The sequence below is a fragment of the Acipenser ruthenus genome, chromosome 13, assembly GCF_902713425.1.
Source record: "Acipenser ruthenus chromosome 13, fAciRut3.2 maternal haplotype, whole genome shotgun sequence".
In the NCBI taxonomy this organism is placed as follows: Eukaryota; Metazoa; Chordata; class Actinopteri; order Acipenseriformes; family Acipenseridae; genus Acipenser; species Acipenser ruthenus.
Genome location: NC_081201.1, coordinates 23,164,753 through 23,417,612, shown reverse-complemented (window position 1 = coordinate 23,417,612; position 252,860 = coordinate 23,164,753). Strand labels below are relative to the sequence as shown.

General features: G+C 37.4%; 10 protein-coding genes and 2 long non-coding RNA genes across 30 annotated transcripts in view; 6 read left to right on the top strand and 6 right to left on the bottom strand.

Moving 5' to 3' along the window:
• The window catches only part of eif4e1c (eukaryotic translation initiation factor 4E family member 1c), a 10,874-nt gene extending 889 nt beyond the window's left edge, over positions 1-9,985 (top strand). The window contains exons 2-7 of one of the 2 annotated variants that reach the window (XM_034030138.3): positions 425-516; positions 3,491-3,586; positions 6,074-6,137; positions 7,535-7,648; positions 7,825-7,964; positions 9,499-9,985. In XM_034030138.3, coding sequence (XP_033886029.1) covers positions 425-516; positions 3,491-3,586; positions 6,074-6,137; positions 7,535-7,648; positions 7,825-7,964; positions 9,499-9,613 — 621 coding nt within the window. In that variant the 3' untranslated portion in view covers positions 9,614-9,985. Of the gene's footprint in view, positions 1-421; positions 517-3,490; positions 3,587-6,073; positions 6,138-7,534; positions 7,649-7,824; positions 7,965-9,498 lie in introns of both variants that reach the window. The other variant, XM_034030137.3, reaches the window with a different exon arrangement.
• Positions 9,986-21,013: 11,028 nt separating this feature from the next.
• On the bottom strand, positions 21,014-41,315 carry si:dkey-228d14.5 (uncharacterized protein LOC796266 homolog). 3 transcript variants are annotated; one of them, XM_034030420.3, is made up of 7 exons: positions 41,006-41,315; positions 28,260-28,307; positions 27,088-27,159; positions 25,655-25,722; positions 24,783-24,913; positions 23,892-24,069; positions 21,014-23,407 (listed from the first exon to the last, which is right to left on the bottom strand). In XM_034030420.3, exons 1-7 carry the CDS (start codon positions 41,068-41,070, stop codon positions 23,220-23,222), a joined length of 750 nt encoding a protein of 249 aa, XP_033886311.2. In that variant the 5' UTR covers positions 41,071-41,315; the 3' UTR covers positions 21,014-23,219. The 3 variants fall into 3 exon arrangements, with proteins under 3 accessions (XP_033886311.2, XP_033886312.2, XP_058891749.1); XM_034030421.3 differs by lacking the exon at positions 41,006-41,315 and adding an exon at positions 30,680-30,924; XM_059035766.1 differs by lacking the exon at positions 41,006-41,315 and adding an exon at positions 29,633-30,431.
• A 2,090-nt stretch (positions 41,316-43,405) lies between these two features.
• zgc:110319 (uncharacterized protein LOC796111 homolog) lies at positions 43,406-52,975 on the top strand. Its single transcript, XM_034030492.2, has 8 exons — positions 43,406-43,525; positions 43,982-44,082; positions 49,980-50,115; positions 50,298-50,364; positions 50,864-50,975; positions 51,309-51,381; positions 51,542-51,716; positions 52,237-52,975. Exons 1-8 carry the CDS (start codon positions 43,455-43,457, stop codon positions 52,306-52,308), a joined length of 807 nt encoding a protein of 268 aa, XP_033886383.1. The 5' UTR covers positions 43,406-43,454; the 3' UTR covers positions 52,309-52,975.
• A 2,558-nt stretch (positions 52,976-55,533) lies between these two features.
• Positions 55,534-83,092, top strand: LOC117418362 (cell division cycle and apoptosis regulator protein 1). 7 transcript variants are annotated; one of them, XM_034925999.2, is made up of 25 exons: positions 55,534-55,849; positions 56,526-56,681; positions 57,685-57,857; positions 59,502-59,615; positions 60,101-60,133; positions 60,790-60,983; positions 61,320-61,446; positions 61,563-61,752; positions 63,585-63,729; positions 64,465-64,620; positions 64,911-65,136; positions 65,844-65,957; positions 69,379-69,545; positions 70,117-70,327; positions 71,292-71,375; positions 71,900-72,088; positions 72,405-72,596; positions 72,901-73,170; positions 74,311-74,494; positions 75,249-75,334; positions 75,739-75,885; positions 76,273-76,393; positions 77,033-77,218; positions 77,612-77,817; positions 82,617-83,092. In XM_034925999.2, exons 2-25 carry the CDS (start codon positions 56,579-56,581, stop codon positions 82,674-82,676), a joined length of 3,678 nt encoding a protein of 1,225 aa, XP_034781890.2. In that variant the 5' UTR covers positions 55,534-55,849; positions 56,526-56,578; the 3' UTR covers positions 82,677-83,092. The 7 variants fall into 7 exon arrangements, with proteins under 7 accessions (XP_034781890.2, XP_034781888.2, XP_034781889.2 ...); XM_034925997.2 differs by having other exon boundaries at positions 55,535-55,849; positions 56,529-56,681; positions 57,679-57,857; XM_034925998.2 differs by having other exon boundaries at positions 55,535-55,849; positions 57,679-57,857; positions 59,505-59,615.
• Positions 83,093-103,170: 20,078 nt separating this feature from the next.
• On the top strand, positions 103,171-127,804 carry stox1 (storkhead box 1). Its single transcript, XM_034031834.3, has 4 exons — positions 103,171-103,755; positions 122,167-122,319; positions 124,086-126,486; positions 127,388-127,804. The coding sequence occupies exons 1-4, from the start codon at positions 103,425-103,427 to the stop codon at positions 127,539-127,541; spliced, it is 3,039 nt and encodes a 1,012-aa protein (XP_033887725.3). The 5' UTR covers positions 103,171-103,424; the 3' UTR covers positions 127,542-127,804.
• Positions 127,805-131,148: 3,344 nt separating this feature from the next.
• Positions 131,149-150,877, top strand: dna2 (DNA replication helicase/nuclease 2). Its single transcript, XM_034926048.2, has 22 exons — positions 131,149-131,469; positions 131,562-131,609; positions 133,179-134,323; positions 134,889-135,062; positions 135,378-135,561; positions 136,163-136,311; positions 136,777-136,908; positions 137,481-137,706; positions 139,736-139,853; positions 140,184-140,343; positions 141,063-141,254; positions 142,157-142,387; positions 142,671-142,787; positions 143,564-143,673; positions 144,157-144,266; positions 144,505-144,729; positions 145,614-145,807; positions 146,886-146,975; positions 147,731-147,929; positions 149,510-149,599; positions 150,134-150,313; positions 150,704-150,877. Exons 1-22 carry the CDS (start codon positions 131,437-131,439, stop codon positions 150,860-150,862), a joined length of 4,266 nt encoding a protein of 1,421 aa, XP_034781939.2. The 5' UTR covers positions 131,149-131,436; the 3' UTR covers positions 150,863-150,877.
• Positions 150,878-155,791: 4,914 nt separating this feature from the next.
• On the bottom strand, positions 155,792-165,949 carry pbld (phenazine biosynthesis like protein domain containing). 2 transcript variants are annotated; one of them, XM_034030469.3, is made up of 9 exons: positions 165,809-165,949; positions 164,434-164,533; positions 160,783-160,881; positions 160,158-160,267; positions 159,394-159,423; positions 158,792-158,880; positions 158,092-158,261; positions 157,401-157,463; positions 155,792-156,898 (listed from the first exon to the last, which is right to left on the bottom strand). In XM_034030469.3, the coding sequence occupies exons 1-9, from the start codon at positions 165,890-165,892 to the stop codon at positions 156,786-156,788; spliced, it is 858 nt and encodes a 285-aa protein (XP_033886360.2). In that variant the 5' UTR covers positions 165,893-165,949; the 3' UTR covers positions 155,792-156,785. The 2 variants fall into 2 exon arrangements, with proteins under 2 accessions (XP_033886360.2, XP_058891747.1); XM_059035764.1 differs by having other exon boundaries at positions 156,729-156,921.
• A 1,715-nt stretch (positions 165,950-167,664) lies between these two features.
• LOC117417827 (heterogeneous nuclear ribonucleoprotein H3-like) lies at positions 167,665-179,381 on the top strand. Its single transcript, XM_034030187.3, has 11 exons — positions 167,665-167,727; positions 168,513-168,622; positions 168,835-168,990; positions 169,587-169,730; positions 170,406-170,544; positions 174,448-174,644; positions 175,305-175,397; positions 176,325-176,437; positions 177,509-177,644; positions 178,406-178,462; positions 179,266-179,381. Exons 2-11 carry the CDS (start codon positions 168,535-168,537, stop codon positions 179,343-179,345), a joined length of 1,203 nt encoding a protein of 400 aa, XP_033886078.2. The 5' UTR covers positions 167,665-167,727; positions 168,513-168,534; the 3' UTR covers positions 179,346-179,381.
• Positions 179,382-179,736: 355 nt separating this feature from the next.
• On the bottom strand, positions 179,737-202,563 carry LOC117418447 (RUN and FYVE domain-containing protein 2-like). Of its 2 annotated transcripts, XM_034031516.3 has the most exons (18): positions 201,634-202,563; positions 199,713-199,886; positions 199,164-199,281; positions 198,193-198,294; positions 197,095-197,218; positions 196,652-196,716; positions 195,249-195,314; positions 194,267-194,336; positions 194,064-194,165; positions 189,216-189,332; positions 188,453-188,620; positions 187,811-187,908; positions 185,128-185,247; positions 183,989-184,118; positions 183,354-183,448; positions 182,943-182,991; positions 182,022-182,102; positions 179,737-181,560 (listed from the first exon to the last, which is right to left on the bottom strand). In XM_034031516.3, exons 1-18 carry the CDS (start codon positions 201,908-201,910, stop codon positions 181,417-181,419), a joined length of 2,100 nt encoding a protein of 699 aa, XP_033887407.1. In that variant the 5' UTR covers positions 201,911-202,563; the 3' UTR covers positions 179,737-181,416. The 2 variants fall into 2 exon arrangements, with proteins under 2 accessions (XP_033887407.1, XP_033887408.1); XM_034031517.3 differs by lacking the exons at positions 179,737-181,560; positions 182,022-182,102; positions 182,943-182,991; ... (1 more) ...; positions 183,989-184,118; positions 185,128-185,247 and adding an exon at positions 185,511-186,075 and having other exon boundaries at positions 201,634-202,561.
• A 401-nt stretch (positions 202,564-202,964) lies between these two features.
• LOC117418413 (uncharacterized) lies at positions 202,965-221,956 on the bottom strand. 4 transcript variants are annotated; one of them, XR_009330849.1, is made up of 4 exons: positions 215,716-217,165; positions 214,033-214,099; positions 211,282-211,449; positions 202,965-203,787 (listed from the first exon to the last, which is right to left on the bottom strand). It is a non-coding gene; the product is annotated as an uncharacterized LOC117418413 (long non-coding RNA). The 4 variants fall into 4 exon arrangements; XR_009330847.1 differs by lacking the exon at positions 202,965-203,787 and adding an exon at positions 221,790-221,956 and having other exon boundaries at positions 207,615-211,449; positions 215,716-215,952; XR_009330848.1 differs by lacking the exon at positions 202,965-203,787 and adding an exon at positions 207,615-209,885.
• Positions 221,957-229,188: 7,232 nt separating this feature from the next.
• On the bottom strand, positions 229,189-239,872 carry LOC117418424 (uncharacterized). 5 transcript variants are annotated; one of them, XR_004546810.3, is made up of 6 exons: positions 239,680-239,864; positions 233,625-233,837; positions 232,282-233,074; positions 231,289-231,357; positions 230,510-230,582; positions 229,189-229,818 (listed from the first exon to the last, which is right to left on the bottom strand). XR_004546810.3 is itself a non-coding variant. In XM_059035761.1 (5 exons), the coding sequence occupies exon 1, from the start codon at positions 238,733-238,735 to the stop codon at positions 235,121-235,123; it is 3,615 nt and encodes a 1,204-aa protein (XP_058891744.1). In that variant the 5' UTR covers positions 238,736-239,872; the 3' UTR covers positions 229,189-229,818; positions 230,510-230,582; positions 231,289-231,357; positions 232,269-233,074; positions 233,625-235,120. The 5 variants fall into 5 exon arrangements, 4 of the variants coding, with proteins under 4 accessions (XP_058891744.1, XP_058891743.1, XP_058891746.1 ...); XM_059035761.1 differs by having other exon boundaries at positions 232,269-233,074; positions 233,625-239,872; XM_059035760.1 differs by having other exon boundaries at positions 233,625-239,872.
• A 474-nt stretch (positions 239,873-240,346) lies between these two features.
• On the bottom strand, positions 240,347-247,787 carry LOC117417762 (uncharacterized). Its single transcript, XR_009330846.1, has 6 exons — positions 247,580-247,787; positions 247,038-247,085; positions 245,793-245,897; positions 245,380-245,406; positions 244,731-244,760; positions 240,347-241,655 (listed from the first exon to the last, which is right to left on the bottom strand). It is a non-coding gene; the product is annotated as an uncharacterized LOC117417762 (long non-coding RNA).
• Positions 247,788-252,860: the final 5,073 nt, after the last annotated feature.

The window sequence follows — 252,860 nt, the reverse complement described above, 5'->3', positions numbered from 1 at the left end:
GGGACACTTAAAGTGAATAGAGCGCACAGCACACATTAGATTAGATGTAGTGTCATTTTAAAATAATGTAAAGCCTTGTCTGCCACGGGGTGGTTTTCGTCCTAGCTGTATTATTGATAATGAATTATGCTAATACTATATTGAGGGTTACCGTATGTTCTGGGGAGCAAAGCTTCTTTGTATTACAGTAACTTAAAGATGCATCGCTAATCAAATATCTTTCCACGAGAATCTTGTATTGTTATTGCAGTATAATGTGGTTGAAAAACTGCATTTTCATATGACAGCCTGTTTAAAAAAAAAAAAAAAAAAAAACTTTAGATGTTTTCATTGCAGGTCCAGATTACTGTGATGCAGACTTTCAATGTAGAGCAAAAAAAGTTTAATGTAACATACTAAACCATATTTGTTTCTTTTGAAGCAGTGTGCAACTGAATCTGAAGAAAGCACAGCAGAGCCTACTGCACCTGTAGTTGCTAACCCAGAAGAATACATGAAACATCCTCTGCAAAACAAGTTAGTATTCTTTCAGTTGTTGTTGTTTCCGCTGTACAAGAGCTGTACCATCCACATTTGATCAAATTTGTTATTAAATGTGGTGTTAACGCTTTTGATTAAACCTAAAAAGCAGAGTAAAACTCAAGAAATAATGGAAAAGAAACCGACACTATCAGTGCACAGTAATAAAGTAACACTTAATTTGTGTCAAGTGTTCCACCAAGACCCAGAGGTATACCAAGGAGTCTTTGCTGAATAAAAACTTGAGATATTTAAAGAACAAGAATGCCAAGAAGTTTTCAGTAGATTCAGGATTGTACCTGACATGTTAAAACACAGGTGGTTTTCTCAGTAATAATCAGTGTAGCAAAAGCACAAGATGTCATTATCCCATTCTACTAGGTAGCAAAGGCCCTGCAGTTGAGTTTCTAGAATAGTGCCTTAAAGAGACACCAAGGAGTTATATTACAGCTCACAATTTGAGAATTTGAAAGGGGTACAACGGTTAAAACACTCGCACCTATATATCTAAAATGTTTACATAGCAATACTTAATTTTCTCAACTCTCAAATATTTAAAGTATTATATTTTAGAATTGTCATTAGAAATAGTTTCACCCTTATTGCTGTGACTGGTAAACACATAATGTGGCGACAATAAATTTCATCTAATTAAATGCGCTAAAGTGTCTTCAGTAGAATTTCCCAATGAAAAATGAAAGTGTGTAGTGATAACCATTCCATTTGTTAGTTCTGGTTTTATTTAAATTATTCTAGAATTGTTTATGAAAATAAGCTTAAATCTGTATTGACATTTTATTCAAGTGTGGGAATGGAAAGATATACATAATACAAGTAAATCATTAACCAAACTATGTAATAAATGTAACACATCTAGGGCTCTTCATTTTCTATGTTTATTTTTCAGGAGCGCATAAAATACAGTTTAAAAACAAACACTTCCCTTTTAATGTGGCACACTTGTTTTCAGTGGAGTTTTTCATAAAAACCTCAGAGATCGAATGAGTTAGACAAAAGTGATCTTCACTTATCACATTTAAGCCATACAACCTTCCAATAAGTATCTAATGGGCAGCTTCAACAGCAAAAGGAAAAGGGAACAATACTACTTGTCTTTCTGGGGCCCGTTTCACAAAAGCAATTTGTGACAATTCGCAATCGCAAGCACCTCGCAAATGAAAAATTGGGTTTCATAAAACTTTCGCAGGGCTGCGACATCGCAGATTTTCACCAGAAACCTGCGACTGCCAGACAGCAGTTGCAAGTAGCAATTATTCCCAAATCACGGAAACAAAAAACTTTCCTCAATTCGTCTCAGCTACAGTTCACCACAGCAGTAACAAAGCTTTGTTGCAGTAGCCAACTCCATGTTAGTACCTGCCCCACACGTTTAAATAATGAGGCTAAATGCACTGTGTTTATCAGGCATGCTCCTAAAGACTAATAAGTGTCCAGGTTTCGAGTGTGCTTAGTTGGCTATATACGTTTCATCCAAAAGCCCATGTTCAGCTGTGTAAAAAGAAAAGTAAACGCAGGTCAGTACACTTTTTCTTTAAATACGTTTGCTGCACGCGTTTATTTTTTTTTCTACACAGCTGAAGGGCTTTCCTTATGTATAACTTCAAAGTACAGCCTGTCGCTTTTACACAGCTCCAAATCTCTTGTTGACAGTGAGGTATGTTGGTTTTCCTCAATCAACTTTTTCATCTCCCTTTTTCCTTTTAATTTCATTTTGTTCACTAGATCTATCAATTTTTTTCTTATTTCGGCTACTGTTCTTTGCTCCTCCCCAACAGTGTTTACTGCATCAGTGGTCATCTGCAACTTTTTTTTTTGTGATTAAAACTTCCAGAAACTTCCAATATAACTGTGTGGCAGTGTGTCAACAGGTTCTGTTAAACTAACCTTTTAAAGTATCCCTAGATTAGGCTGAAACTCATGTGGTACATGTATGCCTTTTCAATAAATCACCTCAAATTCAGGGACAAACTGTATGTAATCTCATTTTAAAAGGAGTGAGAAATGAACAAATAATAATGCTGACCCCATTCTCGCCTAATTAAGCTTCCCAGTGAGGGATGCTTGCACGAATTAGCAAATCTGCTGCCACTACAACTGCTAATATTGCAAAAACATTTCAGCTTGCAACTATATATCTTCAGTGTTATGGAAATTCTTCTGTTTAAGTTGGGACCTTAGATAGCTACCTTTTTCTATTTTTATTTTTTTTTCTAATGACTTTTATATTGGCTTCATACTTTTTACACAGCTGTGTTGACAGACACTCTGTCAAGTCAGATTGCCGGTATTGCACGAGAAAATGTAATTGTTTTGTGACAGTTGTTTTACACAGCCACAGTGTCAAAGCCTCCTATCTCTATTTGTGCCTGAATTTGACTGAATCTTCAGAAAGTCTGCTGCCGTTCATCACATAATTAAAGCATGAAGAAGATAAAGTAAACTGAGGATCAACTGAAGAATTGTGGCTAATGAATACTACTTCCTGATGGGGATACATTTTTATGAAACTACCCTTCTCTGAATAGAGTAGCGTAAAGGTGACATCTGGAAATGACTTGAGACCCACATTTAATTCTTGTTCAAAATTATAGGCCTGTATGTTCAGCTCAATTGCGATATTTTGAAGAATAGAGCTTTTAAAACAATGGTTTCGTTCTGAAAGAGCTGGCCGCATTTTCATCAGGTTCAGTGTTGCTAAGCACAAATAGTACACAGACTAGACATTCTAGAAATTAGGTGAAAAGGGAAAAAAGGGATGTTTGGTAAATCCTAATGCCTCTAGCTTGACCATGCTTTTTAATTCAGTAAATCTTTTACCCAATATAATTTCAACAAGAAACTGGAAATAAACTGAAAAGTCTGACACAACCAGATAGTATATTTATGACAAAAACAATACTAATGAACAAATCATGTTTTTACTAACAATGTGTTAATCTTCAATTCACAGATGGGCTCTTTGGTATTTCAAAAATGACAAGAGCAAAAGTTGGACGGAAAATCTGAGACTTATTGCCAAATTTGATACAGTTGAAGATTTCTGGGCGTAAGTATATTCTGGGATTTAATCAAAATAGGCAAGATGATTAAAATTTGAAACCATTTGGCCTTGTGGTGTTTCTGGTAGGTATTTTGTTCAGTCACACTTTAGTACAACAACTTCTGTTTCTGAAATATTCATTGTTAGGGCTACTGAGTTTCTGGAATCGTGGAATTAGGCATTTTGGGAATTGAATTTTGCAGTGTTGTGTGTTTTCTCCTCACAACTCCAGTTTTCTATTTTTTTTTTTTTGCACTACAACCAACCCGGTTAATTCATCATGTGACTTCACTCACATGTCTCTGTTGAAACTCAACATGGCGACTGCACCAACGCAGCAGTGTGGAGTAGTGGTTAGGGCTCTGGACTCTTGACTGGAGGGTCGTGGGTTCAATCCCAGGTGGAGGACACTGCTGCTGTACCCTTGAGCAAGGTACTTTACCTAGATTGCTCCAGTAAAAACCCAGCTGTATAAATGGGTAATTGTATGTAAAATAATGTGTAAAAAAAAAATGTAATTGTATGTAAAAATTATGATCTTGTAAAAATTGTAAGTCGCCCTGGATAAGGGCGTCTGCTAAGAAATAAATAATAATAACGAAAAAAAAAAAGAAAGCAATGTTTCATCAAGAGACAGAGTTAAACATTTTCTGATTATCTGTGATGGTGGGATACTATTGCAAATTTTGCTGTCATCCAATTGACCATGTACGAGTCAGTACCATTAAAGATCATATTGCCAGTCATAAGCACGTAGAGAACAAGAAAGCAAAAAAGACCACAACAAAAATTGGCAAAGTACTGCATTCTTCTATGCTAAAAAACTTAGACCCAAGGTACTGCTCTCAAGGTGGGGCTTTCCAGAAGTAAGTAAGCTAAATTAATTGTGTATTTCATTATTTAGTTGTATTTCTTTCCACTCTACCTGCATTTAATAAAGCTATAATTTTCAGTGTTAAACTACGACCGTTTCTTAATTAAATTGTATTATCTGATAATGAAGAAACAAGCTCAAAGCTATACATTCCTTAAAGGACATTAATCGCTTTACTGTGTAAAAAGGATGTAGTCACTATACACTGTTTGTTTCATAAAGACATTCTGTCTGGAGACACACCTCTTCTTAAATTTTGCAAATAACAAGGCAGATTTAGCAAATAAACAGTTGGGAGGACTCATTATGTTAATGAGTTTATGTTAAAAGGAGTATATGTTAAAAGGGGCACTATTTAAATCACAAGTCAGTCAACATGATTTTTTTTTTTTTTTTCCTCAAGTGTTTCATATTTTATCCAGGTTATTGTAATGCCAGTAAAACGCTAAACTTAATTTGTGGAGTACTGGCTTTGAAAATTAAAAAGAAAAAAAAAAAAAAAGGCGGTAATATTTATTAATTTTCTAATTTTAACTATCAACATTATATTTGTTCAAATGCCATGTTTAATTATCAGTAAATTGATAAAAAGTGGGAAAAAATGGAATTGGGCATTTTTTAAAAACTAAATTTGCTATTCTCCAGAATGGAAAATCAGTAGACCTACATTGTGTCTTAAATATGATTTGCACTGGACTAAAAATCAGGTGTCCTTAGAGCTGCTCAAAAGCTGAGGACACCTAGTAACCTCCCAGACGTGGATTAGTTTTCATAAAGGAAAGTCTGGTAAATTCAAAATGAAATGCGATGTTGTGACCAGAGAAGGCGCTTTTGTGCATGATTTGTAAACAGTGAACCGGATGTAAATAACTTGTGATAGATGGAGGAAGAACGAAGCGTATCAACTGAGCACCTTTTCATTTCGTTGTACCTTGTTTTCCAAAAGCTTAGAATAACCATTTTCGTCCCTTGAGTGATATGTATTTCCATACACATCTTCAAATGCATCGTTCAAAGCATCCATTTTAAGAGTCGCCAATTATGTTTTGTGTTTTTGGCCGTCCCCTCTTTGGTTAAAAAAAAAAAATAAAAAATCAGAGGACCCCTAAGAGAATCATCTGGGATAAAAAGAAATGGACAGGACAGGACTACATTTCACCGATGTCGGTAAAACTTCTGAAATCACCTGTTTGTGGTGATCTTTAGTCCCGTGAGAATCGGGTATTATATCCATCTATAGTTTTGTAATTTACTACAGTAAAAGCATGTCACTTCATAAATGAATCATCACAACTTAATTCTACTTCATCGACCCAGCACCATTAAATGTGGGGTTGATCCATCAATGCATGTTTCATTATAATCCATTTATTTGTCACATCTAGTTTAATCTCCAGCACTCTGTGTCAATTACAGTAAATGACAAGCGATTGCTTGCATCATCCAAAAATGTTGCCAACTTCAATATGACCAAAACAGAGAAATTGAGTTAAGCAGTGAAAAATTACCAAACTAATGCTTTACATAACAAAAACTTGAAGATAGAAAGCTTGTAAACATAATATTTGAATTGGTGCAGTTAAATAGAAATGAGTTTTATTTATTTTTTTCCCCTCCAGGTTATATAATCATATACAGCAACCTAGTAAACTTGGATTTGGATGTGACTACTGTTTATTTAAGGTAAGATACAGTACGATTATAATTTAAACATGTTTAGAAATGTTTTACATTTACTTATTATTATTTATTTCTTAGCAGACGCCCTTATCCAGGGCGACTTACAATTGTTACAAGATATCACATTATTTTTTACATACAATGACATAATTTTATTATTTTTTTTTTTTACATACAATTACCCATTTATACAGTTGGGTTTTTACTGGAGCAATCTAGGTAAAGTACCTTGCTCAAGAGTACAGCAGCAGTGTCCCCCACCTGGGATTGAACCCACAACCCTCTGGTCAAGAGTCCAGAGCCCTAACCATTACTCCACACTGCTGCCCTAATTGCATCTCAGTTTGCATCATAATGGCTAGTACAGTAAGCCAACACAGAACTGACCGTTGCTATAATTAGCTTCTCTTTACTTAAATGTCAGTTTTAAACCCATTCTGTCATACTTAACATTAACTTTAATTTTAAGTTCATTTGTAATCCCTTCTCTTAAATTCTGTGTTTTAGTTCTGTTTGTTATATGCTGTAAACCTACCATATTATTGGGACTCTGAATCTGTTTCTACACAGAGCCCCTGAACACTTTGAATCAAAAAATTATTACCAACTGTCATGTTTAGTAGCTTAGCTGCCCACAGAACCACTTGTTGCATGAAAAGTACATTATTTCCAGCATTAATCTTTCTCAAAATAGTTCAAATTACTTCTTGTTGCAACCAATAAACATTTTACATTTAAATATAATAAATAGCTATTTTTGCATTAGGAAGGAGGCTATACTAAAACCAGTAAGAAACCAAATGCAAGAGAAAACAATAACCCACTTTTCATGGAGTAGTGACACTAGCACACCTGACATTAAACAACTGAGAATCTTTTTTTAGCAAAAAAATGTCTGTAATGCTTCCATATTTATTTCTCAGCTGCACGTGTGTTTCAGAATATTCTTGATGAGATCTCAAGAGAGATTACTCAATTAGTGAGTGTTTCCAATCAGCCTTGAGTTAGTGCTGCTGAGTGTGTGTTATGGGGAGATAAAACCATGCTTTGGGTGGTTGAGACACAAAGCGCCAGTACCTCCCTGGTTGGGATGTTATCTCCATAGTAACACACACATACACTGCTTATGTATTTAGTATGTAAGGGTTAACCTGCCACTTTTCATTTAAGTCTGCAGATATTAAGTCTGCAGGTATTTATGCATGTGATCTGCAGGTATTTATGCATGTGATCTTCAGCTACATTTTTTAACCTCTAAATTAGCTGTGTGACAGTTAGTACATTTACTGACTGGGAGCAACAACTGTGAAACTATTTCAAAATATACACTCTGCTATAATCCTTTATCTTGGAAGTAATATATTCCAATGACATTTTTTTTTGTTATTATTTTTTTAAAGGATGGAATCAAACCGATGTGGGAGGATGACAGAAATAAACTTGGGGGAAGATGGTTAATGACACTCAACAAACAGCAGAGACATAATGACTTGGATCGGTACTGGATGGAGACGGTATGCTTTTTTCTTTTTAAAATATAATAGTTTTAAATAACTTACCCATTCAATTTAAACTTTCCTGGTGAGGGAAAAAAATACTTGTTGTAAAGTCACAATAACTCCTTGATGGCTATTTCTCAACAACTTTCTTCTTTTTATTTGAATTTGATTTTTTCTTTTCTTTTTGCTAGCTGTTATGTTTAATCGGAGAGTCCTTTGGTGAAGCCAGTGACGATGTGTGTGGTGCAGTTGTCAACGTTAGACCAAAAGGTGACAAACTAGCCATCTGGACAGGAAACTGCGAAAATAAAGAAGCAATCATGACTATAGGGTAAGTTATATTAAAGTTTAAACAAACTACCTACAATAGTCAAATGAGGTAAGTAGCTTGCAGTGACAGAATATCTGAATCGTAGTACCATTTGGAATTTATTTAACGGTAACTTCTGTGTCCTCATATTGGCAACACCCTGTCACATAATCTAATGAAGAAGAAGAAAATGGTAATGGAAAATAGGCCCAATTGAGTTTACATTCCCAAACTCTTAGAAAGATGAATGTCAAATAGTTTGTGTATACTGGAAGTTTAACCCTTTGCAGTCCATTTATTAAGTGCGCGTCAGGTCCAATTTATTTTCACACGCGCAGTTAATTTTAGACGAGCTGTTTAAAAGTATTTTTTTCCCACAGTCAAACGGGTTTAAAATGCCCTGCATATCAGCAAAGCACTCACGAGGCATCTCCAGCCCCGCCCCACCCTTTCGTTCGCTATAGCTTTCACATATGCTAAGAAATAAATAATAATAATAATAATAATAATAATAGTCGTACATACCGATCAATCATCTCCTGATAACTCGTTTTATCACCAAACTCCTCAATAATGCAATCCAAGTCATTATTTTATTACTATAACATCTCAAAAAAGCTCTGCAAATGTCTGTGATAGTCTCTGTGCGCTGATACAGTAACAGCCAGCTTGTTTCCTTATGACCGCCAGGGGCAAGTATGACTAATCATGAGATACGCCTTTTTTTTTTTTTATCGGCTTGTCTCGGCTCCTGTCGCTCCCACTCGGCCAATGAATGGTTTTCTCGGCTTTTTCCGGAGAAAAAACGACTAGAAACCCGTTTTGCGTTTTTTTGATGATGGACCGGATAGGAATATTATTATTATTATTATTATTATTATTATTATTATTATTATTATTTCTTAGCAGACGCCCTTATCCAGGGTGACTTACAATTGTTACAAGATATCACATTATTTTTACATACAATTACCCATTTATACAGTTGGGTTTTTACTGGAGCAATCTAGGTAAAGTACCTTGCTCAAGGGTACAGCAGCAGTGTCCCCACTGGGGATTGAACCCACGACCCTCCGGTCAAGAGTCCAGAGCCCTAACCGCTTCTCCACACTGCTGCCCGAATAATTGCAATGTCGGACCAGGTCCAACAATGGACCGCAAAGGGTTAAATAATTACTGTATACCCCACCAGATGGCAACATTACTCACAGGCCTGTAATGCAAACTTCATTAACTCAACTGTTGTGAAATCAACACCACACTGTAGATTTATCAGAAAAGGGTTACTTTCTGCCATAGACCTGTAGAACCCATATCCATTTTCAGTAATAATGCAAACCTAAATACTCGTTTAAAATCGGTATTGCTTTCCAGTGCACATTCCAGTGCAAATTAATTGTGGGACCGTCCAATAGGCCTTGTAGAAACACGTTCTTCCTTAATCTAGAAAAATTTAAACCGTGATTCTGTTTGCAGCTTCTTGGGTTTACTTCTTGATTGCAATACACAGATTCTTGTACCACACTCAGTTTGTTTTCATTTTTCTTTCTTTCAGGCAACAATACAAAGAACGTTTGAGTATTCCTTCAAAAGCCCTTATTGGATACCAGTCACATGATGACACATCTAGCAAAAGTGGATCCACAACAAAGAACATATTTACAGTTTGAAGAAAGCCAGTTATATTTGCTGTAGTTTATAAAATTATTCATCTGCACCATAACAGTCATTTATGAATTGTCAACTACAGTAGTGTCCTTTTTTTAACATGTTTGTGTATGTACAATAATCCTTTGCCTTCACAATAAAAATGAACAGCAGTATTTTTCAATACCAAACAGTCAGGTGACAGTCTAGTGGGCAAATGTACTGATCTGTTATAGTAACAAAGATTTCAATTTTCTGTAGAGCTTTTAATGGATATTACAGTGAGAAGTAAATATAATGTGCTGCCACAGATTTTAATAAAGTGTATGAGTAATATCTAGATAAACTACAGAGGTTGCAGTTCACGTTTTGAATAAAACAACCTTTCTCGATAAGCTCTCTCGCTTTCTTGAACGCATAAGACTGCTGCTAAATATTCTGACATGTCCAGCAAATATCCAGCAAAGTAAATGTACTTCCTCTGTACTCTGATAAACAAATAATCCTTCATTATACCATTTGAATGCCACATGTATTATAAATAGTGTTAATATGAAAAGTAATCTGAGCTAAACCTGCCAGAAAATATTTGACATATTCCAGGAAGCAGCCACTGTCTTTCTCTGTTGGATTAAAATTTGGTTCAGTAATTTTTAGCTAAAATACAATTTCATTAGAAATGTAGTTTTGCTTGTAGTACTATATAACGTTTACCTTTTTTTTCTTATAAAATATTTTTGGTTTGGGCTTTGCTGTGAATTTTCTTAGAGAACTATAAAGCTTTCAAGTCCACGTTTTTTGATTTGTGAAAGATTTTGCAAACGTGAACTGAGCATTAAAAAAAAAAAAAAAAAAGTTTTGTAACGTGTAAGATACAGCCATGCTTTCTCCATTGCTTTCTCTTATGCTATCACTGTGCTACACACTACTTGTACACACTACTTGTAGGTTATTGCAAAAGTATATTGTTCTTATTGTATCATGATTTTGATTCTGTTTTTGCAGGATGTATATTACATTCTTAAAGTAAAAGGTAATCTATTTGCAAATACATTCCAATTGGTCTGTTAATTTATGTATTTCTGTATACAGTGAATAACCGATTTTATTGTAAAATATGAACTGGTTCTTGATAAGAATGGATCAGTAGTTAATTTACACAGGTCTAGAATTACAAATAGCTTCACTCCTTAATTGAAATTCTAAATATTTAACAATGGATAAGATGACTAAAGCAAAACTTTTGGGGGGTTTTCAATCATGCTCCAAACTAAATTCAGATTTAAAATGCATTTACTGAAACTGCTGTAGTTTTAATCTTATTTTACTGAATGTTTTGGGAGTAGACTTTTACCACAATTCTGGTGCTTAACAACAAAACATGCTAATGAGGATGTGATCTAGTCTTGTGTGGATTAAGTGCTAAGTGCTATGAATCCACTCATCTGCATCAATTTGGACTTATACAGTGTACAGATGTCAAACCCTACTGCAGCTCAGCTTTTCTAACTATTGCTCACACGAACTGCACAAGATGACACCTCTCCTACAATAAAAAAACAGGTTTCACACAGCATATTTTATGTAGTCAAATTATAGACTAGGAGATTTGCAGTGCAGTATAAAGAAATCTATATGAGACAGCCAGTAAATTGAAATATAATCACTTACTGTAACATTCAGCACTATGTAGTGGAGTTGAAACGTGATCTGTAAAGGAAAGCGAGTATGCAGTTGAAACTTGGTCAGTGAACCTTCCTTGATTCAGAAAACTTAGTAACTGCACTGAGAAATTATAGAACAAGAGTCAGTTGGGTATGTTAGTCTTATAATTATTTTTATTTGGAAATATCTAGGTCTGAAATTAGGTCAAATATCTGGACCATCCCAGGTGATTTGCATCTTTGTGGTTCTAAGTCTCCTATTTTACATTAAGCTTTTCGGCAAGGTTACACATAAACAAAAAATGGAATCTCTTACAATTTTTTTTAATTGTTTACATGCCAGAGCAAGACAGTAAATGTGATTAGTAATTCAACCTGAACCAGGGCCGGTCTTAGGGCAAGGACGAGCAGGGTGGCGGCTTAGGGCCCCACACCTAAGGGGGCCCACATGCGTCGCAAATTGTACGACGTCTTCAGAGTCGAAACAGTCTCGCGAGTATTATGTCGGCCCCTCGCAAGTACGAGTCGGGCCATTGTAAAAAGAAAATAAAAAATATAAAGAAATTCAAGTCAAGCGCACCAAGGAGCTCTGCTGCCGTATCCAGACAAACCGCCAAATTAAAATCTACTTTGGAATGCAAATGAATCAGATTCAGACTCTTCACCATAATCATCTCCAAAATATTGATTTCTGCTTACCAATGTAACGTTACTGACAAAGTGGACGTCCTCATGTGAGTGTACTCGATCATAAGAAATTTAGGTAACGCTTTACATTGCGTGGCATAAATTAATATCAAATATCAAATGCATATTAAATTAATGTTAAATTAATGTTTAAAAGATATGCAGTTGCATATTAAATTTACGTTAAATTATTCCTTGTTACTTTCCATTAACATTTAAATCAGATTAACTGTATTTTCAATAAGGACATGTAAACAATGCGAAAGTATTACGTATTTTCAAGGGTAAAAAAATGTAATATAAATGGACGTGATATGCAATTACATTTTCAATCAACATTTGATTAACATTTAGCAAGTAACCATCAATTTCATATTTATTAAATATTAATTTAACATTAATTTAATATGCAATTGCATGTCTATTTAAGATTAATTTATGCCACGCAATATAAAGCGCTACCGAAATGTATTTTAAAAAAATGCAGCATCTAAGGATTAGCTGTCTGATAGGCTAATCAATAGCCTGTCCCTCTACATTCCACTGAAGAAAAAGTGCAGCATCGTCTTTTAAGGTTTTACTGGAGACTTTCCTTAAAGTGAGTAGGCTACTATTAATCGATAATGAAATCGAGATTGTGTGTATTTAAGTAAGACAGACCACCACACCAACGGTCGGAATAGGTATCTGCAACAAATTAAATGTTTGGAAGTACACTCGTAAATGCAGCGTGGTATAAAATAAAGCTTCTTGGCTAGAATATTCAGAAAAAAATGTCATGATGTTTTGTTGGGCATATTGTTTCACAGCAAAAATGAAAGAGCACACAAAACTGCAGCTCAATGTGCAGTATCCAAATATGAAATGTTACATGTGGATTTGAAAAGTAGATAGGTCAAAAATTATTTTAGATTTATATAAAAAGGATAATGTTTGCAAACAGTTTTTATTGCACTGTCAAAAACATCCTTTCAAGTAGGGGTGTGCAGAAACACGGAATTGACTTTAAAAACTATTTATCGGCAAGTATTCAATAAAGCCATTGATTGTCCTGCCCTCATGTTTACAATTGAGTCCCACTCAATGTCAATTAACTTTCACACTGAGTTTTCTAAAAGCAGATCGGAAGTATATTTTCCTCTCATACAGGGTGCTGACATTTGTACTTCCGTACTGGTGTATCAAGGCCGTGAACTGACTTTTCATTGATGGGAGTTCGGGTCAATATTGGTTATGTATTTCTTTAACTCATTTATAATTTGCTTGTGTTCTTGCTTGCAGTGGCCACTGGGTATTTTCTGCAGTCTTTCCAGAGTATGTCCTCAGCGCGTTTATACTGAAAAAAAGTGACAGGAATCCGTCGTCTTGTCCTTTCAGTCCAGAATACGAACTCGACATTTGAGAGGATAAGCGAACGGATTCCGGAACGTGCTCCCTAGCGTTTACACTAGCAAAAAGTGGCTATCCTCTCGATCCGGAATATTTGTGCCAGTATAAACGTACCTTTTGATTTCTTCAACCTGTACCTGTGGGTAACCCACAGCTGGCTTTCTTTGGAGCCTTTTGCAGCACTGGAGAATCACCCTGGATTGCATCAACTAACTATCCATGGTCATCCCAGAACTCCTCGAAAAATAAGTTGTTAATTTAATATGGATCGTCTGGTAGTGAAAAATGCAGAGTGCTAAATATACTAATTAATTATAAACTAGTACTAGTACAAGTGTTGTAAATAACTTGAACTCAGTTCTAGTTGCCAGAAATAGACATGTGCAAATAGGCTAGATCAGCCAACATATCATGGTCAACCAAAGTATTACGACTGCCTCCTGTATATTGCCAGCAATTGGAGTGAAAATCTGCTGGCTTAGACAAACTTTGATTCAAAGTTGATTTGTTTACAGTCAAATGTACTGCACTGTTTGTGTGTGTGATTCCCTGCTTAACAGAAAGGCTAATTGTTGTAGGAGAATGCGCCCTGTAAGTATCAAGGCCCTGTAGAATGAAAGTGAGTCCATGTCCATTTGTCATTGACAATCTGTTTTAAGAATATTCGGGAGGCTGGAACACTCAATCATGCTGGTAAACTGTACACTGGATAAGACTATAATTGGGGACTAGCTGTCCTGTTTCAGTTGTGACTGAGTTTTTCTAGAACTGTACACTTTAATAGGGGCAGACAGGGAGGCGTGCTCTTTTATTTACCCTGCTTGTTTCGGTTGCTTGAAATAGTGCTTGTTTTTGATGCTTGGTATCCTGATGATTCACATCCTGGAAGGCTTCATTGCGCTTTCCATCTACAATTGCACGTTTTGAAAAAAACTAAATGGTTACAAAAAAGCATCTTGCAAACTTGGTCGCTGGGCTTGAAATCCAACATGTAACAACTGTAAAAGAATAAGTGTTAAAATGTCAGAACATGGCAACTGTGATCAAGTAACGTTACTTTTAGAAAAAGTCTGTTATTTCCTCACAATGTAATGTAATCATGTCTTGAGGTTTAATATGTACATTATTTACGTAAGATCAATATGTGATGTTCAGCTGTGCTTTTGAGGCCCTTTATCGTATAAAACGTGGCCCTAATGTTCAGGCTAAAAAGTCATTTGTTTTCCATTAAAGGATAACTAATAATAGTATGAGCCTTTCCTATCAATACAACCCTTAGCACAAAGTAAACTAAAAACACTCAAAGTAAATAGAGGGTTTAGGCTCACACATGTTTCAAGGTCAAATTCCAATTGTACTGCATTTATAGGAAAGACCTGACACAGTGTCATAACACTGCTCAAAGGCAGTGTAATAAATTACTAAGCGACACCCAAAGCATACTGAGAACATCATCATGTTATTATTTAGCAGACACCTTTATCCAAGGCAACTTACAGAGACTTGGGTGTGTGAACTATGCATCAGCTGCAGAGTCACTTACAATTACATCTCACCCGAAAGACAGAGCATAAGGAGGTTAAGTGACTTGCTCAGGGTCACACAATGAGTCAGTAGCTGAGGTGAGATTTGAACCGGGGACCTTCTGGTTACAAGCCCTTTTCTTTAACCACTGGACCACACAGCCTCAACATACTGGGCAATTTTGACATAACAGAGTTCTATTAATCACTGCAGCTAACAGAACAAGTATGTCAGTTACATGCATTCCTGCAGTAGCTGTAAATTCAAAGTATGGTAGCGTGCATGGGTGTAGGGGTCAGGGCTGGAAGGTGACACGATCTAAACATGAAGACATAAGCCCGATATCTGCTCCTGCAAGAATGCCGGCTCTTTCGTACAGCGGTATCGGCGCTATGCTTCATAGCGGGAGGTCCCCGTGACAAGCCCCTGCTTGAGGGAACTGAGGTTCGCCACAGTATGATGGAACAGTTGATGACCATGCCATATATCAACAGTATGTACAGAATGGTATACAGGGTGATTCAGACTTCGTACAGCATTGTTGGAGGGTACGTGGAAGATGATCTGCAAAGGAGATGTCTGTGACAGAGACACTGACGCACTGTTACCAGGGTTGTTCAAAAATGTAAACATTGAAACAGAATTTAAAACAGTGCAAACGGCAATGTTGCACAGCACTAACCCACTAGCTATTCAGTGTCTTCAAACCTGGAGTCAATTTCGAAGGCACTTTGGTCTGCCATTACTTTTAATGTCTGTGCCAACCAAAGCCAATCACTTATTTCCACCTTCTCTTGAAAATGAGGCCTTAACATGGTATTGAAATGGAGTTCCTTGTCTCAAACACATATACATTGAAGGCACATTTGCTTCATTTTAATAACTGTCTTAAACAAACTCATTTCTTTCGTTACCTTCAAATTCGTGACTTTGCACAAAATAAGACTGCCACTTTCAGTTTTTTTTTTTTTTTTTTAGTTTCTCCTGAGATAAGATTGTTTTTCATTTGTTATCAATTGTTATATATTAAGGCAAATTCTATAAAAAATACAATGCACTAGAACAAAAGTTCAGTAAATTTGTCCATGAATAATTATATTTTAATAATAGTCAATTATTATTTTTTAGTAACACAGTCAATTATATTATTTGATGCATTTATGGTTTTATAAATGTATATACAGATGTATTAATGATTTTTTTATAGTCAGTTTTTTCAAAAAGCTGGAAAATCTGTAAACAGTAAAAAGAAAAAAACAACAACCATGTTGCACAAATTATGTATCACCCTGAAGAATAAGTTTAATGAAAATTGGATAAGCAGTTCTCCAAACATATGCAAAAATGACATACAGATGGACGGATAGTCACCTCCATATGTCCAGCCATATATGCTCAATAATTTCTGCTGAATTATGTTAATACCAATTTCTGTGACAACTGAATAAGCGGTTTTCCAGATATATGAAAAAATGTGTGAAGTGTGACAGACGGATATATGGCTGCCTTCACTATATCCCCTTCACAGGTGATTTCATCCCCAGTGAGGGATAGCAAGTCCCTAAATCTTACTTGTTGTGAACTTCCATTTGTTATATAGGTCTCAAATGTGCAGTCTTAATAGAAACAGGTGTTATAGCAAACATTACAAAACATGATAGCTGGGGTACTATTGCATTTTACCAAGTCAGCTTAGTTCACTTGCCATAATAATACCTCTTTAGGTGGTCAATTGCCAAGCAAACTTTGTTCACACTAATCTCCAAACTATACTAAATTCTGAACTAGCCCCCACCACCACTCCAAACAAACCCAGTGTGAATACACCCTTACTGACAGAGCTACACTTATTAACAGCCACTTTGTCTGGAATTGTTATTCTTGTTTTCCAGAGATCTCTAAGGCAAGACAATCCAATTCGGCTGGGTCGCATTCCTAACCCCTGGGCACACCTGACAGGAACCACAACGGTAGAGTGAATTGGATCTGTGTCTCTGTGCTGATCTAATATTAGTGATAGTTTCTAGAGACCTACGTTTAACATCACATGCAAAACAATGGTTATCTCCAGCATCGACAGCTTATCTGGCTGTGTTCACAGTAACATATATCATTCACGCCGGGAGGTAGTTAATGCAAAATGTAAAGGAATATTTTACAAAAGAAATCAAAATGCAAAGCAATGACAATTACACTGTCCTGACAAGATGAACAAGCATCTAACAGCACTGGATTAGATCATGCCACTAACAGCTCTGATGTGATGACACTCCCTTAAGCTGTTTTATTTACAGCTTCTTAAAGATCCCTTATAAAGTTTTGCAAAGTACACAGCTTGTTATTACTGTTGAAATCTTTCTACATTTCCAAAGATTTTGTTAAACAGTCATTGGCTCCTACTGCGATAATATGCCAGTGTTTTCTATACTGTGAAATAAGTAGTGGTGTGGAGTAGTGGTTAGGCCTCTGGACTCTTGACTGGAGGGTCGTGGGTTCAATCCCAGGTGGGGGACACTGTTGCTGTACCCTTGAGCAAGGTACTTTACCTAGATTGCTCCAGTAAAAACCCAACTGTATAAATGGGTAATTATATGTAAAAAACATAATGTGTAAAAAAATAAATAATGTAGTTGTATGTAAAACTAATGTGATATCTTGTAACAATTGTAAGTCGCCCTGGATAAGGGTGTCTGCTAAGAAATAATAATGAAAGTGCTGGTGGATTCCTTTTTTTATATTCTGACCCTTCATTCCAATGGTCAGTGCTTGGGTTTTTATATGAGCATAATATATAAAGTAAATTAATTAACCTATTACGTACATAATCATTCTAAAATATCTTGCAGCAAATGTTATTAGAGAGTACTCACTAAGCATGCATGCAACACACATTACCTAAGATAAGGACATGCAAATGTAACATATTTGTCGCCTTGGTGTTTTTAAAAAATGCTAGGGGACTTCCCTTATGGAACAAACATATATTTTTAATATATGGTAGAAAAGTATGATCCTTATACTTTTACTGTACATTAGAAACCATTTGTTTGGCATCTGAGAAAACACAGCCAAAGCAGGAGGCCAGAAGTCCAGAATCCCAATAATTCATTGTAACAAGGTGGTTCTTTAGCAGCATTTTATGAGAACAAGTCCCATTTATTTTGGATTGGATGAGCAGGATCAGCACTGAAGAGTTCACATTAGTATTGATGGTGAACCTAGCTCTGTAAAACACCTCAAAATCATATTTATTCTACAATTGAAATTCTTTGCATTAATTAAACAAATCACATGGGACCCAACCATGCACCCAAACTGTTCTTTTACAGTGCTAGCAACTTAAGAACATAAGAACATAAGAAAGTTTACAAACGAGAGGAGGCCCATCTTGCTCGTTTGGTTGTTAGTAGCTTATTGATCCCAGAATCTCATCAAGCAGCTTCTTGAAGGATCCCTCTTGTTGGTTCCAGATCCTCACAATTCTCTGTGTAAAAAAGTGCCTCCTATTTTCTGTTCTCAATGCCCCTTTATTTAATCTCCATTTGTGACCCCTGGTCCTTATTTCTTTTTTCAGGTCAAAGAAGTCCCCTGGGTTGACATTGTCTATACCTTTTAGGATTTTGAATGTTTGAATCAGATCGCCGCGTAGTCTTCTTTGTTCAAGACTGAATAGATTCAATTCTTTTAGCCTGTCTGCATACGACATGCCTTTTAAACCCGGGATAATTCTGGTTGCTCTTCTTTGCACTATTTCTAGAGCAGCAATATCCTTTTTGTAACGGGGTGACCAGAACTGAACACAATATTCTAGGTGAGGTCTTACTAATGCATTGTATAGTTTTAACATTACTTCCCTTGATTTAAATTCAACACTTCTCACAATATATCCGAGCATCTTGTTAGCCTTTTTTATAGCTTCCCCACATTGTCTAGATGAAGACATTTCTGAGTCAACATAAACTCCTAGGTCTTTTTCATAGTTCCCTTCTTCAATTTTACTATCTCCCATATGATATTTATAATGCACATTTTTATTGCCCGCATGCAATACTTTACACTTTTCTCTATTAAATTTCATTTGCCATGTGTCTGCCCAATTCTGAATGCTGTCTAGATCATTTTGAATGACCTTTGTTGCTTCAACAGTGTTTGCCACTCCTCCTATTTTTGTGTCGTCTGCAAATTTAACGAGTTTGCTTTATCCCTTTAAATCCCCCAGCCAGTCAGGCAAAGTCACTTAACTTTAACAGTTATATGCATGTGTAGATAATGACCTTTACTAAGGATTGCCCTTATTTGTTTTCAGGGCTTTTCCTTGTTGACTGGATAGAGACATATCTATCTGTTATTCTCCCTCCATTACATAACAGCACCACTGTAGTTTGTTGCAGTCAGAGTTTTGCAAGTGTTGACATGTCTCCTGATTAAAATCCAGCTTTTACTTGAGGAATATTCAAATAAAATGTCCTGCAAAACCTGTTTGCATAGCAACTTATGTCTTTATCTAGGGAACTGCATGCTAAAAGTTTCCATTTGTAACTTGTAGAAAAGGGCTTTCTTACTGGCTCAGCTTGTCTACCTAGAGGTGATTTTTTATTATTATTTTTTAAGAAATCTTCATTCACAGAAAAGAATATACAAACATCAGCATGCATGGCGAGATCACAAGATTTGATTTTTCTTACAACACAAAAACAAAACAAGTAGTATTCTCGTTGCCTTGCCTAGTCCCTTTGTTCTTTACAGTTCACAGCAGGCTACAGTTCACACACCAAGCAGACTAAAAAGTGAATCTCATATGGACATTCATATTTTAATGGTTTCACAGACCCCTATTAGAACTAATGTTGGACTACCTAATGCTACCAGCCTTAGTTAAACAGTAAGTAACAGGGTTCCAAAAAACGTAGCGTTACACGTCCCCACGTGGTGCTACAACTGTTAAAATATATTTGTTTATTTTCATTGTTAACATCTTGAGTCCCGATATTTACACATTTATTCTGCACAGTAGTTAGTGAAAACCACACGCTGTGCTCTTCGTGCGGCTGACACATCTGCTGATCACTAACTTATAGTGTTTTTTGCATATGATTATTATTAATTTCTTAGCAGATGCCCTTATCCAGGGCGACTTACAATTGTTACGAGATATCACATTATTTTTTACATACAGTTTATACAGTTGGGATTTTACTGGAGCAATCTAGGTAAAGTACCTTGCTCAAGGGTACAGCAGCAGTGTCCTCCACCTGGGATTGAACCCACGACCTTCCAGTCAAGAGTCCAGAGTCCAGAGCCCTAACCACTACTCCACACTGCTGTATGACTCTTCCTATGTGTCTGATGTGTATGACACTGCCCCACCCCTGCCCCCGAGGTTCCAAATGTTGGCAAGTATGCTGATAGTGTATCCATGATGTGGTACGGAACAGAAGAGTCTTTTTTTTAAATCTGAAGTTTTTTTTTTTTTTTTTTTAAATCGCTCTTCCTGCTTTGAAACAGACTTTAAAGTTATAAGTGTAAAAAGTTGTCAGGATGTTAACAGTGAAAACAAAGATGACAGGTATGTTATTTAAACAGTTGTAGCAACACGTGGGAATATATACAGTTATATTTTCAGAACCCCGCTACTTACTCTTTAAGTTTCCCAAGCAATTGAAAGTCACTCTTGCCATTTCACTATCATTAATACTGTGATAGTAATGAGCCAGCTCTGGGACCATATTACAAATAATCCAGATTCAGCTAACAAGCTTTAAAGTTTACAGATAATTTGCAGTTCTCCATTATATTTTAAAAACATTTTTTATTGACATCTGCCATTTATTTTGGAGCTTGGTTGTTACAACTCGATCCTTAGTGTAACTTCAAACACTCAGTTATAATTCTGGGGTAAAGTGTAAGTAGACTAACTAATGTCTTCATCAGTGTTTTGGAAACTATGTGTAAAATATATTTGAAGTATAATTCAGCCAAAATATTTGTCAACTTGATAATTTTACCCAAGAAGAGGGCATCTGCACCTTTCCAGGTTGAATGTCGACCCTCAATTTCTGACAGCCGAAATCTGTCTGTGTACTTAAACCCTGGATTTGGTATTTAAACAAGCTATTAATTACAGTACTGAACTAATACAACAAATAACATTTTCTCAAACAAGGCTATTCAATCATTTTATACACAGTAGTGGATTGACACACAATGAAAATAAATATACGGTACAGGTTTCTGAAAATAGCAAAGACCGCTTACATTTCACTCCCTTTTTTTGATAATGTAATACATGTTTTCAGTATGCTATCGAAGGCAGACATAGTCACACTTTAAAACAATAGCTGTAAACCCATGAGAACTCCAGGAGAACATGTGATATTTCCTAAGGAACAGATAGTTCTTCGTCTAACACTTTCCAGTGGCATGCAATAGCTCACAAATGACTTAACACATACACTGGTAGTCCAGAAATGCAGCACAGCGGTATTGTAAATACTGATGTCTTGCAAATTCTTCAATGTGGTTACATTTTAGCAGTGATTGGTTAATTATAGCATGAGAAATATTTCATAATATTCGTATTAGATAGATTAATATAAACTAGGCTGGTTAAGGCAGAGAGTTAGTTTTAGTGGATTTATGGCCTGTGGGTGTGAGTGGGTATTTGTAGCTTAATTTGGGGAATTTTCTAAGACCACAGGTTGGGATTCTCCCAGTTATGCAATGGAAATGACTCACATCCTGCAAGGCCAGATCCTGTTTTAATTGCTATGTCTACTGTACATGGATATCAGCGGCTGACAGGAAACAGGAAGCACAATAGATAGATTGTTAGTTTATTATGACATTGAGATAAGTGTTTAAAGTGTATAATTAGAGAATGTACATTTGTTTTAATTTTAGATATTTTCCCCTCCCTATTCAGTTTGAAGTAAATCAGGCAGCTATCAGTTTACTGTGTTACCACAGAGAATTAATACATTATTTTATTTGATCTCATTCTCATATATATATTAGAAAACTAGAAAGATCATATTTCATTAAATAACATTTTGGTCACTTACACACATTCATAACTATTTATTAAGAAGATGGTATAGGAAAAGGCAGCATGTTGTCCGAATGCAATCTTGACTGTTCTTCATGATTTCTGCTGATGTCAAGGATATGACTTTCATGCCCTGTACTGCAGGAATGACAACTTTGTGACATCTGCTGTGGTACACAGCCAATACACAAGTGAACAGTATGAATCGAGCCCTAGGCTTTACTCTTTCAGTACACAACTTTGTGATTACCAAGCAACAAGAACTATATATAATCGTAATCAGACATACCAATGAAAAGCAAAGCACTAAAATTGAGTACTATGACTGAACAGATATCTGCCCCAGTCTGGGTTCACAAGACAGGAACAGTCAGGCTCTTGACCATAGTAACAGTTCAACTGCCTAGAACAGTATCATAGAATCTTTATGGAGCAGTGAAGCACACCCTGAAATCCACAGTGCAGTGCTGCCCTGCTGTGTGTGCATTCTTTCTTGTTAACAATTAGCATTTCCACTGGCAGTTAGGCCCAGACCTCCTATCAAGCAAAAATCCTTCAAAAGGGGAAATTAGGTGTGACATTTTAGGTTTAGGGTTTTTAGCAGCCAGCCCCAACTGTGACACCCTGAAAACACAGGCCACTACCAAATAGCTGAAATGCTACAATATTTCTGATCCGCAGAGAGCATATAAAAAGATAAATTCACAATCTAGTCTTCCTAAATTTGGTATTTTTCAATTTCTTCAAGTTAATATTATATGATGCTGAAATTGTTTCCACTGAATCAGGTCGGAGCATTTTCATAAAACATGTTCCATGTGACCACTTACAAGGTAGAAGACCATCTTTATTTTTATTTTGGCAGCATGATTTGTAATTCCTTGGCTTGCATTTGCTGTTGTTATTAATCTTGTCTGTGTGAATGTGGTTTATATTTTCATCCAGTGTATTTATGGAATATAAATGTTGTATTGAAGGAATTAGATGCCTGGGACACTACTAATTTACCTCTGCGTTATGTTTGTTGTTCCATGGCTACCCATAGAGAATCCTGGCAGTACTTATGTACATATTTTGTTTTATATTCTATATTTTTTTAATATTGAACAAATTTAAAAAGCAACATGCAAATGCCCAAAGCGAAGCTAAATAACTTCTGGTATCGGAAAAATATTATAGTAAAATACTAAATAGTGAAAACAAGACAACAGAAACAGCATTTACCAACTAGAAAGTCTATACAATATCCACAATCGAGTTTAGATTTGCTTACACTATATAATAATAATTAATTTATTAACTAGCTAATCTCCTGCCACATCACGACATTATCAATGATGTTTCCTCCTCATCTTTGGTCATTAGCACAGACAACATGGAAACAGAAAAATAATAAAATTCAACAACAAAGCTCAGTTCAAACAGTTGAACATTTGTGGCCAAAATCCATTCAAAAATGGCAGAAATATGCTGGTAGTCGTAGGTTTCCTGTGGGAAAAAAACAATATCTGGGACATTTTGGTTAAGGACAATTTGAGAATAGTTATCTTCATTTGCCTATTATACTTATAGTATCATGCACAATTTTTTTTTTTTTTTTTTTTTATCATACACAATTTTTTTAATGCATATAATATATCTTTGGCACTGACTATGTTTTACCAGGGTAAGCCAGAGCCAATGCAACGCTCCCTCCAGAATCCACAGCAAAGACTTTGCACAGCCAGAATGTGAACCTGCGCTCCCCTGACTGTATGACTCACCCTGCATAACACGTGGCCGTGCTTTTACCTGGTGAACCACTCGGGGACTGATGTTTTATACTTTTTAATGATTCATATACCTATACCTAAACACACTCTGAAATGTGTTATAACTTTAGTAATCATATACTGTATACTAGATAGATAAATAAATAAATAAATAAATACATACATACATACATACATACATAGAGAAGCATTAAAACCAACTTTATCTGTCCAAGGATACAGAAGATGGTGGCTGTGATTTGAATGGTGGTCGATATAGTCCTTATCGGAGCAAGAATATACTCCAGCCCTGTTACAAAGCACCGGTATGTCAGAATACTCAGGATTAGAGTATAAAGACAGGTGCTCACAAAGCACAGTGCAGCTCCCACATAATGGAGTACCATGAGGGTCCCAGGCTGTAAAGCACAAAGATTATAAAAAACAGAATTAGTAAATGTGAGGGTGCAGTGCAGTGCAGTGCTTGCAGTACAACTGTTTGATAAGAACAGAAGAAAAGTTCAAGGCTCATAATTTGTTAGCACACCATTTTCCCTTACGAGGGGGGGGGGGGAGGGGGGGTCTAATTTAATAGGAGTAAGTATTTACATAAGAAAATTTACGAACGAGGGGAGGCCATTCAGCCCATCTAAGCTCATCTGGTTCCTAGCACCTGACTGATCTCAGAACTTTGACAAGTTGGGTCTTAAAGGATCCAAGTGATTCTGCCTCAACAACATGACTAGGTAGCCCATTCCATACCCTCACTACTCTCTGCGTGAAGAAGTGTCTCCTTCCCTTTGTCCTAAGTCTATCTCCACTCAATTTCCAGCTGTATCCTCTGGTCCTGGTTTCTGTACTGTGCTTAAAGTATTGGTTAGGGCTAACTATGTCAACTTTTTTAAGATTTTGTACTGTGCCTTAATTACCAGATAGAGCTAAATACCACCAAATTAATTTTCCTAGTGACTTCCAGAGCTAAAAAGAATAAAAGGCAAGTGCATTAGCCTGCCTACCAGACATCACTGTATTTTAAAGCTACTACAACAACTTAACAAGAATAAAAAAAAGATGTTCTTAAATGCTTGAACTGCCTTTCATTTCAATGTAAACATTTCTACTCCTGTCTTACATTGCAGTTTCCAGTAATAAAGGCTCCAAATGAAGACAGACATCCAACTGCCAGTCCAATTCTGCTGAGCGTGACGTTGTCATTGTTCTTCTTGATTATGTGAGCATGTTGAAAGATGCAGAACACAAGGACTGAAACAGAAAGACAGGCACACATCAAGAACTGCTTTGGAACGGCCATGCGGTTAAACCCAATCCAGACTGTTATCAAAGTCCAGGGCTTAACACACATCGCCATGCATACACTCTTTCATGTTAGCTACTGCAGGTTTTAACCATGCCATTAAACATTGTGTTACCTCTCAGAAGCATAACAGTCCCTTATGGTCATCATCCATAACTATTAAACACTCAAATGTATAGATAATAAAAGAAACTTAATAAACTGAATGACAAACGTTTTGACTAGAAAGTCTTTTTTAATGACTTCTGGTTTTATTGTATTCTGGTTTTTCAGACTTGCTAATGAGACTTATGATAATTACTGTTCTTTTATTATTATTATTATTATTATTATTATTATTATTATATTAAGTCATTTAGCAGATGCTTTTATCCAAAGCGAGTTACAGAGACTAGGGGTGAACTATGCATCACAACTGCTACTGCAGAGTCACTTCCAATTAGGACCTTGGTTTTACGTCTCATATGAAGGACGGAGCAAAAGGAGGTTAAGTGACTTGCTCAGGGTCTCACACAGTGAGTCAGTGGCTGAGCTGGGATTTAACTGGGAACCTCCTGGTAACAAGACCCTTTCTCTAACAACTGGACCACCAAGCCTCTAAGCCACCAAGCACACATTAGTTAAATAGCTTGGATTTACATTAGCCTATAATACTTCAGAACTGTAAAAAAAATATATAATGTACGTACATAAAATTGCCCCAGAGTTTAAAGTTGCACTGAACAAGGCATTTTCAGGAGCATGCATTCCACAGGTGCTGTAAAAAGAGACACTGTTACCTAGTAATATGTTGCAATTTATATCTGATATAGTTGAAATAAATATACTGGTAAAAATAATTTCCCTTGACTTGTTACCCTTTGCAGTGTTGTTCTTAAACAATTGTAATCAAATTATCTCAGTTTGTTCATAATTTTGGAAAAGTTGTCAAATATTTCATCAGAAATGTATCTATAGTTTACACACCAATATTAACCAATATTAAAATATAGATCACATTCATACGCACTTCTTTTTGTTGCATATTAATGGTATCTTCTTGACTGAAACTTTATTCTCCACTGTAGTGTCTCGTGACTGCCTCTAACTTCTGAATAAACTGTCTGTGTGTTTTGAAATTGTTCACCCTCATACCAATACCATACCATTATTTTCCTTCACAAATCCCTTTCAAATCAAAGATCCAAGCTCTGCCATTTGTCTCACTGGTCACTGTGCTGCATTTCAGCAACCTTCCAGGACCACACTCTTAACTCTGCTTCACATATTGACAGTTTTTGTGTGAAGATTTTTTTACTTCAAACTGTTACTCACATTTTATTTTACTAAAAGGGGAAAACAACAACTAAAACAGTGGCATTTCATCACTAGATCAGTGACCCTCAAAGTTGTGCCAGTGGGCATCATTGTGCCCATAAGACCACAACACAGGCTCGCAATCTCTTCTTTTGGGTCATTTGATACATTTGTATTTTGATGTCATTTTATTTTATATTTTGAAAAAAAAGGGAGAAAACATAGCATGCCCTTTTGCCTCAGACAGGCGGTTAGACATACCATCGACAGCCTCCATATGCCCCTCTTTCTGATACACATTAATAACTTGAGAAAGTATTTGGCTAGTTTCATCAGAATTGGGTCAACAATTTTCTCCACTTTACTACAAATTCAGACTACTTCCATCTCCAAAATGAAACGTCTGGCTGGTTTATTTCTGCCTTGGTAACTTCATTGTGAGTGCTTTCTCTTTTTATCAAGAACGCATCAATGACCTTGACGGAAGGGTAATTAGCTGGATAAACTTATTCTGCATTCTCTCAAACTACCATAAGCAGCTTTGAAGTTACAAAAGAAATGTATTTTTAGTTAATCACATAGTGTTAGAGCATTTTACAGCACTAGGAGGTTGATTACATCAACCACCTATCTGTGGTTATCCAGGGATGGAAATAAGACTCCCATTGCATAGCAGTTTGATCCATTCCTGTCATTACCAGTAAAGATGAGTTGTTGATGCAATCCAAGTGGATTGCTTGGGACTGTAAAATGCTCTAAATAAATCCATACATTAACAAGCATAACCAAAGTGTCTTGTCTGAGAAATGGTAAGAGCAGCTCATACCTTATGAATGGAATATGTTGTAACGTGCAGCATCTTTCTGTACTGTTCAGAGAACAGGAATTTGTGTATTGCCTACAATGACAAGAAAGGATTTCTAATTGAAAAAGGTTGCTATTACAGGAAGTTGTCAGGTAACCCCAATAAGCAAGCCCCATTCTTTGGGACCTTTTGCTTATAAAAGTTTACCACAGTAATTGAAAATGAAGAAGAACATTTTGGAAAAAGTGAACCAGGGTGCAGACACCACTGCATTTAGAGGTCAAATTTATAGAACATGACATTGCATATTATTACATACTCACTTTCTATTGGGCCTTGTTGTTCCTCCTGTTACACTAATGTCACAGAGTAATGGGCTTTAATACATTATGCACACAAGCTCTAGAAGTCCTGGCTGCTTTCAGAAATAAGACCTACCTCTTTACATAAGCACATCTATAAATGCAGTGTATGTATCAGTATCATGCGTACCCTGACATGTTTTGCAGCCAACAAGACACTACTGAGGTGAAATGACCTAGGAAGTGAAGTCGTGACAATTTTTCTGGCAGGCAAGGCAAACATACTGAGAATTTTCTTGTATCTAGCTTTTACTGGGTTGCCAAAAATAAAAAATACATTCTTGGCTAATAATAATATATTTTTTAAATCCTAACATCTGTCATTGTTCCTCCTTTTACAACAACTCCCACAAGTCATTGCAATTCCTCACTCTTTATCTCAGTTTGTTATCTATGTCTTACATTCCCACAGTTCAACACAATGCAATCATCTGTGACAGCACCTGCCCTACAGTGACGTGCTTTTTGATAGGTGGGGTTTTGTCTGTGGTTTTGCTTGGTCAGTACTTGTTAGACGTCAAAGTGATTGTTGACTTTTATTTATCCAATTGTGTCATTACTTATGGAACAAAACCCCAAAACTTGAGAAGTTACTAGAGACAAAAGTCTGGTTTGATAAGGAACGGCCAACCTATACTAAGCCGGTCTGTAATCTCCAGTAAATCAAGGTGTAGTGTTAATGCACTAATGAATATCAATGAAAACTCTGAATATGCTTTTTTGGGTAATATTCTTGTACATATCTGAAACACTTTAGGTGTAGTCTTGAATTAGAAAAGGTAGACCACCATGTTTTTGTTGTTGTCAATCTCCATTTTAAGATGTACATACCAGTTGTCAAGTGGACACACATGGCGATTTGCCAGAGCTAGGCCATACCTGTAAAACAAGAGAAAAATAAATATGTTTACTTTGCTTTATACAGTACAACTAATCACAAACCTGCCTGCAACTTATATATAAACAATACGAAACTATATTCTCCTCCATTATGATCTATATGGATACTGTTTAATAACAGATTGTAACAAAAGTCCATGTGAAGTTTAATCAAATTCTATTGGGCTGACACATATTTCAACATACCTGGGATAACAAAAACACATATCATGGGAATGTAATGTAATCATAGAATCATAAATCTAATTTTAGACAACATGTTTAGAAAAGAGCTCTTTGTCAGTGTTAGTTTCTTCTACCAATTTTTGATATTTTGGATGTCTAATTCATTCAAGGATTCTATAATGTGTTGTTTTTTCAACAATGTATTTTGAATGTGCCAGATACAATGATGGGATTCTTACTTTCTCTGTAGTCCAAAGTTTACATACCCCAATGGAAATTTATAATTTCTAGAAATTTATTTCGTAGGAAAAGGTTTTGCTTTGGTGGATGAGGAAAAAAAGTTACAAGAAATAGATGTCTACAATTATTTATTTCAGCATTTTTTTTGCAAAACTCAAATAATGCTAATTCAAAAGTATTCATACCCTTTGATGTTATGATAATATTGTCTACAAGGTGCTAGAAATTTCAATACGATAATGCAGAACCTAATTCAAGAAAAGTCTAGAAAATGCTGGGTTGTAGGTGAACATTCTTAGAGAGTATAAAAGGGTTAGGCATAGGATGATGGCTGTCATTACCAACAAGTCAATATGGGAAAAAGTAAAGAGCTATCTGAAGACCTTAAGCAGAAAATGATTTATTGTCATAAAGCTGGAGAAGGATAGAAGAAGATTCCCAAGCATTTGAGTATCCCAATTTCAACTATTGTTTCTATTATAAAGAAGTACAAGACTCATGGTACAGTCACAACCCTCCCTCGGTATGGAAGAAAGAAGGTTCTTTCACTAAAAACAAGTAGAAGAATTGTGAGGAAGGTAATAGCAATCCAAGATTGACTGCCACAGATATTCAAAGTGAATTGGCTGCAAGTGGGACTGGGGTTTTCATTTCAACCATAGGTCGAGTATTGCATTGTGAAGGTCTCAATGGTCGCAGGCCAAGGAAAAAGCCACTCTTACAAAAACATCACAAGGATAATCACTTAAAGTTTGCAAAACGCCATTTGAATGATGGATATGAGTTCTGGTCAAGGGTTATGTGGAGTGATGAAACAAAAATCAAGCTATTTGGTTACACTGATAGTCATTACGTTTGGAGAAAGTCTGGTGAGGCGCACAAAGAAAAGAACACCATACCTACTGTCAAGCATGGAGGTGGTAATATCCTTCCATGGTGCTGTTTTTCCTCTAATGGCACAGGAAATTTAGTTCCAATACATGGTAAAATGGATTCCATAGCATACCAAAAGGTATTGGCCAATCATCTGAAACCCTCCACTACAAAATTTGGTTTAATTTGCAACTGGACGTTCCAACACAACAATGATCCAAAGAACACATCAAAATCTACTTCAGAATGGTTAAAGAAGAATAAAATCAAGGTTCTGGAATAGCCATGTCAAAGGTCCAATCTTAAAGAAGGCTGGCACAGGAGGTCCTTGGAATTTGAATGAACTGGAACTATTTTGTGTTGAAGAATGGTCAAAAATCACTAAAGAATCATGCCAAAAGTTCATTGACAATATCCTAATAGTTTAAAACTAGCTATTAATTTAATTTTCCTTGTCATGGTAGAAATACTTTTGAATTTGCATTTTTGGAGTTTTGCCAAAAAATGCTGAAATAAATAAATGTAGACATCGATTTCTTGTAACTTTTTCCCTCATCCACAAAAGCAAAAATCTTTTCTAGCAAAAGTTTTCCTTTCGTTAGATTTCCTCTACTTTGTTTTTATAAGACACTGTGTATAGTATTCTAGTCCCAAGAAAGACGGGATCCCGTGCTACAGTGAACGCTACACAATCTCTGTTTATAATTTCGTGAACTTGTTTCACTTCAAGAATAAATGGTACCGCTCGTTTATAATTTGTTGTCCTGTAACAGAGATGTAACGTGGCAAAACGAATGTCTTAACAAACACAGCTGCAATCATTTGCAGTTTCAATTTACACTCCGTGCGCTTTAAATTCAGCTGCAGCATTAAAAAGTTTTTTTTTTTTTTTTTTTACCGGTACAATCATGTATATATGAATGCCAAAATAGCCATTAGATTAATAGTACTAGTTATCGCAATATTCATACCACGTTATTATTATTACTAGTAGTCGTAGTCGTATTATTGTTGTTGTTGTTAGTATTTGTTAATAGTAAAATAAAGGATATATAAGAAAATACATTGCTTACACAACCCAATGCCCCGTGACGGTAACTGCAAATATTAACGCAGGAAACAACCACCAAAAGCCCATTTCCAGTTTTGTGGTTAAATCATTAGCCAAGATTTTTTAATGTAAACTCTATCCATATTTTAAATTAAACATGCATACACATGCATCTTTATTGTATGATTCATATAACTACATGTACTGTATCAAACTAACTGGTACTCAGAACTGATAAGACTTGCTAATGTTTGCAATTGTTGTCAAACCGCACCCAGTAAAGTGTTTTTAATGATTGATTAGTGGAACTCTTTCAATTAGGAAGGGGCCGCTTTTCAACGGCTTGTGTTTGATCATTTTAATCGGACTCCTGGCGTTTGGAGAGGAAACCGTCTTCGCCTCCTGTTCTCCCGGTCTTTGTATCGTTCGGATGCAAAATTAGTTGACTTGAAGTCCCTTTATTCAAGAAATGAACATCAATATAAAGCAATATGTAGACAGGCTAAAATAATGGAATCTATTCCGTCTTGAACAAGAAGACTACGCGGAGATCTGATTCAAGCATTCAGAATTCTAAAAGGTATTGACAATGTCGACCCAAAAGACTTTTTCGACCTGAAAAAAGAAACAAGGACCAGAGGTCACAAATGGGGATTAGATAAAGGGGCATTCAGAACAGAAAATAGGCACTTTTTTACACAGAGAATTGTGAGGGTCTGGAACCAACTCCCCAGTAATGGTGTTGAAGCTGACACCCTGGGATCCTTCAAGAAGCTTCTTGATGACATTCTGGGATCAATAAGCTACTAACAACCAAACGAGCAAGACGGGCCGAATGGCCTCTCGTTTGTAAACTTTCTTATGTTTTAATATATGTTACTGCTATATTGTCGTTTTGTAAATAAGCTAATACATTTCAACATTTGCTTTATTTTTTATTTTTTAATTATTAATATAGTAGTGTTGGTCAAATGCGATGTTGTAAAAATGTCACGTTGCAAAAACAAATATGTGACGTAAAACAAACAAAACATTAATTATACGGTGTGTGATAGTTTTCAAAACAATTTATGAATAGTTTAAAAAATAAAATAAAATGCGTTTTAAAATATAGTGCACAAACAGAATTATGTTACAATACAGTAAATCACAAATAGAGCACCATATACTATCAAATACATGATTTATGAGATATATATATAATATACAGTGCCTTGCGAAAGTATTCGGCCCCCTTGAACTTTGCGACCTTTTGCCACATTTCAGGCTTCAAACATAAAGATATGAAACTGTAATTTTTTGTGAAGAATCAACAACAAGTGGGACACAATCATGAAGTGGAACGAAATTTCTTGGATATTTCAAACTTTTTTAACAAATAAAAAACTGAAAAATTGGGCGTGCAAAATTATTCAGCCCCTTTACTTTCAGTGCAGCAAACTCTCTCCAGAAGTTCAGTGAGGATCTCTGAATGATCCAATGTTGACCTAAATGACTAATGATGATAAATAGAATCCACCTGTGTGTAATCAAGTCTCCGTATAAATGCACCTGCACTGTGATAGTCTCAGAGGTCCGTTTAAAGCGCAGAGAGCATCATGAAGAACAAGGAACACACCAGGCAGGTCCGAGATACTGTTGTGGAGAAGTTTAAAGCCGGATTTGGATACAAAAAGATTTCCCAAGCTTTAAACATCCCAAGGAGCACTGTGCAAGCGATAATATTGAAATGGAAGGAGTATCAGACCACTGCAAATCTACCAAGACCTGGCCGTCCCTCTAAACTTTCAGCTCATACAAGGAGAAGACTGATCAGAGATGCAGCCAAGAGGCCCATGATCACTCTGGATGAACTGCAGAGATCTACAGCTGAGGTGGGAGACTCTGTCCATAGGACAACAATCAGTCGTATACTGCACAAATCTGGCCTTTATGGAAGAGTGGCAAGAAGAAAGCCATTTCTTAAAGATATCCATAAAAAGTGTTGTTTACAGTTTGCCACAAGCCACCTGGGAGACACACCAAACATGTGGAAGAAGGTGCTCTGGTCAGATGAAACCAAAATCGAACTTTTTGGCAACAATGCAAAACGTTATGTTTGGCGTAAAAGCAACACAGCTCATCACCCTGAACACACCATCCCCACTGTCAAACATGGTGGTGGCAGCATCATGGTTTGGGCCTGCTTTTCTTCAGCAGGGACAGGGAAGATGGTTAAAATTGATGGGAAGATGGATGGAGCCAAATACAGGACCATTCTGGAAGAAAACCTGATGGAGTCTGCAAAAGACCTGAGACTGGGACGGAGATTTGTCTTCCAACAAGACAATGATCCAAAACATAAAGCAAAATCTACAATGGAATGGTTCACAAATAAACATATCCAGGTGTTAGAATGGCCAAGTCAAAGTCCAGACCTGAATCCAATCGAGAATCTGTGGAAAGAACTGAAAACTGCTGTTCACAAATGCTCTCCATCCAACCTCACTGAGCTCGAGCTGTTTTGCAAGGAGGAATGGGCAAAAATTTCAGTCTCTCGATGTGCAAAACTGATAGAGACATACCCCAAGCGACTTACAGCTGTAATCGCAGCAAAAGGTGGCGCTACAAAGTATTAACTTAAGGGGGCTGAATAATTTTGCACGCCCAATTTTTCAGTTTTTTATTTGTTAAAAAATTTTGAAATATCCAATAAATTTCGTTCCACTTCATGATTGTGTCCCACTTGTTGTTGATTCTTCACAAAAAATTACAGTTTCATATCTTTATGTTTGAAGCCTGAAATGTGGCAAAAGGTCGCAAAGTTCAAGGGGGCCGAATACTTTCACAAGGCACTGTATATATATAACAAATACTAGACTGTTTTTTTTTTTTACCAAATCAGTTGGCATTCTACCATTACCTCTCATGGGGGAAATTGGACAATTCCAATATCCATTCAATAAATAAGAAAGATCTCTTAATAATTTAAAAAGCTGAAACTTGGATACATACTCAAGATAACAAAAGTCTATTGTGAAATGAGAGTGGAAGATTAGGCCTAGTTGCCACTCTTGTTATCGAAACACATTACTTAATAGCTACACTATGTATATTTATTTACTGTACCGGAAGCCTTTGCATGTGTGACTAGAAGCTCGGTGGGAACTGGTAACCCCACACTCAGTAAGCAAGCACCTTAACCTCTATGCCAAAGAGCTTGTGTGCAGGTTTTAGGGCTTTAACCCTGTAATGCCTATTTCTGTATCACAATTTATACAATGCGTAGCCATCCCTTTATAGTATTTTTTTTTTAATCCAGCTTCACAAGCCATATTTTTTTCATATGCAGTACATTATATGTTGTACAAGAAATGAAATCGACTAATATAAATAAAGTGCACCGTCCATTACACTCTGGTATGCTACCACTCTCCACTTATGACTGGCTTCAGGCCCAGTTAGTTTCTCTCTCTTTTCAACTAACTCTGATTGCCCTCTTGGCTCAATGAAATGCTAATTTGCAAAAACATAACTTCAGTGTTATTGGACACTTTCCCATCTTTGGTTGCCAAGTAACCCACTGAATTTAGACAGCTGCTTCTAAGAAAAAAGATAAGGAAACTACATTCACTCTCCACTTCAATTTTAAAGTTTCCAGTTAAATATCAGATCTCCAACTGGTATGGGAACTAGTTTCACTGGGGGTTCGGTGTAGATAAAAAAAATCCTAGAAACTGAGGGGTCACTGCAAAATATATCATCTCGGGGGGTCAATGCATACCGGACTAGTCCAGAGATATAAAATAAAAATAACCTATTGATTTAAATTAATCACTGCACGCTGCAAGCGACGCGAACTACGTATCTTAATTATGTAGACAGGCTTTTATTTATTTATTTATTTATTTGTTATCGCTTCGCCGTCCTGTGTGCATTGCACTTAGGAAAATAAACAAACAAACAAACAAACAAACAAACAAATAAATAAATAAATAAATAAATAAATAAATAAAACGTCCCCGACAAATACAAAGTCATGACAGGTTGCTAAAATCTAGTTATCCGCATTGAGGAAATAATAAAAATGGACGACAAAAAAAAAAAAAGCAAAGTATATTTCAGCTGCGGATCGTGTCAAGAAATTTCCCCAAAAAACTTCAACAATAATGTAATGTGACTGGATTTTTTTCAGAAAAAAAAATACGATCGATCACAAATTTAGCTTCAGAATCATAGCCGAAAGGCTACTACACAGGCTGCTAAACAGCACGCAAAACAAACATCAGCTTTCTGAAACCAACTAATATCACCAGCGCAGACAAAACGTATTCCTGTCCGTTGTAGCCAAGTTAAATCAAAGTACGATCTAGGACAGCCACCTCGGTTCAAACAACCTGCTGCTTACGTTTTAAACACAGTTACAATTTTAGACCCGACTCAGGGTTTTCTTTCTTTTGACCCTGCATTAAAATACATTCCATGGCACACGTGGTGTTCTGGGTGAGTCAAGGATGTGTTGGTTTGCATCCTGGCTGTGCTGTCAAAGGTTAAGCAAGCAAAGCCGACAAGCACTACTTCTTTAGTTCTTATCGTGCCACAGTGGGTCCCGATCGGAGGCGCTCACAGAGCTGCAGTTCTCCTGAGCTGTTGTGGAGAATTGCTACCGTGAGGGAGTGCAAATGGATGGGAAGCAAATCAGGGGAATAAAATAACTGGGCACTCGAAATTGAAAAAAAAAAAGTCTTATTATGCTTAGGGTCAGGAATGGCATATTGGAATATTGTGTGTGTTTCTATCCAGGTCATGCCCTGTGTTACCCCTTTCTGCTGTTACTTTGTCCGTTTTCTCTCATGTCCTCTGTGGTTGATGAATCAAAAAATCATATACTCCCAAAATCTAATCTTCAAGAACTCAAAATCATGCATAGTGAAACCATGGTGAACAAATTCAGACACAATAAAACAAGAATGATAAAATAGGGGTTCACTTTTTTGTTTGAGAGACTCCTTTTTAAATGGTTTTAAAGTAGGGGCTCCCAGGTTTTGCGATCAATCAGCTAATAGGAACTGTACTAGCACAGAATGGCCTCCTTTCATTTCTAAATGTTCTTATGTTCAAACTGAAACTGGGGAAAAGGTTAATCGCAAAAGCTGTACTTATTAGGTAAGGTAAATGTGTCATGTACATCACAAGGTCTTATTCTTACCACAGCTGCCAGAGACTAGATTTACTACATTAACCAGGCTTGTGTTTGATCATTTTAATCGGACTCCTGGCGTTTGGAGAGGAAACCGTCTTCGCCTCCTGTTCTCCCGGTCTTTGTATCGTTCGGATGCAAAATTAGTTGACTTGAAGTCCCTTTATTCAAGAAATGAACATCAATATAAAGCAATATGTAGACAGGCTAAAATAATGGAATCTATTCCGTCTTGAACAAGAAGACTACGCGGAGATCTGATTCAAGCATTCAGAATTCTAAAAGGTATTGACAATGTCGACCCAAAAGACTTTTTCGACCTGAAAAAAGAAACAAGGACCAGAGGTCACAAATGGGGATTAGATAAAGGGGCATTCAGAACAGAAAATAGGCACTTTTTTACACAGAGAATTGTGAGGGTCTGGAACCAACTCCCCAGTAATGGTGTTGAAGCTGACACCCTGGGATCCTTCAAGAAGCTTCTTGATGACATTCTGGGATCAATAAGCTACTAACAACCAAACGAGCAAGACGGGCCGAATGGCCTCTCGTTTGTAAACTTTCTTATGTTTTAATATATGTTACTGCTATATTGTCGTTTTGTAAATAAGCTAATACATTTCAACATTTGCTTTATTTTTTATTTTTTAATTATTAATATAGTAGTGTTGGTCAAATGCGATGTTGTAAAAATGTCACGTTGCAAAAACAAATATGTGACGTAAAACAAACAAAACATTAATTATACGGTGTGTGATAGTTTTCAAAACAATTTATGAATAGTTTAAAAAATAAAATAAAATGCGTTTTAAAATATAGTGCACAAACAGAATTATGTTACAATACAGTAAATCACAAATAGAGCACCATATACTATCAAATACATGATTTATGAGATATATATATAATATACAGTGCCTTGCGAAAGTATTCGGCCCCCTTGAACTTTGCGACCTTTTGCCACATTTCAGGCTTCAAACATAAAGATATGAAACTGTAATTTTTTGTGAAGAATCAACAACAAGTGGGACACAATCATGAAGTGGAACGAAATTTCTTGGATATTTCAAACTTTTTTAACAAATAAAAAACTGAAAAATTGGGCGTGCAAAATTATTCAGCCCCTTTACTTTCAGTGCAGCAAACTCTCTCCAGAAGTTCAGTGAGGATCTCTGAATGATCCAATGTTGACCTAAATGACTAATGATGATAAATAGAATCCACCTGTGTGTAATCAAGTCTCCGTATAAATGCACCTGCACTGTGATAGTCTCAGAGGTCCGTTTAAAGCGCAGAGAGCATCATGAAGAACAAGGAACACACCAGGCAGGTCCGAGATACTGTTGTGGAGAAGTTTAAAGCCGGATTTGGATACAAAAAGATTTCCCAAGCTTTAAACATCCCAAGGAGCACTGTGCAAGCGATAATATTGAAATGGAAGGAGTATCAGACCACTGCAAATCTACCAAGACCTGGCCGTCCCTCTAAACTTTCAGCTCATACAAGGAGAAGACTGATCAGAGATGCAGCCAAGAGGCCCATGATCACTCTGGATGAACTGCAGAGATCTACAGCTGAGGTGGGAGACTCTGTCCATAGGACAACAATCAGTCGTATACTGCACAAATCTGGCCTTTATGGAAGAGTGGCAAGAAGAAAGCCATTTCTTAAAGATATCCATAAAAAGTGTTGTTTACAGTTTGCCACAAGCCACCTGGGAGACACACCAAACATGTGGAAGAAGGTGCTCTGGTCAGATGAAACCAAAATCGAACTTTTTGGCAACAATGCAAAACGTTATGTTTGGCGTAAAAGCAACACAGCTCATCACCCTGAACACACCATCCCCACTGTCAAACATGGTGGTGGCAGCATCATGGTTTGGGCCTGCTTTTCTTCAGCAGGGACAGGGAAGATGGTTAAAATTGATGGGAAGATGGATGGAGCCAAATACAGGACCATTCTGGAAGAAAACCTGATGGAGTCTGCAAAAGACCTGAGACTGGGACGGAGATTTGTCTTCCAACAAGACAATGATCCAAAACATAAAGCAAAATCTACAATGGAATGGTTCACAAATAAACATATCCAGGTGTTAGAATGGCCAAGTCAAAGTCCAGACCTGAATCCAATCGAGAATCTGTGGAAAGAACTGAAAACTGCTGTTCACAAATGCTCTCCATCCAACCTCACTGAGCTCGAGCTGTTTTGCAAGGAGGAATGGGCAAAAATTTCAGTCTCTCGATGTGCAAAACTGATAGAGACATACCCCAAGCGACTTACAGCTGTAATCGCAGCAAAAGGTGGCGCTACAAAGTATTAACTTAAGGGGGCTGAATAATTTTGCACGCCCAATTTTTCAGTTTTTTATTTGTTAAAAAATTTTGAAATATCCAATAAATTTCGTTCCACTTCATGATTGTGTCCCACTTGTTGTTGATTCTTCACAAAAAATTACAGTTTCATATCTTTATGTTTGAAGCCTGAAATGTGGCAAAAGGTCGCAAAGTTCAAGGGGGCCGAATACTTTCACAAGGCACTGTATATATATAACAAATACTAGACTGTTTTTTTTTTTTACCAAATCAGTTGGCATTCTACCATTACCTCTCATGGGGGAAATTGGACAATTCCAATATCCATTCAATAAATAAGAAAGATCTCTTAATAATTTAAAAAGCTGAAACTTGGATACATACTCAAGATAACAAAAGTCTATTGTGAAATGAGAGTGGAAGATTAGGCCTAGTTGCCACTCTTGTTATCGAAACACATTACTTAATAGCTACACTATGTATATTTATTTACTGTACCGGAAGCCTTTGCATGTGTGACTAGAAGCTCGGTGGGAACTGGTAACCCCACACTCAGTAAGCAAGCACCTTAACCTCTATGCCAAAGAGCTTGTGTGCAGGTTTTAGGGCTTTAACCCTGTAATGCCTATTTCTGTATCACAATTTATACAATGCGTAGCCATCCCTTTATAGTATTTTTTTTTTAATCCAGCTTCACAAGCCATATTTTTTTCATATGCAGTACATTATATGTTGTACAAGAAATGAAATCGACTAATATAAATAAAGTGCACCGTCCATTACACTCTGGTATGCTACCACTCTCCACTTATGACTGGCTTCAGGCCCAGTTAGTTTCTCTCTCTTTTCAACTAACTCTGATTGCCCTCTTGGCTCAATGAAATGCTAATTTGCAAAAACATAACTTCAGTGTTATTGGACACTTTCCCATCTTTGGTTGCCAAGTAACCCACTGAATTTAGACAGCTGCTTCTAAGAAAAAAGATAAGGAAACTACATTCACTCTCCACTTCAATTTTAAAGTTTCCAGTTAAATATCAGATCTCCAACTGGTATGGGAACTAGTTTCACTGGGGGTTCGGTGTAGATAAAAAAAATCCTAGAAACTGAGGGGTCACTGCAAAATATATCATCTCGGGGGGTCAATGCATACCGGACTAGTCCAGAGATATAAAATAAAAATAACCTATTGATTTAAATTAATCACTGCACGCTGCAAGCGACGCGAACTACGTATCTTAATTATGTAGACAGGCTTTTATTTATTTATTTATTTATTTGTTATCGCTTCGCCGTCCTGTGTGCATTGCACTTAGGAAAATAAACAAACAAACAAACAAACAAACAAACAAATAAATAAATAAATAAATAAATAAATAAATAAATAAAACGTCCCCGACAAATACAAAGTCATGACAGGTTGCTAAAATCTAGTTATCCGCATTGAGGAAATAATAAAAATGGACGACAAAAAAAAAAAAAGCAAAGTATATTTCAGCTGCGGATCGTGTCAAGAAATTTCCCCAAAAAACTTCAACAATAATGTAATGTGACTGGATTTTTTTCAGAAAAAAAAATACGATCGATCACAAATTTAGCTTCAGAATCATAGCCGAAAGGCTACTACACAGGCTGCTAAACAGCACGCAAAACAAACATCAGCTTTCTGAAACCAACTAATATCACCAGCGCAGACAAAACGTATTCCTGTCCGTTGTAGCCAAGTTAAATCAAAGTACGATCTAGGACAGCCACCTCGGTTCAAACAACCTGCTGCTTACGTTTTAAACACAGTTACAATTTTAGACCCGACTCAGGGTTTTCTTTCTTTTGACCCTGCATTAAAATACATTCCATGGCACACGTGGTGTTCTGGGTGAGTCAAGGATGTGTTGGTTTGCATCCTGGCTGTGCTGTCAAAGGTTAAGCAAGCAAAGCCGACAAGCACTACTTCTTTAGTTCTTATCGTGCCACAGTGGGTCCCGATCGGAGGCGCTCACAGAGCTGCAGTTCTCCTGAGCTGTTGTGGAGAATTGCTACCGTGAGGGAGTGCAAATGGATGGGAAGCAAATCAGGGGAATAAAATAACTGGGCACTCGAAATTGAAAAAAAAAAAGTCTTATTATGCTTAGGGTCAGGAATGGCATATTGGAATATTGTGTGTGTTTCTATCCAGGTCATGCCCTGTGTTACCCCTTTCTGCTGTTACTTTGTCCGTTTTCTCTCATGTCCTCTGTGGTTGATGAATCAAAAAATCATATACTCCCAAAATCTAATCTTCAAGAACTCAAAATCATGCATAGTGAAACCATGGTGAACAAATTCAGACACAATAAAACAAGAATGATAAAATAGGGGTTCACTTTTTTGTTTGAGAGACTCCTTTTTAAATGGTTTTAAAGTAGGGGCTCCCAGGTTTTGCGATCAATCAGCTAATAGGAACTGTACTAGCACAGAATGGCCTCCTTTCATTTCTAAATGTTCTTATGTTCAAACTGAAACTGGGGAAAAGGTTAATCGCAAAAGCTGTACTTATTAGGTAAGGTAAATGTGTCATGTACATCACAAGGTCTTATTCTTACCACAGCTGCCAGAGACTAGATTTACTACATTAACCAGATACATTGTTTTACAAAAGAGGAGTTTGCAGAATTTGGTACCCGCTGCAGACTCAAGTGTAACAACCACTGTGGTAAAAAGAAAAAAAAACATAGTGTAAAAACTTTAACTGTAGGATTTTTGCTAGGTTTTAATATTGTTTATTAAACTTCATTTTAGTACTCACAAACCTTTAACTCACAGTAATCTTATATTAAAGCAAGCACAAAAGAAATAAATAAAATGACTAACTTACACTGTCCATGTTCCGAAGAATGATATTAAGGAAAGTACTGCTGGAAGCAAAAACCAAAAGTTCATTTCTATTTTGTCCAAGGGACTAAAAAAAAGCAATTTGTCCAGAAAGAAGGTTTAACAGCTAGAATAAAAAGTCTTAAGAAGGTTTCCTCCACGTAGAAGTCAACAAATGGAGGTGATTCACATCACTTTCAAACCACACCTCTACATAGTTTCTGAGCAGTAACTGAAAGTCCTGGTGGCCCTGCATTTCACAGCTACTCTCCTGGTGGAGGATGACATTTCAATATACACTGTACTCCTACCTTGCGCTGCAACATTCATTCCTGTAAATCCACCAAAACAAACTTATTTAGCCACACCCTCCTCGAAGCCACACAGCTTAATAATCACAGGAAAACCTGGACTGGACTTAAATGTGTTTTCAGTAGCCTGAAGCCTAGAAGAAGTAGGGGGACCTGGTTGAAGTTTTAAAAATGTTAAAGTAGGTGACAAAAATAACCCAAAGCAATACTTCAAGCGAAACCAGGACCCGAGGACACAAATTGGCATGTCATTAAATTAAAAGTTAGGTTAACTGTTGATAATGTACCGTTATTGATTTTAGGAGATGGCTAATCTACAGTATTTAATCTTTTGAGATGTTTTAGGATAAGTTAAACTAAACACTGATAAGAGGGAGTAATGAAGGCTTGGGAAATGGATTTTAAAACATTACTTGCTAAACCTTTAACTTAAGGATTAGCTGCTCCAAATGGGTATTGCCAGGACAGTACAAAAGTTATAAAGACACATTGTGAAGGTTGTTTTGTGGCTATTAATGTGTCTTTTTTATTAATAGATATTAATAAATATCTATTAATATCAAAGAGGCTTGAGAGTATAACATTGTGGTTCTGGACAATTATTATACTGAGGTATTTAAAGGGAATGTCAAAGAAGATTATAGAAATAATCAAGTGTGATAACATTCTGGGCGACTTCTGGCATTTCTTTGAAAAATGGATTGTGTATTGTGTTTGGTTCAATAGCTTGTTTGTTTCTGCACACCCACAGATCCATTTACAATGGTACACGCTTCACTGAGATACCAGTTTAACTCTTTTCTTGCTTTTCTATAAGAACTCTCTACTTGCAATTTTGGTTTTGGCCTCCAGTTTCTTATCATTTCTGTTTTTGTTTTATAGTCTCTAGCACTAAATAGTCAACACGTTTTGCACTTTCATTATGACGCCAAGAGTTTGCACCTCACTGTTCCATCAAGATGTTCAGTTCTAAAACGTGATACAACTTGGAGCATTGCATGCATTGACCAGCAACACATAAAGACAGCCGACGTGAGCAGATTGCTTACATGCAGGCCTATGTATATTTTATATTCTTATTTATTTATTTATTTATTTATTTATTTTTTACTGACTAGATTCCATAGTCAGGCAGATTAAACACAACACTGAGTGTTTCCTCATATTTAATAGTTGTTTAAAAGTCAGACTTTCAATAACTTTGACAGGCTAAAATTCTTCCTGGTCAGGATGGCTAAACTTTTTGTCAGGTGTAAAGCTACGTCTTAGTTGGTGCTTATCTTGGCGAGAGGCGAGTTCAAATCAGCATGAAGTTTTAACATCTACTCTCGTGTAATGGAAATCAGTCATTTACTTGGTGGCACGTGTAATACTGACAGTGGCCACAAGATGTCAATGTAACACCTTGGTATCACGTATTTCACGAACATAGATACATTCACTGATATCGCTGATGACCATGACACACACATATATATATATATATATATAGCAACAGTATGTTGACAGTATGTACAAAATAGTATAGAATAAGAATTTACAAACATATTAAAATATTCATCATTTTCAAGATTGTATTTAAATGTGTTACATGGAGGAAAATTGTATTTTGCTAGATCTTATATATTTAACTTTTCGCTGCTCTTTTGTAATTGATATACTGTAAATAAAAATTCTTTGGGGTATCTAACAAGGGATCCACAAGCATATATTATTTGGCAGGCACACCACCAACAGGAATAAATTGAGGTCTTGGTTGTAACAAAATCCTGCTAAAGGGAAGGAATCGCAGATCAAAGGCTGCCTAGCCCAGTAACTATTACAGTACATTGAAACGTCTAAATGATCGAAACCACAAACTCCATTATATCAATACTGAAACACGCAACTCCTTGTCTCACCGCTCCAGCCAAACCAATCATGACTCCGCGGAAAAAACACTATGGAGCACGTACCAAGGCGACTTTCGACGTGCCTTTAAACATTCTCTACAAAACTACCCGGCGACCACAACCACGTACAAAAAAACAAGCAGATACATCTTATCAAAAGGTTAATAAATATTACGAATAATATAAATCGTGTTTTATTTTCAGTCAGGATATAAGTAAACTAACATGGGTCCTTCTAGTCAAAACAGAGATGGCGGCCTCAAGAAGATGGGCGTTGTTGCGGCAGATTGGTTTAAGGTTACGGACAGAATTGCAAACCGGGTTAGTTTAACGTTAAGATACTTTATATATTATTTTTATGATTTACGTGTAAAGTGTTTATTAAAACAAACGAAGCCGCGCTGCAGTCGCTGAGAAGAGGGATAAGGTCCACTTAATAGCACCTAACCCTCATACTTCTGTTTCCCGTGATGCAGCACTTATAAGTTAACATTCAGTGCCATTGCAGAAAACTGCAATATAATTTTTTTTGGCGGACTTTCTACATTTTTAATGCCCCATTTATTTAAGTGAAATATCACGCCTTGTTATGGAGACGTTATTTTAGTTCATTCGGGAATACTACCTTCTATTATTGGGCTAAGGATGTAGTGGTTTAATAGCTAATACTACAGGTTGTAAAGGACATTTTCAAACTCTAATATGTAACGTGTAAAAATATTATAAAATGAAAATATAAATGAACAAACAGAATGACATGTTTTGTTTTAATTTCAGATTACAATCCAAAGAAAAACGGCAGTGCTTTTCATTGTGTGCTAAAAGAAGCATAGCAATTCCAGCATTGTTAAACCTACCAAGAGTAAATCAGCTTTCAGGTATGAGGGCTTTTTAATATATATATATATATATATATATATATATATATATATATATATATATATATATATATATAAATAGCGATCTCGATTAATACAGACACGTGCATCACACAGGCAGAGGGCGGACGCGAACCCGGGACCTCTCGCACGAAAGCATAGTGCCAATACTGCTGTACAAAAGAGCCGGTTCCTTTGCAAGGAGCGTATATCAGGCTTATACCTTAGCGGACTTGCTCAGCAGGTTGCAGTCCGACGAGTGCGTGCCGGGGTACCTGCGTCCACTTCTGACACCAGTGTAGCGAACCTCAGTGAACACAGGCAGGCGCATAAGCCCGATATACGCTCCTTGCAAAAGAGACGGCTCTTTTGTATAGCGGTATCGGCTCAATGCTTTTTTGCCAGAGGTCCCGGGTTCGCCCTCCGCCTGTGTGTGGATTGCCTCGCCCTGTGTGATGCACCTGCCTGCGTTAACCAAGATCGCTACAATATATGTACTGATGCACAAAAGAAATGCAACACTCAGGTCTAATGGATTTAATCAAATATTTTAAACATAGATCAATTTTTTAAACATGGACAAAATCACAGAAAATGTGAACAAAAATACAGGTCAAAGTATCATAAGTTTTCAGTATGAAACGTGACACACTGTAAAAAATGAAAACATTACAAAGTTAGTATTGGGTATGACTTCCCTGAGCATTAACACAGTCCTGGCTGGGTTGACGCATAGACCTGATCAGCCTCAGGGTAGACTGCTGTGGGATGTACCGCCACTCTTCCTGTGCAGCTGCAACCAGCTGGCGTAGGTTGGTTGGTCACGGTTGTCTCCTGTGGATGGCACTGGCAATTTAGTCCCACAGATGTTCTATTGGGCAGATCAGGAGAAAAAGCTGTGCCACGGTAAGACCTTGACATTGTTTTCTTGAAGTTGTGCAATTGTAATCCTAGCACAGTGTGGTCTTGCATTGTCCTGCTGGTAAATCAACACTTCCGGATTGGCTTGCAGGAACGGAAAAACTGTTGCCTCAAGGACTTCGTCAATGTATCACGGAGCAGTAAGGTTGCCATCAATCTGCACCAAAGGCGTTCTTGTGTTAAAATAGATTCCTCCCCACATCATCAAACTTCCACCACCCCACCTGTTGGCTTGAACAACGCAGCAGTCAGCATAACGCTCACCACAACGTGGTGGGCCAGTATGTTGACCCTCTGCCTTCCAGGACGTGGCCTGTCCCTCACAGAGCCGGTTTTCTGGTTTCTTTGGACTAGTCTGCTGATTGTTGAAGCAGAACATCTCATTCTCCGGGCAACTTCTCTCACAGACAGGCCGCCTTCAGTCGTGCCGATAGCAACCAGGCGATCTTCATTACTTAAGCGGGGCATGGTCATGTCTTTCGCTGTTGTTGCGTTAATTAAAATCATGTCTTTTCAAATGGTTATTTATACAGCTTAATCAACTCATTTTTACAACTGTAACTCAATTCAAATACCAAACACTGAGCACCTGGCGTTTTTATGAAATTACAAGACTTGAGCTCAGTATTTTGTTATCCCAAGGATCAATACTACTCAAACAAATAACAAACCTATCTGCTCACTATATAAAATGTAAATAACATTATGTATGTGCCCAATGATCTATTGATGTAAAACTTAGACTGTTGCGTTTTCATTGTGCATCAGTGTGTGTGTGTGTGTGTGTGTGTGTGTGTGTGTGTGTCTATATATATATATATATATATATATATATATATATATATATATATACATATACACACACAATGCCTTGCAAAAGTATTCAGACCCCTGACCAATTCTCTCATATTACTTAATTACAAATGGTACATTGAAATTTCGTTCTGTTTGATATTTTATTTTAAAACACTGAAACTCAAAATCAATTATTGTAAGGTGACATTGGTTTTATGCTGGGAAATATTTTTAAGAAAAATAAAAAACTGAAATATCTTGCTTGCATAAATATTCAACCCCTGTGCTGCGGAAGCTCCCAGTTTACACCGATGAAAGAAATTGCCCTAACGAGGACACAATTACCTTACCATTGGCCTCCACCTGTGAACCATTAAAGTTGCTGTCACATTTTCTGGATAAAAACCCCACTGTTGAAGGATCATTGGTCAGGCTGTGAATCTGAAGGAAAATGAAGACCAAAGAGCATCCTACAGAAGTTAGAGATAAAGTAATACAAATGCATAGATTAGGGAAAGGGTACAAAATAATATCCAAGTGTTTGGATATCCCAGTGAGCACAGTTGGATCAATAATCAGGAAGTGGAAGCTGCATCACACCACCCAGGCACTGCCAAGAAAAGGCTGTCCCTCAAAACTCAGCACTCAAACAAGGAGACTTGTGAGAGAAGCCACAGAGAGGCCAACAAACACTTTGAAGGAGCTACAGAGTTCAGTGGCTGGGAGTGGAGTAATGGTGCACCAGTCAACCATATCAAGAGCTCTGCATAACACTGGCCTGTATGGGAGGCTGGCAAGAAATAAGTCATTACTCAAAAAATACCATCTGAAAGCACGTCTGGATTTTGCCAGAAAGCATGAGAGTGACCCAGCTGCGATGTGGGAAAAGGTTTTGTGGTCAGATGAGACCAAGATAGAGCTTTTTGGCCAAAACTCAAAGCGCTATGTGTGGCGCAAACCTAACACTGCCCATGCCTCAGGACACACCATCCCTACAGTGAAGTATGGTGGTGGCAGCATCATGCTGTGGGGATGCTTCTCATCAGCAGGGACTGGGCATCTTGTTAAAATTGATAAAAGAATGGATGGAGCGAAATACAGGGAAATACTGCAAGAGAACCTGCTTCAGTCCACTAAAAAACGGAAGCTTGGGAGAAATTCACCTTTCAGCAGGACAATAATCCCAAGCACAAGGCCAAAGCAACATTGGAGTGGCTCAAGAACAAAAAGGTGAATGTACTATTTGAAAATTGCGGTCCACAAGTGTCGTCCAACCAACCTGACCAACCTGAAGAATGGGCCAAAATCACTCTGACACTGTGTGCAAAGCTGGTACATACTTACCCCAAAAAGACTTAAAGCTGTTATTGCAGCAAAAAGTGGCTCTACCAAATATTAATGTGTGGGGGTTGAATACTTATGCAAGCAAGATATTTCCGTTTTTTATTTTTCTTAAAAATATTTCCCAACATAAAACTAATGTCACCTTACAATAATTGATTTTGAGTTTCAGTGTTTTAAAATAAAATATCAAACAGAACAAAATTTCAATGTACCATTTGTAATTCAGTAATATGAGAGAATTGGTCAGGGGTCTGAATACTTTTGCAAGGCACTGTATGTGTATATATATATATATATATATATATATATAATATATATATATATATATATATGTATGTACAGTACTGTGCAAAAGTTTTAGGCAGGTGTGAAAAAATGCTGTAAAGTAAGAATGCTTTCAAAAATAGACATGTTAATAGTTTATATTTATCAATTAACAAAATGCAAAGTGAGTGAACAGAAGAAAAATCTACATCAAATCAATATTTGGTGTGACCACCCTTTGCCTTCAAAACAGCATCAATTCTTCTAGGTACGCTTGCACACAGTTTTTGAAGGAACTCGGCAGGTAGGTTGGCCCAAACATCTTGGAGAACTAACCACAGTTCTTCTGTGGATTTAGGCAGCCTCAGTTGCTTCTCTCTCTTCATGTAATCCCAGACAGACACAATGATGTTGAGATCAGGGCTCTGTGGGGGCCATACCATCACTTCCAGGACTCCTTGTTTACGCTGAAGATAGTTCTTAATGACTTTCGCTGTATGTTTGGGGTCGTTGTTATGCTGCAGAATAAATTTGGGGCCAATCAGATGCCTCCCTGATGGTATTGCATGATGGATAAGTATCTGCCTGTACTTCTCAGCATTGAGGAGACCATTAATTCTGACCAAATCCCCAACTCCATTTGCAGAAATGCAGCCCCAAACTTGCAAGGAACCTCCACCATGCTTCACTGTTGCCTGCAGACATTCATTCCTGTACCGCTCTCCAGCCCTTCGGCGAACAAACTGCCTTCTGCTCCAGCCAAATATTTCAAATTTTGACTCCTCAGTCCAGAGCACCTGCTGCCATTTTTCTGCACCCCAGTTCCTGTGTTTTCGTGCATAGTTGAGTCGCTTGGCCTTGTTTCCACGTCGGAGGTATGGCTTTTTGGCCGCAAGTCTTCCATGAAGGCCACTTCTGACCAGACTTCTCCGGACAGTAGATGGGTGTACCAGGGTCCCACTGTTTTCTGCCAATTCTGAGCAGATGGCACTACTGGACATCTTCCGATTGCAAAGGGAAGTAAGCATGATGTGTCTTTCATCTGCTGCAGTAAGTTTCCTTGGCCGACCACTGCGTCTACGGTCCTCAGCGTTGCCCGTTTCTTTGTGCTTCTTCAAAAGAGCTTGGACAGCACATATGGAAACCCCTGTCTGCCTTGAAATTTCTGCCTGGGAGAGACCTTGCTGATGCAGTATAACTACCTTGTGTTTTGTTGCTGTGCTCAGTCTTGCCATGGTGTATGACTTTTGACAGTAAACTGTCTTCAGCAACCTCACCTTGTTAGCTGAGTTTGGCTGTTCCTCACCCAGTTTTATTCCTCATACACAGCTGTTTCTGTTTCAGTTAATGATTGTGTTTCAACCTACATATTGAATTGATGATCATTAGCACCTGTTTGGTATAATTGTTTAATCATACACCTGACTATATGCCTACAAAATCCCTGACTTTGTGCAAGTGTACCTAGAAGAATTGATGCTGTTTTGAAGGCAAAGGGTGGTCACACCAAATATGGATTTGATTTAGATTTTTCTTCTGTTCACTCTCTTTGCATTTAGTTAATTGATAAATATAATCTATTAACATGTCTATTTTTGAAAGCATTCTTACTATACAGCATTTTTTCACACCTGCCTAAACCTTTTGCACAGTACTGTGTGTGTATATATATATATATGTGTATATATATATATATATATATATATATATATATATATATATATATATAGCTTGCCAGTATTGGTTGTAACTGACCTGTCGCTTGATGTGTGGCAATAATAGATGGTCAGCCTTCATATTGATAAAGCCAAGGTTCTGCATGTGTTTCTGTCAAATCACAAACATGTAAGAATGTGTCATATGTTTTCACCTCGGTTTCAGCACATGCAGTTACTACTGCTCTTGACTGATGACCGTCTAAAAGGTTGTAACCCGGACCCAAAATGTTAAAAATGTACGTATTACATTTGTAGATACACAAGGTTTACACTTCTGTAATCCCCCTCCATTGACACATGTTTCTGTATCTGGAACTAAGCTATAATTGCAATATGTGAGATGTTTTCCTCTGAACATTTGATTTATCACAGAGATTGGGCAAACCACAGTAATTAGTTCTGGTAAGTTACTGTATAGAGGCATCTGATGGCACAATGCAAACTCTTTGTAAAACTCTTATTTGATTGAAAAAAAGGATGTCATGTTTTCATTTCTTTGCCCAAGTAAAAATGCCTCTAAAAAGCATTCTATAAAACCAGTTCTCCTGCAACCAATGATTTAATTAACAAAAAAGTTGAATTGCATTGTTTAGGTTGATACAACAAACTTGCAAATGTAACAGTGTACAGTATTTTTACATATTGTATGTTTTGTATTATTAACAATATATTGTAATACTGTAGTACCTGCAGGAAACAACCTAAATAAATGATTATTTCTGTTAAACAAAATATTGTTTTTCAGTGGAATAAGAATTTTAGTTTTCCCTACACTTTCTCAGGTGTCCAAGAATTCATTTTGAAATTTGTGCGTTTCGGAGAAACTCATAAAAAGTTAAATGTGGTTTCTTGCAGTCCGACACATGTTTATTCAGACCCAAGACACACCAAATCCAAGCAGTGTCAAGTTTCTTCCTGGTAGACTGGTTCTGGGGAAAGGAACTCTTGACTTTCCAAATTCAAGTACAGCAGAATGCTCTGCTTTAGCCAGGTGAGGATATAAAATATATGATGTTATTATTATTATTAGTAGTAGTAGTATTACTACTACAGTAACAAAATGAATAGTGTTATTGCCAGAAGTTATTAATCCCTGTAAACGAGATGCAGCACCCTAAGTATAAGTATATTGTGTAAAGAAAACACAGCTCATTGCACTTTATTTTCTTCTAGGGCTCTTTTTCAAGTAGAAGGAGTTAAAAGTGTGTTCTATGGACCAGACTTCATCACAGTGACAAAGGTACTGTAGATCATCCCTGACTTCTGCAGGTCATTTGTGTGTTCTATACAGCATTTGTATGCTTCAATTCCATTTGCTGTGCAGCAAGTGACCTGAAATTACGCAGGTTGGATTCCATCTGCAGCATAATGAGATCAAACCACTTTTAACTGGAATTCTGTCCGGACTGTTGATTATCCCTCAGAAGGGATGAAATCTGCAGTGACAGGGATATCCTGGAGGTGGCTGTACATACAGTATGTCACACTTGGTATTAATGTAATCTAGCTCTAATTTTGAATTATCAGGGTTATGTTTTTGACATACGATTTATATTATCAGGGATGTATTGGAATGATTTAAAGTATAAAAAAAGAATTTGACATACATAGATACAAATTATTTTTAGACTGCAGATTGAACCGGCATCAGCCCCATATAGATATTAGAACAGGATCTATGTAGATCAAAACATGGTGTTGTTGAATGCACTGTATTTATGTTTGATTTTTATTCACAGACAGATGAAGAGGTAGCCTGGAATGATATCAAACCCAAGATATTTGCTGTCATCACTGAGTTTTTTGCAAGTGGAAATCCCATAACTACAGGAGAGCCACAAACTGAAAGTCGTAAGAATGCTTCTGTTTATTAACTGTACACAGTTTTCATTGGTGTAGACACACGCATCAAGTTCTTATTATAGTCCTGTGCAGATGTAGTTGGTAAGTTATCAAAACAGTTTTAATTCCAAACAAATACCACATCTGTAATCTCTTTGGGGATTCTGTGAAACAGGTTTTCTATTTCTTTCTCAAGACCTGAACACACATTTTCTCAATAAGTCTTTAACCCTGATCATGGTACTATCTGTAATAGTTTTAGTAAATTGTTGTATAGGGAATTTACAGTGCTTGGAAGTGTTTTGAAATGTGCAATATATATATATATTGTTTTTGTTTCAGACCATTCTGGAGGTGATGAAGAGGATGATGAAATAGTTGCAATGATTAAAGAACTACTGGACACAAGAATTAGGTAATACCAATACATTATCTAGACAGTATTTCTAAATAAATTGAAGCTGAAGTTTTCATTATAAATGTAGTGCACAATATGATAGAATGTAGAAAAGTAACTCTTTAATACGTAGTTTTCATATAGATGCTAATGCAGTTTACTTGCTCTAATCTGGAAGGCCAACAGTACAAGAAGATGGTGGGGATGTGATTTTTAAAGGATTTGAAGATGGGGTTGTAAAGCTGAAGCTCGTTGGTTCCTGCACTGGGTGTCCAAGTTCCACGGTTACTTTGAAAAATGGAATCCAGAATATGCTGCAGTTCTATATTCCAGAAGTAGATGAGGTTGAGCAGGTAAGAGTATCCCTTTTATCAATTCTGGTAGTTTAAACTCCCTTTTATCAGAACTAAGGCTCTAAATCTACACTGAAAATATTAGTTTTAAACCTTTTTGTGTTAACGGTTGTATATATATTTTCAAAAACAATAGACTTGTAGACGTCATTTAATAAAACAAATATTCAGCTGCTGAAGCCTTGTATCTGAGACCATTTCAGGTAGACGTCATATTTGCAGAGTTATAGAAACACTATGCTAAATGTATTAGTGACTATAACATTGACCTTACACTTACTATGTTTGCCATATTAAGGTAATGTGACTTTTAAGTTTCTGAGGTATAGAGACAGAATACTTTTGAGTTGTCCATCTTGGCTAGGGATCCCACGGGGAGTGTAACATTGGCAATTGTCTTACTGGTGGATTTGAAGAGTTCTCCTGAGCTGTTGTGGGGAGATGCTGTGTTAAGGGAGCACAGAGAATCAGGAGTCTACTAAACAAATGTTATTTTGTTTGTTTTGTTTTTTTTGTACAGGTGCAAGATGAGGTGGATGAAATTAACTTGCAGGCGTATTTAGATCTTGAAAAAAAACTAAAGGACCAATAGAAATATTTCATCCAGGAGCAATAGATCTCCCTGGTGACAATATAGATACTGGGTATAATGTGTGGCCTTTATTGTATTAAAGAACGGGTGTAACTTATCTATAGCATTTGTGATAGTATCTGTTGCTATTTTTCTGTCACCAGACCTCGGTTTTAATGTATTTCACCCAACTGTTAATTTAAAAAAGCATTTGTAACGGTTCTCAACTTGCCCTTCTTGACTCAAACAAATATAAGCTTTACGGCAGCATTTCTACCAGTCAGAGCCTTTGAAGAAATATGTGGCCTGGTATCAGAGATGTATTTTGTATTTAGAAAGGTCAAAATATAATTGGACATATTATGCATACAATGGTTAAGATATGTTTAAGATATGTTTATTCATATCAAACATTTATATTCTCTGTAATGTCTAATTAATTAACTAAGGATTCATTTGACCAACCTACACCCAGTCTGAACAACGCAGCAGCATTATCCCAGGAGGTTATAGGTTGATCAAATCAATCTCTTAGTTTCTTAAGTTTTACGATATTAAATGTATGCCAATTTAACTGTTTTTTTTTTTTTAATATGTTGATTATATCTTGCTTCTACAAAGTATGTGATATTGATTTACATAAGCAATGTGTGCAATATATATGTGCAAAATAAATCATTCAAACAATTGCAGTTTTTGCGTACTTTCTAAATGAAATGCCATCATTAAAATTAAACAAAACGGAGTATTCATAGCTGTGCTCTGCATTTGCATTGTCACACTTGATCCTGCTTTCCAAAGAAACTTGGTAAGGACATGCTTTGCCATACATCTGTAAGTATGCCACATTTACATATACATACTGTACAGTAGCTAAGAGACATGGTCCTCTACTTTTTCAATGTCGTTTTTTACAGCTGTGGTACGGGATATTTGTACGTGTATGGTACATACTTGCCTTGGCTAGCAGAAAATGGATTGTAACCATGCCAACCAATTATCTAAAAACATACAAATTGCTAGTTGTTACTTAACCTTAAAACATTCTTTCAGGCTCTTGGCATTATGCTGAACCAAGGACTGCCTGTCCATTGACACAGTAAATCATGTAAAGCTGAGCTTAACTCCTGTTGACGTGTGTGCTTTTTCAAATTACTGATTCGGTTATATGTTGGTAGGTAGTTTTTCATGGGTGCTTTTCCCCAATGATATCCCAACATTATAAAAAAGGAATGGCTAAATACTTTGTTAGAGCCAGTACCCCATTACATGTTTTCTAAATTAATTTGCATCGGGCAGATTTAAAAAAATAAGGACAGGGATTTAACAGGGAACTATAATTTCTTCAGTGTCACCCTTTTTTTTAGCTTTTAAAACCTATAGATAGATAGATAGATAGATGTATTGATTATCAATACATGAGTTAACTATGGTAAATTAAAGGACAGTCTTGCATATACCGATATAAACGTTCTTATTGGTCTTCTCTCCATGTCCAACACACACACCCATTGTGAAGCACCTGGTGGTAGCACAAGTAGCTTTATTCGGAGTATTTTCTTACTATATGACCTAGTTTGATAGTACCCTTTATGTTCAAAGCTACAGCATATTTGGTTTAATTTTCGTCCCATGTCAATATTTTGATTTGGATCCACAATTAACACGGTTTAAAACTATGTACGAGTTTGAGCTTTACTGTTACGTAGCGAATATGAAGCCAATATTTCAAAGCGTTAGGTAGTTATCATCCTCAAAACAAAACAAATCAAATTAACCTAATATGGCAGCCGCAGGAGATCACGGGTCAAATGAAGGTGAAGAGTTCCTGTGTTAGACATTTGTTTATGATATATAACAGCTGGAAAACCGGCTTCTGTTCATAAAAACACGTCGGTTACCCTTATTTTCCACGTTATTTATTTATTTTTTTCGTAAGAAGAAACAGAAAAATGTAAATGGTGCACTCTAGAAACCGCTAAGTCAGTGGCTGTGTTCACAATACGCAGACATTGCTAAGTCTGCGCAGATTCTGCGGAAAACGTGTCCAAATTCATCGTCTGCGTGAACTCACCCAGAAAAGACGTCACCGACACCAGGTCACGCATCCACGGGCTTAAAAGTCTGCACAGCCGCACAGCTTCTCAAGAGATACTGCGCTGGAGCAGCCGCGGCTCAAAACAATTGACGAGCGTTGGCTGACAAAGAAGTGTGTAGGCAACCAGATATTATTATTATTTTATTATTAATTGTTTATTTAGCAGACGCCTTTATCCAAGGCGACTTACACTACAGACACTAGGGTTTGTGAACTATGCATCAGCTGCAGAGTCACTTACAAGTGCGTCTCACCCGAAAGACGGAGCACAAGGAGGTTAAGTGACTTGCTCAGGGTCACACAATGAGTCAGTGGCTGAGATGGGATTTAAACCGGGGACCTCCAGGTTACAAGCCCGTTTCTTTAACCACTGGACCATACAATCCTCACTCCATGTGATACTGCCACCGTGACCTAGTCAGGGGGTGTGAATCGCCTTCGAGTCATGTCATTAATTATCTTATGAATGATTTGTAATACAAATTAAAATGATTTGACTCTTTTTCCACAGTTATTATACTTTTCAAATATTCAGATATTTATTCTAAAGGTTTAAAAATGTAAAAAAAAATAAAATAATGCTAAACGGTTGAAATGAACCTAAACCGCTGTGTTATTCTCAGCATGTGTAATTGGTTATTGATGAAAGGCTATCAGGGACAGGGAATAACCTACTTTGAATTAAGGAGAATAAATCAGCTTTAATAACAGGTAGTTGAAGTGAGATATGTGACCATATGTGCAAGTATTTGAACTATTTTTTGTCCCAGATCAAAATACAGTACTGTGTAACACAACCCCTTTGTGAGAGGGCAGGGGGTCCTGCCCGTTATAATACGCATTAATTTGTCTCACATCACAAAACATACGTTTATATTATCTCTTTACAGCAGGGACTGTTTCTACTATACTTTTTCTGATCATGCTGTAAATTATGACGCTGGAGCAAAAAGGGAACTTCGATTGCATTCACTTCTGTGATTAGAATTTCTCTCACCACCTCCATTTTGGTTCTGCTCAGAACTGTTGTTCATCTACCAAAGCTGTCCACGCTGCGTCTGCACAGACCGTGACGTTACGCGCAGACTCCCGTCTGCAATCTAGCCGGCAAAAAAAAGTGTCGAGAACGCACCCAGTGCCTCTGGGCCATCTTTTCTATTCTGACCCCATGACGCTCTTTCTCAAGTCAGTGACGACGTTGCACTCTAAGCAGGGAGAGTTAGTTATCTTCTTGCATAATTCTCGAGTTCTCTTGCAACGTACCAATCACAGATTACATTTCTTGCCAACAATTTCATTCAAATTAGTTTATTATTTTGGAAACGTGGGGCCAGCCTGGGCCAGTAAGATGACCAATGCGACTGCGCAATAGCATGCTAGTGCGCATGCGCTGTATTGATTCGTATCCGCGCAGAACTGCATCGATACTAAACCGGCGCAGCGTGAATGTACACAGAGGACGGGGTAAGCAATGGAAGAGCTTGAAAATGTGTAACATTAAAGTAAAACACTAAGGTTGCAATAGAATCGTTGCAAGCGGTTGTTTCATTTGTATACTGTAAAACGCATGTTTTTGCGTTTTATGTGCGAGTAGTTCATTTCTAGCATTATCCAAGTACAGCGTTTATGACATTTACATACAGGCCCAAAAGCCATCCCGTCTGCATAGGTATAAGCTGGGAAACAAAACATCATTGCTGTGGTGAGCTTGCTTAGCATCCCCAGGACACCCATAAAGCCTTATTTTCGAAGATTTATAGACAAACTTCGTTTCTAAAAGATTTTAGGCAGAAATATGTATATTGTAACGGAAACGTTTAGTTTTGCGAAACTAATATTTGTATTGCACCATACAACTTTTTATTGTTGAGCGGAGTACCTTGTACCAAAGCATAGACGACAATGCGTAGGCTGTCATAAATAGTGTTTTTGTAATGGTTTTAAATATCTTGTCCTGTGTATGTAATTTAGTAAAATATTTAAAATATAGCACACGGTAGTGTTTGGCGTCCATCATGGTTTGTGAATATTATTTGTGTCATTGCATGTCTTTTATTTTTTATGTTGAAAATTAAAATGTGTGACTTTTTTCTGTTGACCACTGATTTACGGAGCATGCTGTGTTTCCCGTCCATTTCAGCAGGTTTTAGCACAACTTGAAACGTTATTTAGACGAACCGGATCCTGTCCATTATGGCTCAGTTTGGGGGGCAGAAGAATCCACCGTGGGCTGCACAGTTTGCAGCCTCTGCGGTCTCCCAGCAGGGTCAGTCTCTTGACATGAACAGCCTGCACTGTGAGTATAGTACTTTGTTTTTTTTAACATATAAAAGCAAATGAAAAGCTTTGAACCAGAAATATTTCGTTTGCATATTTAAGGTGATTGTTGCCCTATTCGTCCATGTTGAGAACCAACATTCTGTTGGTGCTCACTGTAAAAATGTAATCTTACATTAATTTTGCTTGAGCAGTAACACTGGGTTTAAGATGTTACTTCAAGTAATTACTACAGTAACCTAATTCTGCCTGTAACTGAAGTAGCGAGTGAGTTTTTTTGTAAAAGTAAATAAACTGGTAAATATGTATTATTAGGAGTGTAACAATTCACCATGTATCGATTTAATGGTAATGCATAACATAGCTCATTGTAGTTCACCAGCTGATTACTGAATGAACAATGAGTGTTATATATTAATACATAATCTTACTAACTCGTTTAATGTTTGACTTTTAACAAAATAGTACATCATTAAATGATGATTTGATGTTATTCTGCATCACACAAGTAGCTCATCAGGACCATCGCATGTATAATGATGTATCATATTGTGACATGAGTGTATCATTGCACTCCGAATAAATACCACAGAAAAACTTTGTTAAATGCATTTCAGTAATGAATGTTGCATCTCCCTGTTTTATGTTATTTTCGGTAATCATGAGCAAGAGAGCTGACAGTTTTTGTAGAGGGCAGATAGTAGGTGCTTGACTGATATACTGTGTTGAAAGCTGTACAAATTACTGATGTTTCCCAAAGGAAAATGTCAAAAGCGGGGACTCTGTTTACCATTGCGTGACAGCAGATAGACTTCCCTTAAGGAATGTCCGTCCAGAACAATTTAAGTAATACTGTAGGCAGGCTCTCCACTTTGTATCATTGCAGCCTGTGGTGGCTAATGTGGCAGGTGTTTCTGTTTGTCAAACCCTTGTAGTGTATGTGTCTGCCTTTTGATCTGTTTACACTAGTAAGCAATCATTGTGTAGATTTTGTAACTGGAGTTCTTTCCTGGTAGCATTAGGGGTTCAGCAGCCCTCTCTTCTTGGAGCCTCCCCGGCGATGTACTCCCAGCAGTCTGCCATGGCAGCAGCCAGCCTCAACTCCCAGTCTGCTGCAGCAAACTACCAGCTATCCCAACAAACAGCCGCCCTGCAACAGCAAGCCGCCGCTGCAGCTGCTGCAGCTTTGCAACAGGTGAGTCATTCCAAGCAAAAAATCTTCATATCTTACCCTATGGCAGTCACAGAACTGGGGTAACTGTTTTGAAGAGTGTTGTTCGTTGTTTTATACATTTTTTAGTTTCTCATGATTTTTTTTTTGGGGGGGGGGCGCAAATTTTTAAATAGTAATTTTATTGCTATTTCAGAAGGTTCATTTCTATTCTAGCATCTGGTAGAGGTATCTCGGTTGTCCCACGTTTTTCTTTTTTTTTTTTACTGTAGAATTTAAATTCTTCTATTTGCCAGATGCACTTTAAAATCTGAACATGTAATTTGTTAATATTTATTCCAAACAAAAGTGCTCCAATTCATTAAATATTTAGTCATATTTAAATATTTATTGACTAATTAGAAACTTAGAAATTAAAAGATGTTACCATGAACACGAGAAACAAACTCTGAAATCTTTGGTGCGCGTGGAGTATTGATTCAGTGGCTGCTATGAAGTCTGTATAAACTTGAGACTTGTAGAGAATATACTGAAGTCAAGTTTTGTACCAAAAATCTAATGGAACAGGCTGTTACTATGGACTGTTAAAGGGAAAACACAAGAAAACACATCACACAGAGCTCTTTTTCACTTACCATTCTTTAAACTTGCGCAACTTTTGGTGAGGCGGTAAATAAGTGCAAGGTATTTTTTTCATTTCTAGCGAATATGAACGTCTGATTTTTGTATCCGAATACATGTAAAAAAATATTCGTTCGGATATTTGTCCCAGCACTACAATATATAGAGTTTTTCCTAAACTATGCAGACCAACAGATGTAATTCTTCATAACTCTGTTCTTGTCAATACAATTATAATTATACTGCATTTGAGAACACTTTTTTGGAATAAGTGCTACAAATTATATTACAATATGATTTTAATAAATAAATAAATATGCAGAACTGCAACTCTGTTTTCCACTACAGTCGGCGCCGCTTTATCAGGACGCCTAGGGAGAAGGAAAAATATCCCAAATAACAGCTGTCCCAATTAAACAAGAGGCAGTTGAGATGACCTTAGTCACACTTTTTTTATTCTTAATGAAAAGAAAAAGAATGAAATCACATCGCATTATGATTAAGTGTTACATACATCATTTAAAATACTTGTCAATGTTTTTTTTTATTTTTTATTCCTAAACAAAATTAATCACTTATTTCTACGTGAAATGAAAAAGAATGAAATTGCATTTTCTCACAAGGCGAGGCACCTGAGATGTTGACACGCCAAATTCTGCCTGAGAAACTACAGGAGACTTTTCCTTCAAGAGTTCAACTTGGTTTGCGCAATTTACGCAAGTCACAGCGTAATCACGTACTCGCTGCACTGTGCTACGCGACCTGTTTTGCTCTTAAAAGCGATCTCCGTTCGTCATTTGAAAATACTGTATCCCAATTAAACGAAGTGACGTTCCAATTAAACATAAATTGCATTGGGAAGAACCGTCTCCCAGAGTTGTATCCCACTTAAGCAGAAATCCCGATTTATCAGTATCCTGATGCGCTGCCCGTACCAGGAAAATTTACCAACTGTAAAAATATATTGGGTAAAGTTAACAGACTCTAACATTATACTGACGCTTGCTGTTTTCACAGTTGAGTACATGTATAATTTGTTTCTTGCAGCAGTATCAGCAACAGCAACAGCAGCAGCAGCAGCAACAACAACAGCAGCAGCAGCAACAACAGCAACAGCAGCAGCAGCAGCCACAGCAGACAATGTACAGCGTCCAACAGCAGGTATATCTAACACTTCAAGGCCTGGTTTATATAATGTTGCCTTCATGTGAATTGTAAATTTAAAACCCCCTAAAAAAAAAACAATATTATAATTATTGGCATGGATTGGGAAACCGCGATTACAGCTTCAACGTCCCGTCCCCCAAAAGTACCATGTCTCATTATACACACCCTCTGCTTGCAGATCTTTTTGACTGAGCAGAAAAATGAACTACCCTTTGTCTTTCTTTTAATGAATACTGAAGTGTTTTCAAGTCCATGTGAAACAAAAAAACCCTGTTTAGGGTAGCTTCAAATTATGTAAAATGTATTGTATATAAAGTAGCAGTGTCATGATCCCATGTTATTTTGCGGTATGGTCTTGAATTTAAAGAACCCTTATACACTATACGTGTACTATGAACATGGCCTAACTGTGAATTAACTAAACATACTGCATAGTGTTGACTTAAGTGTTTTTTTTAATGATTGTATTTTTAATTTAGTTACAGCCGCCCCATCAAGCCATGCTTTCTCAGGTAATGTTTTACTCTCAAGCTGTGTTTTTTTTAATATATTATTGGTGTAATGATTTTTATTATAGTAGTGTTATTAAAATGACCAGGTGCCAGGACTATTGGGAATCAGTCACGTACTTGTGTATTAGGAGTTGTTCGTCCAGCTATAGAGAGAAACCCATCTATTAACAGGAGCCTGATTGCTCAACTATATACAAAAATATACTTATTTGAGCGTAATTCTAGGTTCAGGACTAGTGGGGATTTCTAGCCCTGAGTCAGCATGTTTTGCAAGGCTGATATGATCAAAACGTGTACTATATGCTACCGTATTTCAACAATTAAATAAGACCAGATTTTCTTCTGTTCTGAAGTCATTCTTAATAAGTTGTGAATATTTTAATAAATTAATTACTCAAACACACTGAAAGTTATATTCCATGAATAATTATCTGTGGTATTGTCTAAAGAAAAGGTACAGTACTGTACATAATAGCTACAATGTATAACAAATGTTTGTTTTGTTTTGAATAGCAGCATATTAAAAGATTAAACCAATAGCATACTTTTTGATTCAAGACCAGTGTTATGAAACATGTTGTTCTTGGATTGCTCTCTTTTCAATGCATGTACTGCGTATTCAGAAATGTCTAACTGGCTAGTTGAAAATTTTGCAGTCATCTGTCGCCTTGCCTACCAGCCTCAGCCTGACAAACCCCCAGCAAACAGCACAGATCACTGTCTCGTACCCAACACCGAGGTCAAGCCAGCAGCAAACCCAGCCACAGAAACAGCGAGTGTTTACTGGGGTGGTTACCAAGCTGCACGACACATTTGGATTTGTAGATGAAGATGTCTTCTTCCAGATAAGGTTTGTTTAACCCATTTTGACCCAGTGTGAAGACAGAGGGGTAATCCCAACTCACCATATCCCAGAATGTACAATTAAAGTAAATGTAATACATTGTGTCTCAATGAATCTGAGAGCATAACATTTTGGTACCTTTTAAAAACCTTTGTTGGTGGATGCAGAAGTATGATTTCTAGCTTCTTTGCAAAAAATGACAAGATAAGAAGATGGGCATTGTAAAGAATTTCAGATTTTTAGGAAAAGGTTCTGCTTTGGGTTAAAAAAAGTGTTTAGTTGTCAGTTGCATTCACATAAAAAAATTCAATTTATATAACTGATTCCCTTATTTTTTTCTAGTGCCGTTAAAGGCAAGACACCACAAGTAGGAGACCGGGTGCTGGTAGAAGCTGCATATAACCCGAATATGCCGTTCAAATGGAATGCACAGAGGATACAGACCCTGCCTCATATGTCTCCACAAATGGCAAGTATAATTTCTGGTGTCATCAACTACTTTCTAATCTTCTTTCGTAGTGTTGTAGATAATCCGCTGTTTTTTGTTGTTTTTCTAGTCGTTAGAGTATATTCTTCTGTTTACAGAACCAGCCACAAGGTCCGCCTCTGCTTAAGGCCAACCCTGCTATGATGCAGTCCCTTCCTCCACCTTCCTTCAGCCTCCAGGCCCAGGCTCCGCCCCCCTGTCTATTACAGGCTCAGTTATCGGCTGCCTCCCTGGCCCCTCTGCTGCAGAACCCACCACAGCCCCTTCTGCCCCAGCCACCTCAGAAAGGTAAGGATCGTCTCTTCACTTGATCTTGACCCAATATTGTTTCACTACCACATTGTTTTAACCATCTGTTTGTTCCAGAGGTAAACCAAAATGTATCAATTTGTTTCCCATTTAACCTTCCCAATCAAAGCTCTTGTTCACTAAATACCTTAGTATTCCTGGAATACATTTTCCAATTTAAGATACTAATAAGCAGAAGTACCAACGCAGGACAACTGAAAAGTATGGTGCAACATTACCAGACTTGCCAGTCACTCAGAAACTCAGTTTTGTGTTAAACTGAAGAACAAACCTCCCACACAACCATTCTGCATTGGAAGTAAATGTATAAAATAAGGTACCACTGCACTTGAGAGAAGTCTTGCACATCAGTTTTCTGGCTATTTTTTTTTTATAGAGGGGGTGATTATGTACTCTAGAATAAATACATTTTTGGTAAGCAAGTGGGGTAGCAAATGTCCCATCCCCAGTCATCCCAAAGTAGATGGGCTAGATATAAATACATGTTAGGGTTGGAACAATAATCAATCATCGTGATATTACCGATAATGTAATTTTATTGTTGAAAAATTATCTATAATCATATTATTGTCCGTTACCCAATATGACATGCTTTTGTGTAACAGTTAACTCTGTATTGAAGCAGTAAGCAGCACTGAACTGTCTGCGTGAGGTATAACGTGATCTTTGCGTGCTGCTTAGTGGGAAGTTGTAATGTGCAGTAAGCCTGGCTCAGCTGGCGCTGGCAGCTGCAGAAAACCCTGAACCAACTGAAAAGATTTTAGAAGAAAAAAAAAATTGTGCAACAGCTTTGTGTTTTTATTTTTTTTTGAGACCATACAATGCAAAGGGAATACCACTAATCTCATTACCTGTCTAAAGATCACCGTCCAGATTCATATTCACATGTTTCTGCGAGACCAAAATATGACAGGCAGAGTAAAATCTAAATCTGAGCTGACAAGTTCAAACATAACATTAACTGAGTTTCTGGAACGTAAATCAGTATATAGCAAGGGTCACCCGAAACACAGTGAAATTACAACAGCCGTCGCTTGTTTTATTTGCAAGGATATGCAACCATAAGTTCATACATGTAACTTGTATATAATTATTGGTTTTAAACAGTATGCTTGCTTTCAACTTTAAATCATGGTTTCATTTGTATCCTAAATTTTGCGCTGGCAAAGCAGGACTGGTTTTCTAACATAAAAACGTAATTATTGGTACTTGTAAAATAAAAATAGTAGCTTACTGTAATTTTCTGTAGAAAACTGGACCTTTCCCTATTTATCAGCTTGACAGTTTAATGTACATTAAATGTAATTGCTATTCTCAATGCAAAAAAAACCACAACCTTATGGCAAACGTTTATTAGCCTAAACTTCTTTTTTCTGTTTTTTAATATACAAATACTGTAGCGCTTTTTTATATATAAATTACATTGCAGCTCAGTCTATCTTCTAGTTCTATCTCAATTAGATAATTATCATAAATAGAAACACATTTAGCTTGCAAGGATCGTTGCTTGCCTCTTGAAAACTGTCTAGTTTCATTTCTTCTACTTGTAGAAGCAGTTTTCAGGTAGCTCAGGTATATATAGCTTTAAATGTGATCAATTCCGAGAAATTTTACATATTGTATTTATTCACCCGATAACATAATTATCGTGCCCATTTACAGGTGATAATCAATAACTGAATGTGTAATTATTGTCCAACCCTAACGTGTAGCCAGCAAGGTAGGTCACGATTTGTGTATACTAGGATCTGTTACTCTCGGAGAAGCGTAACATATTTAGCTTGTGTGTAACTCCAGTGTGTTTTTTGTAGATTGTGTCTTTTCAGGGGGTCTGCTCCAGCCTCCTGTGCGAATGATGCCTCAGCCCCAGCCAGCACGGAGGTTAGACCCAGTACCCAGGTTTCCAGTACGAAATGACAGAGTTGATCTAATGGTCAACAGGAAGGACGACAGAAGGTGTGTGTGTGTGTGTGTGTTTGGCAATATAGTGTTCAGATGAAAACATTGCTGATGCTTATAAAATAGCACAAAGCCTGTCATATTATTATTATTATTATTCTACTACTTATATCAAGGAAACCATTTTTGAAGACAGACCTATCAGAATCTCTCCTAGTCATCATTCTGTATGTTGGAGGAGTCCTCATTATTACTTGACATCTCCCAGACAATGACTCCCGCTTCTTTGAAAATGGCTGCCTGTATGTCATGTATGCTTCAAGATCAGGCAGTAAAGTTTTTGTTCTTTTTTTCTAGGGCAGTCAGTCACGTTCCAATTTGTGTGCTCGGGCAGTCATGTCTTTTGTTGGCAATTTAATACACATATTACTATACTTGAATTTAAGACGCAGGCCAGTTTTAGGAATAAAAAGTTAGATTCAAATGTGTGTTTTCCTGTAACATGTCACACTCTTCGTCGATTTGTCTTGATAACGCAAGTACAGGATTCAATACTAATGTCTACAATTGTCTAGTAGATAAATATTTGTTTAAACTAGATGCAACCTTATTACTTGGACATGTTTAGAATGTAACACGTCACATGGAATGACCCAGCAATCTATTGTGTAATATCCAGCATGTAATATCCTTTCCCGAAGTTCTGTTGACTGCAATAACTTCAGCTTGTTTGCAGGGAATGTTAATCTTCATGCAGTGTTAGAATCAGTTTTTTTTTTTCTCTGCTGTTAGCCGTGAGCGTGAGCGGGAGAGGAGGCGGTCCCGGGAGCGCTCTCCCCAGCGGAAACGCTCTAGAGACATGTCCCCCCGCAGAGAGAGGTCCCCCAGGAGAACTCGTAGAGTCGTCCCTCGATACACAGTACAGTTCTCAAAATTCTCCCTGGACTGGTGAGCAGTACTCGAATACTTTTTTAAATGTGTTTTTTTTTTTGGTCAAATAGATATTAATAAGCTTGTTAATGTCGTGAGTGGGTATGTGCTAACAAATGTCAAAATGAACACAGTATTTATTTGGTTACCTGTAAGTCATATGGTTTAGCAGTGGTACTAATTGTGAACAGAAAATACAAACGCCCTAAAGAGATGTCCCTTTTTTTCACAATTATGAACATCCTGTACAGTGGACCATATTAGTCTGATTTTAATTCCAAGGATGTATTGTCTGCTTTATTCTACAGCTTTAATTGTGACATGATGGAGCTCAGAAGGCGTTACCAGAATCTCTACATCCCTAGTGATTTCTTTGACGCTGAGTTCACTTGGGTAGATGCTTTCCCGGCATCTCGACCCTTTCAGTTCGGGAACTATTGCAATTTCCACATAATGCACAGAGAGGTAGATTCGTTGGTAAAGAACACCTCTATTCTGGACCCTCCAGATGCAAACCACTTGTATAGTGCAAAGGTAAGTAATCATGTGATTTGTATAAATTCAACAAACATATAGTTGATATATCTTGTCCATGTTCTTGCTAAACTTAAAGTAAAAGGAACTATTTTAAAGATTAACAGATTGTTTAAATCTTTGTTCATATTTCATTGATAAACTAGTGACTTAATATTCATTAATAATAAAAATAAACAAAATTCTGAGACTGAAAAACCGAAATGCACTGCGGCAACAAGAAATAGGAAAAACTGATATCTATATTTTTCAAATTTTACTACAAGTAAAAATATGCGAGCATTTGTCAGGGGAGAGAGAATTTCTCTTCTGAGGCTCACAGTGCATCTGGATCATGCTCCCTCCAGCAACAATGCTGGTTTTCTGTTCACCAGCATTGTTGCAGGTGGGAACATGATCTGGACATGCAGCACTGCTGAGGGTTCTGTAACACTTTAATTAATCAATAAGCAAATTACTCAGAAGAATGCTTCTATTGTTTGCTAGTTTTGAAACATTCACAGGTCCTGATTAGCACTAATCTTGGAAGGGTGGTCCACAATTGGTCCTAATCGGGGTCTGTGAAACCAGAAGATTAACTGTTTGAGTTTCATTTCTTAAAACGATATTGCAGCCTGGTGAGTCTGGCTCCTTGTGTTTTATGGCTTCGGCCTGCCCTGTTGTATGGAGATTGCCTTCTAACTGCAATAGCATCTGTTGTAACCCAGGTGATGCTTCTAGCAAACCCCAGTTTGGAAGAGCTCTACCACAAGTCGTGTGCTCTTGCTGATGATCCTCAGGAGCTTCGCGAGGCATTCCAGCATCCTGCCAGACTAATCAAGGTACAGTACTTCAGTTATATAATACTGGGAAACCAGCATTTTGGAAGCTTTCTGTAACTTTAAATGCAGTTTGTATTTCTTCGTTTTGCACAGTCCTTTGCTCTTTGTACAAGGAATACTAGGACTGCTATTATCATGAACACTCATTTTGGTGTTACAAACAGTGCATTCTGTTATGTTTTTATTTTTTTTTATATATATATATATATATATATATATATAAAATTACACAGCTGTAGTCAAAAGTTTACATACCCCAATAGAAATTTATAATTTCTCAAACAAAATTATAAGTTTTTTTTTGCAAGTTACAAGAAATAGATGTCTGCAATTATTTATTTCAGTAATTTTTTTGCACAACTCCAGAAAGTGCCAATTCAAAAGTATTCATACCCTGACAATCAAAATTAAATTAATAGCTAGTAGAGGCACCTTAATATCCTATTTTAAACTATTAGGATATTTGTCAATGAGCTTTTATCATGATTCTTTATTTCTTGAACGCACAATTGTTCCAATTCATTCAAATTCCGAGGACTTCTCTTGTGCACAGCCTTCTTCAACTCAAACCAAAGATTCTCAAACAGATTTAGATCAGGACTTTGACTAGGCCATTCCAGAACCTTTTGTAATTCCTGTTGATCTTGCTTAATCTGTATTGGTTGAGAGTGTATTGTAGCAGAAATTGATTACTGTGCTGTCTTTTGTTAAATAACAAATTCAAGTTTGAACCAGAAATGTAATATTTTAATATTGTTGTAGTTGACATTGCATAGGCTACGTTTCTTTTCTGTTCAGTATCTGTATAGGTAGAAGTTATAATACGCAGTGTTTGACAGCAAGTGGCATATTATATATTTTTTTCTACATAAGTGTTTTTACTAGTAGAAATGTATAAATTGCTGTCAAGCACAAAATATAATACTATGTTATTCATTTTCTGAAGTAAATGCAACAAAAAAACAATACCTGTTCATTTTTGTCATAAATACACAAGTAAAAGGTATCTGTTCATTTTTTAACAATTATAATTATAAAACAGTTTAAATATAGGCCCTATGTCTTGTTCTAATAGTTTACAATAGCTTACCTGCACTATCTATTATCGGTATCCTAGCTGTATCGGACGATATGGGGAGAGAACCATTGGCTATCGGTATCGGCCAGAAAATCTTTATCGGTGCACCCTTAGTAATGACAGCAATCATCCTATGCCTAACCCTTTTATACTCTCTAAGAATGTTCACCTACAATCCAGCATTTTCCAGACTTTTCTAGAATTAGGTTCTGCATTTATCATATTAAAATTGATAGCACCTTGTACACAATACAATCATAGCATCAAAAGGTATGAATACTTTTGAATTGGCTTTTTTGGAGCAAAAAAAATGCTGAAATAATTGTAGACATCTGTTTCTTGTAACTTTTTTCCCCTCATCCACCAAAGGAAAACTTTTGCTACAAAAGATTTCCTAAAATTCTTTGTTTTTGAAAGCTTTCTAGAATTCTTTGAGGTATGTAAACTTTTGACTACAACTGTGTGTGTGTGTGTGTGTGTGTGTATGTGTGTCTATATACAGACATACTCAAATTTGTTGGTACCCCTCCAAAAAAACGAAGAATGCACAATTTTCTCTGAAATAACTTGAAACTGACAAAAGTAATTGGCATCCACCATTGTTTATTCCATATTTAATAGAAATCAGACTTTGCTTTTGATTTTTTATTCAACATAATATTGTAAATAATAAAACAAATGAAAATGGCATGGACAAAAATGATGGGACCGCTAACCTAATATTTTGTTGCACAACCTTTAGAGGCAATCACTGCAATCAAATGTTTTCTGTAGCTCTCAATGACACTTCTGCACCTGAAGGTAGTTTGGCCCACTCTTCCTGAGCAAACTGCTCCAGCTGTCTCAGGTTTGATGGGTGCCTTCTCCAGACTGCAAGTTTCAGCTCTTTCCATAGATGTTCGATAGGATTCAGATCAGGACTCATAGAAGGCCACTTCAGAATAGTCCAATGTTTTGTTCTTATCCATTCTTGGGTGCTTTTAGCTGTGTGTTTTGGGTCATTATCCTGTTGGAGGACCCATGACCTGCGACTGAGACAGAGCTTTCTGACACTGGGCAGTACGTTTCACTCCAGAATGCCTTGATAGTCTTGAGATTTCATTGTGCCCTGCACAGATTCAAGGCACCCTGTGCCAGGCGCAGCAAAGCAGCCACAAAACATTACCGAGCCTCCTCCATGTTTCACTGTAGGTATGGTGTTCTTTTCTTTGAAAGCTTCATTTTTTCGTCTGTGAACATAGAGCTGATGTGACTTGCCAAAAATCTCCAGTTTTGACTCATCTGTCCAAAGGACATTCTCCCAGAAGGATTGTGGCTCGTCAATATGCATTTTAGCAAATTCCAGTCTGGCTTTTTTATGTTTTTCTTTCAAAAGTGGAGTCCTCCTGGGTCGTCTTCCATGGAGCCCACTTTCGCTCAAAAAGCGACGGATGGTGCGATCAGAAACTGACGTACCTTCACCTTGGAGTTCAGCTTGTATCTCTTTGGCAGTTATCCTTGGTTCTTTTTCTACCATTCGCACTATCCTTCTGTTCAATCTGGGGTCGATTTTCCTCTTGCGGCCGTGCCCAAGGAGGTGGCTACAGTTCCATGGACCTTAAACTTCTTAATAATATTTGCAACTGTTGTCACAGGAACATCAAGCTGCTTGGAGATGGTCTTGTAGCCTTTACCTTTACCATGCTTGTCTATTAATTTCTTTCTGATCTCCTCAGACAACTCTCTCCCTTGCTTTCTCTGGTCCATGTTCAGTGTGGTGCACACAATGATACCAAACAGCACAGTGACTACTTTTCTCCATTTAAACAGGCTGAATGACTGATTACAAGATTGGAGACATGTGTGATACTAATTAAAGAAACTAATTAGTTTGAAATATCACTATAATCCAATTATTTATTATCTTTTCTAAGGGGTACCAACAAATGTGTCCAGGCCATTTTAGAATATCTTTGTAGAATAAGCAATAATTCATCTCTTTTCACAGCTTCTTTGCTTTATTCTATGACATACCAAAGGCATGCAAGTATACATGATAAAATAGCTTTTAATTTCATCACTTTTCAGGAGGAATGAAGCATTATTTCAATGAGCTGTAAGGGTACCAACAAATTTGAGCATGTCTGTATATATGGCATCTATTAAGTATATGTGCTATAAACAGGCATACAGAAGGAAAACTGTGGATCATCCTATTTCATTTTTTATATCTGAATCTTATTTGTTATGGCAAATAGGGACTTCTGTTTTTCTGATAAATATTTCTAAGTGTAGTGCTGAAGAATTTCCTCGTAGAGATATGTGCAATCTCTAACTCAAAACATTCACATTTGTTTCCTTTAGTTCTTAGTGGGCATGAAAGGAAAGGATGAGGCAATGGCTATTGGTGGACACTGGTCCCCATCTCTTGATGGAGCCAACCCAGAGAAAGACCATTCTGTGCTGATCAAGACTGCTATCCGTTCTTGTAAGGCTCTCACAGGCATTGATCTGAGTTTATGCACACAGTGGTAAGTACTTGCCATTAATGGTGTATAAAATCCACTAGAATAAATGTAAAGTGTTTCATGAAAGAGATTGCATGTTTTATATTTGTATTTGTATATTCTGATTGTGTCTAAAATCCATTTGCTGGATACACTAAGCAATAGAAAACTTGACTCTAATTTGAATGTGGTGAATGCATCATTTGTGTTGCTTGAAGAACTGTGCTGAAGAAGTCGTCGTCCATGGCATCATCATTGTTTCTTATTTTATTTTGTTTGTATAACATTCATTTACTATGTCTTTGATTCGCACTGTCCTTTTTGAGATCTTTTATGGGTCTATAAATCTGTTATCTTACTGAAGGGACTTTTAACACAAGGTTTTTGTTGTTAGCTTGGTTGTTTAATCTTGATGGTGAACTTATTTGGTTAGTATTTGTGGTCTGGAAGCAATTCTTTTGGGATTTTTATTTTTGGAGAGTAGAAGTTGTCAAATGTTTAGAAGAAAAGGCTTAGTTATCTGTAAATATGTAGTAGGCTCTGTAAGATGTCTGATAGAATTTTTCTTTCCAATACGCTTCTTCCCTTGCGACAGGTACCGTTTTGCAGAGATTCGCTATCACCGCCCTGAGGAGACCCACAAGGGGCGTACAGTTCCAGCTCATGTGGAGACAGTGGTTTTATTTCTCCCGGATGTTTGGCATTGTCTTCCTACCCGCTCAGAGTGGGAGACCCTCTCCCGTGGATACAAGCAGCAGCTGTACGAGAAGCTCCAGGCTGAACGAAAGGAGGCTGATGGAGAACAGGCACTGAACGCTAATCCCTTTTTCTTATTTCCGCTTCTCACAGGCACAGGAAACACAGGCACAAAAATGCACACCCATACACTACACAGCAAAACTATATACATTGGGAGGAACACGTAATGTACTAAACTACAGCGACTGGTTAAACAGCTTCCAGCCTTCTGGTGCCAAAGCTTTTAATCCCGTTGTGTGGTGTTTTTTTTTTTTTTTGTTAACATAAAAATGGCTTCTATTCTTCAATTTAGTACATTTAATCGGGGGGGGGGGGGGGGGGAAGTGGGGTTGAATACTTTTAGCTGTTTAAAAAGACAATATGAGCCCAAAACTGCTGGAATCTGGGAGCCAGTTGTTGAGTTTGGAAAATCCTGTTTAGCCATTTACTATACAAACACCTGCCATCTTCCAAAATTCCTAAATTCTGTCTCTTGTCTGTCACTTTCACCCTAGTTATGGTACTCCTGAGTACTGTATAGAACATTTTAAAGGATTTGATTTCCAGGCCAGTTGGTTGAGCGACAGTGTTGTGTTTTATTTATTTATTTTATTTTTATTTTATTTTTAAAATGAAAGGTGCGAATAGAAGCAAATAAAGCTTTTGGTGCAGTGCATCTAGGAAAGGGGGAACACACACTTTTTGGCTGATGGAGGCCAACAGTGCGTGTACCTGTCATGCATCTCCTGGAGTTATTGTCATTGATCACTCTCTTGTGTTCCACAGATATGGCTTTGATTGATTGACTGATGAGTGGCATTTGATCCGTTTTTATTTTTTTTATTTTATTTTTTTTAAACGGATTAGAATTTCTATTTTACATAGCAGTGGATTGTCCCTAATCAATCTGAGACACAGTTGTGACCTTGCTACTTGCACGGATCCACTTTGTTTTTGATTACATAAATGATCTGACAGTCTGACATCTTTTGGTGTACGACTTAATGATTTTTGTTACTTTCTTTTATTTAGGAGGAGGAAGAAAAAGATGAAGGGGAATCGAAAGAGATCTCCACTCCTACACACTGGTCAAAACTTGATCCGAAGTCCATGAAGGTACATTTTCAGCTTTCACTACACACTGAGTTTTTTAAAATAAATTGTTTTATTTGACAACAGTTACAAGTAGAAATACTGTAATATATTTCATCACTATATGTATATATGTGTGTGTGTGTATGTATGTATGTATGTATGTATGTATGTATGTGTATATGTATAAATATAAAAAAATAGTGGAGGAATACTACTGTGATTATACAGGTGTACAAGACCAACGTTTACAGAATAATTAGGCAATTAACATTCTAGTTTTTGGAATCCTGTTCTTTTAATGCTGGTGATCAAGTGCATGTTGCCACAGTTGTCTTATCTGTTTTGGCAGACCCTTTTTGTAAATGTATCTTTTTTTTTTTTTTCCTAGCATGGGTGTTTTAATTTGCATCTCAGATCACAGTAGTGGATTGTTGCATGCTTGACTGTATTTTGGAGACATATACATCCTTTTGAAGATAAAGTAAATGATGCAAGTAGAACTGGTAGTACCATCACAAAGATGAAAAATGGTTTCCTTCTATTAGGTAAATGACCTTCGTAAGGAACTGGAAAGTCGTAGCCTTAGTTCCAAGGGTTTGAAGTCACAGCTGATAGCCAGGCTGACAAAGCAGCTGAAAGTGGAGGAACAAACGGATGAAATTAAAGAGCCTGAGAAACCAGTGAAGGTGGAGGAGGAAGAGGAGGAGCAGCTGAAAGTCGAAGAAGACAAAGAAGTAGGTTGTGTTCTAGAAGAAACACATTGGTCACTGCATGGGCTTGTTAGAATAATACAAGTTTCTTATTTACCCAGATGTGTTCATGTTATATGTTATTAAAGATAAATTGAGGGGGGGCTTGGAATGCACTACAGCAAAAAAAAAAGTTACACAATGTTGCACCAATATATAAATAAAACACAATTTATTGATTAATTCACGTAATCCACTCGACCTATGCCTGTGGCTTTTTTAAACTAAAAGTTGAGTGCTGACTTTCTTGATTTTGCAGCAGCTTTCAGTTGATGTGTGTAAGTATTATTTTCTCTTTCAGGAAGAGGAGAGGAAGCGGCAGGAGGAAGCAGAGCGTCAGCGCAGAGAGAGACGCTATATTCTTCCTGATGAACCCACCATCATCGTACACCCCAACTGGACAGCCAAGAACGGCAAGTTCGACTGCAGCATCATGTCACTAAGCGTCTTGCTGGACTACAGACTCGAAGACAACAAAGAACACTCTTTTGAAGTAAGCTTTAGCCATAACCGTCCTTTCATTTTTTACTTGTCTTACTAAATGGTGATGAATCCTAACTACTTCTGTCCCATATTTACATACCAGAACATTATTTTAAAATTTTTGCAGTTAAATTGGTGGCCAATATCAAAGGTTTTCAAAAAGGGGATCAGTGTTGAGGTTACCTGCACTGAGATGTAGTAAATGTTTCTAATGTTTTAATGTTCTTGTACATTGTCACTGGGTGAAACTTGCTTAAGTAGGTACATTTCAGGTTATATTGGTAGTCTATATAATAATGCAATGTTCTTTGCAGGTCTCCCTGTTTGCAGAGTTGTTCAATGAAATGCTTCAAAGAGACTTTGGCTACAGGATATACAAAGCACTGGCTGCTATTCCTCTGAAGGATGAAAAGAAGGAGAAGAAGGAAAAGGCAAAAAAGGAAGCTGATAAGAAAGATTGTGATAAGAAGGAAGCTGCTAAGAAGGAGGAAGCAATAAAGGAGGTCAAGGAAGAAAAAGAGGAAGACAATGAAGAGCCAGCTGCAAAAAAAATAAAGATCCCAGATGAGAAGGAAGAGAAAAAGGTAAGTGTGTGTGTATACAGGGCAATTCATAATTCACACAACATTGTTTTCAATTCTATTTCAATTTTACATTATTGAACAACTCTCTGCTGGCCAAAAGGTGCTTCACAGTGTCTTTCCTTTGCATATCATCCTCTATGTACCCTCCAGATTTTTCAATGCTCTGACAATGCTGTGCAAATTATTAATCACTCTGTCTTTTATATATTTGCTAGAATGTGCTAGTGCACAATTTCCCCCCTTCATTACCATTACCTTAGTATTAATAATCTTTGTGAGCATAATTAAAGTCCTACTTGTGATTAAAACAAATTTTAAAAAGGGGGAAAAAAACTGCCTTTCACACACAACCGCATAATGCAGCTACAGGTTGAGTGTCAGTGTGAAGTCTTTTTTTCACAATCTGAATGCCTGTGTTAAAAACACCCTGAAAAAACACCTTCATTGGAGCAACTTTTTGTAAAATAAATATTGCTGTAGGGTGCTTCTGAGGCATGTTGTACCTCTTGGAAATGCAGGTAAAAACATTTTTCCTTGTTTTGTTGTATTTCAGGTAAAAACTGATTTATGTAGACCGCTGTCCCTCCTGGTTTTTGTTCTAACTGTACACTAAATTGATTAATTGGCCCAGTTAAGCTTCTAATAAGCACTTAATTGGTCCAATTTAATACTCTGCTGGAACTGTCCAGTACATTGGTTTTCTTAATAAATGTAACCCTGTTTCTGCTTGCCCAGAATTGGCTTGGTATTTTGACCTTTTCACTTCTGTCAGTGATCAATTTTTTTTTGTTTTACTAATGGAGTGGTTCCACTGAACTGCAGGTTATAGTTGAGTTTATTTTCTTTATAGAAGTGCATCAACTACATTTTGTGACAAATTCCTCCAGCGAACCACCAGGGGGGCACATTTCTTTAGAACTTAAAACATAAATAAATAAATAAATAAAAATAAAAAATACCCTGATTTGACACTGTACATTCATGGCAGGTAGTGACACTAACCATTTATTTATTTAAAACCCTAATTCTAGTTTTACAGGAGCCACAAGGAAGGTTTTGCAAATGGAGAAAAGCCTAACTTGTAGAGTAACCTAGCTTGTACAAAAAGTTTAAAAAATAAAACGCTTTCATTGCTTTTAGGTTTCAGCTTTGACTCACAGAGTAACAAGGTCTTTCACCAAATCTTCTTTCCAGGAGAAGGAAAAGGAGGAGAAAAGGGAGGAATCTAAAGAGGATGAGGAAAATGAAGAGGAGAGTAGTAATACTAATCCTGATGAGTATGACCCCATGGAGGCTGAGGAGGCAGAGGATGATGATGAAGAAGGTATGGCATATGTGTGTGGTTGTGATGAGTTGCACAGTTGTTTCAATTGAAAAGTCAAATTCTCTTTTTTGTCCGTCGAACCTGAGCAACAAAAGTTGCAAGGCTTTGTGTACTGGATGCAAGGCCCAGCTGATTTTACTTCCCTAACTAACATCTGCATCTTATCACAAACAAGATTTGACCCATGCCTCACCCTGAACTGCATGCATTGGTGCTTTTAGTAGGTGAGCCACGGGAACCCCTCATTGAGCCAATTGTGACAAGTGTACATTAGATAGCCCAAGTACCGGAATATGCAGTGATGTCCAGCTGTATGTATGTCACACTTACAATTTCAAATTAATTACATACATTATAAGGATGGTGGGAAAAGTGTCACCACAAATATGTTGGAGAATCTGCTTTCCTGTTCATTCTTCATTGACACAACTGTTTTTATAATTTAATAAATGTTTCTTCTTGAAGAAACACACCTTTTTGTATTTTTGCATGATTTATTTAAAATGGCTTTATTTAAACGTTTCATACTTAATTCATTTTGTACATGCTTCCATCTCAACTGCTGTATGAAGAAACGAAATATTTATTCCATGCGCATTGGGGGGGAGATGTAATACTTTTGCAGGTTTATCTATTTCTGTGACAATCAATTATTATGTTGGAACATTCAGCAATAGAAGCCTAGTTGCTATGAATGAAATAACAGTTCCTTTTTATTTTTGGCTTGAATTATTTGTTTACATTTTGTATTTAGAAAAAGAAGAAGAAATGAGTGACAAGGACAAAAAGGATGAGAAAAAAGAAGACCGGAAGTCCAAAGAAAGGTCTTCGAAAGACAAGGTATGAAGTGTACATATATTTTAAAAGAATCTTATCACTACAGGATGTGTGTTAACCAACCATGTTGCATTGTAATCAAACCTCCTGGATTTGTCTAATTTTCAGTCAATGTTTGTGTAAGAGAGCATTGTTGTGTGTTGCAGGACATTTTGTTATAATGGTCCTCCCCCTCCCCCTCACTTGTAGTCTGGATCTCTCATACTACGTCTTAAGTCAGGTTTTTCTGTTAATTAAGTTGTGCCTGTTTTGAAATTGCTTTTGTATATTTTAAATTGTACAACACCTTGAATTGATTTCTACAAAGTTGATATATTTCTAGTTTCGAATTAGAAATCGGTAAGCTTAATTAATTAATTGCATGTGTAAAGTACAAACACATTTTTATCCTTCTTTTTTGTATACAGGAGAAAGAAAAGAAGCAGATGACTACTTACAATAAAGATCTTCTGATGGCATTTGTTTATTTTGATCAAAGTCACTGTGGATATCTCCTTGAAAAAGACCTGGAAGAAATAATGTATACTCTTGGGCTGCATCTGTCCCGTGCCCAGGTAGAACATGGATTAGGAACGTGTTATGCATTTATGTCTGCCTATACCTTGTTTAAATAAACTTTATCTATTTGAATGCTTAAAGAGATAATAGCAGTACATCGGATGAGCTACAACTAGAGGACACAAATGCAATCTGTTAGTTCAGAATAGAAGACTGTCAGCAGTTAAATAGGAATGGTTTACCATGTATAACACTGGGATCAATAAAAAAAAAAAAACAGTACTGTTAAATGTGCTTCCAGAACAGCCTAAAAAACGTCAAATATAACGCTTGTTTTGTTTACATAATTTTTCAAGATGCTTAACATACAGGTTGGGGTTTCTACGAAGATATTTTAAAGTGCAGCAAGCTGGGATTGAAACCTTTTATTTTCTGTTCATCAGGTTAAGAAATTGCTAAATAAAACAGCTGTACGGGAATCCTGCTTTTACCGGAAGCTGACTGATCGTGCGAAAGATGAAGCAATCCCAGAAATACCCGAAGCACCACAGGAGTTGCTTCTTGGTAAGTGTTACTATAATACGGTTTGATTGATCGAACATGCTGGTACAAACTACTTAAACAGTTGTGTCAAAGAAAAGTGTCTTCTCTATAAGAACCTTACATATTTTTCCTAGGTTGTGTGGCCTTCACCAGTTTGTTCTTAGTTAAATTGTTATCAAAATTATGCTTATTAATATATTCAGAACTTTCTTTTAAATGGTTGTGGATTTCCTTATTTTAATTGTTCCCATACTTTAAAAAAACTGGTTTATTAATTATTTCATTCCTCTCACATCTGTCTTTTTTTAGTATGTTTCAAAACCTCTGGGGTAGCGCAACATTTGTGAGGGAAGAGAGAAAAAATTAAAAATGAGCTTCTATAAACTGCCACCCTCTGCAGACTCTTGTCTTATACACATTTTAATATTGTAGTCCTTTATTTTAAACTCTATTGGAGTACTTTATGTTCTGGTGTATCTGTGTGGATTACAAATATGTATACTTTAAAACCCCTAGTCAGGAATAACATGAACTTGGAATGCAGAAAAAGATGTATTGTTCTTCTATACTGTATGTACCTCCTTCAATGAATACAAAATAATGTGTGTATCATTTTTATTGTGCTGCTGAAACCCTGCATTGATGAATAACTCGTATCAGGAAACAAAGCTCTACTGCCCTGCCATAATGTAAAACAGGAACAAAATGAGTCGCAAGAAGTAGGCAGTCTCATAGTTTACAATGGTGCCATGGTGGATGTGGGGAGCTTGATTCAGAAACTGGAGAAGAGTGAGAAGGACCGGGAAAGGATTGAGCAGAAGCTTCAGTCTCAGGAGGCAAAGATAGGTATGCAAGCAGTACTTGCCTATTGTAATAAAATGAAACTTGACTGACAAAATAGCAAATAACTTCATTCGTGGATGTAGTGGCTCTTGCTAGTAGTTTAAATGTCAAGGGAATGGCAGTGCTCCCCTTTGTAACGCTGTAGTGAACGAGAATGAAAGTGCCAGTGGAACAGCCTTAATGGGAGACACAAACATGCTGCCCTGCAACTGGTTCTGCGGGTTAAAGGACAGCCTTGTAAAGTGGGAGAGCTGTACTGAAAGTAATATATATATATATATATATATATATATATATAATATAATTTTAAAAACACTTGAGAAATATTTGGGTGTCACTCTACACATGTTTGTACATTTGAATTTGTTATAAATGGGTACTTTTTTGTAATTGCAGAGGAAGATGCAAATAGCATATTGCAACTGGAGACTGCCAATAAGAGCTTCTCTACAGAGCTTGAAGATGTCAAGAATTGCCTTGGCCAAACAGAAGAGAATTTGAAAGATTCAGAAGAGAAGAGATCGTGTTTTGAAGAGCATCTACATAAAACTGCCACAAGTTTGAGTATAGTTCTGAATGAACTGGAAAGTGTTTTAAAAAAGGTTAGTAACTTTTGAGATTCTTATTCAGCAGCACTTTTTTTATCTTTTTTTTTTTTTTACATTATCTAAAGAAAAACTTGGAAACTGTGGACTCTGTGTATCATTGATTTAGCTTGACTTTTCGTGGATTTTTGTGACTTCGTAGACCCACCCGTGATGTCCCTGCGGTAGTTTAGTTACGACTGTTCGTTTCAAACTCACTTTGTATGCAAATGTACGAATCTCATTATAATACCGAAATTTCGCACTTAACCTTGATGTATTATCATTTTTTCCTGATTTATGACTTTGTTTTGTGCCTGTTATTTTACGCATGCCTCTCACTGGTGTAGATTCAACTAGCTGTTTGTATGTGAAACTTCAGTTTAAACGTTTCTGGGCTTTTAGTTACTTTAAAATAAAGCACCGTAAAATATATAAATAAACCAAAGGGTCATTCCACGCCAACTCAACCAGAAAAGGTGTATTTTGTTGCCCATCCGTCTCGGATTTTTCTAGAAAAATTAACTTGTGGTTTTCGGTTTCCCGCTGAGTTCAGAAATACTAATTTATATTTTTATTGTTTTTTCAATTTCCCCTTCGAGCTGTGACCTGACCTTGGAGTGTAAGTCTTCAGGCAGGGAACCTCTACCTAGCCACAATAGGCCAAGTCCTAAAGATCATGAAATGGTTAACCCCTCAAGCACCTAAAGTTTGCCAAGATTATCTATTTTTTGTGTTTTCTATCAGTTTGTAGTTTTTAAAACGCACCTAAGTCAGGTTTTGGTAGTTTCTAATGTGTTACTGTAACAAGGAAATCTTAAGTTCCACTGTCACTTTTTACTATGTGGTACGTAAGCCACACCAAAGTGGCCATAAGCAGTGCTCGAATGCATGATTCTTGTAGATCTCATCAACATCTATCCAAAAATATCTTTGGGTGATTTTTTTTTTGGTGCCCCCCATGTGAGTTATTTCAGCCTAAACTTGGTAGAAATCCCAACAATTCTCATTTCAGAAGGGGTTAATGACCAGTGAGGGGACTTGAAACCAAAAGTGTTTTGCAAAATTTGGAAGAGTGGTTCCTAAGGTTCTTAAAGCAATACTAAAATTTTAGGACCCGCATCCCCTACAGGATAAAGGGTTGGGCTGAAGTTCGAATAAAACTTGTCACTTACCGCTCGTCTGGCAACTTGCCAAATGTGAGTTAGGTGCTGCTGGTATTTTGTTTCTTGAAAGCCCTATTCATTACGAGTCGAACGAGGTGCTACACATGATGGTAGCGTCCTAAATTGAGCCCAGGATGATTTTTCTGGTCAGGGTCACTTTTTCACTTTAGGTTGACCTTTGCCAGGCCACAGCTTGCAGGGGAAATTTTACAATATTTATATATACTGAGCATCAAAAGAAACACATCACTATTCTAACACATTTATTTTCGAAAAAAATAAGGTATATAAGTGATAGACATTGACAGTGTTTTTGGTTTCTTTTTATCGCTCAATCATTCATCCTTGACCATGACACACTTGAGAGACTATTACTGAAGCATATGCACTTAATCACCTAATGAAGGCTACAAATTTGCAGTATTTCGCTGTATTTACAAGTAATATTAGTACATAGAGCCCTGTATCAGCAAGAACTTGCTGTATTTGTTCACTCCGATTTCATGCTTGGTTATATAGTCATAAGTGTAGAATACAAATCAAAAGAGGTTATGGTGAGGCTGTAACACACTGGTGAGACCACAGGAATATTGCATTAAATTCGGGTCACCGCATTACCATAATATTAGCCTTAAAGGAATGAGCAAATTATTGGGGACTTGATTTAAAGCCTTTAAAATCCTAAAAGGTGTTGACAAAGTTAACCCTAACAAATACTTGAAGCGCAGTTAGAAACAAGGACTAAAGGGTTCCCGAGTGGCGCATCCAGTAAAGGCGCTCCCACGTGGAGTGCAGGATGCGCTCTATAGTCTGGACGTCACGAGTTCGAGTCCAGGCTATTCCACAGCCGACCGTGGACAGGAGCCCCCAAGGGAGCGGCGCACAATTGACAGAGTGTCGCCCGGGGGGAGGGAGGGTTAGGTCGGCCAAGGTGTTCTCAGCTCACCGCGCACCAGCGACTCCTGTAGTCTGGCCGGGTGCCTGCGGGCTTGCCTGTAAGCTGCCCGAGAGCTGCGTTGTCCTCCGACGCTGTAGCTCTTAGGTGGCTGCATGGTAAGTCCGCAGCGTGAAAAAAAGCGGTCGGCTGACGGCACACGCTTCGGAGGACAGTGTGTGTTCATCTTCGCCCTCTCCCGAGTCAGCGCAGGGGTGGTAGCGGTGAGCTGAGCTTAAAAAAAATAATTGGCCATTCTAAATTGGGAGAAAATAATAAAAATAATTGGCAACGACTAAATTAAAAAAAAAGAAACAAGGACCAAAGGACACAGTTAAAAATGAAGTGGAGATGGACAGGACAGGGTAGGACAGGGGTCGGCAGTTGGTGGCAGGTACTGTCTGGCCCGCGGAGGCCTCCTTGGCAGGGCTGTATCAAGGGCGGAGGGAGAGCGGAACTTCATTGTAATATTGCCGCAAGGGGGGCTGTCATGGGGGATTCCCCATATGATCTTCATATATAGTAGCGGCGGGGCAAACAATGAACTGTACACATAATGTTTCCTGTGTTGTCCGCTGATGTGAGTGGGTGTGTGATGTGAGTCTGTTTCGCCGGCTAATCTGTCTCCCTAGCAGCTTGCCTGCATGTCTGTGTTGCGTATGTGTGTGTGTGTGTGAATGCAAGTGGATATTGATGGGCCAATGGGTGATGAGTGGGCAGAGTCAACATCCATAAAACGGCAGAGAGACGAGAGAGAACACAAAAACAATTTGATAAAAATAAAAAAGCAGTTTTACTGCTTTCGCTGCACCCTGTTGTCTGTCTCTTCATTGACTGCCAGATCCCCCGCACATAGCCGTCCACTACAATATATTTCTTGCCACTAAGCAGAAAATTAAGTGTTGTGCAATATTGATTCCAAAGTGCTTGTATATCAGGTTTTGCATACAATGACATATTGTATTACATTTAAGTCTTGCTATGGTACTGGAACTCTCATACACAGAAATGCACACATAACATAAACATAAAGTAAATTCAAAAGTAGCACACACTTTTATTTTAAATGCTTCATTGCGTTACATTTGTGCCTACTACGCTATGGTATTGGAATCCTCATACATAGGAACGAAGAATAACATTAAAACAAATTTAAAAAGTAGGCTAGCACACATTTTTATTTTAAATTCTTGATTGCGTTTCAGTTAGGCAGTGCTACATTGCGTTATAACAAATTCAGTGAGAACAATTGCGCTTTCCTTTTTGCGATCTCAGCTTTAATACATCAGGTGTGAGTGTGACAGACTTGATGGTGATAACAGGCAGTCCTCCAAAAATGTACATGCCCCTCATTATTTTGTTGAAATACCAAATCGCACAATATGTCACTCAAAACCACTTGTGGGGGGCACCTGCTGAACGGCTGACATTTTGAGTTACGTTTCACATTCAACATATTGGAATGTTAAAGTTGACAAATTTGTCTCTTAACCCTTTGCGGTCCATTTATTAAATGCGCGTCGGGCACGCCAGGTCTAATTTATTTTCACATACGCAGTTAATTTTAGACATGCTGTTTAAAAGTATTTTTATTCACAGTCAAACAGGTTTAAAAGGCCCTGCATATCAACAAAGCACTCACTAGGCATCTCCAGCCCCGCCCCACCCTTTCGTTCGCTATAGGTTTCACATATGCTAAGAAATGAATAATAATAATAGTCGTACATACCGCTCGATCATCTCCTGATCACTTGTTTTATCACCAAACTCCTCAATAATGCAATCCAAGTCATTATTTTATTACTATAACATCTCACAAAAGCTCTGCAAATGTCCGTGATAGTCTTTGTGCGCTGGTGCAGTATCAGATAGCTTGTTTCCTTATGACCGCCCCTATTGTAATGCCAGGGGCATGTATGACTATTCATGAGATACGCTTTTTTTTATTTTTTTTTTTTTTTTATCGGCTTGTCTCGGCTCCTGTCGCTCCCACTCGGCCATTGAATGGTTTTCTCGGCTTTTTCCACTGAAAAAACGACTAGAAACCCGTTTTTTGCGTTTCTATAATGATGTCGGACAGGGTCCGACAATGGACTTGATAGGAATAATTGCAATGTCGGACCAGGTCCGACAATGGACCGCAAAGGGTTAATAGATGCAGCACTGATATGTATTTGGCGTTTACAAGGACCCACTGTCACAATTGTTACTTTTCCTTTTTGATTTGTGTTCAACCGGCCGCAATTATTGATGAGCCTGTTGCCGGTGAAACAATTTCATCTGCTGTTTTTTCCCCTGTCGTGGAACAGATATTGATACATTGGGTCGTGTATGCAGGTAAAGATTATTGATGCAGCATTGCTGCCGGGAATGCAGTTAAAGCTGATATAGTCCAGGGTGCATGGCACATCTTCATGTACGCGCCATACAGCAACACATTTGTAGAGCTCATTTTTGCAGCTGGTGGGGGATGCAAGTGGCCCGCCCACTCTGTGGCAGCCAGCAGGTCATTTGGCCCATCATGAAATTTAATTGCCGACCCCTGGGGTAGGACATACTTCCTTACACAGATGAGGGTATGGCATAGGTCATGTTATTGATGAAAGGATCAATCACTCACCAGAACTGGATGAGCATAGATGGGCTGCATTTTTATTTTACATGGTCTTATGTTAATGCTTATTATATAAAATGTGATTTTTGTTTTGTTTTCCCAGGGTAACCCTAAACCTGAAGAGAATGACCAGAAATCAAAAGAGAATGGATCCGACGAATGATGTTGCCACCTTTTCCGTTAGACAGATTGTGCTAGATAATGCTGTAAATAAGAAAACTAAACATCTGAAAGTGAATCAACATGACACGCGTTTTATTTTTAGTGCTTTCTTTTGCCGCTGTGTACAGAGTTTTAAAGAAGAGTGTTAACACAGAAAACTGCTTGAAATTCATGCCAATTGAATTGCTAATACCATTTAAGATAATGTTTTCGTTGCAGAAGGTTTTAGGTTCAGCTGTAATATTTTAATGTTATTAAAACTCATCGAATCTAAGTTTATTGCCGAGATGTTGTTCAATAGTTGTGTCTAATTTGAAACCTGTTTTAATTTTGTGTGCCAACAACAATATCATTGAATTTCTGAAACCTAAATCACCAAACAATTTTCACCAAGCAATAAAAATCAGTTCAGTGATGGATCTCTTTCAAAACTATTTCTTTGTGGCATCAAAATTGATTTATTACAGTTTCCTGTGTGAAATTGGGAAGGCAAAGTATACACTTACATGTTTGTATTGCATAATCAAATCTTTTTAATGTGTTGGTTTCATAGAAAATGTAAAATGTTTTTATTTAATGAACTACTATAATTCCTTTTTTTTTTTGTACCTCATTTCATTGAGGTACTTAATTCAGAATTCACATGAATTAAAAGTTGTTCTATATTGCATTTAGCTGGGGAGGGGGGTAGTTAGCAGCTGATTGATCCCAGAACTTTATCTAGTAGTATCCCAATGAACCATTCCATACACTTGCTACTCACTGTGTCCTTTTTAGACTGCATTTAAACTTAGTCTCACCTATCCCTTCTTTTTTCTAGGCTGATTAGGTTAAATTTCCTGACCTCGTAGGTCATACTGGACCTTTCTATCCCTTCAATTTGATTTTGGGTTTCTCGCTGATTTTGGACAGACCCTTATGATACGCCTCTGTATGAAGTTTGTATTTCAAATGACATCAAGTTGCATCCTCTGCACAATGGATTATTTGTTTCAGAATCTTGCAGGTATCCTTTATAAATGTTTACCACTGTTAATTTGCATGTTTCTCATGCTTTCACCATGGTTCTAATATGTTTTTACTAAGCAGTTTACTATAGTTTGCCAAGTACCATACCTATCTGTGCTTTACAATACTTGCCTATTCTTTACCCTGCTTTCACTCTTCTGTATTACACTGTTCTATGGTTTTACTGTGGTTAACTTGTATAAGGGAACCTTACACACCTGAGGGATTGTTAGGTGCTCAGAGTTGTTTTTACATTGCTTGCCTCAGACTTTAATTAAAACACTGCGTTAATGCTATAGTAATTCAGCACTTGTGTGCCACAAGGTGGCATAAGATGACACCAAATATTAGGCACAGAATCTCACAAAGAATACTTTATCTAGAACTAGTTTCCCTTTATGTCCACACAATCATGGTGATTTTATACAAACATTGAATTCATTTGTGTCTTTATTACATTCTTCTATAGTTAAACATGTACTTTTACAAGACTGCTAACAGTCAAATTTGTTTAACGCTCCCAACAATTCAGCGTTAGGGAACATGTTTTCTCCGTCCCTGAAACAGTTATGCCACTAACTACTTGAGGAAGAAATGACATCCTCACATTCATACCAAGTGATCTTAATATTTTAAGATTAACATGGACGTCTGTACACAGGATATGATGTACTGGGAATTTTGATAAATCCTTAACCGTGATTGTTTTATAATACTAGAAGTGATCACCAAATTTTAAATTGTAAAAAATGTTCCATGATTTTTTTTACTGTGTTTGAAGTGAACTGTCCACAGTGCTGCAGTCAAGCTACCAAATCAATTTAGTAGAAAATGTAATTAAACTTGTTTTAAATGTATGTTGATGCATACCTCAATTCAAAGGCAAAGTTGATGTTTTATGCCTGTGTTATCCAGCTGTCTTTAATTACAATTACTTGTAGGGTAGTGACTGCTGTTTGGTCTGTTCAGCTTTGCTGTGTCAGAGCTGCAGCTGCCCACATTAGAACTATTTTGCCCAATGGTAAACAAACAAAGAAAAATGTATTCCAGACTGTATGAATGATTTTACCAGTACCCGGATTCTGGTAGAGAGTTGGTTTATAATACTATACCATATAAAAAAAAAACATCCTGCGACTCAAGCAAACAACCCATCATAGCAAATAACCTGGCTTTAAAATGTTGGTAAAACTATAAGAAACTGTAAAGCAGATGAACATTTAAGTTGATTCCTTTAGTGTAATGATAGCTGTTTCTTTTTTGCAGTGGGTCTTAAAAATAATTGCCATCATTGACACCAGGTCACCATTGGGACCACATTCTGTCAGTCCCTTTTAATTATTCCTTTATTTTATGTAAATTATCTCAATTAAGACCAACTCTATTCAAATACAATTTTACTCCGTTGGTGGCCTTGAGTCAAATGCTTGTCCAGTTGACTCAATGGCTTATGTTTCTGCATTCCAGAGAATTCCAAAGTTGGGGGCCTTGACACTAAAAGTCTTTTTGTCTTGGGACTTCCAACAGCATCAAAATAATGCTTCGTACAGCAGCTCGTAAAGCCTTCTTTTCCCCTACTCCTGCGTAAATGACATGCTGCATCTTGGTGGATCTAGACCTTGAAATAATAATTGAATTGTGATCCAGAGATTTAGCAAAACTAATATGGAGATACCCACAAATTACAACCTACTTTACCTGTACAGGTTTCAAAATACACACTATGTTTTGAAAGATTTCACTTGTTGAAAGGTTTGTTTGCCCAGTGGATGCAGATCCAGACACAACAATGAGGTGTTTTACAGCACTTTTGTGCATTTTTATTAATTACAGAAATAAAAACCAATCCAAAAAAAAAAAAAGCAGCTCCCACGTGGAATGTTTAACTAAACCTTTTAAAGAAAAAAAAACTAAACAATAAAACCTGACTGCTAAGCCATTTATCAGTTGCAAAACATACAGTTTTTTACAAATACACACTACCTTTTTCTAAACCACACGTTTCTTCTCTTTGACAGCCTCTCTCTCACACAGACTGGAGATTTCTGCCCTGTTATATACCTGCCTGCTAATTCCAGGCCGGCGACACAAATTAAATAAACTAATTACACCTGTGCCTATATGAGCACAGCCACACCCACACACATTTATCTGGGACAGAAATTAACCCTATCCCTGCCAGCCACCAACACATTTTCTTCAGGTAGGGATATATATATACTTTTTCACTAGTTTGTTTAGTAGTTATGGATAATTGTTTAATTTTTGGTTTAACAGATGACATAGTCTGTCATCAACCAGTTACTTGGAACTGGATGTCTAACTTTTTTATATGTTGTTACCGCCTAATAACTTAGATCAGAGTAAGAAAATGCCTGCATCGATCAAAGACAAAAACGGGGTGCAGAAGAATTACACAGAGCTGTAAATACTAAACCAGCCAGCTCACTTCTTATGGGAAAAGCAAAACAGTGACACAACCAAAACAAGCTCTGCAGGTAAACCCGATTCCCTCGTGAAACAGAAGGCCTTTGTTCCCCCTTTCAAGAAATTGGAACAGAAAATGTAGTTTGAGTAATGTTAGCTATTCCCAGGGGCATTAACCCAATTGATTGCAGATAATGAAGTGGCTAGTGAGGGGAGTTGGGTTGCATTTCATATAATATACAGATAGAATGACATTTTCTTACTACCAGCAATGCAGTAGAGATCATCATTGTATTCTACTTTATTGTCTGGTGGTTTAAATCAGTATGTACGTGGCTACAGGTAACGAAGTAACTTTTTCCCTAGGAGCATGTCAGTCAATGGGAAATAAACAGGTTATTGACAGGAAAGGGGCGGGGACAATGTCATCCTCCAGGTGAAATAACAGACAGTTGGAATGGTTTTGAAACAGAGATTTCTTTAAGATGGTGTATTTACCAGATTAACTGTTTTAAAATCAAAACACGTTTGCTAAAATATGTTTCTTTCAAAACTGCACATTGAGACCTAAATAGTAAATTGATGTTCTTGGTGGAGAAAATGTATGGAATTGTGTTTTTTTTTTTGTTTTGTTTTTTTTTTCTTTTAGCTATAGCCTCTTTAAAGTGATTTACATACTTGGAGTAGAATGTTCACTCCTAGTATAATATTCAGAGAGGAATGAAATTTAAAGCCCTAAAAGCTTCAGGGTTTTGACTTTTATGTAAACCCTGTCTTGACTTTCACAAGAATTTGCTGATTTATGTTGTCAGTTCTCCCCTAATTAACCCATTGTACAATCTTATTCTTTTAATTAACCTGTTTCTATTCTCATTTTCTTCTTAAACATTGTTTTTGTTCTCGGGATCCCCCCCCAGGTCTGTAAGTGGGAATACATTTCAACTGGGAGGTGTTAATCCCTTTCCATTTCTGAGGCCTGTCCTTTGTCTATATTTATCAGCAGCCTGGGCCTCCCATCAGATCCTCTTTCAGTGTAATCCATCCTTTTATGCTCCCTCTTTCTCCCCTTATTTGTTAATCCAATCGACCTCTGTCTGTGCCCAGCCCCCCAAACTCAACCATGCTAACCATCTTGTTTCTCCACAGCTCTGTTACCTTACAAACCTAACAGTTCAGTTTACCAATTTCCATAACAAAACATTGTTACAGCAAGATAAGTAAGATCTAAAACTCAATTTCCTACAGAGTTTAAAGCTATCTGGAACATTGGGCCAGTTTGTTATGGTTTTGTATTGAGTCCCTTTTCTGACTAGTACAAGCATTTGAAGTTAAAACCTTAGTTGTGTGATGCTAGTTCTGTATAATTAATAAATCTGCCTTATTTTGTATTATTACTCCCTTGTGTAGGGTTTTCATTGCAAATTTATTTTACATTATACATTATTAGCCGGTGTCTGCTCTATAGGTGTTACCTGTAAAGTAATATTTGCACAATTTGACAAATAAAGATGACTTTTGTCATTGTTTAATTATTTGTTTTGCTTTGCTGCAGAAGACTTTGCTGGTCACATTTATAATCAACTGCTGCTGCAGGTATTGACAACTGCATACCTGCTTAGTTATGACAAAGTCAAGAAAAAACAAACTGGGACTCTAACAAGGTCTGGTTTCTTAAAAGTATAGTGCACAGAAGGGAAGGAAGATTAATATGAACTCGTCTCCAGTGAGGAGGTGCTTATATGGATTGCTCATGTCTTCATGTTGGCGGCAGCTAAATGAATTGCTTATATCTCTGGGACCACATCATTACCACCAAAAAAAACACAATGGATTTGGATGATTACAAATGCTACATACATCTTCACTTTTGCATCTCTTGCATATCTAGAGAATCGCTTGTTCTACTGTAATGAAACTTGCTAAGGACCTTGTAAGAGCACTATGAAAGTTTACCACAGTAAATGTGCACTTAAATGTTGCAGTTTTCCCGTGATTTTCCCCATGGTTATACTATGGGCTTTACAATGTATGCCTATGCTTTACCATTCTTTCACTAGGCTATATTACACTTTGCTTGAATACATCCAATCTGTTGGTAAAACTTTGTTTATGTCTAGATTGTCTGCTTATGTAGTTATGATGAAACTATATTTGGCCATTCTTTAGCACAAGCTGTTGAGAGTTTCTGAATGTGGGGGTTATTGAAAGCATCTGTCTGTCTCTGTGTCACTTTCATTATGGCATCCTCATTCAGTGGCTGTAGGCCATGGTGTTCTGCTATTCTCATTGGCAGGTGATGAAGGACACAGCCATGCTTGAATTCTAGGGCTTGTGCTCTGCTGTAGTTTGGAGTTGTATTTGTAAAGCGCCTTGAGATACTTGTACATAAAAGGGACAATAGAATTGTATTGTATTGTATTGTGTTGAGGCACTGTCTTGGATCATATATAAGAACATAAGAACATTTACAAACAAGAGGAGTCTATTTGGCCCATCTAAGCTCATCCAGTTCCTAGTAGCTGACTGATCACAGAACTTTGTCAAATTGGGTCTTATATCAACAACATGATTAGGTAGCCCATTCCATACCCTCTCCCCTCTCTGTGTGAAGAATTTATCTTCACTTAATTTCCAGCTGTGTCCTGTGGTGCTGGTTTTGTGCTGTGCTTAAAGTAACTATATCAACTCTTTTTACAATTTTAAAGACTTCAATCATGTCTCTCCTAATTCTTCTTTGTTCCGGGCAATATACATTCAGTCTATCTTCGTAGCTTAGTCCTATTATATAAAAAAGTGAACATGCTAATGTCTTAAACTAAAACATACTAAAGTCGCTACCGGTAAATGCTGTGGCTACTGCTGCAGCACAGTAAATACTAGACACCAAATACAGTTTTTAGGAAACAACTAAAATAAAAACTGACTGCAAGGATAAGAATATGTTATGGATGGACTATATAAAGTAACAATTTTTTGTATTATTTAAATTCACCTGGAATTCATTTTGCCCAAATCTATGGACAAGGATTGCCATGTAGCTTTTTATAGCTCTCAGATGCAATGTGTCTATTGTGGTTCTCTTACTTCAAGTAAAATAGCTTATAAAAGTAGTTAAAACACAGCAGGCCGATGCTGAAAGAAATGTCAAAGGTTGATTTGCTTTAAAAACAATAAACCAGTGCGCTAATCTTTAAGAATGTGTTAATTATTAAAATGTTACCATTAGTTTCCATTAGTCTTGTAACACTGAAATCACTGTTTTCTCCAATTAGCAGTGTTTCCTAGACGTCTCCACATTCACTTACTTTAGCAGATAAAACACACAGTATCAAAAAGTAATAGGAGTGGTGTACATGTGTACCTTTTTGCAAATGTGTATGAACAGTGTGTTAGACAATGAAGAAAGTGTGTTCAGACGTTTCAACGGTGCCCTTTATTTCTCTGATGTTTAAACTGCTGGTGTCATTAAATGGTCTGCTGAAACATTTTTTGGAAACTTTGCTGCTCACTGCATTTGAAACTCTACTCCACATATACTTCTACAACGATGCAAAGGGTGACTTAGGTGAGAGTAAAGGTCAGTTTTTATTTTTTCTAATAACATTTGTTCATTTCATTAAAACTTGCTTGTACAGACCTTTTTGTAACAGGGGCTGACTATTTGACCTTTGCCACAGTGAACATTTTCTGAAAGGTAGACCCTAATCACTCTGGAACTGAAGCTTCCATTTTTATGTTGATGGTTTAACACCATCATTTACATACTGCCAACACGATCTGTACATAACAAGGAACAGAGATCGGCTAGTCTGCTGTTTCTGAGGTGCAAACACATGTCTGTAGCCCATTCTTTGTGGGCTTTGCTTGTGATTTTGATGGGTGTAGATTTACTATTTCAATCACAATCCTAACATTGGACCAAAATTCAATAATTCTGCATCAGTAGTTTTCAAACTGAGGAATACTGTTTTATTAATAGTTACTAACATTGTGAGGACTTCATTATTATTTTACCTCAGATTTTCTCCCCAGTTTAGAATGTGCAATTGTGCTCCCTCACTGCAGTTCAGCAGGACTGGAGGTTCAGTGGGCGTCCTCCGATCCAACGACCAAGCCAATTGTCACTTTACAGCCAGGAACTACAGAACATGGTCATCCCTTTGCCAGGAGAGCCATACTCAACAATTTAAATACATTTCACAGACAAGCTAAAGCTGAATATACAAGCAATTCCACCTTTAAGAATATATTTTAAAAAAAAGAATGAGTCAAGTATTGTGGTGAGTATTTCACATTTGCTTAAATAAATACACCTGTATGACCTTGAGGTACCTCATAGGTCAATGTCATTCAGGCTTGTGAAGGTAAAGTTAAAATAACTCTGGAGCTGAATAACTTTCATTTGATTTGATACCACAAATTACTTCCAGATTTTTATACAAAGAAGCGTATTGTTTTGAGAGAATTGCCAACAAAAATGATTAGAAAGAAACCAAATGATACTTTCAGCTTGTAGTTACTGATTAAGTACCAGGAAGCAGCAATATAAAGTTGTATCTGTAGCTTTGTAAATTTAAGAAATAGTTTAATTTAAAACAAGTCTAGAACCCAGATATCTTCAGCACAATATAATTCCACATGAACATGTCTTTCATGCTGAATTCAAATGCAATATTATATTTATCTATTCATAATAAATAACAGACCTAATTATATAACGCACATTGTATTCCCTTTCTTATTTATATGTGTTACCATGTACACTGTGCCCAATGCTTAATCTACAGAAGACCCCAGGAAAAGTTCTGATATTTTGTCAAGATGTTGGTGTTTGCCCCATAGCCTGGAGAAGCAATTCAGACTTTGTACTTGAGGCCTTGTCAAGCTCAGTCATGCAGAGTGTCTGGGCCTCATTTGTTTAAGGGAGGTGGGCACTCTCCTCGGTGATGCCTCAAGGCAAATCAGCCAACCAAGACGACAGGCCACTGCGGGGGGGGGGGGGGATTTCTGTTTGCAGTGATAGGCACTAACAACAAGGAGCTTTCGTACTGAACTGAAAGAAAAACACAGATGTATTTAACATTTTCTTTCAACAAATGGATACTAATTTATGTATTTGAAAAACAGTGCTCCATGGTGTACCAACACAGTTTTTAGGCCTGTTGAGAGAGATTAAATTGCTGTATTCAATTATAGAACTGTTGGAATGGTTGTGAGGAAAGGCTAGGGGGAGATTAGTCTCCATGGCCATCCTTGACATCCCAGACTTAGGCTTGCCTGGAAAGGTGCTTGTTTGTACTAAAGGTGATGGCTGTATTTGATATAGTAATGTATACTACTGTGATACTATTGTTACTGATATGTACAAATATAAAAGTGTTTCTAAATGGTAGCATTATCCAATCACTTATACCATTCTACGTTGCAGTAGCTCTTGTTTTTCCATTACCCCTAAGTGCAGAACCACTGTAATTTTTTTGTGCAGTTTTCCCATGCTTCTACCATGGTTATATTGTACATTTACCTTAATTCTCTACCCTGTACTTTACCATGCTTTCGCTATGCTTTACTACACTTTGCTATGTTTTTTATAAGGGCTGCAAGACTATTTGACATATTGAGTTTAGTGACTGGATGCCGATTGTAGTAGAACAGGTGAAGCTCTTGTCTAACACCAGCAGACAACATTTCTGTTGCTCTGTTTAAACCCACGTTTAATATGCATCCAGATTCATTTACCAGACTGCTGGGAAAGTCGTTGTCATTCTCGGGTTGCTGTGAAGAGTCTGTTCAACTGAAACATATGAGCACAGCTGCTGTGCCCTGGTGAGTACAGTGCCATTCCCAGGCTCAACCCAGGATAAAACACTCATTAATCACTGCTTTGTGCACCAGAGGTGATCAGCACATCATTGGGATTATGACCTGTATGCAATGATAGCACAATGCTAATATTTTCATATATCACCATAGTATGAACAGATACACACTGGGGTTCCGCTAGTACCATGGTGCCATACCAGTTCCAGTGCACAATATATGTGCAAAATATTTGTGTTGCTGTTGCTGGGATTGATTCTGCTGCCTAATTCCGTCAGGGTAATACACTGCTATTATCCTATATAACTCATCATTGTCAGGAACTAGACAGTGTAGGAAAGCAATCAAAAAGACAAACAGAATGCTTGGGTATATAGTCAATATGTAGAGTACAGATCTGCACCAATACTGGTCATCACAGCACCAAAGGGACATTGTGGTCCTGGAGAGTGTCCATTGAAGAGCAACCAGACTAATCACAGGGCTTAAAGGAATGAGCTACAAAGATTTAACCTAGAACAAAGAAGACTTAAGTGGGAACGTAAAATCTTAAAAGGAGTTGACATATGCTAAAACAAAAAATTCAAAGTATAACCATGTGTAACATAGAAAGAATGAATCTCGGTTATAAATCTCCCTCCCGACCTGCGAGGGCGCTGTGTAAAGGGAACAGAGTGCCTCAGACTGGATGACCTGACAATTAATTCCCAGGGAAAGGTGGAAGTCTGCCATCTAGAAAGGGGGCAGAGCTACGGTACACCAAGTCATCACCCCAGAAGGGAAGCGATGTGGCAACTGCGGATTGGAGGAGAAACGGTTGCACTCGGTAGCCAAGGGGACGTGGCTAGGTGATCTGTTCCTTTTGTTATGGTTAAGCTGAACCAAGAAAAGAGTACTATGAATTAACTGTGAGTGTTTTGTTTGTTTGTCACGTCTAATTGCACTGTCTGTTATTATTAGAGGGCTAACATGATCTGGAGCTGTAGCTAAAAGCCAGCACTAAACCCGGACAACACTTCACAATTGTGCACAAATAAATTGTATTTCACCACGAGCACGTTAACACTCACTCTGGACTTGTGATCGTGCGTGTGTTCTACTGTGTTTATTCTTTCAAACTGTGTATATTCTTTCGGGACTGTAACCCGTTGTTTTGGATCAGTTCAGTACACATTGCTGTGTATTGACTGGGATTATTCTTTACGGTAGCCAGACCGGGATTATAAATAAAAGTATTGTTTGGATCGTGAACTTCGTTTTCTGTCTTCTGTTTCATAATCATATCCCACTACACCTGCGCACTGGAAACCACTTTGCCACACCATGATTTTGAGTAAGTCAGTATAACATGCTGAATATAATCAAGAGAATCTAAAAGCCTTTCATTTCACATTCCATTTTTTTACAGGGCAAAAAAGCTATTTACTAAAATAAAAACAAACAGACGTCACTTTGATATCCTGGACTGTCAGGTAATCCAGTTGCAGGCCTCTGAGAGCCTGGGTCTTTTCTGCTGCCTGGAGTAGAGCTGTTGTAGATTCAGGTGAGTGAAGGATTGCAGGCCTAACCCATACTTTAAGTGCAGTACAGAAACCAGGCCCAGAGGACACAGTTGGAAATTAAGTGGAGATTAAGTGGGTTTAGGAAAGAGGGAAGAAGACACTTCTTCACACAGAGACTGGTGAGGGTATAAAATTGGGTTACCTAATCATGTTGTTAAGGCTGAATCACTTGCATCATTTAAGACCCAACTTGACAAAGATTTGAGATCAATCAGCTACTAGGAACCGGGCACGCATAAATGGGCCGAATGGCCTCCTCTCATTCATAAATGTCCTTATGTTCTTATATCCCAATAGTGTTTTCAAACTCCTCTCTGATGGAAGTTGGCTTTACTGTAAAATACAGATGAAAAATTCAACCTCCCTTTCTTCCCTGAAATTTAATCCAGGAAATCTTAGAATGAGTTAAAAAAAACAAACAAAAAAAACATTTTAAATAAATGGCATTCCATAGCTGTCACAGTTTTGTATTTTGTCGTTTTCTGATAGTACTGAATGAACCATGATGAAGGAAGTTTCAACAACAGCAATATATGTTACCTCTGTGCCCTTAAAATGATCATAATACTGCAATCACCTTTGATTGGTCTTGCAGCATTTTTCTGAATTTTAACTGAATTGTATTCGTTTTGAACTGATTGAATGTGATGTTGTGTTTGCAGTTGGTTATTATTGCTAAGAATACCAGTACTCATTTAAACAATTAGACTCAACTATGAGGGAGGCCTAAACATACAATATATGTACAAAATATATTGACAGATTGGAAAATGAGTAATGGCATAATAACTGGGGGGTGAGGGTGGGGTGGAGGGATGTGGATGGAGGTGTTGTTCCAGTCTTGGCAGCCATCATTGTAGAAACAAATTGCTGGAGATAGAAAGAAGAACAAATGTCACATCCAGTCCTATATATATGCAAGACAGGAGTAATATGATAACATTTTGAACGAGTAAGAAGTCTATTCATTAAAATCTTTGGCCTGTATTTGAACTATATCATAACTTAAAATGTGTGCCCTATGTATGAAAAGTGGACACGTGTCCTAATACTGTCCCAATACTTTAAAATAAGCCAAAGATGACCACAAGCCAGTCACTTTTGGTATATTATCTACAAAATCGATTCAATACACATTTACAACTCTATACACAATTTAAAATAAATGCATGCAGCCATTTTGGAGCAATAATGGTGTTAAAAAACACAATACATTGGTGGTTATTACCTTACAAGTTTAAAGTCAATACACCAAATAGTCCCAGAGATACCATGACAACCAGTCCATCCAGCATCAGTTTGTGTACTGTTCCCTTGGAAACCTTTATGTTCTCAGAACATTTCTTGTTTTCATGGTTGCTTTCCTATTTCTGCTTTTTATCTTGTTCCAACTGATTACTGAATGGAACAGTTCTTGTAATAATTAAACAAGTACGTCAATAACATACTGGATAAGCAGTTCTTCATATATATGCAAACATGTAAGTGTGACTGTAACACAGGGCAAGGAGCCCTGTACATTTGTTTATTTATTTTTAGAACGAGGTCTCCCCCTCTGCCCCTGTGTTATTTTGTATTTGTGTATTATGATTTATTTATTATTGTAAGTGTATTTTTATGACGGTGAAGCGCTGCAGGTTTTGTTATTGTTTATTTGTATTTATTTAAAAATGTATTGACGGCGTAGCAGAGTGTTTGTTTGTTATTGTTTTGTTTAGCAGCGTGGATGGGAAGCCCCATCCATATTAAAAACCCTGTGCAGAAGGTGACCATCTCCCGAGTTAATTGTTTAAACTGTTGCTAATCGGGAGATGGTTACCTGCATAAAAGCCTGCAGCTCTCTGCACTCGTGGTGGGTGTTTGAGAGGGGAAAAGAAAAAAAAGTAAACAAAACTTAAGGGGTCTGTGAAGGCTACTGCCCAGCCGGACCTTTAAGTCTATTATTTTGTGTTCGAGATTCTTTTGTTTACCTGTTTTATTTTCGCTCTGTGAGCAATTCTTTTTGTTAAAACCTTTTATTTTATTTTTGTATTTAAATAAACGGCGCGCAGCGTCTCTTTTGAACTGCAGTACTGGTGTCAGTGTTTTGGTTCCTACTTGACGTCACCACTCGTCCACCCTGTCACAGTGACATACAGTTGGACAGATGTACGGACAGACAGACATCCCCATATACCCCCAGTATATGCTATTCTCAATAACCTATGATAATGTTAATACCTAGTTTAATTCCAATTGGATAAGCGGTTGTCCAGATATATGGAAAAATGTGTGAAGTGAAACATATGCACATATGACTGGTTTAACAGTGCAAATGGAAACATGGCATTATATGCTGTGGCTAAAATTGTTTCTTGGAGTGTAAAGCTATGTTAAAGTAAGGCTACATGAGTCAGAAATAGGAGCAATTAACCTTTATTGGACCACACAAACATTAAGAGCCCAGCTTTTAAAAGCCCTTATGTATGCTTTTCAAAATGAGTGGCAAGGAATTCTATGTAATTGATTCCACATAGGGTATTGCTTTTGGAATAACAAGACGTCTTTGTCTGACATTTCTAAAATCACAAACCTATGTGTTTCTAAGGCTGATTATACTAGAGCACTAGGTAAATGGTAAGAGTATCCGTTGATCCCTTGAAATATAAAATAACTATAAATCCTTTTATATCAGATTTAAAAAAAAGAAATTTAATTGACCCAACCATGTGAGCTACAGTATTTGTTTGTCATCTGCCACAACAGAATAAATAATTTGTTGGAGTATACAGTACACTTTTACAGATAAGTTCTTTAGTCCAGACAGCTTTGCCTTGTCACTTTTACATACGGTTTCAGCAGTGTAGTAAAGTAAAGGCCAGAGTTAGGGTTAGGCTTAGAGTTAGGGTTAGGGCTAGGGTTAGGGTTAGGGTTAGAGCTACCATGGCATCACTCAAAAAAACGGCTTGACGTAATATATGATTTTGTGGTTTAAGCAAATGACTAATGGAAAAAAAAGTCATTACTAATCTAATAATGCTGTATTGCCATATCATTTAGTTAAAGTTGACTTTTAGTTGAGGCACATTCTGACCCCTGTCGGTGAGGTAAGATTGAAAAAGCTATAAAACCACTACAGCAGATGAGCCTATCTTATTTGCATAGTGGTAAAACACATGTGCTGTGTGTGTCGCAGGATAGCACCCAGCTTCAGCCCTGCCTTATAAAAGTTCCCCATAGTAAAAGCATGGCAGAGTGAAAGCATGGTAAAATATTTCTATTTGATATTGCAGGGTTTTGGGTTGAGAATATTAAACAATAATACAAGGGTGGAAGAATCTGTCTAGGGAACGGTCTCCTTTTGATGTCATACTATCTGTAGGCATATTTGAGAGGAGACTGGGCTCCAAATGGTGACCATGCACACTCAAGCCTTTACCACTGTGCAAAAGAGCCAGAGTCCTCTGCAAGTGTGGTTATAGAGTATTTAACCTCATCAACAGGGGTCCGTGACTGCAGCTCATCATACAGCACTGTCCGTTACATATGCACTTTTTGAGATCTGTTTTGGAGACAATAGCCAAGTTCATGTACGGTACACTTGTGTGGAGAGGGTCCTAATTGATATAGTGTGCATTCATTGTATTCAATAGTTTGTTTGCAGGTTCAAATTAAACTTTTGCAAAACCCTGGAACAATGCTGATTTGATTTACCAAAAAAATAGCATGTGATGTTTCCATAGTCCCTGTCCATTACTGTCAAACTAAATCACAGGGATTAAGGTTGTTTTACATTTTGCAGAAACTGTGGAGATTTTCTAAATGAAGACTGTTTTAAGGTAGCATGGTTTGGGTAGGCTGGGTTCATGACAGCATCATTACTTCCCATTTAAAATAGGTTCTATTCAGCCTCCTTTGTCCACCTACCTGGGAGACTGCTTGGAATTAACACGTTGATACCCTTTTCAAGACAGTAGTTAGAAAACACAAAGTGCAACACGTGTGCCTTTCAGACAAAGTACTTAGTAGGTTGTTAAGGGATATTCGGATTACTATTGCATATTTCTCACATTCTTTAACAGGTGAGGCTTAAACATACTTCCTGTCAAATAAATAAACCTATCTTGTTCATTTAGTTTATTAAATTAGTGGTTAAATTAGTTATTTTAGGTAATAAATTACAGTTTAAGAAATCCATTACAGCACATCATATTATTTTAGGTATACTTGGTATCTCTCATTCGTTAAAAAGAGTTAAAGAAAGCTATGGTCTCTCAGCTGAATCAAAAGTGTGAATTACAATAAAATGAAATGTTTCATGCCCCTATACTGTACAGTTTAGTAATTTACTGTTAACATGGCCTAACTGTGGATAATCATAATTTATTTGTATTTATATAAGGGCATATGTATAACATAATGGTAATATATATATATATATATATATATATATATATATATATATATATATATATATATGGATTCTGAATGGATAAACATTCCAGTGCATTCCAGTATTTAATCTAAACTGTAAGCATATAGAAAATGTAATGGAATTCAACACTTCTACCACAGAGCAATTCCATTGCAATTAGAGCAGTGCTCCTCAGCATATTTAAACCACAGGCGCATGTGTGTATTTCTCATAATGACAAGGCCATGATCATTTTACCCCCCTTTACATTTAACTACAGTGACTTCCAAAATGAAATGAATTAAAATACAGATTTAACAAATAGCTTTACCTCTGGGGTTTAAAGGAATGAGCTATGAAAATAGGCTGAAAGAACTCAATCTATTTAGCCTTGAACAAAAAAGAATTAGGGGGGACATGATTGAAGTCTTTAAAAACTTGAGCTGACATAGTTTACCTCTAACCAATACTTTAAGTGCAGTACAGAAACCAGGACCAGAGGACACAGTTGCACATTAAGTGGAGATAGACTTTGAACAGAGGGAAGAAGACTCTTCTTCACAGAGAGAATGGTGAGGGTATGGAATGGGCTACCTAGTCATGTTGCTGAAAAAGACACTTCTTCACAGAGAGAGTGTTGAGGGTATGGAATGGGTTACCTAGTCATGTTGCTGAAGAAGACACTTCTTCAAAGAGAGAGTGTTGAGGGGGTGGAATGGGCTACTGTGGCAATGTGCCCCGCCCCTGTGTGCATGTGTGTGTTATATGTTGTATGTTGCGTGTGGTGTGTTAAATGTTGGTGTATAGTTATTGGTACACGGGATATAAACGGGTCTGTGTAACACGAGTATTTAAAATGTATAATTGTATTTAGGCACGGGATTGCACATCACTGCACGTGCATTTAAAGTAATTAATATGCGAGCACGAGGTTGCACATAATTAATTCACGTGCTGGGATTCAAGTGAATAATTAATTAGTAATTGAATCCCAGCACAACAGTATATATAGATGCACGTTTGACTCGCTCGGGGTTGGGTGTTCAGTGAGTGGAGAACGGGATTGGAGACGGAGGTAATAATAATAATAATAATAATAATAATAATAATAATAGTTAAAAATAGAAGCTCACCGTGTTTTGTCTGTCTGTTTACTGTATAGTCCGTTTTGTTTGTCTCTTTATTTTGGCGTGAAGTGCCGTGTCCTGTGTTGTTTGTTACCACCGTTTATTTTCTGTTCTGTTTATTTATTAAATGCTCACCAAACCACACCTCTCTGTCGTTTTATTTCCTGCTTCTGGTCTGACGCCACCCACTCCGGCCGTCTTTGTGACAGCTATCTAGTCATGTTGAGGAAGAATCACTTGGATCCATTAAGACCCAACTTAGCAAAGTTCTGAGATCAATCAGCTGTTTAAAGACGATGTTCACATTAAACAATTGATGCAAAGTAGGAAAATTATAGACAACCATAACTGACCAGCAAAAGCAGTTCTTAAATAGCATCTACTATCTCTTGAACAAGCGTGGCCAGTTTAAGCTGGAATTTCCAACAGGGTGAAAGACCACAAACTGCTTTGGCAGCTGTCCCTTCCTGTCTGCAGCTCTGTCTGCATGCTGTTTTTAGACTGGTCAGAAGCCGTGGAATTCATTCTGAAACCACTGTGTCCCACAGAGCCATTGTCCCATGAAAGGTCATGATCTGATGGAACTTCAAGATGGAACCATCTATTTGTATCCCTTACAGGGAGATACCTCGGAAGCACCCAGAAATGGTCAGTCTGGCTTACATTTCCAGTATGTGGAATAACATCTTCATGGAATGTCCATGGAAAAGTAAATCAGATTTAGACAAGTGTTTAAAAGATGGCTGTATTCTCAGCAAACTTCAATAAAAATGAATTAAATAGATTACAATAGGTAAGAACAAAATCCTTGAAATATCTGCTTATGTGGATATAGTGGAGGAAGCCACACTGTCACTTGTACATTTTTACCTAGATCTTAAAAACTGTTTTTCCCATTGCTATTCTTTAACACAAGTTTTTGAGGCATAATCTAAGACTTGGAGACTTCTGTCCTCTGATTCGCTGGCCAAATCTAAGAAAGCTAAAAGACATGACAAGGTGTTTCAATATGGTGTATCCAAATGCCCAGGGGAGTTGTTCGCCACAAGGCGAAGCCAAGGACCATATCTGAACATCCTGGAGTGTGTAATTGCATTTATAAAATGCCCCCCCCCCCCCCACACACACACACATTATCTCTAGGTTGGAAGATTGGTTAGCCAATGAGATTGCTCACTCTATTCTCATTATATAATTGTATTTATTTGATAAAAGTATAATTTCGGTGATTGATCATGTATTAGGAACTTACTATCTGAATTGTCATTGACGCATATGCAGTTGAGCTGTTGTAGATAATAGCACAGTATAATTACAAGGGGCTGCATGGTGTGATTGTGTTCAGAGAATTGTCTTAGAATTACATGGCTGGACTAGGAGGAGACTTCTTGTTGTGTGATACGCCAATGTCCATTTGTGTTCTGATTGGTTAAAACAATCTTTAGCATTTATAATTGCATGTAATCCTATACAGTAGACCCATATTTATCAAAGCTATATGTGAAATGAAAACAAACCAGAAATGTTACCGAACTAATTCTGAGATAGACGTCAGTCGGTTGATAGAGAGTTGAAGGATGGGCTACCTGAGGGTTTTTGTGATGTTAAAATCTGCATTAGACTACTTGTGTATGAGTGACCAATTTGTTGAATCCCTGTACAGTGGTTGAACAAACAGCCTGCAAGGTCACATTATTCTGGAGAGATATGTGGCCATTCCTCATTGATTGCCGTTGTCAGGATATTTGGGTGGAAAAATGCAGCAAAATATGTTCCTACTGTCCCCTTTTCCTTATTTTTTGCTGGAGAAAGGACGCTCTTTATCAAATAATCTTCAGTGGCAATGCGATGGTAGTATAACAATAATAACATTTACATATCTGACATTGTAACATGGCAATTTGCTACTATAACAGTGCCATTGTTTGTAATGCTGTGGTCTGCTAATAAACTGGTATTGTAATGATGTCCAGTAGTACTCAACATTTTTTCTAGAAGGGTCGAGTAATTTATTAGTACACAAAGATGACTCAGTCTGTTAAACACGTTTTTTGTAGGCCTGTGCTGCACTACAGATTGCCTTGTAGTGGTAGACCACTTGCCCCCCTGTGGCTATACGGTTTCCTCCATTAAGCATCCATCCATATGTGTCACAGAACTGGCATCAAAGTGTAACATTTCGCACGTACTTTTTAAAACCTTGCAATAAAATCAAATAGGTATAACATTGCTTTTTTTGTTTTAAACATTGTTCTGTCTAGAAAGGTTTACCTTTTGTTTTTGTTAACTTGCAGTACCTAGCCTCTTTGTTTAGTTCCCCCAGATGGCTGCTTTTGCCAAGGTTAACAAAGGCTTCCATGTACGACAGCCTTTATTAATTTAAAGATAGGGGAGGCCCTATTTTTGAGTCTGACCAGCTTCCAAGAGTGTATGTGCACTCTACTAACAAAGGCACACAGACAAGCTTTTTTTTCTAACATTAACACTTGTTCAGTTTTCTTAGTTCAAATCCTTGTAACCTGTTCATAATTTGCTGCAATATTATTTATGCTGGTTTTTTATTCTTTAAAACACAGTACAATTCTTACAATATTCTGACAAAAGACAAACATATAAAATGTAATCTTCAAACTCTTGGCTGAGAATTGCATTTACATCATTCTAATTTAGATAGCGGCTTCACTTCCTGCCGGAGCATTTGGAAACTCTTAAGGAATGCTCATGACTTCTTTGAATGTTAAACCCAGTGAGAATGCGTCTGTCTCCTCAGTAGCCAGTCACTGCCTTTTTACTGTGACCAAAACTAATTTGACCTAAACCACATTAGTGTTTCCAAGCTTTACCTCAAAATAACCCACCTAGACTTATTTATTGTTTGTTTTGTCATATATTCAACAAGTCCTTGTGGTGTAACTACTTAGACCTTCTTTAAAACTAGGCCTGGTTACACAGAGTAACATCTGCAAGTTTAGTACCTTTTTATGAATAATTCATAAAGTCAACCCCATCTTAAAACTCTTTAATACGATCTTAGAATTGCATCGACCCAAAATGATGGTCAGTTATACACTAAAATCTAATTATTTGGTGTTTGTTTACCACATTCTTTCAGTTTAGTCTTTAGTGCACTCCACAAAAAGACGACCTTGTTATCAGTACAGTTTGTTTTCGTTCCCCATGAATATTTTTAGGACTTGCCATTGTGTCACTATGTAAGCTAAACAGCTTGCTCTCTGTTACAGTTCAGAAAACAAGCAGGGAGAGCTTGGGTTTTTCTCTTGCAATAGATTACTATTTAGTCGACTCTATTTCTTAATTACAAGTTTTGTTAGCTGTCAATTGCTGCCTTAGATACATAATGTGATAATTATCCATACTGTTTTCAACCTAATTTACTACATAAAGGAAGGGGTTCTTAGAGATTGTGCAATGATATAACAGACAGATTAACCACTAAATACTAATAGATTCAGATGCTGTTTAAAAAAAAAAAACGTTTTCCTAGATATAGTTAATCAATAACCATATTGTGAAGTCAAAGTAAGTGTAATAACATTCCTTGGTGCCTGTTTACATTCTTATACAGTTTGCCATTCTGTTTCTCCAAGCCCCTGTGCAAGCCAAGCCCTGGTTGACAATCCAGTTTGTTTACATCACCCAGTAGTTCAAGCTGTATGGATACAACCCTTATACAAGCTTTCAATAGTAAAAGCATAGCAAAAGATAATATTATTTATTTCTTAGCAGACGCCCTTATCCAGGAAGCCAATATCCTAGCAGTCCATGGACACATAGGACACGCATAGTTAAGCACTGTAAAGCCCGGTACTATCGTAACCTTGAAACCAATTTATCACAAAGAACTAAATATAATGTTACTGTCTTTTCAGAAGCTGGAGGTTATGGTTACAACTCTTTAATTTAGGAAGAAAAACAAATAAAGGGAAGCTTTTTTTCTAAATAGTAAAACACCGTATATGGATATGCACGAAACTCCCGTCAATAATGCTACACAACCTTCTCTGCAAAATGTATTTTAAAAACGCTGTGTGTTTGCTCACTAAGTGACGCGTGGCAAGTCAAACAAGTAATACAAGACACACACTTTTACACCTGTAGATTATGTTAATATTCACGAAATGAGCACGCCCATGGACTGCTAGGGTATTGGCTTCCTGAATTAGACACCGCCTCTCTTGAGACAGCCGCGCCTCGTTACCTTGGAAGCAAAGGAAAGCACTTTAGGCACAGAGTTACTCTGTGCGGGACAGCATGTGAATTGTTGTATGGTCCAAATCATAAACGCAGATGGAATAGACAGAACATGTTTGTGTAGCTGAAACAGAGGCCAACTTCTTGCAATATTCATCCAAGAATGTTAATGTAATTAAATAAACAAATAAGTGAAAAAGATGTCCCAGCAGCAGCTGCAGCAACGGGTTCAGCTTTCGACAGCGTCTCTTGCTATAGTCCTGTGCAGGGACGAAGAAAGTTTGAGCAGCGGCTGTGGCAAACTTTCTAACCCGAACGGTTATGATGTATTCGCCGATTTTAAATCGCAGAATCTGAAGAGTTTTTGGAACAAGAGGCTAGTGAAAGCCGTGTCAGAGGTTTATTTCCAGGGATGGATGGAGAATTTTGTGCTTCTGGTCCAAGGGAAAAGCAACAGTCTTGAAGTACTAAGAGAATCTTGGATGAGAAGGGCATTGAGGTCCCCGAAAAGATTTATCATCCGAGCAGTGGGTAAGTTAACACGAGATACACGATCTCGTGTGATTTATTATACCGTCATCATGTTGTTTATTTATTTATTTATTTATTTATTTTTTATTGATTAGACTTTAGTGCGTTATACCCATGGGTATGCAGCAGACAGATTAAGATATATAGTGTTATAAAATGTAATAAAAAAATAATTTCAAAATCACCCTTATTGTGTTGTAAAAGGTGCGCTCCAATATAGGTTTGGATAAAGAGGCGTGGGCTTTAAGTGTGTTTGGCTGTTCTGTATAATAGCAGAAGTTTATTTATGTATTTATTTATTTTGTGGGCAAATTCTAGCACATTAAACACGAGTGCATTACATTATTTTGAAAAGTAATTACAGTATGTTAAATGTAAACCAAACAAGATGGCATCCTGTCCACTCACGTTTCTTTCCAAAACTTAGTAAATCAAGCAAACGTGTAACTATAGTATACTGTTGCAATATTTGACGCAAATTCATATCACTATAGACTACTTTGTATGTTAAATTGAATAGTTATTACATGCTATTGTGATTAAAGTAAAGATCGTCGCTAGATATTTGCTATTAATAAAAAACCGGGAACCTAAAAGGCCAAGATTTGGAAGGGCATGGAGACTGAACTAGTCCCCAACACAGTATGGGGTTCAAGGCATCTCACGTTACCACTGTGTGTGCGCACCCTGCTCATAAATAGTGAAGGCAATCCAGAACAAATAATCATAAACAAACAAAAATCTGTATGTCTTTGGTCACCCTTAACATATCTGACATTATGAAAGTGTTTACATTATTTCACGGAGGTGCTTTATAGAGCTGCATAAAGAACATCAATTATGTATTCTTGTAACACTGTATTTGAATTGGACATTATGTAGCATTTCTAACACCCGTTTATAAAGGTTTACATAGCACTGTATAGTATGGTTAAGATAGTTACATCTCTTAAGTCTAGAAAAAAGAATGGAACGTGGGAACTTGCTGTTTTAAAATCATAAATGGTACAGATAAAGGTAACCCAAGTCACTACGTCAAATTTAGCACAGAGTAAAAGAGAGGGCATAAATTGAAGCTAAGTAGTTTACAATGAAACGTATGAATTAGTTGTGGTTTCTTACACAGAGTTATAAATGCATGGAATAGCCTACCAGATGAGGTAGGATCTAAAACACTGGGAACATTTAAAAAACGTCTAGATTCTGTCCTATTAACTGAGGTCCCCCTAGTAGGGGGAATTTGGTGCGCTAACAAGGGACTAAAACCTTAAACAGCCCCAAACATGTCTTGTGTTCTTATGTGTAATTGTATGCACATTCTGCATTAATCACTTTAAAGATTTGATATGATTTACATATTCATATTGTTTTGCCAAATGTCATGACATTGTTTCTATCATGCTACAAAATTATATTTAATATATTCGACCTATATGCATGTCATGTCGGTTTTATTTTAGGAAGGATAAGGCCATAGCTATTTATGTAGCTTTTAGTAAGTAACAATGAATGCTATAAAGCCTTGCTGAAATAATCATGCTATAAGTGGCATACATGGCAGGCAGTTCTCCTCTTTCTTCCCTGCTCTACACTTTCATCACATGTTTCTAACTAAACTTGTAGACTGTAAACAGACAAGCTCTTTCTCTTTTTACATCAGTGTTCGTGTTTTTGATCTTTATTTACATACAATGCACATTTGATGTTGGTTCTGTTTTGTAAACAATGTATTGTGGTTTCTATTCATGCATCACAAATAGCTTTGATAATATAAGCATACTTTATAAACAAATGAGATGATAACATTTCTTCTAATTAGTGGTGCCAGTAGCAATAAGGGTGCAATGTGATTCATCGTTGCAGTGAATTTGCAAACTATTGCCATTGTTATTCTGTTGACTATTCAGTGTTTTCCGGTGGAAAAGTCACTTTTACAAAGCCATCAAAAAGGGGCAATAACTGACAACAGATGCTGTCTCGCAAGACCTGCTACTTAACGTAATGACTAAAGAAAAAACACATTTTCAACAGTTGTTAACAATCACCTCAAAGTGCTTTTACAGTTTTGTTTGAATGTGTTTCATAAATATAGACTTGCAAGTTTATTTTATAGTTTAAATGAACGTTATATATGTTTGCATGCTAACTGAGATTACATTTCAAAGTGACACGTAGCCATGGGCTGTGTATTTCTACAATTTGTTCACCCCTCTGGGAGGACCTGATCTTGAAAGGCGCTATATAATTGAAATGCTTGTTGCTGTACATTTAAGATTTGTGAGCTCTTTATGTACTTGTATAACACATTCTTCATGGAGTGTAACCATTACTATTTTGTTGGAATTGCATTAATAAGGCAATACTGTTATAGTAGCATGTTTTTTTGGAGGGGGAGTTTTTCACAGTGGAATTGATCTGGATAAAAGTGTGATTTTTATAGGTACACATTTTTTTTGTATTTCTTGGTAACAGATACACATAGAACATAAGGGTTTTCAGTATTTTTGCAGACAGAAATGCACTAAAGGGGCATGCATGTAAAAAAAAAGGAGCAATCTAAATTCAAGAGACTGAAGTATTTGTATTGTATTGAAAGTTAAGGCCATTCTGTAGTTTACTACTGCATATGGGGACTGAATAAACAAATATGAGTATGAGATGGTACCAGCATAAAATGATTTAACATTTACTTCAGTAGTACTCCAGTACTATCAATTAACTGGTTTCCATTCATGATCCAAACATGCGCTTCTGCAAAAGTGCTGCATTGAAATACCAGTACGGTTGTTGCAATTGCTGAAACCTATTCAAGATGTTAAAGTAAAGAACAAATAACCCCAGCCTTCTGCTAAGAGCCCTTTGGCTATAATGCAGCGCCAGTCTGTCAAATGAGAAATTGGGCTTTTTTAACATGCATAAAAATGCTTTTACTAATTATAACATATGAAGTAGAAAACCTTTTAAAATACTCCTAATGGAAGATACAGAATACATATCCACTATAAATTATTCAAACATTTATCAATGATCTCCAATTATGGGGACGCAACATACAAAACACCAGTACAGGCTTTCTTCACAGATGCAGGAACATTCACCCTTCATTCCAGTTTGATCAATGGTCTTGATGCTGGTTGGTTCGCACAACCTAAGCAGGTGGGGCTGGGTGTGTGTGCAGTTTGTCTGTATTACAGGTCATGGAGCTACAAGTTCTTGGAAAACACACACAATGTCAATAATAACATTGCTCTTTTCTTAAGGAGGAGGGGTAGGGGAGTTTGGATTTTGCATTACTACACAGTAAAATAAAAATTATAAAAATAAATCCTGTCCTAAGTCAAGAATCAAAAAAGGCAATGGAATCTCGTTTACACAGGTCCACCATGCCAGTAAACAATTACGTTTCCAAATGTACAGTACAAAAGCCTAGTACAATAAATAAATGTCTAAAAATGATTTAAACTGTGCTAAATAATTTGCATCCCTGGTGTCTTTTGGAGGTCATTCCATGAGGTTGGTGAAATATAGTGGCCACCCAAAGATGCATATTTAGATACTGGAGAAAGAGGACTTCAATATAAGACCAAGCAGTGCAGAATTACAGCTTTTCTTTGATGGGCAATGGGAGAGACAATATGGCAGTTTTTTTTTTCTGTTGTATGACTGCAGCAGTTAGTGATTAAATGGTGTTTGGGGGAGGGGGAAGCACACAAGCCCACCCAACTGGAAAACATCTTAAAATCATCGTTGCTAAAAGCTGAGGCCATTTAAAAAAATATATATAATTTGATTGTTTTTTTTTTTTTAGAAAGAGTAACATAATGAATCCCTTTGCATTGTTAAGATGGATCTCAAATGTGACTCAAGGAATATAACCATATTTCCTTCAAGGAATAAAGCAAGGTCAAAACATGAGACATTTCTGCCTTTACAACTTCAACTAACTTCTAGTTAGAAACATGTTGACAAGAGCTTTTCTAATCCATTATGCAGCTGTAGCCAGAGAATAAAACCACCCCAAGTGAGGTTCTGTTCCTAGCTTTCCTCTAAAAGGGGGTAGGGGGTTAAAATGTTGGGCTGAGAGAGAAATTTGATTTTTCCATTTCCCAATGATACCATTCTTCGTGAATTAAAAAAAAAAAAAAATAGGTGACATGCTAGCACAAATTCTCTGGCTTTTAGTGGCGTTTCATACACTAATGCCTGACTGCGATAATCAGTGAGGTTCAGTTAACCCTGTCGTCTTCTCTTCCCTGTTTTAAGAAGTTCAGATCTTGCCATCTGTTTACCAGGCACACCCTTGTTTTTAATAAGGTATCACGAGTACCTGCTGGGAAGCCATTTCCTCCCAGCTTCCAGAAACAGGAGGCTAATGTCTGCTCAAAGTCAAAGCTCCGCTGAGTTAAGATGCCTTGTTCAAAGCTCTCTGTTATGTATATTGCCATCGTGGGGATTGTTAATCCTTCGAAGGTAGCAGGCTCACAACAGTCACAAATTTACCAACCTTATTCACTCTGCTTTTTATTCATCCAGGGCTTGTCGTAGAGAAACCAATCCATTTGAAAACACTGCATCTCAGCAGGCCCTTTTTTTAGTAAATGTTTTCTTTTGTAAAAAAGGAAAAGCATCTCCAGCCCTCTGGAGAGTGTGAGGGTGTAAACACATTGCAACTGGTTAAATCAATGTTTTTAAATCATGTCACTTCATGGCTCACACAAAACTAACATTACTGTCTTCAAAGCTCTCTCCAAAGAAGGTGCAATGGCCAGAGTGTTGCTCTTTTCTCACTTGCATATATTGTTTCATATTGATTTAATTCATTAGGGCAAAAGTGAATTATACCAGTACATACATAATGTTCATAATTTACGAACAAGAGGAGGCCTTTTGGCCCATCTTAGCTCGTCCGGTTCCTAGTAGTTGATTGATCTCATCATGTTGGCTCAGAGTGAAACCCATAGCAAGTGGCTAAAGAGTTTGACCTTGCCCCAAGTTAAATTGTGAAGATAATTAGTCAGGAATAAGGATTGCAGAACCTCTTCTGAAGCACTGTCTGGTTTCTGAATTCTAGTAGAAATTAAATAAAAAGCTAATTTGTTAGCAACCATTGTATTTCCAGAAGGCAGATACTTAATAATTAATAGATTTGTATACAAAGAATCAGAGACATGGAAATTACTCTCTTGTATTTTATGTTTTTACCTTTTAAGCTGGTTGATTTTATACACTTGCATTAATATTGAATTGTGTATTAGGTCGACGATGTGTACTCTGTGTTTGACACTTAATGGATGAAGGAGTTATAAAGCAGCCAGAGTCATTATAACTATGTTTTTTTTTCTTATGGAAGTTAAATTTCAATCTTTAAAAGTGGTCATTTTAGCCAACAATGTTCATTTCCACAGCGGCTGGACTTTTTGTCAGGCTGCCATTTGGTCTGGCTGTTTCTCTATTCAGAGGGGCAACGTTACAGAGGAACACATAACCCTAATGAGGGTGACAACACAGTAGGAGATTCTGTGTGTTTCTTGTTACTTGAGTAGATGGCATGATAACAATCTTTCATCTCCCCACCAGATCCGGAACCATTGTAGGAACCAGGAAATGAGTATGAGCAATGTCATTTTAGTGTATAGCTTTGATGGAATATTGCACCATGGCATGCAGTACTAATGATGTATTTGTATTGACTAGCTTCTGTTTTAAGTAACCTTTTTTTTAATGCCTCTTGTACTATGACTAATTTGCATCTGTCTGAGCAGAATCATCTTATACCTTTTAATATTCATCCATAGCAACGACTCATTCTTACTAAATGAGAATTCCAGTCTTGTCAGTGCATACTTTAAGGCACCAAAGTAGTATAAATGTAGTATGTTGGGGTTCACAAATATAATACCTTTTGACAGTGCCAATAAATAACAATATATTCTTACACTGCATAGTGGTATTGTGTTACTTGGAAACAACTACATAAGAGGAGGCTGTTCGACCCATCTAAGCTTGTCTGGTTCCTAGTAGAACTGGATGAGCTTAGAAGTTGCCATGATTAATCTAATTGGGAATTGGAATGGTGTCTTACCTTCTTATAATTAGTACATGTTCCAGCCTCCCCCTTTCATTTACTCGTCTGAGAACCTCAGATAAAAGTGAAGCTACATATTTGATCTCAAGTACTGACTGCTGTATTCTGTAGAGCAGAGATGAAATGTCATTTTGCCTGGCACTGCTCTTCACTGAACATTACTACAACATTAATTTAAATTGACCTTTAGCAAACGTTGCACTTGATTCCTGATCCTTTTGTTCAACTACAGTATCCTGGGGCCCAATTGAAAAAGCCTCAGTGACTCGCTCAGTGCAGACATTTAAAAGCACTTGCCTGGTAAATAAAGAAAGGACCTTAAAACATTTATAATCAATAAGTTCTTGTTCTTCTGTTTCTTCCTTATGCTCTCCAGTTTATCACTGTTTTTTATTTTAAAATAAAACTGCTGTCGTGGATATTTATTATCCCCAGGAATATAGTGGAAGATCTAGATCACACTTTTGTGTTTTACATCTAGAGGCCTGCTCATCCAAGCTAGCTAAGGGCATTCTTTGACACAACTTAATGAGAATCTAGGGATGTCTTTAAATTCATACATGTGTCAAACTTAAGAACATTTACAAACAACAGGAAGCCATTCACTTGAGCTTGTCCGGTTGCTGGTAGCTGATTGATCACCTACATTCTTACAAGCATCTAGAGAACTATTTATCCAAGTTATTGAGTATCAGAATCTGGGGATATATGAAGTTCCATTTTTACTTGTGGAATCTAAAAAACCTGGTGTTCAGTTTGTCAAAATGGCTGTTAATCTAGCTAGTGTGCTGAATTAGACATGCTTGTAATGCCTTAACACCAAAAATTATTTTAAATAAGTCTATGCTGGATCACAGCCATGTTATTAAGTCTGCTGAATAACATGTTTCCTATTGGAAAGTTAGTCACACATCTCATTGGTTGCCTAGTCTTTTCCAATAAACCTCTTCAGGCTGCATTTTAAATGAGGTTTGAGTGCAGATGTTAAAACATTTATGCCTAACTGCAGCATGTTGTAATGAGGTATCCTGTGTCATTATAGACAACAATTACTTCTGTTGTTTCATAAAGAACAAAACATAGAGGAATCCTTCCTGAGACTGAGTGAATATTCATACCGGTGACAAAGATAACCACAAAGAAAATGTTTTGGTACAAGTTTCTGACTACAATATAAATTACATATTATAAATGTTTTCCCCAAACTGTAATTTGTAGGTAATGATGTTCGCAGACAGAAAAGTCCTTTTGGTGCCAGCTTGGTGTTTTCACAGTGGATCTCCATTATCGTGAGCTACCACCTGCGGCTCTCGTTTGTCGGTACACAGTGGGGAATATTATCATATGTGGAGGTCAACATTACTACAGCAGTGCAACTCTTGGGTTAAGTCACATTGACCTGCTTCATGTAAAACAGATCACATATTGATTGTATGACAAGTCTGAACAAAGACGGTCATTTAGAACAAAAGTGGGGTGCTCAGAAAGTGATAATAGGCATAGTGAGGCAGGGAGGAGTATGATGACCACCTGTCTCCACATATACTTTTCATAAAAATAAGGAAGAACAAAAGTTAAACTACGGTGCTGCATACTCTCTTGAGGCAAATGACTGCTCTATGGCAACTTGTAATCAACATTTCTAGAGGCCCAGTATTAGGACTGCTACGATTAAATTGAAAATAGATTTTTCGATCGATTATATACATCAATAAATACTGGCTAATCGATTCAATAATTATATTTTTGTAACGCACATAGTTATTAACATTATTTAAGTTTATCAACGAAACTGCACCGAACGCCCTGCCTTGCTATTTACAGTATTTCTGCCAAAGACAAGCAGTGGGCGTGTTCTTCTTTTCCTGCATAAGTGTTAACTAGCATCTGATTTGCTGTCCCATGCTACCAGCGAATCAGTTTTGAAAATGCTTTGTAAGTACACGCCCCTCTGTGTATTTGATGTAAACAAACAAAAAAGCGTGGCGTCTAGCATCCAGAGCAGGACAACAGGCTTGTATTCCTGGCAAACAGCCTGTAAATAAATTGTGCACATTGGAGAAAACTGACTGTATATAGTTTGCGCTTCTTTGGAGTTTCAAAATGAACTGTTATATAATGAATATTTAACAATATTCAATAATGTTAAAAAAAAACATCAATGATATTAAACGCAATTTTGGAGTAACAGTCAGCTTGACCTATAGCGGGTATGCAAGTTGTGGTAAGTAAATCAATTTATGATGATGATGATGATGATGATGTTTTAGGCAGGGATTTCCGCATTGTGCGTTTCACAGATAGTGAAGGTATTAACAAGATGCAATGTGTGATGTTTATGTTTTTCATAAACTCGTGTCTAGTTTATATAGATTACATTCCAAAGTACTGTAATCTGTTTGGAATAAATATTTTAGTAACAGTGATATTAAAATAGTCACGGCGGGGGAGAGAAATGGAGCGAAAATGTACAATCACAGATATTTATTCGAACAATTCGATTTTGTGTGCCCAATTAATCGATTGCTATTTGGAGGCTTAACTGACAGCTCTACCAAGTAAGTGTAATCCGTTAAGGGTACCAAGGTTAATTACAGGTTAACACAGTGTCATTTTTTAATATAAATACAGTAGGGGTGTGTGGGAAATGTACTTGAATAGCACCACAGAACAGTAAAATAATATCGGTTATGAAGCACCTCTGCTTCTTTAGATAAGGGTTCACGCACGCACGCACGCACGCACACACATACACCATTTAAACTTCAAAAGAATGCACGGGGTGTATATACAGTATACTGCTAGTTACAGAATATTTATTTCATTTATTTGTAGTGTCATTTTGTGGGGTTATGGAATACCTAGTTTTATTTGAGGTATTTCTCTACAGTAATACAAACAGGCAATCAGAAAAATGCTACTTTATAGCATATTTTAAAATGCTCCAGTTAAGTATTCTAACATTAATAAGACTACTTTTCGACCTTTCTTTCTTTCTTTCTCTCTCTTCCATTCATATTTAGTAAACACTCACTAGTGCTGAATTTAGGAATACTTAAAGAAGCTTAAATGGAATGACAAACGTGTTTTAAAAATGAATATATTGAAAAAGACTTCCAGTCAATGTTTGTCATGAACTAAAATATATTGTACTACAGCTACTGCTTTAAGTAGGTCCACAATACATGTGTGCATGTTTCAGAGCATTTTAACATGCCACTCTCTAGCATGGCTTTGTTAATGAAGGTAAGTACTTTCCTTTCCTCGTGCTGAGTGCAACACCAGAAACCGAACTCTTCCAAGGGCAAAGGTGATTGCACAGGTCATTGCTGTTCATGGTGGTCGGCACTGGCAGATCCTTATAAAAACAAAAGAAGGTCCATGTGCTTTTCATATTCACAGCTAACAGAGCTCTCTGTGTAATAAGCAGTGCTACCTAGATAAACATACATGTATGGATCAAAATATGATCTAATACATACTTAAACTCTCTCTCTCTCTCTCTCTCTCTCTCTCTCTCTCTCTCTCCACTTCAACACAGCAGAGAGTGGTGAGGCTGTGTAATGGGCTACCTAGTCATCATGTTGAGGCAGAAACACTTGGATCCTTTAAAACCCAACTTAAAGTTTTGAGATCAATCAGCTACTAGGAACTGGATGAGTTTAGATGGGGTGAATGGCCTCCTATTGTTTGTAAATGTTCTTATATTTATTATTAAATTGTCTGCCTTTATTGTTAAATTCCAATACGTCGTGTAGACTTTTTAATAAATTACTAGCCATTTTTTTCCCTTAATGGTTGCAATAAAAGGTTTTCAATAGGTTCTCAAGGTCTGGGTAATATATCACAGATTGCGTATAGACAGATACTTAGTTTAAAGCAACAACATTGTCCTGAATTTGGAAATTATTTTAAAAGACCTTCTAATCCAAGCAATATCCAATTTTCATAAAATGCAGTAAGAGTACTGGAGCATTTAATACCCAAAGTAGTTTCAGTATGATGTGTTTTTCTTTTTAATATCTTGCCTTTATCTGTTGCTTAAAGAACCACATTTGAAACATTTATTTGACAATATTATATTGTTGTTGTTTTTAAAGGTATTTTTCATTTTGTCTTGCTGAAAAGTCATTTCGGGAATAGGTATGTTAATTGGTGTCAGGCTTTGTTTGTTTGTTTTTTGGGGAGCCCGAACACATATTGTACTTTATTTGGTAACTTAAAAACAGTAGTAAATTCAAACCTTTTAAATGTGGAAATCAAGGAAATTGAGAGAGGAAATGCAATATTGAAAACATTTGTTGTTTTATGGCATCTGTTAAAGCATAAGAAACTCGGTGAAGTAGCCACATGGTTCGGATACATGCCTTTATCTGTTCAAATAACCCTATACTGTAAAATCTGCCGATGTCCAACTAGGTCCCTCACAAATTCTAATGTGAGTTATTGGGACATAAAACCAATGGGACATGCTTCCTATGTGGAGAAAACACCCATTGTGCATCATAAACAAAGGATAATGGATACTGAGTAGGTTCTGTAAATGTTACAAGAGCATAAAAGTTTCATTATCTTTCCATTTCAGTTTAGTGTTTGCACTTTGGGGCTATCATCACTTATTTAAAGAACCGTATTAGAAAATGCTAATCTAAATGAATGTATTGGAGGGTGGGTCAATTGTTAAGAATCTAAAACGATTATTGTTAGCATCTGTTTTTAAGTGTCTGATGCAACATTATTAAATACAACGTCAACCACAGTGTTAGATTTCCATTGCATGTCTCCAGCTGTCCAGCCATCCATTTATTTATGTGGTTTTACTTTAATATAAAACTAAAAGATTGTGTGAGAATTTGATATCCACATCCTGGATATTGCAGCTGATGTTTGTGTTTAAATGTCCTGTGTCGTTACTCAACTCTGGTAGGCACTAGTGCCAGACAAATGTGACTGGAGCTTGTTCATGGTTGATGAAGCTGTCTGGAGTAGCTGCCACCCAGGGGCCAAAGCTCTTCTACAGTCTAACAGCACAGTGACAGGAGATGGAGGTGTCAATGGTTCAGGGGACCTCCTCTGGACAGTTTCAATCAACACTGATAACGGAATCATCTATGCCAATGCTTTAACAAGGGATTTGAATGTAAATCACTTTTTTTTTTTGTAGCAATGGTTAATAATTAGATTGTTTTGTGGAACATTCTGTAAGGTCAGGAGGAAGCTTGTTGCAATCATCTTTTCAATCTGGGTTTGTGGCCAGTTTTGTCACAATATTCTGAGCTGTCATTCACTGGTTTATAAAGAATGCTTGCTATGTGGTTAGAAATAATATTCTTTTGAGTAAAATATGGTAAATGTTAAACGTTTTTCTTGTTGGTATTCTTTTACTGATATATTTACCCAGTTTTTCAATATAATTCCATACATTTGGTTTATAAGTTTGTTTTGATTTATTTCTTTATTTTAAATACTGTACCGTTGTATTCCATCCATTGAGAAGTTCTGCCCATTGAGTAAAAGCAAGTGGGCAGAGAATGTGATTGGTTGAAAGCCTATAATAAGGAAATACACTTTGTCCCTCGGCGTCTTCCTAGCTTGCTTGATTTATAGCTTTTTTTCACTGTTGGCCACATCTGTCTTCTCTCTTGAACAAGCTAAGGAGGAGGTTTACCATTATAGTTTTATGATAAGTCTTGTGGGAAAAGCTCTACAAATGTGAGTTGTCTAAGTTTTAAGCCTGATTAGTCGTGTAAAGCAGTTTGATTTTGAGTAGTAGGGGAGCTTAAATAATGTAACTGGATAACCCCTTCACATTTAGATTTAAAGCAAATCTTTGAGACACTTTTTTTTTGTTGCTAATTTTAAATTCGAAACATATTGAAAGGGTTATATTACTATTGATAAAACACCCAAAGATGATTACTTATTTTGTGTTCTATGGTATGGGATGTTAAACTACAGTAAAATGAATCCAGTCCCTCTACATAATGGCATTATGTATAATTTGGGAGCCAACCAAATCCCTATTGAAATTAATGGAACCTGTCTATTCTGGTATCCAGCATAATTTGTAAATCACGTCTGCCTTAAATCATTATAAATGCTGTGGAGTCCGGCACCAAGTTATGTGCCTTTTGTTTTTCTAAGTTTAGAGTCAAGTACAGTGCGTAATATGAGCTCATGGGTATGCTACGTTTACAATGAAATCCTTGTTTACAGATTTTGATTAATACAATCCTTGTATTACATGGGGATATACCTGGACTTGTACTGTAATCGAGTTCACATAGTTTGTCTTTTTTGTTACAGTATTAGATTTTACAGAACCTCTTTAATCAGTTCTTTTTACTGTAATCTTTAGGGCTGTTTGAAATCCATCATTTCTTCCTTTGCAGCTCATATCTCTGAAGCAGTTTGAGAGATTGACTTCCTCATTGGTTGCCAAGTCTATGTCAACAGCGTTGTTTAATATATACCATTGCAGCTGGTTTCTGGCTGGTGTAGTAACAGGAAACCCCTTCACAGAGTCCTGTGTGAATAGGAACGCGTGAATGCAAGCTTAAAGAGATGCTGGTGAGCAGCACTTAAATGTGGATTGCTGGGTATTTACTCACTGCTGCTTCAATAGGATTATCACTGTGTCGCCTTGTGTTCTTGACAGGCTGTGAATTGTCAGTGCCAGGGTCTAGACTTCACACAGTTTGAAATGAACTGTTTGCAAAAAAATAGAGATCAAAGACTAAAGAGATTTAGTTCCTTTTCATAATATTATTGGTTGCCCTTAATTGTATGTAATTTATTTATTTATTTATTTATTTATTATACATTCAAATTATAGCACTTTACTTCAACAAATAGACCGAACGGGTTAATGATTGCTGTAAAGTTTTAGTGTATCACCATAAGCCTAAACTTTAGCAAGTTCAAGTAACTTTTTGTGTGTGTCACATGTGGTCACCTGCAGGACCTTGTGCAAATGGCATGGTAATGAGCGGAAGAAAATGTTTTGTTCATGAAAAGGTGTTTGGATCATGAAAGCAGCACATGCAGATGTACACTATCATTCCTAAACAAATTGTATAGAGCACATAATGCCTGCAGGTGTAGTAAGGTACAGCTTGACCTATTAAAAAAGCCTGCTTCTTGAATACTGCTTCTTCAAAGGAGTGTTTTGTTGACTGTCAAGGCAGTCCATTGTTAAATACAGCCAGGACATGGAGAGAACAGGCTGTATTGTGTACAGACACAGCCCCTGACGTGTAGTCCTTTCATGAAGAATCCCAATGATTCAGGATGAACAACTTTGTCACCTATTCCATACACTCAGCAGTCTGTGTAGAATGGCCTCCTACAATCTGTCCTAAATCTGTCTCTACTTAATTTCCAACTGTGTCCTCTGGTTCTGGTCACTGTGCTGCACTTAAAATACTTTTAAAGATCCAGTATCATCGTTGAAACTTAATACATTCTTTTCAATTATAAACAATTTCACCTTACCTGAAAACATTTTTGTTCTGTGCACACCTAAATCCACCAACTGTGCTTTATTTGTTTTGTTTAGAAATGCCTAAGCTATCTTGAGCTGTCTTATCCAAAAGAGGAAGTACACCTGCACACAAGGCTGCTGGCAAGCTTTCTATAAAGCTTATTATAAATCCTACCTGCAGTATGCCACCATGAAGCATCTATAATGGGTACTGGTCTTTAAAAGCTTGCATCATAAACCATTTGAGATGCTGACTTTTTGTATTTTCAATGAAACTATTGAAAATAAATTAAAACAACAGTGATGTGCACCATTCACCTTGACCTGAAACTTTTTGGTTTACGGACGATAAAGATCAATTGTAATGAAATATGTGTTTTCTTGATTTTAAGTTTGATTTTGAACATTTTGTACAGTCTAGGAGATATTTATTACAATTCTGTACACAGCTGCATTCTCTGATTTTGAAGATGGCTTTTGGTTATTACTGGCCATATTCGTTTTAACCTCACAGTTCAGAAACTGATAACAGTACAGATTGTATATTTTCTTCACTTTGCAACCAGTACAGGTTAATTATTCACACATCTGTTTTACATAAGAGTTTACAAACCATTCTATTAGAGGTGCCTTTCCTCACTGAGGATACCTTAAAAAAAAGAGTAAACAGGCCCCACTTAATGATTACAGTTAAAATCAGCCTTTTCATGGGACATTGCAGATGTACTACACAGTTAGTTGCCTTGCAGCCTGATTTGCACTTGATTTGTCATCTTAATGCCCATTTGATTGCTGATTGACATACATTGTAGTGCATGTTAGAATTAACAAAACTGTCTTCCAGACTTCTGCTTCTTTATGTGGAAGTGCTTTGATTATACCTCTTTGTATAATCAAAGAGGTATAACATACCACATGTTATTCCACCTTGTGAGAATTCAGTACAGCATGCTTTCCCCCAATTCTACAGAACTGAATTATGAATATTTGGCTTTGTTGAAGCTGTAAGACGGATTTGTGTTATTAAAGTATTACATTACTTTATTATTTTAAGTGAGCCAGCATGTTTTCTTATGTCAACAGCTTACATTTTTTAACTTGCCAGTACAGGGAGACAAGATTAGAAGACAAGATTGTGGATACTATTCGAAGACAGATAATCCTGGTGTACTTCACCCATATATAATTAGCTTTGTCATTATGGGATTAGTATTAGGCTTCTTTCAGTCGAGTTACACTATTGTTGTTGTGCAGTAATAATTTACAGTTTTAACCATTGACCATGTAAGTGAAATAAATCTTTTTCACACATCTGTTTTACTTCCTGTTTACAAGCTATTCAGTCAGTGATGATATCCCTATGCTGCTGGGGATGCTTTATTTTTGTTCACTAAACCCACATCTACAGATGGGGTAAAGGAACTGTCCTATTGTATAGACTATAACTTGTATCGGAATAAATTTGATTTGGTGCCACAAATAACTCCCAGGTTTTCACATATAGAAACCTTCTGTTTTTAGTGAAGTGTAAACTAAACTGGATCTACTTTTTAAAGCTTTTATTTATTGGGCAGAGAAAATAAAATTTCCTTAAGTGACTGAAAGCACTGTAGTTCAGCTTCACCATCCCCCAAAACCCTTTTAAAAACCAATCTGAATTCACTCCAGCATAACACCGTGTTTAGTTTGCCCATAGCATATCAAATATTCATAAAGGCTCTGAAGAACCTGAACTGAACAGTATTAGAAAAAAGACAATCTATTTTGAATTAGAAACACTGTAAATTGATGTTCTGTGATGTATGTAACACAGATGCCCTTTCAGAATCAGTAACCTGGCCTGGTATTTGAGGAATATACATCCTCCCCTAGTCGCTAACATAATGAAGAGGCTGTGTTCGGAAGCCCAGTTGCTTATTTCTACATGCGGTGACAATAGCACTATGAAATGAACACAGCGTTCTGTCTGGCTTTCTTAATGAGGGCACAGTGCCCTGCTTGATGCAGAACTTGACCAAGTTTCAAACAAAAGCTGCATTCTCTTGGCCGGGCTTTGATTCTCTTCTGTCGTTCTCTGCTGTCCTCCCCCTGACCTGGATTTCCCCACAGGAAGAGCAGGGTGACTGGAGCTGACTGCTAAACAAAACCCTACCTGCCCTCCTGCCAGTCTGTTCACAGAGGTCAGGCAGAGAGGATGATGGATCAGATTGTGCTAGCTATACAAATCCCACAATGCACCAGGACTCCCTTGACGCCCAGAAATTCTGAAGTGCTGGCTACAAAACACTAGCAGTACAATTCAGATATTTTTGTATTAGGTAGAAAATATGGCTTCAGTTTGACTGGATGAAGGAAGTAAATGACCAAATATAGTGCTTACTGTAGCGATAAACAACATCAAATTGGGTTTATAACGGAAGATTGTTATTTTAAAGTGGGATCTTAGCAAAACGTGAAACTTTAACTTTATGAAATTGATTTTTTTTTTTTTTTAAAAAAAGCTTTCTTAAATGAGAAGAAGTAATCCTAATGTATTTTGAGGGTCAGACTTTGGCAAGAGGTTTGCTGCAGTAAACTGACTGGCACCATTTAAACAATGGCTGGGACCTTTAAGAAAACAGAATACTGGTATATTATATTAATTAAAAAAATAAAAAACCACTGCTTTTCAATTGGACAGTAGACATTATTTCACATTTACTACAGTACTAAGCAGTACATAATACACTTTTCTATTAAGGTAGGAAAAAAGTTATTTGCACACATGTTGGAAAACAGAGCATTCTGAAAACCTCATGGCTAATTAACATAAAGCGTGATTTAATCAGAGACCAACTGGCAGTTAAGTTTCACTTGTATCAAACATTCTGGAAATATAGAGGGAATTTGCGTTTAAAGGTGGTAGCCTTAACAGAGAGGCGTCGGGAACTAACTTGGAATGAGCCTTGCCATGAAAACAGATCCCTGAAAACACCAACTGAGGACCAACTGATACACAATGTGCTGTCTAAGCCTCAGTTGGCTTGTAAAGGTTCTTTGTGACATCATCTGGCACCCTGATTGTGTTACCATAACACAAAGCAGAATACTGCTTTAACCTTTATTTTTGAAATATGTAGCACAGACATTCTATAATATGCCCTCGACCTGTGAAGGGAGGGGCTTGACAGATAAATTAGCAGGATTAGACCGATATTAAACTGAAAACATTGTATAGATTTTTTTTTTTTAAGTTGTATATTTTATTTGCCAGTTGTAAATCAATTTAAATAAACAGTCACCCATTCTTCAAATATTTTAACTTCACTGCATTTTCCTTCTAGAAGGTTGGGCTATGATGATGATGAAGGCAGGTACATTTCTGTGGACAGACATGTCATTCCAGTACTGATTTAAGGAAGCAGCAACTGTTTTGAGTCCTGGTTTGTTTTTCAATGTCAGTGAATCAGACTTTTGTTGTTCATGAAAAAAGGTAGATTGAACCATTCGGGAAACCACAGGAGATCAGTTCAACATCTTATCTCTGGATTAGTCTTTTTATTGATTTTAAGGTTTATTTTCTTAAACCTGGTCTTAAGTGTTTCAGCAAGGATTCTGTGTGTTTTGAATGAATTGAGGGAAATGTAAGCTATCGCTGTTTTAATTTACATTCTTGGTATATGGGAAGCACGTGGACGAGTAGTGGTCCACCTTGAAAAGTCAAAGTGTAATCATAGAGTTTTGCTAAAATGTGAGTAACATTCTGTGGATGGTACCTTATCTTAGTAACCCCTCTTTGTTTATATCTTTCAAGTATAGCCCTGCACAGTTAAACATTAAAAAGTACAGCTGTAAAACCACCTGGAAGCTGTGGAGTAGAGGGATATTGTCCATGTGTCGTTAACTGCACGCAAATAACTCTTTTTACAAAGCTGTGTGTCCTAGTAGTTCCAGCAGACAACTGGGAGCTATGAGGAATATGTCTCACTACTTTTCCGTTCAGGGAAATCACGTCAAGGTTTTGTGCCTTGATCCAAATACCCAACAGGGCCCCACTGCTAATGGTATGTGACTCCTCAGTTAGCTTGTCCTCCTGAGAAAACAGTAATTCGATGGGGTTGTTTCTAATGTCACAAGGAGACGTTGTGAGTACAGAAAATAAAATAAAAAAACACTACAGCAAGTGATATTTGAGACTTGACAGCTGGACGGCACTGAAATAAATTAGGTTGTTTGAAATGTTGTCATGGATTTTGAAATGGTAATTAACTCCATCATACCTTTGCAACTCTGTGTGCGCAGAAGGTAAACAGAGAAAGACAAACGCCCCATTTAACACATAACACTTGTAATCCAAGTAAGACCTTGTTGAGAGAGGTGTAGGCGTTTTTTTTTTGTTTTTAGCGCTGCTACATTGTTGTCGTTCTTAGACATTTATTCAAGTACACTTACACTTTGACCACTGGGGAATTTACTTTCTAGTTTTTTTTGGTTTTTTTTTTGGTTTCAGATTGAAATTGAGATTTGGGAATCAAAACAGAAGAGTTTCTATGTGCTATGGAAAACTAGTTTTCTCACTCTGCTGAGCAAAAAAAAAGGTGTATACATTAAGGACTGAAATACATTTAAAAAAATGAATCTGCTTCGTATAGTAGTAGTCTTATGATATATACTATAATAATCTTACAATATACAGTGTAAGCAGTGTCAGTTTGGGATAATGTATTAATTAATCAGAATTAAGGCATTAACTATTGAAAATATACTAGATGCAGAATGTAAATGCTAAGGGAACAATGGCCATGTGTAATATGAAATTGAAAAACGTATTCATGTTGGGGTTTCTTTTCTGGTTGAATTACAGGTGATGTATCTGCAGTGGACATGGCACCCATTTCCCAATCCCAGTTTATCCCACTGTCAGAAGTGCTGTGCTCCGTCATATCCGATATGAATGCTGGTCATGTTGTCGTCAACCAGGAGGCTTTGATTGAGCATTTGATGAAGCATCACCCAGGTATTTATATGTGAAATCACTTCTCGTCTTTTCTACCATAATCGCAGTTTTGATACTGTTCTAGGGTGTGCATCCAAACATATTCCATACGTTATGTTTAAACTTTTAGAAATACTAACAGAAACGTAATAAACTCAAGACAAACAGAATTCTTTGTCAATGTCTTCTAGTTGAAAGTTTGTCATTGAATGTATTACGTTTCTTTTAGTATTTCTAAATTTAGCTCTATTGAGTGTTTAATAGTTCTGGATTGTATTCTGCATGGTTTCACAGGGGAGCCTTTATTTTGATGCACCACCTGTTAAATGGCAAGCTCTTGCAAATGGCATGAATATGTTTGGCTCCATACCCCAGCTGATCAGTTAGGAGACTGATAAAGGCATTGGCAGAATTTGTTTGTCTCTTTCGTTATGTTGAAAGGGTTGTTGTAGGCATGTCTACAGCTCGGCAGAGGGCAAAGGAAAGTAATGAATTGATTCTTAAAACTACAGGGAGTTCTGTTTTAAGACCTTGTCAAGAACAGATATTCTCATTCCTCTCAAACTCCATGGTAACCAGCATTACCACTGTTTGACTTTTCAAAGCATATCCTAGTTACTGGCATTAAATACGTTTTCTGTATAATGTGTTTGTGAACCTGGTTGAAGTCAGAATTTTGAACACATACTGCAGTGCATTTGAACTTTCACTCACCAAGTAATCTTGTTATCGCTGGTTACCAAGGGATGATCTAGACAGGCCCAGCTAAAAAAGGCAAAAATGCAACTATGAGCACATTTATTAATTATTAACTATTGGTAAACTAGAAAGACTGGAAAACAGGTAACTAGTTCAAACAGAAGCAGGAAAACATAGATATAACAATACCAAACATAGACTAGATAATGCTACCCAAGTGCATAAATACTATACACAACATTTAGAGACAGGAAATTGGGAGGGGCAGATCTCACAGGGCCTGTGCTACCTCAGGTAACTCTCCAGTCACGAGCATGGCCTCCTCCCCACTGAGTGTCATATTCTCTGGCCCTTTGATAGAGGAAATCTTAAGATGGTTCATAATTCAGACATCATTTGTGGTCGGAGTTGAGGGTCTCGGAATTACGTCATCCACACTCTTGCGACGTGCCTCTTTTTTAGAAAGGTGTTCAGCCTTTTCTCATGTGTCTGCGACCTGAAGTCGCATGGGGTCAGATGATGTTGAAAAATGTCAACATTTGCTGCATGGTCGTATGCTGGTAACCATCATGGAGCAAGACTTCAAGGAACGTTTAAAAGAAGAAGCTCGTAAACATCCACATTCATATAACCCCTCACTTAAACAATATAGAGATGCCCAAATAATAGAAACAGCGTTGGTGTGTATTATTATTCAGAAACAAATAGAAAAGGACTGGAGAGAATGTAAAGCTCATGGCCACACTTTGCTGGGAATTGCCAGTTGCTATGTGCAGTGTGACTGCAAGTCTTTCTGCAGGTGTCGCTGCATCGCTGTGTATTTTTGTGTTGAAGCAATGGGACCCAGTCTGTTGAACAGATAAATCAAACCTTTCACCTGACATTCTAAAATACCTAAAATATCTCTCACTGTCACATACCCACATCTCTCCAATTTAATGTATAGCATTCTCCTGTTCTGATTTACCGTATTTCAGCTAATGATATTTTTTAAATTGAACACAGTGTTTGATATTCACTAAGTAGTCCACTTCTTGTGTTTAATGGTATTCCAATATATATATTTTTTTCTATTTTTATTGTTTCAGGAATGTCAATACCTACTCAAGACATCCTTTATAGTGCACTGGGTTCTTTGATCAAGGAAAGAAAGATTTACCATACTGGAGAAGGGTATTTCATTGTAACGCCGCAAACTTACTTCATAACAAACAGTCTGATGAAAGACAACCAAAAGTGGCTCATTCCAGAAAAAGACTACCCATCGCCCCCTTCAGTTACATATCTGGTGAGCACAGAAACCTGTGCGGACACAATAAATGACTTTGCTCCCTCTGTGGCTCATTGTAAGTCCTGCCGTTGTTTTAGCCAAACGCCAGCACAGTCTGCACAAGACCTGCAGTCCATCAGTGAGCACAATGGTAAAGGTCAGAAGTGCAGCAAGGACACCAAGCCCTTAGTTCAACACCAGTCTACCTCTACAGCAGCCAACTACCGCCCGTGCGAGCCATTGACCGCCAGGAAAGACAAGGTCTGCAAAAAGTTTGGTCTCAACCTGTTCAGACGGAACACATCAAAGAAAGAGAAACACAAAAAGGAATATGCAACCTACTCTGGTCAGTTTCCCCCTGAGGAATGGCCCGTCAGGGATGAGGAGAACTTGAACAACCTTCCCCGGGACTTGGAGCACGAGATAATTAAGAGGATCAACCCAGAACTTACTGTGGACAACCTAGTGAGGCACACCATCATGATGAAGAAAATCGAGGAGCACAGAAACGTCATCAGCAAAGGCACCTCAACAGAAATGCTAGCCACCAAACATCGCCATCAGTCCAAAAGCATTGCCAGGAAAGTGGCTGCCAAGACAACAAAACATAAAAAGAAAGGCCATTCTACCAAAGAAAAGCAAAGGGTGAAAAACAAGCTGGCTCTGCACAGGACAGAGCTAGGGGAAGTAATTGTAGATGGTAACCCTGAAAACCACCCTGAATATCTCTACGGGCACCTGAGGCCCGAAATCATTGAGGAAGTGGAATTTGAGCGCCAAATATGTGATGATGCCATTGTTATTGAAACCAAAAATCTTTACAAGAAGCAGATTGATAACCCCTTTCAGGGGAGACCTGTAAGAGATGCTGGTGCAGGGAAAGGTCTGAAGGGTCATAAAAACCGTGAAATGAAGGGATCCAGGACAGAGAGAGCAGACAGAAGTACGCAGAGGTCAAAATCCTGGGATTCTTCAAGGACAAAAGTTGTTGCTGATAATGAAGACATACAAACAGTCGATGACAGACACTGCAAGGGCATGAAGGCAAATGGGTTGCATTACGATGCAAATCTGGATCTCCGGCCGGTGAAAGAATGCCTTGGGGATTATGGCTCAAATTACCCAGAAAGCAGTACACTGAGAATTGAGGACAAGTACAAACTTCTACAGAACAACCAGCCCAGAAGAAATCTGTTCACTGATGAACCTCAAAAAGACACAAGATACAAGGTTGTGCCAGACGGATGTGCAGCTGGCAGTTTGAATCGGAGGTTTATGGCCAGACAGACTGGGGAGCGTCGAGTGGTGGAACAGACTATACATTCCTTACCACCACAAGTCACCTACCACTGTGATACAGCCGGGATGCTGCCCCCTTGGCCAAGACAAACAACTGGTCAACGCCAGCCTTCATCTCTGCTCAGACAGATCAAAAACAAAGGGGCCAGAAACCAGTCTGGTAACTCTGATCACCTCCCCACCACGTATCAACAGTTTAACAATAAGCAAAGTGGACTGATTATTAAAAGCACCGCCCTGCAGGCTGAGTCGAGTCCGATGGGCAGCGAGGTTTTCACGGATGAGGATCAGACTCTTTATCAGCAGGTGATCGAAGACGATGATGCCTGCAGTTCCCTGTATCTGAATGAAGATTCAGAGGAGTTGGAGAGCAGTGAAGACTCTCAATCCGGATCAGTTCACTATCAACAGCCCTATTCTAATGCCAGCGACTGGCACAATACTGCAGCTGAAGATCACTCTGCCAGTACATGCGAGAATCACCCTGCCGTGTTTGGTTCTTGCTATCAGCAAGAGGAGGCAAGGTGGCACGATTCTACCAACAGACACCTGGCAAACCCAGAGAGCGGCTCTCACATAGAAAACATGCCTATGTCCCAGTTTATTTACGAACACCTTGAAGAGAAAGAACGGAAAGTGGAAGAAGCTGATCTGGTCGACGGGAGCATATTTGACTTTTGCCAGAGAAGCGAGGCTGACTCGGATGCGGAGACCTTGCACAAATCCACAGATGAAGGAGACAACAAATCTGGGCACTGGAACTTGGATCAACAAACGGCAGAGAATCAGAGAAAACAGATTGAGCAAAAGTTAGAGCTTATAAATAGCACACACAGCGCTATTTCTGGGCAGAGCACCCAAGGCGTGCCCATTCCTGGAGATTATAGTATTACAGGAGACAGTGGAATAGATTCTCCAAGGTAAGTGTCACCTTTTTATTTAGCAAATGCTTTTTAATTTCCAAAGTATGTAGACCTTTTTAAAACATTTTCAAACACTTTTTAGTCGCTACTTTATTGTAACAGTCCTGGGGGAAAATACGGTGTAAATTTGCAATTCTCTCTAAACATTAGGTAACTGTGTGTGTCAAAATCTTGAAGTAATTTGTAATAACAATTCAGCTCAACTATTGACCTTAAAATAGCAAAAATTGGTCTTAGAGTGACCACAATATTATAAAGTTAAATCATCTTTTTTCAATTCTAAATTATCACCAGGACAATCGCCCTGTACCATACGCTGAGTTTATTCAATCCAAGATGATTAGATATGCAATACATTAGTTGTTTCCCATGTGGTGTTCTGCTTATAAACATGCTTTCTCTTTCCAGACAGTAGTTAACTGTGAATGACTCATCATTTGTGTTTTTTTTTTTTTATAGATTTTTTTATTTCCTGCTTGTCAAGTTAGTACTCATGAATAGGAAATTCACTGAGAATTTGAGACCTGCTTATCTGTAATTCAATCCTACAGCAAATGTATGTAATTAGCGATAATCAACACAGATTATTAACAATCATGGTTAATTCACATGGAGAACATTTCAAAGCTTTTGTTCAACTGGATTAGATCCAGAATCAATTCCCGAAACAGAGCTAGGTCAGTTGTGCCAGATTTTTTTTTTTTTTGTCTAAGCTTGTGTTTTAAATATGTTTCTTTTAAAACTTTTAATACAAATTGGAAAAATGTAGCAACTTTCTTTAGTGGCACACAGCAGTATATCGTAAAGAAAATAAATAAAGTCATTAAATAACACAGTGTAACTTTTATGAATATTGTCCTAAGTGTATTAATAGCAGGCTTTTTGTTTCTTTTTCAAGGACGCGAATGAGTCTGGCCTCCAGTAATTCAGTGATCCTGGAAGGACTGAAGCGGCAAAGCTTTCTCCAGAATTTAGAAAACCTCCACTCTAAAAACAATGTGATCTGTTCTCAGAATTCTTTACTTCCACTGACACCTGTGATTAATGTGTGATTCCCTCAGCTGTCAAACCACAAAGAAGTGTACATCTCACAAGGCTTCATCACATTGAACCAAATTGCAACTTGTACAATTGTATATAGCTGTCTTTCTGTAAATAAGGTGAAACTTTATAATAGGTACTACTTGTTTTGTAAACCTGTTTCATGACGTCCGTTTTATTTTTTCAATCTGTCGGATTATATGTGGAGCCAGTATTGAGATTACTGATTTATTTTATGTTGTCAAACTGTAATTAAATATGCCTTTTTAAAATACATTTTTCGTCATCTTTTTTCATAAATTACCTTTTTAAATGTTATTTTTATAAAGTAGCTCTGTTAGCACAAGCTTTCTTTTTCCATAAAACTTTGATAAATTAATTTCATATTTTATTATGATACTCTTTTATATTATAGATGTGCCACGATAAATGTGGTAAATCAAGACAATCTTATTAAAGCATTGTAAACAAAATTCAAAATACATGGATAACTGCACATTTATCATGTCAATTTATGTGGTTGAATTACTCAGTATAAAATACATGCAAACAGATCCTTAACTGTGCTGTCCAATGTGTAAAACTTTGTCTTGAGAAATTAACTGGTAGTGCCTCGTTTTTGTTTTTTCTTTCTTAACGTCGATAACCTTCAGGTTTCAAGATCAAACATGGGCCAGCATGTTTTCTGTAAGTTATTGTACAGTTGACCATGTGTCTGGGAACTTTGGATGAGTTAGATAAGTGTGCATGAAAAGACAATACTATATAGGAAGGATGAAGATAACTGTATATATTGGACTCCTATTTAGTAACAAGAGTAGAAGGAAATACTTAGTTTGTTCCAACTTTATTTTACATACATTTTTACATTGAAAAATGTCTGTTGTAGTATATTTGTTGATTGATTGTTTAATGCACAGGGAGACGACACCTATGGCAAAGTAAGACTTTTTTGAGAATGTATTGACTGGGTTGTGCTAAATGATTTATAATACTTGTTACACTACCAGATATATTAAATGAGTTAGAATCCTGCAGAATACAGTGTGTGGATGAGAATCAAAGCAATTTAACTTGCATTTAATATAGGCCCTCGAAGTCAAATGTTACAAATCCAATTATTAGAACATGTCATCATTTTGGATATGACCAATTTCAGGAGTTTTAGAATTCACTGCAGTGACTGTCTTCAGAAAATGACCAGGTTTCATAACCCTGAGCTAGTAAAACATGATTTATATTCTGCTATTCCTAGTGTGAGTCTTCCATGTACACATATCTGTGCATCACTGTGTTTACTGTTGGTCCAGTTGGGAGTAAACATATGTTTGACTCCACACTCTTGAAGAGTAATGATAATAAAGCCAGTGGGAGGTTTTGTTTGCTCCTCTGTCCTGTGTGTGTGTGTTCAGCTGCCTGACATAGAGATTAGTCCTCATTAGCACCTACTCCTTGTGAATGCATGCATTACATATTTTTGGTGCCACAGAAGCAGTGACAGTGAAGAAACTTGCATTTTATTGAACCTCTTACTGGGTCCTGAAGCGCCTACAGTTCAAATAAAGCAATTAAAAGTGTGCTGAGATGGTGTGATTGCAGGTCATTAGAAGCATTCATCATTATACCGGTAGAAACCTTCTGTTACACTATTGTAGAAGTACCTTGGGCCACAGCCCCCTCTAGTGTCATACTAATATGTCTGCACCCATACAAGGACGTAAGATGCCAAAACTATGTAGGTAAACCAATAAATGTGTAATTTACACCAGGCTATACAAAATATACAAGATGACTGATGATAACCACAATAAAATTTAACCACAGGTACAGAAAGTCATGTTTTCCCATATTTTGCCATGTTTTTTTTTTTTTTTTTAAATATACTGTACCATAACTCTCAGGGCTTTACAATGCTTAGCTATGTTAAGCTTCTAAAGGACATCACATTTCAAATATGCATTAGTACACCAAGTGTAAAATATTTGTTTGTGTTGATGATAAACAATAGTACTATTAAACAATATTTTGTGATTCTTGTACTGTCAACATGAAGCATTTCAATTTGAAACACACATTGTAAGCCACTGGAAACAAAACATTCCAAGCTTTTTCTGCTTGAACTGAAACCAGGATTTATTCATCTTACAAATACTTTTGGAAGATAATGGGTCTGTTTGCAGCCATCACCTCAGCCAGACACAGAGGCTGCTTATTTTAATGCCAAGCGGCACAATTACTCTTAACACTTTCACAGCGATTTGTGACCGATTTCTACCACATAATAAAGTACAGCTTCATCTGTGATCTTGTGTTTGATAGACCTTTTCACTTTGACTTAGTTGAAGCCATGTTTCTCTGCCACACTGCAAGTTACTCCCTTTATGCCTTGTATTAGAAGCCCACTAGAACCTTACACAATCCTTGTCATTATACAGGACAGTGATGGGCAATTCCCACTGTAAGAGGTAAACCAGAGTCATTTACAGGAAGCCCTTTGCACAATTGTGTACCCTTCCCCTCGATGGGTGTGACTCATATACTGTTTTTAAACATTGTCTTAGATTAAAAAGTGCTTAGAAAAATGTGAATAATCTTCTATCTCTGTTTCTACAATCAATTGTAAACCACAGTTCCAATACAGAAATTGGAAAACACACTTTCAAAATGTTTGTCTTCCAGAATATAAAGTTACTTTAGTTTAACTCCTATTTAGTTATAGTGTTTCAGTGGATATTTTGGTCACAAATGTTGCATTTATTGCATTGCATTCACCACCTGGACCTTCACTGTTTGCTATCCTAATGATTAATTACTGCTGTGGAAATAAAACTAACAACTAAATATAGCTGTGTGGATGGAGGACGACCAGATCAAGACCCTGTCATGGTCAGCCCAATCTCCAGACCTGAACCCCATTGAAAACCTCTGGAATGTGATCAAGAGGAAGATGGATGGTCACAAGCCATCAAACAAAGCCCAGCTGCTTGAATTTTTGCGCCAGGAGTGGCATAAAGTCACCCAACATCAATGTGAAAGACTGGTGGAGAGCATGCCAAGACGCATGAAAGCTGTGCTTGAAAATCAGGGTTATTCCACCAAATATTGATTTCTGAACTATTCCTAAGTTAAAACATTAGTATTGTGTTGTTTAAAAATGAATATGAACTCTGCATCTTTTTTATTATTTTGACCAGTTGTCATTTTCTGCAAATAAATGCTCTAAATGACAATATTTTTATTTGGAATTTGGGAGAAATGTATATAATATATATATAATATCAGCCTACTAAATATTGTAATACACTATTGTAACTTTATTTCGTGGTACTTAGTGACACCTATCGGTCTGTGTATAAATTGTCCGAAATATATGCTGTGAATTACATTAAAAAAATTTAAGAAATGGATTACTTGTATGTTACTGCCTCCTATTAACAATATTTTAATTGAATACAAATAATTGTACATACTAAATCAAGCCTAAAACCCGGGCAACTGTCTGTATCAAAAATGTTCCGGTAATAGCATCTATCTTTTTTTTTTTTTTCTTCACTCAGTTTACAGTCCTGTAGCGTCTTCCTCTGGCTTGTAGCCCATTCCAGAGGAAGTTCCGCCTACTCTACAGTGCAACCCGGTTTTCTATTGGTTAGCTTTGTTTCTCAAGTCCTGCTCTCGTCTTTTTTCAGTTACGTATTACTGGCGGGAACCTTTTAGATTAAGTCACAGTATTTGTGTCAGCTTGTGTGTTGTGCTGTATTTTGATCACAGAACGTAACTTTCTTTTTTTAATTTACGAATTTATAGATAATCAGATTGGGTAATGTTAACAGTAATATACTAAATTAGTAAGGATTAAGAAATCTAGAAACCAAGGTAACTTTATAAGCAACCGGGGATCGGTTTAAAATGTTGAAACAAAACAAGCTGAAAAAAAAGAAGGTATGTATTTTGTTTTATATAGAAATTAAAAGAAAAACATGTTTGTAATTATTATTTTTTTCTTATGACATCTAATTGTTGTTGTTTTCTAGCCGGACCTGGGCAAAAACCACACAGACATGGCCTCGTTTTTCCGAAAGGTAAGATCGATCCGTTGTGTTGTGTTACACAGCTGTATACATCCCTGTGATTTCAGCAAAGTTTTGTCAGAAATTTAAACGAAATAAAATAATTACTGTATGTAAGTAAAAGTACCGTACACGTAAAGACAAATATTACTACTTCTATATCAATAAATGTACGGTACTGTTAATTAAAAATGGTAAATGTTTGACTCATGTCATTTTTTGTTTTTTATTCGTTTAAAACTGGCGTAAGATTCTTTTTTTTTTTTTTTTTTAAATCAATACAACTATTTTTCAGTTTGAAAATAAAATCACAAGGAATTAAATTGTGACTGCAATGTTGAATATTGAAGCCAGGGTTGTCTGTTCACGCTTGATTCCTGCCCCTTCACTCAGGAGTCCCCAACAAGTGGCATTAATCTGAGCTAATTCTAATTTACCGGTCAGCTGGGGTTCGTGTGCACACTTCTTGAAATTCGAAATACTGCAAACCGAAATGAATTTCATTAAATAACCAAGTCAAAATAATGGCTGACTGCATACAGGTACTTTCACTGCTGCACATGGGAAATGTAGATGTGTACAAAAACATATTACCACATGTATGGTGTTGTACATGTCTAGAGAACTGAATGTCCAATTGTGGTACATGTAATGTTGTAACTCCAGTCCAGATAAGCGGCTGTCCCAGTTTGTAGTTGCCAGATAGCATTGTTAGAAAAGAATGCGCATTTTATTAGTACAACAATACACGAGTGTCATCCCAGCAGCAGCAAGCGTCTGTCTTTTATTTTATATCGATATACTACAGTACATGGACATTCTTATCACAAGTTATTGGGTATCAGAATCTGGTGATGTATTCTCTGTCAGTATCAGTCCAGGGATGGAAATAGGACTTCCATTGCATAGGTTGGAATCATTCCTGGTTTTACGAGTTTAATAAGACACACCTGAGCTTGTTACCTACACACTGTGGCTAATCAAGCTGGTAGTAAAACCAGGAGTGGATCAAACTGGAATAAAGTCCATCCCTGCAGTCTATCAATACATATTTCACAATTAGTATATGTACAGATGGACAAACATACTGGGTGTTTCCTTCCTCCTGCGTAGGCCAGAGCGCTACTGAGCAGATTTCATTGTTACTTGAGACCTGTTAATCAAGTTGCAAATTTGATTTGAACCATTTAATGCAAGGTTGTGATTGTGTCAGAATCTTGGTCACCTTTCATTCAGTAGGCTTGCTGGTCTTTGAGTGGTTGGATAATAAAGGCTTTAAAACCAGTTTGATTACATTTTAAATAGATATTTGTTATTCCACACATGCATGCATCCCAGTGTTTCACTTCAAGGGACCACATGATCAAACACATGTCATTGAAAAGCAACAATCTGTACTCGGAAGGCGAATTGTGATAGAGATTTTAGAAGGAAGGAATTTAGTTTTTCATATAGAAAAAAATAATCTAGCCTTTCATACCGCTTATGTTAAATCTGGGCCATTGAGTATTAATGCACTAGAATAATGCTTGACTTTTTTTTTTTGTAATGCATGAAGCCGTTTTGTTTTTTTAATTGCAGAAACCTGGGGCCTTTTCGAAAGGGGATGGAGTTGAAAATGTGGCCCCTGTTAGCTTTGGAAGCAACGTGGATGTAAAAAGGATGGTTTTTAGTGTTCTGGGTAGCAGCGATAAAGACAAAATGATTACAGCTCTCCCCCAATCGCCGGTTTTAACAGACGATGTGTTTTCAGTTCCTGAGACGCCAGACAGCCAAATCAAACCCTCGAATTTTGAAAAGCAAGGGGGTGTATCCCCACTATCACGAAACCAGCATTGCAGGGACTTCAAATCGAAGAAGAATCTCTCGGGTAGAGGCGCTCTGTTTACAAACAGTACAGCTCAGAGTCACTTGCGCTTGTCTAAAGTGCTGAATCTGGACAGCGTCAATAAATTCAAGTCTCAGAAAAGGACTGTCTGCAGCCCTGAAGAAGTACAGAAAACCAAAAGACTAAAAATAACCCACGTTAAGAAACCTGCTCTCGGTACCAGTCACCCTTCAAATGAATCCTCCGATAACTTTCTGGGTGAGTGTTTGAAGATAATAAGTGATTCTCCAACAGAAGTGAAAAGCTCTTTGAATAGGTCAGTGCTTGCCAAAGCAAATAACAAAACCGGTCGGCTTAATCTGCAGAATACAGAGTTTTTAAGAGCTGAAAAAACTGATGGTTCCCCTTCTAAAACTCGCGTGGGTAAAGAAAATGCACCTTTAAAGCAAATTTCGTCCCACTTGCTCTCCAAAAACCTCATTAAGAACACAAACTCTTCTCGCACTAATACCAGTCCAGGCAGCTGCAGTGCAAGCAATGAGGAGAAAACAGTTTTCACTCAAATTGCTGAACAGAAAGACAGCATTCGCTTCGACTTTTGTGACAAACGACCTGAAAGCAAAACCCAAGACCACCTTCCAGCTTCCAGCTGCACGACAGTCCCAAAGTCAGTGGATAAAAGAGATGGCGTTGCTGGGAGGATCCTTGCATTCCCAGATTGGGAGGCCGGGAATGCAGCAGCTGTTCCACTCGATGTGCTGGATGAAAAGCCTTGTCTGAAGGGGAGCGCCGATTCGGAATTGGCTGAAGATGAACCAGGGGATATGGAGGCGTGCTGGTTTGATGATGTCATGGAGCAGAGTGATCCAGAACCTGAGGAGAAGAAGCCTGATCTAAAGTAAGACAAACATTTTGTAGTTGGTAGCTGCACACTTTATTCGGTCTAAACTTTCACGAAGGGGAGCTTCCCCTAGCCTACCCTCTAACACCCCATCGGAGAATCCTTAAATCAATACAAACTTCACCTACCTTTTTCTTATATTGTCTCCTTTTCCAAATATTTTGAAATGTTGACACTGCATCATGATATGCAGCAAGGCAATTTACACTCCACGGGTCATCCTCAGAGTATAGGCGGGAAGTCTAGTAAAGTGCATTGTGGACTCTAGTTTCATAACAGGAGCTTGTATACCGGTGCTGGCAAGCAACTATCAGTGAAGCCGACTGCCATTGAGTCAGTGTGCGATAACAACATATTGCAAATATATCTGGGATAGACAGACTTGTCAACTGCTTAATGATAGTTTATGGATTTTCTGAATGTTTATTACTAGTGAACCAAGAAGCATTTACACGTTTTGAAGTGGCAGCCTTACTCATGAGGATAGCCGTAACAACCCACTCAACCCCTTCCATATAGATATAGACAGATCAGATACCACATTCTAATTGATCCCTTTCAGGAAGAAGAAAGGGGTCCCTGATCATGCTGTTCTGAGTCGAGGTCTGCACAACAGATACTGGGTTGTGTCTGTGAAGGAGGTGCCAGGCCTGAGGGGGTACCCTGAGAAACACTTGAGCATCACAGCCTCCCAGTGCGCAGAACACACTGAGCTCTGTATCCTCCAGGATGACTGGTAAAGAGCACTGAATAACAGAAACTGTAACACTAAAATGTCATTAATGTGTGTCTATTTACTGCACCTTTCCGTAGCTTTTCATGTTTCTGTGAGTGTATTTTCAACACAAAGACTGTGTACGAAATACACTCAACTTTGTTCGAGGTAGCCACTGAATGCTTACAAACAGTCCGCAGAGAGCTAAACTGTGGAAGAATGCAGTAAACAGTCTCGCTCATATTTTAGCCTACAATGTAGGATGCATTCATGCAGCATTAAGTCAGCTATATCTGAAAGGTTCAGGTACTAAACTTTGTGTCTTTCCTCATTAAGGGAGTCGGCTCCAGTGAAACAAGGTGACATCATTCACCTGGAGGGAGAGTGCAGCTCGGATTCCTGGGTGCTGCATAGGGATGCTGGGTACCTGGTTTTAACGCCAGACCTGCTCATCTCTGGAACCAGCATTGCTAACAGCATACGCTGCATGAGACGAGCGGTGCTGAGCGAACGGTTCAAGGTGCGAATATGCGTTAGGGCCCAGTCTTTTGATGGTTTTTGCAAAAGTGAATGATTTGACCCCCATTCAGTAGCAGTTGAAGCCAGTGTATTTTGCAGCTTCACTGCTTGCCGTATAATTGAAAAGTGAAGAACTCGATAGCAGGCTTTTCCTCCATTCAGTCCAATTATAGTGTATTTATGGTGCATTGAGTTCCTCATACTGATTAAGTGTCTCATTTAAACTTTAAAAAGATTACACTCTGTGCAGTTAAAAAGCAGCATAGTGATGGTTTTAAACATGCAACACATTTCCAGTGCAGAAAGCTACAAGAGGCAGCGTCTTAGTGTAGTTTCTACTATTGTCAACTTTTTAGTCAACTAAGCTTTTTTCTGTAGTAATTTTTTGTTTGTATGTAAGAACTCCCTGGTAATTGTTATTTTTCCCAAAAGTTCTGGTCTATTTGAACTCTGGTAAATGAAAAATTAGTAGTCTTTAAAGCAACATACAACTCCCTACTTACTGTTGCCTCCAGTATACTATATATTATAACCACTTCATAATGTTATGCAATTTAGCACAGCAGTAATCTATGGTGCTCTGAAATACTGACCTCTTTCAGGCCTTTGACAAAGGCACGAAGCAGATGCTAGTTGGCACCATTGTTCACGAAATCTTCCAGAAGGCAGCTGTTTCCTACGGGTTTGCAGAGGACAGGCTGCAGGAGTTAACTTCCAAAACTCTTCTTGGACCGAAGTACCTTGGAGAAATGTAAGTGAAACTTGCGTATACAAATACCGCTGTGTCAAATGATGATTTGGTCCAGGAAATTTACTAATAGTAATAATTTATTATTATTTTTATTATTATTATTTTTTTAACTGAACTGGCTGCAGTACACTTTTTTGTAAGGTTTCTTTTCTAATTAAACTACACTGCCAATCAGTTTTCCAGTTGGGTAAAAGTAATGATAAAGAGCAACTTTCTTAGTAGGCTTTAGCAAGCACAGTAGCACAGGATTGGCTTTAGTCCTCCAGTATCCCACAATCCTTCACTATTTCAACCCAGATATCATAAGTGACAATCACCTAGGAAACGCAGGTCTTCTGCATGCGTGCGACACTTTGTTTCTGTACTGCGGAATGGGGTACAATAATATTCTTACATTCTAGTATGTTTTAATCTCTGGAACTGCTGTTTTAACCTAATTGTGCATTTACAATGTCTTTCATTCAGGTACAGCCTAAAGCTAAGTCAAGTGGATGTGAGACAGGAAATCGAGGAGTACTTGCCTTCGCTCTCAAGCTGGGCGAGGCATTACTTTCACACATCCCCCGAGGCTGGCAAGAGACAACTGCAGCTTCAACTGTAAGGATCTCTCTGTTAATAACAGAGGAAATGTAGGTTCAGTTCCCTCAGTCTTTCAGCCCTGGTTAGTCTGGTTGCTCTTTGGATGCTTCTCTTCTGAACTTCAATGTGCTTTTTGCAATCCGCAGACCAGAACTGAATTCAGTATTCTGAAGCCCAGCCTCCCTATACTCTGCACTCCAAGCATGCTGTTGGCCTTTTTCAAACGTCACATTTTTCCATAGGAAAGATACACAAATTGTTAAATGTGTGTTTTCATTTTTAATGGTATTTTTTCTTAGTTTTGTACAAACCAAAAAATTGATGAATGCATGTATTGTAGAATTATTTTTCCGGAAGGTGTTTTTTTTCTGAGCATTTTTTTTTAAATGCACATTTCTCTAACAGCTTCAAATAATATATTGCAAGTTCACCATTACCACCATAATGTGCATTTTTCATAAAATGCGAGACCTTCGAAATGATGGCAGGACATGCTATGTAAGATGTACAGGAATTATTTTGTTAGCACCATGTACATTAATGGAATCTTTTTGCCTCACATTGATGGATTTTAATTCTTCTTCCTTCAGACCAGGCGATGGAAATCTGAGCAAACAGGATGCGGCCAGCACTGTCACAGTCACAGAGTTCCTGGATATCGAAGAGAACATCTGGTCCCCTCGGTTCGGCTTGAAGGGGAAGATGGACCTCACAGCCGGTGTGAAAATCCACAGCAGATCGAGAAACCGTCAGCTTGTTATGCCCCTGGAGCTTAAAACCGGCAAAGAATCAAACTCCATTGAGCATCGTAGCCAGGTACTGTACCATTCACATCCAGACATCAAACATAAGAAAGTTTACAAACGAGAGGAGGCAATTTAGCCCATCTTGCTCGTTTGTTTGTTAGTAGCTCCCAGAATCTCATCAAACAGCTTCTTGAAAGATCCAAGGGTGTCATCTTGTCTAACTAACCTGCCTTTTTTATAGCTTCCCCACATTGTCTAGATGAAGACATTTCTGAGTCAACATAAACTCTTTAGGTCTTTTTCATAGATTCCTTCTTCAATTTCAGTATCTGCCATATATTTATAATGCACATTTTTGTAAGGTACTGCACGCAGGCAATACTCTATTACATGTAATTTGCCATGTGTCTGCCCACTTCTGAATGCTGTCGATCATTTTGAATGACCTTTGCTGCTGCTGCAACGGTGTTTGCCACTCCTCCTATTTTTGTATCTTCTGCAAATTTAACAAGTTTGCTTTAGTCACTAATGTAGATTAGGAAGAGCAGAAGACCTAATACTGATCCCTGTGGTACTCCACTGGTTACCTCGCTCCATTTTGAGGTTTCTCCTCTAATCACTTCTGTTTACTAGATGTTAACCACTCCCTAATCCATGTGCGTGTATGTTCTTGAATCCCTACTGCGTTCATTTTGAGAATTAATCTTTTATGCGGGACTTTGTCAAAAGCTTTCTGGAAATCTAAATAAACCATGTCATATGCTTTGCAATTATCCATTGTCAATGTTTCATCCTCAAAAAAATCAAGCAGGTTAGTTAGACACGATCTCCCTTTTCTAAAACCATGCTGACTGTCTCCCAGGATACTGTTACCATATAGGTAATTTTCCATTTTGGATCTTATTATAGTTTCCATAAGTTTACATATAATATGAGTCAGGCTTATTGGTCTGTAGTTGCCTGGTTCAGTTTTGTCTCCCTTTTTGTGGATCGTCATTACGTTTGCAATTTTCCAGTCTGTCGGTACAACCCCTGTCTGAAGAGACTGTTGTGTGATCTTGGTTAGCGGTTTGTAAATAACTTTTAATTTCTTTGAGTACTATTGGGAGGATCTCATCCGACCCAGGGGATTTGTTTATTTTAAGAGCTCCTAGTCCCTTTAACACTTCTGCCTCCATTATTCTAAAGTTATGTTATGTCAGGCATGTTGTCCATATCCTCTTCTGAAAAGTAATCATTTAATACATTTGCTATTTTTTCTCCATCTATGATTTTGCTGTTTATCTCTTAAACATTTTACTTCCTCCTTGAATGTTCTTTTGCTGTTTATAATGTTGGAAAAAAAAATTTTGAATTGGTTTTAGCCCCATTGGCAACTCTCATTTCTATCTCCTCTCTTGGCCTTTCTAACATCCTTTTTGACTCCATCGAACACCGTAGCCAGGTACTGTACCATTCGCAGACGGTACAATGTCCTTTTGAATCCAGTTTGTTTTAGTTTTCCTCCAGTCAGTCAGTAGTTTCAAAGCATGTGATGCCAGCTTAAGAGCTAACACAAAGCAAACATAACATAATACATGTTAAATAGTCACACTGTAGCTCAGTGTTGGGTAGTTTGGGATTGAAGAACTCGGTGGGATAGTAAGCACGGTCTTGCTCCAGATACTAGCATTAGTTTATTTTTGGTGTACACAGCTTGCATCCAGATTACTGTAGGTCTACGCACAGGAACAGTCGGGTGTAAATGGTTTTTAACTTTAAATGCAGGTTTAGGGAGCACAGTCAAGAGAGGGAGGCTTGGTTTGTATTTCAAGTAATTGAACACTTTAGACGATAATATCATATTACACCAATCACCCTTCTCAGTCCTGATGTTTCTTTTTCTTTTTTTAGACATAAGGTTTGTACAGTTCTACCATTTGCAATGAACAGGTGAAGGAAGAATTAAAATAGGAAAAAGGAGCCAGCAAGTTAGATGGTACTTGCTAATGCTTTAAGGTTTGTCCGTTGTTTTTAGAGGGGTGCCTGGTTACAGTGTGCCTCCTCTGTGTTGACTGCATTAAACCCCATTTTCTTTTGGTTTGTAACTCTTGCTGCAGGTTATTTTATACACGCTCATGAGCCAAGAACGCAGGACAGACCCTGAAGCTGGATTCCTCATCTATCTCAAGACTGGCCACATGTACCCTGTCCCGGGCAACCACATGGATAGAAGAGGTAGGAAATCCTTCATGTTTCATTCGAGAATGTTTGCACTACACAAACGTGACGTGCATTTTTACAGAGGGAAATCGGCGAATCAGCAGCAAGACATATGCAAATATGCTTATGTTGGTGCTTTGCAAGAATGCTCTCAATTATATGTTTCTCGATGGAGTCGCCATTTTGAGGTTGATATTTATGATAATAACTTGCGAAAGTTAGTAAACTGAGTGAGACGGCTGTTGTCGGTTATTGTGAAAAATGTGCGCATTTTAGCCTTGGAGGGAACGCTGATGAGCGGTCTATGCAAACATAACTGCAAAGTGTGTTTTGTTTTTTCAACAGAGCTGCTGAAGTTAAGGAATACAATGGCCTACTACCTTACCAACACTTTAGAGCACGACGAGAAGCAGGCGCCACACCTAGCACCGCTGCCTCCTGTTATAAACGACAGAAACGGCTGCAAATTCTGCTCTCAGATGCGAAACTGCGCACTTTACAGCAGGTCAGGAATTAACCTCCAGTTTATCCAGAACTTTCAAAAGACTGTACGCAGAAAGACAATGTTACGTTTTTTGGTTAAGTTCCAGTTTAACTGTGCTTGAGTGTTTCCATGCTATACAGTGCCATTTATAATTCATGCAACATTGTTGTTTTGCATTGTTTTCAGTTCTACTTACCGGAACAACCCTGTGGTATTGCATTTCATCCTCCACATACCCTCCCGTTTTCATGATGATCAGACTGTTGTGCAAATTATGAATCGCCTCTTGCAGTATATAAAATATTTTTTCCAAAAATCTTTCCCTTTTTTTTAAACCTTGACATTTTCAAAGTTAGAATACTCTATTGGCATGACAAGTTGAACAAGTATTACCAAAGATACAATGCCTTTAGAGAACACAAAAGAACAGGAATGAATTAAACAGAAAGATAGGTGTTGGACTTATCTACTGTGAGTCTACTACCCCCTCTCTGCTCTCCCCCAGAAAGACATGCCAGTTAATGACAGCTGTCCAAGAGTTTGGGTTGTGTTGGGAAGCCAAAATATGATGCTGTTTATTTTTTATACCAATACCATTTGACAGAACTCCTGTCTGCTTATATTTTAACATGGGCATCCATTAGAAATATTCCTAATTCCAGTATGTTTTAAAAAGCATATGGGACACTAACCTTTCCACCTCAAAGCTGTAATAACAGTGTGTGTGTGTTTGTTTTCAGTGCTGTAGAAAGAGAGAGAGGGCAGCTTCCCCCTGAAGACATGCAGTCTCTTCTGAATCAGGAGAGTCAACACCTCAAGGAGATGCACTTCCAGTACTTCAGCCACTGGTACCTGCTGTGTGCGCTGGAGAGCCGGACCATGGAGCGCAAAGGGGGCCGCAAGAATATATGGCTGCTTTCAGCTGAGGAGAGGTAAGCCTTCATTTTATTTATTCGATATAACAGCTGTCCTAGTTGGTGTTGTGGTAAGCGACCCAATGCAGAATACTGGAGAGGCTCCACAAACTAATGCATGTGATGTAGCTCTGCAGGACATTCTTTGCTAAATAAAGGAATATAGGAGATGTCTGTCTGTTTGCTTTTACATGTATGTGTAATATGTCACACTGGAGTTGTGGTAATAACATTCTTTGCCAAGTTATTGAAAGTATCGGAATCTGGGCATATATGGAGGAAGCTGCCTGTCCTTCTGGCTGTATATGCTACATGAGAACATAAGAAAACTTTCGAATGAGGGAGGCCATTCAGCCCATCTGGGCTTGTCAGGTTCCTCGCAGCTGACTGATCTCAAAACTTTGTCAAGTTGGGTCTTAAAGGATCCAACATGACCAGGTAACCCATTCCATACCCTCACAACTCCTACTAATACAACAGACACAAATATGTAACAACATAAGAGAATTTACAAACGAGAGGAGGCCATTTAGTGCATCTAAGCTGAGGCTAGTAGCTAAAATCCAAGTGATTTTGCCTCCACAACATGACTAGATGGACCATTCCATACCCTCACCACTCTGAAGAGTCTCTTACCCTCTGTCCTAAGTATCTCCGCTTATTTAAGTGTCCTCTGGTCCTGGTTTCTATACTGTGCTTGAAGTATTGGTTAGGCTTAATTTTGCCAACTCCATTTAAGATTTTAAAGACCCCCTCCCTTATTTCTTCATTGTTCTAGTCTAAATAGATTCTTAATATTTTCATTTATTCTGGATTGAAATCATGTCTTCAAATTTTGCTAACCTTTTCTCCCCTGCCCTAGAGTGTGTAAACAATTCTCTCAGGTGGGGTTATGACCCCTGTTTGCGTTCTCTTTGTAGAGAGAAGAGCGGTGGGTGTGTTGGAGATGTTGTCCGGACAGGCCATGTCCAAGCGGTTTCAGACACCCAGTACCTGCATCATTTTCAGAGCAGAAGCGGCGTGATTTCGGAGAGCTCTCTGGCGGTGGGTGATCGAGTCGTGGTGAGCGACCAGCAGAAGAAGCTGATTGCCTTGTCTGCTGGGTACATCACTGATGTGAGCCGCGTCCGGATAAGCTGCACACTGGACCGGTATGATTTCTACACATCAGGCTTTCTGGAAATTAAAGCCTTTTACTTGTTGGAATTGTCAAATATCACATTCTCCAAAGCCTTTCTGGTCTTTTTCCTATGGGGCTGAAAAGACATTGCAGCAAGCTTAAACCTGGTTCCAAGAGACTGGGAGACCTTGTCTGAGGCAACTTTGTTTTATCAAACCCCAAGTCTCCCCTGGTGTGTGCCATGCAGTGGCATGAAACCTAGTCTTCTGAAACCAAGTTCCAAGCCACGAAGTTGAACATTTATTTTTTTTCAGAAACCTTTCGAAGCACCCCTTGGACATGGTGTTCAGACTGGACCAGGATGAGGGGATTGGAGGCATGGACACACACCTGGGAAACCTATCCAAGCTCATGGAGAACTCCTCGTCCAGGCGGGTGCTTTTATATATTAAGGGAGAACCGGAATTTAAAAGCCTCTTTTTTTATATTGGGCGGTCTTCTTTGGACCTTGTTCTTATTGGTTAAAATCTGTGTTTTTTTAAAGTAGATGGATCATTGTTCAAGATCAGAAAGTACAGGGGAAGTAACTATCATGGGCTCAGTGAAGTGGGTGTTGTGGCAGTGCAGTAAAAATGCATATTTGGAAGCACTAAAAAAGAAATGTATCAGGTGTTTTATTACCTTACTTCCATCTCCTTTGGAGGTCCACACAAGGGTGCAGGGTTCAAGTATACCATCCTTTCAGAACGTATTCAAGTTGTGATCCTAATTCAGTAAGAATGTGTCAAATACTCCAAGGGCCTTCAATAACTGAACAATCCTCAGATAAAGCTTTATAAACAGGGCCCTGGTACCATTTTTTTGTCGCACTTTACATTGAGTCTCTCCTAATTACTGTGTATTTACATAGTAGTTACTTAGTAAATACATGTGCACTTGCACACAATCACAGTGTTATTCTGCATAGTTTACAATGTACTTGATGTGTAAATAGTACTTAATGTTTTGCTCAATATATGCAAGTACTCAGTTATATCAGAAAAGTTAGGGATATGTAGTGTAAAACTATTTACACATTAAGTACATTGTAACTGCATAATAGCATTGTGATTGTAAGTACACATGCACAGTAATTTCAGAAACTTAATGTAAAGTGATGTCCAACTTGTATATCTTCCAATATTAATTGTTGTTTCCTTGTTTTCAGTGGGAAGCTTAGAGAGCTGATTGTAGAATTCCGCCCCCCTCAGTTCATTCAGCATCTGAGCAACGTATTGCCTCGCGAAGCCAAGGACACTGTGGCCAACATCTTAAAGGGTACGCCATTTCCACCACCAGCACTTCTGTCTTCCTATGTACAGGGGCAGCAGTGTGGAGTAGTGGTTAGGGCTTTGGACTCTTGACCGGAGGGTTGTGGGTTCAATCCCAGGTGGGGGACATTGCTGCTGTACCCTTGAGCAAGGTACTTTACCTAGATTGCTCTAGTTAAAACCCAACTGTATAAATGGGTAATTGTATGTAAAAATAATGTGTAAAAAAATAATGTAATTGTATGTAAAAATAATGTGCTATCTTGTAACACTTGTAAGTCGCCCTGGATAAGGGTGTCTACTAAGAAATAATAATAATACAGTGTCCCATATGATCGGCATCCTCTGCAATATCATACAAGCTGCCGGTTAGGATGTCTTCTGTTTTAACCAGTGTTAGTAATTATGCCCGTGATGTCTGTAGAATTGCAGGTTTTGCTTTATAGAAGCTTTGCTGTTCTTTTAGAAATGTTTCTATTGTGTCTTCTAGGACTGAATAAACCGCAGAAGCAGGCTATGAAACGAGTGCTGCTTTCCAAAGATTATACTCTTATAGTGGGAATGCCTGGGACAGGGAAAACAACCACCATATGTACTTTGGTAAGAGAATACCAGGAGAGCATTATTATTGAAGAATACAAAAGGCAGCTATTAGAGAGAACGTACTTAAACCTGATACAGTATGTGTCGCAATCAACATGTCAACATCCGAATCCTGATGGATTACTTTGACTTGTAATACGGTAAAATCAGACAATTGTTAAATGGCCTCTGTGAAGCAATGCCTTGTTGAATGAATCTTGAAAGCAGTGTCTTGAATGGATCTTTATTTTCTCAGGTGAGAATCCTCCATGCCTGTGGTTTCAGTGTGCTCGTTACCAGCTACACTCACTCAGCTGTTGACAACATTCTTCTCAAGCTGTGCAAGTTTCAAATTGGTTTTCTGCGTCTGGGGCGACTTCAGAAGGTCCACCCTGACATCCGGAGCTTCACGGATGAGGAGATATGCCGACGGAGATCTGTTCAAACCCTGCCGCAGCTGGAAGAGGTGTATAACAGCGAGGTGAGTCTGAGGCTGTGCGTGTGAACAACCTCGCTTGGCTCTACAGTATGTCACTTTGATGCAAAGACAGGCAGTTATGAACGTCCTGAAAAAAAAATGTTGCACTTTTGTCATGTCTGGCAATAGGAATATAGCAGACACCTCTACACGCATTGTCTCATTGTTATCTGCATCTTGTGAACCACTACAATTAAGATGAAACCTGATTTAGATATTCTGTGGTTGCGAAGGTTACTGAAGGCTGCTGGTTACATAGAGATTACTATACTAACTGGTAGCACCAGGAGAGGACAGAACACCTGCTTAGTCTTTTTAAGTGAACTCACAAGCCATGTGTTACAGGCTGCCTGAGGGGAATTTGGGGGTTGTTCTACATGCTGTACTGACAAGTGGTAGAATAAATCCTTGGAAGGACATGTTACTGGCAAACCTTGTTGGGTACACCTGGTTACCAACTGTTTCCAAGGAGGGTTGGGGAATATGGATCCCACAAACCATTAGGACTATTTTATTTTAAAGAATAGTTAAAGCTGCTATATATTTTTTTTTTCTCTTTGGTGGGGATGAAAATTAGAGCCTAGATGAACATGTTCATATATCCTTTTAATTTATAGGAATTTTCAAATATATAATTGGCTATGAAAGTGTCGTTCATACAGTATTACAGATTTTTTTAGTTTTAATAACATCAAATTACCATGCCCTTTTAAATATAGAAACACTTCTGTACAGTAGAATGTGTGTTCTGCATGTATAACTTATTTTATATGAACATGGTATATTTTGCCACATTTCAAGCAGACTAGACACAATTGCATTGTAAGGTTAGGAATGTCTTAGACTCCTTATGGAGGTCATACGTATCTGTTTCCTGTGCTTTGCAGCTTGTGGTGGCAACCACCTGTATGGGTGTGAAGCACCCCATCTTCAGCCGGAGACGCTTCGACTTCTGCATCGTGGACGAAGCCTCTCAGATCAGCCAGCTCATCTGCCTGGGCCCCCTCTTCTTTGCTGACCGCTTTGTGCTAGTTGGGGACCATCAGCAGCTGCCACCGATCGTCCAAAACACAGAAGCCAGGTGAGGCACAGAGACCATTGCCTGGAATGGAAACACAATTAACTGTTTTTATTCTGTATACCTGAGCAATGACCAGGTATCTACTTCAGTGTGGAAGTAATCGTAGCTAGCAAAATATATAGGCCTTGAATGTGCAAGTTTGAAAAACGCATGTTATAACAAACCTGTGTTCTCAATTTAAAATGTGGTATCAGGTAGTACTTTTGAAAAAAGAAAGTTCTCATTTTCTATCACAGGATATCTATTACACTTGCACTTCCTGTGTCATTTTACCTCAGCAGTGTCTTCTGGGAAGAAGCCTGTTATTGGCTGAAAGCCAACAGGAAGCAGCTGGTTGTTAGTGATGGTGTTTTTTGTTTTTGACAGGAAAAAAGCCATTGAAGGTGTAGGGACAATATCACCCTCCAAGTGTAACACTAACTACAGCATGGGTTGAAAACAGATTTATTTAACAAAGTGTAGTCCTGTGTTTTAACAAATACATGCTTACTAAAACATGTGCATCTTTCAAACTTGGACATCTGTCAGATGTCAGATATAGAGGTCAGTTGTAGTGTTCATACAGTCAGATGTGTACTGTGTAAACTTATTTATTCAATATGTATTCAAAGTTGTTTTTATATACACAAATATTGTTCACCTGTAATCTCCATATTAGTCTTACAGAAACCCCTGCAGTGTTTTGAAAAAAATACTTTATCTTGTACTGACATTTTCCAGATCTCTTTTCAGCATATTCCCGGTAGTTTGGATATTTTGTATTCACACATCCTGGGTAAATAAACTAGGGAATTCATGTTTTATCTTCCTACAAGAAATATATTTTTCTTCTAAACATTGTGTGTCCAGTTCATGCTGTAACAATGCTGGTGCTCTGAAATCAGTGGTGTATCATGGGAACGGAAAACCAGAAAACCTGCAGACAGCACAGGACACAAAGTTAACAATGCATTTTTTGTAAATGTTTCAGGGTGTTCTGTAACCCTTAATGTATTGTAAAACAGGAACACCACTGTAATGGAGAGCTTCTCCCTTATGGCTTTTTCACTATTAACTTCCGTTTTGCTTCTGATACCAGGGCTCTTGGCATGGATGAAAGTTTGTTTAAACGTCTGGAGCGCAACAGTGATGCGGTAGTCCACCTGAACGTGCAGTACAGAATGAACAGGTGCTCTTATTTATTGTATATGCATAAGACTATGAAATGAATGGAATGTGAACTAGGCAGAAAATGCCCCTTCTAAGCCAGTTTCCAGAAATACACTTGCCTTACAGGAGTTACCCAACCAGTAATAAGTCTTGCCCAAGCCTGTTGCCTGCAGCATGTTTTGCATGAGCCTGATTTGCTTAGATCACAGACCTGCATTTAGTAAGACCTCTTAAGGTTTTAACAGGTCTGGGTGCAGGGCAAGGGTGAGTTTAGCAGCTCCAAGGGCAAATTCTTGCTGACATACAGTAACTGGCACCTCTTGCTATTTAAAGTGTATTGGATTTTATGTTGGACAGTTGTTAATAATGTCAGTTACTATGTTTACATGGACTGCTAACTAGTGGGTGATAACCCAGTTCAGGTCAATTGTGAAAAGTTTGTTATTCTCAATTTAACCATAGCTAACATTTGGTACACATCACAATTCAACACGGGTGTCAATCTCTGTCTGTAAGAGGCACAGGACTCTGTGGAATGGAAGAGAGGATGAGAGTCACCCACAGACTGTTGGGGGCAAAACCATGTTTAAATAATAAACTAAATTAATATGATTTGCACATTTCTTATTTTGCACATATGTGCAGTTTAATGCTCTCTGTAAAGGACAGCCATCTGGATGGAAACTAATATTGTTCATAATGTGTTCAGTACTTTCCCATAAGCCTTATGGGTTTCCCCCCCCCCTCCCCCCCCCCCCCCCCACTCTCTTTCAGCAAAATAATGTCTCTGAGTAATAAGCTGGTGTATGAAGGCAGGCTGGAGTGTGGCTCCGAGAGAACAGCCTCCGGTGTGGTCCAGCTGCCTGGGAGAAGCTCTCTGCAGCTGGAGTTAACGGCAGGCTGTGCTGAAAGTTCCTGGTTAAAAGAAACATTGGAGCCAAACCACCCTGTCTGCTTCCTGAATACAGTAGAGGTAAGAGTGCACAGTGAACCTTCTGTCACTCGGTGACTAATAAACATTAACAGACCCAGGAAAGCAGCTGAGCAGAGTACGATGCAGCACTTTAGTAGATGCAAGATACATTTGTGATTTTAGATTTTCACATGGTGGAGACAGACCCTTTTTGAGATGTTGTCTTCATATGTGGTACACAGCTGTATTGTATGAAGTTCCATTATGGGTGTGCAAATTAACTGTTTCACTGTCACCTAAGGCCATTCAAATAGTACAGACCACACGTTTTGACAGTGTCTTCACGCTTGGTACAGAACTGTATTCTGATTTATCTTGATCAAGTTTCTCGAAGATCAAATGTAAATTCGCCATTTAAAAATCTAACGCTACAGTCAATGGGACACAGCAAAGGTAATGTAAAGCGTTTCCTGTAAACATGGTAGGGTGTTCTGTAACATTCATAGTAAAACAGTTGTAATTATTATTATTATTATTATTTATTTCTTAGCAGACGCCCTTATCCAGGGCGACTTACAATTGTTACAAGATATCACATTATACATTATTTCACATTATACAGATATCACATTATTTTTACATACAATTCCCCATTTATACAGTTGGGTTTTTACTGGAGCAATCTAGGTAAAGTACCTTGCTCAAGGGTACAACAGCAGTGTCCCCCACTGGGGATTGAACCCACAACCCTCCGGTCAAGAGTCTAGAGCATCATTTTATCATTACAGCAAGTGGAAAATAGAAAAATGACCCCCTGAACACACCACTGCATAGCAAAACTGTCAATTAATTGTTGGCCCTTAATTTGATACACGTATATACGGAGTCCTTGATCCTAAAAACATAAGATTTCAGCAAAATGTTTAATTAAATGAGATACTGCGATAAAGTAATATGCTCGCCTGCAGAGGGCATCTCTTCGATAGTACTATCTTCAAGTGTTTACTATATTAAATTATGTTTAAATAAATATAGTATACAGGTAACCCATTTTATAACATGCTTAAATTCACCCAATATTTGTAAAAGGGTGCATTGTTCTATTCTTTAAAATGAAGATATGTTGAAAACCATTTCAGGGAAGACGCACCGTGCAGGATACATGCTCCCAGAAGTATTTATACACTATTTTTTAAACACATTTTCTACTATTTGGTGGGGTGGGGGGATACTTGGGGTGTATTCTTTCATTAAAAAAATAAAAATTAAGAACGAGAGGAGACCACCTGGCCCATCTAAGCTCGTCCGGGTTCTAGCAGCTGATGGATCTAAGAACGTTGTCAAGTCTTAAAGGTTCCCAGTGATTCTGCCTCAACTACATGGCTAGGTAACCCAACACCCTCACCACTCTCTGTGTGAAGAAGCATCTCCTTCCTCTGCCCTAGGTCTGCCTCCTCTTCATTTCCAGCTGTCTCTTCTGGTCCTGGTTTCTGTACTGTGCTTGGAATAGACTTCAGTCATGCCCCCCCCCCCCCCCCCCCCCCCCACAATAATTCTTTGTTCTAGCCTGTATAGATTGAGTTTTATGTAGAAGTTTGTGAACTTGTATTTATTTATTTTCATCATACATGCTATTGTAGGTTCCCGCTCCAGAGACAGCAGAACAAGGTGGAATAAGTAATGTTACAGAGGCGGCATTGGTGCGCTGCATAGTAACCATGCTGCTAAAGGTATGTAATGGTACAGTGATCTTGAAACAATTGCAATTGCGTCTTTTTCCTTTTGTGATGGTAGTAACATTTTGCAGGAATGCCTGCAAGGTTCCTGTTTGCAACACATACTCATACAGGAACACCATTTTAAAGTGTCAATAGTAATACAATGGTGTCAATATTGAATAACCTTAAATGGATTTACATTTTACATTCATATTTCATTCGCAGAATAGTCAACTAGTTGAATAGAAGAGATACAGTCAACCTCAAGCTGGACTAATCGCACGTCGCATGATTGCAAAATTTCAGGTGGACGGAAGTGCAGTTGTGGTTGCAATCTATTAACAAAAAAAAGTCGTTTTAAAGTAATGTGTTCAAAGAGCAAAGGGTGAGAGTTCACAAATCGAGCACCAGACAGTACTGAAACTCTAAGACTTTAATCTAGTTGTACCTTGTGTACAGCATTAGGCTCCAGACAAAATGTTTGTCTGCTTGTTGTGAGTTTGTTACTGTCAGTACTATAAACCTGGGTCTTGATTTTTTTCTCAGGCTGGATGCAAAGCGTCCAATATTGGGGTAATCGCTCCGTACAGGCAGCAGGTGCGGGCGATCTCTGCCTGGCTGGCAGGCCCTGGGTTCAGTGCAGTGGAGGTGAACACTGTTGACAAGTACCAGGGCAGAGACAAGAGCGTCATCATTGTGTCTTTTGTGAGGAGCAATGATGGGAATGTAAGTTTTGACCAGCACTTCAGTCATAAATAACTGTGTTTTAAAAAATGCTAAATGTAAGTGTCATTCTCTGTATGTTTTGTTGGCTTTCATTTGTGTCTGTTGCACAGTGTCATCCTTGTTTCCTTTTCAGTTCACCACTAGGCACAAGGCAGCTTTGTCCAACAGCCCAATCCTTTTATGTGCAGTCTGTATTTAGTCTTTTCTCCTTCTTGGTTTTTCCAGTTCACTTTACCTTAATTTTTGCTACATTGCTTGCCATGCATGAAGTCATGGAAAATTATACATAAAAAAAGGTATTTTGATATTTACAAGCTATGATAAACACCCTCCATTCGGTATGTGTTTTGTAACTTTGAGGTTCTGAAGTTTATCTTATTATTTATACAGCTTGGAGAACTTCTGAAAGACTGGCGTCGTCTCAATGTGGCGATCACAAGAGCGAAGCATAAGCTAATCATGCTTGGATGTGTTCCAGTGCTGCTCCGCTACGCACCCCTGGAGAGACTGCTGCGTCACATGGAAAACGAACACATGATATCCTTTTAGTTTTAAAAATGATTTCCAGAGATTGACAAAAGGCTGTTTTTTGTATTTCTTTCTTTCAATAGGTTTTACAGTAATGTTGGGCACAAGGTCAGTACTGTTGCTGGGTGTTAGCTATGCAAATCCCAATACTAAAACATCCTTTGTGGTCTTTTTTTGGTTTACAGCTGCATATGATAACATTTCAAGAGTTTTGTCATTTTGGTGTTTTATTAAAGGTGTGCATGTTTGGTGCAATGGTGCTAGATTCTAGCACCAAGGTACCTCATGTAGCAGCAGCAACATTCAGTTTTGGTGCCAGTGTTATTTTTTGTATTCCTTAGCAAACAGAGGATGATAGTTTCTCATTGGGTTTGGATTGCTTGCATGATCCACCCACATTCCTCCACATAGCATTAAAAACTAATTAGAGGGGCGGGGGGGGGGCTGATTAGGGAAGTTTGATAATTTAGCACCAGTAGGGGCTGTGGTGCTAAACTTTCAAAACAGTTTAGTATCAATTTTCAAAACGATTTTGAAAGTTAGGGTCCTCATTAAAAAAAGAACACCTTCTTGGCACCGATAGCGATTCGTTCACAATGGATACAGTACTATTTTGCAAAAAAGCGACTTGTCATCACAAGAGTGTCTTGAGGGACACTGATTGGTTTGTTAAATCTTTCCAGAACCGCCGTTATCATTTCATTGTTTTGTATTCTGATTTTCTCATTGCTACAAAATGGCATGTAAACAAACAGAAAAATGCGCCGCTGTTTCTCTTTACAACACGTTGGAAATTGTTCAAGCTCTTCAAAAAAAACCTGTATCACACAAGTCGCAGAGCAATTTGGCGTTTCCCGTTCTGGTGAGTTGCTTCACCATTCTGTTAAATAATATGCATGTCTTTTGTATTGCTGCTGCATTTTGTAACATGTATAGGGGTGCTGTGTTAATTTAGTTTGACAGTTAGTTTAATGTTAAGTTAACCCTAAGTAACGCCCATTATTTTTGCCCCTGCCATTGTGATAGCCCAAAACACACCCGCCAGCTAATTCCATAGTACATAGCGATTTAAGATTTTTGACCGTGTTTTGCTTTAGTTTTATTAATATAAGTTTGTCTGTTTCTTTTTTTTATTATTATTATTATTATTATTATTATTATTATTATTATTATTAACACACACTTGTTTTGCTTTTACTTATTCAGTTCATTTCATATGTTGATGCATGTGCGTCATGACAAGTAATACATTTGTATATATTGTGACTGGTGGCTAACTCCGTCTTAGAGAACACTATAAGAACACTTCACTTGCTTCCCGAGGGTGTTCTCTTAGCCAGACTATGGCTGCAGCAATAGATTTTTATTGGCTTTCCTTTCAGGGGTGTTTCATCAGGGAAAATCTGGAACTTTTTTTTTCAATTCCAGTATGGTGGTGTCAATATTGAATTATCGTAAGAGCATTTGCTTTTTTAATGAATGTCATTCATGCTAAATGTGACGCATTAGGAAGTTCAATCTATGGCCAAGGTACTGATTCATGATTGTATAGAATCCAAGCCAATATTACCTCGTAAGGCAAATTTATTATTATTTATTTCTTAGCAGACGCGCTTACCCAGGGCGACTTAGGCATCATTTATAATGATTTCAGTATTTTGCATTGCCGTTTTAAGATTGAATAAGACTCCAGCTTTTATTTTTATTTTTCAAAGTTGTTATTTTCCTTAACAAAAGCCAACATTTTCCAGCTTCCAAAAGGAGCGCATGAAACCTTCAGTCATGTGACCCTTTAATGTGAAGATCTACTGTGAAAAGGTTTCCCGTACAGTTTGACCTGTTGATAATGGTACACACTGACTGGGATTGTCAGTTCTGTTCAAACCTTTTTATACCTCAGTAATACGTTTTCAATGGGCTGCTTTAATGGTGTTAGTCAAATAGATACATTTGCTGCTGTGTTTAAAAAAAACAAACCAAAAAAAACCACAATTACAAACAAATGAATAATTGTTATACCTTTTTATGTTATTTTCTTAATTATTAGGTTTTGGACAGCTTTGATTTACACATTTCAATCTGTTGATAGGCTGTCGGCTGTTTTAGACAGTTTTATTGTATTTTGTATGTATCTAAAGAAAGTTAAATAGTATGCCAGTTTGCAGGTTTTTAAACAGTGTCTTTGCTTATTTAGTGTGTTTTAATGGGTCAGAATTGAGTACTGTTTTAAGCAAGTATATTGGTAAGCTCAAGTGGTAGAGAACAAAGTAACTTCATAAATCTGACCTTCTATGCACTTGTATTTCTTATATAGGTCTCGCATGTGCAGTTTTGTAAAGCACATTTGTGTGGTACTACACCAGTTTAAAGAAATCTCTGTAGGTTATCCTTTCAGGTAGTATAGCACTTCCTTGGTCATTTTACCTGAAGAGTGAAATTGTCACCACCCCTTCAGCGGGATTTTGTTCTCATTAACCAACCACCTGCTTCCCCTATTGGCTGACATGCTTTCAGCCAGTGACATGCTTTGACCCAGAAGACACTGCTGAGGTGAAATCAGGAAGTGAAACCTTACCAGACTTCCTGAGAGCATGGAACCAGAGCTGTCTTTTAACCTGGTGTGGTACAGTGATAGATGTCCTGTTTTAATATGATAATACATGTGCAGAGATGGAAATAAGACTCCTATTGCATAGCAGTTTTATCCATTCCAGGTTTTACTACGAGCTTGATTAGTCAGTGTATCGGTAACAAACACTCAGGTGTGTCTCATTAAACTCAAATGGCTCAAACTGCTACGCAATGGGAGTCTCATTTACATCCCTGCTATGTTTCTTTCAAAACTATATTAGAAACCCTGCATAGTGAATGGATGTTCCTAACAGGTAAAAGTCATTAAATTTTGTTACCTACAAACACATTTTTCATCATAATCTTCAAAATGGAATGCTAAATTCATTACTATGTTACTTAGTTATGTTTGTCTGAGATGACCCTTGGGATTTTGTCTGTTTTGTTTACTGGAGTTTATATGTATAGGACAAGGCAGTTGCTTTCATGCAAAACCCAAATGGAATCAGTAATTGAAAAATGTTCACTGATTTCAATTATGAACCCATACAGTTGCATACATTTTTAAATAACACATAAATAAGCTCACTGTTTGAAAACCATACAAATTAAATTGTATTGACTTTAACTCCAACTTTAAGTTATTTTCCTCCTCATGATAACGTAAAGAAAAGTGCACGTTCCATTTTTTTTTTCCAACAAGCTGTTACCTTGTCTTTATGATGTTGATGTGAAACAACAGTATGTTGGAACAGCCAATAAATAGTGTTCTAGACTGAGAGACATTTCCAAACTTAGAGCTTATCACACTTTACAAATGCAGTCTGATGTTAAGTCCTAAACTTAAAGGGACACCCTGTGCCCAGAAGTGTCCCTTTTAAGTTTAGTGTATCGGCAGTTAGTTTTCATAATGAAGGAAACTCATTAGAAACTAACAAAGTTAAACTAAAAACAATAAAGGTAGGCAAGGCAGTTTTGAAGCCTTACAGCAGGTACTGAACTTGCAAACAAGCCAAGTCATTTGAGCACACACAAGCAGAACAGTTGTACTCCACAGGACCCGTATGGAGCACACACCATTACCTCCACGATAACCCCAACAGTTCTGTTTCGACTGTGAAGTTAACAGCTGTGAAGAAACCAGAGATTGGTCTAGCAGTCTGGGATTTTTTTTTTTCTTCCTGATATGCAGGGTACTTCTGAAAGTGTTTTGACCTGATGTCAAACTATCTTTCTGGGAACACAGTAAGCCAGTTGTTTAAGCTGTTTTTCTTTTTTTTCTTAGATGCATGATCATCCATTACCTCTGTTCAGAACTATTCAGAAATCAAGCGAAATGGGCAGCGTTAGTAGGGTTACTTCTGATTTTAAAGTTCATCATTTTGTGAACAATGTTCTGTCATTTCAACTGGATTTTATTTTAAGAGAATTCTGTTTTTAAATGTTGTTTGTTAAAGATATTTATGTACTTACAATTTGTTTGTTGTATTTTCTATACTTGAACGAGCCACTGCGAATAAAGAAATTTTCACGTAATTGATGTTTTATGATATTTCATTCGTTATTTTTTTGTTTATGAAAGTGAGTGGGAGAGATTTTGTGTAAATATAAATAATGTTCCTGCATTAGATATTTTAAGTAATAAAGATATTACTCTACGTGAGAAATTAGTAACATACATTCCACACCATGGCCTACATCAGTGTTTCCCAACCTTTTTGTGGGACCACCTTGGTATTTATAAAACGTAACTAACCATGAGATCCCTGGGCTTTACTCTTCATTACCAGTTCAATGTTGTCATTTTACGCATTGAAAGTTGCTGAAGGCAAAGTTCCTATTTCTTTTGTTTAAAAACGTTATTTTTATTCACATTGTGAATACTTTGTAGATCAATTGCGTTTCAATTTTGCAGGTTTAAGTTTCGTTTGATAAAACCGCCTGACAAATAACTCACTGGTGTTTTGGGTCGTCCTCGGATCCAGTACATGTAAATGTAAATACCAGTGCTAGTCACCGCAACATTTCTAACGCAATTTACTGCACTGAGTCGCCAACTTTGGTCGATGTACTTATAAAAAAACACCAGAAGACGAGGTGGTGGGAAGCAATTTGAAGTAGAATTTCGTTTTGGCATAGTCTTGTGAGATTAAACCTGGTTGAATAAACCCATATGTAACATGGATGTGAAATCGAGCATTCACACTAGGTACAGTTCACAAGTCAAGTAACAAATATAGCCTAATTTTGTTTTGCATTAACTTCTATTATTGTATGCTGCTAACCTCTCTAAAAATGTATAATATGGAAATACTGTAGGGATATTCCTTTTCCTGGCAACACTAGCACATATTTTATAATGTTGAAAAAGAAAAGTACTTAAACTTTTAAATGTATTTATTTATTTTTAATTGTCATTCCAGCCTAGTTAGGAAACCAGATTACGTGTAAACAAGCAGTAGAATCACAGATTAGAAAGATGTGCATTTACGTGAATACTAGTAGGTTTTTTAATAATGCGGGTTAAAAAAAGAAGTCTGTATTTTTGACAAGACAAATGTGGCTTTATAATGTGCAAGTTATTTAGTTAGTATTTATTTGACATTGGAAAGCTGTTTCATTAATGGTGGCTTTGAAGGCGATGCTTGGTATTGAAAGGGAGCTGAAATATATAATCATTTATATAAACACACCTGTAATAAAAGAAAACTGATAAATGGGGAAAATGCAGACTACATACATAGCTTAGAATTGTATGTAATGTGGTTAAAGCTGTTTGTGTTTCTTTGTAATATATTGTAGTTGCACAACGGGTGATTCTGTAGAAATAGTTTTTTGCAAGAACTGCATAACCAAATTCTGGGAGTTGTTTGCGGACCACCTGGAGTTTACTCACGGATCACCTGGAGTTTACTCAACAGGTTGGGAACCGCTGACCTACATCCATATAAAAATGTAACTGTGGTATATGGACAGACAGACAGGTCCTTTTAATATATACCCAGATTCTGATCCTCTCCAAAATATGAAAAATGGTTCCCTAGATACTATAAAAGTGTGATATGTTGATATACTTAACCCCTCCATAGTCTGACACGCTCAATAACTACTGCTAAAGAATGTCCTAACCAAGTTTTTATAACAATTGGATACACTTTACTCTAGATAAGTAAAACTAAACTGTGACGTACATAACTCCACTATATCGAACAGCAGCACCCTTTTGAAATGTTTCACTTCCTGAGCCAATTTGAAGTCAGGGTGATGTACTGGAGAGGTTTGGCTTGGTTGATAAGGAGCAAACTGAAGTACTCTATGCATCTGACCACATTGTTTTATTATTATTTAGGCAATGTTCATTCCATTCAGGTGTTTATAGCATGAGGTTCCCACTCAGCACGGTCACGGTCTGCCCAGCCATGTCCACTCTCCCATCGCCCCTCACTGAGATCTTCAGCTGTCCTCCTCGACGAGAGCACTGACAGGCTGCACTCACAAAGGAAGAGCTGCTGTCAGTATTAGGGAAGGGAACATGGGATCGAATTCAGGTAAGATACTGTAAACCTAGTTGACTCTGTTTTTTCTTTTAGCTTTTCTTCAAAATCAGACTTGTAGATAAATGTTGAATTGTGAAATATAAAATACATTGCATAACAAGTGGCCAACAAATACAATTTACAGTTTAGACAGCGTGTCTTACCAGGGATGGCAATAAGACTCCCATTGCATTGACAGCTTGATCCATTCCTGGTTTTATTATGAGTTTATTAAGACATACCTGAGGGTGTTACTATGCACAGTGGCTTATCAAGCTGATGGTAAAACCTGGAAACTGCTATGCAATAGGAGTCTTATTTCTATCCCTGCTTTACTGGTAACGTTGATGGGCTGAATGGCTTCCTCTCATTCATAAACTTTTTTTTTCTGTTCTTTTAATAGAAAAAAATAGCATGTAACAGTAAAGGGGTTAAACCTGAATAATACTTACAAAGCATCTCTTTTTTTCCTAGTTGCTCTGACCAATAGCTGCCCAACACTGTGTGTGCAGACCCTAGAGGAGAAGGATTGCATTAGACTTTTCTAAAGCACTGTATCGACATGCATTTATTAATCCGCACACAGTGACTACTGACGTAGCATATCGCAACAGAATTCATGTGGTGAGTGTGATTTTAAAGTAAAACTGCTTCAGTAATGTTAGCTACAATGTAAAATTACAATGTACATTTTTGGAAACTCAAAAGTGTGCCTAAGTTGTTACCAGTTCTGCATCAACAGATTCCATTTCATCTTTCACAAAAAAATGTTGCAAAGTGCACTTTGGCACAAGATTATTCAACTATTAAATCTAGCCCAAAGTTTTCACATGTTAGGCAGGGGGCAGAAGGTTAGTTTTTAGTTACTTATTTACCATGACCATTAATTCAAACACCAAAGGACCAAAGTTTCTATAGAGATTTGCAAATGCATTGTAAACTGGTGCACCTTCCCTTCAAAACAGAGGAAATATTTTCTATGCATCAGTTTGGATCCCCCATGTTGTCCCAATGGTTCACGTAGGGTGTATTAATATCCATGGACCTCATATCCTTCACAACCTGTTCTGGATCCTTCACCATTTCATTTGGACAAAGGAGCAAATCTCTAAGAAAACTTGGTCCTTTCTAAATTTAACTCACCTGTGACGGGATCCTCTGGAATACCATTCCACGGAGAAAAATATCTGCAGTAAAAGTCATAGTTGCCATTTTGATTTCCTTTCAACGTGATTATCAGTCCTGCCACCTTTCCTGTGCTGTCACTTTTCATCAGAGATTCAGTATCTGGCTTCAGGCTCTCCAGCACAGACCTGAAAAAAACTGTTACTAGCCAAGCCTTCATTGTTAATTTCAGAATTGATACCCTCCCTTCAGTGAAGTGTTTCCATTGCAGAAGCCAAGGCTCCTAATACATTCTCAACTATGTTTTTAACCTTTCACTGCCAGAACCCAGATAGGATGAACATATTGTGGCTCTTTCCACGGAACAAGCATTATATCTGTGGACAACACTGAGTTTTTACAGCAAAGCACTTTTGAAAAACATGGGGACATCTCTTCTTTGTCATTCTGTTGTTGGATCTGAATACATTTGAATGAATGCAAGAAAGATTTTAAAACGAGATATAGTAAAAATGTCACAGCCTAATCAAGTCCAGAAAGTCTAAAAATGCACCATACCGGATACTTTGAGAAACTGACATTTGAGTAAAATGATAGATATTATTTAGACTGATACCAATACCACAGATACAAATATGCAAGAACATAGTCGTCTTGCTCTTCGTTGGACTCTCTCCAGGGACACAATATAAAGTTTGTTGGACAAAGTTTCTCTTACCTGTTATAAGTGTCACACAGACGTACAAGAAGTTTCTTTGTTGCACTGGAGTAGCGAACATCTTGAATAGCAAGGTCACCCACAGCTGTCTTTTAACAAAAGGCCAGATGAGATGTCTCTTTCATTCTTTTTTTATTTTTATTTTTAAAGTGAAGTTGTCAATTTCTAACCTTAAAAGAATTTACTACCATGATCAACATAAAAATGTGCCTAGCTTTGGCTGTCGGGAGCATTCAGTTCAAACGGGTGTTTTAATATTGTCAAAAATCATTTAATAGAATATAGCAGCTACGCTTATGTTTCTAGTCAGAATTAGACATGCAGATACTGGTGTCAGACAAACAAAGTTTATTACAAACCTTAACATAAGTTTAACGAGTTATTACTGGCAAAAATAATATATAATTACCTTCTTAAGTACTCTGTTCCTGTTCATTTAATGCTCAGTTTATGTAAAGCGTGACCAAAAAGTGTGAACTATTAGCCATCTTCCTTCTATTACTTACAGGTACTGGACAGACATGGGTTTATAGAAATGTATTCAAGGAGTACAGTGATGTGAATCACTGTGCAAGATGTCTGTTCCTATATCCAAAACTCACTTTAATCAGTTCTTTAACTTCCTGGGGATCCTGTTGAGAGGAGGGGAAATCAAATAAAACCCAAATATGAATTCTACTAGAGCTTGACAGCATGCTTGGTTGTTATAGTTCTACAGTGTTTTATACTGTGGTCACAGAAACATGACAGTAATGACCTACCGAAGTTCTGTAGCTGGCAAGTTAAAAATAAATACGGTTCCAATACAAACACTTTTAAAGAGATCTGCTCTGCAGTGTTCTACCTTTAGAATCGTTTCACTGTTCGAATGAACATGAGAACATAAGAAATATACATATATGAATGAGAGGAGGTCATTCGGCCCATCTAAGCTCATCTGGTTAGCTGATTGATCTCACATTTGTCAAGCTGGGTCTTAAAGGATCCAAGTGATTCTCTATCAACATGGCTAGGGAACCCATTCACTACCCTCACCACTCTGTGTAAAGAAGTGTCTCCTTCCCTCTATCCTAAGTCTATCTCCACTAAAGAATGATAAAGTGAAAAGGGTTTTAATAGTACAGTTAGTACATATTTGTGTAGGCTTAAAGGGTACATAAGGACCTTTTTCTTTGATTGTGCTACATGTTCCCATGTGTTGCTACAACTGTTTACGTAAGGTGGGTGTACGTGAGCAGGAGGATGATGGGAAATGTAGTTCTGAGAGGTCCATGCGGGTACATGGGAAGCCATGTTGAGGCAGGGAATGCAGTTTAAGTTTAAAACTGAGGTCAAAATGTAAAATATATATGTTTGTAACACTCACCTGTGGTGTTGATGTATGCATTGGGAAATCTAAGACGATATGGTCACCGGACAGTCTGGCATACAGCTCTCCACTCAGAGTTTCAAATGTGAGAGATGAGTTCGAATTTTCTGTTTTTAAAATACATTTTTAAAAATGGTTTTATGAATACAGATTATTAGGGTCATACAAAAGTCTTAAGAACAAGAAATGTTTTGAGTGGATATGTGTTGCACTTCCTGTGTCATTTTGCCTCAGAAGTTTGTTCAGGCTCAAAGCATGTCAAAGACTGAATGCATGTCAGTCAATAGGGAAAGCAGCTGGTTGGAAAGAAGTTCAAGCAAGTGCAACACTATCTGAAAACAAGTGTAGTACATTTAAAACATGTTTCAAAAATTAAATAACATGTTACATTTAAAACTGCACATTGGAGACCTATACAGCGACTGGACGTGCACAACTAGGAAGAGGTATGGAATATTGATTTTTAGCTACAATCAGTTTCATGTGAGGTATGACTCGTAGAATTATGGCTTCAATCTGCCAAGTCTTTTTTTTCCCTTCTGCAGAATTAATATGCCAACTAACTTAACCATCATATATAATGGCATACTGTAGATCAAACAAATTAAACAAATCCTCTTACTTTGTATGTAGAACAACACAGCTGCTGATGCTAAGGTTGCATGTCCGCAGAGTGGAACCTCTCTTGTTGGTGTAAACCACCTCAGCCCAAAGCGGGAAGCTTCCATAGAGGAACACAGTGTTAGTCGTGGACAGGTAACCTTATCAATGAACCAAATCACCAATACACTCTAAGCCAAACTACTGTATTTAAAATTAGGGCTTTCTTTTTCTTACTGTAAAAAAATGCATTTTATGGCATTTCACAGACTAAAAATAGATCTCACAATTTAAACATTTATTAAAGTAGAAAAAATAGCATTGTCACATTAAAAATTGGTAATTCTCAAATTATTATACAACAAATGTTCCTAAATATTTAAATGCCTACCTGAAAAACAGCAACTACTAAATTGTAGAATATTTATGTCCACTTTTTAAAGACATTCTGTTTTCACCATCAGTTAATTATCAAACAAAATGAGTCACGCGATGCTTGCTGTGGGGAAGATGTAAGTCAGAAGGTCTATCTCCTAGACTCTAATTTTATTTATTTTTTACATTTAATCCTAATAAACTCCTATACACTGTACTAAAGTGTGATTAATAGTTGTATAATGGATACTAATAACACTTCGAAACTCAACGAGTCAAAAATTCCAACCTCTGCAAAGAAAAAAGCAAAGTTAGATTCACAAACAAGAAGCCAAGTTGGAGACGCAGATGCTAGCCGTCAGTCACTTATAATGCGTGAATTCAGTGACATTAAACAGATGCTGCAGAGCTTAACAAAGGCACAACAGAAGCTGCATATAACAGGGATTGAGAAAAGGGTTTCCGGTACAGAAGACCGAATATCAAAACTGGAAGATACCATGTTTTGTCTTGAAAGTGAAGGAATTCAGGTCTGGGGCAACAAAAAAAACGACGAAATGCAGGACTTGGAGAACCGTTCCAGACGTAATAACATCAGGATTATTGGAGTGGCCGAAGGACTTGAAGGGAATAATTGTTCAGAATATGTAAGACAACTTTTATGTGAATTGTTTGGTGTAGATGTTTTGGAAACAGAAAGGCCAATGGAAATTGAACGTGCCCATCGCTCTTTGGTGCTAAAACCTCAGGAAGGGGATCGCCCACAACCTCTTATTGTCCAGTTGAGCGCCCACAACCTCTGGACATTTCTGTGCAATACTTTAGTAAGGATGGGTTTTGGAGATTATTTTGTGAATTGGATAAAGACGATATATTCATCTCCATCTGCAACAGTTAATACTGGCAATGTTCTCTCCAGCCCATTTAATCTACACAGAGGAACTAGACAAGGTTGTCCCATTTCACTTCTTTTATTTAATATAGCAATCGAAACTTTAGCAGAATGAATTCGTCAAACAGAAGTTATCCAGGGAATTGGTTGTAAAGATATGAAGAGTATAGTAATGCTATATGCAGATGACATCCGAGTTACTTGCAAGAACCGCCGTTCCTCTCTTCCATGCCTTATGGATGTAATAAATCAATACACTCATGTTTCAGGATATAAAGTAAATTGGTTAAAATCAGAAGCTATTCCCCTGTCTAAAAATTGTTTAAGTACTGAATATCAAAACTATCTATTCAGGTAGCCTGCACAAGGTATTAAATATTTGGGGATTAAAATTTCTAAAAATATCAAAGATACTGTTCAATTTAATGTGACGCCACTAATTGATAAGATTTTGGTTAAATTACAGTCCTGGAGTAAATTACCATTGTCCTTATGGGGCAGAACAGAAACCATCAAAATGTCAGATATGCTGATGGTGGCATACCTGCTGGTCATGCTTCAAATTCATATTCCATTCTCTTATTTTAAACAGATTAATGTGCTTTTCAGTAAATTTATATGGGACTATAAGAAAGCAAGGATTAATATCAATAAACTGTATAATAGTCATAATAAAGAGGTTATGAATATTTCTAATCCATATTGGTATTATTTAGTTTATCAAATGAGGCCTCTTAGAGATTGGTATGTAAAATCAAATATTCCCCCCAACATGGGTGTAAATTGTTGAAAATATTGCCTTCCCCTACAGTTTAAAAGACTTATTGTTACATGGCCCTCCAGCTGCTTTGCAGGGTAACTCTATTGTTAGATTTGCACATCATTTTCAAAAGATCAGCCCATCTTTTAAAAGACTTCAGCATGATTTAATTCAGTTCAGCACGCTGGAATAACCCAAATATTTTGTATAATAGGAAACCACGATTTAAGCTCATTTATTTGAAGAAAATGTATTTTCTTCTTTAATATCCCATATCCCAAGTGTAGAAACGAGAATTTACCAACATATAAAAATTTTTTTAGCCGATTTAATCCTGCAATATCGCTGTCCGAATTTGACTAAACTGGAGATGTTTTTATCAAATCCATTGAATTCACGAGGTTTTGTATCCAAATTTTACAAAATAATTAAAGATAATTTGTCATATAATAATATTAGTTTAAAGTCCAAATGGGAGATAGAATTAACAATTCCAATAATGGCATCATCCTGAAATAGGAGCAATAAGAATATAAAATGTTCTTCACTCAATGCCAAATTGAGATCAATTCAATACAAAATTTTAAATAGAATTCATTATACTCCTGTCAGATTATTAAAGTATGGTTTGAAACAGGCTGACGAGTGCTGGAGATGTGACTCTGGGAAAAGGAACTTTTTTACATATGTTATGGAGTTACAGCAAGCTTAATGATTATTGGACTGCTATTTTTAGACATTAGACTTATACTATACCTGTATATGTAAGAACTACCCATTGGTATTGTACCTTTTGTATTTTGACCACTTTTTCTCTCTTTTAAATGTAATGTATACCTGGAGTATATCAGATAAATATGTGTCTGTCGACTGACATTTGTGAATCACTAATGTAATACTTTAATATGTTTTGATTACATATTTGCAGAATATGTATTGTAATGAGATTTGTATTTTAAAAATAAAAGGTAATAAAATATAAATTGGAAAAAAATGATCAAACAAAAGTGTTGTCCTGGCAACCAGTATTTGGGAAGTTACTTTTAAAAACTAATTTTACAGTTACTGGAACTAGTTAAAACTTAACTTATTTACTACATTACAGAGATTTGGTCAGGCTGCAGCTTGAAATTTTCTTTGAAGTATTAGCTATCCTTACCTCCTGATGCCACTGTCAAGGAAGATGACAGAAAAATTGTGCTCACAACATGACATGCAAGGTTTGACTTGCACTGCTGAAGCATTTTATGATTTCCTTGTTATGTCTTACCCATAGTCCATTTTTAAAGGTACATTTTTTCAGGTACAATGATTTGCATTGCCACATTTCATTACCTGTCTGAAAAGGGACCCATTACAGTTACTGAAAAACAGAATCGGTTTACAGTAATGTGTGAATGCACTATACCACAACACTGGCTTTACCATGCATTATACACATGGCTATGCTTTTACTATGGGAAACTTTTATGAGGTGAAATCTAAACTCATTCATACCCTAAATTTGGGACTGTTAATTCTAACAGTGTCCTCTTTAACTCTGCTCTTTTGTATATAAATCACATGCAAAAGGTCCCCTTTTTGTAATTTTCCACTTTTTCTATGCTTTTGGTCAGTTCCAACATACTGTGTATATAAAGCATTACCTGAGCTAAACGTATCCTTAGAATTCAGCTTCTTAATGTATGCTGTCTCTGATAAATTCATTTCAGAACTGATCTTTTGGCAAATGTCATCCTGCAATTCCTGAAACGAAACCAAAGGAAATTATTTTTCAAAAAAGCCAAGCAACTCAGCCTGTGCTCGACATACTGTAGCTGTAATTCTCGTTTTGGACACTCAGCAAATGTCTCGCGCCAAAGAAAATGTTACTGGCTTTTGTTCCAGTAACAAAAAGACCCTGCAACACGCTTTGTCGTTTATCAATAGGTGAATCCGTAACAACAGTAAAGCACTTTGTTATTATTGCTGGTCAGTCAGAGGGCCTGTGCTACTGACTAGTCAAATGTTTTCAATATATAAAGTTCGTAGATAGTTAATTAACTAAACATACTTAACTAACATAATATACAAACGAGATAGAGCTAGCACATTACACCATTACATTACACCATTTTCATTTAGACAGAGCAAGAAAAGAAATATATATATATAGAGAGAGAGAGAGAGAGAGAGAGAGAGAGAGAGAGAGAGAGAGAGAGAGAGAGAGAGAGAGAGATAGCATACCTACGATATAGAAGCCTATATATAACAAGGTACTTGTTTATACTATCCAGGTAGTATTGAGGTATTAGATCCACTGCACCGATTGAAAAGGCACTGTTATCAGAACTGCAATGTTGCCCTTCCCAGTAATCACACATTTTAAGAACCATGTACTGTCTGTGTTATTCCATATCAATGATACTGACTTAGTTATATTTAAATTAAGTTTAAAGTTCACGTTAATTTATTCGGGTTTATTAAACCAACTGTAAACCAATGTGTTTGAACTGTGTTGCTACCATGATGAGGGCAGCAGTGTGGAGTAGTGGTTAGGGCTTTGGACTCTGGACCGGAGGGTTGTGGGTTGAATCCCCAGTGGGGGACACTGCTGTTGTACCCTTGAGCAAGGTACTTTACCTAGATTGCTCCAGTAAAAACCCAACTGTATATATGGGTAATTGTATGTAAAATAATGTATAATGTGATATCTTGTAACAATTGTAAGTCGCCCTGGATAAGGGCGTCTGCTAAGAAATAAATAATAATAAGAATAATGATGTAAATTTAACACGGTAAATGTGCAAGTTAATTTTGCAGTTTCCGCGTTGTATAGCCTCCGTTGAATGTATACTATGGTTTGCCGTGTTTTTAAATATGCTTACACTGTACCTCTCTGGATTTCAAAATTCTGCGGTAATTCGAAAGCAGCATTTTTCTTTTCTTGCATAATTGATGCGTGTATAGGCAGAATAATGTAGTACTCATTCATTGTAAATGAAAGCATCGCATTATAAAACAGTTGTTCACAATACTTACGTCTTCAATCAAACAGACAGCTGCAGGGTTGCCACAAAAGGGTTTGTTTGTAAAGGCATCAACAGTGAATACAGGAATCTGCATGTTTAGGCTACTTCTAAGTAACGTCCTGTACAAATGTCACCGCTAGTTTAAGTACAAAGTTAATATTTCACTGACAAAGCCATGTGTTGCAATTGGATAACCAACAGCCATGTAGACACACCTATATTTAAAGCTAAAGTGCATTAAAACATAAATATTCATATTTAATATATACTAAAAAAAACACACACACACAATTTCACCAAAACACTTTTTTTCATAATTTGTAACAAGTGCAAGTTTTAGCATACATTAATTAAATACCAATAGGCTATTAATAACAGTCCAATTTAACAATACAAATAATTGTATAATTCCCTTCCTAATTTAAACTAGCAAATTCTACCTGTTTCCAAATCGTTGATAACGAGACTTTATGAAATCTTATTTATTTATTTATTTATTGTAAAATTTTGGGAAATAAAACCCAGGATCTGCACTCTTCTGATATTTCTACTGTAGTTTTAGTTTTGGCCACAAGGTGACATCTATGGCATTTTTACTGTTGAATGATCCTGAGATATCAGTAGTATGAGATGATGACTGTACTTCTGTTGACAGGTTAAGATTCGGATATTCGTTTCAGTTAACATTCCTCTGATTATCATTGTTTATTTAATGTATTAATTATGTCAATTTGAAAGCGTTGCACATTTGCATTGGTAATCGTACAAATTTAATTTTGCCAACACGATAATACACATTTATTATGAATAATGCTTTCTGAACATAATATACATGTCACCAAAAAATTCTATTTTTTATATCGCAGCCGGAGCAAAGTAAATTTTTACTTCTAAATCAAAATTTACTACCGGCAGCAAAATACCACATGTATAACCTGCACATTTTTCATGGTCAAAATCTGATATCTGTACCAAAATTATAATCTATAGCCATAACCGTTTTTTGTTTATAGAGAGTAGTTTAAAAAGATTCTAAAAATGATATGGCATAACTAAAATTAACATTACTCATTTTCAAACTAATGTCAACATCAAATAGTATCAGAACTCACACCAGGCAAATAGCTGTATTATTATTATTATTATTATTATTATTATTATTATTATTAATAATAATAATAATAATAATAATAATAAAAATAATAATAATAATAATAATTATAAATCCATATATTTCCCATATATACTAAAACCTGCATGTTGTGAAAATGTAAAGCAGTATTTTGGCAATTGTTCTGGGTCTACCAATTGATAGAAGGCTAAAATATAGCAGCATAGCATACTTGGATAATCTTTATTGAAGGTAGCAAAATTTGATGGGTGCAGATCAGCTGTCAGTGTTCATCCTGGACAATTCTCTATTGAAGGTAGCAACATGGGTGCATCTATGATGTAAAAATATACCTCTTCATCTCCATTGTATCCCTGGGATCATTTTAAAATGTTTGTGTATGTATATAACATTCAGTCCATTATTATTATTTATTATTATTATTATTATTATTATTATTATTATTATTATTATTATTATTAATAATAATAATAATAATAATAATAATAATAATAATAATAATAAAAAAATTTTATGTAATGTAATAGTACAGCAGCGTGTATTCTCAGTCTGATAAGGAAGCAAACCAAACTATTAGTGGATTGTGGAAAAATACAGGGTGAAAACAAAAACAAGAAAACAAAAAAAATACTATAGCTTAAATATTTAAAAATCGGTACAAGTGTCAATGTTGGTTGTACCCAAACCCAACATGGCCGTCTGAGCGTCATTGACTGGTGACCGGAACCCAGTAGCACAGCCTCTCGCGAGAGTAAGCGTTAAATACATCGTTTCTAGCTTGGCTCTTGTGCGAGGAGGTGAGGAACTAATCATTTGCTTTTAATATCAAGATACTCTATATAAAAAGAAGGGTACTGTAAATTGGCCGTTGTGTTTCTTTGCGTTTACCGAAAGTGATGATTTCTATTGGAGTATTTGGCGCACACGGATAATGATGTTTTTTTTTTTATTTAGGCCGAATTGTAGTATTTACATTTTTTACATATCGTACACAGTGGTGCTGTGTCGTATACATTATCATTTGTTATCAAAAACAAAAGATCACTTGCATATTTTAGCAAGTTTTGGTGAATGCTGCAGTATACTTGCTATGTAGAAGTGTATAAATTATTTCAGGTGGTTTTATTACAACGCTTGTGGCTAAATTTATATGAATTACTTTGGCATTATATAAATAAGTAAATTACAAAGTTTTATTCATCTAAAAACTTTTGTGCATCTTGGATAATTAGGCTATACACTCACCCACCCACCCCACTGAAGTGATTAGATTCTACACTGAAGTGGTTGGATTCTAAAATATGATCTCATGATTTTGACAATTCACGTTTTCATTTGGAACACCGGTCCAACCACTACAAGAATATTGTCACTTATACATCAAAAGGTCAATGATAGAAACCAAGATAGGATCATACTGTATCTTTTTAAATGATAGCCACTGTGTGCAGGTTAGCTTGTAAACAGACTTGATATAACCCACATTCACTCTGGATAACATGTACAGTATGAGAGCATGGATTTGTAATCTCTGCTACAGAACACTGAATTACATTTTCTAATTGATTTATACTTTTAACAGTTGCTGTGGAGAAGCAGAAGAAATGCCTTTGCATGATGAAGGGTTTGTGGTGCGCATCCGTGGCTTGCCTTGGTCTTGCACACAGGAAGAAGTTGCAGGATTTTTCTCAAGTATGTACATCTGACTCCTCTGAATAAGACCCATCGGTCCTTATTCTCCTTTAAAGTATATACTGTAGAGCTAACGCAGTAATTCCTGTACATCTTACCTTGTTCAATCACAATGTACATGGTAAACGTTTATTGGATGCATCCCATTCCTGTAGTTTTAGTTCTTGATCAGTATTGAAAACACACAATGTATAATGTCTTTCTCTCTACAGATTGCAGTATTGTCGGTGGGATAAATGGAGTGAGTTTTACTTTTTCTAAAGAAGGACGGCCAAGTGGAGAAGCTTTTATTGAACTGGAGACAGCAGAAGACCTCAAAATTGCACTAGCGAAGGATCGCAAATACATGGGGCATAGGTATATTGAGGGTAAGCTATTAAAAATAGAGTTGCATTCATAAAACAATAGTGTAAAATTCAAAATTTATAGAAATCGTTGCTTATAAACTCGGACAGTCAAACGTAAAAATTACCTATATAAAAGGACCATATATCTACAGTAGTATAATATATATATGCTGTGTGTTTAATGGCTTTTTTATTTTATTTTTATATTACAAATATATATACTTTTTTTGGCAAAATTAGTGGCAACAACGAACTGGCTGTCCACACCCCAGATAAGCAAGTTGATAACACAGACAGGACCAGATTGATATCGGAGCTAATAAGCAGATAAATGACCTTTGGGACACAGCTGTAGGTTAATTCTCTCAGTTGTTATCAGTGTTGTTAAGTACAAGTTAACCATTTCAATGCCACGTTGTTTTACCTGTGGTCATATCAATGAAATATACTACTTTGTTGGCTACAAGTATTATTCTGCTAGTATATATAATACAATGGTACATGAGATACTGTTAGGATTTGTAAAGCATTTACAACAAAAGGCTTTTATTTATTTACACCTGTTAATATGGAATGCAAAAAAAGCCAAAAGTGTGTGTTTTTTTTTTTGTCTTCAGTCTTTAAGTCAAACAGCAGCGAGCTGGACTGGGTGTTACAGCGGTGCGGTCCAAATGATTATGACAGTTGTAGTGGGTGTCTGGTGCGGCTCCGAGGGCTCCCCTTTGGCTGCAGCAAGGAAGAGATTGTTCAGTTCTTTTCAGGTACCTGCCCTTTCAAAATGTTCTCTAAACAGCTGGACCTTTTGAACGGGTTCATTACTGATGTCAAAGTTTTCACTCATGTAAATCAACAAGTTCTAGTTTACGCATGTTAAGCGGCCCATTCAAAAATATTCCATTAAAAAAAAACAAAAAAAAAAAACATTTGGAATAGTTGAAGACTGTTTTAGTATCATTTGTGATGTGTATTAAGTTAAATATTTTCCACATTGGTGAGTTTAATATGTTTAGAAAAAAATATATAGAAATAAACTGATATGGTTTAAAGTGTTACTGGACGCTGTGCTGTGTTTCCAAGAAACGCTTTGCAAGTAAAAGTTGAAAACAATGTAATTCCCTAGTTGATTCACCTTATATATGCAAATACAAATCTCAGAATAATTGGGATAATGTTGAAAGATATATTGCTACTAAATGGACAACACAGGATACAGCTCAGCAATGTGTTTCTTGCAAACACTGCGGGGGTTTCTCTAGCACTTTGAAGGCCAGTGGTTTTTAATAACCTTGGATGTACATGCAGTAGTGGAAACTGATTTGAGATGTGTAGAAGTATTAGTGGTGTTTGGGAAATGTAGTAGCCTGCTTAAAGTGTTTCTAAAGATGGGAATGTCTCGGCTTTTAACATTGACGGGGTTATTTGTCCTTGGGTTAAAGGGTTGAAAATCGTGCCAAATGGGATAACATTGCCGGTGGACTACCAGGGGAGAAGCACAGGGGAAGCCTTCGTGCAGTTTGCTTCAAAGGAGATAGCAGAAAAAGCACTGGGGAAACACAAGGAAAGGATAGGGCACAGGTGGGGATGGAAATACTGGGCTGGTAATTAAGGGTATAATTAATACTGGGTGGGGGGGGGGGGGGGGTTGGGGGGTGTCAAACAAACTTTTTTTTATATAATTAACATGCACAGTAGAAAAGTGTTTTTAACAATTTACTGGAATTACTTGCAGTTTGTTACACCATAGATTATTGAGGGAGTTAAATGAGAGAGGGCTGCATCATCATCATTTTTAACTTTTTTTATTTTTTTTATTTTATTTTTTCTTACAACCTCAGGTTTGTTTATCTACCACAGATAAATGTCTGCATCAAGGTCCTTCTGTGACAGATCATGACAAATCTTATGAAAGTCGTTATTGGGGTGCATTTTAATTGGAAAACTCCAAATTGTGCAGAGCTCTACAGTGTGACCACTTTGTTTTACAAGCACATGCTTTCACAACCTCAAAAATGGATCACAAATTTTAAATTGCCAGCTACAAATATAAACTCATCAGAAATATAAAAACAAGGTTTTTTTTTGGGATAAGTTTGAACTCATGCAATTGTTTTTATCGCTGTGTGTCCCTAAGATTGTAGCCCAAGGCTTTAAAAACTACATATCCTACAAACCACTGCTGTTACTGGTAAAAGAGTATGCACACCGGACACGAGTGAACGAATAAAAAATAATTAAACCTATTGATTTAAATGGAGCAATACACACCTTTTAACCTGGAGCACAGCTCCTAAGAAAGTCAGCATAGTGCATTTAGATGTGTTAGATAAATGTTTATTTTAATACATTTGATTATTTAAACGACCACTTAACCTGTAACAGACAGTTCGATAACAGGTCTGTTACCCCCCCCCCCCAAAATTTGACACAATTTTGCTTTCAGTATCATAAGAAAATAAAATACCAATCAGGTAGAGCTGGTCTGAACAGGCCAAGTGTTTGGTAGGATCAGGCAGAAAGGCACACAAAAGGTACTGGTTTAAGCGCATCGTTGCACACACTTATTTTTCAAATTAAACTAAGTAAACACTTTAAGAAATTCACTGTCGATCCTACTCCCACCATATCTGGGCTTTTTGCTGTGTCTTATATATATATATATACAGTACTGTGCAAAAGTTTTAGGCAGGTGTGAAAAAATGCTGTAAAGTAAGAATGCTTTCAAAAATAGACATGATAATAGTTTATATTTATCAATTAACAAAATGCAAAGTGAGTGAACAGCAGAAAAATCTACATCAAATCAGTATTTGGTGTGACCACCGTTTGCCTTCAAAACAGCATCAATTCTTCTAGGTACACTTGCACACAGTTTTTGAAGGAACTCGGCAGGTAGGTTGGCCCAAACATCTTAGAACTAACCACAGTTCTTCTGTGGATTTAGGCAGCCTCAGTTGCTTCTCTCTCTTCATGTAATCCCAGACAGAATCGATGATGTTGAAATCAGGGCTCTGTGGGGGCCATACCATCACTTCCAGGACTCCTTGTTCTTCTTTACGCTGAAGATAGTTCTTAATGACTTTCGCTGTATGTTTGGGGTCGTTGTCATGCTGCAGAATAAATTTGGGGACAATCAGATGCCTCCCTGATGGTATTGCATGATGGATAAGTATCTGCCTGTACTTCTCAGCATTGAGGAGACCATTAATTCTGACCAAATCCCCAACTCCATTTGCAGAAATGCAGCCCCAAACTTGCAAGGAACCTCCACCATGCTTCACTGTTGCCTGCAGACACTCATTCGTGTACCGCTCTCCAGCCCTTCGGCGAACAAACTGCCTTCTGCTCCAGCCAAATATTTCAAATTTTGACTCCTCAGTCCAGAGCACCTGCTGCCATTTTTCTGCACCCCAGTTCCTGTGTTTTCGTGCATAGTTGAGTCGCTTGGCCTTGTTTCCACGTCGGAGGTATGGCTTTTTGGCCGCAAGTCTTCCATGAAGGCCACTTCTGACCAGACTTCTCCGGACAGTAGATGGGTGTACCAGGGTCCCACTGTTTTCTGCCTATTCTGAGCTGATGGCACTCCTGGACATCTTCCGATTGCGAAGGGAAGTAAGCATGATGTGTCTTTCATCTGCTGTAGTAAGTTTCCTTGGCCGACCACTGCGTCTACGGTCCTCAACGTTGCCCGTTTCTTTGTGCTTCTTCAAAAGAGCCTGGACAGCACATCTGGAAACCCCTGTCTGCCTTGAAATTTCTGCCTGGGAGAGACCTTGTGTCTTGTTGCTGTGCTCAGTCTTGCCATGGTGTATGACTTTTGACAGTAAACTGTCTTCAGCAACCTCACCTTCTTAGCTGAGTTTGGCTGTTCCTCACCCAGTTTTATTCCTCCTACACAGCTGTTTCTGTTTCAGTTAATGATTGTGTTTCAACCTACATATTGAATTGATGATCATTAGCACCTGTTTGGTATAATTGTTTAATCATACACCTGACTATATGCCTACAAAATCCCTGACTTTGTGCAAGTGTACCTAGAAGAATTAATGCTGTTTTGAAGGCAAAGGGTGGTCACACCAAATATTGATTTGATGTAGATTTTTCTTCTGTTCACTCACTTTGCATTTAGTTAATTGATAAATATAATCTATTAACATGTCTATTTTTGAAAGCATTCTTACTTTACAGCATTTTTTCACACCTGCCTAAAACTTTTGCACAGTACTGTGTGTGTGTGTGTGTGTGTGTGTATATATATATATATATATATATATATATATATATATATATATATATATATATATATATATATATATATATATAATCTATCTATCTACCGACCTAGACAAATAATTGATTTATTGATCGGCCGATCAGCCAAAATGCAAGGGCCTATGTTAACAGAAGATTAATCGCAACTCGTATTACATCTAACTGTTGCAAAGTGTGTGTTTTTTTTTTTCTTGTTCTCCACATCTTAGTATCTTTACATTATCTCGGTTCAAGTGAAATTAATTGGATATTTGGAATTTTCCAGCAAAAATCACCCCAGGTAGCAAGTTTCATGAAAACAGCTGGACCAGTGAGGGTCCCCGAGTGGCTCACCTGGTAAAAGAACAGCAGTGTGGTGTGCTGGGTGAGTCATACAGTCAGGGGAGCGCAGGTTCGCATCCTGGCTGGTCTTCGCTGGGGATTCTGAAGGGAGTGTCGCATTGGCTTTGGCGCTCCCGTGGGTTAGGGAGGCAAAACCAGCAGGACTGTTTGTCTTCAGTGGTGCTACAGCGGACCCTGCTAGCCAGGCGCCCGGTGAGTTCAGGCGGACACCTGCAGGGCTGGCCTTTGTCTTCCAGAGGCTGGTAGCTTGTTGACATCTGCTCTTGAGTTCCTGGGTGTAATAAAAGAGGGAAATGGCTTGGTCGTGGGAAGGGAGGACGCCCACTGAACCTTCAGTTCTCCTGAGCTCTGTGGGTGGGAAAAAATAATTGGACATTCTAAATTGGTGAGAAAATCTGGGTAAAATAATTGGACACACAAAATAATAATAAAAAAAAAAGTTGGAGCAGTGTACTGAGTGTTATGTGTTGTCACAGAATGAGACATTTTATTTTCTAGAACACATGGTGAGTTTATATATATATATATATATATATATATATATATATATATATATATATATATATATAATTACACTATATATATTATGCATTTTGTAAGAATACTCAAGTGAAATAAAGATGTAAACCACAAATTGAGAATGTCTTTCTATCTGATTTCCAGATTCACTTTTCAGTCAAGCTAGTTTTCTTAGGTTTTCAAAAACAGTTGTGGGCTTATGAATTCATATTTTAAATGTATATGTTTCGCATCGTTTTAGAATAAACTTTTGTCAAACATATTGAGTCTCAGTATTTTTATCCCCAAACAATGGTTCTTTTTAAGAAAAAAGTGATCTTAAATCTTGGCCTGTCAACTCACACTTAGGTACATTGAAATATTCAAGAGCAGCCGGAATGAAATCCAGGTGTATTCCGAGCTGCCCCGGAGGATTCTGGCACAGAGGCCTGGACCCTATGACAGGCCGCTGGCGGGACGCGGAGGGATTTTCAGCCCCGGACCCGGGAGAGGAGGAGGAGGAGGTGTGTTAGATCAGATGCGTGCTGGTGGAGGATACAGTGGTGGTATGTGACAGATTTTTAACATGTTCTAATGGTTACTACCATCCATTCCCCTTCTGTTTGGCTAAAAAGCTGATCATGTCATTTGCTAAGAAAATTCCAGGCCACCCACGACAGCTTAGCCCGAAATCATCAGTTATGTTTTATATACCTAGAATAATGTACATTACCCACAAGTCTAAGAGACAGACTTTTGTTTTGATCTGAGTCTACCTGGCTATCAGATTTTCAAATGAAAAAATAAATACTGGATTCTCCTGTGTGAACACCCCAGTGGTGTAGAGTTAGAATCCAGACAAAGGTCAGGGGTGAGCATTGACTTACGGGAGCGAATTATGAACAGCATTACGCTGAATTATTCTGGAATGGAAAATGTGACTTTCAGTCTAAAGTTGGAATGGGACGATTGCTTAATTAGGAGTGTCTTCACAGCAGAGTCCAGTATATGTTTTTTACACTACATGGATTGTAAATTAATTCAACATTACCTTATTTAGTTTCTGGCTTGCTAAAAGTATTACCAGACCTTGACCTATGTATCAAATAAACCTCTTATTTGTCTATGATAATGTAGCTGACATGATCTCTACACAGTAGTATTGAAAGGTATATATAAAAAACATGATTTGAAAGATTATTAGGTAAAACTAAGTTACCTTCTAGGTTATGGTGGACTTGACAACTTCAATGGCTACAGTAATTTCTGCTTTGGCAATGGTATGTTCGATGACAGGATGAGGACTGCAAGAGGCCGAGGTAAGTTCATCTATTAACTAAATTGAAGTTGAATGTGTTATGTTGTCTTCTGTATGCAGTCAGCACTATGGGTAGCTGAAGCATGCTTAAACTGGTGAACATACAATACACAAGGTCTGCTTCCTGACAGTGAGCACAGAAGGCTAAACCATGAAAGATTGTATTAATCAAACACCAATAAAAATGTGGTTTAAAAATGTCTGTCATTATTTTACACCAGCTGTTTGTGTTTATTTCATGGTGTTTATGAAAAGAAAGACAGCCTCATCATCTAAATTGACAAATATTGCCGTTTTCAAATACACATTGCTATGTGAGGAATGATCCAGTGGCCTTTTTTTTTTTTTTTTTTTTTAAACGGCTCGTAATCTTACACCGTAACCGTGACCTAATTTAGTCTGAGGCCTTTTTGGTTTCCAGATGATAAAGACCAAGAGCTTCAAGATTATGTGAGCCCATTCTTAATGAAGGATGAGTTGCAGCTGCCTGTAATTAGCTTGTTTGCACATTAGTGAGCAATTTAATATATCTAGAGAACTCAAATTCTGATAAAACCTGCTAGGAATTGCAATCAGATTCCATTGATTTTAGGCAGAAGAGACTTAAAAATCATGCTGGGCTCCAGAATAGACAGGTTCCGGATTGTAGAGGGTATCGCACCTTTCATTTCAATTGGGATTTGGTCGGGACCCAAAAATGGTGCCAGATTGTACAGAATGTAGGTATGTAGAGACTGGATTAGACAGGTTTTACTGTAATTCAATAGATAACACTATCCTGATACAGATTTCCAGCTGGACTGTGCTGTGAGCTGGCATGTACTGTAGATCCACATTGCAGCCTGTTTTACTTTGAATATACTAGTTGTTTCCCATTAGGAATACACAGCCCACCACTCCCTTATGTCTAAATATGTCTCTTTGCCAGGTGTTGGTCATGGTTATGGTGGAGGAGGAGATGCCAGTTCTGGTGTTCACAGTGGCCACTTTGTGCACATGAGAGGGCTTCCTTTTCGAGCCACAGAAAGAGACATTGCTCATGTAAGTAAATGATGCATTCATTTGGTACCAAATCTATAAATACAATAGTAATATGAGCACCAAACCTACACAATCTTATTAAATAAACACTCCTTTGACCTATTACTGTTATTTTAACTTGCTTTATTTTAAAACGTTCATTTTGCATATTTTGTAAAACACGCTACATGCTCTCAATCTCTGTATAAAGAATAAAGTTATGTAACCCTACAAACAAATGTCAGTGCACATTGAAATTTCACATTGGGGTTAAAACAAACAAACAAACAAAAAAGGCTTTAGTAATAGTATTCTAAATCAGAACAGGCTTTACAACAGACTTTTCTGTGAGCCTTTGCAGTGCGCCATCCACACTTGCTAACTGAAAACAGCTTTATTCATGTTCTCTGTGAAGAGCTAGTTCTCGTGACACTTGATCAATTATTTGGTTAGTACCTTCAGAAAAAGAAGCTTACTCACCCTGTCAAAAAATACAAAAACCTGTTAAGTAAATAAGATTCTCTCTACAAATAGGTTTTCTCTTCTGGGCAGAGTGCTCTCTCTGGTTAATAGTCTATTTACTGCACCTGGTTCAGCTTCTTTAAGAATCCTTAATTGTCCTCTGTGGACTTATAGGAACTGCTTTAACTACCCCCTTCACTGTTACACAATGTCTGATTTAGAGGCTTATGTATAGTATTACAGGCATTAGATGCTTAGTTTTATTAGTATTTTTTTTTCAAAACATACTATTCAGATGGTTTTCTCCATTATCATTTTAAGGGAAAATGCTGGACATATAGGAGGGCAGCAAACAGATAAGTGGCTCTAGTAAAATATATATGTTGTAGGTAAATGAACCTATAACAATGAGTACCAACACTTGAATATTTTGAAAATGAATATATAATGGCAGGTTACTTATCAGCTCATTAGCAAGACCCAAATAGAACGATTTGCTTGAAAATGCTGGGAAAAATGATATTAAGTTTCAAACCTAGAAGTTGCATCACGCTGTTTACAGAAGTCCATTATTTGTGCTTGATGTAGTGAAGTGTCTTGGATCTAATATAGCTATATATTCTCTTGTAGTTTTTCTCTCCATTAAATCCTGTAAGACTGCATGTTGATGTGGGACCCAATGGCAAATCCACTGGTGAGGCAGATGTGGAATTTGCAACACATGAAGACGCTGTATCCGCCATGTCTAAAGACAAAAATCGCATGCGTATGTATTCAGAAGTAATAAATGATATTTTGTGTTGACAGAGTTCCAATTACATTGGTAAATAGTTTGTTACCTTTTACCTATACACATAAAGTGAATACTTTTATACCCTCTGTAATGACATTCAATTAAAAATCCTCATTAAATCCTGGAATGGAATCCAAAGGGATGTTTTTTTTAATCTATGCGTACTGTAAGTCCACACAGCTGTTAGAAACATCAGGAAAGTGTCTGTCTGTCCCAAGCTAAGCACGAATAATGTCCTTAATTTTGAACATGGCTGCATCAGACTGGTTAATTTCTACATCTAGCTCTGAGATGGGCTTTCTTAAGTTGGCGTCATGCTAAATCTTCCAACTGTTCAGATTGACTTAGAATTTGATAAATTAATTTCATGGCAAAAAAAAGGTCTACATGCCTCGTCTGCCACTGCTTAAATGTGGGCATATTCTGATAAAATGTAACATTTTTAACATTCACTCTTTCATGTTAGCTGGTATTGTAACTGCTGTCTTACATTGTGTGATAATTTGTGGTGTCTACAGATATGAACTTCTACTAATAGTACAACTTTAACAATATAAATGCCATGTTCTTCTCACAGTTGCACATCCTGGTTTTATATAAATTTGACTACAGTATTCTGTTATTAGTAGTGTGTTTAGGGGTGTTCATGGCATAATCGATTTTAATGTATCATTTTATTCTTTTATTCAGATTTAATGCATCATTTAAAATGTGTTTTTTTCTCTTTACTTTAGAGCATCGTTACATTGAGCTGTTTCTGAATTCAACGTCTAGTGTTGGTTCTAAAATGGGTAACTATAATGTATATTTCTAATGCAAGTCTAATTTTAGTAATACATTAAATAAACCGGCAAAATCTATTTAAAGGGCTTCACCGTACCTGGGGGCAAAATATGGACTCCTAGCTCTTAAGTTTTAGTCTTAAAAATCAAAGATAGTGGTTTATTCCTAAAATGTGGTGCATTTGGATATGCAAGAGCTTAGTTCTTGGGATGATTAAAGTCTCAAAATTCTCTATGAAAAAGGAAAAAACAAATTGTAACGGTTATCTCTTGGCACCATTTTGAACACAAATATCAGAGGTCTCTCCAAGAATTATAACACAGAGACACTAACCTTACTAAAATGTATTAGAAAGTTTTGAGAGCTGTGAATGGAATACAATCGTGCCCTTTGAAAGTTCAATACTCAATGTCCCTTTTTTACAATAACCCAGTAAGGTAAGCTATCAAAAATTGTGTTTTTTCAATAATTAACTATGTAATATAATATCAGCAATCTATGCTAAAGAGCAGTGCACATTACAGTGAAACCTTGCTTAAAAACTCAAGCTGTTTGCAGTTCAGAATGAAGCTGTGCAGAGCAGTATTGTGCACATTCAGCTCCCATGAAAAAGGTTTTGGTAGATGAGCTTACGAGCATGTTCTTAGAAGCAGATGTGTTACCAACGTGGTATATTTAAAAAACAATAAATAAAACTAATTGTTTCTCACCCATAGAATTACTCCCTGAAACTACTAGTTTCATTCCCATGTCTTAACTTTGTAGCCAAAACAAAGGATTAAAAAATTTCATTTCGTGTGTTGCTTTGCAGGTCGGGGTAGAGGTGGCTACTTCAGCAGTTCTGGAGGCATGGGAAAGGGAGTGGGCAGTGGGCTGCGAAGGACGTTTTAAAAAGAGAATGGACCCCTATCATTTTCAGAGACGGGGGGGGGGGGGGGGGGCTAGGCTATTTGGGAGGGTGGGGATTGTTTTTTGTATTTGAGATGTTTTTCATAAGTTCGTATGAATCGTTCTTGGATTGTTTTTGTGTCTTAAAGCAGTAACTGCATATATAAATCTGTTGCACATTTTGATTCTTATTAAAATTTTATATTCAGAAGTGTAAGTGGGTTTTTTTTTTCTCTTTACTCTCCTGACTAATGCGTAAATATTAGTATTGTTTGCTATGCTACAATTGCTGATGTTTAGTTTTCTTCTGCTACTAGAAACAGTGTTTTTAGTTACTTCAATAAGCTTACATTAGAGTTACTAAGTACTGAACAGCATTTCATTAAGTCTGCCTTTTCTAACCTTTAAAAGCAATAGGTTATAAAATGTTGCTATGTTTAAAAAGTAGTATCTGGGTGTCCTTATTTCATCAGCTGGCCTGAAAAGGGTGTAGCAGGTAATGGTAAAAGTAACAGACTTTGAATCCATTTTAATTAATACATTATTATTTAATTATATAAAACAGTACAGCAATTATGCAGAATAGACCGTCCATTGCGATTTAGTAAGAATTTGTTATAAATTAGTCAGTGCACTGATTCCTATTAATGCACTACTATTTCATAAAAACTGCAAGATACAAAAACAGTATCATGGGTACAAATTATTAAAGTAATCTGCATAAAGTAGAAACGCTGTATTATGAGAGCAATCATGAAGTCTACATTCTGTTTGTAAAACTATTCAGACATGGTATTCTAGAGTAATATGCATATTACATCTCAGTTTTGTCAGCAAATCTGTAAACAAAAAAAAATGCATTTACAAAAAATTCTGCTTCTGTCATAAATAAAATGCTTTATCAAATAAACTTGTGTTCAACAATTATACCAAGTATTTATTTTAGATTATACAACTAACGCTATGAAATAAAATTCATATTTTTTCATCATATAATGTATCGTTTTAACTTTGTGTACATCCATTTCAGTACACTGCAGTTATACCTCCTTTATATATTAAACACAAACATACTTCAGTAAGTTTATATGAAATACAACTGATAACTTCTAGTGATTATATACAATATTAGTTTTGTATGTGGATAAATATTTTGTTATTTCTGTATTGCAATAAATTATAAATTGATATTACTGTATATTCAATACAAATTCTTGGTTGAAATATTAGGATGAACATAAAATACTGCATTGGACCACATTTTCAAATTTAACATATTCCAGCTTTTTCAAGAATAGAAAAATCCACTTACAGGTATTTCAAATTATCCAAATGTATACGATGACCATATAAAAAAAAAATGTAATATTTCAATAAAGATATACTGATTTTTAGGCACATTAGCACAATCAAGTTTAAAATGTAGCCCAACAGGGTTAGTGTGCCCAGAATGCATTGATGAAACTAGCTTAGTGTAAACCTGGATGTTAAAACATACTGCATCCAGAATGTACTCTGCACTTCTCAACCAGCAAAACCCAAAACGATGCTGTGGTTCCCCCCGCCCCCCCCCCCCGAAGCAGGTGATTATGATTACACCTGTTTAACCTGGATTAGATTTACCATCATAGCCGAAGTTGCCCAGTTGTTATTTTTGTCACTATTAACAGTACTTTTAAATAAAAATAAAATAAAAATTTGGCATTTTTTTGGACAATAAACTGGCGTGTTTATATTACCGTTCAGCTTTAGGTGGTCTAAAAATGTCCATAGTATATTAAATATAAGTGCTCAGGACAATAACCATGATGTTTTGTCTTTTTCAAAAAAATTAAACCATATTCCAGTCATTATCTAATAATTTATGTTCTAGTGCTAAAAAGCTGCTAGCAGAAATGATTTATTTTTTTGATAAAGTAATGTAAACTGTCAACATATCTGAGATTAACATTGTTTCACTTTTGGCTTTGTGCACTTCCATTGCAGACAATAAAAAATGCTTTTGAAAATCCATGTAATTAGAGTGAAGGCTGTGTTAGTAGTGTACCATGTACAGCATATGAAGACCTGGTTCTCATGCCAAGTTGGAGGAGCAACGCTGTAAGAGCATCGCATGACAAGTGTCACACACCCGCACTGGCTTTGGTGAGGCTGGGAGAGGAAGATCATTGTCTGAACAAGAGTTACAGAAGATCTCGCCACAGTTTCTACAGTGATGCTGAAAAAATAAAAACAGAAACAGTTTACATTCACGATATAGGTCTCACCTGCAGTATTGAACAAAACATTTGATAGCAAACCTGCATTAAAAAAACCAAAAAAATAGGGTAAAGAAAGCATTACAAAAAACATAGGGTAAAGAAAGCATTACTTTATTTTCACTTCCTGGGTCATTTTGCTCAGATAGTAACATTTCCCACCACCTTTTTGTCATTAGCAAACCAGATAATAATGACTAAAATGCTTACGGTGAAATACAGGAAAAAGATTTATGATTCAGTAAAACAAAAACAAAACAAAAAAAACACATCTAGAAAATGTACAGGGATGCTTAAACTATTCAATATTGAGGCACAGCCCAGTAATTGTGTGCTACAAATAGCACATTTTTATTCTGCTCCTGAAAATCCAAAACAGCACTGCACATTTTTACTGGACTGCTTTAAACATCAAACTTACTTTTCTCCTGGAGATTGAGAACTCCTTTTCACAAAGTTTACAGTGAGTAGCATCTTTGTCTTTTAGCCACACTTGGCCCCCCTTTAAGAGACAAAAAAAATACATTACACACAATAATATTACAGATAATAATAGATGGCAAGGAGTGTATTATGACCAGGGTTACAAGAGCCCACAAAATACGTGAATAGATGACGTAACTTTTGGTGTAAAATATTTGCTTTAAGCTGCCTGGGTTTCTTCATTTAAATAATTGTGAAACCTGTTAAATTGTCAGGCAGATATATACAGTTTGTTGTACCTTCATAAAAAGAAACAAATGTGTACTGCCAGTTTCTCTCAGCTCATTTTCAATCTCCTGTCCAATTTAAAAGGCGTGTTTTGTGTCCCAATGAATATACTTAATATGGCTGGGTTTGATGTTAAAGGATTAAACTAACACACATGATGTCAGCTGGGTGCCTAACCTTCTGTAGTTTATTTTCTAAAAAGAATAAACAGGAGAGCCAAATGGACAACTGACTTTAGAAATATACATATGAATGAAAAAAAATTCTCAAAAGTGATCCGTTACAAAACACCTAGCAAGACGATACAAGTCTATCAGATTCTGATTTGGGTATGATATATTAGGCCTACAGAATATTCAGCCCAAATTGCCTCCATTCTAAGGAATAATTCACATGCTTTGTGAATATGGCAATAAGTAACAGTTGTTTTTTTCCTCTAAAAATAACTCAACAACTCAGGAGGCTCAATTAAAGCTTGCAAACTGCACGTGCTACATGGCCCAAACTGAAATTCCTAAATGTTATTCAATGCTATTTTGGGGGATTTTGTTCATTTGGTGGATCAAAGGCAAATGCATGGAATGGATTATAAATAAATAAAATCAGACTCTAGGAAATGCACACTACAAACCTGCAGTGCCTTGTTTGCTTCCTGTATATCTTCAATTTTCATTTTTGACCTAAAATATTAAAAAACAGCAATATATTAAGCAATTTCTTTCAAAAAACAAGTTATATGGAAACGATAAATACAAAGAAACTCTTCCTAAATTAAGCAAAGAGAGTTTGTGATACAAATCGAGTAACCAACACCAAAATTGATTAAGTTATCAGAGCAAAGGGATACTAAAACTCGTTTTTGAGAATTCAAATACTGGCAATGCATAGCCACTGCTATTTTTCAGGCAGAAAAAAATCTCTAACAGTATTAACAATAATATGTAGGCATCTGACATTTACAGCAAGATATGTATTTAAAGGTTATTTGAATACTATTATTGTACTTGAATACTGAATTCAAACAGAACAGAGTATACTTTACTCGCTGAGCTTGTATCCCAACTCCTGCAGAGCTTGTTCTTGCTCTTCACATATTCTCTTCAGCTGACAATTTTCATCTTGTAATGTATAAAATTCCTGTAAAATAGTTTGGATTATTATATTATGAATCACAATGCTAAACAATAGGGGTCTAACTCTCAAACAGCCCAGCTCAGTGGATGAGATGGTAAATCACACCGCTATAACATGTAATGTACCAGTTTTTGTAACATTTAAAATGTCTGTTATTGTAGCTAGCAAATGCTTTGCACCGGATACCAATGTTCTGTTTTGATGCATTTTATTGACGGGTATAACTGGTATAATATTACAGCAAAATATATACTTGGTGTCAAATTGCTCTAGTTTATCGCATTCTGCTTTTCCAAGTAAAAATGCAGTTTGTACACATACCCTAAGCATCCGCCCCATACACCTCCCATAACTGCCAGTACCAGAAGTAGAAACAGGAGATTAATAATGACATCTTCAAGTTCTGCAGTAGCTGAACATGTTTGTAGTTATCGTTTTGGCAATATTTTCAACATGGATTTACAAAGACTGCTACATCATTCGTAAACAGTAAACAAGGAAACTTTTTAAATGACAGGTGTATTAAAAATAGGGTACACCTACCTTTTTAAGCCCATTGATCTGTTGTGCCTCTGTGGTGAGTTGTGATATGGTTTCTCTTTCCCTCTGAAGATCATTCTGCAATGTATGCCTCCATTCCTTTTCTATATTTAAATCTGTTTCCAGCTGAGTTCTGGAGCAGGAGAACAAAGGCACACATTTATTGACCCACCTGAATGGAGGCATCACCCTGACTTCACGGCAGCAATAAGCATGGTTAGTGAGCCAGACTAAAAATAATACTACTATGTACGTTTTCCATCAGGGACAAGGTAATTGAAAGTGCCCATGCAATTGGACAAAACTGTATGTGAGAGAAGGCTACAGTCAAAGGACTGTATGCTGTAAACATATCTAGCTGTATAAGCGAAGGAAAGGATTAGCTGCCCTGTCTTCTAGTCTACATTCCGATAGTTTACTTAGCAATACTTTTATTACTATAGTGTTTGTCTTTTTTATATTATACTAGGTTGGCTTTTTGGTGTTTTAAAACAACTGCACAAAAACTTTTTTTTTGGTTCATGTAGACCTTGATGTGATACAGCCATTTGGAATCTGTTAACAAGATGGATATGAACTCACATTAAGATTAGCTATACCATATACTCTCTGGCCCTGTATAAAATGTTCTATATAAAATATAAATAAATACAGGATTTTTTATTTTATTTACTTATTGCAAGTTATACAGCTGATGTTGCCCTCCTTTGCGTCAACATAGTTATTTTATTCATGTGACAAAAACCAAATTTATGATTGGTTTGCTTCATTTTGGTTCCAGAATCTTGCCAGCTTTTTGTCAGCTAGTCACATCTTCGTGGATATAAAGCAGGGGTGTCCAATCACAGTCCTGGAGGGCCATTCCACTCCAGGTAAAAATGATATAATGAACTACTCCAGCGTCTGAATGGAAGTTTAATTGATTCAAGTTAAACAATTTAAAACAGGGTTGGAACGAAGACCAGGACTGGCTGGCCAACTTTGGCTGCCCCTTATGTAAACAAAAGTTTCCTGGTTGAATGGAACTTTAGAAAGCTGACAAAAAACATGGTAGAAAAAAGAATAAACCACATACAAGCTTTCAATATCATAAAAAAGATACCAAAACGAACATGCTTGTTTTACTTCAATATTGTACTTACTGCTGCTTCTCTCTTTGGGAAATCTGCTTTTGCAGGCTGTTGGCCTTATTGGCAAATTCCTGTTTGAATTTCCTGGCCCCATCCTCGGCTGTGCAGCGCTCCCTCTCTGCTTGCTGTAATCTGGGTTAATTCAAATCAACTTTGGGTAAAACTGAGGATAAAACTACGGGAGTGTAGGGGGGGTGGAACAAAAACACAAGCACAATAAAACAAATAGAAACATCTGTAAATAAAAAAAAAAAAAAAAAAAAAAAAAAAAAACTGTAGGGGAGAAACCGGGAGTGGACTGGGGATTCAGGGGGAATTCACTGTCTCAAGCAACTCGACAACGATCCACATAAAGTCAGCAAAGCTGGTCTGAATAACATCACGGACAAAAAGTATTCAAACACCTAATTTTATTGTTCCATTATTAAAAGTAGACAGATACACAGAGATATATCTTCATCTAAAGATTTGCTACCTTATTACTTACTTTGTATGCGTTTCATTATTACAATAACAAGGGCACATTTTTTCATTCTAGAAAACTTTTAAAAAATGTTTTATCTTTTAAAAAAAAATGTCCCCTTATTTATATATTTTTTAAACTGCACTTTGATATATTGGTGACTATTCACAAATCTCATTATATATATATATATTTCGTGTAAAGATGGATTAAATTTAGGTTTTGCATGCATTTCTAGACTCTTGTTAAAGAAAATAACAACAGTCTGAAACGGTTTCATGACTATCAAAATGTATTGAAGTAATATAAACAGAATAAAGCTTTGTGAATAGGGCCTTTTTGACTACTGTGAACAATGTACACAGTGCGTGAGCAGGACATGAACTGCTCAGAATGAGATATCTTTAACAAGCTTGTACTGATGTTCATCGTCACTGCTGGCGCATTTCACGAAAGACATCGCAAGCGATCTGGTCTGACTCAATAAATCTTTGTCACTGCGCAACGTTACAGGGAAGAGTGAAGCAAGGGAGCACAAAGGTGTCGGAGGTATAGAATGCAAAAATGTGGGAAAGAAAAAATGGAAGCAAAAAAAGACAACAAAAAAAGAAAAAAGGGAAAGAGGATGTCAATATCAGCAAATTTCCGTGTTACTAAAGCAAGATTGTTAAGCAACTTATTAGTAAAATATTACAAAAAGAAAATGTCATAAACAGACAGAATAAGGGGGTACATGTTGACAGAAATATGACTGGGCTATGAATGGAACAAAAGGTCAAACAGGCCTACCATCCGACAACAGAGTGAAAAAACAAACAAGCATTTTCCACAGAAAGATTATTTCAATAAATAGAAGTATGGACTGTAATGTTCAATAAGCATTTTAAACAAAAACACAATGGAAACTACTGCATTATACAGAATCATCATACAGAATCCTCCCCATACAGAACACTCCTCATCCAAAACGATATGATTACCAGCATCCCCTATCTGATGCATACACTGGGGATTATTGGGCATTATAGTGTTAATATTTCTCACTATATTGCTCGTCCTAGGTCAAGGTTGCTTGTGGGCATTGTATAAGACAAATCAGCCTTTGTTGTTTCAGTAATTTTACAAAGCTCATGCAGCCAAACTATCTCAGAGACGATCAGGTTGTGGTTTGATATTTGCATGGTTACGAAAACACATTCTAAATGCGTGGCATCATTGATCTATGATCCACTATGGCTCCCTACTGAGGTAATAACATCAGTGCTAGTGTACTTCCTGTTTACAAACCATTAAAATCAAAGGTGCCATTCCCAGTACATTATGTCGCTGCAGGTGCTTCATTTTTGTTCAATTATATTTAATTAATTAATTAATTAATTAATTAATTAATTAATTAGCTTTTAATTTACAGGTGTGGTGTTTATTGTCTCTTTAACCCCAATCAGACCCTTGTTTAAAATTATTGGTATTTGCTGAATAGATGACTGTCCCTTCTACAATAAACAGGCAATGGATTTTGATAAGCAACACTTCCCTACTGTCACCCCCATTTGTAGAGGGGGGTTATCGAGTCAACAATAGCAAGAAATGTAGCAAACAAGGGTCTGATCAGAAGTATCAGGGCAATAAACATCCAACCTTGGTTGTTCTTGCCAGACAGTTTGCTCATTCAAATTAATGGCATATATTTGACGAATGGACAATTATACAATCCCACCCCCAGTACCACAAACCAGCAGGGGTGTCCCAGTAATTCTGAACATTACTAGTCAGGAATTTATTTCTTGACTAAACAATCCTAGATTTAGTACGGAGTGTAAAAAGATCTGAGTTGGTGGGTGGCATGATTTGACATGGAATGACCAAATTCTCTTGGTTTAGTAATGCTTAAAAAGATATATACAGTATGAAGTTCAATTTAATTTTTTTCCAAACCTAGGATAAGATTCTAAAAGCTTTACTCAAACTGTGCAGTGTTTTCTGAGAAGAAAACACCAATTGCAATCTAAAACTACTGAAACAATTGAACAATTGACTACCCACAAGCCCTCTAAATCAAATGTCTGACTTGTGTATTTATTGGGAGCATTGTTTCTTGTGAAGTTGGAGTAAAGATATTTGAGACTGTATCCCAAACGGTTACAAAGAGGTTACTGGTGTGTCAGTAACTTTGTAGATATCAATACAAACAACATCTCATATTAATAGAAAGAGTATGAACAGATACTGTACCTTTGTTCCAGCTGCTTCATGGTTGCAGTTATCTGATTGGTCTTCTCCTCAAGCCTGCTTATTATGTCATTCTTCTGCTTCAAACCATCATCAGAACGCTATAAATACGCAAAGAAAGTTTTCAGCAAATCGAACAGAACAAAAGAAATAGGAGTAACCCATTCCATACCCTCACCACTCTGTGTGTAAAGAAGTACCTCTACCCTCTTTCCCAAGTCTGTCTGCACTCAAATTACAACCACAAGTTATGATGTTTGTGTTGCTTGTCATGTTTGACCATTTAATAATATTTTGACAGTAAAATAAATTAGATACTTTTTATCATGCACTATAAATACTGGCTAATGTTTCTAAAGAGGTTAAATACTGGCTACTGTTTCTTTGAGGTTAGTCAGACAGCATCAGCCTTTTCTGAATCCATATTGGCTGTCTCACATAACACTGTTACTTCATGAATTATTCTCCAATTTACCCCTTAGTCTACAATTTTCCATTTTACATGGATATTTCATTTCCCCTCCACATTTCCAATCCTCGCCAGCTGACACATCTATCGATTTTAAATAATGCGGTCAATGCGGTTTGTGCTGCTTTGGGATGGGAATACATTGAGGATTCTTATCTGTAAAATAACTGTTATACCTGCATTCTTTGATACATCTCTATGTTAATGGTTTTGACTTCATCCAACTGTTGCCGCAGACCAATCAGGCTGTCCTGTTTTTCATGGATGTCCTTTTCAAGAAGCTTCATGGCGAGCTCCATCTCATGCTTCATGCTCACCTGCACCACGAGTTCATTCTCAACTTCCTGCAAAGAGACAGGCAGAGATTTTGAGAGCAGATATACCTCAAAAAAAAAACAACTAAAAAGTCTCGTCTGCATAAGCTAAGGCAAGATGTTTACTTTCAGGAGGATAGCACAGCCACAGATAAATGTAGAGAATGATTCCGAGACTGTATTTCACACATGTATGTCACAAACATACGTATAGATTTTTTTGTCTACACACTATAGTCCCCTCAAATAGCAGTGCAGCATGCTCTGTGATTCCCATAAGGGTAGGTGATGACTTGAGTAGTTCATAGGATAGATACCTCAACCTATCAAAATAAGAGTAATGTAAGACCAGGCTAACCAGTAAAAATAAATCCCATATTTTCAGTAGGTCCATGGCATATTCGATTTATAAAACATTGCTCTTTAGTTGCTTGATGTATTTTTTCTTTTCTTTTTTTTCATTATTTCTGCAGTTTAAATTGGGACTATGTTGTGTCCACAGTCTGCAATAATGATTGTCACGGCTGGGTCTTACTATTGGTTGTATGACAGAAAGAATGTTCATTTCATTGGTGCTGTGTTTCAGGGGTATGGGGTCATTTTCTCCAGGGTGTGACACACTCACCTGTCTGAGCTGACACTCCTCTCGCAGCTGTCTACGTGCATCATTGTACATCTCATCCAGCCCTTCTCTTGACTGCTTGTATGTGTCCAGCTCACTGTCGATGTCAACCTTCGTCACCTACATTCAAACAAAACGCAGGATGAATTCACTGAAGCCTTAAAGTGTAAGTAGCACGTAAAATAAATTTTTTGTTGACAAGATATACATACAATACGTTATAATACCTTCCTAAAAATGTATACATTGTTATATTTTTTTGCTTAACGTCTAATAAAAATGGATTTGAAGTCTCTCCCGAGTGGCCCAACCAAAAAACAATGCAATCTGGCAACTGCTGCCAGTGACGTCAGTTTGAGAACAAACAGGCTTTTTACTGCAGAAGCCCACATTGGATCCGGCTTGTTTATCAAACGGTGAAGGTATTTTGTTCTCTACTGTAGGGTTGGAACAATAATCACCAATATTGATAATCATGATAATTTTTTTGCAGAGAATATTATTGTGTTGAAAAATTATTATCGATAATCATAAGCATCGTCCGTGACCCAATGAAGCAGGGAGCGGCACTTAACTGTTTGCGTGACGCAAACACATGATCTGTGTTTTTTATGAAAAACAAAACAAAAAACAAAAAAAACACCATATGGCAAATGCTTAATATAGCCTAAACAACGTGTTGCTTCTTTATTTTAAACTACAGTAAAGACACGAGTACTACACTGCAGCCTATGCACTGCATGGGGAACGCAGGTGCTCAGCAACCTCATATCTATCTGTTCCCATGGCATTTCTGTTGTAAAAAAGGGTAGTAGCATAAATAGAAGAGAGACTTTTAATGGAAGGGTAGGCAGTTTATTTTATTGAACTGTCTGCATACAAGCAGCAATGTGCAAAACTCAATATGTTCCTAACAGTATACAACTATATATATATATATAGCTGTATAGGGGCAGCAGTGTGGAGTATAAATGGGTAATTGTATGTAAAAATAATGTGATATCTTGTGTAATATAGCGGGTTGTGAAAGACGGCAGGGAGGGGGTTAACCTCCCTGCAAGAAAAAAAAAACATGTGGGAATGCACCTTTTGGTTAATTGTTTGATTTGTATTGCTTTATTGTTTTATTTAATTTGCTTATTGTTTAGTTTAATTGTTTTATTATTAATTATTATCCGCACCTGGGCATTATTAAAATTTAGATCCAGGTGCGGAAGTTTAAAAGGAGAGCAAGCAGTCTGCTCGGGGCTGCTGAGTGGAAGGAGGCAGAGAGGTGCGCTGTCTCCGAGTAGCCAAAGGAAGAGAGGAAAAAGTAAGTGCTGTGTGAAACCGGCGTGTTTTGTGAAGACGGGAAAACAGCTTAGCTGTCCCGTGTTAGGAAGGGGATTCCTGAAAGTTGAGTTAGTGCTCCAAGAGGAGCTAGGTGTTTATTTTGATTTTGTGTGTTTTGTTTTGTTTCCTGTTTATTAAAAAAATAGCGCAAACGCGCTTGAAAAAATCCATTTCTGTGTGCCGGGTCTATTTTTAAAGGGGCAACGAACCCAAGTGGGTGCGAATCTTTTACATTTGGTGGCAGAAAGTGTGGGCGCCCCTAAGACCCAGAGAAGATGGATTTGCTACAGATGTTTGAGCAGATCACGAAGAATGCTGTTGCTCAGAGAGAGCAGCTGGAGAGATGGGAGAGAGAGATGGGGTTGGCCCCAGTGAAGAGAAGGGAGCCAACAGAATTGGAGCTGCTGCTCCAAGAATGGGAGCAGGCTAGCAGAGCTCCGCAGCCTCCCGAGCCAGAGGGGAGGAGCTGCCGCTGCCAGAGCCCAGAGGGGAGGAGCTGCCGCTGCCAGAGCCCAGAGGGGAGGAGCTGCCGCTGCCAGAGCCCAGAGGGGAGGAGCTGCCGCTTCCGGAGCCTAGGGAGGAGGTGAAAAGCGTACCTCCACCACAGCCCCGACCACCACCCCTACGGTCCAGTCCGGCGTCGCTGCGTCCAGTCCCTTACCCCTTGCTCCTGGACACCCTGTCGGTTAGCCTGGACCTCCCTTCACTTGACCTGGAGCCCAGGAGTCGGCAGGATCGGGCACAGTTCTCCACCTGGTCCCCTGCTCCGCTCCTCCCGGACATTAAGACGTCGCTGTGCTGCTCCCAGACGTCGCGTACGCTCCCCCTGGTCGCTACTTCGCTCCCCCTTGCTGACCGGACGTCGCTGCACTGGGTCCCAGCTGCAGACCTCTGCCCGCTACTGCAGCCTCCAGTGCCCCGGTTGTCGTGCCGGTCGCCCCTGACAAACCGGTGGGGTCCCTCGTCGCCGGTGCGCGGTCCCTACCTGGCTGACCCAGGACGTGGACCGATCCACCCTCAAGTTCGCCCGTGGAGGAGGGCGAAAATTGACATTTATGGACTCGAGGGTGGGTGGTTGTGGTTTAGGGGAGGAGGTGGCCGTCTCGTGGCCTGTGTCTTGGAAAGACAAGGGGGGGGAAATGTAATATAGCGGGTTGTGAAAGACGGCAGGGAGGGGGTTAACCTCCCTGCAAGAAAAAAAAAACATGTGGGAATGCACCTTTTGGTTAATTGTTTGATTTGTATTGCTTTATTGTTTTATTTAATTTGCTTATTGTTTAGTTTAATTGTTTTATTATTAATTATTATCCGCACCTGGGCATTATTAAAATTTAGATCCAGGTGCGGAAGTTTAAAAGGAGAGCAAGCAGTCTGCTCGGGGCTGCTGAGTGGAAGGAGGCAGAGAGGTGCGCTGTCTCCGAGTAGCCAAAGGAAGAGAGGAAAAAGTAAGTGCTGTGTGAAACCGGCGTGTTTTGTGAAGACGGGAAAACAGCTTAGCTGTCCCGTGTTAGGAAGGGGATTCCTGAAAGTTGAGTTAGTGCTCCAAGAGGAGTTAGGTGTTTATTTTGATTTTGTGTGTTTTGTTTTGTTTCCTGTTTATTAAAAAAATAGCGCAAACGCGCTTGAAAAAATCCATTTCTGTGTGCCGGGTCTATTTTTAAAGGGGCAACGAACCCAAGTGGGTGCGAATCTTTTACACTTGTAACAACTGTAAGTCGCCCTGGATAAGGGCGTCTGCTAAGAAATAAATAATAATAATTTATATATATATATATATATATATATATATATATATATATATATAGACACACACACACACACACACAGTCTGATTCTCTTCATGGCAGATTCACCACACAAGAAAACAAATGCTTCCAGATAACGTTAGCAATTTTTTTTGTTACAGTAATACATTTGGTGGCACTTTTTTTTTTTTTTTTTTATGAAAGTAAACAAACATTCTCGAATTAACATAAATGTTTAAATAAGAAAAAAATATATGTATTATTTTATAGGAAAACTACATAATTTACTAATATACAAATTATAACAGGTGTATTTTTATACTCATGTTCTGGGCACCCACCAGAAATGTAAAAACTCGGCACATACACTGTCTAGTTTTTTTTTCTTCTAAACTCTGACTTAAGACTGGCAATGGTCATGCAGCTCAAGTACAAATTTGATAAAATACAAGAATTTAAAATATTTTATTCATTCGGACGATAATCACGATTATTGTGAGATTTACAGATGTTAATCGATAGCTGAAAATGTCATTGTCGTCCAACTCTACTGTACAAAAAAAATAAATTTGCTGTGGTACAGTGGTGTGTTATTCAGACAGTTCTGTGGGAACTCTTTATAATACTGGACATAGCATCCATGCATTTCTGAAAGAGAAGACTTCAATGAAGCTACTAGTTCTTCAGTTATTTGTGGAGAGCATTTCTCGCCCGACAGTTTTAAAAATTAAATTTTCAATGGGGTTACTGCAAGAAAAGTGGGTCTGTCCCCACTGTTCAACCAATCCCTACGGAGGGCCAGCTGAGTTCTGGGAATAAGAGAGACAAACCGGTAAGGCACTGCTCCGTTACTATTTCTTCCACCTTTAAACATTTGGGAATCACTTTCATTTTCGCTGTCACTGTTGTACAAATGACTGTAATCCAAATACCTGTCGCTGGTATCACTATCAGTTTCTGTATTGGACTCCCTTTCCTTGTCAGTTAGGTACTCAAACTGATGTCACTGAAACTTCGTAAGCGTTCGGAGCGTGCTCAGCAATTTCATGCTATATTGGTCACCACGAGTCGTTTTAAAAAAAAAAAATATATAATTATATATATATATATATATATATATATAGTCAGTGAATGTCATATTGAGTGCTACATAAAGTGCTTACATATCATTTATAGATCTAAGAAGTCAAAAATTTCACACATGTATTTTGTTTTTGTATAGGCACCTGCACTATATCCCCCACTGCCTAGGTTAGCATAAATATAAATATAAATATAAATCATAATTTTAGACTGAGAAAATGAGAATGTAAACTCCAATAACTCTTCACCTGGCGTGATGGCGTCCATGTGACACCGCCCAAATTCACTTCACTTCAAGTTTATTTTAAAACAGGCACACCGATTAGAAATGTACTTGGTTTTAATTTCAGTAATTTATAGGACAAAAGTCTTTCTTCATGCGAAGAGACTTCTGAAAATTGACCAAGACAGCAATGGTCCTGCAATAAAAATAAAACTGTAAAGGAGGTAAACTAGCAGAAATCGAATTTAAAAAATATACATATGTTGGTAATGTAAAAAGAGTAATATTTGTGAATACTTGAAATTTCAATAATCTACCCTTAAACTGTTAAGGATAGCAACAAACATAACAATAAATTCACTTCATTAATTCTCTGGTTCATAAAAAGGTGACAACTCCACAAACACCCACTTCAACATATTTTTACCTTCAGAAAGAATAAATAATGCATTTGACATTACACTGTACCTCTAGCTGTTGGTGTGCTTTCATCAAAACGATGGCATTCTCATTTCTTAGCTGATGATTTTCTTCCTGTAGTTTAATTATATTGTTCTTTGCTATTGCCAGCTGAAAAGAAAACAGAATCGCTGGTTATTACCTGCGCTTTTATCGTTTAGTTTGCTGACACTATTTATTTATTCAGCATGTATTGAAAAGAGAGACAGTACCTCCTCAATCAGTTTAGTGTTTGACCTCTCCATTGAATCAACTCTGCCTTGCAGGCTATGTACGGTGGAACTAAATAAGAAGTCAACAGAACGCAAAGTTAACATTGAACAGATTTGTAAATTGATAAAACATGGTTTTAAAGAACAGAACGTTTATACAGATGTAAAATCTGCTACAAATAACAGGACCCAAGATAACAAGACTGTGTAAATACAAGTATATTCAATTATTTTGATTCATGAGGAGCAAGACAAAAATGTATTTAAATTCAAAGAATGTGAGGAACCAATGAAACAACATCAATGTGTTAATAATGAAAAACAAATAAACTGTACTGTACATGTGAGGCTGGTTTTGATGACACTGATACATCTGTGTAACTGAGTGATCAAAAAAACATATTTAAGCCATTGCAGCTTCACTATGTACCGCTGGGTGTATAATATGCTTTATATGAACACAACGATATGGATTATATTTAGGTCTGTCTTTATATTGAAAGGCAGTAAAGCAATAAGGCCAACATGTATGTGGCTTGAAAGTCATTTGGTATGGAAGTCTTTTCTAGATGTAGCATCTACCATTGCTTTTTTCCTTTTCAGCATTTGTATTCTGATCAGGTAAGGCAAGTTGTGATTTTCATGCTTTAGGAAAACTTTTTTTTTTTTTTTAAATAAAACAAGCTACTGAAAGAGTTGTTTTTTCTTTTGTTTCTGTTTTTCTATTTATATATTGAGCCCCTTTATGTGGCACAGTACTACACAGTACTGGGCTTTATGGGCAAGAATAAAACAGTTGCTTTGGATACTAAATGGATGATTCTTGAGGTTGTCCACTTAAACAATGCTTGCAAGATAGTGTTTGCTTTGTCATTGACTTGCACATTTCATTTGTTCCCCTAAACCAATGAAGCCAAATTGCCTTTTGTGCTTTCTCCCATTTTAAGACCGGAAACAATAATTCATATACACTGAAACTTACTTCAATTGTCGATTCAGTTCTTCTACATAGTTCTTCTGGTCCAGCATAGCAGCAATTTGTCCATTTCTGTAACACAGTCCAAAGCATTAAAAATCAGATTTTTCACACACTCTAAGCTTTACTTTTTAATTATGGATACATTAAATTAAACCAATTTTTATTTGTGTTTCCTTTCCAGATGAGGATAGATTATTATTATTATTATTATTATTATTATTATTATTATTATTATTATTATTATTATTATTATTATTTATTTTTTTTGCAATTGATTTGCATATTTCTTTACACCTCATTTAATACAACCTTAAAAGAAACGATATCAAATAAATTATTCTATTGTCTTCAGTTGTGAGGCTTTACCATTGCTTAGATCTGCATCGCTTAACATATACCTCGTTTCCATGGACAGCCAACTCAAGTGCGCTCAGATTGCCCTGAATTCTCCCAGAACTCGAGTTGATGGACAGCTCAAGTTGGTGAAAAAGGTGTTTTCATGCTTTTTCCGAGTTATCACGTGAGTTTGGCAGGAAATACTACCGATTTCCCACAGAAATACTTGCGAGTTAAAGGTCAAGATGTGAATTTAATGCAGATGGTATTACAGTCAAATTGTCAATGATTTAAAAGATAAATCAAATTAAAGCATTTTCGTTTCGGCTTTTTTGTTAAAGTTTTCACACGTGGCAATACTGTCCTACAATTATTACATTATACTGATCATTCCACTGTGTTATGTTGTGAACCAGAGCTGAGTTAAAACTTAAAGATAGCAAATGCTTATCGTAAAAGTTTACTGGTTACCTTAAAATTAAGGTCCATATAAGAACGATTAATACTGTAACTGATTCTCCAAGTTGCTGCAGTGGTGCTACAACGAGTTACTGTAAATACTGTTTTAGCAGACAGATTTCATTAAGTAATTATTTAATTGAATGTTTTTGGAATTAAAAGTAGAAATACAAAACTGCATTGCATTTTCCTTTGTGAACGTGCCAATTAAAAAAAACGTCAAAATTCCCCAAGGTAGCAAATCTGCCAAATGGAACAACCAAAATGTCATGTTATACTGTATGTTCCCGCGTCCTACAACATTTTTTATTGACAATTAGTGATGCAATTTCCTCCCAGCCTGAATTCAGGCTTTAGAATTCAGGCCAGCCCGAATAGTGAAATCGGACCAGATAATTTGGGTTTCCGTCCAAACTGGGAGCTAACTCGAGTGATTCAAAAACATGGAACGGAGGTGTGGGGGGGGCACTTGAGCACGTTCCCAGGTTATGTGATTCATGGAAAACGTGGCAATAGATGCTGTCACAGCTACAAACCAGAGATCCAAAATAAAGCATTGTTTCACACATACATACATTTACTATATTCTGAATGCAACAGTATTCTGTTACCTTTCTTCACTTCTATAATCATCAATGTCATTCTTGAGGTAAATGGAAAAGTCAATAACTCCAACCTGTCAGAAATGAAAAATATTTGAAAATTAAGACTCTCTACTAGTTGCATGTGTATATCTTGAAAAAACCCATCCGTGAATAAAACGAACTGTCATTTAGTTTTAGTATACTAAATGTATTGCATTGACTGCAATACATTTTAAAACCTATGGGTTAGGTGGGGGAGGGGGGGGGGGGGGGGCAGGGGCAATGGACCCTAATGTGAATGATCGGATTCACAGAAATTGCCTGACTCTATATATTTGGGTTCACAATACTGCTGAAGGGCCAGCTTGTTAAACACTGTTTTGAATGTGTGGTTTATGGAGAAAGGGAAATGAAATGAGAAAGAGGAACAGAGTTGTTTTTTTTATCACAGAGTCCAGTAACAGCCTTACTTGTGAATCCAGATCTTCTCCTTTCACACACAGGTTTGCATCAATTACGTTCAGTCCTACTAACAGCCCAACGATAACCGCTCCTTCCTCCTCTACCATTACTGCATAATACTCGTAAAAATCACTGCAAAACAAACACACATTATTTTAAATATCAAGCACTGGGGTGAATCCGTAACACGTCGAGAAAACCATAGCGGGTAAACCCTCAAACATTTAACACCATGTAGAACTCACCCCTAAACATTTACCTTGACACTACCTGTATAAACCATACTCTGAAATCTCAGTGCCTGTTTATTCAGGTCAAGCATACTGTACAAGGTTAATGGAGGAAGAGGGGTTTCTCAAAATGTACATGTCTTTATTTTTTCCAAACTGGTTAAGTTCAAAAGGGACAATTTAATATAATCGGCATGTTTGTTCTATTTAAATTTCTTCCTTCTTCTCTATAATTATCTATTGTTGTTTCTGATTTGAGAATTACTTCCCGTATAGAGTAACGAATCCAGCAGGTGGGGGTAAGATGGCTTAAATAAGTTCCCACTGTGGGAAGTGCAGCTGTAATTCTTGTTCCTTTTGAAACTGTGATTTTGCATGAAGGTATTTAATGTACTAACCGTTTCCACGTGGAAGTACATTAAAGTGGGCAACATCTAAACCAACTTCTAATAAAATGCAGCTTGTAGACTCATAATTTACATTGTGTATTATTTTATATTGGGCTTTTTTCTGCGTTTATCATTATTTGTCATGCTTACTAATTATTCCTGCAAAAAGGCAGACATTCAGAGGTGTGAGAGAGAACACAGCAGTGTTGCACATGCTTCAGATCACAATGCTTCACCTAGGCGTCCCCACCTCACTTTACAGTAGCAAGCATAGCAAATACAGACCTCTGCAGAAACAGCAATAGATAATCATACAGAGCACACATATTAGAATACTAAAACAGGTATGAATGAAATAAATACTGTATCTTTTCAAATTCAAGCCGAGTGGTTTGTTATTGCAATTTATCAAAATGATCAGAACACAGAAGGCTCTTTTTTCTTGGTCAATACAAATCACCATACTATAGTATGTTAAGTACTACACCTCAAGAGGTCCTTCCTGGTAATTAAGCAGCGCAGGTAATCTGCCAGTTTCTTCTGCATCAGAGCCAACCTGAGCCACGCCCGAGCACGGCCTAGAGGAGTCCTGCATAGAAACCAATACAGACGTCAGTCAAACACGTGTACCTCAGTTTATAGGCCAGCAGCAGAGCCCCACAAAGGGCCTTCGTTTTTGAGGAACCTAAACTTTCTATACAACATTAGTTTTTGCGATTCAAAATATTTACATCGGGAGAAATGCTGGTAAGCTGAGAATTACACGATTATACCTCTTTAGAACAAAGGCTAAAAATGCACCTCAGCCCTTATATTATAGTATCTGTAGTCTGCAACTGGTAGTAGAGGCAACAGTGTACCATGAAAAAAAAAGAAATTGCACTGAATCCATCCATGTTCACCAGACAACTGTAATGGAACTATCTATTGAGGGAATCGTAGAAAAATATAAGACTGAGGAAATGTCTGCAAAATTGTAGATAACTCCACTGTTAAAAAGGAAAAATCTATATTTCATCATTTATATTGATTTAATAAAGGAAAATGAATCCACATCTCTACGGTCTAAATCCAAAAAGTATATTTTTAATTGTATATATGGCTATAAATTGTGTATTTTTAAGCTGTAACAGTTCAACTTTTTATTTTTTTATTTTAGCCCCCTCTAGAGAAATTATTTTAAGAATAATTTGCCAATAAAAAAAGGTGGCCCCCAAAGGGGAACAACTAGGGCATTAATCTATTGAACCACCTAGCCACCTTTATTACAACAGTGTGGTCTGTGGAGCGCTTCTGTCCAGGCTGTCCCCCTTGGGGAGATTATCAAGGGCCTGGAGGGAAGCAGCCAATTCACTAGCATCCTTCAGTGAGCTGCAAAAGCCTCTCTCAAGGCTGTTTTCATGTATAAAGAATCCTCACACGAAGGTCCCTTGCTTCCGATACACTTGTGAAACTTACTTGAGCCCAGGCAGGTCACGGACACTGGCAGCTATCTCTCCAGCTTCTGGACAAAGCTTCTCAACCAGCTCCAGGGGTCCCCAAAGAGATTTATTATAGCCCAGGAAAGACTTCTTCACTGGGAATAGAAACAGATGGTACTATTATGTACGACAGTTCCCAGTGGTGGCACACTGCAACTCAGGTTTTCTAGGGAGTATACAAGTTTCTTTTCCTTATTACATGTTCTAAGGTTAGAGATGATCTAAGAAAGGGTTAAGACTGATGAGGAAGTTGTTTTTATATGAAAAGGCAAATTGTCTGCATAGCAACAGCTATACTAAGTATGTTGTGCAGACTAGTTTCACAATCAATAAGAACACTATGTGTGTTGTGTTTATATTTCTGTAGCCCCTTGTCTTGTTGACCAGTTCATGAATATTTAAATATATTTTGTGTAATTTAGTAAGCATTAGTTTTGAGATGAAGATCAAGACGTTGAACTCAATTAAAAATGATACACAAAACAATTAACACCTTTAATCTGTAGTAAATGTAGTGAGACCTTACCTTTAAGGCCGTGTTTAAGACAGTGCTCCATTACAACAAAGAACTGCTGGAGGGGGGGGTAATCGGAGTCCAGGGTGCGACCGAAACTCAGAGCAGATTCAATCAGTCCCTTTATGCTGAGTTTTGCCATGTTCAACAAGTTTGCTCGTTCTACTGCCATGGGATCTCTAATAGCTGAAAAAAGGGAAGACGTTACTGCTTTAGGCACACACTTTCAAATGGGTCTGCCATCCTGTATATGAATTGAGTTGTTTGGTAAATAATAAATGCATCTCTTTAGTGTCTTCCCCTCTGCATGTTTTAGCCCACTGCTAAAACCTAGGCGAACTTGAATGGATCCAACAGGCAAAGTTCATTGCAACTGACCCTTGGTGCCAACTAAACACACTACAGACTTCAGACAGAAGTAATAAAAATGGTTGCTTAAATCCTGTAATTATTTTTCGTTGCATATTCATAAAGCATGTTTATCTCTGCACGCGCAAAAGTCTGGTCTAAATTTTAAACGCGGCTAACCACAACACAATAAAATTTCTTAAACAAGGGTATGGCGGGTTTAAAGCGCTTTCAGTCACATTTATGCAGAGCTAAGTCATACATTTTTTTTTACTTTACATTGCTTTTAATTTAAATAAGCACTTCAATATACTATTATAAAAAATTACGCCTTTTTTATTTGCAATTCAAAGGTCCCGGGGATCACCACTTAAGTGTTAGGCACCATTCTGTCAAGCATACCTGCGAAAAACTATATTTAAGAATTTTTTATTTTTTATTTTTGTAATCCAAATGAAAAAAGTAAAAAAAAGAAAAAGGGCTTAGGCCAGGGGTGGGCAATCCTGGTCCTGGAGGGCCGGTGTCCCTCCTGGCTTTTGTTACTACTGTGCCCTAAATTACTTAATTGAACCAATTATTGCCGATTATTGGTCTAATTAAGTCATTTAAGGCACAGTTGGAACAAAAGCCAGGAGGGACACCGGCCCTCCAGGACCAGGATTGCCCACCCCTGGCTTAGGCCTACATAACTATATCCACTGAGCCCCTATGATGAGCAGCTCTGGAATGAACACTCCCATTGCATAGCAGTTTCACCCATTCCAGATTTTACTACAAGCCACAGTTTGGAGGTAACAAGCCCAGGTGTGTCTTATTAAACTCATAGTAAAACCAGGAATGGATCAAACTATGCAATAGGGGTCTCATTTCCAATACTGTGGTAATGCAATCACTTTATGACAATGAGTTTAAGGTCAAATTAACCTGTTACAAATTATTGGACTGTTTGTAATGGAACTTGTAATAATTAACATAGAACTGCCGATATCAAAGTGAACACAATTGCCCAAGTACTGATAACTATGATTTAGCAGTTGACATTAAAGCAAGAATTCGCCCTTGCCGCTTTAGCCACGCCCATATTGCAGTGACCTCCACAGGTCAAGGCTTTATTATTACTCTTACTGGTAGTCTATAAGGTTGGTTGCAATTAGCTAAAGACTCTGTGACAACCCTGTTTAACAGGGGTGGGGTTCTTGTGCTGGTTCCAATTTGAAATGCATGAGCCACGTGCAACGCAATGGAAAACAGGTGTTTTCGTTTTACCGCTTCAATGAAATAACAACAGATTCAGCTGGGTGACCACATTAACTCACACAAGCAGACCGAAACATATTGTTCATAAATGTAAACTACTAATGCTTAATTTAAGCACAAAGTAAATGTGCCATTCAAATGATGTGAACTGGAATTATATCACAGTTTTAATTCAAAAATCATTTTTTAAAAAAAATCACTGATGTGAAACGATTTTAAATTATCAACTAATGTGGTTTAAAGAGCTGATTTAACTTATTAATCAAAAGCTGTAAAATGAGAAAAAAAACACGTTATTGTGATATGCAAATAAGTCATTTAAATTTACCCTTATATACCCAGTCCTCGGAAAAATGAGGAGACGTTTTATTCTGCTCAACTGCTTTCGGTAGGACGTGGATGCTTCCCGACAGCGTCTCCGAGGCTTTCCTGGCTAATGCGAATATGGGTGCCTGCCACCTCCCATCCCCCGCCTGCTTACTGACAGTATTATCCTGGTTCGATTTTTCTTCTTGTAATCTGAGGATGCCAAACGTTTGGTCTTTTTCTTTGCTGCTTTCATTTTCTGCCAAAGTAAGCTCCTGTTCTGCCGGGGACGCCATCATGCAAAATAAATCAGCGATAATAATACAGAATTATTATAACCTTGCAGAAAATGCCGAAATATCAACCCTTTTGGGCTGTGACCTCGACTGCAAGGTATTCTACATGTTTTTGTTTCACGAAGTCCTCATTCGATTTCTCTGTAATACAGAATCACCCTGTCAAATTATACAAAGATTTTGTTTACACTCAGCTGCCAGCTCTTTCTCTGAATCTCCCAGCCCATAGTAGGAGGAGTCACGCGGCTCACAAGACACAAAGCAATACGTAATGTTTTAGGAAAAAAAACTGGGTGTGTGCTTAATACACAGTAAAACCTACCTGTCTAATCCAGCCTCTCTACGTACCGGCATTCTGTATAATTCGGCATGATTTTTGGGTCCCTACAAAATATTGAAATTAATGGCGTGATCCTCTTAAAACGAACTGTGCTCTATAGCCCCCCTGCTCTACAACTATATGGACAGCAAAATTGTTTTGCTGAGATAAAGAATTAAAGAAATTAGCTATACAGTAATTAATCTGAGAGCCGAGATTTACCGAGATACCGCGGAGACAGAGAGAGAGAGAGATGGCCGTCGGCTGCGGTCCGCTTTGATGAGCGTGCATCTATCACTCAGGAGAGCAAAGCGGGGGCACAAGGGGGGCCGTGGCGACCGGCTGCAGGAGCATTGCAACATGTGAGAGCGTTTCTTCCAAAACAGTGGTGCTGAGTGTGTATATTTACGCTGGAGTAAAGGCTCTGATGGAATAATATAGTCCTGTGATAGCCACTGTGATGTTTTGATGCACGTTTATATAATACGTAGTTGTGTTGCATTATTAACTATATATATATATATATATATATATATATATATATCATACATACATACACACACACCATAGTGTGTATGATATATAAGTACTATTGGCGTGTCTATTGCTTTTTATATATCTGGTTCTAATCTATTATGTGTATTTTTATATAACGAATGTGTGTGTATATATATATATATATATATATATATATATATATATATATATATATAAATTAATTGTTACATGGACATTTCATAATATATATATTGGGTATGTAGTGAAGTAAGGCGCAACAAGCGTTCTGTCTAGCAGAGCTAATACTGTAGTAATAAATAGGGAATTAGATACCCAGTGGACAAGAATGGTATTGCAGCCTTCAACTGCATATATTTTAAAGTTGTGTGATTTGTTTCCCAAATAATTAGGTTATTTTTGATTTCCAATATTCAAAAAAATGTATTTGTAATCATAGCCACTGTATATCAAAATATGTCACAGTATATATAATTCAATCCTCCATAAAAATAAAAAAAATATTAGGTGCATTATATTTTAACAATACTGTAGAACTCAAGGAAAAAGGTAGAATGTAACAGTAAAATGTTAATGAAAACATAACATTATAAAACATAGTAATAATGTACATAAAATCAAGTACATGGTAAATGTATAAAGACTTAAAATAACTTAATATGGATGTATTTATACAGTTAATATCTAAATATAGACACATTTCTAGTTTTGGGATTGGTTTTTCTGAATTATTTCTTAAAGCTAAAACTATAAATATTGTATCCTTTCTATACCATTTTGTGCTGCAGGCTAACAACTTTAAAATGTAATGGTAGTTAATTTAATATATGGCTATATAGTTGGCTTAACACCAAAAACTACCAATCCAGTGAAAATTAACTGCATATTTTTATCTTTCGCAGTTTTAATTTTTCAGTTTGTAGTTGAAGTTTTTCATTTTCTAACAGTAGTTTTTCTTTTTGAAGAACCAGGACTTCCTTGTGCAATTCCAGTGTTGCTTTGCATTTCTGAGAGCTTCCATCTCCAGTATCAACAGCACCACCATCTGTTATGACAAAAAACAGAACAATGTGTTGGTTATGGGGTTGTCCAAAATGATCATCAAATAAAGCACAGCGTAGTCCTCTTTTTCATGACCCTCATGGTACTGTATGAGAGGACGATTAACCATGCCCTCTTTAGGCTACTCTTCGTATAGTACCTCAAACAGGAATTATTTTATTTATTTCAATGAATTTTATAGTGTTGTACATATGTGAATTCTGGGGGAATACAGTACAAAAAATCCAGCAACTGTTCTCTTACTATTGAACAATGATCTGTATTTTCATAGAAGGGTATAATTTGGCTCACCAATTCTAAATACTGTGTAGCAATGTCTAACTCCAAGATTTTCCTCACATTGACACCTTTAAAAAATAGAATGCATTTTCATAAACAATGTCATAAGATTTATTAAATAATTGACATGCATTTGTTTAAAATCAGTTCAACCATAAATGTAGCTTTCTGCTATTAATTTTATTACCAACAGAACAAACATTGTTAAGTCAAATTTAAGTGCAACTGTTGTGTAACATTTCTTAAAATTAAAATAAATGTTCACTTGTGCAAAAAAATTGTATCTTGCTGTACACTCAAACTTTTAAAGTAATTGTAGCTAACAAAATAATTCCATAAATCTTACCCATTTTGCAATTCCATTAGCTACAAAACATGTTATGTTACTGCTTAGGTTCAAGGAATTTTCCATTTTCTTTGCCTTTTTTACAGGGAATGTTACTCGTGCACTTCCTGGGTCATTTCACCTCAGCAGCATCTTCTGGTTCAAAGCATGTTGACTGAAAGCATAACAGACAATAGGGGAAGCAGTCGGTTGCTTATTGACAGGATATGAGCTATTTAAGAGGTGGAGACAATGCAATCCTCCAGGTGAAAAGGCCAAACAAGTTCAACACTATCTCCATTGAAATCAAACAGAAGTTTCTGTAACCAAGTGTAGTACCAGATATCACGTTGTAAAATAAAAACACGTGTTTACAACAACACATTTCTTTCAGAACTGGACACGGAAGTTCACAATAGGAATTATTTTGGTAGATGTAATCACTTTAACAGGAATGTATTTATCAATAAAGCCCTGATACTGCCAGCTTTGTATCAGACCCTTTGTCACATCACTCAGAATCAGAGTTATTTTTAGTCAATGACTGCTTTCCAAATGGCTTCACATAGGTCTCAGAGGTTTGGCTGAAAATAATTTCTCCCCAGCTCTCGGGATCAAATGCATGTCAATCAAGTTACTGCAAAATGACTGGAAGGCAACCAGTGTTGGTTGGTTCACTTGAAAGGAAAACTTCCTTCTCATCTTTAAGACTGCCAGTTAACCTAACTGGTTTGTTGCAGATGGATTGTCATCGTTCAGCTTCTGACATTCTGTGTAGAACTCCAGGTAAAACAAAATGCAATAGTTTACATTTTTAGGCTACATAATAACTGGCTTGAGGTGTACTTCGTAGAAAAGCATAGAAAGCAGAGATTAGAAACTTGTCAGCTTTTACCAGTTTTACATTCTGTAGTCATGTCCAGTGCCAAATTGAGCTACCAGGGCTACTAAACAAGTGAAAGTGGTGGGTAAGAGATCACTATTGAGTGTAGTGTATTGGTTATGTGTCGCAGCCAGGGTCTCACATGCTTCTCTGGTTTTCTGACCTCCACCATGGCCTCGCCGAAATCCTGGCTTTCCCTAAGCTGTTTTGGACAATTCCAGGGGTGTCCAACCACAGTCCTGGAGGGCCATTCCACTCCAGGTTTAACATGTTAAATTATATAATTAAATACGTGCTGTAACAAGGTTGCCAGTCTCTTCCTCTGCCCTATATTAACTGCTCCACCATCAGCACAGACAAATAATTTTCTCCTGAAAGTTATGAATTCCAAATTCTGTGAATGCCTTTTCAAGGCACTGCACTTCCCCTTTGGTGTTTATAAACAGCATGTCAACTCTGTAGTTCCTTTTCAGATACACTATCAGTGGAACCACAACACAGAAAAATATTTTGCCTGTTTCACCACATCAGCTTGCAGAATTCAACAATAAAATCAACACTTCTGCATTTTTGCTCAATCACATAAACACCTGTTCCCAAGGATACACCAAGCCTTTTCTCCCATTCCACAATGGCCACATATTTGTAGGTGAACACCACCTATTGGAGTAGATGTGTTGATTTTATGCAGTGTTAAACTGGACTTTGCTGTCAGATTTTGCGTTTGCCTGACTTACGATGTTTAATTATATTATCCTTTTTTAAATACAGATCATTTCAGATTCATGCTGGATTGATTATCTCCTGTACACTTAAAGGATGAATGTGCTGTGGGGTACTTATACTTGCAAGCACTTTTTATACAGCCTGCTATATTGATATTAGTATAATAACTATAGCCCCTATATACTATTTGAACCATGTGCACCTTAGCTGAGCTCTGACAAATGTCATGAATGTCTTTAAAGATTAGTCTAAGTCCACATAAGTGATATGTTTCTTTTGATTGTCAAATATAAGTGATACATTTATTTTGATGCTCAAATATAAGTGATAAGTTTCTTTTGATGCTCAGTAGTTTGTGTTCTTTTGCCACCTGGTGGCAGGACTAATGATGTGCAGCTGATTCAAAGCTGGTCAGAAAAACAGGATTGGAACCTTGTCACCTATTTGCGTTACAGCACTGTGACAGTCTCGTGACAGGCAGCTGGCCATGGCTGCCACTGCAGATCAAAGCATAAACTTCAAAGACTTGAAACAATTTCTAAAAAGCCCTTCAAACCTTTTGTATGAAGTTGCATAATTTACTGGTGTTTAGTCCAAACATGCACACATCTTGCAAAAAACATGTTTTTTTAATGGCCACTCATACCAATATAGTGATAAATAGGTTGCCTGTTTCCTGCAATAACTGCATTTTTCAAAAAACAACGCTTTCAATAGTGCAAAGTCACAGCACTATTGAAAGCATTTTCGGTCAAAAAAAGCACTTGGGAGTGACCAGCTGTAAGCAGTAGCTATGCAAGTTTGATACATTCTGATTGTCTCGAAACTTATACTCATGTTAAAGAATATTAAATTAATAAGTGGGTTATCTGGATACATGTAATAATGTGTGACATATATAGACGGGTGGACACAATTTGATTAGATGTTGCATGACCCCTATGTGACAGCCATCTTAAGCCCCTTTCACACTAGCAGGACGCGGTGTCATGTGGGTCGGGTACGCGATTTCACACTGTTTTTGACCTCGGTGACAGCCGCAAGTACACAATGCGCACAATGGCCATCATGCATTTGGTCTTGCTCAATCAGGGTCAAAGCGTGTCAACCCACATCCTGAGGCGACTCACTGGGTTCACACTATGCAGGATTGTGACCCGGGCAGCCAGGACCCAGGTAGGAATGCCAGTGTGAAAGGGGCTTTACTTCTCAAACTGAAGCGTGATATTACACATACAATGAAATTGCCAGTAGAAATGGTTTATGAGATATTTGTGGTTGTAGTGGCAGTGACTTCCCTCACAGGAAGTAAACTAATGACTATTTTCTAGTTACTCGTGAACACACACAGTATGTCTCATAAGGGATGGCCTTGTCTTATTCAGATTGTATTTACCTTACCTGAAGTCTGCTCCCCTTAGCGATGCACTTTTGTCACAGTTCAAAGAATCCACAAAGGTTTTATGAATGTCTGCTAGATTTCCTATGTACTCTTTCTGAGTACTACTGCAGTGAAACCTGGTGAGTGTTGCAAGGCCTCAGCAAGCCCGCTACCTGAAGTACTGTACAATAGTCAGAACATGCAAAGAGCTGAAAGTACTAGAACCAAAAATGACATATTTATTTGAGATTGCAACAGATGTTTTACATTTATCTTAAATTCCCAAATGAGACTCCCACTTAGTACACTATTGAACAAAAAGCTGCAGCCTGTAACACCAATAAGCATCTTTTTTTTTAAGTTTGCTGCAAGTACATATGGCAATTGTACACTATTCTTATTTCCTTTGTCATTGACATTCCCTGTAAATACAAAAGTACAGACACTGCATGAACATTGAAAAAAGTTTAACATTCAGATATATGCCCCTTATAACACCAGCTTCTGGTACTCTCTAGAACCTCTAGAACCAACTAACTGAACTCAATAAGCACTAGATAGAGTAAAGCCTGTCTAATCACGTGGCACTGGAAAATTGCTCCGGATTATACTGTGTGCTGGTTTATAGAGGTACTGTAAAACATCAAATACTGTACCTAAAAAAAAGTAAAATTACACTATTTGAATGCTTTCAATGCCATCCAGATATAGCCTGTAATTCTGGAATTGCATTTTAATTTTACTTGTAAACCTGGATTTTACTGTATACATACTGTATACATATTTTAATTTAAAAGAATAATGTACAGTCATTTCAATGTTAAATCAAAGCAAACAAAAATGGCACATTTGGAATGTTATAAAAATAATTACTCAGCAAAACTTTAAACACAACAATTTGTATCTGATATGCATGCATCTTGCATTTCAATATTTTGCAAAGTACAGTAAAAAAAAAAAAAAAGGGGTGTATGAGTCTGCTGTGAGGGAGTGAGAGAGACAGAGGGATTGGAGTCAACATGCAGGCACAGGTGTCCAGGCTTTATTACTTTTGCTGCAAAAATAACAAAAGCGGTGCAGGAGCAATACCACGCACCACCAACGAAGTACCAATGATGGTATCATTTGGGACGATACTTCAGCTAATTCTGTTAAGCTAACTAAATAGAAGGTTGCCAAGTTTGGCTGTGCGCTACTCCCCCTGCAACGGGAGGTCCTGCACCAGGAACACTACTCTCTCTAAATACACTAATTCAAGCAAAACCGAAATCTTTTACCAATGGGGAATTTAACTGCTCCTCTTAACAAAGTCTATTCGTCCTAGTGGCTTTGAGCTCCTTAAAACACAGCTCTCCAGCCCCAAATTGGCAAATTAATCAAGTATCGCTGGCTACATTCATTACATATTTTTGCAGGGATGGGGTTTTAACACTGCATTCTGCACTAAAATACCTTTCATTTAAAAGAAAAAAGAAACAGTACTGTTAATAAAAACATGGTGCAAGGGTTTTTTTTTTAAATTTTGTTTTTGAAGTCAAAAGATTGTTGTCTGCAGCTTTCAGTTTTCTGGTCACAATGTTTTTTTCAGACAGTTCAGTCAGTCCATTAAAATGCTGTTTTCCTCATACGCTCGAGGGTCTTCAGTGCCTCGCTGAGTGATACAGGTGAAGCTGAAGTTTCTTCAACATCTGATTGCTCTTTAAAAGTCGACGCATTGGTGGTGGCTGGATTCAGATGTTGAGCAAAAATCTGCTGTTCCCAGTCATTCCCAAAGGTTTCCTCTGTTAGAAAACTTTAATCAAAGTTCACATACTTGTGACCTGAACTCTAACATGCTCAATAAGCTGTTGCAGCCCAGTCTCATTGTCATTACTCTCTGAAGGTTTGGTTTTGATTATCTCACAGTCTGTCCCCAATCCAGCTTTGGCAAAGCACTTTGTGATGGTGGAATCCTTTACCTGGGACTATGCTGGTTCAATCCAGTAGATGGCATCCAGAACTGTGATGGACTTTGACAGCTCGGTTGCAGATGAATTGTTAATCTTTGCTACCAAGTTGCTCATTATATGCGTACGGTAAAGCAGCTTCACATTCTGAATAATGCCCTGCTCCAGAGGCTGTAAAAAGCTGGTAGTGTTTGGAGGCAGAAGCAGCATTTGCACATTGCTCAGTGCAATGAGAGGTTGCATTCTCAAGCAGAAGTAAAATGTTACGTTTCCTTGTGTGCATCGTTTTGTTCAGCTCCTTCAGCCAGGCACAAAAAAGTACAGTTGTGATCCAGGCTTTTTTATTGCCTGTCCAGGTGACAGGTAGTGTTGCTGGATCAATGTGTTCAAAACACAGCCTTGCAGCTTTTCCTATAACAAGTGGCTTTAACTTCTCTTTAGAGTTAGCCTTTCCTTTGCAAGTTTCATCACAATTAAAAATGTCACCAACGTCATCACCAGCACAACATTCAGCCAGTTTTGCTTTGAATTCAGACACGCTCTGTAAATTTAAGAACATAAGAAAGTTTAAAAACGAGAGGAGGCCATTCAGCCCACCTTGCTCGTTTGGTTGTTAGTAACTTATTGATCCCAGAATCTCATCAAGCAGCTTCTTGAAGGATCCCAGGGTGTCAGCTTCAACAACATTACTGGGGAATTGGTTGCAGACCCTCACAATTCTTTGTGTAAAAAAGTGCCTCCTATTTTCTGTTCTGAATGCCCCTTTATCTAATCTCCATTTGTGACCCCTGGTCCCTTGTTTCTTTTTTCAGGTCAAAGAAGTCCCCCGGGCTGACATTGTCTATACCTTTTAGGATTTTGAATGTTTCAATCAGATCACTGCGTAGTCTTCTTTGTTCAAGACTGAACAGATTCAATTCTATTAGCCTGTCTGCATACGACATGCCTTTTAAACCCAGGATAATTCTGGTTGCTCTTCTTTGCACTCTTTCTAGAGCAGCAATATCCTTTTTGTAACGAGGTGACCAGAACTGAACACAATATTCTAGGTGAGGTCTTACTAATGCATTGTAGAGTTTTAACATTACTTCCCTTGATTTAAATTCAACACTTCTCACAATATATCCAAGCATCTTGTTAGCCTTTTTTATAGCTTCTCTACATTGTCTAGATAAAAACATTTCTGAGTCAACATAAACTCCTAGGTCTTTTTCATAGTTCCCTTCTTCAATTTCACTATCTCCCATGTGATATTTATAATGCACATTTTTATTGCCCGCATGCAATACTTTACACTTTTCTCTACACTTTTTACATTGGCTGAATCACTGGAAAGCTTACTAAATTTAACAGCATAACGTAATCGCCAACTCCCTAACCATCCATTAGAAGCCTTGAAATCTTCAATATTCAGATGGTTCGGAAATTCAAGTGCTTTGGTGTGAAGTATTTTGCACAAGCCTGTTTAAACCATTCCCATAAAAGAACGTTCACTTGGTCAAACCTGCATGCTGGTTTTAGGCATTTTCTGCTGGCATTCAGGTTTTCTCCATGTTGCTTTAAGTAGACATATTTTCTTTTCATAATGTCTGAAACAGTTTGCCTTGCAATTTCTGAATTTTTCACTTCACTCTTTTTGTGTTGGTTTTGGTAAACTTTCAGCTTCTTTGATAAGTGCACATTTTCTTTTGAGACAGCTCTGTGTGATAGCTTTGCCATTGTATTTACTGTTCAACTACTTCACAATTCAGCATGGCACTGGTGGGATAAGCAAAGTCTTGCTTTTGTTGTTCTTAAACACTAGTTATAAACTTAGAAAATAACAAATCACATGACTGTGCCAGGACTGCAGTCAGATTTACATTGACTTGACAAACAAATCCTGCAGGATTCCAAAATAATAGGTTCCAGAGTGTAGAGAGGATCACATTACTCACTTCAATAGGGATTTGATTGGGACCCAAAAGATGATGCTGATTTATACAGAATGCTTATGCAGAAGGGCTGGATTATGTTATTTTTAAGACGCATGGATGGAAAGGTACCTTTACAATTTTCTTTTAAACACAGAAGAGATCTATCACTGTTGATTTGTTCTTGAAAACCTGGAAAACAAAGAAAACAATATTTAACATACATACCCAGGCAACAGTATGACCACCACATAACAGAAGTCAATGTTACGAAACTGTAGGTAACCAGGCCTACCACCACAGAACGATAGAAAATGATAACAAACTCATAACACAACTACAGTAACTTCTGGTTCTGAGGGCCTGTTCATATGTTTAAAACCCTTATAAAAAGATTACGAACGAGAAGAGTCCATTCATCAATGCTTGTCTGGTTCCTAGCGGATTGTTCCCATACTCAAGTTGAGTCAAAGGATCCCAATGATTAATGATTGACAAGTTTGAAGAATGTATCATATGCTGTAAGTCAGGGTATAACGGTTCAGGTGTTTTTATAACTGTACTTTGTTCAATATTTCCTTCACCATTCTTTGAAATTGCTGTTGCATTCAAAGAACTATGTAAGCAACATTTAAGAGAAAATAAAATGGCGGTACATTTGATATTTTATTATTATCAAGATCTTCTTGGGACTTTGCCAAAAATACCGCAGTTTTTTTGTTTTGTTTTTTTGCAGAATTGATTATTCCTTCATCCAGTGGCCAACAATGACATTAATTTTAATAAAATATGATTAATGCAACAAAATAGACAGTTGTGGTGTTAAGGGTGATGATAAAGTTAAATACAATTGGAATACGGAGGCTTGATATGGAATAGAGTCTTTACATATAAAAATAAGTCAAATGCTATGAATAATCAGACAGATTTATGAAGGTCGGTCGTTACACCAAAACGCACACTGCACATTTATTTCGAGAACTGTACTCAAAAACATTTAAATTAATCCAGCTCAAAGTGTCCACACTGAAGTACCATTTCATTAAAATATTTAAATAGTTCGGTTACAGTTCCTAGCAGCGCAATGAACAGTGGAAATTAATACGATAGTATCCCACCATGCACTGTTTTATATTTTAAAATAATGTGTTATGCCCCATATTAACAGAGGTCCATATTGCTAAGAAATACAACAAGTATTTTGGAAAACGTAAATGCGAACACACACAAGGTAGGGCTTGAAGTTCTCGGGTTTTATTTTTAATTAGGTGGCATTGTTTCATAATTAAACTCAGAAAAAGCTATTAAATTAAAAAACAATCTTTGCTTTTAACTTCCTATCTTGCCTGAGCCTAATTCTGGTCCCTTTAATTTTATTTCAAAACACAGCTGACAAATTATGTGAATTGTTCATCCCCGATCCTACTCCTACTTTTAACTTGCATTTCATTTTTGCAGTTGCCTAATTTAACGTTGTGCTTTTGTTATTTTCTCCACTAGTTTAACAGGGATGTCCTTTAAGCATAAAAATGAATACCTAGTACGGCATGTACACAGATAGCAAGTCAGTTGTCAATCGGAGGTTTTTTCGCTATGGAGTCAGCATCTTCAGGAGATTCTCATGAAGAAGATCACCCATCTGCATCTCAGCCATCTACTTCTGACTGTACGAGTACTACAATGACCGAAGCAGTAGTAATGCAGAAAAACGCAAGCGAAAAATATGTTCTTATAATTTGCAATGGGAGATGAAGTATCCGTGGCTTGTTTATCAAGACGGCAAGTGTGTGTGTGTGTGTGTGTGAAAGAGCTGCTGGGAAACCAAAAAAAAAGCATATACATGTGTATGTACAGATTTTCAAGAATCTTCGCTTAAAAGATAGATATGGCAATGCTGTTGCTGTTATTGGAATGCAGAAAAATATGAAAACACACGTAGATGAAGGAAACAAACAGTGCTTAGAGTCCCGTCTCGTTGTCATGGGAACAGTCTACTGTTTAGTATATAACAAAGAAAAAAGTGTGTCTGTATATGTATATCTGTACACAGACAGAGACTGTTTAAACTACTATATGGCATAGAGTTTATACATTCATAAAATATGTACCGAAATGCACATCCCTGGAGTTTATTAGCCTTTGTGTTAACAATAGTTTAGTTTAGTGATGGATGGGACGCAACATTTTGGGCATGTGTGTTTCAGGAAAGCTTGAACAGAAAAGCTAGCGCGACCTCTGGCAATGTATGCCTTTGTTGTTTAAAACTAGTAACATTATATGTTTTCTATATGAAAAATGGTGCAAACCGAATTTTGGTGAAAAGACACTGAAATCTCTGTGGAAGGAGAAATGGCAGATAGTTTTGCCCTTTTATCTTAAAAATAATCTGTACCATGAAATTATAATAATTAGTATTTGTTATGATGGTTATATCATACTGTAAAAATGTAATCATATGTACATTTATATACATTAGTCTATACATATGTACACGGATTCTGATACTAAGTTACTTAGAGTTAAGGAATGTTATTCTGAAGATTGATCACAATTGGATAAAGGGTTCTGAAGATCTAACTGAAAAAGTGAGTGCGACTGACAGACATTTTTTTATGCATATGTAAGCAAGTATAACTCAATGTTATTAAATATGATGTTGTGTACATTATTATTAAGATTTTGTGAGTAGGGAGTTATCCTGACAGCCCTGTGTACTATTACTATTCACAGCAAAGTTGAGCGAACGTGCAATTTACTACTTTTTGTAAAACTTACCCCCAGCTGAATTGTATGCGGCTGTACCTTCTCCCCTTTGCTGCTGAAGAAACTCCATGGGAAATTTCTAAAACAAAAAAGTTATTTTTATTTTTTAATAAGAAAGCCTGTTGTAAAAAATGGATAGTAGTAATTTCATTGTTCTAGCTAGATGCTATATTTAAAATAGTTTTCACATATAGAAATATTAGTAAAGATTCCCAGCTGCAAAGAAATTGTCAAGATCAATAACTAACAGTATATTGATAAAAGTTACACTGCAAACTATATTTATACAGATAACCATACTCAAGTAAACTGTGAATGACAATAGGAACATTATTACAGACATACTGATATATAGAGTTTAATCTATTTTGATTAGTCCTTATCACACAAACTTAACAATGCTAGTACTGTACCTCTAACATCTATTTAATAATACGTTTGTACAAGTTGGCCCTGCACATGAAATGTTTTAAAAAAAAAATATATATATATATATATATATTTAAATGAACATCTGCCACCACTCAGGCCAAACTGAACACACTGGCATAAACAAAATAAGATGCCAGCAAGTCAGAGCACCATTCAATCCATTGCTTTCTATTACATTTCTATGAGTCTCACATACCTGTGTAGCATAAAAAGAATGTACTGTGTCTTTGTTCTATATTGTCAATCCCTCACGACCGGGTCTAGCAGACTCAACTACTTTGCAATGATAGCACTACGAATCAATCAAACTATAGTGATCCGTAAGTAACATTTAGGCTAGATCTACTTACTATATGTATAAAAGTATTGATAACATGTTAAACACACCACTTTTTATGCCTCAATTCTCAAAACCAGAAGCAGATATTTTTATCTGCCCTAAAATTACAAACAAACTGGTTTGGGGACCTTATGCCACTATATTTCAGTGTCTCCTATGAATGGAATGGAACTTGTTTGAGTGAATTATGGCAAATGTGACAAATCCACCACAAAGCGTGTGGTCAGTATTATTGATATGGCCAGAGGGTAAAACAGTGTGGCTGTGAAACTGTTCATTCTCAGCAGCTGAAGAAACATGCTAGGCCCCCTCACTTGATGCCTAAATAGAAATTAAACGATGCATAGTAGGGCTGCTACAATTAAGTTGAAAATCAATTTCCCAATCAACTCCATTCCTCATTACATACATCGAGATAAATACTGGATAATCAATTCAATAATTACATTTTTGTAACGCACAGAGTTAATAACATTATTTAAGTTTATCAACGAAACTGTACCGAACGCCCTGCCTTGCTATTTACAGTATTTCTGCCAAAGACAAGCAATGGGTGTGTTCTTTTCCTGCATAAGTGTTAACTAGCATCTGATTTGCTGGTCCCATCCTAACTACCAGTGAATCAGTTTTGAAAATGTTTGTGTATTCGATGTAAAGAAAAAGCACGCCACCTTGGACCAAGAGCAGGTCAACAAGACTGTATAGTACAAGTAACTATGGTAGGTTTATATAATTTTGAATGTACCAAATGCTATAGATAGGATTTGTATTCCCCCATTCCCGCCAGTGACCTGGGAAAATGTGGAGGTTTAATAATATTGAATGCTGCTTGAAAAGGGTGTTTAACACAACAGTTCAATTTTTAAACCACACAGAATTTAAAACCATTTTATACATTTATGCCTGTATATATACATCCTTACCTGAATAGTGATCTTTGGTGCTGTGGGTTTTCCAGCGTTTTCTTCATTGGTGGATGAGTCTCGCAGGATTTTCAATCTGCGTTTTCTTTTTTTTTTTTTTTTTGTCCGTTAAGATTGTTTGGATCAGGGGGGATTCTGCAGGGTCGGGAAACCGTATCCTGGAAATATTTTATTTTAGGCCTTATGTGGGAGTTCTTTAAAAGAAAGTCCACTGGTAATTCCAAGCCTTTTCACAGTCTGAAAGCAGAGCATAGGATGATTCCTCTGAACACAGTACTGCGTAGCCCTGTAGTACTGTACTGTAATTCATAATAGCGCATTGAGGCTTTCAAAATAGGAGGTTATTACAGTCTTTACAGGTAGAAGGATCTAGATCTGTAAACTGAACAATATTGCGTGGCTTCTTAAAAGCATTACAGAGGTTGCATACCACCACTATACAGAGTATCAAGTTCATGGCAACTGCAGTATAACTGTTCATGCTCTTCAATTTCTGGAAATATCTTCATACATGGTTACTGCCTTTTGAGTCTTGATTAGAACAGAATTATTCATCCACTAAAGACAGCCTTTTTCAGAATCTAACTCATAATGGAGTTCACTAAGGGAACCGAGGGGTTTTCTCTAATTCTAAATCTCTACAAAACTGCCTGCTCTATCCATTCAGTCTGTAATGCATCGAACTGCTGTATCGTGTTTCAACAGAAGCCTTTATCTGCCTTTCTTCCGTCTTTTAACTGTAAAGCCCATGTATTATCAGGCAACTTTAATCAATTGTAACCATGTGAACAATCCAAGCCTCAAAACCTAAACAATCTTGATTTCAGGGACTTTGTTTAAATTGCTTAATAATGTCCTTTAGAGTGAGTTACTTGAAAAATTGCCTGGTGTTACATGAGATTAAAACAATGCCAGTGACCATCTGTTATACTTATACTAATTATACTATCACAAGTCTATCACAAGTATACGTACAATTCCATTGCTATGAATCTAAATTTTAAAAGCATATTTTAAATGTAAATTATATACATAGTAAATTCTTGAATATTTAATTAATAAAGGACAATAGTCAATTATGCTTACACTGCTATTCCATTAATCATTTAAGCAACCTCCATTACATATGAATAAAATAACAAAAAATGAATCCTACAGCTCCTCCTATGGCTATTTTGCATCACCTAGAATTTTAGGATTGAGACATAATTTGAAATATATATATATATATATATATATATATATGTGTGTGTGTGTGTGTGTGTGTGTGTGTATGAACATAATTTAGTCCAGTATGTCATGCTAGATTTTTTTAAAATGTGTTTTTTTTTTCTTAAGTATATGGAAAACTACAAAGCAGTATGTAATTTAATATGTTAATACTTTATTCCTTCACCCATACAAAATAAATATCCCAACTTGTAAGCATCTTATACGGTATTAAAGTACATCTCCCCCACCCCCCCCCCCCCCCCCCACCCCCAAAACCGATTAATAACTAACACTATACTAAAAGAAATCTAAAATGCAATCTAAGATAAAATCCTTAATTCGTTTGCTGCATAATCATCCAATAGCGGGTATTCAAACACTCCCGCACCTTCTGCATCATCTTCTTCCTCCTCATACTCTATAACAAACAAGTTCTCACTGTCTTTATACTGCAGGACTTTGCCTGGCCACCAACATTCAGAACCATCCTCACTACTTATAAACATGTGTTCTACCTTCTTTCCTAAAATGTCCTCAGCATTTACGGCAATTAACTCCAAGCAATTCTCTTGAAAATCTTTCCACAAATCAAACCACCACACCAACTGGCATCCATCATACATCATCTGAAAGGTGGGAGCCCCGTTTTCTTCCCTCATTCCAACGACTGTGCCGTTATACCAAGCTTTGCCTTCAGATTCATGAATTGCATGCCTTACTCGCTTTCCGAGTAAATGCTCTGGTCTAGTTAGCTCTGGAGTTCCTAATTCTTTCAAACCAATTCTCTTTCTGCCTTCATCCCTGACTTTTACTTGCTGCTTCACAGCCTCTTGTAATAAGCGATTCTTTTCTTGTGCTAAAAGCGCAGATGGAGCAGAACTGTAATTCATTTCATTTTTCACTTTTTCAGGCACCTTTGTTGTCTTTGGAAAGGTGCTTTTCAAATTCTGCACAAGTTCGTCTACACTGAGCTTTGTGCCTCTTTTGGTAGTATTCAAAACCCCATTCTCATTTTTCATGCCAAGTACAAATCTTCTGAATCTGAGCTGAGCAATTACTGCTGCAGATTTTAAATCCTCGTCTAATTGCTCCATCTGCTCATCAGCTTTCATAGCTGTTTCCCAGAGACCACCATATTGCTCCAGATCAACAGTCAGCTGCTTTTTGATAGCCATGTCTGTTATTTCCTTTTGCTCTTTCTCATTGTTATAATCCCTTTTGTCTTTCATCCTCTGCAATCTAGCTTCCCTAACACTCTTCATCCTATTACAAAATACAGCTCTCTGGTTTCTCACAGACGCTCTGGCCACTGCTAACACCTCCGATTTCTTTTGAGAATCCAAATCAGCTAGCCACTTCCAGGACCGATTCTCTTTGAACATCACCATCCCTTCAAGTGCAATACCTGTTGCTCTTGTCTTTGCTCTGAGTAAGTTGTCAAACACTCCAAAATCTCTTTCACAACTTACATTGGTTTTAGGAACAGACTCCAGTTTTTGAAGTAACTCCTCTGAAATCTGGTCATATCTACCATGCTCTAAATGGTCAGCTAGCATTCTACAGCACACCTTTACAAGACTGGCAAGGATTAATTCCACAGCCTGTACAGTAAGTTCATCAAAATCAGCACTTGACTTCTCAATTAGCTTCTCAAATACTGGTCCACAGTGCATTTCTACATCTTCAAATAAGCAGGCCTTGCCACTTACTAGTTTTGCGCCATCATTTGTCCACTCCCTCAACTTAGAAATAAGGGTTTGGTACCTTTCATTCATTTTCAAGACATGTTCTTTCTTGGACAGAATTCTCCAAAGAGGCTCTGTGATACATTTTGAAATAAGTCCCAGTGCTCTGCACCCAGCCAAAAATTGCCTGACACTTAAGTCTGCAAAGACTTCCGCTATCAGTTTATTTTCCTGTTGAAGTTCAGAAGTAAATTCCAATAGATCAGAGTACAAAAAGTAAACCCCAGCTGCATTGTGAAATACAATATTAATCCTGTTACCCTTGAAAGTCGACAATGGCAAACGATCAGACTTATTTTTGCTAACCAAAAATGTCCTAAACTGAACAGGCTTCCCAAATTTTTCACATCCTCTTTCCTGCACGGCTTTGCACACTGTCCTAATTAATCTAACCGTACCACTCTCACCTTTGTCTTTGTGTATACCTGGCAAAGATTGAGAGCCAACCTTGTCTTCTCCAAAAATCATTCCCTCCCATACAGACAATGTCACATTTGCTTGGTGAGCCAAACCATCTATCAGATGCAAACCACAGAAAAGCTCATTCACAAGGGAAAGTTTTGCCTGCTCAGTTTCACTATATTCAGTGAAGCCATCTACAATGTCAGGCAGAATCTTTGACCTGTATTGAGAAAGAATTGAATTGAACTTCTTTTCCGTGCTAGCTCGATCGCTCAAAAGATTGGTGATTTTAATGAAAATTTCTTTCTCCCGGTGTACTGCTTTGTCTAAATCAACTCCTTGGCTCGTAACTATGTCTTGCACCATTTCTCGGATTGTGTTAAATGTACATTCTGCTTTGCCTGAAGCTTGTTCTCTGAGTCCTAAATGCATACGGGTTCCGTCTTTTAAAAAGACCCCTGCAGTTCCATACTTATGTCCAAATTTAGTTGTACCATCTGTACAAAGGGTGACATCATTTTCTTTTAACATGGTTTCCTGCACATGCATTAACGACACCTGCCTTGCTTCTAAAAGCATATATTTACTAAAGGATTCACCAGGGAGTCTGTCTACTTTTGTACCAGCTAGTTTTTCTAACACTGTCCTGACTACCTGAGATGCCTTACGTGCACTGACACCCATGTTAGCCACTAAATCCATATACACCTCTCTCACTGCATCAGTGTACTTATTGTGTTGGAATGCTGTTAATTGTCTCTCTAATAAACTATCCAACTCTTCCTTCACTTCATCATAATCGTTCTGCCAAACCTGCACTTCATTCTGTAACCCCCTGACCTTCTTTGCCAACTTGGGATTTCCTTCTCGACCCTCTGAAAGCTTCCTCTTGTAGTAGTTTACTCTCGCAGAGTGAGTTTTCTTGATGCATAAACATTTTTTTATCCGTTCTTGAAAATCAACAATTTGCTTCTCAAGTCTCTTTTTCTCATATTCAATTTGCTTTTTTTGTTCCTCTTTCTCAAGGACCATACTCTCAGTTTCCTTCAGCTTTTTTGTAAGCACCACAATTTTTTGGTCTCTACGCCTTTGCCTTTTATTTACATTTCTAACATTTGTTTTTCTTAGTTGTGTCCGTGCTTTACTCAGTGCATTCCTTAATTTCCGGATTTCAGCTTTTGTCTTATGTAGTTCTGATCCATGTTCTTTCTTTTCCTGGCACAAGGTTTGTTTTTGGTCTTCTAAAACCTTACACTGTGCAGACAACTCACCAACCTGCTTCTTCTGGCTGTTTACAGCTTCAAGCAGTGAGGTTACACACTTTAAATGAGCAGATTCTCTTTCAGGGGTTGGTTCAAAACTAGTGCTTGCGGCTTCTAACAGCTCAGGTTCTACCACTTGTCTCTTTTTTTTTCTATTATAAAGTGGGAGAACAAAAATCTGTCCTGCAAAAGCCTGTATTTTACCCGAGCTGCAGTTCCTTCTCTTAGTCATCATTTTTTTTACACATTGCACAATAGAACTCATGAAATACTGCTTCTCCTGTTCATTTATTTCAAGATTGAAGTTATAGTTTAAAATATCAAATATTTCATATTTAAGGGCGCAATCTTTTTTTTTCGCAAATAGAACAATTTCAGCCATGGCCCCATTTGTGAGCAACTGTACATCTATTTTTTCTTTTGCATTTGAAACCGATTCCATCTCAAGATCTATTCCCAATTCCGCACAGAAACTTTGAGCAGCCTGCTCTCTCTCAGCAGTGCTGGTGCTGTTCATCACAGCAGCTGATACTTCCTCTATTTCCACAGTAAAAAGGTTCAATATCACTATGCAAATGGCACCTCCTGTCCGACCTAAAGTCCGCACAATTGTCTACCCACCAGCCGTTCTATTTAGTATGGGGACACTGCAATACATAATCATATACGGTTTGCTGAATCACCTTTTTTTTACACATGCAATCATTTATTGATAAAACTGAAATATGCCATTTGTTTGGAAGTTTGGTTAACTGCATTTAAATATTTAAAAATGAGATAGAGAGAGAAGGGTAATACGATGATCAATCAATGGCGGTTCTAAGAGTATAAATAATGCAGATGTCACTGGCTGTTTTAGTTTGACCTGAGCTGTTATGCACAAGGATCTATTTCTACAACCTCGGCATTTTTAGGGCTATTTTTCTTTCTGTCAGCAAATTAACATTAGGCTGTAATGTTTATTTAACAATTATCAAGATGGTGGATGTGCTAATAAACATGAAAAATGTACACGGTTAAATTTTTTTCCTACGAAGACACCAATGTATGGATCACTAACTTAAACATAATATTCTAATTGCAAACGACTTCCACTCCAAATATCCCTTCCGAACCCAATCTAACGATGACGATACATATGCTATCACATCTTTTATTATGGCTAATAATATGGCTATTGATAAATAGCTAATGTAGTCTATTTTATATAAAAAATACCACTTTAATATCCCATTGGCCTACTGTACAAAAACTGTATTTTACAATTGTAACACTATATATATATATATATATATATATATATATATATATATATATATATATATATATAGTTAAAATATATATATTTTCTCTGAAAAATTACCTCATAATCCCGCACTAACATACCAACTCCCTTACATTATGTGTATTAACTTTGGCTGCTATTGTCGGTTCCTCTTCTAAACGTAGTTACCTTGTTATCTCTCTGCTGTTTTCTCCCCCGGTCCCTATTCCTAGTATTATTTAGACACAGGCTTCTTTATTTTTTGCCGTGAATCCTGTTTTCTTTTGTCCTCAGATGAAATAGCTCGTGTCTGTTTACAACTGAACCCAGTGTGTGACTGCACGCTACTGGTTCTCTGAGCGGTTATTGGCTACATGGTGAAAAACGACATGACGTTTTGGTAATCTGGCGCAATCAGAGCGAGCTTGCTTTATCAGTTCTTAATTTTGATTGGGTCTTTGTAGCTTTGAAATACAGTTATGATTTAAATGTTGAAAGAGCCATGGGAAAAAAATCACATGCAACACATCACGCACAACGTCGAACCCGAGTTTTGGTCAAACCAGTAAATTAATGTACAGTGTGACAGCACCCACTGTAACATAGCAAAACGTCTATCCAGTGAATTGGTGATTACTGTATCTTTATTTTATTTTTTAATTACATGTTTTAAATAGCATACATGCAATCTTATTATACAAAATATTCTCAGTTATATACTTTAACATTCATACATGTTTAAATCTAAACCCACATTTAATAGATAATTACATAACAGGAACAGTATGATAACAAATGTTACAACCTTTTTTTTTTTTTTAATCACTGTATTAAGCCGACAGTAATATATATTGTAATGGCCAGCACAGACGGAATGCGTACTGAACATGCAGCACTCTGAGCTCCTGTTGCAAAGAGCTAAAAAATGGTGCTATCCCTGTGGACTGCCCTGTGACTATGCAAATATACAGCAGCTTGCAACAGCCGCAATTCATTTAAAAATGGGCCCCACACTTTAAGGAAGCTATTTAATTGTTCTTTATTTGTCTGGGAGAGCCTCTTCAGCTGTAACACATTTAGCATTAGATGTTTCTATTCTGTGAAAGTTGGACATTTCTCTCATTTCCAGTATTTAAGGATTCACTTTTTTGTATCAAAGAACAATAGCTTAAGACAATATTAACATAATTTCTATTAAATCACATCCCACAAGATGTTACATCCAAAATGCAGAAGCTAGGTGTCACTGTGTGCCTTACTTTGTAAATATCAGAAATGTCTTCATGAATTTGTTGCCATAACTTAACCCCAAAATGCATGTATAATGTTCTCAGTTTGTGACTAACATTTTTCACGTACAGAGGATGTGTTAGGTATGAATGTAGACATCTTTATCTTAGTGTATTAAACTATTTATCATTGTTATATTGAATTTGCATTAGTCATTAATTTTGGGTAATATTGTTATAATGTGTCCAGGCCCTTGCCCATGAAATAACATTTTTCTAAGGGTTGTTTTCAATAAACGCTTATTGTCTGTTTTGTATGTTGCTTATCCAACAAACATAAGAGTGTGTGTTTATTTGAAATATTTAAAAAACGAAAAAAGAATTACTGAAAAACCATGTCCGTACTACATAAATGATCTTGAGAACCGTACTCAAAAACGTTTTTGTTGATCGAGCACAAAGCGTCCACACTATAAGTACTGTTTCATGTTTAGTCTGGCTTAATGCGTACAAACACTATTAAAATAGTTCAGTTCAGTTCACGTTGCATTAACGTTATGGCTCTTTTTTAAAAACACAAGTTAGATTTTATCATAATGTGTGTGTTTTGTTTTGAACTCTGAAGTTCTCCTTGACTGATTTCATCACTCCAGATATCAGTGTGCCTTGAAATTTGTATATGGTCCAGCAATATTGATAGTTGTTCTCAACTTCTTCAGGCACCTGTTCTGAGTACTGTATTTGTAATGTCCATGTGCCAAAACATATCGGAAAGCATTTTGGGATATTGGCAGATACGCAAAAAATGTAGATCGGTATTACAGCGTCCAAACTTCTGACAAACTGCACTACCTGATGCAATCTAATTTATAAAAGGTCTCGAGTCTGGTTTTCGACAATGGTATTAAACGCTGCGTAGTGTAGACGCTAACAGTATTTAGCACTTTTAAGATGGTTTAAAAGCATAGCGTGGACAGGGCCTTTGTTAGGGAGAATTCATGGAGAACTCACCTCTCTGTTTATTCTGTAAGGGTCGAGCCGCTCTTCACACTCTTGTTCCAAAACCAGGGTTTTGTGGATCCATGACATTCAGCCGATAGAACTGCGTAAAAGTATGAAGAGTAGCCCACACTGCTGCATCGCAAATGTCCCTGAAAGATGCGCCTTGGAACAAAGCCCACGAAGTTGCCATGCCCTTGGTAGAATGGGCAGTGAGCTTTTCTGGAGGGGGCAAGTTGGCTCGCTCATATACGGTCTTAACTGTGTCTGTAATCCATCTTGACAGCCTCTGTTTAGACAGAGCTTTCCCATGGGACTTAGCCCCATAACAGACAAAAACTGTTCAGACTGCCTCTGAACTCTGATTTCTATCCACATAATACGCTAGTGCCCACACCGGACAAAGCATATGGAGCTGCTGCTTTCTATCAGACTGGAAAGGAGGCGGATGAAAAGCCTCACTCTCCACCATCTGGTTAATGTGGAATGCCGTGATGGTTTTTGGCAAAATAAAAAAACTGGATTGGTGCAAAGTGTAACTCTCACCCTGGCTTCTGCAAAAATTAAGAAGGCTATAGCAATTGAAAAAGCTTGCATCATAAATACTTTTTTTGCAATTGCAAGGGCTCAAAAAGGAGGCTTTGTGAGTGCTTCATACACCACATTAAGTCTCCAGCAATGGACAATGTCCTTCATAGGTGGCTGAAGCCACCAAACTCCCTTTACAAATTGCCCCACCTGGAAATTCGCTCCTGGGGAGACTGAATCAATCTTAATGACAAGCCGAAATGGCTGCCAAATAGATCTTTAATGTAGAGGGTTTTTTTTTTAATTGCAGTATAACTGCCATGGGACAGATCGTGGGGTCAAAACCCTTAGGCAGGCACCAAGTTTGGAACAAGCCCCTACTAATAGCACCATATTTCCTGCCTGATCTTCTCCAGGCACAGTGGAAGCATGGCGAGTGGCAGAAAAGCAAACAGAAGCTTCCTTGGTCATGGGTGCGCCAAGGCATCTATTGCCAGTGGGTCCCCGGCTCCTGTTATGGAGAACCAGAGGGGACAATGTGTTGATTCTAGAGAGGCAAAAGGTCCACCTGTGCTCTCCTGAATCGTTGCCAAATGAGGCTCACCACATCTGGGTGAAGCCTCCATTCTGAGGCACTGGGGACTTCCCTTGAAAGGAGGTCTGCTGCCCAATTCGTCACCCCTGGCAGATGTACTGCTCGCAGAGGAGGTGATGATGCGCCCAAAGCAACAGCTTGTGAGCAACCCGGTGGAGACTGGGGGACCTGAGGCCGCCCTGGTGGTTTATGTAAGTAGTGTTATCCGTCCGGACAAGCACATGTCACCCCTGAGCCTCCTGTAACAAATTCATGACACAGGGGTTTCCATATTCCTTGCGCTCCCCTGCTGTTCCACACGGCGCCACAGCCAAGGCTGGACACATCTGTGATAATAAATTCCCTTCTGGCAACGCTGCCCAGCGCTACGCCTAAGCGAGACACTGTCAACAGGTGGCCCAGGTTCAATGAGGGCTGAAAACCCCTGCTGTTGAATCACGCTTGGAGAGAACGCATGTGCAGAAGACCTAAAGGAAGGGTCTGGGAAGCTGCTGCCATGAAGCCCAGAAGCCTCCGATACGATACTACTGTGAGCTTTTTGTTGAGCTGAAAATGCTTCAGACAAGTGGCTATTCTCTGCACTCTGTCATCCGACAGAGTGGACAGTATGGACCTGGAATCCAGACACGCTCCTAAATAGGAGGCTGTCTGCTAGGGTGTGAGCTGGCTCTTTGCACGGTTCACTAACAGACCCAACTGGTGAAGGTGGTCTGTGACAAGTTCCGTCTGAGCCACTGCCTGCACTGGAGACTGAGCACAAATGAGCCAGTCGTCCAGATAATTGAGTACTCTGATGCCTCTTAGTCTCAATTGGGCCAGAATAGCCTCCATGCACTTCGAAAAGACACGGGGGGCTAGAGAGAGGACAAATGGCAGTACCCTGAGGTACCTCCAATACCCTGGTCTTATGGGCATGTGAAATAAGCGTCCTTTAAGTCCATTGACTCAGATACAGGTTGACCTGTCTGAGATGGAGGATTGGTCTGAGGCCATCATCCCTCTTGGGCACCAGGAAGTACCGGGTGTAAAACCCTTCTTCCAAATGAACAGGATGAACTGTGCAAATAGCCCGCTTCTGTATCAGGGCTGTCACCTCCTGAGACAACACCATCTCATCTTGTGGATCCTTGACTAACATTGTAGTCACACCCCGAAATGGAGGGGGACTGTGTCTGAATTGTAGAGAATTGCCGGTCTGTACAGTATTGAGCACCCAGGTGTCCATGGTGCATTGACGCCAGTACTCCAGGTGACTCCCTGACAAGGGGCCCTGGGCCTGTGGCAGCAAATTGCTAGGACTGCTGCTTTGCTTGGGGTTTAGCCTGAGGCTTTTGCCCTTGCACTTGGCGGCAGAACTTAATGACGTTTCCCCTTTGTGCAGCTGCGGGTTGATTGTGAAAATCTCCTCTGGCTTTAGGAGGAGCCGACCATGCCAGTCTCTGAGGCTGTTGGAACCTTGGCTGTCAGTTTGATGCTGGTCTACATACTGGAGGAGGTCGCTTGGGAAGCAGATGCACCAGTTCCTTCGTAGATTCTTGCGCCCAGTGAGAGCACTGCAGCATATCATCTACTGCAGGATCAAAACTATGTCCTGGAGTAACAGGAGCATCCAGTAGTGATGCCTTGTCCCCTTCCGCTATACGCACTTGAGCTGCCTTCTTGCGGCTATTAACGCAACAAGGTTCCTTCCCACTGCCTGTCCATTTAACTTAGATATACGGAGCAGGTCCTTATTCACCCACCGCAGTTCTTCTGTCTGCTGTGGTGTGGGTTTGTGGCTCTGTGAAAGAGACTTTAACAAACAGTTCTGATAACTCACCAAGATACTGTTGTAGTTGCCCAATAGATGCAATAGCAGCATCTGCTGGAGGAAAATGAGCCAAGCCCAGCTTTTCTGCTTCATGCAAGCTGTACAGCATCCTCAAGGAACATGAAGCAGCAGAGGCTGTAGCTGGGTGACTACAGGATGAATGGACCTCAAAAAGAAAGTCTGGGTGTACTGGAGGAGACATTTTGTTGTTGAAGCTGACGCCCTGGGATCCTTCAAGAAGCTGCTTGATGAGAATCTGGGATCAATAAGCTACTAACAACCAAACAAGCAAGATGGGCCGAATGGCCTCCTCTCGTTTGTAAACCTTCTTATGTTCTTATGTTCTTATCTGAAGGGAGCGGGATCATCCTCAAAAATAGAGTGCTTCTGCTTGTCATCTATAGGCCACTTGACCTGTAAGACGTCAGTAGCCCTCTTAATCAATGGCATAAGCTCATCCGAGGCAGCGATAGACAGCAAATCCTCTTGCTGCCATGCTATGTGCGCTACTCCCTGTTGATCTACCAGCAGAGGGAGCAGATGGAGCAGTGCACTCACGCAATAGCTCCTGTTGGGAGACCACCTCCCAGAGCTTATTCAGCTGCTCAAAGCTCTCCAATCTAAGACCGGTGGCTCTTTCTCTTCCTCTTCTTAGGAGGGAAGAAGGAGAAGAAAATCCCTACGTGCATTTCTTCTGCTTTCTCTAGGCACAGAGCCCTCAGGGGAAGATATAACCCTCTCTTGTTGAGCCGAAGATGGAGGGAGCGTGTGCTTAGTAAAAGACGCACAAAACTCACAAGAGTTGTGGTTGGCGAGTGCCTCCCTACCATGCTTCGGACCTAAACAGACAGAGCATCTGCCATGCTTGCCCTCCACGGGGAGACCTGTCTTGCATGTATCACAAGAATGAAACCCCAGCATGGCGTCACCGCAGTGGTGTACAATTTAACAACTGCTTGGTTGTAATTACTATAACAGATAGCGTATAGTACTCTTAACCAAGAAGAAAATTGTTGAACAGCACTTAACACGACACACACTGTATGGTGATTGCACGGTGTACTGTATTGCACGGTGCATGGTACTCCTAGTACGCTGCACAGTGCACATGGTACGGTGCAAATAATACAGTACCCACTGCATGGTGCTTCCTTGTTGCACGGTACACATGGTACAGTGCAAACGGTACGGTGCACAATGCATGGTACACATAGTACAGTGCGAACAGTGTGGTGCAAGGTGCACATGTTACGGTGCACGGTACACACAGTATGGTGCAAACGGTACGGTATGGTGCATGGTACACACAATACGGTATGGTGCACAGAGCATGATGCACATGGTGCGGTATGGTGCAGAGCAGTGACCTAGTTACTGAAGAAGCAAAATACAGGGATGCCCACATGTATAGCTTCTGCCTCAATGCAAGACAGCCCTGGAGGAAGCCTGCTGTCACTGACAGCCTTCACAGTGGTACTGCAAGCATAAACCAGAGCAGCAACGAGACACTACGGGAAGGACTGCAGGCAGTCAGACCTGAAGCAGAGCTGAGCCCAACGACTGCTAGTGAATCGGCAAAGGTAACCTCGTTTGTTGTACAAAGTACCGACAGGAACAGGAGCAGGACTGGGACCTACAGTTATCTCAGGAGCGATATATGCATGGCCACCTATAATGCTCGTGGCTGACCAATAGTCTAAATAAACTAAGGAAAGCGTACTGTTCGCTAACAGTCTTCACACTGAGAAAAACTGCAAGCAGCCTGACCCAGTGCGTCTCCGTCTAATGCAGGACAGCTGAGCCCAGCAGGCGCGTTAGTGTTTCTTTGGAAAAAAAACTGAAAATACACAGAGAAAAAATAAATTCTCACACAATACAGTAATCAAACACTATTTTAATATAGTTTTTTATAACAAAAAAACTATTTCTTTATTTTTACGGTTCGACCGAAGCTAGCAGCTTAAGAGAGAGCATAAGTAGCCGACTTAAGCTGTTTGATCCCAGGGAAGGGGCAGCGTAGCTGCCGGCCACTGCGGGACAACAAAAAAAACACGGCTGAGTGCAGAATATGTGAAAGCAATTAGTATAACATGTAAATTAATCGCATTAATAGTGTAATACACAAGCGAAAAAGCAGATAAAAGTATTGTTATTCAACACTTATCTGTTCGTAGATCTCTCGTTCTCAGGTCAGTGAAAGGAAAAATGATGACGCTGTTAGTGTTAACAATCTTTTTATGTGTTATAAATGGGTTATAATAGTGATGTTTCTTTTGATGCTCAATATATTTGAGAATTTTTTTTTTTCAAAAAATGATGGATGCTGACTTTCTCTTTTAGCTTCTATCATAGTATCTTATTACTTACCGTTTGCTTTACATTAATGTTTTTTTTGGAATGAAGACAGACAGACATGACTCGGATCGCTCTCAATAATAATCATGATTTTATTTGTATTATTATTGTTTATTTGGCAGATGCCTTTATCCAAGGAGAGTTATAATGCTACAGGGTAAATAAAAAAAGAAAAATGAATAGTATATAGCAGTACAAGACTAACATACAACGTACAAAAAATTACAAAAATAAATGACTCGGTCATAAACTGCTGATCGTGTTACTCCATGTGCTCCCCTACTGCAAAAATAATATAAGAACATAAGGATGACACACAAACATTGGAGTGACCAGAAACAATAAAAAACAAAACATCTGTTTACTATGTCTGTATTCAAAAGACTCAAATGGATTTTCAACAAAACAATGAGAAGGTGATCTTGGACACTTATTTCTGACACGTCACCTTCTCCCTAATGAAAGACAAGATCCATTCAAAATGGTCCATTGAGGGGTCCAGTGTAGAAATGTAGCTGTTTCTTATTCCAGCACACAGTTTCTCTAGTCGGGTGTTTTCCTCATGCAGGCCATATACTTCTTTTGCTCGCTGACGTAACTCTTCTTGCATCCTTTTGGAATCCGACCGCAACTGCTGATACTTTGCTTGCAGTTCTGCATATTCTTTATCAACACAATCAGGTTCTGAGGCTTGTTGAGATTCTGCAATTTAATACAAAAGAGAGATAGATACAGATAGATAGACAAACCTTTAGAAGAATGAAAAATACCAAAATCATCAATAGTTGGTGGAATGTAAAAAGCTACAACATATTAATTTCTGACAGCTTAATGCATAACCCAAACTTGACCTGGGTGGTGAATAACAATGAAAAGAAAAAAATCTACCTTTTGTCAATAAAATGGGTAATTTGGTTTTCTAAATATAAAATGGTCATGCAGACATGCAGCTATCTGTATGTATATGTACTGTGGATAGTAAAAAAAAAAAACAACGTGTATACACAATTGTAATAACCTGTCCTATTGCAATTCACAAGAATAAAATCTATAGCAGTATTGACGTTAATTTGCTCTCGGCTTGACTTTTGACAAAACAGCGGTGTGACTTTTTGACGCAATTGTAAAATGAGAAGTGTACACTTCCAGAGAGAGAGAGAGAGAGCGCGCGAGAGACAGAGAGCGAGAGAGAGAACCCCCTTTTTTAACCCCTGGTAGAGCTAGAGGAGCTGAAAGGAGAAAGTGACCAAAGAGAATTGGGCCCATCTCATACCTATTGTTTTACTGAAGCCCATTGCCGATTGTTTGGCCTGTACAGCTGACATTCACAATGATGCCATCAATTACGCAAAATCATCAATCAAAACATACTTATGGCAGTAATAACACCTACCTGTTACAAAATGTGCACAGACTTTGTTGACGATGGTGCCATTTACAAAGAATGTTGAGTCACTTCATTTTCCCTATTATTTAAAAAAATGTATTTGCATGTTTTTTAAAATGTCAATCCTACACAGTTTCAGCTTGTTAACATTGATAAATACATAACATTTTGCTAATAAAACAATATCTTCGAAAACTTCAAACACTCAATCGGAACTCTAAAGTGCATACTACAAGAAGCCCAGTCAGGTAGACAAACATTACACCTAGTGCCTTCTTCAGCGTTCCAAGCAGTAAGCTGCAGAAGGCACTAGCCATAATGTTTGTTTACTTGACTTATTTCTTTATTTTAAGGTAAAACTTCATGAAACTATTTATGCCTAGTGTGGTTCTCATTTTCTGCCATATGGCATCTTTCTTGTTGTTATCCTTGCACTGCAGTGACCATTATAAATACTAAGCTTTTGAACATCACTCTGCTGAGCATGCGAACACATGACATATGAGGATTTTCCCAACATGTCATAATTATTGTGCTCAGTATGTTGATAACCGCACCACAACTGAAACCTGAAGCAGCTGTTAAGGTAGATATTAATTTAATTTCACTTTGACAGATTATACATAGATTGTTGTATCAAAGCTAGAATTCTGTGAATGGAAAACTTTATTAAATTATCATTAATAAACGTAGTAAAAGTCATCTATATAAATTACACATTTTAATAAATGTTCATTTTAATACAAATTGTTGTAATATAGACGGAAGCCAGTAAAGAAACTTACTTCTCAGTGATGGCGCGGTTTCTGACAGGCTTCACCTACGGTCTCATTCCAATTAACAGGTTAAGTCAGCTATTTATTATAAAACAAAAACAGAACATTATCTTAAACATTGCAACTAAATACACATTTCTATTAAGTAAATACATTTAAAATGACTGTCAATTACTTCAAATATGCAAACAGCTTTACTCCGAATTTAACCAAAATAAAAAAAACTGAATGCTAATCCAAAAATAAATATGTCTGTCACTTAAAACTGGTTTGGCCCTGATAGTTTGCAAGTGATATGTGTAAAACTTATCTGGCAAGTTAGGCAAGAACACATATCAGTGTCCTATCTACTCCTTTATACCAAGCTGCTACTGTTTAGTCAATTAAAGAGCAAGTAACTTCGAATTACAATGACAGTTTTTCCCCCTTTTCCTTTTTATGATATGTAGCACGGTTCAAATATTGAGTTTTAATTTTTTATTTATTTTTGTGACCTGGGAAAGTTATTTGAACTTTCTGGGGAAACCCCACCAACTTATTTAAACTGCCAGACCTTTTCTATTTTCTCTTGCCTTCCCCATTCAGGTCCTTCATTTTCCATGGCTACTAATAATGTGTCTAAGTATTACTCAAATAGCCTGCAGTAAAAATTACATAAGTGGCTTCAGTTGCAGTCAGGGTCAAACCAAAGGGACACACTACTGGTATCCAAGGACATTCTCCAACTGGAATGAGGAAGTTAAAGAGAAATTATAAGCTCCAGCAACAGCACTCTGTAAATGTCATAAATAGGTAAGACAAAGTAAACTGTTAGTTGTTTAGTTTATTGTTCTGTTCCACTTCCCATGCCAATGTGTATTTTTTTGGTATGGTTTTATTTAGTTAATTTTAAAGACTCTCACCCATAGTCAAAGCTTTTGTTATAACTGTGTTGTTAGAGGGTCTAAATAAACAGTTTAAAACATTCTATCACATTTCTTGTCTCAAACCTGTTTGACTTACACGCCTTGTTCTCGTTGAACTGGTCCCTGAAGGCTGCAGTCCTCTATTTATTGGAAGGTGTTTTCCACTCAGTCGGCTCCTCTTCTGGGATCTCTTCTGTACAAGACAGCCTGCTTACTGGCATACTGTACTGTACCTTAAACTTTCAACCTCTCTGGGGATCTCTATACTTCCTGAATTGTTCTTTACGACATAACAGGATGTATGTGTTTAAGGACACCACTATTGCCATTGAGACAAATGGGCCACCAGATTCACCATTATCATTCTATCTGGAATCTGAGAGAGACTATCATAGAATTTGCATATTACAGCCCACTCCAACGATAAGATCATTTCATTTGAAAGCATTTGCGTCTTATGGATTGCGAGGCATAAGCAAAGACTCCTATTCGGTAACAAAATTAACTTGGGTCGATAGGTACAGTAGGAAAAAAATGACATGTCAGAACTATATATTTGTGATTGAACATAGCCATGATTGGTTTAAGTCCATGTCCCTGGCTTCCCATTTTCGGATACATCTACAGAGGCTTCCTTGGATGTGCTGGTTTTCATATTATGGAAAACTGACAATGCGGTGTCATGGTCAGCTCGAGACATTCAATCTGTGTATGCGAATAATGTGTATCATTAAACAGCACAGCACGCCTAGGAAACATTTGGCTTTGACCCAGTATCTTTATATAAAAAAATATATAATAATAAAATCCTACACCAAATAAGCACAAGCAGTGGCAATGGTTAATAATAAGTGGGTCGGTCAAGTGTGTTAAGATGAAGACTTCATGAGCTGTGGAGCAAAACAGAAAGGAACTAAAGTGAGTACCGGAATTTGTTTAACATTTCTATTTCAGGGGAAAGTCTCTGTGAAATTATCCGAGGCTGGTGGAAGGCACTATATGCCAAATAAAATAGAAAGAATATCTAAACCAAGTTAATTAAACAACTTAAAATAGTATATATCTTTATAGTACAAGTAACTATGGTAGGTTTACATAATTTTGAATGTACCAAATGCTAGATACAAACATCGGCATAACAAAATATACACAAATACATGCAAAAATGCTTTGCTGGTACGTGATCTGTATAGTACTTTCCAGTATGGAATTGCCTTACTCTATCCTACTTATTTTGAACTTTTAAGTTATAGTGAAAAAATAAGAGTCAACATCTAGTATTATTAATTTTGTAAAAGCTTTGCCAGTGACGTGGGAAAATGTGTTTTAATAATATTGAATGCTGCTTGAAAAGGGTGTTTAACACAACAGTTGCATTTTTAAACCACACAGAATTTAAAACCATTTTATACATTTATGCCTGTATATATACATCCTTACCTGAATAGTGATCTTTGGTGCTGTGGGTTTTCCAGTGTTTTCTTCATTGGTGGATGAGTCTCGCAGGATTTTCAATCTGCTTTTTTTTTTTTGTCTGGATCAGGGGGGATTTTGCAGGGTCAGGAAACCAGATCCTGGAAATATTTTATTTTAGGCCTTATGTGGGAGTTCTTTAAAAGAAAGTCCACTGGTAATTCCAAGCCTTTTCACAGTCTGAAAGCAGAGCATAGGAGGATTCCTCTGAACACAGTACTGCGTAGCCCTGTAGTACTGTACTGTAATTCTTAATAGCGCATTGAGGCTTTCAAAATAGGAGGTTATTACAGTCTTTACTGTAGAAGGATCTAGATCTGTAAACTGAACAATATTGCGTGGCTTCTTAAAAGCATTACAGAGGTTGCATACCACCACTATACAGAGTATCAAGTTCACGGCAACTGCAGTATAACTGTTCATGCTCTTCAATTTCTGGAAATATCTTCATACATGGTTACTGCCTTTTGAGTCTTGATTAGAACAGAATTATTCATCCACTAAAGACTTTTTTAAGAATGGAGTTCACTAAGGGAACCGAGGGGTTTTCTCTAATTCTAAATCTCTACAAAACTGCCTGCTCTATCCATTCAGTCTGTAATGCATCGAACTGCTGTATCGTGTTTCAACAGAAGCCTTTATCTGCCTTTCTTCCGTCTTTTAACTGTAAAGCCCATGTATTATCAGGCAACTTTAATCAATTGTAACCATGTGAACAATCCAAGCCTCAAAACCTAAACAATCTTGATTTCAGGGACTTTGTTTAAATTGCTTAATAATGTCCTTTAGAGCGAGTTACTTGAAAAGTTGCCTGGTGTTACATGAGATTAAAACAATGCCAGTGACCATCTGTTATACTTATACTAATTATACTATCAAAAGTCTATCACACGTATACGTACAATTCCATTGCTATGAATCTAAATTTTAAAAGCATATTTTAAATGTAAATTATATACATAGTAAATTCTTTAATATTTAATTAATAAAGGACAATAGTCAATTATGCTTACACTGCTATTCCATTAATCATTTAAGCACCCTCCATTACATATGAATAAAATAACAAAAAATGAATCCTACAGCTCCTCCTATGGCTATTTTGCATCACCTAGAATTTTAGGATTGAGACATAATTTGAAAAAAAAAAAAATATATATATATATATATATATATATATATATATATATATGTGTGTGTGTGTGTGTGTGTGTGTGTATGAACATAATTTAGTCCAGTATGTCATGCTAGATTTTTTTTAAATGTGTTTTTTTTTCTTAAGTATATGGAAAACTACAAAGCAGTATGTAATTTAATATGTTAATACTTTATTCCTTCACCCATACAAAATAAATATCCCAACTTGTAAGCATCTTATACGGTATTAAAGTACATCCCCCCCCCCCCCCCCCCCAAAACCGATTAATAACTAACACTATACTAAAAGAAATCTAAAATGCAATCTAAGATAAAATCCTTAATTCGTTTGCTGCATAATCATCCAATAGCGGGTATTCAAACACTCCCGCACCTTCTGCATCATCTTCTTCCTCCTCATACTCTATAACAAACAAGTTCTCACTGTCTTTATACTGCAGGACTTTGCCTGGCCACCAACATTCAGAACCATCCTCACTACTTATAAACATGTGTTCTACCTTCTTTCCTAAAATGTCCTCAGCATTTACGGCAATTAACTCCAAGCAATTCTCTTGAAAATCTTTCCACAAATCAAACCACCACACCAACTGGCATCCATCATACATCATCTGAAAGGTGGGAGCCCCGTTTTCTTCCCTCATTCCAACAACTGTGCCGTTATACCAAGCTTTGCCTTCAGATTCATGAACTGCATGCCTTACTCGCTTTCCGAGTAAATGCTCTGGTCTAGTTAGCTCTGGAGTTCCTAGTTCTTTCAAACCAATTCTCTTTCTGCCTTCATCCCTGACTTTTACTTGCTGCTTCACAGCCTCTTGTAATAAGCGATTCTTTTCTTGTGCTAAAAGCGCAGATGGGGCAGAACTGTAATTCATTTCATTTTTCACTTTTTCAGGCACCTTTGTTGTCTTTGGAAAGGTGCTTTTCAAATTCTGCACAAGTTCGTCTACACTGAGCTTTGTGCCTCTTTTGGTAGTATTCAAAACCCCATTCTCATTTTTCATGCAAAGTACAAATCTTCTGAATTTGAGCTGAGCAATTACTGCTGCAGATTTTAAATCCTCGTCTAATTGCTCTATCTGCTCATCAACTTCCATAGCTGTTTCCCAGAGACCACCATATTGCTCCAGATCAACAGTCAGCTGCTTTTTGATAGCCATGTCTGTTATTTCCTTTTGCTCTTTCTCATTGTTATAATCCATTTTGTCTTTCATCCTCTGCAATCTAGCTTCCCTAACACTCTTCATCCTATTACAAAATACAGCTCTCTGGTTTCTCACAGACGCTCTGGCCACTGCTAACACCTCCGATTTCTTTTGAGAATCCAAATCAGCTAGCCACTTCCAGGACCGATTCTCTTTGAACATCACCATCCCTTCAAGTGCAATACCTGTTGCTCTTGTCTTTGCTCTGAGTAAGTTGTCAAACACTCCAAAATCTCTTTCACAACTTACATTGGTTTTAGGAACAGACTCCAGTTTTTGAAGTAACTCCTCTGAAATCTGGTCATATCTACCATGCTCTAAATGGTCAGCTAGCATTCTACAGCACACCTTTACAAGACTGGCAAGGATTAATTCCACAGCCTGTACAGTAAGTTCATCAAAATCAGCACTTGACTTCTCAATTAGCTTCTCAAATACTGGTCCACAGTGCATTTCTACATCTTCAAATAAGCAGGCCTTGCCACTTACTAGTTTTGCGCCATCATTTGCCCACTCCCTCAACTTAGAAATAAGGGTTTGGTACCTTTCATTCATTTTCAAGACATGTTCTTTCTTGGACAGAATTCTCCAAAGAGGCTCTGTGATACATTTTGAAATAAGTCCCAGTGCTCTGCACCCAGCCAAAAATTGCCTGACACTTAAGTCTGCAAAGACTTCCGCTATCAGTTTATTTTCCTGTTGAAGTTCAGAAGTAAATTCCAATAGATCAGAGTACAAAAAGTAAACCCCCGCTGCATTGTGAAATATAATATTAATCCTGTTACCCTTGAAAGTCGACAATGGCAAACGATCAGACTTACTTTTGCTAACCAAAAATGTCCTAAACTGAACAGGCTTCCCAAATTTTTCACATCCTCTTTCCTGCACGGCTTTGCACACTGTCCTAATTAATCTAACCGTACCACTCTCACCTTTGTCTTTGTGTATACCTGGCAAAGACCGAGAGCCAACCTTGTCTTCTCCAAAAATCATTCCCTCCCATACAGACAATGTCACATTTGCTTGGTGAGCCAAACCATCTATCAGATGCAAACCACAGAAAAGCTCATTCACAAGGGAAAGTTTTGCCTGCTCAGTTTCACTATATTCAGTGAAGCCATCTACAATGTCAGGCAGAATCTTTGACCTGTATTGAGAAAGAATTGAATTGAACTTCTTTTCCGTGCTAGCTCGATCGCTCAAAAGATTGGTGATTTTAATGAAAATTTCTTTCTCCCGGTGTACTGCTTTGTCTAAATCAACTCCTTGGCTCGTAACTATGTCTTGCACCATTTCTCGGATTGTGTTAAATGTACATTCTGCTTTGCCTGAAGCTTGTTCTCTGAGTCCTAAATGCATACGGGTTCCGTCTTTTAAAAAGACCCCTGCAGTTCCATACTTATGTCCAAATTTAGTTGTACCATCTGTACAAAGGGTGACATCATTTTCTTTTAACATGGTTTCCTGCACATGCATTAACGACACCTGCCTTGCTTCTAAAAGCATATATTTACTAAAGGATTCACCAGGGAGTCTGTCTACTTTTGTACCAGCTAGTTTTTCTAACACTGTCCTGACTACCTGAGATGCCTTACGTGCACTGACACCCATGTTAGCCACTAAATCCATATACACCTCTCTCACTGCATCAGTGTACTTATTGTGTTGGAATGCTGTTAATTGTCTCTCTAATAAACTATCCAACTCCACCTTCACTTCCTTATAACTGTCCTGCCAAACCTTCACTTCCTTCTGTAACTCCCTGGCCTTCTTTGCCAACTTGGGATTTTCTTCTCGATTCTTTGAAAGCTTCCTCTTGTAGTAGTTTGCTTTCAACTTTTCAAGTTTCTTGCTGTATAAACGTTTTTTTAACAGTTCTTGAAAATCAACAATTTGCTCCTCAAGTCTCTTTTTCTCATCTTCCATTTGCTTTTTTTGTTCCTCTTTCTCAAGGACCATACTCTCAGTTTCCTTCAGCTTTTTTGTAAGCACCATAATTTCTTGGTCTCTACGGCTTTGCCTTTTATTTACATTTCTAACATTTGTTTTTCTTAGTTGTGTCCGTGCTTTACTCAGTGCATTCCTTAATTTCTGGAGTTCATCTTTTGCCTTATGTAGTTCTAATCCATTTTCTTTCTTTTCCTGGCACAAGGTTTGTTTTTGGTCTTCTAAAACCTTACACTGTGCAGACAACTCACCAACCTGCTTCTTCTGGCTGTTTACAGCTTCAAGTAGTGTGGTTACACACTTTGAATGAGCAGATTCTCTTTCATTTTCAGGGGTTGGTTCAAAACTAGTGCTTGCGGCTTCCAACAGCTCAGGTTCTACCACTATTCTCTCTTTTTTTCTATTATAAAGTGGGAGAACAAAAATCTGTCCTTCAAAATCCTGTCTTTTAGCGGAGCTGCAGGTCTTTCTCTTAGTCATCATTTGTTGTACATATTGCACAATAGTACTCACTAAATACTGCTTCTCCTGTTCATTTGTTATTTCAAGATTGAAGTTATAGTTTAAAATGTCAAATATTTCATATTTAAGGGAGCAATCTTTTTTTTTCGCAAATTGAACAATTTCAGCCATGGCCCCATTTGTGAGCAACTGTACATCTATTTTCTCTTTTGCATTTGAAACCGATTCCATCTCAAAATCTATTCCCAATTCTGCACAGAAACTTTGAGCAGCCTGCTCTCTCTCAGCAGTGCTGGTGCTGTTCATCACAGCAGCTGATACTCCCTCTATTTCCACAGTAAAAAGGTTAAATATCACTATGCAACTGGCACCTCCTGTCCGACCTAAAGTCCACACAATTGTCTATCCACCATCCCTTTTTTACACCACCTTTCTATTTAGTATGGGCACTCTGCATTACATAATCATATTGGGTTTGCTGAATCACCTTTTTTTTGAACATGCAACTGGTAAATTGACAGGTTAAAAATACATTTAAATTGTCCAAATGCAATCATTTATTGATAAAACTGAAATATGCCCTTTGTTAGGACGTTTTGGTGAACTGCATTTAGTTTATAAAAAAAATAAAATAAAAAAAGGTAATAAGATGATCAATCAATGGCGGTTCTAAGAGTATAAATAATGCAGATGTCACTGGCTGTTTCAGTTTGACCTGAGCTGTTATGCACAAGGATCTATTTCTACAACCTCAGCATGTTTTTTTTGTTTGTTTGTTTGTTTCTAAAGTCAGCAAAGTAACATTAGGATGTAGTGTATTTAACAATGATCCTAGCAATACTGGGCGTGGTGATAAACATGAATAATGTACACTCCGTCGAATTATCTTCTATGAAGGCACGAATGTATGGATCACTAGCTTCATCATAACATATTCTAATTGCAAACGACGTCCATTCAAAATTTCTCTTCCTAAACCAAGATGATGATGATGATGATGATGCCGTATCACATCTATAATGATGTATTGACAAATAGTTAATTTATTCTATTTATATAAACACATACCACGTTAATATCTACTATACAGAAACTATATTTGACCATTTTTAACACAATACACACACACATATATATTTTTTTTCTCTGAAAAATTACCTCATAATCCTACGCTAACATACCAACTCCCTTACATTATTTGTCTATTAATTTTGGCTGCTATTGTCGGTTCCTCTTCTAAACGTAGTTACCTTGTTATCTCTCTGCTGTTTTCTCCCCCGGTCCCTATATTCCTAGTATTATTTAGACACAGGCTTCTTTATTTTTTTGCCGTGAATCCTGTTTTCTTTTGTCCTTTCCTCAGATGAAATAGCTGGTGTGCATCTGTGTTTACAACCGAACCCAGTGTGTGACTGAACGCTACTGGTTCTCTGAGCGGTTATTGGCTACATGGTGAAAAAACGACATGACGTTTTGGTAATCTGGCGCAATCAGAGCGAGCTTGCTTTATCAGTTCTTAATTCTGATTGGGTCTTTGTAGCTTTGAAATACTGTTATGATTTAAATGTTGAAAGAGCCATGGAAACAATGTTGAAATAGCCATGGAAACAAAATCACATTGAACACATCACACACCACGTCGAACCCTGCTTCACGACTCGTATAACATTCACGAAACGTTAGCGGGTTTGCTATAATGTCATATATCTGAGTTCATTGAAAAAATGGGCCCCACATTTTATGTAAGCTATTTAATTGTCCTTCATCTGTCTGGTAGAGCATCAGCAGCTGTAACACATTTAGCATTAGATGTTTCCATTCTGTGTTGGACATTTCTCTCCTTTCCAGTATTTACTTATCCTTCTCATGATAAACACAGTTCTGTGGGATATGAACCAAACAAAAACAACAAAATAAGACTAATATTACGCTTTAATGGAACAAACTGGATAAAACATATGGTTGAGAAATGAGTTTACATATACATAGTCCAAAATGCATGTTTCAGAATAGAATATTGTATAGATTGCTGTACGATACAAGCTGATATCCACTTCACAAGAGATCAGAACACCTACCATGAGTGGGCTTACTGGTCACTCTTACTTTGAGTGGGTGGAAATTTCAGATGGCTGAATAACATCAATATCAGAGTCTGCTCTATATTACATACAGTTCACACATAGTTTACTTCTTATAAACTGGAGTAACTAGAATAAACGATGAAAGATTACATATCAAGTTTTATTGATTTATTTACCTGTCCTCAACCTCTTTAAGCTCTCGTGCTAGTTCTTTCTCAGGTTTGTAAAATTAACATGGAATTATCTTTCATAAAAGGAGTTCATTAAAGACTGGAGTAAACTTTGCAAACACACCCCTTGGCCACTTTATTAGGACATGTGCCTAATATTGGGTTGGCTCCCACCCAACCCAATCCAATACCCAATTTTGTTGCTATCCGAAATGAGTGCTTTTCACAATAGTATCTAACTGCAACATTACAAGAATCCTTGCTGCCTTGCATTGAATAGTTCTCTAATCATCTTTTTCCCTTTTTTTGCCACAGCACAGTATCTTGGCTACCACTTTCCAGATGTCTTGGAGCACCCTACTAACACATGGTCCTCACTACTGTGGCACCTGCTCAGCATGTACCCACTATCATGCCTCATTTGACTGATGTTAAATCTTTGCCTTTCCCAATTTAAGGTAGACCGATTGCAATTGTGTTGCTGGGGACACACATTCAGGGCAACACTGAATCCAATTGGCTAGACAGGTTAAAATAAAATAGCAGTTAGTGTCCAGCCTCTCAGCTCTGGTATTGGGTGTTCAATTATTATCTAAGCCAGGCCGTGTGAAGTTCTTCTTTTTTTATTTTATAAAAATGTATATTGTCTGGGAAACTCGGATGTTACTTCTTTGGTTTTGCACCACTTCGATATGTCTCAATTATGTCCTGGTTAGCATAGATGCTGTCAGCATCCCTCGGTAGTGTTGACTCATAGAAATCTTCTTCTTGTAGTGGATATGGGGACCCGTCTATCTTTGGAGATTCTCTGGAGGCAGAACAATCCATTTTATCAATGTTGTTTGAAAATTTAGACTGGATCCATTCGGAGGATGATCTGGGGCTATGCTTTATACTGTTCTTCTGGGTTGTATCCTCGTTCATGTAAATATTTTCATTCTTCACATCAATAGCATCAATGTTATAGTATTCCTTTAAAACATAAAAAATATATTTTAAAAAGTGTTACAGCAAAGGTTCTTCAGATATTGCTGTGTCAATCTGACTAAACTTTTTTTTTTTTTCTCTACAAATTCAGTACACTCCAAAGTGTGTACAGACAGAAAAGAACAAATCCAAGGTACAGGGCTTATTTGAAAAGCATTACAATATAATACCCATCCTTTAACACCTGTGTAGTATCCTCAGAAGGATAAATGGAAATGGGAAACTAATAAACATTTAAATACAATAAAGCAGATTATAAAATGGCAAAAACAGAGGGACCAATCTAATTGGCTAACAAGTGTTCCACCCTGGCCAAATATCACTATACCAGCCCTGCTTTGAACTTTTAGAACCATTCTGCCTGATTCACTTGGCAACCAATTCACTTTGGTAGGGATGGGGTAGGAAGGGGCTGGGCATTTTATAAGCACAATAACAGACTCCAGGGAGTTCAAATATGGTGCGATAATCACACATATGGGCTTTTTAACAAGCACCGGGCTTTGCCTCATGTCAAACAACACCACCAGTCGTGCGGATATTGGACCTTAGTTGAACAGAAAGTACATTCTCAACTTGATTAGCAGTAGCCAACGTAAACTTCCAAACACATTAGAAATCATGAAATCTAAGCTAACAGATAAAACATGATATTAACGTACTTAAACATTTAGAATAATAGGTTACAATGGGGACTTTTAATTGCAATGAGTGCGCGTCAGTGACGTAAGCACTATCTGCCCCTTTAGAAACAGGTAGTAAAACACATCTAGCTCCTGCTGTGGTTTATTTCTCAATAAACTATAGCTTACTATTGTTTTTTTTTTCAAATTACCTTGTATTCATATTGTTTTGTACTAACTCGGTCAATGTTACATTGATTAAACCGAACCTTTAGATAGCGTCTATACCGGTGAATTGATACATTGCTACTCGATCAATGTTCCCTTTATCCTCTTTTATTCCGTGTGCCAGTGGGCGCAACGCTGGCTGAAGGTTGAGGGGCATTTGCCAGCCGGCTTTTGTCTCTTATCAAAATGTTTCTGCCATAGCTCCAGAGCTAGCTGCAAAATGGAGGCTTGTAACCAAGCTGCAAGAGGAGGCTGTGTGGTCCAGTGGTTAAAGAAAAGGGCTTGTAACCAGGAGGTCCCTGGTTCAAATCCCACCTCAGCCACTGACTCATTGTGTGACCCTGAGCAAGTCACTTAACCTCCTTGTGCTCTGTCTTTCGGGTGAGACGTAATTGTAAGTGACTCTGCAGCTGATGCATACAGACGTGCTCAAATTTGTTGGTACCCTTACAGCTCATTGAAATAATGCTTCATTCCTCCTGAAAAGTGATGAAATTAAAAGCTATTTTATCATGTATACTTGCATGCCTTTGGTATGTCATAGAATAAAGCAAAGAAGCTGTGAAAAGAGATGAATTATTGCTTATTCTACAAAGATATTCTAAAATGGCCTGGACACATTTGTTGGTACCCCTTAGAAAAGATAATAAATAATTGGATTATAGTGATATTTCAAACTAATTAGTTTCTTTAATTAGTATCACACATGTCTCCAGTCTTGTAATCAGTCATTCAGCCTATTTAAATGGAGAAAAGTAGTCACTGTGCTGTTTGGTATCATTGTGTGCACCACACTGAACATGGACCAGAGAAAGCAAAGGAGAGAGTTGTCTGAGGAGATCAGAAAGAAAATAATAGACAAGCATGGTAAAGGTAAAGGCTACAAGACCATCTCCAAGCAGCTTGATGTTCCTATGACAACAGTTGCAAATATTATTAAGAAGTTTAAGGTCCATGGAACTGTAGCCAACCTCCCTGGGCGCGGCCGCAAGAGGAAAATCGACCCCAGATTGAACAGAAGGATAGTGCGAATGGTAGAAAAACAACCAAGGATAACTGCCAAAGAGATACAAGCTGAACTCCAAGGTGAAGGTATGTCAGTTTCTGATCACACCATCCGTCGCTTTTTGAGCGAAAGTGGGCTCCATGGAAGAAGACCCAGGAGGACTCCACTTTTGAAAGAAAAACATAAAAAAGCCAGACTGGAATTTGCTAAAATGCATATTGACAAGCCACAATCCTTCTGGGAGAATGTCCTTTGGACAGATGAGTCAAAACTGGAGCTATTTGGCAAGTCACATCAACTCTAAGTTCACAGACGACAAAATGAAGCTTTCAAAGAAAAGAACACCATACCTACAGTGAAACATGGAGGAGGCTCGGTTATGTTTTGTGGCTGCTTTGCTGCGCCTGGCACAGGGTGCCTTGAATCTGTGCAGGGCACAATTAAATCTCAAGACTATCAAGGCATTCTGGAGCGAAACGTCCTGTCCAGTGTCAGAAAGCTCTGTCTCAGTCGCAGGTCATGGGTCCTCCAACAGGATAATGACCCAAAACACACAGCTAAAAGCACCCAAGAATGGATAAGAACATAACATTGGACTATTCTGAAGTGGCCATCTATGAGTCCTGATCTGAATCCTATCGAACATCTATGGAAAGAGCTGAAACTTGCAGTCTGGAGAAGGCACCCATCAAACCTGAGACAGCTGGAGCAGTTTGCTCAGGAAGAGTGGGCCAAACTACCTGTTAACAGGTGCAGAAGTCTCATTGAGAGCTACAGAAAACGTTTGATTGCAGTGATTGCCTCTAAAGGTTGTGCAACAAAATATTAGGTTAGCGGTCCCATCATTTTTGTCCATGCCATTTTCATTAGTTTTATTATTTACAATATTATGTTGAATAAAAAATCAAAAGCAAAGTCTGATTTCTATTAAAAATGGAATAAACAATGGTGGATGCCAATTACTTTTGTCAGTTTCAAGTTATTTCAGAGAAAATTGTGCATTCTTCGTTTTTTGTGGAGGGGTACCAACAAATTTGAGCACGTCTGTAGTTCACACACCCTAGTCTTTGTATGTAAGTCGCCTTGGATAAAGGTGTCTGCTAAATAAACAAATAATAATAACCAAACTTTATCTATCTGTTTTTTAATATCTAATGGGAATCTGGTGTACAGTACATTGGATTTGAAAAGTTAGCAACTTACCACACTTTCTGAATGAATGCTGTCTTCAGGCTGTAACAGAATACAATGTTTTGGTATTACTGTTGTGTACCATAACCTAAGGAATCACACAACAGTATTCTTCATGTGTTGTGATCGACTACTATTCAGCAATATTTTGTCTTTGCAGTAAAACATGTCTAATCTGTACAGTCAAGGATTATATTCGTTTCTGTTTACTTTCTCCATTTAGTAAACAAGGATTTTACTGTACCATACCAGCAGTACATTTATGCAACATACTTGATTATAAATTGCTTGACTTGTAGTGAACTGTTGGTTTCAGACAGACTGACAGAATGGACAGATTCCATATTGCAGAGGATATCACTCTATTGGTTTCAACGGGCACTTGGTCGGAAACCCAACATTTGCCAAATTATATGGAATGCCGGTTTGTAGAAGGGCTAGAATAGACAGATTTTATTGTATTTTGTGTGGGTGTGAGAGAGTGACATTTTAATTTGTTTTACCCATAGCAAACAAGCATAAAACAAATCAATGTATTTTCACTTTCTTCAGAAACTATCAACAGCGTCTTGAAATGGATCCGGTGTACAGCAGCATTCTAATTCAGAAGCGGTTTCTTGTTTATTTAGTATAAAGTTAGAATATATAGAAAATACTATACCATGTTTTGTGTGGCAGCTCGTCTTCCCTGTAAGAAAAAAGTATAAATGTATAGTTGTGGTTACATAATAAAAAAGGAAGTTTAAATGACTAATTTACTAAAAGAAGTAAATCAATTCTACATAATAAACCATATGAAGATCTTTGAGATACAGATGCAGAGTGAAAAAAAATGTACTAAGTCTTTCTAGTGATTCAGACCCAGGCCTCACAGAGAGCATTTATGGCACTACCTAGCCCCCAAGAGGAATGTCTAATTATCCCCTGCCTTGTCCAGATTTTTGTTTCTACTACAGTGATTGCGCAAAAGTCTATGTTCATTGCCAGACTGAACAACTGGTTTGAAACAAAAACCCAGCCCATTGTGAGGTGTGGCTACTTCTACTTCCCAAAAAGACTAAGCAAACTACTTACCCTGTTTCTCTTTTTCAGTAGAATTACTGACACAACTATAGCTATGATGAGAAGAACCACAAAACTTGGTATAGCAACTGAAAGAGCGATCACTAATGTATCATCCTGTGAAAAGAAGAGAAAGGTTGTTCCATAGTTAAGGCAATACTGTATTCTGCAGACTATTTCCTAATGTGCCAAGTGGTCAAAGTACAAGCATTCAAGGTTAGTTTTAATGGGTGAAAGTCACTGAGTGAGTTATTGGTACAGGTATGCCCTCACAGTTATCTTTATATATTGCTCTGGTTTAGATTCACTTTAATTATTATTTTGTGTTACAGTCATCATGTCCGGCTCAGAAGTTTAAAGCACCTCTGTGGCTTCAAAAGGTCTCATAAACATCTTTAAGTATAGCTGAAACACCAGAGTGTATAAATTAACCTTTCCCCCTTCAACACTCATTAGTAAGGAATATGACATTGAATAATGTTGCATTTCTTACATTAATTGCTGGCAAAGAGTCATATTCGCTAACAACACTTGCAAGTTAATGCTCATTTAAGTGTGCTTTTCCAATATCTATTCATTTTATCAGTCATCTCTCTCTCTCTCTCTCTCTCTCTCTCTCTCTCTCTCTCTCAAACACCCAATCCCGTATGTGAAACACTGACTCTTATGCAGCTGTAGTGAGACTCGTTTGCTTCGATTGAATCTCGGCACTGTCTGCACGTGAACTACTTTGTGACCCAAATACTAATACACATTTTATCTGCACGTGAACTGATTGTGCAATCCCCATGCCTAAATACAACCATACATTTTAAATCACCAGTGCTACACAGCCCAATTTATACCCTGTGCACCAATAAAACTAAATAAGCACAAGGACGGGGCACCCTGCTGCATGGTGTAACAGCTGTACTGGGAGAGAAATGTTTAACAATTCACCTCAATGTGATGACTGAAACAAAAATACAAGATAGCGCTATCAGCATTATGTAAAGGTAGATTAATATGACCTACACCCATTGTACGCAAAGGTGAACAGACTAACCAATACAAATCTTGGTAGTAGCGAATTCAGAAAGCCATTTTTTATGTTTTTCATGCCACCTGAAATAATTGAAATCGCATTCATTGTAACGCTACAATTTATAATATTACACTCAAAACCAAGCAATATTTGTATATTAAATATCTAAAATATGGTGAAAATGGCAGGTAGTTTGTTATGTCCTCTGTATTTTTATATATTTTTTTTCTTACCTCTGCTGTAGTTGCATTTTGGTATAACGTGGTAGAGTAGCTGGAAGTCTAAAGAGAAAGACAATCAAACCTCAAAATAGGTGAACCTGTATCATTATTTTCAAGGACAGATATGACTCTCATTGCAAATCAATTTAAGTTACTGAGGGCGGCCCTGAGATGTTCAGCCTAGTAATTGTTATGTATAACTCTTGTACAGAATTGTACAAATTTGTTTCAACAATTTCTGTTGTCGTTTTTTTCCTCATAGTCTTTGTATGAGTAGGATACTCTAAGATTGAACATTGCATGTTTGTAACCATGTAAAAAAAAAAAAAACATCATGGCCATTTTGATTTAATGGGTTCTGTACCTTTAATCCAAGATATCTCAGTATTTTACTGTGGTATTCCAATAAATGATAATTGAAACACACTAGAATTCTCCCCTTCGATCAGCGTGCCATTGGTAGGTGTTGGGACACCCGGCTTGTGAGATTTACTTCACTGCGTACTGGGTGCCACCACAGACAGACATGTTATAAAGATAGTCAGTGCACTTACCCACACATCAGTAGAAGCATTTGAAGGAGTGGCAGATGTGCTGTTGCTAAGCAGGTACTGGTTCTGCTCATCCTGCAGAAATTGCCAGTGAAATTAGTTTCTATAGTTGTTTCTGTGCTCTATACATTTTTCCTTAAAATGTCAAATTATGTATTAGATTTTCATTCCATACTTATTTGTCTAGAAAAATGCTAGTTGTACTCATCTTTGCCCCTGTTTACCATTCAACTATTGTGGAAAATGGAAAAATGTCAAGTATTTGAAGGATATTCGTTTCGACACTTTTTCCTTGTACTCTACGTGGAGAAAAGATGTACTGATTTCGAGTGGTTGAGTGTTTTGTGGAATTATCTTGTGAGCTACAATTACCAAAAAATATATAGTGAACATTGCAGGTAATTTATTCCAACCCAAATGACAACATAGCAAATAATGTTATATCCTGTCCTTACCTCTGTTGTAGTGAGCATTGTATTGTAGTTTAATGTGGTAGGGTAGCTGGAAGTCTGAGGAAAGGACAACAAAACCTCAAAACGTGCCATAATAAACTTGTATTATTATTTGCAGGGGTAGATATAACTTGCATTGCACATTAGTTTAAGTTAGCCATTATCCTTATTTCTGCTTATACATATACATTTGGAGTGTATTTTCTATAACTGTTTCCAGTGTCAAAACTCAACCAGGGCATGGTGCTGCATCACTGCTGGCAGGACCCAGGACTGACAGCCAGAAATGAGGCTGGGCACTGGTACAGAAACTTGAATATACAGTGCCTTGCAAAAGTATTCAGACCCCTGACCAATTCTCTCATATTACTGAATTACCAATGGTACATTGAAATTTCGTTCTGTTTGATATTTTATTTTAAAACACTGAAACTCAAAATCAATTATTGTAAGGTGACATTGGTTTTATGTTGGGAAATATTTAAGAAAAATAATAACTGAAATATCTTGCTTGCATAAGTATTCAACCCCCACACATTAATATTTGGTAGAGCCACCTTTCGCTGCAATAACAGCTTTAAGTCTTTTGGGGTAAGTATGTACCAGCTTTGCACACAGTGTCGGAGTGATTTTCCCATTCTTCTTGGCAGATTTGCTCCAGGTTGTTCAGGTTGGTTGGACGACGCTTGTGGACCGCAATTTTCAAATAGTGCCACAGATTCTCAACGGGATTGAGATCAGGTCTTTGACTGGGCCACTGTAGGACATTCACCTTTTTGTTCTTGAGCCACTCCAATGTTGCTTTGGCCTTGTGTTTGGGATCATTGTCCTGCTGAAAGGTGAATTTCCTCCCAAGCTTCAGTTTTTTAGCGGACTGAAGCAGGTTCTCTTGCAGTATTTCCCTGTATTTTGCTCCATCCATTCTTCCTTCAATTTTAACAAGATGCCCAGTCCCTGCTGATGAGAAGCATCCCCACAGCATGATGTTGCCACCACCATACTTCACTGTAGGGATGGTGTGTCTTGAGGCATGGGCAGTGTTAGGTTTGCGCCACACATAGCGCTTTGAGTTTTGGCCAAAAAGCTCTATCTTGGTCTCATCTGAACACAAAACCTTTTCCCACATCGCATTTGGGTCACTGTCATGCTTTCTGGCAAACTCCAGACGTGCTTTCAGATGGTACTTTTTGAGTAACAGCTTCTTTCTTGCCACCCTCCCATACAGGCCAGTGTTATATGCAGAGCTCTTGATATGGTTGACTGGTGCACCATTACTCCACTCCCAGCCACTGAACTCTGTAGCTCCTTCAAAGTGATTATTGGCCTCTCTGTGGCTTCTCTCACAAGCCTCCTTCTTGTTTGATCGCTGAGTTTTGAGGGATGGCCTTTTCTTGGCAGTGCCTGGGTGGTGTGATGTAGCTTATTGTAGATTATTGATCCAACTGTGCTCACTGGGATATCCAAACACTTTGATATTATTTTGTACCCTTTCCCTAATCTATGCATTTGTATTACTTTATCTCTAACTTCTGTAGAATGCTCTTTGGTCTTCATTTTCCTTCATATTCACAGCCTGACCAATGATCCTTCAACAGTGGGGTTTTTATCCAGAAAATGTGACAGCAACTTTAATGGTTCACAGGTGGAGGCCAATGGTAAGGTAATTGTGTCCTCGTTAGGGCAATTTCTTTCATCGTGTAAACTGGGAGCTTCCACAGCACAGGGGTTGAATACTTATGCAAGCAAGATATTTCAGTTTTTTATTTTTCTTAAAAATATTTCCCAACATAAAACCAATGTCACCTTACAATAATTGATTTTGAGTTTCAGTGTTTTAAAATAAAATATCAAACAGAACGAAATTTAAATGTACCATTTGTAATTCAGTAAGAGAATTGGTCAGGGGTCTGAATACTTTTGCAAGGCACTGTATATAAATTGCTAATTTCAACAATGTACTGCAAGTGCGCCTCCATGAATTGTCTGTGCACATAATGTGTAATTGAATATGTTAAAACCATCTACAGTTTTATACTTAAATATGAAGTGAAACACTTGTCATTGATTTTAAAAGCTGAAATAAATCCACCATTTCCTTGTTGATATCTCATGCTGCAGCATTTTTATATTACTGTAAGTTGGGAGTTCAATCTTCAGGAATGTTTTCTAGGTAATTCCCCAAAGGTACTGCAGTGAGAGACATGTGATCACTATGTAGATTAAAGTGCTTGCTAATATCTGAGCTGTTTGCATTGTGCCAAGTTCTGCTGTATGTTGTTACATGCTGATTACAATTTAGTTCCTTTCTTGAGGCTTAGTAATGCCTATTTTTTTAAAAAAGGTGGTCCTTTATCCTTAAAGGAACTAGTTTTTCCAACACAGAAAAAAGGTACCGTGCCTTAAAGCATAAGAAAGTGTGTTTCTGATCACAGTATCCTACACCAAAGTCATCTGTGTTTGTCAAATTGACCTGCTTTGGTGCTGTTTATGGTACTTGTATGAGCAGTATGCATGCTGCATTGTTTGTACAGGGAAGTACTTGAACAAAGCAGACATGTAAATTCCCATAGCCTCTCTTTTGAGACTGCATGAAAGCCTGTTTGTTCCGCAGTGTCAATAGTGATGGATTTGTGGTGTGGACCGTCCCCAAGGACATTAATCCAGGATTTAACACAGGGACACAAATCTTGTGCCAGCATATTTCAGATAATATTGTATTACATAATAATAATAATAATAATAATAATAATAATAATAATAATAATAATAATTATTATTATTATTATTATTATTATTATTATTATTTATTTCTTAGCAAACACCCTTACCCAGGGTGACTTACAGTTGTATACAAAAAATACATAAAGAATTCGAGTACAATTAAGAGCAAGATACAAAATACAATGACTTCAGTCCTAATAAGAGCAAATACAAAACACAGTCCGATTTGATAGTTACATCAGAGTTAGATACGAGTGCAAATTAAATACAAAATACTATAGATTGGGTTAAGTGCAGGATTAAATACATTTATATACATTCTTAATTAAGAACTAGGTTGAATCAGTTCCTTAAAATATTTACAGTTGGTTTCACAGACCCCAATTAGGACTAATTCTGAACCACCTTTTCCAAATGAACATTAGAGCTAATCAGGGTTTGTGAAACTAGCCATTTACTTTGTTAAATAAAACGGAAAACCCAGTAATACAATTAACATATTATTTATCCACTACCTACTGTTATATTTAACTCATATTTTGTATGAATAAAAAAAGGTTTTTCAAAAATCTGCCATTTCGTTTTAGTTATTAATCAGTCTTAAGCAGGTCTTGTGCAAATTACCAGGCTAACAAAGGCTTCACATTAATCATTGTGAACAATTTACCTTTCAGTTCTAAAAAATATTCATTGCATACTTTATGTTTTAAAAGAAACTCAGGACTTACCTTTTTTTTTTTTTTTGGATCACACTGAACAGAATTAGTGATGAGCACTCCCGGTCTTTACAGTCTCTATATGTTCTTTGTTTTTCAATAGTACTTACTAATAACACTGACTAAACAAATGAGGAAGTTATAAAGGAGAGAAACTAGCACTGATCCTTTGCCAGGGTAACTAGATGGACTTATCAGAGTAGATTTAGTACTATTTTACTGTCACCCTTGTATTTCTAATATGTTTATTAGAACAGCCCTCTAAGGTCTGAATGCGTTATTATTTTAAACCTTTGTAGAGAATAGAGCATAGCTATACAGTCGAGGGTGGAACATAAAATGTATGGTACGCTGAGATATGGATGAGTCAGAAGTTCATGTACTTTGGAACAGAACATAGGGTTCTGTCTTCTTGTACTCTGGGACATAGCCAAAACCCTAAGCTATAGGATAACAGTAATAGATTTATCACAATGATAGATTTATAACAATGATATGATAGCAACAGCTGTAGTAGATCTAATTATAGGGGAACACATATACAGTACCGGCTTATGACGGTGAACTTGGTTGTACAGAAGCACACAAATTGAAAATACCCTCATATAGAGAGCGATTCGAGGAATACAACTCATGAAGAGGACCTCCAACCCTGCCTTTAAAGAACACTCCTGGTGTACAGGTAGATCTGATCAGACTAACGCTGTTAACGTACAACTAGTCTAACTAATATTTTTGGTCTAAATAAATATTTGCAATAACTGTCTATTGTCTATAATCATGCAATGATGGAATGAGTGCTATTAAATAAACTGTGTAGATTAGATTTGATTTACCCAAAGAAATTGACATTGTTTTTATTATATATTTATGACACAAAAGCATTTAACAAGTCACCCACAATCATACACCTTGAGAACTATACAGCAAGTTAATTGCACGAGTGAATACTGAATGTACACTGTTTTATATTACAATACTGAATGCTGACGTACTTTCAAAATGTTCTGTTATGCTAAAAGAAGTGATTCTAGAGTCACAGCAACTCTTTGACATTGTAAACCATTACCCTGGCAGAGGTACTTATTTAAAACGGTGCTTTCACCACTGCTGTCTTTCTGACATTGATAATAAAAAGATGCATGTGTCTTGAGTGTGCCTGTCGGTGATAACTCTCCAAATCATAAACTTGGAAGGAAACAGGTTTTTTTTTTAAACTTTATTTGATTATTGCATTTATTGCCACAAAATGTAACATTTCCACCAAACGTGACAAAAAGTGGAAAAAACCCAATATCCATATCAGCTATAATATCCCTGTTTTCTAGTTTTGCTTGCTGTGTTAACAGAATAAAAATGTAAGCATTTTAAAAGGATAATTTTTAAACAAGTGTG

Excerpts from the sequence above, each read along its gene's own strand:
- si:dkey-228d14.5 (XM_034030420.3), bottom strand. The coding sequence starts at position 41,070 with ATGAACTTTTGGTTTTTGCTTCCAGCAGTACTTTCCTTAATATCATTC. Across the intron at positions 28,308-41,005 it reads TTCTTCGGAACATGGACAGT|GTATGGCCTAGCTCTGGCAA; the intron begins GTAAGTTAGTCA and ends CTTGTTTTACAG. Across the intron at positions 25,723-27,087 it reads CAACATATTCCATTCATAAG|CACCTGTGGAATGCATGCTC; the intron begins GTATGAGCTGCT and ends CTCTTTTTACAG.
- zgc:110319 (XM_034030492.2), top strand. The coding sequence starts at position 43,455 with ATGGCGGCCTCAAGAAGATGGGCGTTGTTGCGGCAGATTGGTTTAAGG. Across the intron at positions 43,526-43,981 it reads CGGACAGAATTGCAAACCGG|ATTACAATCCAAAGAAAAAC; the intron begins GTTAGTTTAACG and ends TTTTAATTTCAG. Across the intron at positions 50,116-50,297 it reads GAATGCTCTGCTTTAGCCAG|GGCTCTTTTTCAAGTAGAAG; the intron begins GTGAGGATATAA and ends ATTTTCTTCTAG.
- LOC117418362 (XM_034925997.2), top strand. The coding sequence starts at position 56,579 with ATGGCTCAGTTTGGGGGGCAGAAGAATCCACCGTGGGCTGCACAGTTT. Across the intron at positions 59,616-60,100 it reads TGTACAGCGTCCAACAGCAG|TTACAGCCGCCCCATCAAGC; the intron begins GTATATCTAACA and ends TTTTTAATTTAG. Across the intron at positions 65,958-69,378 it reads ATCCTGCCAGACTAATCAAG|TTCTTAGTGGGCATGAAAGG; the intron begins GTACAGTACTTC and ends TGTTTCCTTTAG.
- stox1 (XM_034031834.3), top strand. The coding sequence starts at position 103,425 with ATGTCCCAGCAGCAGCTGCAGCAACGGGTTCAGCTTTCGACAGCGTCT. Across the intron at positions 103,756-122,166 it reads ATTTATCATCCGAGCAGTGG|GTGATGTATCTGCAGTGGAC; the intron begins GTAAGTTAACAC and ends GTTGAATTACAG. Across the intron at positions 126,487-127,387 it reads AGTGGAATAGATTCTCCAAG|GACGCGAATGAGTCTGGCCT; the intron begins GTAAGTGTCACC and ends TTCTTTTTCAAG.
- dna2 (XM_034926048.2), top strand. The coding sequence starts at position 131,437 with ATGTTGAAACAAAACAAGCTGAAAAAAAAGAAG. Across the intron at positions 142,388-142,670 it reads ATAAGCTGCACACTGGACCG|AAACCTTTCGAAGCACCCCT; the intron begins GTATGATTTCTA and ends ATTTTTTTTCAG. Across the intron at positions 147,930-149,509 it reads GCTTCCTGAATACAGTAGAG|GTTCCCGCTCCAGAGACAGC; the intron begins GTAAGAGTGCAC and ends ATGCTATTGTAG.
- pbld (XM_034030469.3), bottom strand. The coding sequence starts at position 165,892 with ATGCAGATTCCTGTATTCACTGTTGATGCCTTTACAAACAAACCCTTT. Across the intron at positions 157,464-158,091 it reads TCCAGAGGATCCCGTCACAG|GGTCTGCACACACAGTGTTG; the intron begins GTGAGTTAAATT and ends CTTCTCCTCTAG. Across the intron at positions 156,899-157,400 it reads AGGAAAAAAAGAGATGCTTT|CCTGTCAGTGCTCTCGTCGA; the intron begins GTAAGTATTATT and ends TTGTGAGTGCAG.
- LOC117417827 (XM_034030187.3), top strand. The coding sequence starts at position 168,535 with ATGCCTTTGCATGATGAAGGGTTTGTGGTGCGCATCCGTGGCTTGCCT. Across the intron at positions 168,623-168,834 it reads AGTTGCAGGATTTTTCTCAA|ATTGCAGTATTGTCGGTGGG; the intron begins GTATGTACATCT and ends TTCTCTCTACAG. Across the intron at positions 169,731-170,405 it reads GATTGTTCAGTTCTTTTCAG|GGTTGAAAATCGTGCCAAAT; the intron begins GTACCTGCCCTT and ends CTTGGGTTAAAG.
- LOC117418447 (XM_034031516.3), bottom strand. The coding sequence starts at position 201,910 with ATGATGGCGTCCCCGGCAGAACAGGAGCTTACTTTGGCAGAAAATGAA. Across the intron at positions 194,166-194,266 it reads ACACTAAACTGATTGAGGAG|CTGGCAATAGCAAAGAACAA; the intron begins GTACTGTCTCTC and ends TTTTCTTTTCAG. Across the intron at positions 182,103-182,942 it reads AAGCAAACAAGGCACTGCAG|GGGGGCCAAGTGTGGCTAAA; the intron begins GTTTGTAGTGTG and ends TGTCTCTTAAAG.
- LOC117418424 (XM_059035761.1), bottom strand. The coding sequence starts at position 238,735 with ATGAACAGCACCAGCACTGCTGAGAGAGAGCAGGCTGCTCAAAGTTTC.